General features: G+C 46.5%; 1 protein-coding gene and 1 long non-coding RNA gene across 3 annotated transcripts; one reads left to right on the plus strand and one right to left on the minus strand.

The window, feature by feature from the left end:
* Window positions 1–27,741: 27,741 nt before the first annotated feature.
* On the minus strand, window positions 27,742–185,743 carry CDH2 (cadherin 2). Its single transcript, XM_068158741.1, has 16 exons — window positions 184,817–185,743; window positions 171,229–171,340; window positions 83,580–83,806; window positions 79,866–80,012; window positions 78,651–78,806; window positions 75,560–75,704; window positions 73,764–73,936; window positions 67,076–67,213; window positions 65,630–65,815; window positions 62,943–63,199; window positions 61,636–61,778; window positions 59,714–59,947; window positions 57,954–58,187; window positions 53,652–53,791; window positions 38,158–38,322; window positions 27,742–28,791 (listed from the first exon to the last, which is right to left on the minus strand). The coding sequence occupies exons 1-16, from the start codon at window positions 184,889–184,891 to the stop codon at window positions 28,585–28,587; spliced, it is 2,739 nt and encodes a 912-aa protein (XP_068014842.1). The 5' UTR covers window positions 184,892–185,743; the 3' UTR covers window positions 27,742–28,584.
* A 94-nt stretch (window positions 185,744–185,837) lies between these two features.
* LOC137451332 (uncharacterized) lies at window positions 185,838–190,691 on the plus strand. Of its 2 annotated transcripts, XR_010989788.1 has the most exons (4): window positions 185,838–186,013; window positions 186,690–186,768; window positions 187,232–187,352; window positions 190,255–190,691. It is a non-coding gene; the product is annotated as an uncharacterized lncRNA (long non-coding RNA). The 2 variants fall into 2 exon arrangements; XR_010989789.1 differs by lacking the exon at window positions 187,232–187,352.
* The last annotated feature ends 97,667 nt before the right edge of the window (window positions 190,692–288,358 follow it).

The raw sequence follows: 288,358 nt of genomic DNA on the forward strand, positions 1-288,358 counted from the left end.
CTATAATGTTTTTGTCCAGCCCTGCAAGCTGAAAGTGAGTGGCTGCTAATTCTGGAGAGCTTGGCAAACCTGTCCTGCTCACTGACATTTCTCTGACCTTCCAAGTGGCCACTGTGTGGCTGACACCAGCAATACAGACTACTGCAGGCTGCCTGTGCTGAAGATTTATCACTTTGTGTTGCAGCATTTCAGAATGGCAGTCACAACCTGGGGCCTGCCTCGGGGTGCCAAGACAGGCCAGCCACAAGCCAGCTCTGTCTGCCTGCCTGATAAAACTATGTGATGGATTTCATGTGGAGGCTGAAAGCAAGTGCACTGCCTTCTGTGACCTTTTCTCTTGAGCAAACCTCATTCCCAAGTCCATATTCCAAGCAGGCAACTCCTTTGTCTTGCAGCATCTTGAGGAGGGGCCTGAAGAGCATTGTAAGGAGCTGCAGACCCCCTGAGCACCTCTATTTTTCTTAGGACTCTTCCCAGACAGATTCTTTTCCTCGTTTTCCACTGCTGACACATTTATCCACTGAATGACTACTGAGCTCCACACCTCCTCCTCCTCCAGTCCTTTCTGCTCTGCTGGAACACCAGACTGTGGGATTTACACAGCTGCTGGGAGGAAGTGATAAAACAACACTCCAAGGAGCAGGTTTCAGGTGGGAAGGCATAAGCAGCCTGTGAGAGTGTGGCTGCATGGTGTGCAGAAGCCTCTTGCGCTAACCGTGGTGTTGAACACGTTGGTGGTGGGGCCATACTGTATCAAGAGAACTTACAACACTTGTCAGAATAGAGACCCTGTTGACCTTTCTCTGCCTGAAAGCCCTCTGCTGGGTATGCTCCAGGCTCTCTTCAAGGCTGTTCCTTGCAGTCCATCATCTCCAAGCCAAGAAAGAGTCACTCTAGACTCGTAGGACGCCGCAGCAGTTCTGTTCATAGAATAGTTTTGGTTGGGAAAGACCTTTAAAGTCATTGAGTCCAACCATTACCAAGCTGTTAAATAGTCAGACCTTGGAGAATGATCATCACTGCTGATGGAGTCAGAGGAGTTGCTTCCAGAAGAACAGCTAACATGAGTCACATCAATCCAAACAACTCTTGACTGTCCACCACCAGCAGCTACAGGTAAAAACTACACATAGCCAATCTCTTCATTTGCCTTATAGAATGGTTTGGGTTGGAAGAGACCTCCAAAGGTCATCTAGTCTAATCCCCCTGCAGTGATCAGGGACATCCTCCATTAGATCAGTTTGCTCAGCACCCTGCTGAACCTGACCTTGAATATCTCCAAGGATGAGACCTCAACAGGGTAACCTGTTCCAGTATTCCACCAACCTCATGGTTCAGAGCTTGTTCCTAAAATCCAGTCTGAATCTGCTCTTCTCTAATTTCAAGCCATTGCCCCTCGTCCTATCCCTGCAGGCCTTTGCAAACAGTCACTCTGCAGCCTTTTTGTAGCCCCCTTCAGGTACTGGAAGGCTGCTATTAGGTCCCCCTGAAGTCTTTTCTAGGCTGAACGCCCCCAGCTCCCTCAGCCTGTCCTCAGAGCAGAGCTGCTTCAGCCCCCTGAGCATTTCCATGGCTCTCTTCTGGACCCACTACATCAGGTCCATTTCCTTCCTATGCTGAGGGCTCCAGAGCTGGACTCAGTACTCCAGGTGAGGCCTCACCAGAGCAGAGTGGCAGAATCACCTCTTTCATCTCTGGCCTCACTGCTTTTGATGCAGCCCAGGCTGCCATTGGCCTTCTGGGCTGCAAGCACACACTGCTGCCTCATGGCCAGCTTCTCATTCACCAGGGATCCCAAGTCCTTGTCTTCAGGAGTGCTTTCTATCACCTCATCCCCCAGTCTGTATTGATAATAAGGATTGTTCCAGCCCAGGTGTGGGACCCTGCACTTGGTCTCGTTGAACCTCATGAGGTTCACCTGGGCCTGAGGTGATAGTTGCCTGGAGTCTCCAGCTGGTGGAAGTTAGTCATTACATTTAAGACAGAACAGTTTGTTTATCAGCTCACTAAGACCAAGTTAAAACAGGATAGGCTCACAGGAAAGCCTTGCTAGACCTCTCTTACTGGCATAGAGTAGAGTAGAGTAGAGTAGAGTAGAGTAGAGTAGAGTAGAGTAGAGTAGAGTAGAGTAGAGTAGAATAGAATAGAGTAGAATAGAATAGAATAGAATAGAATAGAATAGAATAGAATAGAATAGAATAGAATAGAATAGAATAGAATAGAATTAACCAGGTTGGAAAAGAACTTAGAGATCATTGAGTCCAACCTATCACCCAACACCATCTAATCAAATAAACCATGGCACCAAGCACCCCATCCAGTCTCCTCCTGAACACCTCCAGTGATGGGGACTCCACCACCTCCCTGGGCAGCACATTCCAATGCCTAACAACTCTCTCTGGGAAGAACTTTCTCCTCACCTCCATCCTAAACCTCCCCTGGCACAGCTTGAGACTGTGTCCTCTTGTTCTGCTACTGGTTGTCTGGGCTACAACCTCCCTTCAGGTAGCTATAGAGAGCAAGAAGGTCTGCCCTGAGCCTCCTCTTCTCCAGGCGAAGCAACCCCAGCTCCCTCAGCCTCTCCTCACAGGGCTGTGCTCCAGACCCCTCCCCAGCTTTGTTGCCCTTCTCTGGACATGTTCCAGCATCTCAACCTCTTTCCTAAACTGAGGAGCCCAGAACTGGACACAGGACTCAAGGTGTGGCCTCAGCAGTGCTGAGCACAGGGCAGAATGGCTTCCTAGTGGCTCCTGCAGTGGAGTGCTGTGTGTGATGTGTGAGTGTGTCACCAGCTCTGTGGGTGACATCAGGGCCCCTCTGCAATTGAAGAAAGGCATCAAAGGGCTGCATCTGAGTCTGCAAAGCAGAACTACTTGAAGCCAATTCACTCTGCTGCTGCCAGTCTGGGCCTGATTGATATGAACAAGTCTTATCTTCAAAAATATGTAGAGCTAACATGAGTATTTCTAGAATCACTGCAGATTACATCTTACAAAGGAAGACAATTTTGCCTCCTGCCTGCCCCTCCTCCTCTTCTCCTCTTCCCTCCATCCTGGAAAAGTCTTATGCATGGGTAAAGCATATGCTGAATGTGGGAGGGGAAAAAAAAGAACCTTCTGAATCTTCATGCCTTTGACAGCAAAGCAGCTGTATGCATCCCTCTTCTTTAAAGGTAGGAATTAGAACTGAAGAGCTCCTGCTCAAAAAAATCTCTTACCTTTTGACAGATCTGTGTGTGTGTGGTGGCTGTGGCTGCCAGCAGCAGTTTGTTCAGTCTGCATTTGATATTGCAGGGAAGGTCCATCCTTTGTGCTTTTAAAGAGGGAGGGGGAATCCAAGAACTCAGCCTTCCTGAGTTTTCAGTTTGACTCATCTAATTTCACCCTCCTTATTCACCAGCACACATCCTGCAGGCTCTAAAAGGCAGAGCTGGGCACTGCAGGGTGAAATGCCTTCTCCACCTTGATCTTGGCACAGAGGCTCAGCTCTTGGCCCAAATTCGGTGGCAGTGCTGGGAACAACGTTTGGAGTCATAGAATCATTTTGGCTGGAAAAGCTCTTTCAGATCATCCACTCCAACCACTCTCTCACTCTACCAAGGCTGGTGCTAAACCATGGCCCTCAGTGCCACATCTCTGCCTCTTTCCAACACCTCTAGGGATGGAAATGGAACCACCTCCCTGGGCAGCCTGTGTTCCAGTGAAACCCTGGAATGGGTTGTCCAGGGAGGTGGTCGAGGCCCCGTCCCTGGGGGTGTTTAAGAGCAGGCTGGATGAGGCTCTGGCCAGCCTGATCTAGTGTGGGGTGTCCCTGCCCATGGCAGGGGGGTTGGAACTAGGTGATCCTTTTGGTCCCTTCCAACCCTGAATGAAACTATGAAACTATGAAACCCTTTCAGGGAAGAAGTTTCTTCTAATGCCCAACCTAAACCTCCCCTGGCACAGCCTGAGGCCACACAGCATTGAAAAAGCCTCCTTCCCCAAGACTCCTTGAATAGGGTTGTGGCTACTCAGGGAGTGTGACTGTGGCTATGCAGGGCATGAATCCAGCCTTGTGTTTTCTTAGCAGGTATTAGGCTGATTTGTTTGGTTTTTTTAAGGAGAACCAGCAAAGATTTTGCTTTGGCAAAGCTGATTCACATGAAGGGGGAAAAAAAAAGTCCTTCTAAATATCAGGAGCTGGTTATGAAAGCTTTGGGGAGAGCAAAACAAAGGACTGATAGGCACAGGAGGATGGAAAACTGCAGCAGATTTTGATGAAGAAAAGAATCCCCTGAAAGGATAACTGTATTGAAAAATAAGGAGAAAGAAAGCAGGCAAAGAACTGAAGAGAACTGGCTCTAGGTTAGAGCCAGCTCACACAGGTTGACCAACCCTAATCAACTGCCCTGCTGGTGGTCTTTAATTAAAGGTCAAAGAAAATTGTACCCAAACCCACGTGGGGATTATTTAAGTGCTTATTTAAGACAGTGGGTTGCCTGTGGGCAGTGCTAGTTTCACTGTATTTCTAATAGTGCTTAATTAGTTTATTATTGCATTGCCAATTACTCCTTTCTTGGAGTCTTTGAAGTCTTTTTGTTCTGCTCAAAACTCTCTCCCATCCCCCCCATTTCCCTGGAGCTGCAACAGAAGCAGAAGTTTTTCAGTTCAAATTCTCTGCCTTCATCTTTGCATCTTATCAAGGTTCTCAGCTCTTACCAAGAAGCTCCTGTGCAAATGATCAACCTAAATACCCTCCCCTCCTCCATTTGGCACAGAACCACAGAATGTGAGGGGCTGGAAGGGACCTCCAAAGCTCATCCAGTCCAAGCCCCCTGCCAGAGCAGGATCACCCAGAGCAGATCACACAGGAACACATCCAGGTGGGTCTTCAATATCTCCAGAGAGGGAGACTCCACAACCCCCCTGGGCAGCCTCTTCCAGTGTTCCATCACACTTACAGTGAAAAAGTTTTTCCTCTTGTTTCCATGGAACCTCCTATGCCTCTACTACCACCCATTGCCCCTTGTGCTGTTGATGCCCTTCTTCTGCCCCTGTCATTGAAGCAGCATGTCAGGCACTCCCTGCTCTTGTCATTCCAAGACTGATGATGAAATCTCAGGGGAGGCTTTATTGCTCTCTACAACGACCTGAAGGGAGGTTGTAGCCATGTGGGGGTTGGTCTCTTCTCCCAGGCAAGCAGCACCAGAACAAGCGGACACAGTCTCAAGCTGTGCCAGGGGAAGTTTAGGCTGGAGGTGAGGAGAAAGTTCTTCCCAGAAAGAGTTGTTGGCCATTGGAATGTGCTGCCCAGGGAGGTGGTGGAGTCACCGTCCCTGGAGGTGTTCAAGAGGGGATTGGACATGGCACTTGGAGCCATGGTCTAGTCATGAGGTCTGTGGTGACAGGTTGGACTCGATGATCTTTGAGGTCTCTTCCAAACTTGGTGATACTGTGATACTGTGAGTTCAGCTGGTGTAGGCACTAGAGGGTCTGATAGTGTTGGATGATATGTTGGACTCAATGAACTTTGAGGTCTCTTCCAACCTGGTCTGGTCTGGTCTATTCTATTCTATTCTATTCTATTCTATTCTATTCTATTCTATTCTATTCTATTCTATTCTATTCTATTCTATTCTATTCTATTCTATTCTATCCCATTCCATCCCATTCTATTCTATTCTATCCCATTCCATCCCATTCCATCCCATTCTATTCTATTCTATTCTATTCTATTCTATTCTATTCTATTCTATTCTATTCTATTCTATTCTATTCTAAGCTTTCAAGGCAAAAATTCTCCACCTCTGCCCAATTCTTTGTCTGTTATCTTCACTGTGAGCTGAAGCCTGAAGCGGGAGCACTGATGGGTCCTTGCACTGCTTGCTGTGATACATATGTGTAAGGAGCCCAGCAACACACAGCCCTGCTCCAGGCTTGAAACTCCTCTGAAAAGTGTCCTTTGAGGCAAAATTGATTTCATTATTTGCAAGGACCAGAGGGAACATTTCCCAGCCTCTATTTTTATGTTGCTGCCGTTGTTACAGAGCGAGCGTGCAAGCCGCTGGCTTCCCTTTCACCAGGTGGGATTTGATACGAGCTGGGATTAGCTGGACAAGATCATTTGTGCAGCGAAACCTTCACATTCTGCCCCTGAATCGTGGCTGGCCCCTCAATGCGCCAGCCCCACAGTCAGCCAGAAGGGAGGCTCTGCTGACGGTACGCTCGGTGCACAGGTTGATCAGCCTGATCATTACGCTGAAAATAAGGGAGGGCAACACCAACAGCAACTAAAAGCTGGCTGAGAAAGAACTGCGATCAGATGCTGGAGGCAGCCACTGCTCATGCCTGCGAGCACAGAGGCTTCACAAGGAAAACAGAGAGAGAAACAGGGAATTACACATTTTAGTCAGTGCTGTTCATTCAGCTCTTTTATTTTTTTCTTCTTTTTTTTTCTCCTCTTTTTTTTTTCTTTTCTTTTTTCTTCTTTTTACTTTTTCCTTCTTTTTTCTCCTTTTTTACATTTTTCTTTTTTTTCTTTGTTTTTTTCTTTTTTCTTCTTTTTATTTTTTCCTCCTTTATTCCTTCCTTTTTCCTCTTTTTTCTTTCTTTTTTTCTTCTTTTTTCTTAATTTATTTTTTCTCTTATTATTTCCTTTTTTCTTCCTTTTTCTTCTTTTTTCTTTAATTCTTCTTAATTTTTCTCCTTTTTTATTTTTTTTCTTCTTTTAACTTCTTTTTTCTTATTATTTGCTTTTTTCCTTTTTTCTTCTTTTTTTTCTTCTTTTTTCCTCCTTTTTCCCTTTTTCTCTTTTATTTTTCTTGTTTCTTCTTTTTATCTTTTCCTCTTTTTTTCTTCTTTTTTCCTTCTTTTTATTTATTCTTTTTTCCTTCTTTTTTTCTTCTTTTTTCTTCTTTTAATTTATTTTTTCCTTATTATTTCCTTTTTTTTCTTATTGTTTTTTTCTTCTTTTTTTCTTTTTATTTTTTCTCCTTTGCTCACATTTTTTCCTTTTTTTCCTTCCTTTTTCCTTCTTTTTTTCCTTCTTTTTTTCCTCCTTTTTTTCCTCCTTTTTTCCCTTCATTTTTCCTTCTTTTTTCCTTCTTTTTCCTTCTTTTTTCCTTCTTTTTCCCTTCTTTTTTTCTTTTAATATTTTTCTCCATTTTTCTCCTTTGTTCTCATTTTTTCCTTCTTCTTTTTATTCCCCTTTTTTCCCTTCTTTTTTTGCTTTTTTCCTTTTTCTCCTTCTATTTTTACTTCCTTTTATTTCATTCTTTTTCTTCTACTTTTTTTTATTTTATTTTATTTTCCCCCCTTCATCTTTATTTTTTCCTTTTTCTTCCCCCTCCCCTCAATAATCATGACCAATATTCTGCAGTTATTTATGCTTCTATTTCTGATGGAGCTTGGACTTGGTCAGCAAATCTTTTCTAGAATAAAGAGCTATTTCTTTCTTTCTTACTTTTTTCTTTCTTTCCCTATCTGCTTACAGATGTTTTAGGATGAGATATTGATTATCCTGTAAATGGACAAGAAAGCAGTTGCTTTTTGAACCAGAGCCTTGTTTTCCTCATTACAGCTCTGAGCCACTTGCTGTTTCCTTGGGGTTTTTTAAACCTATTCAATCCCCTGGCTCTGTTTCATCAAATTCCCTTCAAGGTTGGGGTGGCTTTTCTTTTGTTGGTGGCCTTTTTTTTGGCCTCTCCTCTGTCAAATCTCTTCCAAATTCCTGGGGTGTTTCACTCTCCCTCATGCCATGAGGATGATGAAGGGAGTGGAACATGGAATCATAGAATCAATAAGGTTGGAAAAGGCGTCAAAGATCATCAAGTCCAACCTGTCACCCAACACCTCAGGACTACTAAACCATGGCACCAAGTGCCACATCCAATCCCCTCTCGAACAACTCCAGTGATGGTGACTCCACCACCTCCCTGGGCAGCACATTCCAATGGCTAACAACTCTCTCTGGGAAGAACTTTCTCCTCACCTCCAGCCTAAACCTCCCCTGGCACAGCTTGAGACTGTGTCCTCTTGTTCTGACGCTGCTTGCCTGGGAGAAGAGACCAACCCCCACCTGACTACAACCTCCCTTCAGGTAGTTGTAGAGAGCAAGAAGGTCACCCCTGAGCCTCCTCTTCTCCAGGCTAAGCAACCCCAGCTCCCTCAGCCTCTCCTCACAGGGCTGTGCTCTCAGTCTCTCCCCAGCCTCATTGCCCTTCTCTGGACAGGTTCAAGAGTCTCAATGTCCTTCTTAAACTGAGGGGCCCAGAACTGGACACACCATACGAGGAGAGACTGAGGGAGCTAAGGGCTCTTTAGCTTGGAGGAGAGGAGATTGAGAGGTGACCTCATTAATGTTTATACATATGTAAAGGGTGAGTGCCCAGAGGCTGAAGCCAGGCTCTGCTGGGTGATGCCCAAGGACAGCACAAGGGGCAGTGGTGGAAGCTGAGGCATAGGAAGTGCCTTGTAAATAGGAGGATTTTTTTTTTTTCCCTGTGAGGGTGACAGAGGCCTGGAACAGGCTGCCCAGGGGGGTTGTGGAGTCTCCCTCTCTGGAGATATTCCAAACCCACCTGGATGTGTTCCTGTGTGATCTGGTGTAGGTGATCCTGCTCTGGCAGGGGGGTTGGACTGATTGAGCTTTGGAGGTCCCTTCCATCCCCTGAAAGTCTGTGATTCTCTGATGCACAGAGCTGAGAGGGCTAAGGGGTGAGTGTGTGTTTCTAGCTGTGCTTTGACAAGTTAGTAAAGCAGTGATGCTGCCACACAGATAGTGTTGGTTACATGCTTCTCTGGGTGGGTTGACCTTGGCTGGCCACCAGTTGCCCACCCAGCTGCTCTTTCCCACTCCCTCCCCAACAGATGGAGGAGAAAACAAAACAATGTTGTGATACAGAGAGGGAGATAGATCACTCACCAGTGACTGTCACAGGCAAAACAAGCTCAGCCTGGGGAAAGTGAATTTAATTTCTTGCCAATTAAAACCAGGGAAGGATAGTGACAAAGACAAAACTAAAATGCCTTCCACCCCTCACCCCCATTCTTCTCAGGCTCAACTTCACTCCTGCACTCACCTTCCACTGGAGGAGATGGAGAGGGAGGAATGGGGGTTTTAGTCCATAACATTTCACCTCTGATGCTCCTTCCTCTGCACACTTCCCCTCCTCCAGTGTGGGGTCCCAGCCACAAGCTGCAGCTCTTCAAGAGCTTCTCCAGCATGGGTGCTCCATGGGCCTCAGCAATTGCCAGGAAACAGAGTCCTGCAAGGGCTTTCTCCATGCACTGCAGCTTCCTTCAGGGTATGTTCATCTGTTCCACCATGGCCCTTCCTGGGCTGCAGGGGGACAACTTGCCTCACCACAGTCTTCTTCAGGAACTGGAAAGGGATCTCTCCTCCAGCACCTGGAGCACATCCTCCCCTCCTTCCTCTGCCACCTTGCTGTTTGCAGGGATGTTCCTTTCACACCTTTTGCACTCTCTCTTTCACAGCTGCTGCACAGAATTCTTACCCTTCTTAAAATGTGTTTTCACAGAGGTGTCAACAACAGACTGAGGGAATTGGGGCTGTTCAGTCTGCAGAAGAGAAGGCTCCCAGGAGACCTCATTGTGGCCTTCCAGTATCTGAAGGGAGCTTCAAGAGAGCTGGGGAGGGACTTTTGAGTGTGTCAGGGATGATAGGACTGGGGGGGATGGGAAAAAACCTAGAAATGGGTGGATTCAGATTGGATGTTAGGAAGAAGTTGTTCCCCATGAAGGTGGTGAAAGCCTGGCACAGGTTGCCCAGGGAGGTGGTGGAAGCCTCCTGGCTGGAGGTGTTTGCAGCCAGGCTGGCTGTGGCTGTGAGCAACCTGCTGTAGTGTGAGGTGTCCCTGCCCATGGCAGGGGGGTTGGAGCTGGCTGAGCCTTGAGGTCCCTTCCAACCCTAACAATTCTATGATTCTAACAGCATGGAGGAGCTCAGCTGTGGTCAGCAGCAGGTCTGCTCTGGAGCCAGCTGAAAACATCTGTCTGACATGAGGGTTACTCCTGCTCTCCTCTGCCTGTCAACCAAACCCTTTCATTTGTTTCTCAGACCTCACAAGATTATTTAGCTTGGAAGGTAGTGGCCATCAAGGACACCTCTGAAAATCTGAGCACTCTGATTTTGGTTTTGGTCATCAGTATCACAGCACTGTGAGCTCAATCTTGGAAGAAAAGTGGCAGGCTGAGAACAAGAGCCAGCTCATGAGTGTCTTGCTTTCTTCTTAGACCAAGGAGGTTTGGCCTCCTGAGTAGGTAATTCACAGCCCTGCCAGCTTCCTGTTGTCCTGGGTGCATCAGATAAAGCTGGAAGTTCATGAGTATGAGAAGCAAAGGGCCAGGAGGCAGAGAAGTGAGGGCTGAGACATCAGAAGGATGTGTTCTGTGTTTATTTGTGCCTCTTTGGCCTTACAAGAAGATCTGGCCACAGAGCATGCATGAGGCAGTGGTAAAGTTCAGGAGTTCCTGAACTAGAAAGTTCACTGTAAGCATGCTCTTGAGTTTTATAGTCAAGTATTTTTCTCTCCCAAACTTTGGCCACAGACACAGTATTTTTATAGTGGAAAAAGGCTGACTAAAAAAATGCCTGAGTGCCCTCAGGCTGAAGGGCAGTGTGCAGGGTGAAGCAAGCATGGTTGAATGAGGAAGAGGTTTAATAAACCAAAACCTGGTGTTGTGATAACCCAGCACAAGTGCTGTAACATAGCATAGACTCATAGAATTGTTTGGGTTGGAAAAGCCCTCTGAGTTCATCCAGCCCAACCATCAACCCAACACCACCATGGCCATTAAACCATGTCCCAAAGGGCCAAGGCCACTCATTTCCTGAGCACCTTCGGGGATGGGGACTCCATCACATCCCTGGGCAGCCTCTGCCAATCCCTGACCACTCTTGCAGCAAGGAATTTTTCCCTAATCTCCCATCCAATATGACATCACACCTAATTGTTGTGTGGGAAGAGGTCAGGAACTTGTGCTGGGCACAGATGAATAGAATAGAATAGAATAGAATAGAATAGAATAGAATAGAATAGAATAGAATAGAATAGAATAGAGTGGAGTAGAGTAGAGTAGAGTAGAGTAGAGTAGAGTAGAGTAGAGTAGAGTAGAGTAGAGTAGAAAGACTAGAATAGATTAAACTAGAATAGAATAGATTAGCATAGAATTAACAAGGTTGGAAAAGACCTTCAAGATCATCAAGTCCAACCTGTCACCCAACACCATCTGATCAACAAAACCATGGCACAAAGTGCCCCATCCAATCTCCTCTGTCTGTTCTGGAACCAGCTCCAGGGTTGGAGCACAGCCCTGTGAGGAGAGGCTGAGGGAGCTGGGGTTGCTTAGCCTGGAGAAGAGGAGGCTCAGGGGAGACCTTCTTGCTCTCTACAACTCTCTGAAGAGAGGTTGTAGCCAGGAGGGGGTTGGTCTCTTCTCCCAGGCAATCAGCACCAGAACAAGAGGACACAGTCTCAAGCTGTGCCAGGGGAGGTTTAGGCTGGAGGTGAGGAGAAAGTTCTTCCCAGAGAGAGTTTTTTAGCCATTGGAATGTGCTGCCCAGGGAGCTGGTGGAGTCACTGTCCCTGGAGGTGTTCAAGAGGGGATTGGATGTGGCACTTGGAGCCATGGTTTAGTCATAGGGTCTGTGGTGACAGGTTGGACTTGATGATCTTTGAGGTCTCTTCCAACCTTGGTGATTCTGTGATTGTCTCTCACACAGGCATCCACAGGCTCAGCTTTTTGCCTGGCAGTAATGAGCAGGAATATTAAGGTCTGTGAAGTTACACTTGAGTAAAGCTGTGTGGCCAGAGGTTGTCATTCTGAGAAGGGATGAATGGAATCACAATAACCTTTACAAATACTCTTGAAGGGAGCTTGAGGCATAACATCTCCTAGAGTCAGCGCTTCCTACCAGGCTCTGCTGATGAAATCCTTGATGAGATTATTGACTAAAGCATTTCATATCACCCACGTTAAAGAAAAACAGCACTTTGCATCTTCTTGCCTCATCTGTGAGCTATCTATCACAGTGTCCCACCACATCCTGCCAGACAGTCAGGACGGAGCACATTCCAGCTCACACGTGTCAATGAAGCAGCTCACCAGGGGGCAGCTGCAGGGCAGCTTCCTCTCCTAACAACTGCTAAGAGCAGCACCCAGCCTTGCTAAGCCCATCAGTGTGTGGGGCTTTACACCTCCTCCCTTGCCTTTTGCATGTTTACCATGGGCTGTAACTGACCCCCACTGCTTCACACCTCCTTTCCCTTCATGAAAGCAGCTGAACAGCTTCCAGGCTCTGGTAGGAGCCCATGGCTGTGTTAAGCTGACACCCATGCACCAAATTCTTTGACAGATCACTTCATAGCCACAGCTGTTGGGAGAATTGAAAGAATACAGCCAGTAACAAATGATCAGCTCCAGAGGAGGCCATGAAGAAGATCAGAGGGCTGGAGCACCTCCCGTGTGGAGACAGGCTGAGAGAGCTGGGGCTGTTCAGCCTGGAGAAGAGAAGGTTCTGGGGAGAGCTTAGAGCAGCCTTCCATCACCTGTTGGTACAGGAGAGCTGGGGAGGGGCTTTTTACAGGGGTTTGGAGTGGTAGGACAAGAGGGAAGGGCTTTAAGCTGAAAGAGGGGAGAATTAGCCTGGAGATTAAGAAGAAATTCTTTCAGAGAGGGTGGTGAGACACTGGAACAGGTTGCCCAGGGAGGTTGTGGGTGCCCCCTCCTTAGAGGTGTTCAGGGCCAGGTAGGATGAAGCCTTGAGCAAGCTGGGCTGGTGGGAGGTGTCCCTGCTCATAGCAGGAGGGTCAGAACTGGGTGATCTTTAAGGAGCCTTCCAACCTAAACCATCCAATGAATCTGTGAATGTGGACTCCATGGGCACCCATCATTGTAGGCTACCTTGATGGCCCTTTTGTATCCAGCATCACTAAACCCACACACTCAGAGCTACTAATTTAGTGATACCTCTCAATCTGAAGCAAGTTAAATTAATAACCTTCTCAGCTAGTGTAAATGAGCCTGATCTGAATGGCTTCAGGAGCTATGCAAACCTGAGACAGGAGAGAGGGGAAATCTGTGCCAGGGCACCAAACATTGAACAGTGGAATATGTTACATATGTGTGTGTGTGTGTGTGTGTTCACACCAGTATAACCAGAATCACAGAACTGTCAGGGGTGGAAAGGACCTCAAGGATCATCCAGTTCCAACCCCACTGCCATGGGCAGGGACATCTAGCATCTGTCATTTTCATTTCCCCTCAGCTCTCATGCTAGTGAAATAATGCACCAATCTGAGCTCAAGCCTTCCATGTAAGGACTGCAGTTTTCATTCCCATGGAAGCAGACAGAGGGAAAATCTCACAGAGTGGCAAAATGGTAGAGGTTGGAAGGGTACCTCTGGAGAGCATTCAGTTCAACCCCCCTGCCAAAGCAGGATCACCTGGGGCAGGCCACATTGAAACAAATCCAGATGGGTTTTGAAAGTCTTCAGAGAAGGAGACTCTACAACCTCTCTGGGCAGCCTGCTCCAGGGCTCTGGTACCTTCACACCTTGCTCAGAGCCACATCCAGCCCAGGCTGCAAAAACCTCCAGGGATGAGGCTTCCAGCACCTCCCTGGGCAACCTGTGCCAGGCTCTCACCACCCTCATGGGGAAGAACTTCTTCCTAACATCCAGTCTGAATCTACCCACTTCTAGCTTTGATCCATTCCCCTACAACCACCACAAGAAGCTCACCAGGAGCTCTCAGTGTGCACTTGCAGCCCAGAAAGCCAATCAGAGCCTGGGCTGCATCAGGAGAAGTGTGGCCAGCAGGGCAAGGGAGGTGATCCTCCCCCTCTGCTCAGCCCTGGTGAGACCCCACCTGGAGTACTGCCTCCAGGTCTGGAGCCCCTATGACAAGAGGGATCTGGAGGCGCTGAAAGGTGTCCAGAGAAGGGCCAGGAGGATGATCAGAGGGCTGGAGCACCTCTCCCGTGAGGACAGACTGAAGGAGTTGGGGTTGTTCAGTCTGCAGAAGAGAAGGCTCCCAGGTGACCTCATTGTGGCCTTCCAGTATCTGAAGGGGGCTACAGGAAGGCTGGGGAGGGACTGCTCAGGATCTCAGGCAGTGATAGGACTAGGGGGAATGGAATGAAGCTGGAGGTGGGGAGATTCAGGCTGGAGGTGAGGAGGAAGTTCTTCCCCATGAGAGTGGTGAAGCCCTGGAATGGGTTGTCCAGGGAGGTGGTTGGGGCCCCATCCCTGGAGGTGTTTAAGCCCAGGCTGGATGAGGCTCTGGCCAGGCTGATATAGTGTGGGGTGTCCCTGCCTGTGGCAGGGGGGTTGGAACTAGGTGATCCTTGTGGTCCCTCCCAACCCTGACTGATACTATGATACTATGATACATCCTGTTCTAACCTTTTCCTTCTTTAAACTCAATCTCAGCACGCACCAAGTTGATCCTGTTTTGAGGAGATCAGGTGTTTTTAACAACAAATACATGAAGGAATAAAGGGGAACAGAACTTGCACTGCAGTGAGCTGTGTCTCAGCAGCATTGTTGCCTAATTATGGCCAGAAGTCCACGTGGCTGCTGTCCAGAGGTGAACTGGAGCTGAGGCTGGGTGACACTGACATGGCCCTGCCAAGAGGAGCCCTTCAGAGGTGGTGCTATTAAAAGGGACAGGCCACCCTCTGGTGCAGCTGAATGCAGGGCTTTGTGTTCCAAAAGCCAGAAGAAATAGTGGTTTACCTAGAACTCCCCTCATGTCTCCCAGAACTCCAATAAACCCTCACCATTCCTCCCAGCTACCAAATTATTCTTGCTTTTAACACCTTCCTTTTCCCCTTAGCTTCTGATGATTGACTCTCTCTGTAAACTGCTTTGTTAATACTCTGTGTATGGAGAGACAGTATATAAAAAGAAATTGCACTGAGTTTGATCCAGACATCATTGAACTCAAAATTGCACTCAGGTTTTGGGCTGGGTTTTCACACACACACACACACACACACACCCTTCCCTGTTTCTAGGTCTGACTGGCAAGCCAAATAAGTTCTATTTGCTCTCATAAAGGGTAAATAAAAGGGCAAACAACTCATTGCTGCTCCTCTAAAATTCATGATGCAATCTCAAAATGCAGCTCTCCCTTTCCCAGCCCCCCTCCCCCCAGCCCCCATCTGCTCACTCATGCTCGGTGCCACGTGGAGCACTGATGTGCCTGCACATCTCAGGGGCTCAGAAATGATGGGATCAGATTATACCTCTTCTGGTGAGCCCTGATCTCTGCAGAAAGAGCGAGCCCACTGGAAAATTAGCCTTTTATTTACAGCCCTGACAGCAGGGAGAGGATGGCTCCTTGCTCCTGTGCTGGGGTTGTTACTCTCCCTGTAGTAAATCTCAGGACACCCAATTAAAGTGAACCCACAGCTTGCAACAAGCAGCCTGTAGAGTTTGCTGCAAGAGCTGCCACGTTGTCATTCCAAGCACTTCACACTAAACAGTGCAAGACAAAACATCTAATTACCTGATTAGCTTCTTGCACATAGCCAGTTTTGCATAGCAGCAACCGGCGCAGGCTGGGCTCAGCACTGACTCACAGAGACGTGCAAAGCCGAACCAAACCAAGAGAGAACAAAGGGTTCCTGCTACTGTTGTTCCCTAACACCAGAGAGATTCTTGCCTCTGACTTAACTCTGAAACAGCAGACCCCTGCAGCAGAGGACCACGAGGATGAGCAGAGGGCTGGAGAACCTCTCCTGTGAGGACAGACTGAAGGAGTTGGGGCTGTTCAGTCTGGAGAAGAGAAGGTTCCGAGGTGACCTCATTGTGGCCTTCCAGTATCTGAAGGGGGCTACAGGAAGGCTGGGGAGGGACTGCTCAGGATCTCAGGTAGTGATAGGACTAGGGGGAATGGAATGAAGCTGGAGGTGGGGAGATTCAGGCTGGAGGTGAGGAGGAAGTTCTTCAGCATGAGAGTGGTGAAGCCCTGGAATGGGTTGTCCAGGGAGGTGGTTGAGGTCCTGTCCCTGGAGGCTGGATGAGGCTCTGGCCAGGCTGATCTAGTGTGGGGTGTCCCTGCCTGTGGCAGGGGGGTTGGAACTAGATGATCCTTGTGGTCCCTTCCAACCCTGACTGATCCTGTGATGATACTGCTATGATGATCCAGCTCAGGAGCAGAAGTTTTTTCTCCTCTGGTGCTGCCCCCCACACGAGGAGTGTTGTGACCAGAGACTGGATGTCTAAGTAGCCACAAACAGAACACCACAGTGAGAGTTGAGCACCAGCTGCTCAGCAGAGGTGGTGCTTCCTGAGCAAAAAAGGTTTGCTATGAGAGGGTGAAGGAAACAAAAGGCACCCTTAGGTTGAGTGTTTCACGTTTGCCTGCCCTTGCCACTGTGCAAGGAGTCCTCCAAGGGGCAAGTGGGGGCCTGTGTACAAAATGCTGTGGCAGGAGTGAGGGTGAAGATTAGCAGCAACTTCATGAGAATCTCAGAATCAATAAGGTTGGAAAAGACCTCAGAGATCATCAAGTCCAACCTGTCACCCAACACCTCATGACTACTAAACCATGGCACCAAGTGCCACATCCAATCTCCTCTTGAACACCTCCAGGGATGGGGACTCCACCACCTCCCTGGGCAGCACATTCCAACACCTAATTACTCTTTGTGAAGAACTTTCTTCTCACCTCCAGCCTTAACCTCCCCTGGCACAGTTTGAGACTGTGTCCTCTTGTTCTGATGCTGGTTGCCTGGGAGCTGCACCAGGGGTGCTTTAGGCTGGATGTTAGGAAGAAGTTCTTCCCAGAAGGAGAGATTGGGCATTGGAATGTGCTGCCCAGGGAGGTGGTGGAGTCACCATCCCTGGAGGTGTTTAGGAAGAGACTGGATGAGGCACTTGGTGCCATGGTTTAGTTGATCAGATGGTGTTGGGTCATGGGTTGGACTTGATGATCTTGAAGGTCTTTTCCAACTTGGTCAATTCTCTTCTATCCTATCCTATCCTATCCTATCCTATCCTATCCTATCCTATCCTATCCTATCCTATCCTATCCTAACCATGGGTAAGGTTCTCTCATCTCTTTTACTGCAGTTTGGGGTAGGACAGCGGGAGAGAAAGGGAGGATTTGGGTATTTAATAACAACTTCATTAATTTTGCTGTGCCAATCTGTCTTCCCATCAGCCATACCATAGTCTCACTTCTTCACAGTCCCATCTGTCACACCACCAAACATCAATCATGGCCTCCAGGGACCCTCTTTTCCAGAAGGGAGAAGCAATTTAGCCTCCATAGCATATCAGTCTCCAGCTTGTCCCGAGAAGCCTGTCAATTGTGCTGAATTATGGATAACAATCAATGCAAGGTGCTGCCTGCCAGACAGGGGCTGACACTAGCAATTGCATTTCCACTGAGGGGGGTCACAAGTCCCAGCTCTTCATGACCACAGAATAAGTTCCCATTCCATCCCTGAATACTCATTTGGTCACAGTTTTTAGAACTAAGGAAGATCACAAGATGGGAGGTTGTAGCCAGGTGTGGGCTGGCCTCTTCTCTCAGGCAACCAGAACAGGAGGACACAGTCTCAAGCTGTGCCAGGGGAAGTTTAGGCTGGAGGTGAGGAGAAAGTTCATCACACGGAAAATTGTTAGCCATTGGAATGTGCTGCCCAGGGAGGTGGTGGAGTCACCATCCCTGAAGGTGTTCAGGAGGGGATTGAATGTGGCACTTGGTGCCATGGTTTAGTCAGGAGGTGTTGGGTGACAGGTTGGAGTTGATGATCTCTGAGGTCTTTTCCAACCTTATTGATTCTATGATTCTATGATGCCATCAGGAAACACCTCTCTAATTGTCCTGCTTGGGCCAATTCATATTCCTTTGGCAATGGGATATGATCAGAACCTGCCCCAAGGCAACTAACCCAGAGCTGGAGCTTGGATTTAGACACTCTGCAGTCAGAGCATTTGGGCTGTGGTCAGTGTGAATTCCTGCCCCACAGAAAATGGGCAGCTTAAAACATCCAGCAAGAGCCTGGAATTCTTCTATGGTGAGACACAACAGCAGAGGAGGTCTTTGAAGTTGCCTCTCCCATCCCATGAAGACTTTTAGAGGGTTGCTTTTTTTGGGGGGGGGGGAGATCACTTTTCTTGGTTGCCTTCGTTCTGCCCAAAAGGAGTTAAAAACAGTTCTGAGCCAGACAGGGCACTGAACATTGCTTCCTGACCAGCTCAGGCTAAAAGATTCGATTTTTATCATAGAAATATCATAGTATCAGTCAGGGTTGGAAGGGACCACAAGGACCATCTAGTTCCAACCCCCCTGCCATGGGCAGGGACACCCCACACTAGATCAGCCTGGCCAGAGCCTCATCCAGCCTGGGCTTAAACACCTCCAGGGATGGGGCCTCGACCACCTCCCTGGACAACCCATTCCAGGGCTTCACCACTCTCATGGGGAAGAACTTCCTCCTCACCTCCAGCCTGAATCTCCCCACCTCCAGCTTCATTCCATGCCCCCTAGTCCTATCACTCCCTGAGATCCTGAGCAGTCCCTCCCCAGCCTTCTTGTAGCCCCCTTCAGACACTGGAAGGCCACAATTAGGTCACTTCAGAGCCTCCTCTTCTCCAGACTGAACAGCCCCAACTCTTTCAGTCTGTCCCTTTCATGTGTTTATTTCTCAGTTCATCTTAAAATAACCTTGCTGAGCAAACTGCTCTTCACTGAGTTCAAGCCCAAACATACCAACAATGATTCCACATTTTTAGTGTAATTCCCTCTAATCATCACAGCACACAAAAAAAGCCCAACCCCAAAAAACTCTGCTGGTGTGGAGGGTTGGTTTTGTTTGGCTTTTTTTTCCCCCCTCAGCTTTATACAATGCCACCAGTAATGAATGTTCTAGAATTGGAACATAATTTTGACTATCTGGCCATTACTTTTGATTTATGGAGCACAGAGACAGCTGGGTTTTTATAAGCTTGCCCTGCAGTGCTGCAGATAACAAATGCAATGGAATAATCAAACTTCTGGAGCAGGGAACACAGAAGGGGTGGGCTCACAGATCTGTCTATCCCCACAACATATCAGCCAATTTTATCTTCAGAGGCAGGAGTATAAAGGCAATTTGCAGAGCGCTGCTGTTCATTAGTCACACCCAGGATGAAATACGCTGCTTCCAGAATCAATGTTGTGGCTCTCTGGGGATGAGGTGGACTACTTCCTGCAAGTGGGTTCGTGGCATGACACGAGTGTGTGCCACCAGCAGGTGTAGAAATGCATTAGAGTGAGAAAAGGGATGCAGAAAAAAAAGGATGCCAAAAAAAGGAGGCAAAAAAGGAGGCGCAAAAAAGGAGGCATAAAAAAGGATGCAAAAAAAAAGGAGGCAAAAAAAGGATGCAAAAAAAAAACAAAAGAGGCTAAAGAGGATGTAAAAAGAAGGATGCAAACAAAGGAGGCAAAAAAAAAGGGGGCAAAAAAAAAGGATGCAAAAAGATGAAAAAGAGGATGAAAAATATGCAAAAGAGGCAAAGAACAAAGGAGGCAAAAAGAAAAGGAGGCAAGAAAAAGGCAAAAATATAGGAGGCAAAAAAAAGGAGGGAAAAACAAGGGGGCAAAAACAAGAAGGCAAAAATAGGAGGCAAAAAAAAGAAGGCAAAAATAGGAGGCAAAGAAAAGGAGGTGGAAAAGAGGCAAAAGAGGATGTAAAAAGAAGGATGCAAACAAAGGAGGCAAAAAGAAGGGGGCAAAAAAAAAAGGGGGGCAAAAAAAAGATGCAAAAAGATGAAAAAACAGGATAAAAAAATGCAAAAGAGGCAAAAAAGAAAGGAGGCAAGAAAAAGGCAAAAAAATAGGAGGCAAAAATAGGAGGCAAAAAAAAAGGAGGCAAAAAAAAGGAGGCAAAAAAATGAGGCAAATAAAAAGGAGGCAAAGAAAAAGCAGGCAAAGAAAAGGAAGCAAAAAAAAGGAGGCAAAAAAACAAGGCAAAAAAAAAGGAGGCAAAAAAAAGGAGGCAAAAATAGGAGGCAAAGAAAAAGGAGGGGGAAAAAAGAGGCAAAAGAGGATGTAAAAAGAAGGATGCAAACAAAGGAGGCAAAAAGAAGGGGGCAAAAACAAAAGGGGGCAAAAAAAAAGGATGAAAAAAAAGATGAAAAAAAGGATGAAAAATATGCAAAAGAGGCAAAGAACTAAAGAGGCAAAAAAAAAGGAGGCAAGAAAAAGGAGGCAAAAACAAGGAGGCAAAAACAAGGGGGCAAAAATAGGAGGCAAAAAAAAGGAGGCAAAGAAAAGGAGGCAAAAAAAGGAGGCAAAAAAAAAAAAGGAGGCAAAAAAAGGAGGCAAAAAAAAAAGGAGGCAAAAAAAAAAAGGAGGCAAAAAAAGGAGGCAAAAATAAGGAGGGAAAAATAGGAGGCAAAGAAAAAGGAGGCAAAGAAAAAGGAGGCAAAGAAAAAGGAGGCAAAGAAAAAGGAGGCAAAGAAAAAGGAGGCAAAGAAAAGGAAGCAAAAAAAGGAGGCAAAAAAAAGGAGGCCAAAATAGGAGGCAAAGAAAAAGGAGGGGGAAAAAAGAGGCAAAAGAGGATGTAAAAAAGGAGGTAAAAAAGAGGATGTAAAAAAAAAAAAAAAGAGGGAAAAAAAAAAGGAGGCAGAACAAAAGGAGCAAAAACAAGGAGGCCAAAAAACGAGCCAAAAAAGGAGGCAAAAATAGGAGGGATAAAAAAAGGAAGCAAAGAAAAGGAAGCAAAAAAAAAGGAGGCATGAACCCCATGCAGTGCTACAGGCTGGGGTCAGAGTGGCTGAGAGCTGCCAAACAGAGAGGGGCCTAGGGGTGCTGGTTGATAGTAGGCTAAACACGAGCCAGCAGTGTGCCCAGGTGGCCAAGACTGTCAACGGCATCCTGGCCTGCATCAGGAAGAGTGTGGCCAGCGGGGGCAGGGAAGTCATTGTGCCCTGTACACTGCATTGGTTAGGCCACACCTTGAGTCCGGTGTCCATTTCTGGGCTCCTCAGTTTAAGAAGGACATTGAGAGTCTTGAACATGTCCAGAGAAGGGCAATGAGGCTGGGGAGGGGTCTGGAGCACAGCCCTGTGAGGAAAGGCTGAGGGAGCTGGGGTTGCTTAGCCTGGAGAAGAGGAGACTCAGAGGAGACCTGCTTGCTCTCTCCAACTCCCTGAAGGGAGGTTGTAGCCAGCTGGGGGTTGATCTCTTCTCCCAGGCACCCAGAACCAGAACAAGAGGACACGGTCTCATGTTGTGCCAGGGGAAGTTTAGGCTGGAGGTGAGGAGAAAGTTCTTCCCAGAAAGAGAGATTGGCCATTGGAATGTGCTGCCCAGGGAGGAGGTGGAATCACCATCCCTGGAGGTGTTCAAGAGGGGATTGGATGTGGCACTTGGTGCCATGGTTTAGTAGTCATGGGGTGTTGGGTGACAGGTTGGACTTGATGATCTTTGAGGTCTTTTCCAACCCTTACTGATTCTATGATTCACTCCCAAATCCCATTTCCAAATCAGGCTGCCAGAATTCCCACGACATCTGTAGGGTCTAAAGTTCAGCCATCCTCTTCCTCCGAGTGCAGCCCTCTGACAGGGATTTAAGCCTTTATCACAGGTACAAAACCTGGTCGCACATCTCTAGAGGAAGAGCCAACCTGCAGCTTGATGAAAGAGGCTCAGTTCAAACACCTCTTTTTATTTTTTTGCCTCATAAAAGCATTTGAGATGCATAAAAATGCTTTATCCTCTGCTCTGTTCAGCAGACCCAATGCTGACCTAATGCTGGGTTTGAGAAGCCTTGCCACGACTTCAAAGCAGCTGAGGACAGAGCTGGAGGATTATCTGATCAAGATAAAGCTCCTGCTGCTGAGCACAAGAGCTGAGTGCTCATAAAAGATGACCTCTACTCCAGTTTAACAACAAGAAGTGTGCTAAAGCCAAACTGGAAATGCTTCACAGGGCCTCCCCCCCGTCCCTGTCTTGTACCATCCAGTGGCAATTAAACAAATTTCATCAGGCCTTTCCAGTTGGTTGGTTGCTAGGACCAATAACAGAATTATTAGGCTTAAAATATGTTTTTGCATAAATCACAGCCACAGGAAATCAAAGTTGCTAAGTGGCCTTTTGCCTCTTTAAAATGCATTTACAGCTGAAACCCTGCCCCTTATTAAACTTTTCCTTTGGTTGTTTATTGTTTCTTCCTTTTCCTCCCCTCCCCCCCACTGCTAATTGACATGGAAACAATGTAAAGGTGGTCTTTGGCAATTATAATACACTACTGAAAGACCAAGGTTTTGTCACAGCATCCAGCTAGAGTCATGAATGCATGAGAGAAATCCCAGCTGGGTATGCAGAGGCAAAAGGCTGTGTGGCAGGCTGAGGGGGTTGCTACCTCTCCACTTTCATGGTGAGCAAGAATCACAGAGCTGTTCCAGTTGGAAAAGTCCTTGAAGATCATCCAGTCCATTCTCCAGCTCTACCAAGGCTGGAGCTAAAACATGTCCCTCAGTACCACATCTCTGCATCTCTGAAACACCTCCAGGGATGGGGATTCAACCACCTCCCTTGGCAGTCTGTACCAGTGCTTGAGAACCCTTCCAGTGAAGAAGTTTCTTCTGATATTCAACCTAAACCTCCTCTGGTGCAACTTGAGACCATTTCAGAATCACAGAATCACCAAGGTTGGAAGAGACCTCAAAGATCATCAAGTCCAACCTGTCACCACAGACCTCATGACTAAACCATGGCTCCAAGTGCCACATCCAATCCCCTCTTGAACACCTCCAGGGATGGTGACTCCACCACCTCCCTGGGCAGCACATTCCAATGGCTAACAACTCTCTCTGGGAAGAACTTTCTCCTCACATCCAGCCTAAACTTACCCTGGTGCAGCTTGAGACCGTGTCCTCTTGTTCTGGTGCTGCTTGCCTGGGAGAAAAGATCAACCCCTACATGGCTACATCCTCCCTTCAGGTAGAACAGCAATAAGGTCTCCCCAGAGCCTCCTCTTTTCCAGGCTAAACAACCCCAGCTCCCTCAGCCTCTCCTCCCCTTGTCCTGTTACTTGTTTCTAGGGAGAAGCCCTCCACCTAGCTCCAACTTCCTTTCAGAGAGTTGTAGAGAGTGAAAAGTTCTCCCCTCAGCCTCCTTTTCTCCAGCCTAAACAATCCCTCAAGCTGCTCCTGGTCTCCTATGGACATGTGTCCTTGTTTCCTGCAAGAGGAGGGAGACATGCCCCTGAAAGGCCCAGTGGGGATACCTCACATGCAGCATTTGAATCCTGTTAGGGGAGATGGGGAGGGTCATCTCTGGAAGTCACCAATGCTGCAAATGCCATCCTGAGTGCTGAGGAAGTACCAATGCAGCACCATGCTGAAGAGCATCATCCACAGCCCAGCTCCTGCGCATCCAGCCCTGCCAGTGCAATAGGCTGATGGTGCCAGTCCTAGCACACTACTCCCCTCCTGCTGCTCCAGTTCTCCCAGCAGACTGTGGAATTAGGGCATTTCTGCTGAGCTTGAGCTTCACACTGCTCACAGTTAGGTCCTTAATGAGTGTAAATGTAGACATTAAACCTGAGCAGATTGTTACAAGTGAGAGAAGGCAGAGCTGCTGTACCTACTGCATTTGCTTTCTTTGCAACTACATCATTGCAGTGGGTTAGGAACAAGTGTAGCAAGGACTTACCTCCTGATGGGACTTTCTGATAGTGCTCCATGACCCTGAGCACCTCCTTGAAGGACACATCTGATGTCCACTGAAGTTAACAGGGAATTGTCTTTAACTCCAATGTAAGAAAGCCCAGGCTGGAGATGGCTGCCCAGGTCTGCAATTGATTTTCTTTATGCAGCCCCACAGTATCATCAGAGAGTCATTAAAATGTCAGCCCAGAAATGAGCCAGAAGTGATGCCAGCTCTGTTATTTAGATAATGTACATGAAAGCAGAGCCAGGACTGAGCGCTCTGAATTCCCAGAAGTGGCACAGATCACTCTGCTTGTACCTGGGAGCTTGCTTTGCAATCTCCATAGAACTGTGTGGGTTGGAGAAGACTTTAAGATCATGCAGGCCAACCGTTCTCCAACTCTACCAAGGCTGGTGCTAAACCATGTCCCTCAGCACCACATCTCTGCCTCTTTCCAACACCTCCAGGGATGGGGATTCAACCACCTCCCTGGGCAGCCTGTGCCAGTGTTTGAGAACCCTTCCAGGGAAGACTTTTTTGTTAGCATCTAACCTAAACCTCCCCTGGTGCAATCTGAGGCCATTTCCTCTTGTTACTAGTTACCTGGGAGAAGAGACCAGCCCACACCTCACTGCAGCCTCCTTTCAGGGAGCTGTAGAGAGCAATGAGGTCTCCCCTGAGCCTTCTCTTCTCCAGTCTAAACAACCCCAGTTCCCTCAGCTGCTCCTCACTAGTCCTGTTCTCCAGACCTTTCCCCAGCTTTGTTGCCTTTCTCTGTACATGGAATCATAGAATCAGTAAGGTTGGAAAAGACCTCAGAGATCAAGTCCAACCTGTCACCCAACACCTCATGACTACTAGACCATGGCACTAAGTGCCATGTCCAATCCCCTCTTGAACACATAGAATCATACATGCTCCAGCACCTCCATGTCCTTCTTGGAGTGAGGGCCCCAAAACTGAACCCAGCATTCATGGTCTTAGCAGCGCTGAGTACAATCACTTCCCTGGGTCCTGCTGGTCACACTATTGCTGATCCAGGCCAAGAGGCTGGTGGCCTTTGCTTGTGCCAAACTTTCTTCTCTAAGCAGCTTGTTGTCATCCCAGTGTGGTGGGTTAACACCCATTCTGAATAAAAACAAAGCAGGGTGGAGGGCTTGCGAGTGCTTTGCCCTCCCTGCGGGGCATTTTCCCCCTGGGAAGCTGAGTCTGTTCCACTCCTGGCTCCCTGCCCAGCTAGGGGATAAAAAGCAGGAAATGAATAGAATAGAATAGAATAGAATAGAATAGAATAGAATAGAATAGAATAGAATAGAATAGAATAGAATAGAATTGGAATAGGACCAGGACCAGGTTGGAAGAGACCTTCAAGATCATCGCATCCAACCTATCAACCAATCCAACACCACCTCAACAACTAACCCATGGCACCAAGCACCCCATCAAGTCTCCTCCTGAGCACCTCCAATGATGGTGACTCCACCACGTCCCTGGGCAGCCCATTCCAATGGGCAATCACTCTCTCTGTACAGAACTTCTTCCTAACATCCAGCCTAAACCTCCCCTGGCACAGCCTGAGACTGTGTCCTCTTGTGCAGTCATTAGGCCTGCTTTTTGGCTCCTGCCTTTCCTGGACAAGAGCTGCTGCGGCTGCTTTCCTGCTCTTCCACCACGTGGTTGGGCCTGATCCTTCTCCCTGCTGCCTCTGTGCCTCTTCAGAGAGAGGCTGGTTTTGTATTCTTATTTCCCACCCCCCCCCCATCCTTGTTCCTTGCCCTTGTAAACCTTACCTGTTATTGTTATATATATCTTGTTTAAAGAAAACTCTTTACCTCTCTACTTCCAGGCCGACTCCAAATGATTGTTTGGTGGATTTGCTCCTTCCCTTCCCTTTCTTTTTCCCTCTCTGTTAGGAGGGAGGAGCGGAGAGCAGGGGAGAGATTCTCAGCCTTGCCCGCATCTGAGCTCTTAACTCCCCATTAAGGCTCAAACCATTACACCCAGTCACACAGAACACTACCAGAGGGGCACATGAACCGTTCACACAACTCAAAGACACTTTCACTTACTACAGCCAGAGCTGCCTAGGTGAGAGAGAGAGAGAGAGAGAGGAAAGAAGCCAAACCAAGCACCAGCTCCAAAATTAGCATTTTATTCAGAACGTTGGGGTCAGAGGTGTATCATTCATATTCTGGTACACAATACAGAGGCAAAGCTGTTCTTAGAAGTCTCTCCAGTTTGAAAGCTCCTTCCCCCTTCCCTCCCCACCCCCAAAACATATTGGATATTTACTCGTGCCACCAGTATCAGGCCAACTCCCTTCCCCTCCCCCCCCTCCCCACCCCTTCCCTTCTCTTTTTCTTCTTCTTTATTTTTTTTTTTTGTCCTTTTTTTCTATTTTTTGGTACAAATGATGTAAAACTTTTTGTGCTAAGAATTTTTCTCCCTCCCCAAACCAAAGGGGGAAAAAACAAAATAGATAATAAAAAATAAAATTAAACAAAACCAACAACAAAAAAAAAAAATTACAAATAATAAAAAATAAAACCCAACCCTCCACCCCCCCCAAAAAAAAAATAGAATATTGAGTTACTCTACCTACAGCTCAACAACTGAATCAATGTCACTTGTTTGCAACCTGTTTGGTAAATACTTTATCCATAACAAAAGATATAAACATGCAAAAAACCTGAAATCCATAGTCCAAATAATACATACACGTGTTCTGAAGTTGCTGCACTTCTCCACAGACTATGCCAAGAAAACATTATGTACACATACCTTTTTTGTTGGGTGTTTTTTTTTTACAGTGAAGTGGGGAAAAAAATATACTTTAAAAAAAAAAAAAAAGAAAAAAAAGGATGAGAAAGAAAGGAAAAAGGGGGAAAAAGGAAAAGGAAAAAGGAATGAAGGGGGAAAGGGGAACAAAGAATAAAGGGGGAAAGAGAAAAAAGGGGGAAAGGGAAAAAAACTAACAAAAGGGAAAAATAAAACAAAATATAAGAAAAAAATAAGAAAAAAGAAAAAGGAAACAAGAAGGAAAAAGAAGGAAAAGGGAAAGGGAAAAGGGAAAAGGGAAAAGGGAAAAGGGAAAGGGAAAAGGGAAAGGGAAAGGGAAAAGGGAAAGGGAAAGGGAAAGGGAAAAGGGAAAGGGAAAGGGAAAGGGAAAAGGGAAAGGGAAAAGGGAAAGGGAAAGGGAAAAGGAAAAAGGAAAAGGGAAAAGGAAAAGGGAAAAGGGAAAGGGAAAAGGGAAAGGGAAAAGGAAAAGGGAAAAGGAAAAGGGAAAAGGAAAAGGGAAAAGGGAAAAGGGAAAAGGAAAAGGGAAAAGGAAAAGGGAAAAGGAAAAGGGAAAAGGAAAAGGGAAAAGGAAAAGGGAAAAGGAAAAGGGAAAAGGAAAAGGGAAAAGGAAAAGGGAAAAGGAAAAAGGAAAAGGGAAATGGAAAAGGGAAAAGGAAAAGGAAAAGGGAAAAATAAAAAACTAAGAAAAGGATAAAAGATAAAAGAAAAAAGGAAAAAGGGAAAGGAAGAAGGAAGAAGGAAGAAGGAAGAAGGAAGAAGGAAGAAGGAAGAAGGAAGAAGGAAGAAGGAAGAAGGAAGAAGGAAGAAGGAAGAAGGAAGAAGGAAGAAGGAAGAAGGAAGAAGGAAGAAGGAAGAAGGAAGAAGGAAGAAGGAAGAAGGAAGAAGGAAGAAGGAAGAAGGAAGAAGGGAAAAGGAAGAAGGGAAAAGGAAGAAGGGAAAAGGAAGAAGGGAAAAGGAAGAAGGAAGAAGGAAAAAGGAAAAAGGAAAAAGAAAAATAAAAAAGAAAATAAAAAAGAAAATAAAGAAAATAAAAAAAGAAAGAAAAAAATTAAAAAGAAGAAAAAAATAAGAAAAAAGGAAGAAAAAAAGAAAGAAGAAAATATAAAAAAAGAAAACATATTTTAAAAAATAAAAAGAAAGAGGGGAAAAGGGGGGGGGGGGGAAGGAGGGAGGAAAAAAAGAACAACGTGAACAAAAAGAGTGTCGGTGGCTTAAGACCAAAAACGTGTCTAACATTCTGATAAGAAGAAAACAGGAAAAGAAAAGACTGAGTTCTGCTACAAACTGGTGATACGAAAACTCCCTTTATTTGCAACCAGCTGCATAAGTTTTAAGAGTTTTAGTGTGGAAAAAAAAAAAACCAACCAAAACGACCAACCCCAAAGCAACAAAACCCCCAACCACCAAACCAAAGAGAAAAGAATCCCCTACCGTCTAAAACTAGGAGTAATGTACATCGTTCCACCTCACGGCCTTCTCTCCCAGACAATAAAATTGTTCCATGAGGCCTTCCTTTTTTTTTTGTTTCTTTTCCTTTTGTGTTTGTTTTTTTTTCCCCCCCTTCCTTCCTTCCTTCCTACCTTCCTTTCCCTCTCCTTGCTGTAATAAAAGCAATGCAATGTAACAAAAGCACGTTGAAGCAGATTGTGTCTTCACCTGACTCCTCTCCCCCCCCCCCCACACCCCAACATAGTTTGTCTCTTCTTTTTTTTGTTGTTGTTGTGGTTTTTTTTGTCTTTAATGCATCATATCTCAGAAATCAGTACCATTAAAGCCTTAAACATAAAACTAATTCCCATCTGAAAAAGGTACAAAAAGGCACATAAAATCCCAGTGCTTCTGTACTGTAAAATTCAAGTGTAACTGAGCTCAATATTGGGTTTGTGGTTTCGGTTTTGTTTTCCAAACAGCATTTGGATCGCACTGATATTCCACGGAGCCCAAATTGGTTTGTGTGGTTTTGTTTTTGTTTGTTTGTTTGTTTGCAGCCTAAGCCAAAGCCTTCAGCAAGCACTTGTGCTAGTAGACTACAAAGTTAAAGCCTAGCTTCTCTGTATGCTTTTTTTTTGGGGGGGGAATATCAGTTGAAATGTTTGTACTTGTCCAAGGACAAAGTTCGCTCTGGAGTTCAGTCGTCGCCGCCGCCGTACATGTCGGCCAGTTTCTTGAAACGTGGGCCCCAGTCATTTAGGTAGTCATAGTCTTGCTCACCACCACTACTTGAGGAGTTAAGAGAGCTCAAGGATCCAGCAGTGGAGCCGCTTCCTTCATAGTCAAAGACTAAGAGGGAGTCGTAGGGTGGGGCTGTAGGGTCATTGTCAGCTGCTTTAAGTCCCTGCAAGAAGAGAAAAAGAGAAAGAGAGAAAAATTAAAGTTCTGCAGATGATAGACTCCAAGAAGGTGAGGGGTTGGAAGGGAGCTCCAGAGACCATCCAGTCCAACCCTCCTGTCAGGGCAGGACCTAGGGCAGGTCACACAGGGACACATCCAGGCATGTATTGAATCATAGAATTGTTCAGGTTGGAAGAGACCTCAAGGATCAGCCAGTTCCAATCCCAGGCAGCCAGCAACAGAACAAGGGGACACAGTCTCAGGCTGCGCCAGGGGAGGTTCAGGCTGGTGGTCAGGAGGAAGTTTTACACAGAGAGAGTGATTGCCCACTGGAATGGACTGCCTGGGGAGGTGGTGGAGTCGCCGTCACTGGAGGTGTTCAGGAGGAGACTTGACAGGGTGCTTGGTGCCATGGGTTAGTTGGTTAGGTGGTGCTGGATGATAGGTTGGATGCGATGATCTTGAAGGTCTCTTCCAACCTGGTCTGGTCTATTCTATTCTATTCTATTCTATTGAACCCCCCTGCCATGGCCAGGGACACCTCACACTGCATCAGGTTGCTCACAGCCACATCCAGCCTGGCTGAAAAATCCTCCAGGTATGAGGCTTCCAGCACCTCCCTGGGCAAGCTGTGCCAGTCTCTCACCACCCTCATGGGGAAGATCATCTTCCTAACATCCAATCTGAATCTAACCATTTCTATTTTTTTTCCCATTCCCCCTAGTCCTTGAAAATCTCCAGAGAAGGAGACTCCACAGCCCCTCTGGGCAGCCTGCTCCAGGGCTCTGCCACCCTGACGAGATGAGAGAGGTAAAACAACTGGAACACCCCAGTGCGGTTATCTCTCAACCCTCATGTCTGGAAACCAAGTTCCTGCTCTTCTGCAATCCAGCTCAAACCAGAATTGCTGTGTTTGTCAACTCCAGCAAGAATTTCTTTTCAGCTCCTTTTGGAACAGCCAGGTTTCCAGCAGCACAGCCCTGGAATTTGGAATGCAGCTGCAAACACAGCTCTAACAAAAAAACCCTTAGGAGAACACCACCACAGCACCAGGACCAACGCTAACAAACAGCTTCAGAGCCACCCAGCTCACAGCCTGCAGCACGAGCAGCGTGGGACTGCTTAGACAGACAGATGGGGAAGGAGAAACAGGCATGTTTGGAGAGATTCACTTCAGCAGCCATCTCCCATGGCCAATAACAGAGCCAGGGACACTGCTGGCCTGCACTCCACCTGCCTGTGCCAAAAGCCATAGTTAGTTAGTGCTGTGAAATTCATGTACCTCTGCAGGCAGCTGTGGGGAAGGGAGACAGTATGTTGGCTTAACTCGTGTGCTTGCCCATCACCAGCCATAAGATTCCATCTGCTCTTCAGAAAACACACCAAGAATGCAGTGGATTGAAGATGGAAGAGGGGAGATTTAGACTGGAGATTAGGAAGACATTCTTTAGAGTGAGGGTGGGGAGACACTGGAAGAGGTTTGCCCAGGGAGGCTGTGGATGTCCCCTCCTTGGAACTGTTCAAGGCCAGGTTGGATAGGGCCTTGAGCAAGCTGAACTAGTGGAAGGTGTCAGAACTTGATGGTCTTTAAGGTCCCTTGAATACTTGGACATGAGGAACCAGAAATGGTTAGAATCTTGCATTTAGTTTCCATGTCATAGAATCACAGAATGGTTTGGGTAGGAAGGGACCTTACAGATCATCTAGTTCTTACACCTTCCATTAGCCCAGCTTGCTCAAGGCCCTATCCAACCAGGGAGGGAGCATCCACAACTACCCTGGGCAACCTGTTCCAGTGTCTCCCCACCCTCACTCCAAAGAGGGTGTGAGGGTTGATGGGACCTCTTGAGATCATCTAATCTAACCCTTCTGCCATGGTCACCTAGCATGGGGAAAGTAGGGAAAGAACCACACTGCTTAGAGAGAAAACCTCTTCTCTGTTTTTCTAAACACTCAGTTTAATTTTAGAACATGAGATAATTGCTCTGTGCTTGTCCTGGGAAGATTTACAAGGTGAATACAAAAAGGCTGGAGCCTGAAGCTAAAAAGCCCTCTTGTGTTTTGGGGTTTTTCAGCCTCACAGTTCCCTCCACAGGACTGGCAATGCTTTTCCAAGATGCTTTTCCACTTAAAGCAGGATCTACTTTGGCAGCTACTGACAAGGGATAATAAATCTTCTAGAAGTCTATAAGGGTAAGATAAGATTTTAAGTGACTCCACTGTTAATTTTCAGCAGGGCTCTTTGAGCTGGCTTTGGTTTTAATTTTTAATGCTTATTCCTCCACAGGATGGCTTTATTAGACTCACAGTTGTTGTTCAGGAGTGAGTGTGCCTCCTTCAAAGTATTTACCACACTCTGTACAGAAGCATGGTCTGTTCTCAGTTGTGCTTAGTCTTGGGACAGAATGGAAATGGGAGTTGGGTTTGCTTCTAGAGATACTTATACAGGCAAATCCATTCAGTACAGCATGTGCCACTGATCAGGTAGAAGAGAATCACAGAACCAACCAGGTTGGAAAAGACCTCAGAGATCATCAAGTCCTAATTACCTAACACCTCCTGACAACTAAACCACGGCTCCAAGTGCCACATCCAAGCCTTTTGGAACACCTCCAGGGACAGTGACTTCACTACCTCCCTAGGAAAGAACCTTGGCTCTTTACTGCCAAACCAAGAAGGACTTGGGGGTACCAGTTGATGGAAAACTCAACATGAGCTGGAAATGAGCACTTGCAGCCCAGAAGGCAGCAGTGTCCTGGGCTGCATCAAAAGCACTGTGACCAGTAGGATTGGTGAGGTGATTCTGCTCCTTTGCTCTGCTCTAGTGAGATCCCACCTGCAGCACTGCATCCAGTTCTGGTGCCCCCAACACAAAAAGTACCTGGAACTGTTGGAGCAAATCCAGAGGAGGCCATGAAGATGATCAAGAGGGCTGGAGAATCTCCCCTATGGGGATAGGCTGAGAGAGTTGGGGCTGTTCAGCCTGGAGAAGAGAAGGCTCTGGAGAGACCTAAAGGGGGCTACAAGAAAGCTGAAAAGGGACTTTCCACAAGGGCCTGCAGTGATGGGATGAGAGGGAATGGATTGAAACTCGAGGTGGGCAGATTTGGACTGTAGATTAGGAAGAAATTCTTTCCAGTGAGAGTGGTGAGACACTGGAACAGGTTGCCCAGGGAGGTTGAGGATGACCCCTCCTTGGAGGTGTTCAGAGCCAGGTTGGATGAGGCCTTGAGCAAGCTGGGCTAGTGGGTGGTGTCTCTGCTCATAGCAGGAGGGTAAGGACTGGATGATCTTTAAGGTCCCTTCCAAGCTAAACCACCTAATGAATCTGTCTAAAATAATTCAGAAGCCTGCAAAATGTACCTAAAATAATTCTGCCAATCAGTGGTGGAAAGGCCCAGCCCATCCACCAAGCTAATGCCCTCTAATCAAGAACACAGCCTGGGCTTAAAATGGTGGTTTCATGTAGTACAACACCATCCAGCAGGTTATTAATAGCCTGCATTAGAAGCCTAATTTTGAATTATCTGATAAGAATAATTGGTGACGCTTGTTATCTTCCTCTTTGGAGTTCTCCATCCTGACAGCCGTAACAAGGACAAAAGATCTGAGATCTGGGAAAGGCAAACAGCAAGTTTGGGAAGATTTCCCTTCTCCAGTTTCAAAGCTGGAAGTAGTTCTAAGGCTCAATTTCTCACTTCAACTTTTGCTGCTGAGGCAGAAATGTAACTTTTCTTCTTAGGCAGCAACTGGCCTTGTGGTATTTACACTTTCCCTTAAGCCTGCCTGGGGTGACAGACACCCCTGCTTTCTGAACACAGGTGACAAGGAAGGAGAATAAATGCCACTTGAGCTTAAGGAGTGCTGAGGTATGAATCCCAGGTATCAGTGTGTGAAAGTCATGCTGAAAGGCAGCTTGGAGAAGATGTCATTTCCCTGCAGTCCTGCCCAGTAACAGTCAATCATAAGATACTAATTCATTGAAAATCAGAGAACAAAACCTTTTCCTACATCACTGCAGCAATTCTGCTGCCTATCAGCCAGCCATGGCAAGAAGGCAGGCAGCCTCTCTCCCCCTGTCCCTTATTCCAAAGGGAAAGCTGGATTTGATTCTATTTTTTTTTCCCTGCAATTTGCTGCTGGTATCATGAAAGCACTCAAAAAAAAGCCCTGCTTTTGAGCTACTGACTCTCAAAGTAGCAGAGAATCATAGAGTTGTTAGGGCTGGAAGGGACCTCAAGGCTCAGCCAGTCCCAACCCCCCTGCCATGGACAGGGACACCTCACACTACAGCAGGTTGCTCACAGCTACATCCAGCCTGGCCCTAAAAACCACCAGGGATGAGGCTTGCACCACCTCCCTGGGCAACCTGTGCCAGTCTCTCACCACTCTCCTGGGGAACAACTTCTTCCTAACATCCAATCTGAATCTCCCCATTTCTATTTGTTTTCCATTCCCCCCAGTCCTATCACTCCCTGACACCTTAAAAAGTCCCTCCCCAGCTTGCTTGCAGGCCCCCTCAAAACACTGGAAGGCCACAATAAGGTCATCTCACTAACAAATTCACTGTTTCAGAGGCTGTGCTTGCTGTGTGAATCCAGCTCCTTCAGACAACACAGCCAGTGGCCACGTTACAGAGGTGCTGCTCCAGCTGCACAGCCCAAGTTACCCTGACATCTGCACCTATCTTCTGCTTAACAGTTCCTCAGTCACAGCATAATGACTGAACTTGCTGACTCTTCAAATGATGACCAAGATTCCTGCTCTTCTTGTGGGGCAAGTTACACACTAAAATCACAAAGAAACGCAACAAAACTTCCACTTTCCTTCTGCTAAGCACAGTCCCTGCACCTACTCAGTGCACTGCTCCCCTTTGCTGCTGGGTTCTACAGCCCCTCCAAAGCTGGAGTGACTGGATGTCAGCTTGGCAGTGAACTGGCTTATGAAGCTCCTGCTGGTTCCAGTACTGCCACCTTCCTTGGCTTTCTGTGCCATCCCTTCCAGTGGGAGGTGCCACAACCTGCTGTACTGGCACAACTGAAAAGGCAACAAATGGCTGCCAAGAACTCCTCCTACTGATTTTGCTGCCATGGCATTGTCAACCACCACTGAAGAGATCTCTCAGTTCTTCCCAGATGTGTCCCAGAATCTGAGAGTGGCAGAGCTGTTACAGTTATTTGGTTTACAGTTTCTTGATCTAAAAAGCCAAAGTTTTTACTAGAGAGAAAACCTTGTTCAACAACAGAACTGCTGGAGCCCATAGTTGGGATGAGGTGATCCTGCTGTAAGGCAGTGACACAAGTCACGTTTCCTTGCTTTTGCTACACCACCAACACACAACAAGCAGTCAGTGAAGAGCCATGGCAAGTCAGCTGAGACCTAAGCAAGACTGAACAAGGATCCAAACTAGAGGGGGGTAGGTTCAGATTAGATGTTAGGAAGTTCTTCCCCATGAGGGTGGTGAGAGACTGGCACAGGTTGCCCAGGGAGGTGGTGGAAGCCTCACGCCTGGAGGTTTTGAAGGCCAGGCTGGATGTGGCTGTGAGCAACCTGCTGTAGTGTGAGGTGTCCCTGCCCATGGCAGGGGGGTTGGAACTGGCTGATCCTTGAGGTCCCTTCCAACCCTAACAATTCTATGATTCTAAAGTGTCCCTGCCCATGGCAGGGGGGTTGGAACTAGATGATCCTTAAGGTCTCTTCCAACCTTGACAATTCTGTGATTCTGAGTAGCAATCTCACTTTCCCCCCTTCCTCTTCAATGCCTATCATGGCAACCATCACAAAGGAGGAGATAAGGGGAAGAAAAGAAGAAAGCAGAGCGCCTTGAGTGAGGCGCCTGTTAACAAGGGCTTGTGGTCATAGGATGTGGAGAGTGGTTTATAGTGAGGGTAGTGAGACAGGTTGCCTAGGGAGGCTGGAGATGTCCTCTCCCTAGAGGTGTTCAAGGCCAGGTTAAATGAGGCCTTAAGCAACCTGGTCTAGTGGAAGGTGTCCCTGCCCATGGCAGGGGGGTTGCAACTGGCTGATCCTTAAGGTCCCTTCCAACCCTAACAATTCCAGATTCTAAAGTGTCCCTGTTCATGGCAGTGGGGTTGGATCTAGATGATCCTTGAGGTCCCTTCCAACCCAAACCATTCTATGATCCTACGAGGAACAACAGTAACCTCCAGTTATAGCTCCCTTAGTACACACAGCATTCTTGTCTCAAAGCAAGGGAAAGCAAAGCCCTCAAACTCCTGACCTAACATGAAATATTACAAAAATCTACTGCTTTCATGTTCATTAATCCTACTGCCTAATCAGATTGTGCAGACTTTTGATGAGAAGCAAAGGCTGAAGAGAGCCCTACAGGGAAATACAAACTGCTGTTTAAATCTGGAACCATCTTTTACTTGATAAGAAGAAAGAGAAAACCCTGAGGGACTCTGTTCTGGTTGGAGGTGCACTGTGACCATAAACACTTACTAGGAATGAATTGAGGGGTCCTCCAGGTCCTCATGGGATGAGCCCTTCAGTTTGCAATTCAAATTTAGTTTACCTCAGGGCTATGTCCTCTATTGATCAGGAAGATATTCTTCACCACAAACTCTCCACCACAATACAATTTGGTTTAGATTTCTAGGGACAGCAGAGGTTGTTCTTGAAAACACAATTAACAGAACTACTTCAAGCAGGCCTGACTCACCCTGTCCTGCAAAGCCTGACTATTCCAAGTGTTAATTATGCTCCACACTCAGCAGGTTCTGTTTCAAAAGGCTCAAAATGAAACCCAAAGTCTACAGAGGATTCCATGTAACACATGACTTATTTCACTGACTTGCCTGCACACTGGACTGGAAGAAAAGGAGGTTTTTTTCCCTTCCTCCCCTTAAATTAGAGAGTCATCTACCCATTGAAACAGACAAAACAAGAAAGCCCCTGAAGTCATTTAGCTTATGTCTGCAAAACATCATTTGATTATCAGGCACCTCTGGAACCTTCCTTAGAAACTTCCTAGCTCTCTATGTATTAACTTTTTAAGTGGTATCAAAGTCTTTGGAAGTTTTTTTAGCATACTTTAACTTGGTTTTCAACTGAGAAGTCCTTAGAAGACTCCCTGACACCCTAAAAAGTCCCTCAGCAGCTTTCCTGTAGGCCCTCTTAGGATACTGGAAGACCACAATAAGGTCTCCTCAGAGCCTTCTCTTCTTCAGACTGAACAACCCCAGCTCCCTCAGTCTGTCTCCACAGGAGAAGAGCTGCAGCCCTCTGATCATCATTGTGGTTCTTCTCTGGACACATTCCAGCATGTCCACATCTTTCTTGTAATAGGGGCTCCAGAACTGGACACAGTACTGCCCTTTTTTGGCTTTCCAAGAGAATCACCCTCATCCCTTGTCCTGGCTCGGTAAGAGCTGCTTTGAGGACAAGAAAAAGCAGGGTGTTGGGGATCATGGGTTCTTCCCAACTGCCTGCCAGGTGGGAAGTGTCTGCTTACAGCTGTGTGAGAACAGGATGGGAAACTCTAAACTCCAGTTGTCTGGAAGAAGATGTGGAAGCACAAGGAAGTGTGTGCATGCTGCCTTGGCCAACAGAATGAGCCTTTTATTGTCCCATACCTCCAGTGTTTACCAAAAGGCAACTGCAACAGCAATATGTGGAAGCACAAGGCATGCAAAAATAATTCCTCTTTCAGGCACCTAATACAGCTCCTCCACAAACCTGGAGCCTCCTAAAATAAAATGGCTTTTGAGAATGTTTCCTGCCAGCCACCTCCCTACAGGTTTGTTGCTGTGTATTTCAAAGGGAGCAAATACAAATGTTGTGCAGCTTGCCAATAGAGAAGACTTCAGTTTATCTGCCTCACTTTCCCTTGAAGCAAACAAGAACAAACAGGTTTGCAACAACAGATTCACAACTACTCTGCAGCACTTGTCCAGCTCTAACTGCCAAGGAAAATGTGAGAAATAGGAGGAAAAATAATCAGAGAATCAATAAGGTTGGAAAAGACCTCAGAGATCATCGAGTTCAACCTGTCACCCAACACCTCCTGACAACTAAACCATGGCACCAAGTGCCACGTCCAATCCCCTCTTGAACACCTCCAGGGATGGGGACTCCACCACCTCCCTGGGCAGCACATTCCAATGGCCAATCTCTCTTCCTGGGAAGAACTTTCTCCTTACCTGCAGCCTAAACCTCCCCTGGCACAGCTTGAGACTGTGTCCTCTTGTTCTGGTTGCCTGGGAGAAGAGACCAACCCCCACCTGGCTACAACCTCCTTTCAGGTAGTTGTAGAGGGCAATGAGGTCTCCCCTGAGTCTTCTCTTCTCCAGGCTAAGCAACCCCAGCTCCCTCAGCCTCTCCTCACAGGGCTGTGCTCCAGACCCCTCCCCAGCCTTGTTGCCCTTCTCTGGACACCTTCCAGCAACTCAACATCTTTCCTAAACTGAGGAGCCCAGAACTGGACACAGGACTCAAGGTGTGGCCTAACCAGTGCTGAGCACAGGGCACAATGACTTCCCTGCTCCTGCTGGCCACACTATTCCTGATACAGGCCAGGTTGCCATTTGACTTCTTGGCCACATGGGCACACTGCTGGCTCATGTTCAGCCAGCTGCCAACCAGAAGCTACTACTATTCACCTACAGATTATAGCTTACTTTTAAGTAGCTCATTTTGAGTTGGTGTTTTCCAGAGAGCACAAGAAACTTAGGGCTGAACAGTGACAGAAACAATGGAAAGAATATTTGCAGGAGCATTTCTTTCAGCACTGTGAGTTATCTGGTGCAGCCTGACTCTTACTTGCATTTATCTTTATTAGACTGAAAAATCACAGATAATGCAAAGACTTTCAAAGCACTGTGACAAGCATTAAAAGAACTTACAGAACACTTAATTTAGCTGCCCTGCTCACTAATCATATTTGATGGAACTCTTTTGGTCTTGCTGAAGGTATTGAATTTCCACCATTATCTGGATTCAAAGGGTAATGTCTGAGGAAAATGAAAATGAACTTCTCCCATTATTAAATTACTGGGAATTAAGAAATGAATTTAGGCTAAACCAATAACTTTGCTACTCTATTTATTACTTAGAACCCACAGAAGAAGCCTGCTTGGAGATACTGCAGTTGCAGCTGATAACATATTGTGAATGTAATTAATACAAGCATCCAGAAGTTAATTGATAGATCTTCCCTTTCTGTTGGAATGAGTTAATTAGATCTGCCTGCACTTTAAGGGAGGATATTTACTTCTATCTGGCAAGACAAGTTTAATTGTCCAAGGAAGTTTTTCAAAGTTAGGATGTTCAAAGACAACAGCTACTCAGGCAGAGCACAATTAACAGAACAGATCACATGAGAGGAGGATATTCTGCTCTCCTTTACCTCATTAATGAAGTCCCCAATGTCCCCAGGATGAGGAGCAGCTGATCTGACTGGGTACTGAGGTTCTGCATGGATCGGCCTCTCATCAAGACGTCTGATTCCAACAGGTTTGATGGCATCTGGTTCCACAGTGTCGGGCTGCTGGAGCTGGCTCAAGTCATAATCCTGCAAAATAGGAAAGGAAGAGGAGGATGTTAGGAGAATTTCAAACAGTATCTGTCAGGGGGAAGCATGAGGAGGAGACAAAAAAAAATGCAGAGCCTCATTTCAGCAGAAGTCCTGCGTTCAGGATTGGAATGCTTCCTGAGCAGAAGTCAGCAGCACTGCTATTTGCATACCAACAGGAAGCTGTTTGATTTATACTCCCTGAATCCCCTGTTTTGATTCTATTCCATCAGATTTGCAGAGCTTCTCCCGAGTTTTCCATTGAGAAGCAAGGATTTGAGCAGTGCTATTAAGAGACTAAACGCTTTGCCTCGTAATGATGATTTACTGCACGCAGCAAAGATGCCAAATCCAACTCCTCTTTTTCGAAGCAAGTGAGTACCAGGCATTTTCATTCTGAGGGGCAAGCACACTGCTCTGCAGCACTTCATAATACCTTCAAAGAAGGAGTTTAAGACTCCTTGTTGATTTCATGTGGCTTCCATAATACGAAAGCCAAAGGGGAAGAAGAAGGGAAAAAAAAATGTCATAAGAAGTACAAAGCCCCTCAGATTTGGCCTTAATTCTAAGCACTTTCTGAAGATTAGTGGTGGATCTGTTCATTAAGTACTTGATGCTGCAGTTTGCAGCTCTGGCAGGCTGATGAAGCTAGCACAGCACCGTGAATTCCAATCAGCAGGATGTATGGATGGAACGCTTTTAATTAGATGAGTGTTGATGCATTTGAGATAGGTATGCCTGAACGCTGGGTGTACAGGGTGGTGCATTCCAGCATTGCCATTCACCTCACTGCTGTCATGTCTAGAAGGCAGCCATGCCCTAGGATGCCTTTGTGGAAGGCACTGGTAAAAAAATGCAAGACAAAGAACTGGGCTTAAAGGCTTAAGCTAAAGCCATTCACCAACTACCAGTAGACTGGGGCTCATGCCAGCTCTCCTGAATGCCAGATACCCTGCCCCACAAATAATCCAAGCACTTGAGGGGCATCCTAAATAAGCTCCTTTATCATTAGTCTCCATTTTTAAACACTGTTCTGGTAGAAAAAAAACCTTGTTTCCAGTCTCAACTTGCTGGAAGCTGTACAGATACCTGCATCTGCACCGGTCCCTAACTGGCTCTTGAAGAAAGGAATGCAAGCATTTACTTCTGCTGTCACCTCCTGGGATGCAGCTCCTTTTTGAGAGCATTGCCTACTGTGAGCCCCAAACGAGACTTTTCAACAGGAGAAGAGGTCTGCTGACAGCAGTGAGGGTAGTTAGCTAGGAGAACTGTAACTGACTAACAAATCCATTGTGCTGCCTAATGTGTTCCTTGGGCCCTCAGCTGGCTGCACACAAATATATAGCCCCCCAAAAAAGGTGGAACAGCTCCACTGAGATCTGAGAATGCAGTTTCATATGCTTTAATTAGATTACAAGTTCCTTGGGGAAGAAATTTAGCTTCTACCTTTAGGTTCTTTAGGTAGCAAATGGAATAATAAGTGATCTCCATGCAGCGATATGAACTGGGGAACAGAACTTTTTATCCTTTCCTGCTTGAGAGGGTACAGCAAAGGGCTACAAAGATGATTAGGGGACTAGAACATCTCTCCTGTGAAGAAAGGTTGAGGGACTTGGGGCTCTTTAGCCTGGAGAAGAGAAGACTGAGGGGGGATCTCATCAATGCTTATCAATACTTCAAGGGTGGGTGTCAGGAGGATGGGGCCAGCCTTTTTTCAGTGGTGTGCAGTGACAGAGGTAATGGGCAGAAGTTTGAACACTGAAAGTTTTATCTAAACATCAGGAGGAACATCTTTGAGGGTGATAGAGCACTGGAACAGGCTGTCCAGGGAGGTGGTGGAGTCTCCATCTCTGGAGCCATTCAAAACCAACCCGGATACCATTCTGTGCAACCTGTTCTAGGTGAACCTGCTCTGGCAGAGGGGTTGGACTTGATGATCTCCAGAGGTCCTTTCCACTCCCTATGATTCTGTGGCTCCCTTTTTATTACATTTATTACCAAACACAGAAGAACATGTACAAGAATGCTTTTCATACCCATCCCAAAAGATAAGACTAACAGGGAGAAATGAAAACCAGAGGGTTTTTAACACTAAGGATTTAATTATGGAGGAATTTGAATGGCTAAATGACAACGTACTAACATGAATCATGGAATTGTTAGGGACCTCAAGGACCATCCAGTTCCAACCCCCCTGCATGGGCCCCCTTTCCCCATGGGCAGGGACCCCTCACACTAGATCAGGTTGCTCAGAGCCACTGTGGTCATTTCAGTTTTATAAAGACCAAATGTCTTTCCCATCCACTCATACACACACACACAATTCTCTTCCTGATCAGTGGTCACTCACTCAGAAATGAAATATGAATCAAGTCAGTCAGCCTAGTATCTCAACACCTAAGGACATCCTCTTGAGTGCTTGTTCAATTTGAGACATCTCCAAGCTCTACAGCTAAAAAGACAGCAAAGATTGCCATCTGGCAAGGCAACAGCAGTGCAGAAGGTGTCCTTACATGGACTCCTGCTTTGGGTTTCTTTTCTAGGATGATTTATGACATTGCCATCCAGCCTTCTATCAGAGGAAATTTATTTTGCAGGTCTATTAGTGTCTGGGCAGGAAGAGCAGATCCATTGTGCTTATTACCACAGGCTCTCAAATCTCTCCTATCATTAAAATCAATACTCAGTGTCCATCAGTCAGGTATGGCAAGTCATCCACCACCTCCCCAAACTGGCTCAGTGTTGGCCAAACAACATCATGCAATGACTCCAGCTGTTTCCACATTCTGTCTAGAGCCAACTCTACTCAATTATTGCAAAGTAAAAGAAGGAAAAAGGTTTTTAAAAGCCAAGGCTAAGCTGTTTAGGACTGCTGAAATTCCATCTCTTCACTCAATGGTGAAAGCTTTTCATGTCTTACACCTACAGCTCCTGAAGACTCAGTGGTTCCTCTCAAGCAGAGTTAGTTAAGATAGTTAACAGCTAAGTGGAAAGCTGTGCCACATCAGAAAGCAAGCATGAGATGCTGGGGTAGGCTGGGACAGCCAGCCTGGAGCTACATGCTGGGTCATTATTTGTACTCAGTTTCAGGACAAGTCAACAATGTTTTGTCTTTACTCCAACCTTTATCCATATAACCTGTTCATCATTAAAACCTGCTGAGGGACTAATGAGGAACAAGCTTAGGCCCTCCATTGGAAATGTACTTGAGGCAAGGTTCTGAGCATCTAATTCATATGGCTGCCAATTTTTGTCTGAGGTATTAATTTCCTTATTTATGCTCCTCAGCCCTAACTCCAGCAATGCAGAACACAAGCCTCCTTCCCTTCCTTCAGGGGGGATACAAGCAAATCCAACCTGAGAGTCTGAGGTTTCTCCTCCTCAAGCTTCTGAACAAGCTTCACTTATTGATGAAAGGGAAAAACCTAAGTATTAGTTGTTCTGTGTTGGAAGGTTGCTAAAATGGGTTAGTTTGCTCCCATTTTGCATCCAGCAAAAACTCTGGCCTTTAGAACCCAGGTACCTAGACCAGCCTGACTGTATAGATCTATAGTCAACAGGGAAACAGAAACCTCCCATTCTATGACAGGGATCCAAGGAAGCAAAGTGAATGATTCCACGTCCTTCTCCTGGTTATCTCTGCTACCACTGATGAGACAAGAGTTATCTTTCACCTAACTGGTGGTTTCAAGAGATGACAGCCTTAATGCTTTCTTCAATATAACTCTCTTGATGTACCCACCAGCACTTCTGCCTCTGTGGTCCCCAGCATCGCTATCTGCCCATGTTAAAACTCCCCTGACAGCTGTACTGAAGCAGAAAAAAAAACTTCTGCTTTTGGTTTGCTTTTAAGAAAGCAAATCAAGTCACAATGTACTGAAAGGGCATTTCAGCAGAAGCTGAATCTTGTGAAATTAAACAAATATCCAAAACCCCACAGACAACCCCACCAGCCCCCTCCCAGCTGATTACAAGCACTGACCTTATTAGCTCTTCACTTAGTTGTAGACAGCTTTAAGCAAAGACTTACATCATTACTCTCACCTCACATTCCTGAAAGGTGAGATCCCAGTGAGACAGTGCTAAATGTCAAAAGCACCTGGCCAAGCTCTACAAATTAACCACTCCACCAGATGTGTGGGCAGAAGGGTCCAAAACCCCCAAAAGCACCTCTTAAAGAACTTCTATGTGGCAGCTGGAAGCACAGGCTGAGAATCTCCACTTCAACAGAAGAAATACCCAGAACAGAAGAAAAGGGCATTTCATATTCCCCAGTAATCACTGATTTGCAAAGAAACAAGCTAATGCAGCCTTCAAAATTTCTTGCCTTCAACAACTTCCTCCTGAGCAAGGCAATATTCATTTAACAGTACTTAAGTAACACTCCCTCACACAGCAGTCAGCAGCTATGGCAGTAGGAGAAAGGTCTTTCTAACCACCTTGCTTTCTGACTTTAGAGTCACAGAATGGGTTGGGTTGGAAGGGAACTTCAAAGGTCATCTAGTCCAACCCTGCTGCAGTGAGCAGGGACATCATCCTCCACTAGATCAGGTTGCCCAGAGCCCTGTCAAGCCTGATCCTGAGTATCTCCAGGGATGAGGCCTCAACTACCTCCCCTGGGCAACCTGTTCCAGTGTTCCACTACCCTCATGACAAAGAACCTGTTTCTAATACCCAATGTAAATCTGCTGTTCTCTAATTTCAAACCATTGCCCCTAATCTTATCACTTCAGGCCTTTGGATACACTCTTTCCCCAGTCTTCTAGCAGGATCCCTTCAGGTATTGGAAGACTGCTATTAGGTCTCCCTGGAGCCTTCTCTTCTCCAGGCTGAACACTCCAGCTCCCTCAGCCTGTCCTTGTAGCAGAGGTGCTCCAACCCCCTCATCATCTTTGTGGCCTTCTCTGGACCCACTCCATCAGTCCATGTCCTTCCTGTGCTGAGGGCTCCAGAGCTGGACACAGCACTGCAGGTGAGATCTCACCAGAGCAGAGCAGTGTGGCAGAATCTTCTCTCTCCACCTCTGGCCATGCTGCTTTTGATGCAGCCCATTTGCCTTCTGGGCTGCAAGTGCACACTGCTGGCTCATGCCCAGCTTCTCATCCACATCATCCTCAAGTTCTGTTCTGCAATCTCATCACAGAGAGAGTTGTCTGCCATTGGAATGTGCTGCCCAGGGAGGTGGTGGAGTCCCCATCCCTGGAGGTGTTCAAGAAGGGATTGGATGTGCCACTTGGTGCCATGGTTTAGCCATGAGGTCTGTGGTGACAGGTTGGACTTGATGATCTTTGAGGTCTCTTCCAACCTTGGTGATTCTGTGATTCCCCAGCCTGTACTGATATATAGGATTGCCCTGACCTAGGTGCAGGTCCTTGCACTTAGCCTTACTGAACCTCATGAGGTCCTCTTCAGCCCACCTCTGCAACTGTCCAGGTCCCTCTGGATGGCACCCATCCCATCCTTCAGACTCAATCACCCCACTCAGCTTTCACCAGATTCCACAATCCCCCAAAGTGAAAGAAAGCAACAGGGATAGGCCAAGCAGCAGGAGCTTTTCAGAAGCTTCTGGTGTTAGAAAGTTAACTTTTTCCCCTCCTGGATTGGCTGTTTTGGTTGTGTTTGCATTTTGGAAGACTGATTTAAGTTCCTGGGTAAAAACTTCATGCAGTAAACATTTATTTACAGTAACTTGAGCTGCTCTGGACGAATGCATCCTGGAACACTCCAAAGCAGAACTGCAACCAGCAAAAGCAAATCCTAGCTTACTAAAACTGTAAACTGCTATGCAGATACAGGATTGATTTCTTCCCAGACAGGAAAACTCTGAAAACATTGGAATGTGTTACACCTACATTGAGCTCTCCACTACTAAGAAGTAGTAAGAGTCATACTACTTAGTACATCCACCCTGACTGCCACATTCATTAATGATTTATGAATCTCTTCTCTCAGAGCTCTCAGCACTACCATTTCCTGGCCTGTCATTAGGCTGTGTTATGTACAGTGTTATATACATTCAGGGATGACTTGGTGTGGGTTTTTTTTTCCCCCCACCTTGTACAGAAATAAAGCTTTGGCTATGGATGAATTACAGGCCTGAACACAATGAGAAATACAAACCCATTCTCTCCTTTTCAAAGGGTGCAGCCTTTCAAATAAACATGAAAGAACACATCTGTCCTCGTGCAAGAAAGGATCTAATTGTCATCAGATCACTTAATTTGATGGGGAGGGCTGTGTCACCACAAAAATCAGCTGCAGTGGTTCAAAGGGCATGGAAAGCAGCAGTGGGAGAAGCTTGCATTTCACCCACCCCTTGTGCAGAATGGAGCCTTAGTGTAAATCCAGTTTTACTGCTGGCTTAAGAGAGCAAACTATGCCTTGAAATGCCTATGGATAAAACACATGTTCTGCTTTGCCTTTGTGTTCCAAAGACAATTACTGTCTACTCCAGCAGAGAAATGGGATGGGGGAGCAAGGAAAGAAGTGTTTTATAGAGCTGAATTTATCCATCTGCTGAAGTCTTTTAAAAACAAAGGGGGAAAGGAAAGTAAAAGCCAGTCCTGCTGTACCCCCCCCCAAACATCACCCTAAAAATGTGAGGGACATTTGGACAGAAAATGCTGTCTGAGCTCTGCAAAATGCTCTGACCATCCCTCAGTCTTAACGGCTGCTGAAATAATGGTGCTCCAAAACCAGCACAGCACAGAGGACAGCCTAGATGGAAGCTGCAGGCGGGAGGCCACTTAAAATGCCTGCACTAACAGTTGCTCTGTATTTACCACTTGCTTTTTTGATCACTTTCTGCCATCTTGCCTTTCCTGTTTGCTCTTATTACAGATGCATCTGGAGTACTACAAGTTAACAAAGGGTAACCAGAAGCAAGCTTATCTGTGCTAATAATGAGCAAGGTAAAAGTTAAACTCCAGCTGCAGATAAACCAGGAGGTTCTAGGCAAGATAAAATAAAACACATAGCCATTTTGTAATGGGATTATGGAAACATTACTTTCTGTGTAGTGAGATAAAAGGTTCACCAAGGAATGAGAGCAATTCCCCCACAGAAGCACTGCCTGAGTCACTCATTCAAAAAGATGAGGCTAATGTCTTAGCAAGCAAACACAATCCCCCAAATAATGACCTTCTCATTGCAGTGTTTGATATTTCCAAGGATAGCTTAGCAACAGTTATTTCATTAGCAGGAACATTCCTAACCACAGAATATGTTCCCATCTTCATGCAATGCAAAATGAAGGTTAGGATGTGAGGGCAAATGATCTGAGTAATACTCAGACAGGCTGGTGAAAATAAAGTATAATCAAATAGATTTATAAAGTTCATTGAGCAGGTCAGGGTTATTGATATGTTTACAGCAGAGGCTATGAGAAGATCCAGCACACAAGAGCAATGGAATCTTAAGATGTAGGTACCCAGAAAGTTACAACAGTGAGAAAAAAAATCCCAAACCAATACAAACAAACTAAACTAAAAAAGAAAGAACAAAACAGTCCAACCAAACAACACCCCCCAAATAAACAACCAAAATACCACCAAAAAGAACCCAAGTCACCAAAAGAACAGAACTCCAGCAACCAAGAGAGCCCAGCCCCAGCCACCAAAAGAGCCCAGCCCCAGCCAACCGAAAGAACCCAGCCGCAGCCAACCGAAAGAACCCAACCCCAGCCACCAAAAGAGCCCAGCCCCAGCCACCCAAAAGAACCCAACCCCAGCCACCCAAAAGAGCCCAGCCCCAGCCACCCAAAAGAACCCAACTCCAGCCACCCAAAAGAGCCCAGCCCCAGCCACCCAAAAGAGCCCAGCCCCAGCCGTCCAAAGAGCCCAGCCCCAGCCATCCAAAGAGCCCAGCCCCAGCCACCAAAAGAGCCCAGCCCCAGCCACCCAAAAGAGCCCAGCCCCAGCCACCCAAAGAGCCCAGCCCCAGCCAACCAAAAGAGCCCAGCCCCAGCAAACCAAAAGAACCCAACCCCAGCCACCCAAAAGAGCCCAGCCCCAGCCATCCAAAGAGCCCAGCCCCAGCCAACCAAAAGAGCCCAGCCCCAGCCACCCAAAGAGCCCAGCCCCAGCAAACCAAAAGAACCCAACCCCAGCCACCCAAAAGAGCCCAGCCCCAGCCATCCAAAGAGCCCAGCCCCAGCCACCCAAAAGAGCCCAACCCCAGCCACCCAAAGAGCCCAGCCCCAGCCACCAAAAGAGCCCAGCCCCAGCCACCCAAAGAACCCAACCCCAGCCAACCAAAAGAACCCAGCCCCAGCCACCCAAAAGAACCCAACCCCAGCCACCCAAAAGAGCCCAGCCCCAGCCACCCAAAGAGCCCAGCCCCAGCCACCCAAAGAGCCCAGCCCCAGCAAACCAAAAGAGCCCAGCCCCAGCCATCCAAAAGAGCCCAGCCCCAGCCACCCAAAGAGCCCAGCCCCAGCCACCCAAAAGAACCCAACCCCAGCCACCCAAAAGAGCCCAGCCCCAGCCAACCAAAAGAGCCCAGCCCCAGCCACCCAAAGAGCCCAGCCCCAGCCACCCAAAAGAACCCAACCCCAGCCACCCAAAAGAGCCCAGCCCCAGCCATCCAAAAGAGCCCAGCCCCAGCCGTCCAAAGAGCCCAGCCCCAGCCATCCAAAGAGCCCAGCCCCAGCCACCCAAAGAGCCCAGCCCCAGCCATCCAAAAGAGCCCAGCCCCAGCCGTCCAAAGAGCCCAGCCCCAGCCATCCAAAGAGCCCAGCCCCAGCCACCCAAAGAGCCCAGCCCCAGCCACCCAAAGAGCCCAGCCCCAGCCACCCAAAGAGCCCAGCCCCAGCCACCCAAAAGAGCCCAGCCCCAGCCACCCAAAAGAGCCCAGCCCCAGCCATCCAAAAGAGCCCAGCCCCAGCCACCCAAAGAGCCCAGCCCCAGCCACCCAAAGAGCCCAGCCCCAGCCACCCAAAAGAGCCCAGCCCCAGCCAACCAAAAGAACCCAACCCCAGCCACCCAAAAGAGCCCAGCCCCAGCCATCCAAAAGAGCCCAGCCCCAGCCACCCAAAGAGCCCAGCCCCAGCCACCCAAAGAGCCCAACCCCAGCCACCAAAACAGCCCAGCCCCAGCTACCCAAAGAACCCAACCCCAGCCACCCAAAGAACCCACCCCCCCAAAATGAACAACAAAAAAATACTCTCCAAAAAAACCACAAGAAGAAAACCCACAAAAAGCCAAAGCAAAGCAAACCCACACAAACCCCCCAAACAACAACACCACCCCCCACCCCCCCCAAAACCCCCAAACAAACAAAAAACCACCAAAAAAAGAAAGAAACAAACCCCAACCACACCAAAAACCCCAAAGATTCATTCAGGTTACTTTCATCAATGACACTGGAATGCTGGAACAAAGCCACCCTACCCTTTCTACAAAGGAGCAGCTTCTGCTTAGCATTTAGGTCCTGCACAGCGAAAAAGAAACCATTCTGGTTTTATTTTTAATGCTATTATCACCTTTCAGAGAAACATTAGTGTTTGCTCTTTCTGCATAAACATGTAATACAGCCATGACAAAAAGCCAGCTCTTAGAGCCTGCACACAATTGTTAAGGAGCAGCAGCGCTGGAACACAGAACCCTCAGGAGAAGAAAAATGCTTTGAATAACAGCAACAACCAGTGCAACAGAAAGTCCTGTGCTGAAGGGATCCAAGGGCAAGATGAAAGTGCAGGTTCAACACAGCTGATGTGATAGAATAGAATAGAATAGAATAGAATAGAATAGAATAGAATAGAATAGAATAGAATAGAATAGAATAGAATAGGTTGGGAGAGAACTTCAAGATCACTGCGTCCAACCTATTCCCCAACAGCACCTAATCAACTAAACCATGGCACCAAGCACCCTATCAAGTCTCCTCCTGAACACCTCCAGTGATGGTGACTCCACCACCTCCCTGGGCAGCACATTTCAATGGGAAATCACTCTCTCTGTGAAGAATTTCTTCCTAACTTCCAGCCTAAACCTTCCCTGGTGTAGCTTGAGACTGTGTCCTTTTGTTCTGCTGCTGCTTGCCAGGGAGAAGACACCAACTCCCACCTGGCTACAACCTCCCTTCAGGGAGTTGTAGAGAGCAAGAAGGTCTCCCCTGAGCCTCCTCTTCTCCAGGCTAAGCAGCCCCAGCTCCCTCAGCCTCTCCTCACAGGGCTGTGTTCCAAGCCCCTCCCCAGCTTTGTTGCCCTTCTCTGGGCACATTCCAGCAACTCAACATCTTTCCTAACCTGAGGAGCCCAGAACTGGACACAGGACTCAAGGTGTGGCCTAACCAGTGCTGAGCACAGGGCAGAATAACCTCCCTGCTCCTGCTGGCCACACTGTTCCTGATACAGGCCAGTCCCAACTCTCTCAGCCTGTCTTTACAAGAGAGGTGCTATAGACCTTGGACCATCTTTGTGGCCTCTTCTGAATCTGCTGTCACAGTTCTAGGGATTTCTTGTGCTGGGGGCTCCAGAGCTGGACCCCCCCCTCCACACCCTGCCAGGCATGAAGCCCAGGACATGGTTGCCTCCTGGGCTGCAAGCACATGTTGCTGGTTCATGTTGAGCTTCTTATCACCCAGAACCCCCAAGTCCTTCTCCTCAGGACAGCTCTCTATTATTCATTCTCTACCCAGCCTGGCTTTGTGTTTGGAAAATATCTGTGCTTAGGAAAATAGCTGAAAGGTTAAAAATATTGTTGGAACCAGGATTCCCATGGAGCTTGGAGCAGTCCCTGCTATTCTGCTGCATACCTGGGTTGGGTGGTTCTGTGCTTCTGAGTCACCTTGTGCACTGCCTTCTACCCAGAGCTGCTCATTCAATCATTCCCTGATGGTTTAGGGGAAGAGTGCACCACAGAAAGTTAATATTGACGCAGAACATTTCCCTCTGCCATTTGCTGATGACTTGTGGATGCAAGGCTGAGGTGCAATAATATTTCCCCATTCTAACAGACCAGTGGCAGTTTTACCCTGTGAGGCCTCCCTCTGAAAATAGATTTTTGGAGAGCAGTCTCACGCTTTTTTAGGACACTTTGACACTTCAGCACTCGCTTTGACAAAGAAAAGGCAAAAGCCCTTCATGGTCAGTGCCTTCTGCTCACCATGTTCTGCACAGAGCTTTGCTCCTGCAGTACTCTGCTAAGCCATGGCTTGCAGAAATGAGATTACTACTTGCAGGGCACCTGTTGGGAAATTTTCAAGAGCTTGGCATTCCAAGTTCTTGAACCTTACATAAAATGTGTGCAAAACCGAATAAAACCCAACCAGATATAATCCTCCCTCATCCCCCTGGGCACAGGAGGTGAGAGGGGCAAGAAGAGAACCAAGAACAAATGAAACCAGGGCTCTGCAGAGGGACCTCAACAGACTGGACAGATGGGCAGAGTCCAACAAGATGGCATTTAACAAATCCAAGTGCCAGGTTCTACACATTGGCCACAACAACCCCATGCAGAGCTACAGGCTGGGGTCAGAGTGGCTGGAAAACAACCAGGCAGAAAGGGACCTCAGGATGCTGATTGACAGCCACCTGAACATGAGCCAGCAGTGTGCCCAGGTGGCCAAAAAGGCAAATGGCATCCTAGCCTGCATCAGGAACAGTGTGGCCAGCAGGAGCTGGGAAGTCCTTGTGCCCTGTGCTCTGCACTGGTTAGGCCACACCTTGAGTCCTGTGTCCAGTTCTGGGCTCCTCAGTTTAAGAAGAACATTGAGAGACTTGAATGTGTCCAGAGAAGGGCAGCAAGGCTGGAGAGGGGTCTGGAGCACAGCCCTGTGAGGAGAGGCTGAGGGAGCTGGGGTTGCTTAGCCTGGAGAAGAGGAGGCTCAGGGGAGACCTTACTGCTGTCTACAACTACCTGAAGGGAGGTTATAGCCAGGAGGGGTTGGTCTCTTCTCCCAGGCAAGCAGCACCAGAACAAGAGGACACAGTCTCAAGCTGCACCAGGGGAGGTTTAGACTTGAGGTGAGGAGAAAGTTCTTCACCGAGTGAGTCGTTCATCATTGGGATGTGCTGCCCAGGGAGGTGGTGGAGTCACCGTCCCTGAAGGTGTTTAAGAGGGAACTGGACATGGCACTTGGTGCCATGGCTCAGTCATGAGGTCTATGGTGATAGGTTGGACTTGATGATCTTTGAGGTCTCTTCCAACCTTGGTGATTCTGTGAATTATGATCAGCTAGTTAAGCACAGGTGGAAATTAGATTTTACAAACCATCAAAGCACAATAAAACAAATTCAGCTCCCTGAAAAGCAAGCCAGAACTTACTTCCTGATTCACTTATTTACTAGGGAAAGAAAATTAAGTGCTCATGTAAATACTCTGTCCTCTCTGTTCAGCCATCCCCACTTTGGAGCTGCTGGAGAAGCAATCTCCTTTTTGCCAACCCAGTGGCTAAGCCTGTGGTCTCTTGCTACAGAAGTGGTTAGAAAGCTTGCTGTACTTGGTATGAGCTTTTGCTTTCTTTTCCTGCAATGTTTGTTATGTTTGGAGTGTAGTAAGGCCTTTCAGACCCTCAGTCACTGTGGTCAACTGCTTGGTGGATCAGGAAAGGGAGCAGTGTACCTGAAATGTGTGGCTGGCAGCTCTGATAAACAGTCTGGAACACTGGCCTTAAACATCTCTCTTAAGAAAGCAAGCAGTGGTTCTGTGGCTGAAAATCATTCCATTCTCTATAAACCTTTAAATCTCTCTGTGTCTTGATGCTTCCTCTGTTCACTGTGAGAGGAAACTACCCTAATTTCCCATTTCTCACCACTTTACTGCCAGTTTTTGCTTTCATTGCCTGCACTACACTTGGCTCCCTGCTGGTGAAAGGCTGCACCTATGGATGGCTTACATCCTGCTAATCTCAGCGTTGTCTCCTGCCACTGCTCCCCTGACTGCTCCTCTCACAAAGACAGCACTTTCACTGGAGAGGAGTGGAGTACAAGGTGGGCAGGGGAGACTTCAGCATCACTGCTGAATTATCCAGTATTTTACTCTCATTGTAGGCTGTTACAGAGCTTTAAGTTGCTCATTTGCAGCACAACCTCTCCAACACTACTCCAGCGTCGCCTGTGACTTCTGACACCTGTGACTGAGAGCCTTTCTGACTCTGGATAGACAATAATTAAAACACAAAACCACAAGAAAATTGCTGAACAGCTCCTCCAGAGACCTGTGAGTGAAGAAGGGCTAGGGATATGTGAACTGGAAAATGAGTTCTCACAGGACTGGTTTTTCTTCATGGTTTTTAAGCTTGCAGTAACAGATGCACAAACAGGATGCAACTCCTGTACTCAAGCTATCCTGGTACAAACAGCTAGAAAGAGAGACTCAAAGGGTTGTCTTCAGTTTGTTTAGTAACATAAGCAATTTTCCAGAGCTGCCTAAACTGAAGTTTCCTTTGCAAATTGCTTAGAAAGAAAGTTATGCAGAAAAGCCAGGAAGCAGGAACAGTACTTGGGGAAATGCAGGAAGCATGGAAATTACTAAGGGGAACACAGACTACAGCCTGAGGGAGGCTTCAAATGTCTGTACCACTGAAGGGAGACACTCTGCAGACAGCTCAAGTGCCAGATGACTGTGACTGGGGCTGTCTGGGAGAATTACACTTAATTTTTCAAGGCTTTTTACTGCAAAATTTCTTAGGCTCTATTAGGCTTGCTGTTCCCTTTGTAATTATTACTCTCACTTCCACCACTAATAATGTGCATAAATCCCCTGTTTGTCATGTTCATAAAGCACTTAATAAAACCTCCACTGGAAGAAAGAAATCACACTGCTCCAGCAGCTTGGAGATCTCTGCACTAACTTGGAGAGAGAGAGAGGGTAAAAAGAACCCAGCTATTCTTAGCATACAGACATCACTCCCAGCCCTCTGACATATCAGCAGTGGCTCAACCAGAGGTGATGTGAGAGGAAATGCATATGGCACCTGCCTGCAAAGGTATTTGAATCAACACAGATGTGTCCTGACAGCTACTTGAAAACAAATACTTTCCAAGCTGAAATCCCAGTAGTGGCCAATCTGTCAATAGCCAACGGTGCTGTGTGTCTAGAAAGGCCTTCAGCTGCCACCAAAAAAGGGTGAAATTTGGGCTAGTCTGCATTAGGCACTCGGCACTGCATGACAGAACCCCAGACAAGGAGTGAAGACTGCAGTGCAGAGTGGATGTGAATTTGTGTTCAAATAAAACAGCCTCAGTTGGGATATGGGCAGAATGTGACTAAGTGGACAAGACACTGGCTGTGCTTTTCATACAAAAGGTAAGCAATTGGAACTTCTGGAACTGCTCAAAGCCACAGGAGAAAGAAATATTGTAGTTCAGGATTTAAAGCCATTCCTGAATGCCTTCAGTATTTACAGCAGATATTAGCTACCTATCAGAATCACAGAATGGTAGGGGTTGGGAGTGACCTCTGGAGATCATCCAGTCCAACCTTCCTGCCAGAGCAGGATCACCTAGAGCAGGCTGCACAGCATGGTGTCCATGCAGATCTGAATAACAAGAGAGGGAAACTAACATTGGTTAGGCCACACCTTGAGTCCTGTGTCCATTTCTGGGCCCCTCAGTTTTAGAAGGACATCGAGACACTTGAAGGTGTCCAGAGAAGGGCAATGAGGCTGGGGAGAGGCCTTGAGCACAGCCCTGTGAGGAGAGGCTGAGGGAGCTGGGGTTGTTTAGCCTGGAGAAGAGGAGGCTCAGGGGTGACTTCATTGCTCTCTACACCAACCTGAAGGGTGGTTGTAGCCAGGAAGGGGTTGGTCTCTTCTCTCTAGCAACCAGCACCAGAACAAGAGGACACAGTCTCAAGCTGCACCAGGGGAGGTTTGGGCTCGAGGTGAGGAGAAAGTTCTTCACTGAGAGAGTTGTTAGCCACTAGGATGTGCTGCCCAGGGAGGTGGTGGAGTCACCATCCCTGGAGGTGTTCAAGAGGGGATTGGATGTGGCACTTGGAGCCATGGTTTAGTCATGAGGGTTGTGGTGACAGGTTGGACTTGATGATCTCTGAGGTCTCTTCCAGCCTTGGTGATTCTGTGTGTGACTCCATGACCTCGCTGGGCAGTCTGGTCCAGAGCTCCACCACCCTCAACAGAAAGAAGCTCCTCTTCATGTTTCAAAGGAACTTTCTGGGTTCTAGTTTGTGACAATTACTTCCCATAACTGGACACCACTGAAGAAAGCACCGGCCCCATCCTCCTGACACCCTTAAGTATGGATAAGCATTGATAAGATCCTTCCTAGCCTCCTCTAGGCTGAAAACCCCAAAGCCCCTCAGCCTTTCTTCATAAAGAAAACAAAGTGAAGCCAAAGCTGTATCTAAAACCAACTGATGATTCCTCACCTGATCTTCTTCTCCACCACCTTCTTCATCGTACTTCAGGATGTTGTCCCTCACATCATCCTCTGGATCGATCAAGAGCTGCTTTGCCTGACGCTCCTTATCCCGGCGCTTCATCCACACCACGAACATCAACACCAGAACTGCATGGCAAAAAAAGGGGAGACACAAACCCACATCTTGATTCTGACACAAGGCCATGGGAAACTGGACACATTTAACAGGAAGATTTTAATAATAATAACAAAACCCCAAAATAGGATAGAATTAACCAGGTTGGAAAAGATCTCAGAGATCATCCAGTCCAACCTATCACCCAACACATCTAGTCAACTAAACCATGGCACCAAGTGCCTCATCCAGGCTCTTCTTAAAGACTTCCAGCGATGGTGACTCCACCACCTCCCTGGGCAGCACAATCCAATGGCCAATCTCTCTTTCTGTGAAGAATTTCTTTATCTCCAGATGACTCCACCAGCTCCCTGGGCAGCCTGTTCCAAAGCCTGACTACTCTTCTCACACAGAAATTTTCCCTAATGTCCAACCCAAACCTCCCCTGAATAGAATTAACCAGGTTGGAAAAGACCTTTGAGATCATCAAGTCCAACCTATCACCCAACACCATCTAATCAAGTGCCTCATCCAGTCTCTTCCTAAACATGTCCAGTGATGGTGATTCCACCACCTCCCTGGGCAGCACATCCCAATGGCCAATCTCTCTTTCTGTGGAGAACTTCTTCCAAACATCCAGCCTAAACTTCCCCTGGTGCAGCTTGAGACTATGTCCTCTTGTGCTGGTGCTGCTTGCCTGGGAGAGGAGACCAACCCCCACCTGGCTACAACCTCCCTTCAGGGAGTTGGAGAGAGCAAGAAGGTCTCCCCTGAGCCTCCTCTTCTCCAGGCTAAGCAACCCCAGCTCCCTCAGCCTCTCCTCACAGGGCTGTGCTCCAAACCCCTCCCCAGCTTTGTTGCCCTTCTCTTTGACTTTGTGTTTGACTGCTCTGGGTGAAGTTTTGGGTTTGCTTCCATTAAAACAAACAAACAAACAAACAAAGTCACAGAAGGCAGTTTAAGCAACAGGTGTTTGAAAACTGAGCAACTACAGGCAATGTGATTTGGAAACCAATCACAGATTCAAGGTCACAAGTCACAGATTTATTCCACAGCTGCAAAATAAACTTGGCATGAGAAGCAAGAAAAACACCAAGCTTCACAGACTTCTGGTTTCAGAAGGGAATCTCTCCAATAAGGGCCAGGATTCTAAAAGACTGTATTAGTTATTTTTTTTATGCTATGCCCCAGGAATATGCAGCAATTCATGTAGCTTAAGTAATTCTGATGGTTGAACATCACCAGCCTAGGCTATTTTGGCATGCAGCTCAGCAGTCCATTAAGGAGAGACCATACTGCTGCCTGAGTTTAGATTTCTGTTTAGCAGCAAGAGGAATCAAGGCTGAGGAAAAGGCAGTGGCATTCAGAGCTATATATTGTTCATCTTTGATCTCAGGAACTTCAAGTTATACTGTTTGCTTACAAATTGAAGTTGTTGAGAAGAGAATCAAATGAGAGACCAAGCTGAATGCATGTAAATGAATTTCTGATAGGAGAGGCATGTGTCCAATTATAGCCAGCTTCATGGCTGGAGATTCTGATGTATTTAGTGTGTACATTGAATATCTGAAGAAGAGATCATCCCAAGGTCTGGAGCATCTTCCCTATGGGCCCCTCAGTTTAAGAAGGACATCAAGACACTTGAAGGTGTCCAGAGAAGGGCAACAAGGCTGGGGAGAGGCCTTGAACACAAGTCCTATGAGGAGAGGCTGAGGGAGCTGGGGTTGCTTAGCCTGGAGAAGAGAAGGCTCAGGGGAGACCTCATTGCTCTCTACAACAACCTGAAGGGTGGTTGTAGCCAGGAAGGGGTTGGTCTCTTCTCCCAGGCAAGCAGCACCAGAACCAGAGGACATGGTCTCAAGCTGCACCAGGGGAGGTTTGGGCTAGAGGTGAGGACAAAGTTCTTCAGTGAGAGAGTCATTAGTCATTGGAATGTGCTGCCCAGGGAGGTGGTGGAGTCGCTGTCCCTGCATGGGTTCAAGAGGGGACTGGATGTGGCACTTGGTGCCATGGTCTAGTCATGAGGTCTGTGTTGATAGGTTGGACTTGATGATCCTCAAGGTCTCTTCCAACCTTAGTTATACTGTGATACTGTGTGACAAGCTGAGAGCTGGTGTTGTTCAGCCTGGAGAAAAGGCAGCTCCAGTGAGACCCTGAAGCAGCATTCCAGTATAGAATAGAATAGAACAAACCAGGTTGGAAGAGACCTTCAAGATCATCATGTCCAACCCATCAACCAATCCAACCCACCCAAACAGCTAACCCATGGCACCAAGCACCCCATCAAGTCTCCTCCTGAAGGGTGTTACAGAAGAGCTGGAGAGGGACTTTTGACAAAGGCATGGAGTGACAGGACAAGAGGTAATGGCTTCAAGCTGAAGAAGCTGGATTTAGCTGAGACATTATAAAGAAATTCTTCCCCATGAGGCTGGTGAGGCACTGGAACAGGTTGCCCAGAGAAGCTGTGGAGGCTTCAAGGCTGTCACTGTTGAAAGCCAGGTTGGATGGGGCCTTGAGCAGCCTGATCTAGTAGAAGATGTCTCTGCAGTAGGGTTGAAACTAGATGATCCTTATGATTCTCCAGTTCTATGACTAGACAGTTTTAACACTGCTCTGTTAATGCAGATTCTAATCTTTTAAGGGTATGTGTACCAAGGACACAATTACACTGCACTTGTGCTCACCTCTAGGCTTAGCCAAGCTCCATTACTTTTTTTATTTGATTTTATTTTTAAGTTACTCCTTTCCATCATTTTGTATTCTCTTGACTGGTACCCAGTATAATCTGAACAAGTTCATACCTTGCTTGTGTTCCACCACAATCAGAAATCAGTTAAGCACAGTGTGTAGGAGAGCTAGCATTTCATTTACTACACTGGACAGACACTTAGTCATGATGCTTAGTCATTTCCCTTATTGAAAGCACTTGACACACACAGTAAAAAATCCTAGCCCAGCTCCCTGCAGTACTTACACAAACACATCTCTGTTCCTGCATGGCCTTGTATGAAGGGATGTGATGTATACTCAACAAACTCATCCAACAGCCTACTTACTTTCATCTGAAGCACAACATGAGTAACACCAGAGCACTCCTCACAGGCTGTTACCTGCTGTGGGTAGCATCCAATCACACAGTACCAGCAGCACCAGACAGACTTGATGTCTGGAGGCTGCTCACATCTTCAACCTGGTCACTCACTGACCTAACCTAAGTGCACATGGGCATAGGTGGAAGACAACTTTCATGAACCCACTGTGGGGCCTGACTGCCATGTAAGTGCTGGCTGTGATCTCAGACTCCTAATCCTTCCCCATCAGAAAGTTTCCATACATGTAAAGACATTAAGTAGCAACAGTAACAGAATCCCAGTGGGGTAGGGGTTGAGAAGTGACTTCTGGAGATCATCTGGTCCAACCCCCCTGCTAAAGAAGGGTCACCCACAGCAGGCAGTCCAGGATTGTGGCCAGATGGGTTTGGAATCTTTCCATAAGAGAAGACTTCACCACCTCTCTGAGCAGCCTGGTCCTGTGCTCTGTCTCCCTCAAAGTAAAGTTTTTCCTTATGTTTAGCTGGAACTTCCTGTGTCTTCGTTTGTGCTGGTTGCCTCTTGTCCTATCATCGGGCACCACTGAGAAGAGTCTGTCCTCATCCTCTTTACCTCCACCCTTTAGATATTCATAAGCTTTGAGAAGATCCCCTCTCAGGCTGCTCTTCTTCAGGTTAAACAACCCTAGGTCTCTCAATCTCTCCTTGAGAGAGAGCTGTTCCAGTCTCCTCCATCTTTTTAGTCTCTGCTAGACTTGATTCTGAACTTAAGTCTTAAATCACTTCCCCATCATTGCCACAGAATCACAGAATTGTCAGGGTTGGAAGGGCCCCAACCAGTTTCAACCCCCCTGCCATGGGCAGAGACACCTCACACTACAGCAGGTTGCTCACAGCCACATCCAGCCTGGCTGCAAACACCTCCAGGGATGAGGCTTCCACCACCTCCCTGGGCAACCTGTGCCAGTGTCTCACCACCCTCCTGGGGAAGAATTTCCTCCTAACGTCTAATCTGAATCTCTTCTCCTGGAGCTTGGATCCATTCCCCCTAGTCCTATCACTACCAGACACATGGGCCAAAAGCATAAAATGGAACTTGAAAAACAAGAATCAAAGAGCTAGGACCAAGAGATCTGTTTACTTACTGAGCAGGATGATGATGCAAAGCAGGATTGCAATGATGGCTCCAGTGCCCAGCCCTGCGCCGACAATCCGGTCCACGTCGGTGCAGTCTCCGTTTATGTCACACTGGCAAACCTTCACTTTCAGCACAGAAGTGCTGGATGCATGTGGGTTTCCAGAATCTGTAATTACTATGGGCACATCGTAGATGCCAGCCTCCAGGAACCTGATCCTTAAGGAGAGTTGGGCATGATCACCTGCATGTGAAAAGACATTTGTTAAGAAGTCAGGTACTGCTCATGTGGGTTTAAAACTGACTGGACTAAACTTGCTCTTTCCTAAGCTCTGCAGCAACTCATTGTTGAGCCTACAACACAACACTCAGGGCAACAGGTTTCAATGACTGTGGACATCTTTTCATTCTTTAAAGTTCTTTGGAGAACTCATACCAAGGTGGTTTTCTGTTTGTGGAATTGTTTTAGTTGGCCGAGACATTAAAGGCCAAGCTTCAATCGAACACCACCATGGCCATTAATCCATGTCCCAAAGTGCTGTGTCCACACATTCTTTGAATAGAATCACAGAATACATGTAACTGGAAGAGACCTTCAAGCTCATCCAGTCCAACCTTCAGCCCAGCACTGAAGGGTCGACACTAAACCATGGCCCTAAGTGCCAGCTCACACAGCTGCTTAAACATCTCCAGGTGACTCCACCAGCTCCCTGGGCAGCCTGTTCCAAAGCCTGACCACTCTTTTCACACAGAAATTTTCCCTAATATCCAACCCAAACCTCCCCTGAACAGAACAGAATTAACCAGGTTGGAAAAGACCTTTGAGATCATCAAGTCCAACCTATCACTCAACACCATCCAATCAACTCAACCATGGCACCAAGTGCCTCATCCAGTCTCTTCCTAAACATGTCCAGTGATGGTGATTCCACCACCTCCCTGGGCAGCACATTCCAATGGCCAATCTCTCTTTCTGGGAAGAATTTCTTCCTAACATCCAGCCTAAACCTCCCCTGGCACAGCTCGTGACTGTGTCCTCTTGTTCTGGTGCTGCTTGCCTGGGAGAAAAGACCAACCCCCTCCTGGCTACAGCCTCCCTTCAGGTAGTTGTAGACAGCAGTAAGGTATGCACTGAGCCTCCTCTTCTCCAGGCTAAGATCCCTCAGCCTCTCCTCACAGGGCTGTGCTCCAAACTCCTCCCCAGCTTTGTTGCCCTTCTCTGGACACATTCCAGCAACTCAACATCTTTCCTAAACTGAGGAGCCCAGAACTGGACACAGGACTCAAGGTGTAGCCTAACCAGTGCAGAGTACAGGGGCAGAACGACTTCCCTGCTCCTGCTGTCCACACTATTCCTGATGCAGGCCAGGATGCCACTGGCCTTCTTGCCCCCCTGGGCACTCTGCTGGCTCATTTTCAGCTGCTGTCAACCAGTAGCCCCAGGTCCCTTTCTGCCTGGCTGCTCTCCAGCCACTCTGACCCCATGTAGCACTGCATGGGGCTATTGTGGCCAAGGTGTAGAACCCAGCACTTGGCCACAATAACCTGCTGTAACTTAGAGCCACCTCCTCTTGCTCTATCACCTGATACTGTGGAGCAGGGACCAAGCCCCACCTCAGTGCAAACTCCTTTCAGGTAGCTGTAGAGAGCAGTGAGGTCTCCCTTTGTGTTAAGCACATTCATGCACGTTGCAAGATGATATCTAAGTAAAATAAAGCTTCTTTAGAATTATTAAGCTTTGCTGATGAAAATTTCTCTGATGTTAATTACCACTAATTCGAACAATGGTCCAGTTCCTCTTAATGCTGGCAGGGCTATCAGGCAGCTCAAAGGCAAAGGGGCCTGCATTTGGATCGATGTCAGGGTCGACAGCAGTGATGTTAATTGCGTTGGGCTGCAGAGTTTCACAAGTTGTAGCTTCTTTTGGGTTCACTTGAGGAGCATTGTCATTGATGTCCAGCAGGTAGATCTGAAGTGTGCCAGTTCCACTCATTGGGGGAATTCCTGAAAGAACAGAAAATGCTGTTGAGTCTGTTTCCAGCTGTACAGGTACTGCAATGAAGCTGTACCTACACTCTTCAATCTCCACAGACATTCATCCACTTCCACTTTGGGATTGTATCTTTACCAAGCCAATCTTACACTGTCATTGCTCCTGCTAACACACAGATTCTTATGTAGTCTGTTCTCAGGGAAGAAAAAAACCAAAACTGCCCTACTCAGCAAAACCCAGCAAGAATCTGCAGATCTACAGCTCAGGGACTGACCAGCCAGCCACTTCCTCTCTGGAAATGATCCACATCAAAAGCTTCAAAGAAACTCGTGCAAAATTGGATCATTTATCCTCTGGAGAAGTTATCTGGTAGCTTTGAAGACTTATGCTCACCCTTTACCACAAGTGTGCTATTTAAATTCTTTCTAACACTGACTTGCAGCACGCTACCTCTAGACATTCACAGCATTCTTGCTATCCACATCACATCTGTGATGCTTCTGCAAGCTTTGCTGAAGTCACAGATTTGTGTGAACAAGTGGCACTGAACAGCTCACTACAATTAGCAATGGCTCTCATTCCACAAACTCCCCAGTAATGTTCTGGTTTTCTTTTATTTTTCTTCTCCAGAATCATAGAATTGTTTCAGCTGGGAAAGGCCTCTAAGAGCAAGTCCAACCATCAGCCCAAGCCCACTAAACCAGGTCCCAAAGTGCCAAGTCTACATGGTTTTTTAACACCTCCAGACACGGTGACTTCACCACCTCCCTGTTCCTATCCCTGACCACTCTTGCAGGGAAGAAATGTTTCCTAACATCCAACCTAAACCTCCCCCAGTGCTCTTTGAGGCCATTTCCTCTCATTCTATCACTCGATACTAGGGAGAGGAGACCAACTCCCACCTCAATGCAACCTCCTTTCAGGGAGTTCTAGAAAGCAATGAGGTCTCCCTCAGCCTCCTCTTCTCCAGACAGAGCCAAAAGGATAGATAGGGAGTTCTAGAATGAGTTCTCCCTCAGCCTCCTCTTCTCCAGACAGAGCCAAAAGGATAGATAGGGAGTTCTAGAATGAGTTCTCCCTCAGCCTCCTCTTCTCCAGACAGAACCAAAAGGATAGAGTGGACCTGGCTTCGTTATACTCCCCATTCTATCTTTGTTGCACTCCATTCTAGCAAAATTTCCATCCTTTCTTTTCTCTCTCCACAGTAAGCAGTCCCAGGGTTTCAGTCTTCCCCTCTAATATGAGAGCTTTCCTAACTGCACCTTTCCACCTTCCTGGTATCAGCACTGCAGCCTGAATCCAAGGACTCATTTCTGAGCAGAGACTGACAGCTATCATTACCACACAGAGTGAAGAGACACTTCTCCTGAATGTGGAAAACCACCACATCTCTCCCCCAACACCTTACTACCCATAAGGTCCCACTCATGCTGGGCACTTATTCTGCCCACTGCTTTCCACGTAGCTGTTGACAGTCTCCTGTAAACCCAGCTAATGGAATGAATCCAGTGCCTTTCTCCAAACCCTTTCATTTTCAGCCCATTTTCCAAGCAGCTGGGAAATACACAAAGTCTGATCCTCATGCAGAGCTCTGACTGGATCTGCTCTACACAGATCTTGTTTTCTACCCCAGTAATACCCAGGATAATTCAATCACACAGGAGAAAGCTCTCTGGAAACAGACAATGTTGATACATACCATTATCAGAAGCAAGAAAGGTTGCATTATACATATTGTTTTGCACATATATTGACTCTCTGTCCAACACAGCTGTAGTAGTTATCTGTCCATTAACAGGGTCAATTTTCAACCAGTTTGCAGGATCTGAGAGTTTGGAGTACCTGTGTATTTGATCACAAGATGTTATTTATGTGCCAACAGGAATACTGACAGCAAAGACAACATTAGCATTTCAATTCCTATCCTGCACACACCAAAGAATCCCCCAAAAACTTCCACTCTGTAGGCCTGGTTGCCACAGTTCTTGAAAACAGCTATTAAAACCAGTGCTACATTTAGATTTTGGAAGTGTCCTGCCATGTGAGTTACCATGGAGCTGGAGTGAACCACACAATCACCACAAACAGTCATGTTCAGACTCAACTGAAGTATTCCTTAAGCATCCTTCTTGCTTTTTCTATCCCCACAGAACTGTTCAGACTGACTTTTATCAGGGCACTGAGAGTAGGAGAGAGGGAACACCACTGCTGGAGCAGCACTAACTCACATTATTCTAGCACTTCCAAGATGACTTTAAGTTCATTTTTCAGAGGCCCTGGTTTTACTGCATGCTTCTCATCTTACTTTGGTCTTTCAAAGCCATCTTTGTGTCTGATAAATTTGTCCTTTGACATTAATCAAGTGCAAGCTATCTTAAGTCATTAAAAATGCATAGATCCTTAAGTCTTCACGCTCTCATGCCTCTGATGGATAAGGCCAGGAATGCACAAAACAACAGCAACAGCTAACCAGATTTAAGAGGAAAAAACATTCTAAGAACCCTGATTCTGGAAGGAAAGGCAGCAAGTAAGCACTGGGGTTTTCTCCACATGAGTGCAAAAAGCTGTAGGAAGCTGTGTCTTGGCCCAAGGCTAGTCACTGTGCCTTAGCTTTACAGCTTAGAACTGGCTGGCTGTGCAGGATCTCTGAGATCATTGAGTCCAACCATTCTTTAATTCCACCAAAGCTGGTTCCAAAGCATGAACCTGAGCACATCCCTGCCTCTCTGAGACATCTCCAGGGATGGGAATTCATCCACCTCCCCAGGCAGCCCGTTCCAGTGTTTGACAATCCTTTCAGTCAAGATGTTTCTTCTAACACCCAGCTTAAACCTCCCCTGGGCACAACCTGAGGCCATTTCCTCTTGTCCCGTCACTTGTTATCCAGGAGAAGAGGCTGTGTGTGCTGTGATCACTTCACATGCAGCCTCTTTGCTCCCCACCCCATTCCAGGACATAGCTGCTGCATCACAGTTGTTAAATCAACAGCAAGATGTTCACACAGACCTTAGAGAGGTTTGCTGCATGTAACGGTCTGGGTCCTGAGCAGTGAAAGTCGTCAACACACTACCAGCATGCAGCCCTTCCTCTTGACGTACAAGCTTGGGGTTTGGGACAAAATAGGGACTCTCATTCACATCAATGACTGTGATGGACACAGTTGCTGTTGACTGAGGAGGATGCTGGATCCCCTTAGCCAAAGGCACTTGATTTTCCGCAGCTACAGTCAGTACAAACATCCTGTTGGTCTCGAAGTCAATAGGCTGGGAAAAGCAAAGAGCAGGAAGTGTTAACATTTACTCTCAATAGCAATGGACACACCAGAGGTGGGTTTTTTTTTAACATTAAAGCACATTTTTAAACATCACTTGTACTGCTTTGCTCAAAAGTAAGCACAGAGCCTAAAGAGAACAATAAATTGATTGGGTGGTGTTGGGTGATAGGTTGGACGTGATGATCTTGAAGGTCTCTTCCAACCTGGTTTATTCTAGTCTATTCTAAATGTAACACCTCAACGTGACACTGGGCTGGACTTTTGCTTAGCAGCAGCAGTTCTGAAGCCAAGACAGCTAGAAACCTTGTCACTTACTCTGGGATTGCCATTAGAGGCAACTGAGGAAGCAAGCAGATCACTAGAAATGATGTAGAAACTCCCACCTTCATGCCATGCACTCATGTGAGCAGGTGTACCTCCTGAGGAGCTCTGCAAAACCTGCCCCTCTCCTCTTAGGGGGAGGAAGGTTTCCTTCAAACAAGATCATGACCATACCTAGCCCCACAGATCAGAGATTCCCATGCCCTCCATGTTTCACTAGAAAGGCTCTTTGTAATGTCAGCTAATCCTATTCCTGACATACCTACAGCTCCCACCTTCACAGTCAGACAGCCTTCAGTTTGTGAACTTCCTCACTCAGCCAGAAGCCCAATTTCAGGAGTAAAAGCAGTCTGAGGCTAGTTCCTCTGCTGTGCTGCACAGGGGTGAGGCATTCCCTGAGACTGACTTGCTTTAGTACTATGCAGTACCTGCACTGACTCCAGCCTTGAAGGAACCCTGTGCTCACAGGGACTCTTGGCACATGACAGTATGAAGTCGGTGACAAGAGGCAATCCAATCTTCATTATGGGTTGACAGATCAACTCATTGCACTGCCAACAAAAGCTGTAGGCAGCCTTCCAACTCTTCCCATGTCTGGGTGCTTAGAGGAGCGCTACAAAGCACAGACACTCACGTAATTCTTGCTGGAAGCCTGCAGCAGAACAATTGGTACCTCTGGGGAAGTGGAGTTATGAAACAGAGACAGCTCTTAAAAAGCCCCCAGCGTGAACTGCCACTACAGCAGTACAGAAATGGGATCTTTTTGTCACCTAGATAATGAGGATTAAAAATATAAAGTAAAAATGAGGAAAAGCATAAAGAAAAGGGAGGGGGGAAAAAAAAAGTGAATGTTTTTCATTTCCAAAAGGGAATACTGGCATCTCAACACTTGACTTTTTAAGTGGATCAGCCAAAACCAGAACAGGCCAACTCATGAGACACTTATCAGAGGACCAAGAGTAAAGGTTGCTAGTGCCTGGCAGGTTTAATTATAGACCCACAATGTTATTATCACTTGGAGTAAGTCACTGCTCAACACAGAGCTGTGGTGGCTAGAGAATGAGGATAGACAAGATATTCCATAAAAGGTATTTAAATGAGGCTTTAAAAATAGCCACTCTTTGAAAGCCTCATGTAGAAGTAGCCTCCCACCTATCACTTCCTCTTCTCTAATTGTGCCTTGACTGCCTGTATCTGCTCCTTAATGGGAACATGTTGACATGGAACCTGCAGACAACAAGTGTGACTACTAATGAAGGCCAGGAGGTAGGAAGCTGTTCTTTTCAACCAGCTACAAGTACCAAGCAAATGATTTTTCACTGACTAATTCCTGTCTTTTGGCAAACAAAGCTTCAAGATCTGTCGTTTGCAACAACCTAGCCTGCTTGTCACAAGTGATCAGTTGGAGTACTACTGATGGTGTAAGTGAGGATTACAGGAGGTTAGGGGTTGGAATGGACCTCTGAAGGTTGAGTCCAACCCCCCTGCCAGAGCAGGACCATAGAACCCAGCACAGGTCACACAGGAATGCATCCAGACAGGTCTTGAAAGAGGAGACTCCACAACCTCCCTGGGCAGCCTGTTCCAGTGCTCTGTCATCCTCACAGTGAAGAAGTTCCTCCTCATGTTGAGGTGGAACCTCCTGTGCTGCAGTTTACGTCCATTACCTCTAGTTCTGTACCAAGGTGCAACTGAGCAGAGCCTGTCCCCTCACTCTTGACACCCAGCCCTCGTATTTATAAACATCTATTGAATCCCCTCTCAGTCTTCTCCAGACTGAACACCCCCAGGGCTCTCAGCCTCTCCTCACAGTGCAGTGCTCCTGTCCCTTCATCATCCTGGTAGCTCTCTGTTGGACTTTCTCCAGCAGATCCCTGTCCCTCTTGAACTGGGGAGCCCACAACCAGATGCAATACTCCAGGTGTGGCCTCACCAGGGCAGAGCAGAGGGGAAGGAGAACCTCCCTCTCCAAGAGGCAGATAGCCACTTTCAGAGGACAGTGCCCATCCATTTCCCTTTCTACACTTGTTTTGGCCGCAGGCCTTCCTCTTGAGCTCACACTGAGCTTCTCCACCTCTGAGGCAGAGCCAGGTCTCACCTTCACCACAGTCACCAGCCCATCGTTGCTGTTGGGGTCGGTCAGGATGGTGAACCGCCCGGTGGGGTCGCCTCCGGTCATGCGGTACAGGGCGTTCCAGGCCGGCGTGTGGGGCTGATCCTTATCCGTTACCGTCAGATTCGCTACGATCACGTCCACCCTGTTCTCTGGCACTTCCCCATAGAACTGCAAACAAACAAACAAATCAAGAGCCAAGAAAACATTTTGCCTTGGCTGTAGCAGCACAATAGAGCCAGGCCATGCTGTCTACAACTACCTGAAGGGAGGCTGCAGTCAGGTGGGGGGTGGTCTCTTCTCCCAGGCAGCCACCAAAAGAACAAGATGACACAGTCTCAAGCTGTGCCAGGGGAGGTTTAGGCTGGATGTTAGGAAGAAGTTCTTCCCATAAAGAGAGATTGGCCACTGGAATGTGCTGGTGGAGGGAGGTGGTGGAGTCACCATCCCTGGAGGTGTTCAAGAGGAGACTGGATGAGGCACTTGGTACCATGGTTTAGTTGATTAGGTGGTGTTGGGTGATAGGTTGGACTTGATGATCTCAAAGGTCTTTTCCAACCTGGTTAATTCTATTCTATTCTATTCTATTCTACATCTGGGGAGCAGATCTCTCCAGTAGACCTCTGTCAGCTTATCTAACCAAGTTCACCAGAGGCCACTGTGGTAGTTTTAGGCTATGCCTTTAAAGTTTCTCACAGCTCTTGAGCAGAAAAGTAGTGAGATGTAAACAAATCACTATTGGGTAAAAAAGGAAAACCAAGATAATTCTAAACCATCCCATTGGAGAGATATCTACCATAAGATTGGTTGTACTAAAACAATTTCTTGTTCTCTTCTTGCTTCTTTGCTCCAGAGAGATATTAACTTGCTTCTGCTTGACCTTGGCTGCATTGTTTTGGTATAAAGAGTCCTCTGCTCCTTTCTCTCTTCTTTTGTACAGGGGGGTAGAGAAAGGCAGAAAAGGAGAAGCTAGTAGCTTCCCCTGGTCTTTGACCAGGGGGGTTCTTGTGCTCTTTGTTAATTATACATCTCTGTAAATAGTGTAAATCCTGGCTATTTTGTACCTATTCATTGCATTCCATTGTAGATTGTAGTTTTGCCTGTGACTACAGCTTTCATTCACTTCCAACTGAGCTGGTCGAGCAAAGTTAATGTTGGGAGAGAGATTTCAACCCACCACAGCCACCCAGAACACTGCTGGTTTGATTCCCTTGTCAGCTTTTGCCTTTTGGCCAAAGCAGAACGCCCTATCTAAGGGAGATACATTTTTATATACATACATATACATATATATTCTGCACGTATTTCCACTCTGCCTGCCAGCACACTCTTTAATAAGTAATAGATATTTACTGTCTGTGACTGTAATGAGCAAAGTGGGGAAGGGTTATAAATATGCACAGCCCTCAGTTACTCCTACCCTGTACTTACAGTCATGGCAGTGAACTCTGGAGGATTGTCATTGACATCTGTCACAGTGATGACAGCAGTTGCTGTGTTTGAAAGACCGTATGTTGGGTTTCCTTCCATGTCCGTAGCTTGAATTATTAATGTATATTGCTGTACTTTCTGAAACACAAAATGACATCAACATAAGTTTTCAGACAAAACTAACATGACCATAGGAGTGCAGGTGCTCCCAAAATTGCATTCACTCAGCAATGGAGCCTAGCACACTGTTGACTCCAGTTAGCGTCACCTGAAATGACAGGAGCAAAGTTTGTGCCACAGGGAAACAGCAGCAGGCTGCATCTTGCTACACTGAACAGTGGTGGTCTTCAAATACCAGTGAGGAGAGCCTGCCTACTCACTTCAAAACATCAAACCCACTTTGCTTCTGGGAGTTCTGGGGGAGAACAGGATGACCACAAGCCAGCAATGTGTGCTTGTGGCCAAGGAGGCCAATGGCATCCTGGGGTGCACCAAGGAGAGTGAGGCCAGCAGGTGAAGGGTGGCTCTCTTCCTCCTCTACTCCTGTCTTAGTGAGGCCTCATATGGAGTACTAGGTCCAGTTCTGGGCTGCCCAGTTGAAGAGGGACAGGAAACTGCTTGAGAGGATAAAGGGCAAAGATCACACAGGATCACAGTACATTAGAGGTTGGAAGGGATCTCACAAGATAATCCAGTCCAAACCCCTGCTACAGCAGGATCACCCAGGGTAGTCTGCACAGGAATGCAACCAGGTGGATTTTGAAAGTCTCCAGAGAAGGAGACTCCACAACCTCCAGGCAGCCTGCTCCAGTGCTCCATCAATCTCACTGTAAAGAGGTTTCTCCTCATGTTGAGGTGAAATCTTCTATGTTCCAGCTTGAACCTGTTGTTTCTTATTAGTGCACACCACTGAAAAGAGCTTGGCCCCCTCCACTTGACTCTCACCCCTCAGATAATTTATGCACATTGATGAGACCCCCTCTGAGTCTTCTCAAGACTAAACAGCCCCAGGGATCTCAATATCTCTTCATAGGGGAGATGTTCAAGATGCTGAGGGGACTGGAACATCTCTGATGAGGAACGACTGAGAGAATTGGGGCTTTTTAATCTGGAAAAGAGCAGACTGAGGGAGGATCTCATCATTGCTGATCAATACTTAAGGGGTGGGTGTCAGGAGTATGGGGCCAGTCTTTCTGCAGTGGTGCCCAGTGACAGGAGAAGGGGCAGTAGGCACAAACTTGAACATCAGAGGTTCCATCTAAACATGAGGAGGAACTTCTTTAATTTAAGGCTGCCAGAGCACTGAACGGGCTGTCCAGAGAGGTGCTGGACTCTCCACCTCTGAAGCCATTCAAAACCTGGCTCGACATGTTCCTGTGTGACCTTCTTTAAGTGAACCTGCCTTGGCAGGAAGGTTGGACTCATCTCCAGGGGTCTCTTCCAGCCCCTACCATTCAGTGATTCCGAGACTGTACAGTTAATGCTGTTAGCACAGATTTAACAACACGTTTCAAATGGGAAAAAGCCCAGAGTGCAGTTTATACTAAAATAGAGTAAGTCCTCAAAAGCATTTAAGAGAGCTGAGCCAAGGTAGGTTTGTTGGCCAAGGGGCCACAACTGCCAAGGTTTTGTCTCTGCCAAGCCCAAGGACAAAACTGCTGCAGCAACTTCTTGTGATCGCTATGGAAACCCAAGATGTCAGGGCTCACACAGACTAGTGAGGGCACTGGGAGAAAAGGGGAGGGAACAACCACACAGGGCTACTTCCATAAATGTTAAACAGCCTAGCTGAAGATAGTTGGTGCCTTCCCACCCCCACCTCTCCCCCACTCACTAACAGCCCTCCCAGCCAGGCTCCTCCGAGCCAGGCGCTCTCCCTCAGGGCTGGAGCAGGGCCAGGGCTCCCTCCGGCACGTTCCTCCAACTGGTTAGCTGTTTAACACCAAGTCTACAGGGTTGTATTAAAAGAAAATAGAACCAACTATTAAATTAGAAAGCTGACTTGTGTGTGTGGAGTTGCTGAGAAGTTGATTTTTAACTCACTGAAGGTTTTTACCATGAAATGCAAATATTGCAGCACATGTGTTTCCATTTACCAGCTCAGCCTCCCAGGAGAGCGAGGTGCTATCATCCAGCTCTCCCCAAAAGAACACACGCAAACAGAAGGTGCTGTTAAAGTATCACTTTCCTGAATGGGTTACTGACACTGGCAAAAAACCCTTCCAGCAAAATAAAAGTATTTAAAGAGAAGTGGATTTGGTTTGGGTGGGCTTTTTTCCCCCTCCCTCCTGCTTGGCATCTTATTTTCTCCCACTGCTTAGCGACTGCAGGATGACAGATTGCTTCTCATGGGAACAAGTTACAAGAAGATGTGAACACTGGTACCCAAAAAAACCCCAACCCAAATCAGCAAGGAGAATTTCACTTATCATGGCTGACTGTCTTTCAAATTCTGGCCAGACACTATGACACACATTAGACATTTAGCAGTTATGCAGACTTCCAAGCAGCGACTATGAGCCACTGATTTAGGAAGTGTTTTAAACTGGGGCTTCTCAAGTGGGTTGGTTTGGTGGTTTTTCGTTTGTTCTAATGAATCTGTTGAGGCTCCAAGCCTTGAAAACCAGGCTGGATGGAACCTTGAGCAGCTTGGTCTAGAAGGAGGTGTCCCTGCCCATGGCAAGGGGGGTTGGAACTAGATGATGATTCCTTCCAACCCAAACTAGTCTCTGATTCTTTATCTCCTAGTGAAGATAATCCATGCCTGTGTCACCCTTCACAGAGGAACCCTTACAACCCCCTCCCCCAAGATGTGTATCACTGTATGTACATCCCCCAGGCCTTTAAAAAGGGGAAGACTAACATCATTTATAAAGAAATGCAATATATATGTTTAATAATGCATACATATCTATATGAAATCTGGCTTGTAATGTGACCTTCAAACTAAAACAAACATCCTAAAGGTTTCCCCCACACAACACCAACAGGATCACAAGGGGATCAAAGAAATACTTTTTATCACTTTCATCCAGGAAGAAGGAAAAAAAGAATCAAATAAATAAATTACACTTTACTTATTGTGAAGCAATAAAACCTAGAGCTGTGTTGAAGCAAAGCTTGCAGCCAGATGATTCTGTGTTATTGAAACACCAGGTGCTACTGATTCACCTGGGTCTTAACACATTGATCCCAAGAAGCAAATTTCATTAAAGAAACTCCATTATTATTACTTCACTTCTGTACAGCCTTCTTATTTGATTCTAGCTGAAGAAGTGCCCTAGAAGCTTCCCCCCAAAAAGTGCCCCAGAAGACAGCATGGACGTGTTTGTGTTTGGTTTTCCCCCTCCCCAGCACTCCCATACAGCAGATCAACTGCTGGGAGTGAAATTTCAGCAATGAGCAAGCACAGAACTTTCCACATGTGGGGAAATGATGGGAAAGGGGGGATGGGGGGGGTGAGGTGGGGGGAGGGCTCTCCTCTTTCTACTGAGGGTTAAGAAGCAGCCAGGAATAGGCTGTGCAGCAAAGTGTCAGCAGCCTGCACGGACACTTTGCAGCAACACATCCAAAAAATGAACTGGCAGCTTCAAGAAAGAACACAGACCTCATCAGGTCACATCTTTCCACTTCAACAGAGGCCAAACAGAAGAGCACTCCACTGAATTAACCTTACGTGAGGCAGGAATGTCAGTGTGTAAATTTAGAGTACCCTGGGCCTGACATTTTGGCACCTCCAGCAGTAAGGCAGATGTTTTAGTGCTGAAGTGCATTCCAGAGCAACAGAGGAAGAAAGCACAGCTGGATCTCATGAAAGAGCATCTTTTGGGATAGCAAGTGAAAGATTTCCTCTGCCTTTAGCTGAGCCTCCTTACCTAAGCAACAGAGGAGTGTATGGTTTGCACTGATAAGTGCACAGTGCATGTGAACCCAAACCACTGGCAGCTGATGAATGCCAGCAGAGGAACCACTCTTTGTTGTTTGAACCCCTACAACACTGATGCTCCCATAAAGAGTGTGTCAGAAAACTCAAGGCTTTAAATTGTGTCCAGGATTTTCTGAGGCTAATTAGAGCCCTACAGAAAGAGAGAAGAAAAAGGCAGAATGGCAGAGGCAGGTAGGCTGGTGGACAATAAGGAACCTTGTGCTACAAGGCATTCTCCTCCAGTCCACCCTCAGAAGATCTGTTGGATGCAGGTCTGGCTGTCTAGACAACCCTTGGTCATTTTCAATGTAATTGACTTCCATAAAATGCCTCAGGAAATGAAGGAAGCAAAGCAATGGCTTGGGAAGGAAACCATTTTATCTCCTATTAGTCTGATTTAATCTTTGAATGATTTGACATTAATCATTGATACTCCACATGTGCAAGGAATGTTTATAAATACCCATTGGGGGATCAGGAGGAGCGATCCATCAGGAAAACTGATGGCAAGTGACAAGGCTTCTCCAGCTGTTAAAGTGAGGGTCTAAGCTCCACAGACAGCTGGTTTCCTCTGAGTTAAATCACTCCAGTACAGCCAGTCACTGAAATAATAAAACTCAAGAGTTATCACCACGTCCTTCTGAAAGTTCACCTGTCAAAGATGACCAGGGGATTTTAAAAACAAGGGCAAAGCTGCCCATCATTCTTTTAATTTCACAGGGCAACACTGTAAAGTTCAGGGTTTTACTTGCCACAAATCCATCCTCTTCAAAACCAAACTCAAATAGGAAGGATGTGAATGAAAACTCTCAAAGTTAATTGCAGGATCCAAGCCTGTTTAGCTTTTCAAATCTTCTGATTGCCCCTTTCAAACTGAGATGCATCAGAATATTAACAGCCAACCCAGAGCAGCAAAAAGCCATTTTTGTTCTCCATTTTAAGTGTAAGCCAGCGGCTAAAAGCTGAACAGCCAACCCAGCTTAGAGAAGCCTGCAGATTTAATGAGCTAAAATGAGGTTAGTAAAACAGAAGCCGAAACAAGATGTGGTGAAAAAAAGGTTTGTTTGGATTTTTATGGTTTGTATATAACATAATGCTTCTCTCTTGTGAAGTTTTCAAGTGGCTCAAAAGCACAGTTAGTCCCATGTGACAGAGCTGGAGTTGGGAGGGAAATATTTTGATTCCCACCTCACAGATGAGTGAACCAGAGCAGAGGATCTGGCACCCTCCTTCTCTCGTGGCAGTCACAGTGAAGAGCTGTCTACACAGAACAGGGCTTGCCCAGCGTGTAGCAGGGAATTGCTGAGAGTCAGAGATTCTTAGTTAGTTATTTAAGTGTGTGTCCAGGCCTTCAGACAAGTCTCTTATCAGTCAATACTGACTGGTTTGTTTCTTAGAAATGTGCTTGTCCCATCCCTGGAGGTGTTTAATGTGCTTGTCCCATCCCTGGAGGTGTTTAATGTGCTTGTCCCATCCCTGGAGGCTCTGGCCAGCCTGATCTAGTGTAGGGTGTCCCTGCCCATGGCAGGGGGGTTGGAACTAGCTGATCCTTGTGGTCCCTTCCAACCCTGAATGAAACTATGAAAAGTCAGTAAGATTTTCACCCTGTTCCTTTTTAAGAAGCAAAACTCAGATCAGGGAATTAGTGCAAATTCAGCAACACAGCATCTAAAGGATTTCAAGTATCTGCCACCTCTCTGTCAAGAGCAAGGGAGAGGACAGAGATGACAGGAACTCTCCTGGAGGTTCCAAAATAGAACAAACACATAACCAATTCCATTTTCCATCCATCTGCTCTTTGCCTCTGGAGCTCAGGAACAGGAAAGGGCTGGAGCTGAGGAGTACCTCCCACCTCAGCAGCCAGGCTGAGCAACTAAGGCTCTTCTTTACATCAGTCTGCTCCAGTGTGTTCCTCACCAGCAAACAGGCTTTTGAGAGAAGAACCTTTCCATGACCCCACAGAACTGAGAATGATGTGCCCAGGTGGCCAAGAAAGCCAATGGCATCCTGGCCTGCATCAGGAACAGTGTGGCCAGCAGGAGCAGGGAAGTCATTGTGCCCTGTGCTCAGCACTGGTTAGGCCACACCTTGAGTCCTGTGTCCAGTTCTGGGCTCCTCAGTTTAGGAAAGATGTTGAGTTGCTGGAAGGTGTCCAGAGAAGGGCAAGAAAGCTGGGGAGGGGTCTGGAGCACAGCCCTGTGAGGAGAGGCTGAGGGAGCTGGGGATGCTTAGCCTGGAGAAGAGAAGGCTCAGAGAAGACCTTATTGCTCTCTACAACTCCCTGAAAGGAGGTTGTAGCCAGCTGAGGGTTGGTCTCTTCTCCAGGGCAGCCAGCACCAGAATAAGAGGACACAGTCTCAGGCTGCACCAGGGGAGGTTTAGGCTGGATATTAGGAAGTTCTTCATAGAAAGAGTGATTGGCCATTGGAGTGGGCTGCCCAGGGAGGTGGTGGAGTCACCATCACTGGAGGTGTTTAGGAAGAGACTGGATGGGGTGCTTGGTGCCATGGTTTAGTTGATTAGATGGTGCTGGATGATAGGTTGGACTCTAAGATCTCAAAAGTCTTTTCCAACCTGGTTTATTCTGTTCTATTCCACATAGATAACATGTGGGTCCAGTATTCATCCCCATGCTGATTTCCTCTTTTCCAGAGAGAAAGTTCAGAGTGGGTAGGGAGAGAAGCATTTGTAAGTCACTAGCAAAAACGTGCATTTTCCCCACAGTAAGCCCAGCCCAGCCCAGGGGATTAAGACTTGCCATACCTCTCTGTCAAGCCCAGCTGCTACGGTGATAATGTCCCCAGTCTCATTGTTGATTGTGAACATGTTTGGAGAGGGGCTGCTGGGGGCCTGGGACAAAATCCTGTATCTCAGCATCCCATTCTGTGTATTGGGATCATCAGCATCGATGGCAGTAACAGTCATCACATAGGTTCCTAGGAGCAGGAGAAATCATGGATGTTAGCTAAGCAGTTTGCTCAGATGACAGAAGATCACTTACCAGCAACGGTCACAGCGATGTATTTCTCTTGGTAAACTCTGCACATTCCTTCCCTTACTGAAAACAAACTGGTTAAACACAAGACCCACCAACAGAGTAATTAAAAGACCTAAGAGGAGATAAAAATACTTTGTGTTTATAGAAAAAAAATAAATCTCAGATTTGCTTACAACTGAGGAAGCTGCATAAACAATGAAACCCCACAGTGCTGCCACCAATAACAGCTCAGCAGCAGCACAGCTCCTCATGTTTGGCCCAAAGCATCGTTCACTGGGCCAAGGGAAACAGAGGTCATTTTCAGAACTGGTGCACATACTGATAGAGATTGAAAAATCAATGTAAACAATGCTCTTCCAAAGGTCTTCCAGATGCATGTCCTTTCCATCCCAAAGGCTAAGTCAAGGCTGCAGAGTGAGGGAACACATCTCCTGTGCTAACCTTTCTGAAAAATTCATTATGCATTACTGACGATTTCAGAGAGTGGTTTCAGCCACAGAGCAAACTTCAGCCTGAGCAGAGCAGAATTTTAATGCCCTGTGGACAACATTTCAGAGTTTTCTTGAGACCTCAAAAGGAACTGTTTGATTTCGAATCCCAGTAGTTCCAAAGCCTCTGAGATTGTGCATTAGAGGATTAACCACGTCCAGGGCTGCATCAAAAGAAGTGTGACCAGCAGGATGAGAGAGGTGACTCTGCTCTTCCAGTCTGCTCTCATGAGACCCCACCTGGAACACTGCATCCATTTATGGGGGCTTAAGAGGGACACGGAATTGCTGGAGCAGATCCAGAAGAGACCACAAAGATGATCAGAGGCCTCTAGTATCTCCCCTGTGGGGACAGGCTAAGTGTCATTCAGATCCAGAAGAGACCACAAAGATGATCAGAGGCCTCTAGTATCTCCCCTGTGGGGACAGGCTAAGTGTCATTCAGCCTGGAGAAAGGAAGGCTCCAGGGAGAGCTTATAATAGCCTTCCAGTACCTAAAGGGGACCTACAAGAAAGCTGAAAAGGGACTTTTTACAAGGGTGATAGGATGAGAGGGAATGGCTTGAAGCTTGAGAAGGGTAGGTTTAGACTGGAGATCAGGAAGAAATTCTTGACAGTGCAGGTGATGAGACAGTGGAATAGGTTGTCCAGGGAGGTTTTGGATGCCCCATCTCTGGAGGTGTTCAAGGCCAGGCTGAATGAGGCCTCGAGTAACCTAGGCGAGTGGAAAGTGTCCCTTAAAGGACAGCAGGAACCTTATGTCCTATTCTCAAAGGCCTCTCTGTTTCAGTTTAGGCACATAATACTTCCATCTTTTGGAAATTACCTCTAGAATGCTAAAAGCTGAATTAAAATAAGATGAAATAGCAACACATTATGTGAGATTGTGCTCCTCACACAAAGACAACTTCGAAAGTATCACAAGGTAGTGGTGGGATTGCAAGCTCTAGGCAAGGAAGATCAGCTAGGCTTGATGATCACAACAGTTCCAAGGTCTGAATGAACCCTTTCCAACACCTTCAAAATGGATCTTTTCCCCCACACATACTTTGAAAGCCCTTGTTATGTATTACCTGGCTTTGATCCTTCCGGGACTGTCCCATTCCAAACCTGGTGTAAGAATTCGGGTCTGTTGTCATTCATATCAATGACATTAATAACAATGTCAATGGGGTTCTCCACCTGGTTTCCATTCACATCCACTGCATGTGCTCTCAGCTGCATAAAAACATTCAAAGTGTTAGAGTTTGCCCAACATCCAGCCACACACACATCCACACAATACTGGTGACAGGAAATCCCAGGTCAGGCATTTTTAGCTCACTGTATTTTGCTATCTGCCACTCCTCGCTCATATGAACCCTTGAAAGCTGCTGTTCAGTCTTCCAAATGATTCCAAGCTGCAAACTGACTTCTTTGATTTGTTGAAAATGACTTTGCATCATGTCACTTTGATTAATACCAATGCCTACTGTCATATATAAATCTGGTTTTAATAAAGGCCGTTAGAAACCAGACTCTGGAAATATGCAGATTTATATCAAACAGGCAGCAACTTATTAACGATCCACAGGGGATGAACACTGACACCACTTTCAGAAATTCCTTCCTAAGATTATGGATAATTAATAGACATAGATGCACAGGAAAAGTGGATGGAACAGATCTGTGTTACCTGGAACACCGAAGTGAGGTTTGTGATAAATCACTGTCAGTAAGCACACTGAAATCCCAGGCTAAAATTAACCTGAAGTGTATGGACTGAGCCTCAAAGATACTGAGACACTTGAAATTTATTGCCCTGGTTGCCAAAGAGGACTAAGAAACTACCTTTGACAGCAAGATTTACCTAAATCATCTTAAATTGGACAGCCAGAAAATGAGAACACTGCATTCTAAAAATGTAAAGCTTTATAGCCAGGTGAGAGCCTGGCACCTTCCAAACGTAAGAACAGCTTCCTCCTCTAGCAGTTCTGCTGAAGCCTGCTTAAAATATGTATTAAAAACAAATATACTTGTGGTATGTGTGTGTGGGTATATGTGTGTTTATATATTTGTAGAGATACACACATCTTCTGGCTCCAAACCTAGCAGACAGGGGCAACAGGGCATTAACTCACCACTCGGGAAATGACTCACAGAAATGTCAACCCCCCAGTCAGTAAATCCTGCATGCCATTGTCAAACTCTCAGTAAAAAAATCTGATGGATGTGGGAGATGCTCTCCTGTCACAGCCATTCCACCACACACCTTCCCCCAGATGGCTCCTGCTGCCTCCCCTCTCTTCGGGAGCAGCACTCGAAGGGCTTCTCAGAGCAGGAGGCAAGGAGTGCTTTAATCCATGACATGCTGGAAAGTCTCTAGGAGCTGAGTGACTCCAGCAATGATTTCAGTGTGGTCTCTCAAATGCAGAGAAAACTTTAGGTCATAGCCTGGTGTCCCCACTTCCTGCAAAACTTTTTTCACTTATGTGATAAAATGAGGCTGAAAAGAGAGCACTGCTGTCAAGATAGCATTCAGAGTGAAGGAAGAGCTAAAGGAGCAGGATCCTTGAAGTTCTAACATAAGCTAAAGTGACTTAAACCTGAATGCTGTCTCTGTTGTTTCCTCTCACAGTGTTCCTTAGACCTAATGCTTCATATTGCTGGGAAAAATGCTTGTGGCCACCTGTGTGCCTCTGTCCACATCTTTTAGAATGCACTGCTCTAATGGCTGTGCTCCTGGAAGAATGGAATTGCCTGTAGAGAACAAGATAAACTTTAACACTAAATAAATCTAGTGAACCAGAGAAATGCTTCCATAAAGAAGCCCAGGAAGTGAGGAAGAGGTGAAACAGGTGAAGCAGGCCCTGCAGCTTGGGTGAAGGGAACCAAAAAGGCTTTGAAACTCTGGTGTAGTAACAAAGCTCTTTGTTGTCCTTGTGTGCATGATGTATTTTGGGTATTAAATTATGATGTGTGTTCAAAGACTGGCTGGATGGGGCCACAGCTTGAGTCCTGTGTCCAGGTCTGGGCTCCTCAGATTAGGAGAGATGTTGAGTTGCTGGAAGGTGTCCAGAGAAGGGCAATAAAGCTGGGGAGGGGTCTGGAGCACAGCCCTGTGAGGAGAGGCTGAGGGAGCTGGGGTTGCTTAGCCTGGAGAAGAGGAGGCTCAGGGGAGACCTTATTGCTGTCTCCAACTCCCTGAAGGGAGGCTGTAGCCAGGTGGGGGTTGGTCTCTTCTCCCAGGTGGCCAGCACCAGAACAAGAGGACACAGTCTCAAGCTGCGCCAGGGGAGGTTTAGGCTGGATATTAGGAAGAAATTCTTCATAGAAAGAGTGATTGGCCATTGGAATGTGCTGTCCAGGGAGGTTCTGGAGTCATGATCACTGGAGGTGTTTAGGAAGAGACTGGATGGGGTGCTTGGTGCCATGGCTTAGTTGCTTAGATGGTGCTGGATGATAGGTTGGACTCGATGATCTCAAAGGTCTTTTCCAACCTGGTCTGGTCTGGTCTGGTCTGGTCTATTCTATTCTATTCTATTCTATTCTTTAGAAACTTGGTCTAGTAAGAGGTGTCCTTGTCCACGGCAGGGACATGGAATTAGATGATCTTTAGGGTCCCTTCCAACCCAAACCACTCTGTGACTGTCTGGAATTCGTGGTCTACTTTGTCAATTCATTTAGAGCAAAGAGTATCATTTTCATAAGCTGACAGGCCTAATCTACGATTCCATTAAAATGCTTACATTTGGCCCTGAAAATGAAAATGGGTAGGTTCTCCTTCCCATCCATTTCTCAGCTCACAGCTGCTGCAATTCTAACAGCAGTCACATCCCTAATTGAAGTTGTGGAATTAAAAGTAAACTTTTGGGAACTATACATTCCGGGGGAGACTGTGATCGATGGCCTGCATTTGAAAGAAGCTACAGTATCCATAGCTCCATCTTTTAACAGTGAGCTTTATCTAAACACATTTAATCACTGTTTACGTATGTTAATGTATTTAAGCTGCTTAAACATAGTAAGAGTTAGTCTGAGTCAGTACAACAAACACAAATCTGCCACAAACTCTTCAAATCATATCGCATAGAAAACGGAACGCCGGCTGCTCAAGTCGTGCTCGAAGCAGATGTTAAATCTTCAATTTTGATAATCTGATTGATGGCAAATTAAAACTCTTACATGAAAAGAGGCAATCTGCTCCCGGTCTAAAGGCTTTGTCACAGACAGCTGCCCTGAGATGGGGTTGATGATGAAGATGCCTGTTGGAGGTTGGTCAGCTCCCGGGCCCGTCACGCTGTACCGCAGCGAGAGGCTTTTGTCGCGATCGGACCGAATCTGCGAGGCGAGGGAGAGAATGTTTGGGTGAGCGACAGGCAGGCAGAGGGTGGGACTGCTGCTGAGGCAAGCAGCAGCTCTTTCTTCTGGCTTTTTCACCTTTAAGCTACACTTAGGAAAAATAATTATTCTGGCAAGGGTGCAAAGTTAGTATAAAGTTTGGGGGGGGTTCCATTGCACTGTCGAGAGAACTGCTCAGTGAGTTATCAGGAACATACAACTCAAACCAATACCCATCAGGATTCTTACCTTAACCAGAACTGCTTAGATTCTAGAGAAGATACATACTATCATAAATCTACCTAAGAAACAAAAGGCTGGTTTGTTTGTTTTCTTCCCCTCCTAAATCTTCCTAGAAGAAAACTATATATAGGCTGTCTTCAGCTGCTGGCTTTTAGAAACTCATTGATTTTGTTTAAAGACTGAACTCTGGTCTCGTCTTCCAAGGGAAACAAAATGAAAAGGGCAGTGCCATGTGTGAGGAGCAGGTGAATCACCAGCATGCACAGCACCAAAACACAGCAGAACTCCATCCTATCTACTGGGGCTAATGCTCTACCAAGCTTCAACTAATCCTCATAGAAGTTTGTCATGTCCAACCAAGTACCACAGTTGGAAACTCTCTTCTATGCTGGGCTCCTAGCAATGGCTACATGTGTGCTGCAGAGTTGGGTGGTGCAGATGATGTCTTCATCCCCTCTCATTCTATTTCCCCCTGCCTTCTGGTGCATTTCTCTTCCTGCTCATTTCTACACTTGCCCAGCTGGAAAACTGCTGTGCAGATGACTGGAGAACTCCTGAACAGGAAGATATCCTCCTTAACCACTTTAAGGAAGTCATCACAGCACTTAACAAGCAAGCCAAGGTCACCTTCCATAAGTATGGTAGCATAGGGATAACTTTAAAGAAGCCAGCCCATGACACACAAAGGTAGCAACAGAAATCAGTCCCAAAGACTCTGATAAACATTTGGACTACGAACAAGACATCACTCACACAAAATCTCTCTCAAGAGCTCTCCAAGGGACACCAAAACCACATTTCTATTAACTTCCTTACCCTCACTAATTCCTGAGGAAATGGTCCTCTGGAATTTTCAGGTAGGTTGATTGGAGGAATAACCCAGTCTCTCTTCTGCCTCTTCAGAGGGCTGCTGTGCTTGTGTTGTTGCCATGGAAATACAATGTCTTCAATTTTCTTTTGGTCCTTTCCCAGGTACAAGATAAAATGAAGCACATGTTAGGAAGGAGAATCATTGGTAGGTGTTATGAAATAAACTCAGATACAAGAACAAAATGGACTGAGAGAGTGCTCATAGGGCTGGTTTGTTTGCATTCACAACACAGTAGGAAGACAACCATGAGCGTTTACAACCTCGCTGCAACATGTGAAGCACTCCTGTTCTCTCTTCCTTATTCAAGCTGGAGGAGAAATGAAACCATCAACTCCTTACAACATGGCACCACTGTGTAAACTGTGCTGCACTTTCTGAAAAGTAGTTAATATTTTGGAGAATGTAAGAGTGTGCCTTTATGTATTTCTCATCAACCAGAGCTTGAGCTCAGGTAATGTGCTACTGCAGGTTAAATTTAGACCTGGGTGTGCTAAAACATAATTTGAGTTTCAAAGGGAAGTTTAATACATACTGGTAGGGAATGTCTCAAATATTTATGACCCTATTAAATCCCATAGAATTAATGCTGTAATTATTTTAAACCTATGTCAGCCATGATGGATGCAGTAGATGACCCACTTTACACATTGGGCATTAATCTTTGCTTGGTGTCAACATTCCCTTCTCTATCTGCACTCCTTTCAGCCCTTGGATCAGCACACACGCAGCTATGTCAGCCTGCTTAAGGGTGACAAAAAACTTTTCCCAACTCTTTTTAAGAGCATAAAAACCCAAATCAAATATGGCACAGTGCAAACAACTGCTCAGCTTGAGGCCACATTCCACTATTAGGCCTCGAGCACATGCCCTACTAGGAGAGACTGACCGAGCTGGGATTGCTTAGCCTGGAGAAGAAGAGGATCAGAGGAGACCTTATTGCTGTCTACAACTCCCTGAAGGGAGGTTGTAGCCAGGTGGGGTTGGTCTCTTCTCCCAGGAAACCAGCACCAGAACAAGAGGACACAGTCTCAAACTGTGCCAGGGGAGGTTTAGGCTGGATGTTAAGAAGACATTCTTCACAGAGAGAGTTGTTGGCCATTGGAATGTGCTGCCCAGGGAAGTGGTGGAGTCACTGTCCCTGGAGGTGTTCAAAAAGTGATTGGATGTGGCACTTGAAGCCATGGTTTAGTAGTCATGAGGTGTTGGGTGACAGGTTGGACTTGATCTTTGAGGTCTTTTCCAACCTCACTGATTCTATTCCACATACTGCTGACAGCAAGGATGCCTGAACTGCATTCATAAAAACATATAATGGTTTGGGTTGGAAGGGACCTAAAAGATCACTCAGTTCCAACCCCCTTGCCATAGGCAAGGACACCTTCCACTCGCCCAGGATGCTCAAGGCCTCATCCAGCCTGGCCTTGAGCACCTCCAGGGAGGGGACACCCACAAGCTCCCTGGACAACCTGTTCTAGTGTCTCACCACCCTCACTGGAAAGAATTTCTTCCTAGTATCCAGTCTAAGTCTACCTCCCATCCTATCACTCCACTTGTATCACTTGTAAAAAGTCCCTTCCTGGGATGTTTGGAATGAACAGGGCATGCTCTGATAAACCCAAGCAGCTACTCTTTTAACAGATTTTTTTTACAGACCCAACTAGGTTGCCTTTGTTAAAAAATTGACTCAGAAGCTCTAACACCATCATCAGCTAAGCAAACAAAACAATGAGGATTACACAGCTCTAGTTTCCAGTGTGCTCCTGGGAAGAGATGCCTTGCATCACCACACTACTCTGACATTCCACTTGGATCTTTTAATGCAGACCCACACTAATCTCTGAATAAATTTTGTTGTTCCTTTGTAAACTAAGCACTTTGTAGGAGAAGGTAAGAAACAGCAGGCAGCAAGTGATAGAACAGAAAAAAAGGCAGCAGAGCCAATACTGCTTTCCTGAAGTAAAATGCATTGTTATTTGTCTCTTGCTCAGCCTGCTTTCCCTTACACTGCATGGCTGATGCCGTGGCAGCTTCCAGCAGAGGGAGACCATCTTCCTTCCCAAAGTGCCGCTGGAATCATGAATAATTTACAGTCTCCAATTTGATTATGAGGGAACAAGACAAAGCCAATATTCCTTGCCAGAAACGCTTCCCTGCTACTGCTGTAAATCTACAGCTCCCATCTAATAAACATGACTGATGCATCCTAGCACAAATTTGTTTAGTTTGTGGTTATATTTAACCGCCTGAATAAATACTGCCGTACTTCCAAGCGGTTCCAAACAAAGAAATGACCGTGTCCGACTTCAATCCAGGTATAAATCTCAAGCTATGCAAACAACAACAACAACAACAACAACAAAAAAGAGAGAAAAGCTCAAACACAAATGAATCCTAGCTACTTAAACTGGCATGTCTTTCCCTGCCTTACCAAAGCTACAGACTAACAGACTGCAGGAAAAGTTCTTCCTGAAGCTGCGGATTTGCATGCGCTATGTGTCCATTAGGAGACCTTAATGTGGACTTCCAGTACCTGAAGGGGGCTCCAAGAAAGCTGGGGAGGGACATTTGAGGGTGTCAGGGAGTGATAGGACTGGGGGGAATGCAGCAAAAATAGAAATGGGTAGATTCATATTAGGTGTTAGGAAGAAATTCTTCCCCACGAGGATAGTGAGAGACTGGCACAGGTTGCCCAGGGAGGTGGTGGAAGCCTCATCCCTGGAGGTTTTTGCAACCAGACTGGATGTGGCTCTGAGCAGCCTGCTCTAGTGTAGGGTGTTCCTGCCCATGACAGGACGGTTGGAACTAGAGGTCCCTTCCAACCCTGAAAATTCTATGATTCTATGACAGACGGAATAAAATCCCTGGGTTGAGGTCTGTTTGCCAAGACACATTTATGCAGGCTGCCAGGTGCTGCACTTTGGCCACAACAACCCCATGCAGTGCTACAGGCTGGGTCAGAGTGGCTGGAGAGCAGCCAGGCAAAAAGGAACCTGAGGGCACTGGTTGACAGCAGCTGAACATGAGCCAGCAGTGTGCCCAGGTGGCCAAAGTGGCCAACGGCATCTTGGCCTATACCAGGAACAGTGTAGCCAGTAGGAGCAGGGAAGTCATTGTGCCCCTGTACTCAGCACTGGTTAGGCCACACCTTAAGTCCTGTGTCCAGTTCTGGGCCCCTCAATTTAAGGACATTGAGACACTTGAACGTGTCCAGAGAAGGGCAACGAGGCTGGGGAGAAGCCTTGAGCATAAATCCTATGAGGAGAGGCTGAGGGAGCTGGGGTTGCTTAGCCTGGAGAAGAGGAGGCTCAGGGGAGACCTTATTGCTCTCTACAACTACCTGAAGGGAGGTTCTAGCCGGGAGGGTGATGGTCTCTTCTCCCAGGCAAGCAGCACCTGAACAAGAGGACACAGTCTCAAGCTGTGCCAGGGGATGTTTAGGCTGGAAGTGAGGAGAAAGTTCTTCACAGAGAGAATTGTTAGCCATTGGAATGTGCTGCCCAGGGAGGTGGTGGAGTCACCGTCCTGGGGGGTGTTCAAAGGGGATTGGATGTGGCACTTGGTGCCGTGGTTTAGTTGTCATGAGGTGTTGGGTGACAGGTTGGGCTTGATGATCCTTGAGGTCTTTTCCAACCTTATTGATTCTATGACAATTGTTTCACCTGTTCTGAAGGCCCTGTGAGGGCTGGCTCAGGGGTTAGCTTCACTCTCATTTGCCATTCTTCCTGGGTTTCCTTGTCCTGAGCAGACACGACAAACTCCGTGGGCTCTGCTGAAAGCTGGAAGCTTCTCTCTGCGTAGACCACACCATCTTCACCTACTCTGAAATCTTCTGGCTCACTGCTTCCAAAGTGTATTTTTTTGTTCCCATCACAGCTTCGAAACCTCACTGCAAAATAGACAAAAGCAGGAACACATAATGAAAAAGCAGCCCACTTGAACTCAGTGTGACATCAAATGCATTAAGGACACATATTCAAAGCAGAAAGACTTAACTTGCTGCTGCTTTTATCACATGCAACTACCAGTTCAGGACTTGTACTTCATGGGTCAGTCCACATGAAGGCAAGATCCTTCTGTGCACTGCTAGGCAGAGTTTTCAACCCTAGACAGACTGTGTCCCCTCCCAAACACCTGTCCCCCCCAGCAAGAAAAACATTTCCCTCCACCTCCTATGTTACATTTCAGTCCATTTCCAGTGGAATGGCCACAAGGATTTGCACCTCAAGCCTCACCAAGTTCCAGTCTTAGAATCATTTTGGTTGGGAAAGACCTTTAAGACCTTCAAGTTCAAGCATTAACATCAATTCACTGGAAACAACAAATTTAATTACACTGCAACCAGAATCACAAACAACCCTGCTGCCAGTGCCCTCTGTGTCAATGGGGGTAAGGCAGAAACCCAGGAACTGGCTGAGATTAACTTCTGTGTCCAGCACAGCCTGTGACTCAGCTTTATCATCTTAGGTAGGTCACTTATGAGCCAAAGTCCTCACCTCTTCCACCAGGAGAGTTGACACCTCAGTTACCAATAGCTGGTAACCAGTAGATCAAGGGAGGTTCTCCTCCCCCTCTAACTCTACCCCACAGACCTGGAGTAATGTCCATTTCTGGGCTTCCCTCTCTCTCCCCAAAACAGGGAACTGCTGGAGAGAGTCCAATTGATTACAAAGATAATCAGAGGTCTGGAGCATCTCTTACAAGGAGAGTCTGAAGGACCTGGGGCTGTTTAATCTGAAGAAAACTAAGAGAGGATCTTAGCAATGCTCAGAACTATCTAAAGGGTGAGGGTCAAGAGGATGGGGCTGGACTCTTTTGGTGGTGACCAGTGACAGTATAACAGGTAATGGGCACAAACTGGCACACAGCAAGTTACACCTAAACATAGAGATAAAATTCTTTCCTGTGAGGGTGTTGGAGCCCTGGAGCAGGCTGCCCAGAGAGGCTGTGGAGTCTCCTTCTCTGGAGACTTTCAAGACATCTAGACATTGTGATCCTGGGCAACCTGCTTTAGCAGGAGGATCGGACTTGATCTTCAGAGGTCACAGAAGCACAGAATGTTATGGGTTGGAAGGGATGTCTAGAGATCACCTAGCCCAATCCCCCTGCCAAAGCAGGGTCACCTAGGGCAAGCCACATGGGAATGCTGATCCCTTCCAACCCTTTCCATTTAATGAGCTCTTGGACTGAGTTTCCCTATCTACAAGATGAAGGCAGTGAGAAACACCTCACAGAGAAAAATCTAAGTTAAAGCCTTAGCTTTAAACAAAACAAAACAAAGAGATCTCATGTACCACACATCTCCATTCATCTACTTAGGAGTTACCCACTCCTGTTTTAATTCCCACACCCCTTCTCTTTGCCTTGTCTGAAAGGGGCACACTGAAAACAAGAAAAGAAACACGATGGGAAGTGCACAAAAGAACTGGCAACAGGTTGCTGCCTTCTTTACCCAATTGCTTTCAATCCCATTTGTGGGTTACTGCAAACAGTAGTAGGTTAAAAATGAACGTGTGCTTTTATAACCAATGATTGTTCTTTAATGCTTCCCAAGTATGACAAAGTATTTGGATTGCCTGGGCAATAGAAGGGAAATCATCATTATGAAGGTTGTGCTAAAATGCACATTCTGAAGATGAAATGAAGGCTTTATGCCTCATTTCAGTTATTGGACTTTTTATATTGTGCCAAGCCATGCACAAAGTGTTTAGCTTCAAAACTTAAAGGTCCCTCTCAAGAAGACAAAAAAGAATCACTATGAAATGCCATGCATCATCTGCTTTCTTTTGTAATGCACTGTTTCAGGAAGGGACTGAGGAGAAGAATTGTCCCTTTTTTGTAGCTGAACTTCAAGGACCAAGATGATGTTCAGATGACATATAAAACTTGTTTCTTTACTGCACCCTTTCAATTATCCAGAGTGCCCCATTTGCCCTCTCCTGACAGGAAAGGCTGTACTTTCAAAGGGTCTATCATGTACAAAAATGAGGCAAAGCATGGCATTCCTTCAAATGAATGATAAAATGTCAATCTCCTTAATACTGATCTTGCTGGGCTGGGTAGGGATACTGCTCTTTCCAGACACCTCCCAGAGTCTGAAGGTCTCCCTCAGTGAAATATCAGCCTCAGCTCAGGAAGGAGAGCATGCCATGTCCACAAAGCACTGAACACAGGAAAAAGAGATCTGCCTGGGTAAGAAGGCTGAAGCCTCACCATTGGGCTCCTCCTCTGGTCCCCTCCTTGTAGATGCTGCTTCAGGTGCTCCACAGCAGTGAGAGTGCTGTTAAATCCTCAGCCTCTCACATCAGCATTCATGTATGTCACTCTCTAGGCAATTCCTAGAGCTCCACAACTCCCTTCTACCCATGCCATAGAGTACAACTGACTTTCTTTCCTACAGAGCTACAGGTCTGCAAGACTTGGATGTGACAAAACCTTTGGTTTGCTGTGCCTGTGGGAGGAGAAAATGGACAGGCAGAAGGTCCAGCTCCCAGACATTGACCATCCCCATCGATCTCCCACTCTTTTCAGCACTGAGCCTCCCAGTTCCAGTCAGTCCCCCGAGGTGGTAAGTTGAAATGCAACAGCCAGAGTAAATATGTGATTCTAAACCAAGGATATCAAACCACCACTTTAAAACAACTCTATCACTCCCCAGAAGTTATTACCACAGTCCTAATTCTGTAATCCTGGTTAGCTAACCTTCAGAGATGGATATTGCAGATTGTTTAGCACAAAAATAAAGAGGTGCCCAAGAAGAGTTTACTCCAAAGTCACTACATCTAATGATTTAAGAACTTAATGACTGGACTACCAAACAATGCTGCTCATACTTGGAGTTCGGAGGCACAGACCACCCATACCCCAGGCATGGAGAAAGCTGGACCTCCTCCAAGCATCATCCCTGCTCACAAACAGAGCACTCAGTAGCAGACAGTTCACATTAAGGGGGGGGGGGGAATGGGGAGAGAGCCAGCAATTTAAGCCATAGCTCTATGTCTCTGCTGACCTCTCATTGCAGCTACAGCTGCTCCCAATATTCATGGAATAACAGAATGGTCTGGGTAGGAAGAGACCTTAAAGATCACCCAGGTCTACCCCCCCACAGGGACACCTTCCACTAGACCAGGCTGCTCAAGGCCTTCAAATGACTTGAAAAGTTTGATGCCCAGCTTGGCCCAGTGTCTATCCCAAAGTGGCTTGACCAAAAGGACAAAAAGTGAGTCAGATCCACCTCTGGCTCTTCTCAGACTTACTTCTGAACAGCAGGGAGTGGGAAGGAGAATGAGTATTAATCCAAACATTGACCATTACTGCTATTCAAAAAGGTAACATTTAAAATGAGTTTCACAGCTGTTATGGTCCAAAAGAGTAAGATATCACAGCAATACTTCATTACACACTACCACAATAGATTCCTTTTTAAAGATATATTCAAATTCATAAAGGAGATAATTTCACAGTCTCAAGCTGTGCCAGGGGAGGTTTAGGCTGGATGCTAGGAAGAAATTCTTCACAGAAAGAGAGATTGACCATTGGAGTGTGCTGCCCAGGGAGGTGGTGGAGTCACCATCACTGGAGGTGTGTAAGAAGAGAGTGGGTGGGGCACTTGATGGCATGGTTTAGTTGATTAGATGGTGTTGGGTGATGGGTTGGACTTGATGATCTCTGAGGTCTTTTCCAACCTGGTCTATCCTATCCTATCCTATCCTATCCTATCCTATCCTACCCTACCCTATTCTATCCTACCCTATCCTACCCTATTCTATCCTACCCTACCCTACCCTAACCTACCCTACCCTATTCTATCCTATCCTATCCTATCCTACCCTATCCTACCCTACCCTATCCTACCCTACCCTATTCTATCCTATCCTATCCTATCTTACCCTACCCTATTCTTTACCCCCATCTTCTTACACATAGGCTCCAGTAGCAAAAAAAGACAGGGAGAAAAAAGCAGAGAGAAAAAGCCACCCTGCTAGCCACTTCATTGATATTCCTGCTCCAGGCGACTCTAAAACTCAATGAAAATCCCTTTCCTTTGACAGTACCCTGGTAAAAATGTATAAAATTGCCAATGCTTTGTGAGAATTATTCTCCCTTTGCAAGGAAGCACACATTAACAAATTACACTCAAGCCTCACCATCTATAATTAAATTCCCCTGACAGAGCACAGGTTGTGCAGGAGCTGCTCTCTTCCCCCCCCCCCCCCAACCCCAGCTGCATGGTTATCAGTCTTGCAAATTCGATTTCGATCACTGGGCTCCATTTTTCAGGGCTCAACTGGTAGGAGCAGACAGACAGTTCCCACTGTAGGGTTTTAGGCAAAGATTTCTGCAAGTAGGCTACAGGAAGTATTTGTTGGTTTGTGTTTTTTCACCTTGTGGATAATGACTGTTTACACCAAGCGTGTGCTTTCTCACAGCCACACCAAAGGGAGGCTTGCTTTCCAAAAGTCACTTTCTGTTGACAGATCAATCATATGGATTCGTTTCAATTTAATAAAGGTTAACTAGAGAGACTGTGCAGCATCTGAGTCACTCCATACACAGCAGAAAGAGTAAGCAAGTAGCTGATTTTGCTGCTGTTTAGTTAACTCTCAGGATAAATGATCAGCTCTGACTATCTCACACTCTAATTTGCAGGTTTAGAAAGTATTTCTCTTTTGAGCATCTTCTGCATCTTTTGAAAAGTATCTGCTTTCTGAAAGGGCATTATCTGAAAGCATTACTCAAGCTTCAGGAGGGGAGATTGAGACTGGAGATTCAGAAGAAATTCTTTCCAGTGAGGGTGGTGAGATACTGAAACAGGTGCCCAGGGAGGTGTTGAATGTCCCCTCCCTGGAGGTTTACATCCATTGATATAGAATAAAATAGAATAGGAGTAGGAATAGAAGAGGAGTAGGAATAGAAGAGGAGTAGGAATAGAAGAGGAGTAGGAATAGAAGAGGAGTAGGAATAGAAGAGGAGTAGGAATAGAATAGAATTAAATAGGTTGGAAGAGACCTTTGAGATCATCAAGTCCAACCTACCATCCAACACCATCTAATCAACTAAACCATGGCACCAAGCACCCCATCCAATCTCTTCCTAAACACCTCCAGGGATGGTGATTCCACCACCTCCTTGGGCAGCACATTCCAGTGGCCAGTCTCTCTTTCTGGGAAGAACTTCTTCCTAACATCCAGCCTAAACTTCCCCTGGTGCAGCTTGAGACTGCATCCTCTTGTTCCGGTGCTAGTTGCCTGGGAGAAGAGACCAACCCCCACATGGCTACAACCTCCCTTCAGGTAGTTGTAGAGAGCAAGAAGGTCTGCCCTGAACCTCCTCTTCTCCAGGCTAAGCAGCCCCAGCTCCCTCAGCCTTTCCTCACAGGGCTGTGCTCCAAACCACTCCCCAGCTTTGTTGCCCTTCTCTGGACACCTTCCAGCAACTCAACATCTTTCCTAAACTGAGGAGCCCAGATCTGGACACAGTACTCAAGGTGTGGCCAAACCAGTGCTGAGTACAAGAAAGAATGACTTCCCTTCTAATGCAGGTGTTCAAGGCCAGGCTGTATGAGACCTTGAGCAACCTGGGCCATAGGAAGGTGTCCCTCTCCATGGCAGGGGGTTTGGAACTGAATGATCTTTAAGGTCCATTCCAACCCAAACCATTCTGTGAAGCTATGAATCATAACCTGAAATAGTTCTATTTTAGGTTTAAAGAGACTACCTTTGGTTGCATTGAAGCAGTAACAGGCATTAAGGGAGTAAAAGCAATTAGCTCAGAACTAGGCTGTGCCCAGGGATTTACAAAAACACAGCCCTGAAACACAGGAAAAATAGTATTTAGTAATAGCATGTGATGATTATTAAACATTACACTGCTAAGACAAAAGACCATTAGTATCCTAATTTGGGAGTCCCTTCCAGAACCAAGACAAGTATCATCTATTAAAAAAGAACAAGGAAAGCCCTCTGTGACTACAACATTCTCAAATGAAAATCTGCAGCTCTGTGGCATGAAACCAAGCTTCCAGGCTAAGCCCCTTGCATGGCAGCAATCACAAGCTAGGCATACACGTGTAGTGTACAAAACGGTGAGGTCTAAACATGCAAAGGCATTTAAAGTGCACTGGAGAGCTACACCACTCGCACTTGGCTCTAATGAGATGAATGATTCACAGCAGCTACATCTCTAACCTCATGTACCTCACTGGCAATCTTCAATTACCTAGAACCATGTCTCAGACAATAAAAAGCCTTTTTCAGCTGCCTGTGTTGGTTGGCACTCCTTGACATCCTGCTTCTGCTGCTTTTCATACAGCCCCCACAGAAGCACAGAAAGGTTCAGGCTGGGAGGGACCCTGAAGATCATCCAGTTCCAAACCTTTGCCACGGGCAGGGACACCTCCTACTAGATCAGGTTGCTCGAGGGGTTTGGGGCATAGGCCTTATGAGGAGAGGCTGAGGGAGCTGGGGTTGCTTAGCCTGGAGAGGAAGAGGCTCAGGGGAGACCTTATTGCTCTCTACAACTACCTGAAGGGAGGTTGTAGCCAGGCGGGGGTTGGTCTCTTCTCCCAGGCAAGCAGCACCAGAACAAGAGGACAGTCTCAAGCTGCACCCAGGGGAGGTTTAGGCTGGAGGTCAGGAAGAAGTTCTTCATAGAAAGAGTGATTGGCCATTGGAATGGGCTGCTCAGGGAGGTGGTGGAGTCACCATCACTGGAGGTGTTTAGGAAGAGACTGGATGGGGTGCTTGGTGCCATGGTTTAGTTGATTAGATGGTGTTGGATGATAGGTTGGACTCGATCTCAAAGGTCTCTTCCAGCCTGGTTAATTCTATTCTATTCTATTCTATTCTATTCTATTCTATTCTATTCTATTCTATTCTATTCTATTCTATTCTATTCTATTCTATTCTATTCTATTCTATTCTATTCTATTCTATTCTATTCTATTCTATTCTCCTATCCAACCTGGCTTTCAACACTTTCAGGCACAGCGCTTCCAAAACTTCCCTGGGCAAATTTCGCCAGTGCATCCTTATGGAGAAGAATTTCTTCCTAATGGATAACCTGCATCAGGCTGCTTCCAGTTTGAAGCCATTCCCTCTCATCCTGTCACACCATGCCTTTGTCAAAAGTCCCTCTCCAGCTCTCCTGGAGCCCCTTCAGGTACTGGGAGGCTGCACTAAGTTCTCCCTGGAGCCTTCTCTTTTCCAGGAGGAACAACCCCAACTCTCAGCGTGTTTTCATAGCAGAGGTGCTTTTGCATTAGGCAAATAATACTGGACTTAACTGGCCCAGGGACTAACCACAGAATGCTTAGAATAGTTTATATTGTATCATTTTTTTTCATGACCATATTAATGTACAACATAGAATCAACACAGGATCTTCATTACTTGCTTTGATCTCGAGCCACCTGCAGCACAGAGTTTATCATCTTTGGAAGCATCCAATTCACTGCTAAGTGAGATCCACAGAAACACCAACAGAAGAAAGCGTCTTTCCTTCTGTGAATTTGCTGGAACAGTGCCACTCCTCCTTCCTCAGCGCCTCTGCATCAACCTCAAGGCAAAGGCTCACTCAGAGGACCTTATGGAAAGTGCAACAAATTCCATGGGCTAACAACTTATGCAGCCCAGCAAGAGAGTTAAGAGTCTGCACCACAAAATGGAAACTCCAGGCCTATTTAATCCACTCAAGATCACTCTGCAGCAGATAAAATAAACAGAGTAAGAAAGCAGCTTACATACAACTGCCTGCCAGATACTTTACCTTTTGACAGAAGGAGAAATTTTATGAAACACCCTGCTTGACCTGCAGAGCTATCTACATATTAACATCTAAAGACTACCTGCTTTAAGAACATTCAGCATTTAGCAAGTCTTCCTACTACTTTTCAGAGAGGGAGAAACCAAAATGCAGCTGAAAACCAAACAAAGTGCTTTATAAGCCTGTCATTTATTCAGGCTGGCTCCTCCTCTCTCTGTAAGGTGATCTGCTAGTCCTACAAACACAGAGCACATGCTCATATTTCAGCTCATGGCTTGCTGGAGTGGCATGTGAAATGCCCATGAGACATCCTTTACTACAATTATAGCTAACCTTCAAGAGCAGTGGGGTTTTGACGTCATGCTGGAGCATTATAGTCACAAAGCACTGAACTACATTCCCATCACCAGCAGCACTTGGAAAGTGGGTCTGATTTTATAACCTTCAGAGATCAGCTGTTTAAAAACACCATCTTTTTCCTTTTGTTTTGTTGTTAATTTCCAGAACCAGAACAAATACTGTACTGAATACTGTACAGCCTTTTGGATCCCAACTATGACAATTGAATCCCTTCCACAAGATGTCTGGAGTTGGAAGCATTTTCTCCAGAAATGAGTGAGTGCACCAGCAATGAAAGGGAAAGGTTGTATTTCCCAGTCCTTGCTTGGATGTGGCCCATTCCCATGCTCCCACAGAGAAGCTGTGGTGGTTAGACAAGCAAGGTTGCAGGAGCTAGAAGCAACTGGAGAATTCACAATGTAAAGGCAAGAATGTTGCAAATAAGCTCTTGCTCTCCTCATGCTTGTTCCTAAGTGCTTATAAACACACATTTCCTATAGGAAAGGTGCAATCCAGATACCAGGTTCCTTCTGCCTTTTACTCAACTTTCATCTAGTCTCAGGCTGCGCCAGGGGAGGTTTAGGCTGGAGGTTAGGAAGAAGTTCTATACAGAGAGAGTGATTGCCCATTGGAATGTGCTGCCTGAGGAGGTGGTGGTGGAGTCACCATCACTGGAGGTGTTCAGGAGGAGGCTTGATGGGGTGCTTGGTGCCATGGGTTAGTTGATTAGGTGAGTTGGATTGGTTGATAGGTTGGACACGATGATCTTGACGGTCTCTTCCAAACTGATCTGGTCTATTCTATTCTATTCTTGGGTGGTCTACAACAAGCCAGGAAAAGCTTTTGTTCCCAGCTGAGAAAACTGCCTGCAGAAATTGCTGATGCAAAATGAGTACAGACTGTAATCAGGTTAGGTTAAACAACGGCATTTTCCTACCTGTGTCATAATTCAGTTTGTCATTATATGCTCTAGAGATGCTCCAATACACCACAGAATCCTGTACAGAACAGTAGGGGTTGGAAGAGATCCCCAGAGATCATCCAGTCCAAGCCCCCTGCAAAAGCAGGGTCACTTAGGGTAGTCCACACAGGAATGCATCCAAGCAGGTTTTGAATGTCTCCAGAGAAGGAGATTCCACAACCTCACTGGGCAGCCTGCTCCAGTGCTCCATCAGGGACTTCTCAGAATATCAGGTAGTGATAGGACTAGGGGGAATGGAATGAAGCTGGAAGTGGGGAGATTCAGGCTGGAGGTGAGGAGGAAGTTCTTCCCCATGAGAGTGGTGAAGCCCTGGAATGGGTTGTCCAGGGAGGTGATTGAGGTCCTGTCCCTGGAGGTGTTTAAGACCAGTCTGGACGAGGCTCTGGCCAGCCTGCTCTAGTGTGAAGTGTCCCTGGCCATGGCAGGGGGGTTGGAACTAGATGATCCTTGTGGTCCCTTCCAACTCTGACTGATACTATACTATGATACTAGCAACCCCCACCAAGGTTGTTTCTAACAGGTTCTTCTAGTGCCCCTATTACAAGAGGGATGTGGAGGTGCTGGAACGTGTCCAGAGAAGGGCCACAAGGATGAGCAGAGGGCTGGAGCACCTCTCCTATGAGGACAGACTGAAGGAGTTGGGGCTGTTCAGTCTGCAGAAGAGAAGGCTCCGAGGTGACCTAATTGTCGCCTTCCAGGATCTGAAAGGGGCCTACAGGAAGGCTGGGGAAGGACTTCTCAGGATATCAGGTAGTGATAGGACTAGGGGGAATGGAATGAAGCTGGAGGTGGGGAGATTCAGGCTAGATGTGAGGAGGAGGTTCTTCACCATGAGAGTGGTGAAGCCCTGGAATGGGTTGTCCAGGGAGGTGGTCGAGGCCCCGTCCCTGGGGGTATTTAAGCCCAGGCTGGATGAGGCTCTGTCCAGCCTGATCTAGTGTGGGGTGTCCCTGCCCATGGCAGGGGGGTTGGAACTAGATGATCCTTGTGGTCCCTTCCAACCCTGAATGAAACTATGAAACTATGAAACTATGTTTTTTTTCTAATCCCCATTTCTACTTCTATCTTCATACACTGCAGTGTATCCCACACCCCAGACCATCCAGAAACATCTCCCAGGATTCCTCACTTTGAGCCTTTCTGGAGCAACCAACCTGTGACACTCCCCAAGAAAGCCTGGCTGTCCTTTGGAGCAGCTGTGTAGCACTCTCTGAAAGGCAACCCTGCTAATTCAGCAACTGCTTTTGAAACCCTCTGCCTTTGCACTGAGCGCTGCGTTCTGCCACCCCAGCCCACGCCAAGCAGAAGGCTACTTCAGTGGGTCACACAAACCCAACTGGAGCTTTGCAGCTAAGGGACAGATATGGCCATTTGCTTCTAATTCCTTTTTTCACTTGACTTCACAAGTTTACAAAGTGCCAAGTGAATGCCAGGCTACGAAACTTTCGGGAGGGTGGGAAGAAAAAGTGTCACAGCACAAAGTTTCAGCTGAGATAGCGCTGGGGACACATTCAAGCTGTTTACCAACTTGAGGCTGGTTCCACGATCTCTGAGGTCTTTTCCAACCTTGTTGAGTCTATGATTCTATGACTCACAGCAGCTGAACTTTCCCTCTTTCCACCCTGCACTGTTCTTTTAATCATTTGTCTATTCAGTGAGGAAAACAATAATTAAAAGTGCTTTGCAGGACTTAGGTTTTAATTCAAACTGTATGCTTTATTTCATTAACTGAAAGCACTTCCAGAGTGATCTGCAGCAGGCATTAGGTAAAACCTGGCACTAATATTTGACTTTCCTCAGTGGAATCCAGATGCTCCGCAAGGAGTCGGCTGCAGAGAGCTACAAAAGTTGTCAGAGAGCTACAAAAGTTGTCAGAGAACTTGCATGATACTGGGATAAAAATATTTGGTGCTGGTTACTGCCACTAACACTCACTCCAGGCAATTCCCCTTCCTGCCCCCACTCCCCAGGCTGCTAGCTCTAAACAGACAAACATGCACAGTACCTAAAATAGCACATTTCACAGCGATCTGCCAGCCCACACAGCAGAAGGACAGTGGATGCAGACCTCCCTCTCCTCCTTTCTGAAGCATCTAGTTTGCATTCTTCATTTGTACAACACTGTTCTGACATTTGGGGGTTTTAAGTTCTTTGTAGCAGGGTGCTGCTGGAAAACACTGAAGCCCAGCAACACATACTCTGTCCTGCATTAGAGGGTTGCCTCCTCAGGAACCCTACAAACTCAAAGAGGTTGAAAGTGGGGACTGCTCAGCCTGGAAAAGAGAAGGCTCCAGAGACAACCTTGTAACTACATTTCAGCATCTCAAGAGGACCTACAGGAAGGCTGGGAAGGGAGCTTGTAGTGACAGGACAAGGGGCAATGGTTTTAAACTGGAGCAGGGGAGATTTAAACTGGACATTAGGAAGAAGTTCTTTACAATGAGGGTGGTGGAACACTGGCCCAAGGAGGTGGTTGGACATTAAGAGGAAGTTCTGCACAACAAGTGGTGAAGTATTTGAACAGGGTGCTGTGATAATTTCAGGCTGTGGTGGGTTAAACCATCACAGGTGCCCAGGGAGGCGGCTGTCCCTGGAGACATTTAAGATTAGACTCTCTCTGGAGATATCCAAAACTCGCCTGGATGTGCTCCTGTGTAATCCGGTGTAGGTGATCATAGAATAGAATAGAATCATAGAATAGAATCAATAAGGTTGGAAAAGACCTCAGAGATCATCAAGTCCAACCTATGACCCAACACCTCATGACTAACTAAACCATGGCTTCAAGTGCCACGTCCAATCCCCTTTTGAACACCTCCAGGGATGGTGACTCCACCACCTCCCTGAGCAGCACATTCCATTAAACCATCCTGCTCTGGCATTGGGGGGGGGGATGGACTGGATGATCTCTGGAGGTCCCTTCCAGCCCCTGAAATTCTGTGATTCTGTGGCCCTGGTCAGCCTGATCTAGTTGGGGATGTCCCTGCTGACTGCAGGGGGGTTGGACAAGATGACCTTTGAGGGTCCCTTCCAACCCAATGCGATCTGTGAATCCACAACCACTGAAGGGTTTTGTTTCACAGGTAGCTCCAGCAGACTGCCCAGTCCTGGCATTCAGAGTGAAAGACTCTCACAGCTCTTTAATAAAATGCCATCTAGTTTCCAGTTCCCATAATCCTTTTTGTGTACAGAACAAAGTCGTAACAGGCATGCCAGAATGAAAATGGGGATAATGTTCTTTCTATTCGATGGAAATGCCTCTGCAGCTTTTCAGAACTGGAATACCAGCCATCAGCAAAACACAGGACTGGTATCTCAAACAGAGTCCAAATTATATCTGACTCACTGAGCCCTTTCAGGCCTCGCCTCTACCACTCACTGACACAAAGATCTTCTGCGCTTTGACACCCCTTTTGTCTTTATTTTAGAAGGGGGGGGGGGGGTGCTGGGGAGGGGGAGAACCAACAACCACCCCAAAAATTAAATGCAGAAAGAGAGAATAAGCATCTTCCAGAAGGGGAAGCACTTCTGTTTCGACAACTGCTTTTGTTTTAGAACACAAAAAGGTTTCTTTCCCCTTTTGCTCTGCATTGTTGCAGGCAGTTTCGCTACAGATGAGCCCACAGGCCCCTGCAGAGTTCTGTGCCAGCTTTTCTTTCCTGAGTTTTTTTCCACCACCCCCCCCCCCTCCCCTAAATTATGCTGGCTGAAAGAAAACTGGGTAATAAATGTCATTTCTGTACTCTGGAGTACGCAGTGCACCTTTAATACTTTCCCAAGTACACCAATCTACACAGTAATAAAAAGAAGGATTAAACACTAATCTCTTATACCCATAATGCATCAACTGACTACACCTGCTAAAATCCAATTTGGTAATTAAAAAAAAAATGTATCTAGTGAACAGTCAAAGCAGGAGACTAAAGGGAAAGCACAGCCTATGCAGAGAGCTGGCTGGAAACAGTTCCAAAATTCAGGCACTTAACACAAACCTATTTTTACCTCCACTCATTTTTATGTGACCTTAAGCAGTATAAGAAACAAATACCTACAATTATGGTGCAGCAATTAAAGGGCAGTTTTATTGCTGCAGTAATGACTTACATATCTAGTAAAAACTAGATAAGCAGCTCTGCCTTTTAGTCTATCTTTAGAGAAAGCACAAAAAAAGTTAGCTTTTTTCTTTGGTTTCTTTTTTCTTCCTTCCACTTCTCCTCCCTCCTTGTTAGCAGTAAGGACAGAACTGAGAATTGATGCTCTTATGTGCTCTCTTTGCTAGGTGCTCCTGGCCCAAAGTCCTTGTAGCATTCAGGTTTCATCTTCCTCCCCTCTTCCCCTCTCCCCTTCCCTTCCTCCTCCCCTCTTCCCCTCTCCCCTTCCCTTCCTCCTCCCCTCTTCCCCTCTCCCCTTCCCTTCCTCCTCCCCTCTTCCCCTCTCCCCTTCCCTTCCTCCTCCCCTCTTCCCCTCTCCCCTTCCCTTCCTCCTCCCCTCTTCCCCTCTCCCCTTCCCTTCCTCCTCCCCTCTTCCCCTCTCCCCTTCCCTTCCTCCTCCCCTCTTCCCCTCTCCCCTTCCTTTCCTCCTCCCCTCTTCCCCTCTCCCCTTCCCTTCCTCCTCCCCTCTTCCCCTCTCCCCTTCCCTTCCTCCTCCCCTCTTCCCCTCTCCCCTTCCCTTCCTCCTCCCCTCTTCCCCTCTCCCCTTCCCTTCCTCCTCCCCTCTTCCCCTCTCCCCTTCCCTTCCTCCTCCCCTCTTCCCCTCTCCCCTTCCCTTCCTCCTCCCCTCTTCCCCTCTCCCCTTCCCTTCCTCCTCCCCTCTTCCCCTCTCCCCTTCCCTTCCTCCTCCCCTCTTCCCCTCTCCCCTTCCCTTCCTCCTCCCCTCTTCCCCTCTCCCCTTCCCTTCCTCCTCCCCTCTTCCCCTCTCCCCTTCCCTTCCTCCTCCCCTCTCCCCTTCCCTTCCTCCTCCCCTCTTCCCCTCTCCCCTTCCTCTCCTGTTTCCTTTATTCTTTACTCCACCTCCCCTCCCTCTCTCAAGGTGTTCTGTTTTCTAGGTGCTTTTTAAACTGACTTTGTTCCCCAATGCTCCAGTTTTCCCTGCCTTCTTTCAACTGTGCTGCTGACAAGAGCTGCCAAAGCATTGCTCACGTCAGGCCACACACCTAGGCACACGGAGCCCCTGTCACTGGAGGGCTGTCTTTAAAAACAACCAACCAACCCCCCAAACCAATCAATTAACTGAATAAAAAATGCAGGCTCTTGGAACTTCTGTGAAGAGCCAGGACTTGCTGAAATATCAAACAGAAGTGCACTTTCAAATGAGCTGCTGATGTTTCACCAGCTCAGCTGCTCAGCAGTTTTCCACAGCGTGCTTAAGCCTCCACATTAAGAGAGGTTTAGGAGCAACAACAGAACATGGGGAGAAGCACACATGTATCACATTTAGGCTGTGTGCCACTTCTTATGATGGGGAAAACCCTCCAATAATAAAACAAAACTAGGGATTTTTCTCATTAAATTATGGGACCCCCCAGGCAGAAGTGACTGTTGTGTTTGCACTGCAGGAAAGAGAGGTCCCCAGCAAAATGGCAGCAGTCCTGACAACGCAGCGATGAAAGTCAAGCTGGATGGGGCCTTCAGCAACCTGGTCTAGCAGGAGGTGTCCCTGTCCATGACAGGGGTATTGGAATTAGATGGCCTTTAAAGGCCCTTCCAACCCAAACAGTGTGCACTTGCAGCCTGCAAAGCCAATCAGATCCTGGGCTGCATCAGGAGAAGTGTGGCTAGCAGGGCAAGGGAGGTGATCCTCCCCCTCTGCTCAGCTCTGGTGAGACCCCACCTGGAGTACTGCCTCCAGTTCTGGAGCCCCTATTACAAGAGGGATGTGGAGGTGCTGGAAGGTGTCCAGAGAAGGGCCACAAGGATGATCAGAGGGCTGGAGCACCTCTCCTATGAGGACAGACTGAAGGAGTTGGGGCTGTTCAGTCTGCAGAAGAGAAGGCTCCGAGGTGACCTCATTGTGGCCTTCCAGTATCTGAAGGGGGCCTACAGGAAGGCTGGGGAAGGACTGCTCAGGATCTCAGGGAGTGACAGGACTAGGGGGAATGGAATGAAGCTGGAGGTGAGGAGATTCAGGCTGGATGTGAGGAGGAAGTTCTTCACCATGAGAGTGGTGAAACCCTGGAGTGGGTTGTCCAGGGAGGTGGTTGGGGCCCCGTCCCTGGGGGTGTTTAAGCCCAGGCTGGACGAGGCTCTGGCCAGGCTGATCTAGTGTGGGGTGTCCCTGCCCGTGGCAGGGGGGTTGGAACTAGATGATCCTTGTGGTCCCTTCCAACCCTGAATGATACTATGATACTATGAATTCTATGATTCCATGACATGGATGCAGGAGCATTTAATGTTCTGCATTCTGTTGCATATCCCAGGGTATCATCTGTTGCTTGGGAGCACATTTTGCAGTCCTTCCCTGTGGCTATGGATGCACCAAGAGGAAGGGGGACAAGCTTGCCCTGAAGGTGCTCTTCAATTTCACAAACCAGCATACATTTGACTGTGATGAACTTCCACAAACATCAGCACAGCTTCATCTCCCTTCCTTCCTTTCCTGTGATCCTTCCTTTCTCTGTCTCATCTGGCTAAAGCTTGTGGCTTTTGTCACTCCAGCACAGGTCTTTCCTCTCAGCACACTAAGGTCTAATTTTCAAAAGACAGAATTATTTTGCATGATTTTTAAAAGGCCCTTAGTCTTCCTCAAGTTACTGTGGCAGCTCTGTGTGCCATTTCTTTCCTAAAAGATGATTTCTGTTACCTCTGGAAGGGGAATGTGGCAGCTCTGTGAGACATTTCTTTCCTAAAAGATGATTTCTGTTACCTCTGTGGGAAGGGGAAATGTGGAGAACCTCCAAGCCAGTGGAGCTGGACATGGACACATGGATGCAACTGCACCAGTGTCCCCACAGAAAACAGGAGACATAGCTGATCTCAAAGCAGAACCATCAAACTGCTGGAGCATGTCCAGAACAGGGCCACAAAGATGGTCAGGGGGCTGAGGCACCTCTCCTATGGGGACAGGCTGAGTGAGTTGGGGCTGTTCAACAGGGAGAGAAGAATGCTCCAGGGAGAACACAGAGCAGCCTTCCAATACCCAAAGGGAGCTACAAGAAAGCTGTAGAGGGACTTTTTACAGGGGCTTGTAGTGGTAGGATGAGAGAGAACGGACTTCAGACTTGATGAGGGTAGATTTAGAGTGGGAGAAATTCTTTAGAGTGAGGGTGATGAGACACTGGAACAGGTTGTTCAGGGAGGTTGTGGATGTCCCCTCCCTGAAGGTGTTCAAGGCCAGCAGGCATGAGGATTTGAGCAACCTGGGCTAGTGGGAAGGGTCCCTGCCCATGGCAGGGAGTTGGAACTGGATGACCTTTAAGGTCCCTTCCAACCCAAGCCATTCTATGAATGAATCCTACTACCCATGGCCGCTGACTACCTTTGCAAATGGATAATGGTGAAGAAATTTCTCAGTTGCCTGAATGCTGTGTTCCTATATCAAAAGAGGGCAAGAAACCCACCAGTTGCCACCAGGGTGGAAGAAGAGCAGAGACATGCCAGAAGTATACACTGATGTGTTAGATAGTAATAAAAATCATAAATCCCAGGGATTATGCTCTCACTGGATCACGGCCAGTAGGCCTCAGGCAGAAAACCAGTTGCCATGGCAGCTTAATGTTATCTAGCCAGACCTCAGGGTTTTATTATTGTTATTAAACACAGATATCTGACCTTGGAGATCAAAAAGGCACCTGGTGCAGGCTCGTAGGGCACACTTCATGGCCAGCCCACAGCAGGACTTCCCATCACAAAGCAGCTGGCTCTCCAAGCTAGGGCGATGTGTCTGTCTCATTACAGAGGAGCACCCTGGGTGAAACTCTAAATGGGCATCCTCTCCCTCCGTGGCTTTCATCACTTCAAAGGGCAAAGGTGGCATGCTAATTAATCAGGAATTAATTAATCATTAAAGGAGGAGAAACACTAGGAGAACTGGCAGGAAAATGCCTGATTTTATATACTTGAGGGTACCTCTAGCATCTGGTTGTTTGCATGCAGTAGCTTATCGCTGCAGCTGTCTGAACACCTTTGTGGTAGTTTTTCCACAGCTTCCATTTGCTTCCAGCTGAGTGAGTCTGGCAAAGTTAATGTTGGAGGGGAAAATTTCAACCCACTACAACCTTCCATTCCCTCTAGATACAATAAATGTGTGTAGATACCTTAAAAAATAAATAATAAAGGAGCACTAGTATAAGCCATCCTATTCCTATTAAATCAGGTATAGGGACTTGGAGTCACCATCCCTGGAGATGTTCAAAAAGGGATTGGATGTGGCACTTGAAGACATGGTCTAGTAGTCATGAGGTCTTGGGTGACGGGTTGGACTTGATCTTTGAGGTCTTTTCCAACCTTATTGACTCTATGACTATGCAAGTTCACCTAAAACTTTGCAGCACCATGTAAAACCTTGAAGTCACATAGCAGCAAAGAGTATGCAGCCATGCACAAAAGGAAAAACAACAGGGAATGAGTAATTTAGCTTCTCCAAACCTAAGTTAGAGCCTCCACACATCCAGCTTGAATCTTTCAAACTCATGGACTTACAGAAGGGTTGAGGTTGGAAGGCACCTTAAAGATCATCCAGTTCCAAGCCCCTGACATGGGCAGGGATACCTTCCACCAGCCCAAGCTGCTCAAGGTCTCATCCAATGGAACAGTTCCAAGGAGGGGGCATCCACAACCTGGGCAACCTGTTCCAGTGTCTCACCACTCTCACTGAATTTCTTCTTATTTCTCCTGTCTAATTCTCCCCTCTTTCAGCTTAAAGCCCTTCCCTCTTGTCCTACCACTCCAAACCCCTGTAAAAAGTCCCTCCCCAGCTCTCCTGTACCAACAGGTACTGGAAGGCTGCTCTAAAGTCTCCCCAGAACCTTCTCTTCTCCAGGCTGAACAGCCCCAGCTCTCTCAGCCTGTCTCCACACGGGAGGTGCTCCAGCCCTCTGATCTTCTTCATGGCCTCCTCTGGAGCTGATCATTTGTTACTGGCTATATTCTTTCAATTCTCCCAACAGCTGTGGCTATGAAGTGTTCTGTCAAAGAATTTGGTGCATGGGTGTCAGCTTAACACAGCCATGGGCTCCTACCAGAGCCTGGAAGCTGTTCAGCTGCTTTCATGAAGGGAAAGGAGGTGTGAAGCAGTGGGGGTTAGCCACAGCCTCATGGTAAACACAGGAAAGGCAAGGGAGGAAACTCTACAAACCTTGACCTAGACCAGGCTGCTGAAGGCCCTATCCAACCTGGCCTTGAAAGTACTACTTCGTGCAAGGCCCACTTGGCTTTAGGTTAGACTAACTCTAGCTGCAAGCAGAATCATCATTGCCACTTCATGTCTGACTGCACTGCAGAGTGTAAACTCTTTCAGATGACCAACCTGAGGTGGCTTGTGTGCAGCTGACACAGCTGCAGTCGAAATCCAAGCCACGCCACTCTCCTTCAAGAACGTTCACCGTTCCTTGTATGCCTCGTTTGGGGATTACAAAATTACAAGGCTCAAGTAATCCACTTAAATTCAAATTGGCAGTAATAAAAAAGGTGCTCTGCTAGGGAAAAAAAAACACCCAAAACAAGCAAAACAAGAAAAAAAACCCCACTGATAAAAAGTGTTTTCTTTGCAAAAGGCAGACAAGCGTGGCAGCAGCACCACGTGGCACCTGGGCTAATAGAGGAAGGGGAAAAAGTAATCATGGAATTAAATCCTCAAATGCAACATAAGAGAGAGATGAGAGGAACACAGACTGATTTCATTCAGGAGGCAACTTCCAATTCAGCCACCACAAAATGAAGACATACTTTAGGATCCCATGCCAAGACAATGCGGTGAAAGTGAATGCAATTTATTCCAGGTGGGGACCTGGTGGAACAGCCTCATTTATCATGATTCTGTCCAGCTTCAGAAGAACAAAGAATAGATATCCTCAACATAAACAGGAGATCCTCTTTTTCCTCTTGGTTTTCTTTTTCCCTTTTCCAGTGAATTAATTTTGAGACCAATTCACATGGGGAGGGACTGGATGTTTCAGGGTTGGAAACGCTTAAATGTTAGGTTGGGATTTCTCTGAAACACAAGCTCTAATTCACAGTGAATAACAAATGTAGGGGGAATTGAAGCATTTGTGTCTTTATTCATGCAGCCTCTTGCACATAAAATCACAAAATGGGCTAGGTTGGAAGGGACACCTTAGAGATCACCTACTCCAACCTCCCCACCGCGGGCAGAGATGTCTCTCAACTAGATTTGGCTGCTCAAGGCCTCAGGCAGTCTGGCCTTGAACATCTCCAGGGAAGAGGCATCCACAGCCTCCCTGAGCAGGCCATTCCAGATGCTCACTACCCTCACACTGAAGAACTCCTTCCTAATATCCAGCCCAAACTCACTTTGCCTCAGCTTAAAACCATTCTCCCTTGTCCTATTGCTAGATGTATGAGAAGTCCCTGTTCAGCTTCCCTATCGGCTCCCTTCAGGTATTGGAAGGCACATTTTTAATCTGTTATCAAAACTGTCAGATTTTGACATGATTCTGAGCTATAGCTAAGCATTCAAGGTCAGGCTTGATGGGACTCTGAGCAACCTGATCTAGCTGGGGATGTCCCTGCTTAATGTAGTGGGGTTGGACTAGATAACCTTTGGGGGTTCCTTCCAAGCCAGAGTATTCTATGATTCCTATGACCTTCTGACACACTTGAAGATATGCTTCCTAGAGTAAAAGCAGGATTTTTTTTACTGTGTGTGTCTAGACATTCCTGTGGGCCTCAGGAGTGCAAAATACAAGATGCTTAACATTCAAATTGTGTTAGATTGGAATAATGCCTGAAAATGGCAGGGGCTGGACTGATTGAACTAGAACTGGGAAACCTACTTTTAGCAAAGCCTAAGGATGGGAGCAGGCTATCACCTTTCTGAACCCTTTGGCTGGGTTCAACAGTTACAGGAGCTTTGAGACCAGAGATTACAGCTATAAATATTGCAATGGAAACCCCACATGTGATAATGGCTCCTAAAGGGAATCATTAGGATTCATGTCTGGATATGGCAATTAACCTATTACTGTCTGAGTCAAGACTCTCTTGCTGAGGAGCAGTGAGGTAATGTAGTTCATGCAGCCTTGACTTCTCAATTATTAGTCACGACATCCCAAGTTTCCTACTGAAGATTACAGCACCAGCCTCCAAAAGCCCCAACTGGAAAGAAGAATGCGGCCAACAGGTCAAGGGAGGTTCTCCTCTCCCTCTATTCTGCCCTGGTGAGAGCACATCTGGAGTATTGTGTCCAATTCTGAGCTCCCCAGTTCAAGAGGGACATGGATATCCTATGCAGTGTTCGATGGAAGGTACAAAGACAATGACAGGAATGGAGCATCTCTGTGTTGAGGAAAGGCTGAGCCACCTGGGGCTGTTTAGCCTGAGAAAAAGACTGAGAGAACTTACAGGTAGCAGTAGGATGGGTGTCAAGAAGAAAGGGCCACTTTCTTGTCAGTGGTGTCCTGTGATAGGAGTGGGGCACAGGAAGTTCCACCTCAGTGTGAGGAGTAGCATTCACTCATCAGAACAAACATCTCTTTTCACTTCCTCTCCTCCCAAAACAATGCCAGTTTGTTAAGGGAATGAAGCAAGCCAAGCTACACTTGCTATGTACTTCAGAAAATACTACCCAGTGTATCCTACAGTAATGACCAGCGGTGCAGGGATGTTTTTACTTTGGGTAAGTACCATCATGAGCATCCTGCTCACTGGAATGCTGTACTCAATAGCTCATCTAAGCAGATTCATGATCTATTTAAATGAGTGTGGAAGTTACTCATGGCAAAATTCTTCCCTCTCCTGGTACACGATGCACACTTCCTCTCCAATAAATCTCAGACACTTCCTATAAGCAAGGCATGCCTTTGTATGCAGAGGAAAAGGCTTTTGGTCCATAAATTCAACACTTTCACCTATTGAGAGAAGACGAAGTCATTCAGCGAGACAACAGAGTGAATTTCTGTTGAAACAGAACTGCAGAGCGTGAAATAGCAACCTGTCATCAGATGTTGGGAGTCTGATGTTCAGCAGCAGCAGCTAAAACCACTCTCTCCTCCCACCTATGTCTGAGGGAATTGACAACCATCTGCATGCAGGTCTGGCCAGTCTATGCCCTGCAGGCAAGGACTGAAGTTAATCTCTGCAACGCTGCTCACGATCTATTTCACTGTGGTTTAGGGCTCTGTGTTAAGAAGTTTAACACCAACAAGCCCCAAACAATAACTAACAAGCACAAAAGAAAGCCAAACAACAAACACCCCCACCCCCAAAAAGCCCCAAAACACAAACCAGGCCAACCCAACAAGCCACAAAACACCTCCCTCCTCTTCATGTTAAGTTATACAATCACTAAGGTTGGAAGAGACCTCAAAGATCATCAAGTCCAACCTGTCACCCAACACCTCATGACTACTAGACCATGGCACCAAGTGCCACATCCAAGACCCTCTTGAACACCTCTGGGGATGGGGACTCCACCACCTCCCTGGGCAGCCCATTCCAATGGCTACCAAGTCATTTCAGTGTGAGTGTTCTCCACTTACACCCTGCTTTCTATCAAAGCACACTTAATTAGAGAGTGGTCCTGCATCCACATCACCCTTTTGTTAGGTCCCCCTTAGACACTGAAATGTATCTCTGAGGTCTCTCACGTAGCTCCAAGGTCTCTCCAAGCCTTCTCCTCTCAAGATTGAAGAGCCCAAATTCTCTCAGCCTTCATAGTAAAGGTGCTCCAGCCCTCTGATCACCTTTGTGTTCTTCCTCTGGAGCACTCCAGCAGGTCCACATTTCTGTGTTGGGGGCCCCAAAGCTGGACACAGCACTCCAGATGAGGTCCCACCAGAGCACAGCCCAGTGGCAGAATGGCAGACTATGAGGTCACAAAATAATGATATCCCTGTGAAGGTCTTAACAGATGGTCATGTTTAGAAGTGGCACCAGTCAGAAAAATTACCAAGGAACTGCAGTGATGCCACAAATTACAGACAGCAGCTTAGGCAGAGAGAAAGGCATTTGGGTAAAATGAAGACTTCTGGCTCACGAGCACACAACACAGCTCCTGTTCTTTATTAGCAGTTAACATTTTGATAAAGTTCTCCAGTGCTTTATCTAAAGAAATGCAGAAATGCCACTTTTCAGATGCAACTGCTGGCATTTTGCCTATTATGGACATAATTTACTGATTACCAAGGAGCTGGTGTCACCAATCTAGATACTTTTTCCCTTCGACCCTTTGTTGCTGGGTGCCTCCAACCCGACAACTTTTTGTTTGAGGACCAAGGAAACAGAATAACTTGAGACATCTGATATTTTAGTCATGCAACTGTGATTTATCTGTGGTACTCAAAAAGCCCTCAGGATGAAAATCAGTAACTGCATTCAATCTATTTACAAATCAGATTCAGCTGTCTCATGTACAGCTGCACAGCTTTGTTTTTACTTCAGCTTGCCTTCAGATCTGAGAGATTTCTGCTCTTGTGCCAAGTATTGCAATGTTAATTTCTTTTAGTATTAATTAATCTCCTTTCCCTTAATATGCTCTGTCTCCACCAGGTCTTTTCTTAACCTGACACAATCTGATTCTCTACCTTACACTTTTCAACAAGATGTCTTCAAATGGTGCTGGCCACAAAATGTGTCCATGTTGTTTAGGACAATCCTATTGCTACATAGGTCCTTGTCTTCTAGGTTCTACTGAGACCTCTTCTATCATTCCCCCAAGTGAGGAAGAAGGGAAGAATAAAAAGCCTAGGCTCCAAAGGAAGCAAACAATGTTCTTCACAAATCTTGGTGCAAGGTGACAGAAACAAGACAAACAGCAATGCCTTAGGCAGAGGGAGCTGGGGTTGTTCAGCCTGGAGAAGGCTCCAACGAGATCTAATAGCAGCTTTGCAGTACCTGAAGAGGGCCTACAAGAAGGCTGGAGAGGGACTGCTTACTGAAGTGACAGGACATGGGGCAATGGTTTCAAATTAAAGAAGAGCAGATTTAGATTGGCTATTAAGAACAGGTTCTTTACTTTGAGAGTGGTGGAACACAGGAACAGGTTGCCTGGGGAGGTAGTTGGGGGCCCATCCCTGGAGATACTCAAAGTGGGGCTTGACAGGGCTCTGAGCAGCCTGACCTAGCTTACTGCAGAGGGGCTTGGACCAGATGACCTTCGAGGTCCCTTCCAACCCAGACCTGATGATATGGATCTCCCTCACCTGGGACAGCTTACTGTGTGGTGGTTAGGAAGTAAGAGGGGACACGCCACATCACTCCATCAAATTCATTCTGCTTACCACAGCTAGAGATGCTCTTATCTAATGATGGATGAAGAGCCAGTGTACTCCATGCTATCTGCACAGAAGATTCAGGAAAAAAAAGAAGTCTCTTACAGCCATTCTAATGAACAGGCAAAACCTAAATTGAGACTTCCAGAAAGGACTCAGAAATCAGCACAAAGAACCATCGGAAAGTAACGAATGAAGGAAAACAAAACACCACTCTCAGCACACTCTTCTGAGAACCCATCACCACTTAAGCTATGTATAGAAATCTTTGTTTTCTTATTTAAAAAGCAGTAAATGAGTATGATTCATGTACATGTTTCCTCTCTTGTCAAACAGAGCCATTTTCTCTTTGTAGGCTCATCAGGTCAAAAGCATAGTTGAGGCTGTGGTGCTCATTGACCTGAAGGGAAAACAGTGTTTAAGAACAAAATAAAAACCCCTTTGCCATTTCTCTAGATGGAAATGGAAAGGAAACATCTTTCTCCAAGTGCCTTTTCACTCAGGTAGTAGTTTTATTATTAATGGTATTTGATACTTTTCTTGGTTGTGGTCAGCAGCTGCAGAAGGCTGTGAGGTTCATTATTACTGTAAGAAAGAAGGCTTTGCCCTTTCCTTTTGTCATCTGAGCCTGACAAGCATTTAGAAAGCCTAGACAACAAATGTGTGTAACTCTGAGTTAGAGGCCTGGCTCATCAGAACTAAAGACAGCTTTGATACTCTTTAATGTTGTGCTGTAAAATGTTGCTGCTTTCCAGCACTGAATTCCCTGCGTTTCAAAAGATGTTTCCCGACACAGTACTTCAGGACAACAACCAAGCCCACGTTTCTTAACCTGCTCACAAACATCATGCACAGGTAGCAATGATTTGAGTATTTCCTTTCCTTCCCATGGATGCTAAACTCAGAGAAAACAAAATAACTTCTGAGGGGTTTCAAATACACCTGCTACATAAACTGCCCAGTGAAGCAGGCAGGGAGAGAAGCATGATGTGCTTCTTAATGATGTTTTACTGAGTGATCCCAAGGAATATCCCCACAGGGTCAAAGAGGAGTTTTTCCTGCAGAAGCAAAGTGGGGGTTGAAAGCTGAAAGGTGAAGATGCATTACCACCAGTGCCAGGGCTGAGCTGGGCAAGTTTCACGCAGCATAGGACAAGCACCACCCGAGCCTAACCACGACCACCTTCTACTGCTCTAATCACTCCAGACCTCTGCCTTTCCAGACAAGAGAAGCCATCTCAGCCTCTCTTCAGAGCAGACATTTATGCTCTGACACACAAACACACAAGCTTGAGATCACAGCATCAAACGACACCCAAAATGCTGTGAGCCCTGAGACTTCCAGCGCTGCTGCTGCAGGGGCAGCTCTGCCGTGCAGGCAGGACAAGGGGGCAGGCAGGTCAGCAAAACATCAAGGGCAGCAAATTGTTTAGTGACTATTTTGTTTACTGTGCAAGTGGCTTTTGACTAGCAGGGGCTGTAATTCTTCTCAGCTTGCCTTGGGCAGTGAAAGCTATAAAAGCATTTGTACTTGACTGGTGTCTAGGGAAATCAGACCCAGTCCTAGGTCTGTTTCTCCATCCAGTTTGCCAAGTGGCATGTGATCTGTGGCATACTTGTGATAGTCTTCCCTCTCCCCCCTGCCCCAATTATTCCACATAACATATGCAGCAAGAGAATTAAGCAGGCTGGTCCAAAAGCAAACAAAAAGCAGGCAACCAAATCCCTCCTACACTCAGGATTTAGCAAGCTGCTTTTGCAAAGGTCTCCCATTTGAGTAAGAACCTGCCCACATCTTCAGAGGAAAAAAAAACACAATGTCATGCAGATCCCTTGTGGGAATAATCTTTCTCAGCTAAAGATTTGCATGGTAAGTTGAAGGAAGCAATAAATGGCTGAAAACTAACTTTATTTACAGCTTAGTCAAGTGACAGTGTCCCCTAGTAGGCATTACCAATGATAAACCCAGAACTATGGGGTTTTAAAGTTTATTTATAGGTCATTACATAGTTTATGCAGCACCACCATCACATGTTAAATGAGGAATTACAACACAGCTGGTGATGAGAAGGAATTTCAGTAATAACCTTGAACTATCAATTCATCCCCATCCTCCCAACCCTTATCTAAGAGAAGGGCAACAAAGCTGGGGAGGGTTTGGAGCACAGCCCTGTGAGGAGAGGCTGAGGGAGCTGGGGTTGCTTAGCCTGGAGAAGAGGAGGCTCAGAGGAGACCTTATTCCTGTCTACAACTCCCTGAAGGGAGGTTGTAGCCAGGTGGGGGGTTGGTCTCTTCCCCCAGGCAAGCAGCACCAGAACAAGAGGACACAGTCTCAAGCTGTGCCAGGGGAGGTTTAGGCTGGAGGTTAGGAAGAAATTCTTCCCAGCAAGAGAGATTGGCCATTGGAATGTGCTGCCCAGGGAGATGGTGGAGTCCCCATCCCTGGAGGTGTTTAAGAAGAGACTGGATGGGGCACTTAGTGCCATGGTTTAGTTGATTAGATGGTGTTGGGTGATAGCTTCTACTTTTCAAATAGAATAGAACAGACAAGACCAGACCAGGTTGGAAAAGACCTTCAAGACCATCAAGTCCAACCTGTCACCCAACATCATCTGATCAACTAAACCATGGCACCAAGTGCCTCATCCAGTCTCTTCCTAAACACCTCCACCACCTCCCTGGGCAGCACATCCCAATGGCCAGTCTCTGTTTCTGGGAAGAACTTCCTCCTAACCACCAGCCTAAACCTACCCTGGTGCAGCTTGAGACTGTGTCCTCTTGTTCTGGTGCTGGCCGCCTGGGAGAAGACACCAACCCTCAGCTGGCTACAACTTCCCTTCAGGTAGTTGTAGAGAGCAATGAGGTCTCCCCTGAGCCTCCTCTTCTCCAGGCTAAGCAACCCCAGCTCCCTCAGCCTCTCCTCACAGGGCTGTGCTCCAAACCCCTCATCAGCTTTGTTCCCTTTCTCTGGACATGTTCCAGCAACTCAACATCTCCCCTAAACTGAGGGGCCCATAAGTCTAATCCACTGCTTTCTATCAACTCCTTTCTCTCTCTTGGGACAGGGAGGTTTGGGGGGGCAGTGGAACAGGCTTCTCTGGTCTTCTGACCAGGGCAGGGGTCTGTGTTGTTTGCTGATTGTAAATATTTGTATAATATTGTAAATATTGTATGTTTTGTACATGTTCATTGCATTCCATTGTACAGTGTAGGCTTTGCTTGCAAATGCAGCTTCATTTGCTTCTAACTGAGTTAGTCTGGCTAAAGTTAATGCTGGGGGGGAAAAACAGCAGCCCACCAGAGTTACGTAACTGAGTGCCCACATCAACTTACTACAAACATTACACACACATGAAATCACTGATTTATGGTGCCACTGAACAACTACAGCAGGGCAGCCACACTATTAGGGTGGATTTAAGCAAGACCTGAAAAGCCTGAACCAACCAGCCACAGCCTGTTAGTGGGGGAAGTCACATTAAATCACCTTGGAAGTTCTTGCAAGTCTATATAGAACTCTAAACCAAGAAGGTAAGTCTCCTTTCGCCCTTCCTCCCCAATTTCTAGGCATTATTTACTGTGATGCTCTGTTGAAATTGTTGGATGGCATCTAGTGGAAATTGGGGATCGTGTTCCTCCTTGCAAAGGCAGCCCAAAGATTGAAAGTGCTGAAGTAATAATCTTGGTATTATTTGGACTTGCTTTAAATGAGCTAAGAGAGGACAACGTTAAAAGAGAAATGCAGTTTTCACTTGAAACAAAAAACACCTTCCTGCATAGGTTTCTCAAATGGATACTTAATAAATAAACAAAACACCCACAGCCAAAGACATTCCAGAGCAAAGCCCCTCTCTTTACAAAGAAAGTGCTGAAGGGCAATGAGTTGACACCAGAAACCTCTCTGTGCTGCACACTGCTGTGGAGCTGGGAGAGTCTGGCATGCATGAGAGCTGCAAGACTGCATCCCAGGGATACTAAAAGGAGCTATGACATTTTCTGATGCCTGGAATCTCTTCACCCAACAGAGGATTTACTCCTGTGGCCCTTCCAGGAACTTCTCAAGGCTAAGAGTAAAAGAAGGGAGGAAACATTAAAAACCAAGACTGACAAAGCACAAATCATGTCCTAGGCTCCCCCTTCCCTGATGCTACATCCCTGTGCCCCTCTGTTTGGCAGCTCTGCAGAGACCTTGGGAGAAAACCAGAGGAAATGCTTCCTAACATTTCAGTATCTGAAAGGGACCTACAAGAAGGCTGGGGAGGGACTGTTTAGAAGGGCCTGTGGTGATAGAACAAGGGGCAATGGCTTGAAACCAGAGCAGGGGAAATTTAGGCTGGGCATTAGCAGGAAGTTCTCAACAATGAGAGTGGTGAAATACTGGAACAGCTTGCCCAGGGATGTGGTTGAGGCCCTGTCCCTGGAGATTCTCAAAGATCTTCATGTGGCACTGAGCAGCCTGAGGTATCCCTGCTGACTGCAGGGTTGGACAAGATGGCCTTTGAGAGTCCCTCCCAACCCAATGCAATCTGTGAACCTGTGCCAACAGAACTAAGGAAACACACAATTGGTGTCACCAACCACATGCAGGCAAGGGGAAAATGCTTCTGCCAGGTTAGTTAAGGCCCTGGTCACACACATGGGCTGCCCTCATCTGTTCCACCACAGGCTTCAGCTCCACTACTACTGTCTTAAGTCCCAGATCTTCCTTACTGTCTACAGGCAAGTCCTTACTCATCCTATCAACTCCATCAGCACAAAGCTTGCAGAAATCAATTTTATCTTTAAGATGCTGAATTCTGCCACACAAATAAATTAATGGTCTACAAGAGATACTAAATGGATGCAGCATCTTCAGCATCTGTGATGAATTTGAAGGTTTATGTAACATAAGGAGAACTGACATAAGATCCTTAAAATAAAGATTTCCCAGCACATAGAAATGTTGCCTATCTAGATGTTTATCTATGTATTTTTACAGTACATTGAGGTTGCCAATAGAACAAAACTGCAACCACTCAGGCTGGAATCTGCCATGGTGTTTCCTCTTCTTCTGCCTCAGCATATGGGTCTGAACCATTTCTCAGAGTGGCAGCAGGGAAACCAGCTGCTCTCCTCCCACAGATGCCTATTCTAACTACCTTGACAAGACCCATGGCAGGGCTGAGGTGGTGTTCTTGACTGTCACAGCTATAAACCACAAATAGTTACATTAACTTCACTTTAGCCAAAGGAGACCAGTCTGGGATCCAGCTTCTCCTAGACAACTGTAAGGAAACAGAACAAGTGCAATCCCCAAAGCTCCAGCCCTCATGGGAGACAACACATGGCTGCCCTTGGAACCCTATTTCATCACCAGTCTTCTCTAAGCACAGTATCATAGTATCATTCAGGGTTGGAAGGGACCACAAGGATCATCTAGTTCCAACCCCCCTGCCATGGCCAGGGACACTTCACACTAGATCAGGCTGGCCAGAGCCTCATCCAGCCTGCTCTTAAACACCTCCAAGGACTGGGCCTCAACCACCTCCCTGGACAACCCATTCCAGGGTTTCACCACTCTCATGGGGAAGAACCTCCTCCTCACATCTAGCCTGAATCTCCCCACCTCCAGATTCATTCCATTCCCCCTAGTCCTATCACTATCTGACACCTGAAGACACAGAGGCCATAGCTGTGGGGCAGATGAGCTCTGATTGTGATGCTGCTTCTCAGAGGACACCCCCCACCCCTCACCCCAAATTGGGCAAACCTGTAAACTGAAAAAGAAAGAAATAAAATCCACACAAATCCTAAAGCTGGAAGTATTTTAAGTATCTAAACTGCCATTGGAAGCCAGCAATCATTCAAGAAGGCAGCACACACGGGCAACAAAGAGCAGGCAGAACACAAGATTCAGTACATCTCTATTCAGTGGCAGGAAGGCATCTATTATCAGATGCAGAATGGGCCTGGAATGCAAAGAAAGCCAGCATTGTGGCAGGCCTTACTGGGAACATCCTAGCTGCTCCCTACTGTTAAAGAAGGATGAGTTGGGACAACCCCAGGAGAGTATCCTTAAAACTGATAAAGCAAAGCTTCATTCTTGCACTAACAGTGAAACCAAAGCGAGCACATGAAGTACTTAAGGTACTCCCCAGAAAACTCGTGGATTAAAAGCCTTCACAACCCACCTCAGCAAGCTGACTATAGAGCAGCAGTGAAAGATGCAGTCAGCCTTTTAGACATGGTTGTCTTGGAGACACCAGAACACACTGCACTGATGACAAAGGAAACAAAAAGCTGGATGCACTTTCTAAGGCTTTTTAGCCTGCTCTCTTTCATGTGGAGTTTGCGAAGGAGGGCCTCCCTGGGATGGGTATGTGGAGAATGCTGGCAGCAGGATCAGCTCATTGAGGGAGAAATCCACACTTGCTTGGACAGTGTTTCATGCAGCTCCTCAGCACCCTTTATTCCCAGGAACATGGGGCAAGGCAGCCCCAGCAAACAAGATACACATTTACTCCCTTTGAAGGTTTTGCTCTGCCTGAGTGTTAAATCCCGAAGAGAAATAAAGCAATCAGTGTCTCCTGGCTAGTGCAGGGGCCCTGGAAGCTGCTGTGGGGGCTTTCTGCATTTTCATAGATTCATAGAATGGTTTGTTTCAGAAGGGACCTTAAAGATCATCCACTTCCAACCCCCTGCCATGGGCAGGGACACCCCCCACTAGCCCAAGTTGCTCAAGGTCTCATCCAATCTGGCATCGAACACCTCCAGGGAGGAGGCATCCACAGCCTCCCTGAGCAACCTGTTCCAGTGTCTCACTACCCTCACAGTAAAGAATTCCTTCCTAAACTCCAGTCTAAATCTACCCTCCCCAAGCTTCAATCTATTGCCTCTTATCCTATATCACTACAAGTCCTTATAAAAAGTCCCTCTCTGGCTTTCTTGTAGCTTTCCTTCAGGTACTGGAAATACTTCTCAGAGTGCTTTTCTGCTAGGCTCCTTCCAAACTACAGAGGCAGAAATCCAGCGTTGTTCTTTGAGGTAGCAGGACCACAATGCTTCCATCAACTAGCAGAATAATGGCCAGTGGCATTTAAGCTATAAAAATACAACTAAGCAGTTCTACCTCAGTGTAACTGAGGTATGCACAGAGAAGAATTGCAATGGAAGTTTATTCTTCAGAGAGACCACGAGCAATGATTCCTTCCTATTTGTAATGTGAAACATCCCCACCAAACTGTCAGTTCCTAGCTGTGTGAGGAGATAAGGCCAAGCATCTAACTTCTGTCCCTCTTTAACCTGCTTGGAGCCATGAAGCAGCACTCAGTTTGAATGGACCCCTTCTGCTGCTGCACTGTAATATGTGCATCATGTACAAGGACCTTTTCAATTGCCAGTACTTTTCATGGGTAATGCAATTCACACCTACATCAGAGGATGCCATGACAACAATAGTAACTACTGCCTTCAGATACACACTGTCACATGCACCTATCAGCCCTTGAATCACTTCAGTCTAGCTGCACAGAGGGGCAACACAAGGGTAAATACATCTCTTGCAAGGGTTCTGGCTCTCTCTCCACACCTAAACCTCTTGTAGGGCAGGTGTGATACTGAGTTACTTGCGCAGGAGCTGTAGCTGTTTCTCACTCTGCTACAGGTGCCCTGCTTGCATGAGTGTATCTAAGTTTTCTGATTTCATGGGCTGCTGACTCATGTATGTCCACTTCCAAATTCTGTGAGGACACCAAACACCGCGCACGGCAGAGCAACGCTTGGCTCTGACTGACAGCAGGATGGCTGAAGAGGAGATCAACAGGGGAAAATTGATAATTTTCCACATCATAACCTCCTCCTCCTCCTCTTTCACGCTGCTCTTGTCTTTTGTCTGTACAGTGCATCGAAAAAGGAAGGATGAGTGAGGCTATGAAGAGGTAGGTGTTAACTCCTTGCCTTCCCAGTCTCTTCTGAAGGCAACAGACAGGTAATAGGTACCTGACAAAGGGATGTTGGCATAATCAGCACCACCATCAGCAAGTCTCAGAAGACATCCCCACATCTTTACATAAACCCACCCACTTTTGTAGTAGATGATTGCTACCCTCCCAGAAGTGTAACTGGATACAGCAGAAAGCCTGGGTCATAGTATCATAGTATCAGTCAGGGTTGGAAGGGACCACAAGGATCATCCAGTTCCAACTCCCCTGCCATGGGCAGGGACACCCCACACTAGATCAAGCTGGCCACAGCCTCATCCAGCCTGCTCTTAAACACCTCCAGGGCTGGGGCCTCAACCACCTCCCTGGACAACCCATTCCAGGGCTTCACCACTCTCATGGTGAAGAAATGATGTTAAAGACACTCAACCTGATGAGAGCAGCTGCTGGTGGTGTATGTCCAAACCAGATCTACCTATGCAATACAGCAGTGTCAGATCACCAGCTCTCTTCATTTTGGCCCATCTGTCTTACCACTACATGCAAAGCAGCATATTGTATTAACTGAACTGCTGACAGCAGCTGTGGCTTTTGGGACCACTGAAAATCATACCATTTATAGACACCACAATATGGATTTTGGCATCTCATCTCAGGCATCTCATAGCTTGGGTGAGGCCAGGACAAACATCATCAAGGCAGGATAAGCCTCAGCTGGAGAGCCTGTGATTTCTGCAAGGTTAACATACAAATCCAAAACTCCTGTCCTTTCTGCAAAGTGTACTTCAAATGCCACCCAGCACACTGGCTGAGTGTACCCTGCTCAGTCTGTGGTGGCTGCTTTGCTGTGAAGCCTCCAGCAGCCTCCAGCAACACCTCCTTGCAGAGGCAAGCCACAAACAGGACAGGCTGCCATCCATATCAGCCATCCCTCTTCACACTCACAGCACAAAGCTACTTAACTGCCTGAGGCTGCCAAGTCCCTTTTGAGTGTGTTTGTAATGGGATGGGACCACACTTGAAACAAAGGAGATCTACCCAGCATCCCAGGTTTTCTTGGGCAGGAGCCAAAAATCCCAGGAATTTGGATTGACCCCTTATGGCTGCAGCATCCTAATGGCCAGTGCTTGGCTGTTCTTTCTGCAGTGCAGTCTTTGACTTGTCAGTCATCTGTGCAATGCAAAGCTGCCACTCTTGCCTTAAAAAATTCAGCAACCCAAGTACAAATATGAAAACTCTGCTAGTTTCCCAGGCTGGGCCAATCTGGGAGGAAACCAAAGTCTCTTTGATGCATCATTTAGAGTTCCTTTGATGAACAAATCGATTAACTCCATGTACAGATGATCTATTCTTTGGTGTAGCTACCATATGATCTGTGTTGGTACAACTCAGCAGCATTTAGGAGGAATAAAATACTCTGTTCCCTCAGTCAGTGAAATTAACCCCCTAGCTACCCAACAGTGAACACCAGGGCAAGATCCTGCACCCCACAGAGGGGTCCCCTGATATGGATAGAGGTGAATTTTGCACTCATGTTGTCATGATCAGCTTGGAGGTCTTTTCCAAGCAAACCAAACCCACAACTCTATATGATTCCTCCTGTGAAGCTTACAGGCACTGAACGGTCCAAGCTGTGCTATCCCCGCTTTGGACACTGATCCCAACAGGCTTGGAAACACACAAGTAAGTTTTGCTGAGGATGCATGGGGCAGAACACAAGATGCAAAACATTCTTTCTCCATCCACATCCACTTTTAAAATAATCAATACCAGACCAGACTCAGGTAGCAAGCAACAGCATCTAGTCTGTGATGCTGCACTAGAGATGTTCCAGAGGCAGGCAGAGCAAGCAGAGGATGAGCAAGCTAGGCACTTGCATATGCTTTTGCATCAAAAAGCACTTTGCAGGTTTGCTCTTCACCCACTACCTACCTCATTCTCTTACAGGACGCTCTCAAATGCTGCTAAGAATTGAGACAGGAGAGGTTTTCACACATCAAATCCATTTGGTAAAACAATCACAGAACAGCCATAACGTACACCCAGGGAAAGGGAACTTTTAGCTAGCCCTTTAATTGGTCCTAGCTCCAAAACCAACCCCTCAAAACCACAGGCAAAAGTCTCCTCCTGACTCCCAGAATGAAATATTTTTGAAAGTTCTGATCCTACTTTTCAGACAACCTTCAATTAAGATCTTCTACCACATCTATTTATAGCCAGATGCAGTTGAAAAGATAACATACTTTCACTGACAGCTGAACTCTTCCATTGTGCCCAGGCCACACTGGACCTCTATTAAAGTCATCTCACCATAGCAAATCTGGGGAACAGCAAATTAGAGGTTACTTCCTTAGAGAGCATTCCCCTCTGCCCCAGCTCAAAATTCACAGTATCACTGCAGCTGCCTTTACCAGACCTTTTGTAAGGGTCTCTGCTCCATGTAGCTGATGCACACAGACTGCCAAATTTCAGTGACCACTGACCCCATCCTACCATGTTCTGGTACAACAAAATCTAAAAGCAACAAGAAAAGAACATAACTGGAAGAACTAAAACCTGGAATATTTTATTCCTTCCTTTTCTCACAGAAAAGGATGAAGACACACAACTACTAACATCAGTTCACAGAACGGTCTGGGTTGGAAGAGACCTGAAAGATCATCTAGTTCTGACCTCCCTGCATGGGTAGGGACACCTCCCACTAGCCCAGGCTGCTTAAGGCCGCAGCCAGCCTGGCCTGAAACACCTCCAGGCAAAGGGCATCCACAAGCTCCCTGGACAACCTATTCCAGTGCCTCACCACCCTCACTATCAAGACTTTCTTCCTAATCTCCAGGCTAAATCTCCTCCCTTCCAGCTTAAAGCCATTGACTCTCATCCCATCACTCCAAGCCCTTGTAACTTGTCCTTTCCCACCTTTCCTGCCAGCCCCCTTCATGTACTGGAAAGCTGCTCTAAGGTCTCCCCAGAGCCTTCTCTTCTCCAGGCTGAACAGCCCCAGCACTCTCAGCCTGTCCCCACAGGGGAGGTGATCCAGCCCTCTGAACATATTCATGGCCTTCTCTGAGCCCACTCCAATAGTTCCATGTCCTTCTCCTGCTGGAGCACCAGAGCTGGATGCAGTACTCCATGTGGGGGTCTGATGAGGGATACATCTGGACAGCAAACCTCTGTATGTTTTCTGTATTAGCAATCATCAGCCAACAGAGTACATTTTCACAAGGTAGATGCCCCACTGTAAATCTTTGCAATCCAACATATTGGAACTTTTATTACCAAGTAGAGCAGGTCTTCTGGCTCTTTGCAGCAATAACCCAACTGCTTCCATTGGTCCATTGTAGGGAAATTCTGTTCCTTATTTAGACTCCACCACTGAGGGCTGCATGCTTTATGGATGCAACTCTAAATGCAAATCTGCTTCCAATTTTCCAAAGCCAAACCTTCATCTTAACAGATGAGGTCAGAATTACAGGAACAAAGAGGGATCACGGAGGAATGACATTTGTAATGTAAACACACACAGAGTCCTACACCACACAATCATAAAGCATATTTTGCAGCCCCAGCTAACACAAATCACTATGAGGTCATTTGTAGGATTTGACTGGAAAGCAAAGCCTGAACCAGTAAAATTCTTCTTGTATTACAGAAGCACAGAACTGTTAGGGTTGGAAGGGACCTTGAAGATTATCCAGTTCCAACCCCCTGCCATGGGCAGGGACACCTCACACTACAGCAGGTTGCTCACAGCCACATCCAGCCTGGCTGCAAAAACCTCCAGGGATGAGGCTTCCACCACCTCCCTGGGCAACCTGTGCCAGGCTCTCACCACCCTCATGGGAAAGAACTTCTTCCTAACATTCAATCTGAATCTACCCACTCCTGGTTTTGCTCTTACACAAATACTATCAGTGGACAGGACTACTTACATGCTTCAAACTGCCCATATGCAGAAGTCTCTGTGGAGATGCAGCCCTGGACTGTTAATGCCTCTCTGTATTCATACAGTAGCTGAAATACTGAAATTCTGTGCCCCTGCTGCTAAGATCACTGTTACATCTCTGGCTGTTATTTACATCCATGCTGCTCCTGTGGTGGAAACTGGCAGGATAAAATATTTGGTAGGTTGATGCTAGTAAAAAGGGATCTATGCCTGACTGTTTTATTTAGTTATCTGCTGCCAAAACAGCAAAAAACCCCACTTCAAACCCATCAGTGCAGGCTCTTGCTATTGTATTTTAACAGTTTCCCCTAGCTTATTTTCCCCTTACTTTTTAAATCTGTGTATTATGTCCCTTCCACATTTTCTCCAGCTAAATCCCTTTTCTATTGTGCAGCCACATAAAAAGCAAATGGAGCCTGTATTCCTGCAGTGGGATTGTGTCAGGGAAGCAGAGGGGAGCTCACTAGAATTATATACTGTCGGCCCTGCTCCGCTCCCACCGACGCTCACAGTGCCTTCCTGTACAGGGGGGAACAGAGATGCAAAGCTCCAGCACACAGAAAATATGTATGGGGAGGGAGAAAAGCAAAATGGGAATCCTGGCATACAATAAATATTGGAGGAGCTGGCTGTGTGCAGAACAGCTGGCTAAGCAGAAGCAACAGGAATGCTGGTTCTACAATCAACGCTCTTCAATCTCCTCCCAAATGATAGGCGTGGGTAACGCACGGAGTCAGGGGCAAATCGCTGCTTAAGCTCAAACAAACTATACATTAACAATTAAATCTTTCTCCCCTCTAACACACTGCTCACAACATCAAGTCTGACAGGCTCCTTTTCAGCTAAAGACACAGCTAAGTACAACTCACAGAAGAGATCTGGTTGCCTGCAACAACCAGTTGGCTCAGAACCACTTCACTTCTGACAGGAGACTCACTCAAGCTAGAGTCCAGGCAGAGCCACGAGGATGATGAAGGGAGTGGAATGTCTTCTGTATGAGGAGAGACTGAGGGAGCTGAGGGCTCTTTAGCTTGGAGAAGAGAAGACTGAGAGGTGACCTTTCAGTGGAGAAACATTTCATAGAACCAATAAGGTTGGAAAAGACCTCAAAGATCATCAAGTCCAGCCTGTCACCCAAGACCTCATAACTACTAAACCATGTTTATAAATGTGCTAAGAGTGAGTGCCCAGAAGCTGGAGCCAGGCTCTGCTGGGTGATGCCCGAGGACAGCAAAAGGGGTAGTGGTGGAAGTTGAGGCAGAGGAAGTTTCACATAAACATGAGGGAAATTTTTTTCACTGGGAGAATGACAGAGCCCTGGAACAGACTGCCCAGGGTGGGTGTGGAGTGTCCCTCTCTGGAGATATTCAAAACTCGCCTGGATATGTTCCTGTGTCATTTGCTCCAGGTGATCCTGCTCTGGCAGGGGAGTTGGGACTGGATGATCTCTTGAAGTCCCTTCCAGCCCCTAAAATTCTGTGATGCTGTGAAGTTCCTGATGGATGAGAATCTGGTTTTCAGAATAATTTCAACATGAAAAACTTCAGAATATGCAGGTTACTCCTACACTTATCCCAGAGGGGTCACATTCCTCCATTGAGAAAGTCTCTGGTAAAGAGTCAACATTTGCTAGCAACGCTGCTGGGAAAGTTTGGGTTTTCCCACAGACTGTAATTGATAGCAAAAGCTCCATTTCCATTTGGAGAGCAGAACACAGGCATGAATGACAGTGAACTAAAATTTCAGCCAAAGACAAGTACTAGCTACAAAAGAGAACTTCACAGGCATCCAAAGGGACCTTCAAGAAGCATGTTTTCAGAATTGCACTTTACTTCTAGAAGACTGATCCTGCTAGTGGTTAGGGATACAGAAAAAAACCCTGGAATGGATTCAGAACATAAAATGAGGGTTTGCTCTATCTTAGGACATTGGCATTGCCTCTACATGCACACATAATAAATACATATAGATGTGTAGCATTGCCTTAATGCTATTTATCCCAGCCCTAGGTAAACTGTACACTTAAATTCTTGGTGTGGGGATGCTGTTGATGTCGTCTTGTGTCTTCAGCTTCCAGAAAGTACCTGGCATATGTTTCACTTCATCTTCTACTCAATCTATCAAAGAAACATTTTGAAGATGGCAATGAGTGGCTGAAGATGGTGGAATTCATTTCAAGCCAATGTAGTAAGTCCAAATGACTCATCATCTGGATGCTTTTCTGTACTAAACTGAAAGACAAATTCCTTTCTGAAAGGGTTAAGACAGGCTGGGCAAAGCACCACCTAAAAATAACTCCCTCTCTACTAGAGAGGCCACAAGCCCAGACAACATGAGCTTGATGCTTTACAATGAAGGGTTAAGTTGTATAAGAAGCATCTTTCATTAGGCCTACTCACAGCATTTAAAAAATGACACCAGATTCAGGGCACACAAACCCTTTTTTGTCTTAAACTCCTGACAAAGTCATGCTCAGCAGAGCAAGCCTCCTTATTTTGGAGCTAAGGAAAGATGAACACACAAAGTCAAAAGATTTTGCCCAGGGCTACTCTGCAAACCAACAGCAACGAAGATCAAAGATCAAGTGGTTCTGGATATATGGTTGGAGGGCTCCTTCCCCAGCCAGCATCACTTCTTTCATACTTCTGGAGTGCTTGCATTGAACAGAGACATTTGTGGGAGTGCCTTAAGTGAGTTTTTGCAAGACACATTTCAATCATGAAGGTACTTTTATAGTTTCATAGTTTCATTCAGGGTTGGAAGGGACCACAAGGATCATCTAGTTCCAACCCCCCTGCCATGGGCAGGGACACCCCACACTAGATCAGGCTGGACAGAGCCTCATCCAGCCTGCTCTTAAACACCCCCAGGGACGGGGCCTCGACCACCTCCCTGGACAACCCATTCCAGGGTTTCACCACTCTCATGGTGAAGAACCTCCTCCTCACATCCAGCCTGAATCTCTCCACCTCCAGCTTCATTCCATTCCCCCTAGTCCTGTCACTACCTGAGATCCTGAGAAGTCCTTCCCCAGCCTTCCTGTAGGCCCCCTTCAGATACTGGAAGGCCACAATTAGGTCACCTCGGAGCCTTCTCTTCTGCAGACTGAACAGCCCCAACTCCTTCAGTCTGTCCTCATAGGAGAGGTGCTCCAGCCTTCTGATCATCCTTGTGGCCCTTCTCTGGACACGCTCCAGCACCTCCACATCCTTCTTGTAATAGGGGCTCCAGAACTGGACACCAAACACACACATGGGCTCCTTCTCTGGAGATGTTCACAACCCGCCTGGATGCATTGCTGTGTGACCTGCTCCAGGTGATCCAGCTCTGGCAGAGGGTTGATGATGTCTCAAGCTCTTTTCCAAGCCCTAACCCAAGCCCTGTGGAAATAGATTACACCAATCTAAGCTATAGGGAGGCCCCATGCCCCACTAACAATTTGTGTGGTGCAAGTCTTTTCACAAAGTCAGTGAACAGCCATTGCAAGGAGAAACAAGAGGGGGCTTTGTAAGTTGGTTTGGGGTTCTTAAGTAATAATTATAACCTCAGACTGAAACAGATTTGTTCTTAATAAGATTAACTGAAACAAGAGCCTGGTTTTAGGCAGTGCTTCTGAAAAAGGAGAGAGTGAGTCAGTACAGATCAGAAGTGGTTTCTACACAGAGATATCCAGAGGGGAAAATTACTGAAAGATTTGTTTACAGTTCTGAAGCTGAGACTGCCTACAGGTACGGGATCGAGATGAGAATTAGCAGCTGAGGGTGACTGCTTTTTCAAAAGGCTCTAATCTGATCTAACCCTGCCAGGAAGCTATAGCTAGAGATCTGTGTACTCACCCCTCGGGGCCTCAGACATGAGTCCTGACCTTGACTGGACACCAGCTGGCCTGGCAAAGGCTCCTGCCACCAGATAGATGATACGCCCACGGTGTGGGTCACAATTAGCGCTGCCGCTTGACGAGGAGCGACGTCGTCCCTGGTTTGCGTTGCAGTTGATGGGCACAAACAAAAAAGCTTCCCATAAATTGTTGAGCAGTACCCAACTAAGCAGGAAGAATCCAGGGGGAAGCTTTAATAGGGCCATTGAAGAGAACTGTGATGAGCTAAGTATGGAACAGCAAGAGAAATAATAGGGGAAGAATGGAAAATGAGGGCATAAGGCCTAATAGGAGAAGCTGTGCCAGTTGGAAGCAGGAAGGAGCTACTGCTGGAAAGGAGAGATCACAACATGATTCTTGGAGCAATGAATCAGATAAAAATACCAGGTTCCTGTTGAGCTCAGCCCATGATGCATTTAGCTTCTTTCAGACAATTTAACTGCCCCATCACTCCACCGTGCTCCCTGCCTTGCACTCTGCAGACAGCAGCACACTTGGCCACCAGCTCCCACTCCCCTTCCAACCACAGGCCCACAAATCCATGCTCAAACATGCAGGAGAGCTTCAAGCAGAAACAGACTGCTGGCTGTTTTACCATCTCCTCCTCTTTCCACACCCCCCGAGATCCACCTCTAAAACCCAAGTCTGAATCTAAGAACCAGACCTTATGACACTTCAGTGTGGACAGGCTGGGAAGCAGCAGCTCCCCCAAGAGCACTGCCTATACTTCACAGAGGCTCTGCTTCACTCCTGGTACAACCCCACAGCGCTACAGCAGCAGGGAAGCCATTAAGGCTAAACAGCATTGAGCAAAGCTAAGTTAGAAGATGTTGCAGAGTTTCCAACTCATACATTTACCACATACGGAAGAAAGTGACTGGTGACTACAGAGGGAGAAGATGTGGAAAAGATGCCATCAATTTCAGGGTTTTTTCCCAGTTTTTTTGAACCTTTGCAGAAATTTCTGCCATTGGTAAGATCTGACACAGCCACTGAAAATACTCTCTCAAAATGCTCGAGCAGCCAGCCAACACAGGGATTTGGACACAACTATGAGAAGGCACTTCCCAATCAGGAACCATCTAGGTTTAGAAGAGTACCAGCTGCTGAACATTGGCTAAAGAAGACACACTATCTGGCACTCCTAGTCTCAGAGAAAGACATTTCCCTCTTTAGAAGGAGGCTTTCTTCTGGCTGAAATTCTCTGAGATTTGAGGTAAGAAATGCACAGAGACAGAAGGGAGCAAAACTAGCAGCTGGAGGCTGAGCCCTTCAGACAAGCTGGCAGAAGAGATCACATATTCATTCTTAACAAGTATCTAACTGCAGAAGATCCACTGTTTGCAAGGAGGTTCTTCTAAGTTATATATGAGAAAGGTGCCCCTGCAGTTTGTGCTTTGAGATTAAGAAAGCTATCATGAATGACTGAATGCTTCCTCATTTATTCCATTCATATTCTTAATTACTTTGACTCAGCCTCTTCAATAGTCATTCTTCCACTGACAGGAGGGGAAAAACATGTGCCAGGACACAGGAGTATGTACCAGGCTGGTCCTTTCACAGACAGAAACCTGATAACTGCAGGCTTAACTAGGCTCTTATTTTATGTACATCAGCACGTTAGATCAGATTCACATCATGTAGAGGGTGGGAACATGAGGGACACAGGCTGCTTCAGCAAGGCTCCTAGGTCTACTCAGGATTTGCTTCTCAACTGTATATAGTTCATATTAAATAAGCCTTTCACTGAATGATCCACATGGCAAATTGATTGACCAGGAAGGTTCAGTGCAGAGCTCTGTCCTGCCTAACCAAGAATGGTATCAGTAACATCTATAAGGCTGTTCTCAGCTGGCAGCATTGCCATTAGAAACAGAAAGGAAAGGAATGTGCTCTCTCTGTAGAAAACAGTCTCACAATCAAGATACATGAAGCATTTAACACTGGCCAGGCAAACACAAAGTGTTATTAAAATACATATCCACTATTCCTTCTGCATTCAGAAATGGCCTTTAGAGGTAGAGGTTATGCCCTGCCAGCTGCACGCGCAAACATGGTGTCTCCCATCCTCTCACTACCAGATGATCACTATGATGATGGAGCAGATGTTAGTCAGTTAGAGGGTAGAAAGGCTCTGCAGAGGGATCTCAACCGACTGGACAGATGGGCAGAGTCCACTGGGACGGCATTCAACAAGTCCAAGTGCCGAGTGCTGCACTCTGGCTATGGCAATCCCATGCAGAGCTATAGGCTGGGGTTGGAGTGGCTGGAGAGCTCCCAAACAGAGAGGGACCTGGGGGTACTGATCAACAGCTGCCTGGATATGAGCCAGCGGTGTGCCCAGGTGGCCAAGAGGGCCAATGGCATCCTGGCCTGCATTAGGAATACTGTGGCCAGCAGGAGCAGGGAAGTCATTGTGCCCCTGTACTCTGCACTGGTGAGGCTGCACCTTGAGTCCTGTGTCCAGTTCTGGGCCCCTCAGTTTAAGAAGGACATTGAGACACTTGAACGTGTCCAGAGAAGGGCAACGAGGCTGGGGAGAGGCCTTGAGCACAGCCCTATGAGGAGAGGCTGAGGGAGCTGGGATTGTTTAGCCTGGAAAAGAGAAGGCTCAGGGGTGACCTCATTGCCCTCTACAACTACCTGAAAGGTGGTTGTGGCCGGGAAGGGGTTGGTCTCTTCTCCCAGGCAAGCAGCACCAGAACAAGAGGACACAGTCTCAAGCTGTGCCAGGGGAGGTTTAGACTCGAGGCGAGGAGAAAGTTCTTCACCGAGCGAGTCATTTGTCATTGGAATGTGCTGCCCAGGGAGGTGGTGGAGTCACCGTCCCTGGAGGTATTCGAGAGGAGACTGGACATGGCACTTGGTGCCATGGTCTAGTCATGACGTCTGTGTTTATAGGTTGGACTCGATGATCCTTGAGGTCTCTTCCAACCTTAGTTATATTGTGACACTATGATACTGTGATGATGATGATTTACAGTGAGCACACCTAATGAACAGGACTGCGCAGTGAAGAGTGCCATGCCCCCCTATCAACTCGCTGAAGCAACTGAGGAGGAGGCTCAAACGGGATTCACAAGCCAAACGGTTCCAGATAAGAAGAAAAGAATTCACTTTGTTTGAAGATATTCCTTTGCTCTTCTAGGATACCTCAGAATGAATTCAGGGTTTATAGTGCTACAACAGCACAGATACAAGACAGCTGCTTTCAGAGCCACCCTTAGCACTCCCAGCAGCAAACATGCCTGCAGATAAGTTTGTGCCTGAGGGTTTGATTTCCCTCCTGAGTATCAAAGTTTGTGAAAGTGCTGCTGTCTCTTTTTTTTTGTAACTTCAAATGGCACTTTAAGGGTTTGAAAAAGAGTATCTATTAAAAATAAACCCAAAAGTCACTCTTAGGAGTGCAGCAGATCATGGTTTCGCTTCACCAACAGCCTTCACAGAAACCTAACATTTGTGTTTGTGCATTTCAAACAGTGATAGTCTGACTGGTCAACCCTTTTTACAGACTAGAATAGGGTAGAATAGACCAGACAAGGTTGGAAAAGACCTTGGATGTTGGGTTGGACTCAATGATCTCCAACACCACCTAATCAACTAAACCATGGCACCAAGCACCCCATCCAGGCTCTTCCTAAACACCTCCAGTGATGGTGACTCCACCACCTCCCTGGGCAGCACATTCCAATGGCCAATCTCTCTTGCTGGGAAGAATTTATTCCTAACCTCCAGCCTAAACCTCCCCTGGCACAGCTTGAGACTGTGTCCTCTTGTTCTGGTGCTGCTTGCCTGAGAGAAGAGACCAATCCCCATCTGGCTACAACCTCCCTTCAGGGAGTTGGAGAGAGCAAGAAGGTCTCCTCTGAGCCTTCTCTTCTCCAAGCTGAGCAACCCCAGCTCCCTCAGCCTCTCCTCACAGGGCTGTGCTCCAGACCCCTCCCCAGCTCTGTTGCCCTTCTCTGGACACCTTCCAGCAACTCAACATCTTTCCTAAACTGAGGAGCCCAGAACTGTACTCTGGAATGCACATTAGGTGTCAGCAGCCCAAGCTGTCCACCTCATTATCGGCTCTACATTGTCCCACTGTCTTTTCAAGAAAGTCTGAACTGTGCATTTCATTCATATTTACTTTCAAGTCCATCTGCGTGTCTTCTTGTATTGTATTGGCTTCTGAATGACATTGAGCAACCTGCTGGTTTGTCCATTTATTGATACTTCAATAGGTTTTTACTGAACAGAGAAAACCTAAAAATCAGGGGGCAAGACCACAAATCCCAGCTGCTCTACATATGTAGAGCCAGAATAGTTAACTTCCCAACATGAATTATTATCCTAAGAACAGAAAACTGTTCTTAGAGAAACAGGACAGAAGTTACAGGAAGATGAACTGTTTGGCCCTAAAAAGTATTGATTGAGCAGTAGGACAGGAACAAAGAAACATTCACCATGTTCAGTGATGAGCCTGCCTCATCATTTTGCCTCATTCCTCTACATCTTAAGTCTCCTCATTAGACAGCAACACTCAAAACCAAATCAACTGCTGCTTGAAACACTTATTTCTTCAGTCTTTTTTAAATGGCTACTCCACTGTCTTTCCTCTGACCCTTTAGGTGTTATGCTAGCATTATTACTTCTCAATTCAGACTCAAGAAAGAGAGGAGGGAACAAAACTACAGCTATTAAGTGCACAAGGCAGAGGCTTGTTAGTGCTACCAGTGAACAAAATCCTGGTGAAGGAGTATGGCTATTGTTAATCACTAAGGTAGAACAGAAACCTTCCCATCTTTACACCATGGGAAACAATCCTTTCAGCTCTCAGTTGAAACAACCAACAAGCAAACCTGCCAAGAGGATTTTTAGAACCCTTTTTGGAGGATTAAAGCATCTTCTAAGTCGTAGTTTTCAGACATGATTCATTCTGCGAGCAATGGAGACCAAAAGAGGGGCATTTAAGGCAAGAATTGCTATCTTCAACTCAAATTATTACTTCTTGACTAGAGATACTACTGTATGTATTTATTTCCCTATTGTCTTTACATTTCTGCTTCTAGAGCAAAATGTTCAGGACAAGGTGCACCAGACAGCATGCAGTAGTCACAGTACTTTTAGCCTACACACGATAAAGAGATGTTAAACACCAGGAGAAGCCCAGCGCTATCCTAGGACTATGACAAGTCAGGACATGTTTTGGCTTTGCCTTTGAACTTTTAGGAATTAAAGGCTCATCTCCTTTTTAAAAGGGAGACTGCCTAAAGCTTTCTGCAGTAGATAAAAACCTTTACTAGATGGAACTACATCTGCACATTACATCATTCCGAGTCAGCCACACCAGTCATCCTCGAATCAAACCCAGGGAATGTGGATGGAGGTTAAAAAGTGATTACTGTGTCTCCAGTCCCTGCACACACATACCTCAGTGTCAGCTCCCCCAGCTGAATGGGGGCTTGTGCCCGGCCACCCTCTCCCAGCCCAGCCCAGCCCCTCAGCTAATTGCAATCTCCCTATCCTCTGCTCCTGCAGAACTCCCCTTACCTTCCTTTCTGTTAAGGCACTAAAGACAGTAATTTACGTCTAATTAACGGAACTGAGTCATAATGAGCTTCTTTCTCTGACGAGACCGGAATGCTTAATGGCCACAATAACCAATGAAACCCGGCTTTTAGTCCTGCTCCCTCTGTCAAGTCCCTGCAGCACAAAGCTGGTATTCAGGCCCCCTCGCTTTGCATACAGTCAGAGGCTGGGATTATTCACCCTGGCAAATTCTACAGCCAGCAGCACACAGGGGCTTCCCTGCCCACCACCAGCTTTACCATTTCAGCTAGGCAGCTCAGACAGGCTCAGCCTTTAGGACCTGGGGATTTTCTCCTCCAGCTTTTGCTGGCATCTTTTTTACCCCTGGCAGGGTTTGACAGTGCTCTTTAGGAGGGATCCACTTCCAGGCCAAAGAGACAAAAAGCAAGACGAAAGCTGGAAGGCAGGAGAGCAAAGGGCTGTGCAACTGCCCAAACAGAAGGGTGACAAAGCAGTTCTGCTGCTGAGCTGAGCCACCAAGATGCCAGTAGGCAAATCAAGGCTATCACCGAAATTAGCTGAAACAGGAACAAAAGCAGGCACAGAAACCTGTCAAGGATCTGAGCTTCTCACTCCAGAAAAACAAAACTTCTATGGATCAAACCCTAAAAAAAACCCAACAAAATGTCGAAAGATACTGACCAATCATCCCAACAGACAGGCCAAGCTCTTCTGAACTATCCTACTTTCATCACTGTGTTTTAGGTGCATACATTACATAAATACTGATAAATCAATACAAGCAGGAAAAGGAAAACCAGCCTAAGGACCAAGTAGATCACAGAATCATAGAGTTGTTAGGGACCTCAAGGATCAGCCAGCTTCAACCCCCCTACCATGGCCAGGGACACCCCACACTACAGCAGGTTGCTCACAGCCACATCCAGCCTGGCTGCAAACACCTCCAGGGATGAGGCTTCCACCACCTCCCTGGGCAACCTGTGCCAGTCTCTCACCACCCTCATGGGGAACAACTTCTTCCTAACATCCAGCCTGAAGCTACCCATTTCTAGGTTTTTCCCCCCCATTTCCCCCAGTCCTATCACCCCCTGACACCCTTAAAAGTCCCTCCCCAGCTTTCTTGTAGCCCCCTTCAGATACTGGAAGGCCACAATTAGGTCTCTTCAGAGCCTTCTTCTCTCCACACTGAACAACCCCAACTCTCTCAGTCTGCCTTAATAGGAGAGGAGCTCCAACCCTCTGCTCATACTCATGGCCCTTCTCTAGACATGTCCCAGCACATCCAGCTCCTTCTTGTAATAGGGGCTCAACCACCTTGGACAATGTCCTTCTACGTCGTTGTGAAGTAGCAGAACTTTAGAAGAGAAGTCAAACAGGTCCCTCCACCTGCAGGATGCAGATGCCTCCCCACACACACTCAACTATGGGTGGAAACAGAAAATGACAGTAACAGACTCTTTGCACCAGAAGACTATTTTGTGGGCTACCAAATGTAATAAAGCCTCCAACTTACCTATTTCATAGAATCACAGTATAACTAAGGTTGGAAATGACCTCGAGGATCATCGAGTCCAACCTATCGACACAGACCCCATGACTAGACCATGGCACCAAGTGCCACATCCAATCCCCTCTTGAATGCCTCCAGGGATGGTGACTCCACCACCTCCCTGGGCAGCACATTCCAATGAGGAATGACTCGCTCGGTGAAGAACTTTCTCCTCACCTCGAGTCTAAACCTCCCCTGGCACAGCTTGAGACTGTGTCCTCTTGTTCTGGTGCTGGTTGCCTGGGAGAAGAGAACCAACCCCCTCCCGGCCACAACCACCTTTCAGGTAGTTGTAGAGGGCAATGAGATCACCCCTGAGCCTCCTCTTCTCCAGGCTAAACAACCCCAGCTCCCTCAGCCTCTCCTCACAGGGCTGTGCTCAAGGCCTCTCACCAGCCTTGTTGCCCTTCTCTGGACACCTTCAAGTGTCTCAATGTCCTTCTTAAACTGAGGGGCCCAGAACTGGACACAGGACTCAAGGTGCAGCCTCACCAGTGCAGAGTACAGGGGCACTATGACCTCCCTGCTCCTGCTGGCCACACTATTCCTAATGCAGGCCAGGATGCCATTGGCCCTCTTGGCCACCTGGGCACACTGCTGGCTCATGTTCAGCAGGCTGTCAATAAGCACACCCAGGTCCCTCTCTGTTTGGCAGCTCTCAGCCACTCCGACCCCAGCCTGTAGCTCTGCATGGGATTGCCGTAGCCAAAGTGCAGCACTCGGCACTTGGACTTGTTGAATGCCATCCTGTTGGACTCTGCCCATCTGTCCAGTTGGTTGAGGTCCTTCTGCAGAGCCTTTCTACCCTCTTCATTAAAGCAATTCCATGTGTCAGTATCTAATGGCAATTTTTTTGTTTTCCCAAACTAACTTTAAGAAGAGTATCATCTTTACTGTGAAACTATCATGCCTGATGTCAAGTGACAACGTAAATAGTTACACATCCACCTACTCACTTTTAATCTGTAGTTCGCTGGAAGTGCAAGGTTGTGACAGCAAAGATAACCCCCCAGACTACAGTCATTAATATTGAAAACCTGTTAGTATGGAAACATTCAGAGCTTAGTCAGGTTACCCTACCTGCAGCAACTTCCATTACCATACATATTGTCACCTCTAACTTTGCAGCCCAAAAATGTCTCTGAGCAAAGAACAGCTTAAACAGGCAGGGTGTTTAGTTTTCACCTGTCATAGAATCATAGAATTGTTAGGGTTGGAAGGGACCTCAAGGATCAGCCAGATCCAACTCCCCTGCCATGGGCAGGGACACCTCACACTACAGCAGGTTGCTCACAGCCACATCCAGCCTGGCTGCAAACACCTCCAGGGATGAGGCTTCCACCACCTCCCTGGGCAACCTGTGCCAGGCTCTCACCACCCTCATGGGGAAGAACTTCTTCCTATCATCCAATCTGAATCTACCCATTTCTAGGTTTGTTCCATTCCCCCCAGTCCTATCACTCCCTGACACCCTTAAAAGTCCCTCCCCAGCTTTCTTGGAGCCCCCTTCAGATACTGCAAGGCCACAATTAGGTCTCCTGGGAGTCTTCTCCAGACTGAACAGCCCCAACTTCCTCAGTCTGTCTTCTTAGGAGAGCAGCTCCAGCCCTCTGCTCATCCTTGTGGCCCTTCTCTGGACACCTTCCAGCATTTTCAGATCCTTGTTGTAACAGAGGCTCCAGAACTGGACACAGTGCTCCAGGTGGGGTCTCACCAGAGCAGAGTGGAGGGGGAGAATCCCCTCCCTGGCCCTGCTGGCTCTGCTTCTCTTGCTGCAGCCCAGGATGTGATTGGCTTTCTGGGCTGCAAGTGCTCACTGATGCCTATGACTGTCCTGACTTTCCTCCACTCTACATCATTATTTTTTATGCAACCTTGTGCTAGTAGGAGAAAATGGTTGTTTTTATGCTGTGAAGTGAGTGTCACGTGATTTACTGCATACATTTTTAGTTGGGCTTTTTTGTTCAGTTAGAACACATTGGCTATATTAAAGGGAGAATTACTTCATCCCCCCATGTTGGCCAAAATAACTGATGCATGTTAAGCTAATAATCTAGTTGGTAAAAAATACTCAAATTGCTTAATAGAAGGGAAACCTGATTAGTTTTCAATTGGTTAAAAGCAGCATTTCTTGCAAGTGAATTACATTAAGAGCATTTTTAATTTGCCAGTCATATGAAAGGGAAAAAAAAACAATGTACACTGAAAGAAGCATGCCTGTCAAACACTCCATTCTGTTAATGTACACTTCCAGCCTGCCATGTTAATGGCTTATTAAATGTAGCTTTCAAAGAAATCTATCACATAAAGAAAACAATTTTAGTGCATGACACTGTATTAAAACTAATCCTCATTTGGGGAAACAAAAAAAAAACCAAAACACCCAAAACAAACCTCCTGGTAATGAAGGAAGTTTGGAAGTGGAATTGCTTGCAGCAGCAATGCAAGGTCTCAATCAATTAAAGAAGTGGTTAATCAAACGTGAATATTCTGAGGCAAATTACTGCAGGCTCCTTAAAGCCAAGCACAGAAAGCAAGGTACTTCATTTTTCAGGGTTTTTTTTCCACCCATACATTATATGAGAACAGGGGAGGGGGGGCGGAAAAAAGCCACAACATCTCAAGTGCCTGTCAAGGAGCCTCTTCCTGTGTCTTCAATCAATCCAGTTCTGCTCCTTTAAAAACTGAGTCCAATGGATTTGCAAAGGCTGATTACCATCATTCGCATGTAAAATGCATTTCTACTGGAGCAGCACAGCAGGCAGACAAAAAGACAAGGGGGAGGGCAACTGCTAATAAAAACATACACCCAACATGAAAAAAGAAAACTATTTCCAGAGTCGTTTCCCCCCCCCAATAACCAGGATGAGCAGGCAACTGAAGCACAGAAAGGGCAGCGTGCTGATGAGCCCTTTGTTTGCTAAGAGCAGGAGGTTCAGGCTGACATGTACCAGGTTTTCTCAGAAGTTCCCAGAGCACAGCTGCCTGGAAGAGATGTTTTTGAACAAGCACACACAGTGTTTCTACCCACGGAGCACGATTCTAGGTGCATCACAGATTACATCAATCTTTTCCATGAAAGAACAAATAAAAAGCCTGATGACCAAGGCAGCTTCACCTCATTTTCTACTTCATTATTTGCAAAGGACTTCAGGTTTCTTTAACATTGATTTTGCTCATGTTGTTTTCTACTCTTCCATTTCAAAGCCAATCACATCCTGGGCTGCATCAAGAGAAGCACAGCCAGTAGGTCAAGGGAGGTGATGCTCCCCCTCTATTCCGCTCTGGTGAGACTCCACCTGGAGCACTGTGTCCAGTTCTGGAGCCTCTGTTACAACAAGGATCTGAAAGTGCTGGAAGGTGTCCAGAGAAGGGCCTCAAGGATGAGCAGAGGGCTGGAGCTGCTCTCCTAAGAAGACAGACTGAGGGAGTTGGGGCTGTTCAGTCTGGAGAAGACTCCCAGGAGACCTAATTGTGGCCTTCCAGTATCTGAAGGGGGCTACAAGAAAGGTGGGGAGGGACTTTTAAGGGTGTCAGGGAGTGATAGGATTGGGGGGAATGGAACAAACCTAGAAATGGGTAGATTCAGACAGGAAGTTAGGAAGAAGCTCTTCCCCATGAGGGTGGTGAGAGCCTGGCACAGGTTGCCCAGGGAGGTGGTGGAAGCCTCATCCCTGGAGGTGTTTTCAGCCAGGCTGGATGTGGCTGTGAGCAACCTGCTGTAGTGTGAGGTGTCCCTGCCCATGGCAGGGGGGTTGGAACTGGCTGATCCTTGAGGTCCCTTCCAACCCTAACAATTCTGTGATTCTATAATTTTAGTAACTTTTTAATGTGATTTGTGCAGGTAAACTGAATTATGATAAAAGCCCTTGGCTGAGTGGCAACGTGTCAAAGGATGACAACGTGCTGAACTCTCAGATTGCTTCAATACGTGCTGAGCTAGACCTGAGAGCACCTCACTTTCTCCTCCACCAGGAGGCTGAATGTGAGAGCCTGCTTCTTCATGTAGATAAAAGTTTAAAGTGTGCATAATAAGAATTTACTCCTAAAAATGCAGCAGTGGTGGTGAATTTTTAATGCTAGCCAAACACACGAGACGGGATTCATTCCTACCATTTAAGTCTCAAATTTGTTTAATTCATGTGGCAATGCAGTCATCCATTTAACAGCCTGCCAAAGCAAAACCTGCAAATTGGCTTTTGAGACAGGCATAAAGATGGCTGGAGCAGGGCTAATAAACTCAGGTCTATGCCCATGTGTGTGCTTTGTGTTGTTAGGAGATGCCTCTCCCCCCGCCCGGAAGCCTCCCCAGTCTTCCAGCTCTTCCACACATCAGGTTCCTAACTCTCAGTTACTGGTTCCACCTTGTAAACTCTATTCTTCACTCAGAATCAAAAGCCCTTTTGTTCCTGTTCTTAGAGAATGACCAACAGGGACAATAGCAGCAACAAAAATTCGGGCTGGGGAGAAGTTTCAGACCTTGTCTCCACAGAGGGCCTTTTTAATTGCTCGATTAGGTGCTTGCCTTCTCCTGCACTCCTGCACTGATGCCAGCCTCACACAAGGTCATGGATGCCAACATTTCACTGCAGTGGAAAGGCTGAGATTTTGGGGTTGGTCAGCCTAGAGAAGGCTTCAGGGAGAGCTTACTGTGATCTTTCAATACTTAAAGGGCACTTATAAGAAAGCTGGGGAGCCTGTTGTAACAAGAGAAAGGGTAATGGTTTGCAACTAAAAGAGGGGAGATTCAGGCTAGATTTAAATAAGGAATGTTTTAGGTTGATGGAGATGAAACACTGGAACAGGCTGCCCAGAGAGGTGGCTGATACCCCACATCCCTGGCAACATTCAAAGTCATGTTGGATGGGGCCCTGAGCAACCTGATCTAGCTGAGGAGCAGAATCAAAGCATCCCAGAATCATACAATCACTAAGGCTGGAACAATCCTTTAAGATCATTGGGTCTCACTATTACCCAACTACCATGACCACTAAACCATATCATGAAGTGCCACATCTCCAGCTTCTTGATCACCTTCAGGGATGGCAACTCCACCACCTCCCTGGGCAGCCTGTTCCAATACTCACCACTTTCTCCCCTGGCACAACTTAAACTCATTTCCTCTCAACCTATAGCTAGCTACTTGGGAGAAGACATCAACACAAGCCCCACTACAACCTCCTTTCAGGTAGTTGTAGAGAGCAATAAGCTCTCTCCCTAGCTCTTCTTCTCCAGATGTCTCTGCTTACTGGTGGTGGGTGGAACAGATGACCTTTAAAGGTCCTTTCCAACCCAAACTATTCTATGATTCCATCTGCAACCCCATTACTACAACAGGACAAAATTTGCAAGGAAACAGCAGTGTTCTTCCCCACCCCCAGGTTTTGCCTTCAGAAGGCTTCTGTTTAGGAAAAACACATCATTTCAGTTGGTTTAAATTAACTGGCTGACAAAGGCTATCTGTTTGCAGGGCTTTTTGTGGGTTTAGGAGTTTATCTTTGCATAGCATGGCTTCAGCAGAAAAGTGGGAACAAGGAAATACTCCTTCCCTACACACAGCCAGCTAAGCCCTTGCAGCCATTTACTCATAGAATCATACAGTCAACAAGGTTGGAAGAGACCTCAAAGATCATCAAGTCCAACCTGTCACCACACACCTCATGACTACTAGACCATGGCACCAAGTGCCACGTCCAATCCCCCCTTGAACACCTACAGGGGTGGTGACTCCACCATGAGGTCTGTGGTGACAGGTTGGACTTCATGATCTTTGAGGTCTCTTCCAACCTTGGTGCTTCTGTAATTCTGTGACATAATGATAACCACTGAGACACCCAACTTGCTTTGGAAGGGACTCCAGGTTAAAATTGGGATAAAAAAGCTGCAATGTAACAATGAAGGCCTTTAAAAATACATTACTTCAACACCTTGGGAGATGGGGAATCAAAAGGTTGGCTTTTTGTTCTTTCCTTCATTTCTGAATAACTTGAAGCCAGACAAGCAAAACCTCTCTGCAGCAAGGCAATGTGCTGCTCACTTCAGAGCAGAATTCACACCCAGCACACATTTCTCTGGGTACAGGCCTCCACTGAATACCATTTCCACAGTACTGCAGACTGCAGTATAAATCCTGGGTCACCTTAAAAGCATCCCATAATTCCATCACAACAGCTAAGACTCCTTGTGCCCTGCCGCAGCACCACCTTGGTATGTGCTGAAGGGACAGCTAGAGCAGAAACTGCCTGGGACTGAGGCAGAGGAGGAAGACTGCAAAACACATGGAGCTCTCTGCTGCTCATTTCAGAGGCAAAAGCATGCAGACAGAAAAAGGAAGTATTTAATTTTTGCCAGAATTGAGCATGACTTCCACCAGCATGAGAACAAGAATGCAATAAACTGCTCCTGAAATCACACTGCTGCTTTCTACGACAAGAATTCAGCTGGGGTTGCTCAGCCTGGAGAAGGGAAGGCTCCGGGGAGACCTCATAGCAGCCTCCCAGTACATGAAGGGGGCTACAAGAAGGCTGCAGAGGGACTGTTTCCAAAGGCCTGCAGTGATAGGATGAGGGACAGTGGTTTGAAATGAGAGAAGAGGGAAGAATACCAGGCAATGATTGCATCTTCTCATATAGTTCTTTAAAGACACAAGAAAGGAAACAGGATTTGGGGCAAAAATTACAAGAAGGAAGTGAAAAATTCATAAAGAGAATCGAGGAGAATCGACCAGACCAGGTTGGGAGAGACCTTTGCGGTCATTGAGTCCAACCTGTCACCCAACACCATCTGATCAACTAAATCATAGCACCAAGTGCCTCATCCAGGCTCTTCCTAAACACCTCCAGTGATGATGACTCCACCAACTCCCTGGGCAGCACATTCCAAGGGCCAATCTCTCTTTCTGGGAAGAATTTCTTCCTCACCTCCAGCCTAAACCTCCCCTGGCACAGCTTGAGACTGTGTCCTCCTGTTCTGGTGATGCTTGCCTGGGAGAAGAAACCAACCCCCACCTGGCTACAACCTCCCTTCAGGGAGTTGGAGAGAGCAAGAAGGTCTCCCCTGAGCCTCCTGTTCTCCAGGCTAAGCAACCCCAGCTCCCTCAGCCTCTCCTCACAGGGCTGTGCCCCAGACCCCTCCCCAGCTTTGTTGCCCTTCTCTGGACACCTTCCAGCAACTCAACATCTTTCCTGAAGAACCCAGAACTGGACACAGGAGACTCAAAGTGTGGCCTAACCAGTGCTGGGTACAGGGCAGAATGAACTCTCTGCTCCTGCTCACCACACTGTTCCTGATGCAGGCCAGGATGCCATTGGCCTTCTTAGCCACCTGGGCACACTGCTGGTTCATGTTCAGCCTACTATCAACCAGTACCCTCAGACCCCTCTCTGCCTGGCTGCTCTCAGCCACTCTGCCCCCAGCCTGTAGCACTGCATGGGGTTGTTATGGCCAATATGTAGAACCTGGCACTTAGATGTGTTCAATCTCATGCCCTTGGACTCTGCCCATCTGTCCAGCCTGGCAAGGTCCCTCTGCAGAGCTCTCTACCCTCTAACAGATCAGCACCTGCCCTCAGCTGGGTGTCATCTGCAAACTTCCTGCTGATGGACTCAATTCTACTCTGCCATAAGAAGCTTTTGAAAAAAATAAATAAATTACAGAATCTGCTCTGCCAGAGAACCAACCCAGGGCTGAGAGGTTTCACCCATTAGATAACAGCTCTGGAATGCAATGAGCCTTTTATTCGCTTCAGTTTGGAGATCTGCCTTTCCTCACCAGTGCCTACTTGCACCCAGTGCAGGCAACGGAGCTCCAACCACATTACTTCCTACAAGGCCACTGTTAAATTTGGAAAAGCATATTTAGGGGAAAGAAAAGATCATTCTTGCTTGCAGTGATCTCTTGCAGACAGCTGCCAGATGGGACAATTCCCCAGACTGATCTGCTTTCTGATTCTCTTTCAGCTACCCAGCTCTCCTAAATAATTTTAATTGTCTGACATCTCATGTCTGGCAGTAAGTCATACATATTTCTTCTGTAGCCTGCTCTAAAACTTTCACTGGCTATCACTAGAATAAGAGTTGTCATCATCTGCACATTTGCAACAAATCCTTTCTGTCAACTGCTCCTTGATCTTTGTTTTAAAACCACCATTCAAACACACAAAGTCATTAAGGGTTACCAGGGTAAGAAAATACTGCTACAAAAAGGACTACCAACCTACAGCCCCTCTCAGAGCCAGAGCATGGCTAAGTTGCTATGCTTCCTTAAATCATTTTCTCCTCCACCAGAGAAAGAGCCCTTACATCTATTGCATCTACTTGATGCTGATGTTCCCTTAGAAGTCAACATCATAGACACACTTCTCTCTTCTAATGACCTACAGCAGGAAAAGAATATGGCATGCACTGCTTGTGGCTACATGTCCAGGAAGCCTAGAGGCAGGATAATTAATGATAAAGGCTCAATCTACTCTGCAGAGGGACCTTGACAGGCTGGACAGATGGGCAGAGTCCAAGGGCAGGAGATTGAACACATCTAACTGCCACGTTCTACACACTGGCCACAACAACCCCAGGCAGTGCTACAGGCTGGGGTCAGAGTGGCTGAGAGCAGCCAGGCAGAAAGGGACCTGAGGGTACTGGTCGATGGTAGGCTGAAAAAAAGCCAGCAGTGTGCCCAGGTGGCCAAGCAGGCCAATGGCATCCTGGCCTGTATCAGGAAGAGTGTGGCCAGCCGGAGCAGGGAGGTCATTCTGCCCTGTGCTCAGCACTGATTAGGCCACACCTTGAATCCTGTGTCCAGTTCTGGGCTCCTCAGTTCAGGAAAGATGTTGAGATGCTGGAAGGTGTCCAGAGAAGGGCAACAAAGCTGGGGAGGAGTCTGGAGCACAGCCCTGTGAGGAGAGGCTGAGGGAGCTGGGGTTGCTGAGCCTGGAGAAGAGGAGGCTCAGGGCAGACCTTCTTGCTGTCTACAACTCCCTGAAGGGAGGTTGTAGCCAGGTGGGGGTTGGTCTCTTCTCCCAGGCAAGCAGCACCAGAACAAGAGGACACAGTCTCAAGCTGTGCCAGGGGAGGTACAGGCTGGATGTTAGGAGGAATTTCTCCCCAGAAAGAGATATTGGCCATTGGAATGTGCTGCCCAGGGAGGTGGTGGAGTCACCATCACTGGAGGTGTTTAGAAAGAGACTGGACGAGGCACTTGGTGCTATGATTTAGTTGATCAGATGCTGTTGGGTGATAGGTTGGACTCTATCTCAAAGGTCTCTTCCAACCTGGTTAGTTCTATTCTATTCTATCATCCCTTACTACTTTTCCAAGTCCTGTGTTTGTCCAAATCTAAAAAGAATAAAGACAAACCAAAGGAAGTTAAGCAACAAACCTAAGAAAGAGCCTGGCAACAGCAGCTACTATTTGAAGACTGAAGAGACAAACATATTGTGTATCTTGGCTAAGCAACCAATGAGGGAGTCATGATAATTATCTGCAAAGTATTTGAAGGACACAGAACAGGGAGGAGGAGGAATTCTGTAAGGCTGCATGACCCATGAGGGTACCAGCAGAGTACCAGCCTGGGTAGATAAGAACAAAGGAAGCAGAGTAGCAGGAAAAGTCTTGAATAATAATCACATATTGTGTTGCAAAAAGTCAGGCTTCCTCTGACTCTGAACTTCCAGATCCCTGCACTATCTCTGCAGAAAGACAGCTTTTCATATGCAGCAGCTCTGAGCTCTTTGCAAGCCACCCAACAGTGGCCAGTCTGTGTGGTTCACCTGCAGAGTTTGTCTTCTCTGCTATTTAGATGTTTTCCTGCATGGGCTGTGCTGGTACAGCAGGAACTGTAAAATGGGGACTAGGAAGCTCTCTCACTGGCCTGACAGACAAAGAGATTGGTTTATTTGAAACACAAACTACCAGCAGGAACAGCAAAAGGAGAAAGCTCATAAAGAGAATCCTTCTGAACCCTTGAATTTGAGTAACAACACCCACCAAACCCACAACCCAACAACAAAACCCCTATCTGCCTCCCTAGAAGAACCTGGAGGTGATACTCTGACATGCCCCAGGGCACCCACAGACAAAGGGGTCTGAGAAATAAGAAGCATGTCTCTTTTTCAGCTGCTGACTAAACTTTACCACAGTTTTTTTTCCAGTTACATCAATATGCAAATAACCTCCACAGTTTGATGAACTGCTTTTTAGAGACAGCACTGAACAGAGCAGAGGCGAAACAGTCAGGTTGCTGAACCTACATATTCATGCATGAATCAAACCAGCAGAAGACAGAAAGGTTTCAATCCTAACAGTTCATATACTCCTGTGTAGGAATTTCTTCACATCAGCTTTCTAACTGCCACTGGCTAAGACAGACTATCATGGGAAGAGAGGAAAAAAACCAACTTTGTGGGGCTACATCTACACTCCTGAGAGCCTGCATACAACTCACTGAGACCAAGGATGAGATATCTGCCAAGGTTCAAGGTTATCCACACGGACACTGCAGGAAAGCAAGTTTACATCTAGTCTTTGAAAAGGGTCTGTAGTGCTCAGATTCACTCAGCTAGAGAGGGAAGGGCAAAAATAAATCTATCACAAATACCTGGCAATAAGAAAAAAGTGACGTAATTGTCCAGAAAAAAAACACCAAAACAAACACCAACCACCCTATCCCCAAACATACAATCCCAAACAACTAAAACACCACTGGAGAATTAGAATAGAATAGACTAGAATAGAATAGACTAGAATAGAATAGACCAGACCAGGTTGGGAGAGACCTTTGAGATCATCACATCCAACCCATCATCCAACACAACCTAATCAACTAAACCATGCAACCCAATCAAGTCTTCTCCTAAACACCTCCAGTGATGGTGACTCCACCACCTCCCCAGGCAGCACATTCCAATGGGCCTCTCTCTGTGAAGAATTTCTTCCTAACATTCAGTCTGAACCTCCCCTGGTACAGCTTGAGACTGTGTCCTCTTGTTCTGGTGCTGGGTGCCTGGGAAAAGAGGCCAACCTCCTCCTGTCTACAACCTCCCTTCAGGTAGTTGTAGAGAGCAATAAGGTCTCCCCTGAGTCTCCTCTTCTCCAGGCTAAGCAACCCCAGCTCCCTCAGCCTCTCCTCACAGGGCTGTGCTCCAAACCCCTCACCAACTTTGTTACCCTCCTCTGGACATGTTCTAGCAAGTCAACATCTTTCCTAAACTGAGGGGCTATAATAGAATAGAAGAGAACAGAACAGAACAATAGACTGGACCAGAGCAGGCTGGAAAAGACCTTTGAGATCATCAAGTCCAACCTATCACCCAATACCATCTAATCAACTAAACCATGGCACCAAGCTTCTCATCCAGTCTCTTCCTAAACACCTACAGAGGAAGCAGACACTTTTTTATACAGGAAAACCAAGCAAACAAACAAAAAGGAAACAAAACAACCAACCAAAAGAAACCACAAAGAAAGGCATCGCAGCATCTGTTTTAGGATGCTTTGTTCAAGAAAGCATCTAAAAGGAAAGTAATGCATTGATTATGAACTGTGAGCCAACTGCAGAAAGCAGATCTGTCTGAGAGCATGAAGTAAAGCTCTTCTTGGAGGGTGATGAGTTTGGTGTCCCTAGGTAGCAGAGAGAGGAGGTTCTTTCATTTCTAAGTATACAGCCTCTCTCTTAACAATAAGGCTGCAGCAGCACCACTGGGCAAACTGGCCAGGACTGGAGCTGGGGGGGATTATAAGAAAGAAAAAAAGCTTAGCTGAATCCACACAATTTTCAGTACTGAAGATGATAGAGAAAAATGCACTTTAAACTTAGGTTCCTGACTGAAAATGCAAGGCTAGCAATTAGAGAGAACATAATGAAGCTTGTGCAGTAAGCGTATTTGATGTGGATCTCTCTGACCAACAATACACCAGGAATTACAGAGCCATTTTTACAGACAGACTATCCAGCAAACACACATTTTGGGATGCAAACACAACATAGCATCCACTGGTGATTTTTTAACTCACTGTCTGGATCCTGGGCATACTGCAGCTTTCAATTCAACCTCCCAATTCTGTGATATGTTACTGTGCTTGGGAGAGCCTCCAGTTTAAGATATGAGGTCACAGTCTCAAGCTGTGCCAGGGGAGGTTAGGAAGAAGTTCTACAGAGAGAGAGTGATTGCCCATTGGAATGGGCTGCCCAGGGAGGTGGTGGAGGCACCATCATTGGAGGTGTTCAAGAGGAGACTTGATAGGGTGCTTGGTTGCATGGTTTAGTTGATTAGGTGGTGTTGGATAACAGGTATGATCTTGAAGGTCTCTTCCAACCTGGTTTATTCAATTCAATTACAATACCTTCTAGAAGGTTTTCCCTCCACCCTAAGGGGGTGTATTTTAAACCCACCCCCCCTTAGGTATGTGATGATTTAGCCTCCTAATCGAAAAGAGCTTCTTCTGGCAACACTGACCTTTGATGTTTGCTGCTTACAGTAATTATCTTTTAGAAGGAGAAAAGCATCATTACTCTCCTCTAAACATGATAGCTACTTGCTAATACATGTAAATATAAATAAAGGTCCCAAATAACATCAGATTTACATGCTGCTTTCTCCTCCAAAAGGGATTTATTTCTAAGATCACGTTTAACAACAGAACATGACCATTTTTGCCTGCCACTTGTCAAAGTGCTGTCCCAAAGGGTACCCCCCACAGCCCTGCCTGGACTCTTTCTTCCCTCTGAAGCTTCCCCATGACTTAGGCCCAGTTCAAGTAACTTACATTTCTTTTCTTGGACTCCATTTTAAAATCCTTATTCCAGAGAGTGTTCCTTGGCTCTGCACACCAGACAGCAATCTGGTTTTGCCCTGTTTGAGGGACGGCACACAGACTGCTATCTGATCACTCCTTAATTTAATTGCTGTCCCATTAAGTAACCATGTTCTTAAGCAAAACCCAGATTGGTTTACTTTTCTTTTTATTACTCAAGTAATGTTTGTTTGCAGTCTCCATAACAAAGGCAAAACTACAAGAAAGAAAAAAAAAAAACCATACCCAAGGTATCTGATGCCCCAGTCCTGGACAGGCTGTCAAGTGAAATGCTTGCTTACAGCTCGTCCTTTTAGACCATGTCAGGATTACATTTCATTCTTGTACTACCCTCCCTCCTCCTGCAAATGTACCTTTGGCAGAGTTGTTAGGTAAAGAGTCTTAAATGGGCCATCAACATGGAGTGAATTTCATCCCCAACCCCCATTTACTGCTACTCATTATTTGTGTATTTTGTGCATCAATCTTCTACTATATAATTTATGCAGTCAGTTGAATACATAGAATAGACCAGGTTGGAAGAGACCTTCAAGATCATCACGTCCAACCCATCAACCAATCCAACCCACCCAAACAACTAACCCATGGCACCAAGCACCCCATCAAGTCTCCTCCTGAAAACCTCCAATGACAGCGACTCCACCACCTCCTCAGGCAGCCCATTCCAATGGGCAATCACTCTCTCTGTATAGAACTTCTTCCTAACATCCAACCTAAACCTCCCCTGGTGCAGCCTGAGACTGTGTCCTCTTGTTCTGGTACTGGCTGCCTGGGAGAAGAGACCATCATCCACCTGTCTACAAACGTACACAGAAGTCATCAGATGAAGCTGAGCATTTAGACTACTCACAACTGTGTTATGGAACTCTAAGAATCGCAGAATCACCAAGGTTGGAAGTCCAACCTGTCACCACAGACCTCATGACTAAACCACGGCACCAAGTGCCACATCCAATCCCCTCTTGAACACCTCCAGGGATGGGGACTCCACCACCTCCCTGGGCAGCACATTCCAATGGCGAACAACTCGCTCGGTGAAGAACTTTCTCCTCACCTCCACCCTAAACCTCCCCTGGTGCAGCTTGAGACTGTGTCCTCTTGTTCTGGTTGCCTGGGAGAAGGGACCAACACACCCCTGGCTACAACTTCAGGTAGTTGTAGAGAGCAATAAGGTCTCCCCTGAGCCTCCTCTTCTCCAGGCTAAGCAACCCCAGCTCCCTCAGCCTCTCCTCATAGAGCTTGTGCTCGAGGCCTCTCCCCAGCCTCGTTGCCCTTCTCCAGACATGTTCAAGTGTCTCAATGTCCTTCTTAAAATCAGAAATGAGATTGTTTCATTTGCAATGGAATAGGGAAGGAAGCAGAGAGGGTCTTCAGACCAATGGACCTTCCCTTTCCTGAGCTGACAGTAGTTATTTCAAGGTTGGTCTTTGAAAAAGAATCCAGACAAACAGTAATTATAATACCACACAGCACAGCATTTTGGCCATCTCATTGTGGATTACTAAAACACTGCCTTAAAGTGATCAACATCTGGAAACTTCATGGAAAGAAAGAAGTTTTAACCTATGCCCAAATAGCTGACGTAAATGCTGGAGAAAGTGTGGTTTGGTGTCCAGATGACCATCACAGGATCTAAATAAATTTCAACTACAACAAGCAAATCTTTAAGAGTTTTGTAGATCCAAACCACTAAAGAATTTACAGCCTCCCATCTTTTCTCAAGTGGTAGAATGGTAAGTGTTGGAAGGGACCTCAGGAGATCAAGTCAATGCCCCCTGCCAAAGCAGGATCACCCAGGGCAGGTCACACAGGAATGCATTCAGGTGGGTTTTGAAAGCCTCTAGGGAAGGAGACTCCACAACCTCCCTGTTCCAGGGCTCCACCACCCTCAGAGTAAAGAATTTTCTCCTCATACTGATGTGGAATTTCTTGTATTCCACTTTGCATCCATTACCTCTTGTCCTATCACAGCACACCACTGAAAAGAGACTCTTTCTTTACACCCACCCTGAAAATGTTTACAAGCATTAATACACTGGAGAAAAAAAACAATGTATGTCTTACAGGTGAATATAAAGGAATCAGCCTAAAGAAAATGCTCCTCTCCTGTATTAGAAATGAAGTTTGTAAACCTCTACCTCTTGCATGCACATAAATGTGCCCCAGACTGTCTGCTCCCCAAACTGCACACAACCTACGACTTCTTTAGCTTACCTGCACAGAGATAAAAAACTACTCTTTGCAAATGCCTCTTCCTAAGGCAACACTTGGAAAGGATTAGCAGAAACTTTCTTCATCCAGTTTGGTCAGCCAGCTTGCAAACCAGAAATGAGATGAAGACAAACCATTAACATCTTCAGTAGCTCACTGTTTGCTCTTTACCAAAAGAAAACCCTCCCAGGTTGGACATTAAAAGAATGGTTCTCCTTTAGTATCAAACTTGTAGCTAGGGACCAAAATTTATCTTCAAAGAACTCCTTGTTTACAATACAGATATTATTCTCTGATGAGTTAAACCAAATTATCCTTATTTTATCAAGCTGAAACTGTTTTAAAAGTCCACTTGTGCTGCGGCGGTGGTCAACAACCCACAATAACCTGCAACTGGTTGGGAGGAGCAGGAAGGAGGGTTGGGAAGGAAGAAATACAGAGGGAGAAGGGGCTTGCAAGGCATTTAATTAAAAGAAAGAAATATCTAGATGTTCAGTGAGCATGACAAATGGTGAAGAGATAAACAGACTCATTTTCTAACACTTTAGCCTTGGCATTTGACCAAGAGGTCCCTTCCTGGCAAGGAAATAAAGCCCTGCAAGCTAGCGACTGCTCAAAACATCTGTAAGTATAAACTTCTTCTGGACATTTATTCATTCTTAACATATGCCCTCATTAACTTTTTCCTATTGCAATCTAAGTCAGAGGATTTATTATGGGTTTTTTGAAGCTGGTGCTGAAGGACAGAGGGGAAGTACCCAGCTAAATGGGTCCAGCTGCTGTGCTAGTGAGCAGCCAAAACGCAACTGCCTGTGCCTGAGGCTCTACCAGCACCACCAGTGCACCCTGATAGGCTGGTTGGTGCTTGGGGGCTTCACCATGCAGCTGCTGCCTGACTCTTTCCAGCCCATTAGGAGAGCAGACCTCAGCAGCCAAGCCAAACCCAGAGCTGCTACAAATTGGCTTTGTTCTGAGCAGGAATGTGGCTGGACTTCTGCACTTCATCTGTACGCTAAAAAGGCATGGCCTTTATCTCAAAGCTTTTCAAAACTTGGTCACCTGGGACATCTTTGTAGTAAAAACAACCAGTCACACTTTCCTCCCTCAGCACATCACTAACTTAAGACACAGGCTGACTTCAAGGTCTACTTAGCCTTATCAATGCTATAAACAAAGTTAAAAGGGGGAGTGAGTGAGTTTCCCTCTCTATTTTTAAGCTGACACCACCTCTTCCCACCCTGTAATCTCACTTGGGGAACGAACACAACCTTTTGTGTACTGAGTAGAAAGGCTTCCTACAAAGCAAGACCACAAGCATCTAAGTAATCTGACAGATTATGGGGTTTATGAGAGATCAAGTTAATTTTGGTCTTGCTCCATATGCTGAGAGGGTAGGAGACAACTGCAGTATAGCTTCTCACTACTCCTCCAGAACCACGTCTCTTTGCAGCCTGACCCCTGCACTCCAGCTCTTTCATTACACTCTCAAGAGTCCATGCCACCTCTCATTAAGAGCAATTCCACTATTCAGCATATGATTTACATAAAGCTCTTGAGAAAGTAGAGTAGGGATTGCTTTTTTGTTCTGTGAAACCATCAGTTCCTAGCAGATAAGCCTCATGTGGTCTTGATGTCCCAGCTCTCAACAGCACACAGTTCACAGGGCTGCCTACATGGGACATGAAGGCTGTAGGAGAGAGAAAAGGTGGATTTGCAGCATGATCTAGTTACAGCCAGCAGCATTTGAAAGATGCACCTCACACCTCTGAATGTTTTTGGCATACACCAGCAATGGATGGTGGCTTTCAGTTTCCCACCTTCTAGATGTGCCGCAACTTCAGCATATGCACAAGGAGGCTGTCAGCTGCTAAGTGACAACAGTAACCTGTTCCCAGAGGAGAGCTCCACACCTACAACACTGAAGCAGCAAAGGTGCCTTTGGCTTTTGAGATACATGCTGAGAAGATGAGGCCTTCCTGGTTTGGTAGGTTGGAAATAGGAAGGAGGGCAACAGCAAGGACAATGCTGGGGGGGGCTGCACTTATGGAAGCAGGATGAAAAAGTGCAGAGGCCAGGCTGAGTCTTGCTTTCAAGGAGCTAAGAATAGAGTGAGAGCCTCATGTAGGGAGCCCCTCCAGTAACTTCAGAGCCTCTCCTTGCATGGTGTAAACTTCAGTTAAAAGGGTTAACTTGGCCTATGTGCAGCTACTCTGAAAACAAACAGAGCAAGACAACCATCACAGAAGTTTGGGGCTACTTTTGCAATGCTGTCTTCAGTTCTTAGATGCAGAAAACCCTAGAAAATGTCTTCCAAGGTTTGCCATCAAGAAAAAAAACCAAATGTTTCTTTGGAGATAATCTGGCTAACAAATAAAAAGGAGGGAATGAAGTTGTGTGGCATTTCAACAGGCCTGTTCTGGTCAGAAGATTACAGACATCACAAAATACAGGCACTGCACAATGGTTAGGCCACGGATGGGGATAATGACAGCCTGTGCTGCACAGGGCTTGTCATTGTCAGTGAGCTCTGCAAACAAAAAAAGCATCACCACAAAGGTCCTCCCTAACAAAGTTTTGCCTGGAAAAACATCAAAGAGTTTTACATCCCTTGCATCTTCCTCCTAATTTTTCCTCTTGACCACATCTCTTCTCAGCGTTCAGCTGGCAAGTAAGAATGCCAACACGAGTCTCCTTGTGCTCAGAGAGGGTAAAAGGTGACAGAAGCCCACCCTGATGCAATGGCACATTTGATTCTCTCATGCATTAATTATCTAATTGATTATCTAAGAAGTTCTTCATAGAAAGAGTTATTGCCATTGGAATGTGCTGCCCAGGGAGGTGGTGGAGTCACCATCACTGGAGGTGTTTAGGAAGAGACTGGATGGGGTGCTTGGTGCCATGGTTTGGTTGATTAGATGGTGTTGGGTGATAGGTTGGACTCTATGATCTCAAAGGTTTCTTCCAACCTGGTTAATTCTATTCTATCCTATCTACCATCTCATCTGAACCATACCTGCCAGAAGTTCAGAGGTCTGACACTGGGAAATGGGAGTGGTTGAGCCTTCTCTTAGGGCATGGAACATGAAAGGAGGTTCTACAGAATTAGCAATGTACAGCTGGCAGAAGAAGCAACTTCATCAAGTCCATCCCCTCCAAGCCAATGTATTTCAGCACTAACCTGGATCTTTCAAACAAACACAAACCCTACACCCACAAAGACTCTACTTGTCACCAACTGCTAGAAAGCTCACCCAAAAAGCTTTGTGAATCCAATCCTGCTACTGAAACTGTCAAATCTCTATCTTCTGTTCCTCCTACACCAAAAATAACTTCCAGAGGGCTGTAGCTCAGTGTGCTACTCTCCTCCCTTTAAAAACTTGCTTTGGGTATTTTAGGATGGACTAAGTAATTAAATTAAAGGGTAGAGACAGACAGGTTGTATGTCAGGTCTAACCACTTAAGGACCAAAGATTAAGGACAAGGAAGACAGAGGTCCTGAAGCACATCCAGAGAAGGGCAACAAAGCTGGTGAAGGGTCTGGAGAACAGGGCTTGTGAGGAGCAGCTGAGGGTGTTTAGCCTGGAGAAGAGGAAGCTGAGGTGAGACCTCCTTCCTCTCTACAACTCCCTGAAAGGAGGTTGGAGCCAGGTGGGGGTTGGTCTCCTCTGCCTAGAAACAAGTTACAGCATCAGAGAAAATGGCCTCAAGTTGCAGCAGCAGAGGTTAGGGTTAGATATTAGAAGAAACTTCTTCACTGAAAGGGTTCTCGAAGACTGGAACAGGCTGCCCAGTGAGGTGGTTGAACTCCCATCCCTGGAGGAATTTCAAAGCCACAGAAATGTGGTGCTGAGGGACATGGCTTAGCAGCAGACTAAACTAGTGTTGGGCTAATAGGTGGACCTGATGTTCTTAAAGGTTTTTTCCAACCAAAACAACTCTGTGAATCTTCCTATTACTGTATAGTCACTTCAGATTTAATAGATCTACAAAATTTTACCTATCCAGGCAAACAAATAAGAAGTGCAAGACTTCTGCTCCAACTGGAATGATTTCCCACCACCACCTTATGGCTATGTCACTTCCTCTAACAGTATTTTTGGTGTCATCTTTTATTGTCACACACACAGACTGTGCCAGCAGAAGAACAAATGACTTCTCCATCCAGCATGGCAAAATTTGACCTCCATTCTTCCTCTTTCAGCTCTAAAAGGACACCCACTGGATCATGAGACACAAGTCAGGTGCTAAAAGTATTCAGCAGTGCTATTAAAAGAAGTCAGCATTCAAATCTACACTGCCTGTTTCCCTTAATGTCTTAGTCTCTAATTCACTTTCAACTGCAAATATCACTTGCATGTTTTAAACTTTACTGAATGGACAAAACAATAATGACCACCAACTAGCAACACACCTAGCAGGAAGGACAGCAAGTACCTGTGTGCTAGGACAGCAAGTACCTCTGCTGAGGTTTATGGAGACATTGTCACCCGCAGATAACTTCTCATATCACACCCACTACAGGCTCCTGGAGGCACAAAGTCCTTTTCACTTCATATCTCTGCTCTGTCACAGAACAAAAATAAGCCATGGTTGCTTTCTACTGGCTGCCTGGAGGTGAACAGCATCTTCAGCATCTGACCTCCAAGGCAGCCCCAGCGGGACAGCAGCAGGACCTAGAGCACACGTGCCGGTGTGGCCAGGTCCCACCAAATCAGACACAGAGGTGACAGCTAGAGATAAAAGGTCTTCAACTCACTGCCACACTGCTTATGCAAGTTGCTTTAAATAGCCTTGGTATCTGTAGTGCTCTAAGTGAAGTTTGATGCACGTGCACCTTCTGGCCTCGCTCTGAATTCATTCACTTGATAGCTTTTTGTCTTTATCTTCCCTGACTTTAAAAGGTAAGGACTGCATTAAAGAACAGACACTAAGCAGTAGCAATGAAACACTTCCTTCTCCAGAGTATAAAACTAGATCAGCAGAGGCTAAAAAGCTAGAGGGGGGGGAAATATAAAATAATAAAAAAAAGGGGGGAAAGAATGACACCAACATCCTCAGCTTTCCCCATGCTAAAAATACTGAGCACAAGGTCAGAGGTTACTGAAATCTGTCTTCTATGAGACATTCAACTCTGAGCCTCTGCTGAGCTGAGGGAGAGGTTCCCCCCTTTTTCTTTGCTTCTTCTTCATGACTATTTCAGCCAAACTTGTCAAAAGACTTTGTGTCAGGGTTTCTTATATTGTCTCTTACGCTGCAGTGGGTGCAACAGAGATTGGCTCTTTGAGAGTTCTCCTCTCTGAAGGCTATTCTACATGAGACAGCCTGGAAGCTACTCTACAGCTAGACCCTTCTTAAATAGAGAGATTATCTTCTTGGAGACTTGCTTTTTATTCTTTTTCAATGCCCTTTTAAGAAACTCATCTCAAGTCACTCAAGACTTTGAAGGCTGTGATTGAGCTTTCACACCCAGTGCAAGGGTGGAGCGCAGGTCTAATCGCCCTAGGCAGAGATTAGCCTTGCTTGGGAGAACTGGTGGCACACTGTGCCTTAGTAAACCCAGCTGCCCACTGTCCTCCTCACAGCACACAAATGCCACAGACCTGGGGGCTGCCCATGCCTGCTGGTGGGCAGCAGAACCTCACTAGCATGTGTAGCTCCACTAAGAGCTAACTGATCCCAGAGCTTTCCTTTCTGGGTGCACAACACAAGGGTTTCTCCATCAGCCCACCAGACTCAGAGTAAACTCAGGTGGGACCCTGCTGAAATAAATCTTGCTATGACCTGTGGCAGCTGGTTAAGATAGAAAACCAATATGGTGCAGAAGCAGTAACAGGACACAAAAACAAACATGAGGACAAGCAGTATGGCAAACAGACTGTGACAAACCACAACATCCAAGGAGCCAACATTTTGCTTCTGTAAAGGCAACCAAAGGACTTCCAACTAGTCTGACAGTTCAGTGTCTTCCACATTCAGTGCCTTGGCCTTGTATAACATTGCAGAAAACCTGAACTTTACCAAGTTTCTTGTACTGCTTGAAATTACTGAACTGGCCATTGGAGCAGGGAGGTCATTCTGCCCTGTACTCAGCACTGCTGAGGCCACACCTTGAGTCCTGTGGCCAGTTCTGGGCTCCTCAGTTTAGGAAAGATGTTGAGTTCCTGGAAGGTGTCCAGACGGGCAATAAAGCTGGGGAGGGGTTTGGAGCACAGCCCTGTGAGGAGAGGCTGAGGGAGCTGGGGTTGCTTAGCCTGGAGAAGAGGAGGCTCAAGGGAAACCTTCTTGCTGTCTACAACTACCTGAAGGGAGGTTGGAGCCAAGTGGGGGTTGGTCTCTTCTCCCAGGCAACCAGCACCAGAACAACAAGACACGGTCTCAAGCTGCACCAGGGGAGGATTAGGTTGGATGTTAGGAAAAAGTTCTCATAGACAGAGAGATTGGCCATTGGAATTTGCTGCCCAGGGAAGTGGTGGAGTCACCATCACTGGAGGTATTTAGGAAGAGACTGGATGGGGTGCTTGGTGCCATGGTTTAGTTGATTAGATGGTGTTGGATGATAGGATGGACTCAATCTCAAAGGTCTCTTCCGACCTGGTTAATTCTACTCTAACTTTTTTCCAGTATTACAGCCTAATTCTAAAGTTTTGGACCATGACAGGTATTCACCTATGCAAGGCAGTCAGTCACCAAATTCAGATGAGGAAATCACTCTGTACCACCTCTGTCTAAATACTGCAGATTTGTATTCTCCATATTCTCCTGAAAACAGGAAATGTTGCAAATGTAAAGGAAAAAACAATAGACAAGGAACATCTCATTAATGTTTTGAAAGCACACTCCTCCTCCCCCCCCCCCCCCCCCCCCCCCTTAAAGTCTGCTTAGGAAATTAAAATTATTGGCAAAGCCACACTGTACTGCATTGGAAAACCCCCCTCTGGCCACAGCTGTCAGCTTTTACTTTTAGAATCAGGATCTGCCCATGGGCATAGAGATAGCTTGTAGCTAATAGGCTCATTACAAGTCAAGGGCAAATAAGAAAAATCTATGTAAACCAGTATGAAAAGCTAATGCAACTTTGGAGGCTGAGATTATGCAGCTGCACATCACTGTTCTAATTGAAAAGCAAAGGTACTACCAAACAGCCAGCTTTAAAGGAAGCTCTGTAGTAGGAAAACATGTGAGTCACAAGAAAAAGTAACAGAAGCCCTTCAGAGGGGTTGAGATTTAAATAACATCAGGTATCAAAAGCCCCTTTATCTGAAGAAACACACCTATGCCAGCAGATACACTCTGGTTCTTCATCATACACAAAAGAACACGAGTTATTAGGTCTCCAGAGACATCTTTATTCCCATTCATCCCTGAGCAGGAAAGCAGCATCACTGTCATTCCCTCTAATGTTCGCAGAACAGACGTAAAAATAACTTGCCAATCTCTTCCAGAGTGTAAGACTCCACCACACTTATCTCCATTTTCCAGATGAGATACTCAAAACCAGAAGTCTCCAGTATTTAGGGCTTTGAGTTTGTGGCTGAATTTCAGATCTAGCCAACTTTGCCTTACATTTCAAGGATCCTCAGAAGCTCTGGAAGTAATTTTCCTCCTTCTTATACCACATTTATGTAAATCCACCAGCTCTGATGAATTACTTTTATGTTGACCACTAATTTGAGAGGAGAAGGAGATGGTGCTATATAAAGACCTTTGGAGTAGATAGCTTAAGAGGCTTCCTCTAGTTTTGTTTTGGGCTTTGTTTGGTTTGGTTTATTTTGGGGTTTTTGTTTTCCTTGGTGCTTAAAAAATGCTGTCCAAAAGAAATCACAGTATCCAGCTTCAAAAGAAACATCCCTGTTGTTTTCAGCCCCAACTTCCTCAACCTGATTATTACAAGTCACAAGGAATGGATTATCTTTTTTCCCCCCCTTGTTGGTTTTGTTTGTTTGTTGTTTATTTTGTGTGTTTCCTCGTTGAGGGGTTTTTTAACCCCAACTGCCAATTGGAAACACCTGAGACAAGACTTCAGCTTTAGGAAGAAATTCCACACAGAGAGAGTGATTGCCCATTGGAATGGGCTGCCCAGGGTGGTGGTGGAGTCGCCATCATTGGAGGTGTTTAGGAGGAGACTTGACAAGGTGCTTGGTTGCATGGTTTAGTTGATTAGGTGGTGTTGGATGATAGGTTGGACACAATGATCTCAAAGGTCTCTTCCAACCTGGTCTGGTCTATTCTATTTAGCTGAAGCTTAGCTCAGCACAGGAACTTACTGCAGCAAACAGCTCTAGACCACATTCTGACGATGGTTTGAAAGACCCTGTGACCAAATGAGAAGCCCTGGGGTTCTTCTGCCTTATCCTCACAGAGCACTATCACACCCCCAGCCAGCTATCTTGACTCTCTGCTGAGGAAAGTGCCCACTGAGACCTGCCAGAAGGGCACTTGCATCCTTGTCTCGCTGCTCAAGCTCTGCAGCTGCTGCCTTGGCATCAGCACACCTTCACTTAGAACTCACAGGAGGCTTTGACCCTCAGAGGCAAAGCCCCAGCAGGCAGCTTGTGTGATCAGCCTTGCTGCAGGATGGCAGCTCCAGCAGAGCCTCAGCTGCGGCAGGGAGGCTCCAGCAGAGCTGTCCCTCAAAGCTCTTCACACAGAAGACAGAAGCCCCTGGAGCAGCCCAGCGAGACTGTCCTGTTTTACATAACCCCAAGCAACTGGGAGAGTTCAAGGGGAGGTGCACGTTCAAAAGCAGCTTCCAACTATGGTAGTCAGCTTTGTTTGGTTTGTTTTGTCCCAGAGATTTGCAGTAAGACCTCCAACTCTTCTTGTCTGAAGGGAATGCTGCTTGTTTAGGGCTTTCCTGCTGGATTGTCACAGCAGAGAGAAAGGGAGCAGGGGTGGACTGGAGAAAGGATCAGAATGCTGCACACCCTTCTCGTATTTCACAGCAGGACTAGAGCTAAGGGTGAAACAGCCATGATTTATACCTTCAGAACAAAAATGCAATCACAGAGAAAAGGTCACCCTATCTGCATACTCGATGCTCAAATCAGCCACTCTGGTTCTGCAGATCTAAAATGACAGCAAAGCAATACTGCTGGCCACTGAGAGACACAGGAGAAAGACCTCAGGAGAGCTTGAGCAATAGTTACAGACACAGCCAGGATGCACCTCTGGTATAGCAAATAAAATGATGTAAGCAGAAGATGGCTGCTGAAGAAGGTGGACTTGCAGCCCATGATCCCATCTCCCTCTTCTCCTAAAAGCTGTGGTGCAGCTAAGGGAAAAATTGATTCACCTGATCAATCCTAGAGAGTATCACTCTTCTTTTGCTCTGGGGTAAGCCTGCCATTTGATCAGCCCAATGCACTGATTGATACTGAGGCTGCCCAACCACTGTATCCAAAGCATTTGGACCACTGGATAGGGCTAGGAAGAGATGTGTGACAGTCCTCTCCAATGGCGACTTACCCTTACATCACTTCAACTGTAATACAGACTTTGGTCTCAGATATGAGAAGGCAAATCTGCCCCAGTTCCTCTGTCTCCAGTGAAGATGCACTGGGCTGCCTCCTTCTCTCAAGTCTGACACCAGGAAAGCAGCACCTCAGCTCCTCACCAGAACAGCTTTGCCTCCCCTCTTAGGTCCTGCTACCTTAAAAGGTAGCAAAAGAGAGACCAATCCTTAATTTAGCCACCTTATCCACAGCAATGCAAGTGCCTCTGCACCAAACCTCTCAATGCATTTGGGTCTGTGGAGCAAGGCACAAGCAGGACTGGTATCAGCAAGCCTGATTTTACTGCACATCTGCTTTATGTTTGCCTCTCAGCAGCAAGATGCACTTCTGTACCTGGGAGCTGCTGCTGCTGCTGCTCTGAAGTGGTGGAACTGTATTCTTAATGTGGGGGAGTTTAAGGCAATGAATCTCCTAAATTGGCCTCCCAACCTTCCTGGCTATTGTCAAGAACCCCACATGACAGCATCTTTGAGGTCTTTCAATCACAGACACGTTAACTGTATTTGATTGTGTGTTTGTTTCTCCAGCTGCCACACTGCCTGCAAACTGCACCAACATCCCTCTCAGAGGGGTTTGTACACCTGAAGTCACTGAAACACTAAAAATTCTGCATTCCACAAGCCAAACTTTCATTTTCACGTTCACTCTAGTGAAGACAATTTCCTTTGAACGTTTTGTAGGAGCATCAGTTCCTAAGATGAGAAGCACCACCACGTTCATCTGCAGCACCTGAGTTCAGCCCAGCAGTAAAGAGGCTGCAGAAGTGAGTTCTAAACCCTCAATCATTTTACCAGAGCTAAGCAGGTACATTCTGAAACAACCCCAAACCACTTGCCTACCCCTTAGCGAGCACAACAGACTTGATTGCTCTCTTGGCATCTCCAGCTCCACCTAAAGACCTGCTACAACTACCTGAAAGGTGGTTGTAGCCGGGAAGGGGCTGGTCTCTTCTCCCAGGCAACCAGCACCAGAACAAGGGGACACAGTCTCAAGCTGCACCAGGGGAGGTTTAGACTCGAGGTGAGGAGGAAGTTCTTCACCGAGCGAGTCATTCGTCATTGGAATGTGCTGCCCAGGGAGGTGGTTGAGTCACCATCCCTGGAGGTGTTCAAGAGGGGATTGGATGTGGCACTTGGTGCCATGGTCTAGTCATGGGGTCTGTGTCGATAGGTTGGACTCGATGATCCTCGAGGTCTCTTCCAACCTTAGTTATACTGTGATACTAATAATATCATTTCCTTACTAAAACATTCCCACTCTTGTTGCTGGCAAAACTAGCCAAGTGAAGGTGAAGCATGTGATATAAAATGAGTAATGGTCTCAACACAGTTTGCATTTATCACACAAAGGTCACATTTTCCCTTCTCTTAGTTCATGGCACAGCGCACTCTGAATCCAATTTATCCTGTGGCAGATCAGTGCAGGGCTAGCAAAAAAAATCTTAAAATGAAAGGCAGCAAGATTCTGACTAAAGCAGTAATACAAACAGAGACTTGAGAAGCCTAGCACCAAGTAAAAACAAAGACTTCTAGGCAAATAAATCACATTTTGACCTTGGGTGACATTCTGACACGATGGAAAATTCTCTGCACCATAAATACACGTGGCTGGTAGACCTTATTAACACACGGGGGTAATAGCTTATCAAACCAGTTATCATAGCATAGAATCATAGAATCAATAAGGTTGGAAAAGACCTCAAAGATTATCAAGTCCAACCTGTCACCACAGACCTCATGACTACTAAAGCATAGCTTCAAGTGCCACATCCAATCCCCCCTTGAACACCTCCAGGGATGGGGACTCCACCACCTCCCTGGGCAGCACATTCCAATGGCTAACAACTCTCTCAGTGAAGAACTTTCTCCTCACCTCCAGCCTAAACTTCCCCTGGCACAGCTTGAGACTGTGTCCTCTTGTTCTGGTGCTGGTTGCCTGGGAGAAGGTGTACCCCTTCTACAAAGGCTTTAAGCTTTACAAGAGGCCTACAAAGCACAGACTTTACAAGAATTGAAGTATCCATGGTGTACTACATAAAGCCCTTATCAGATTCTGCTCACATGTTGTTAGAAAATTAAAACCATCAACACTGACCCAGGCAAACAAACACAGACCAGCTCCAACCACCACCACCAGGAAACAAATCAATGACAGAGGATTCCAAAACTCTTTCAGATTTCTTCCTAACTGACCTGGTTATCAATTTATCTCCTGGTATTTTCAGCAAGAATTCATCATGAAAACATACAGCATCCAATTCACAGCTGACCCAGGGGTGCACACCGCAGGAATTTCAGTCAGTGGAAGAAGCTCAGAAAGGTTATTCGAACTCTGCTTGAGGAATAAAAAAAGTAATTCTTCAAACAGTTTTCATTTTGATTCATTTCAGAAAAACAGGCACTTGCCTACCCCCTCAGTGATCTTTCCCAGGGCTGGAGCACCGAGTCCAGCTCAGCTATTGATCTACCGAAAGGCCCCACATCCATCGATCAGCTCCAGCCGAGCCCTGTGCAGCTTCCAAGGTGCAGCTGCAGATCCCTCAACATGACAAGCAACACAGCATTCCCTCCCTAAATAGATCCAGGCAGAGCCCTCTCCTACAGTATACAATACAACCACCCTCAAGCAAACAGCAGGCAGTCTTCAAAACCAGCTTTTTCCACAGTCTTACTTGGTTACCCCAGAAAAAGTTAAAGCACTGTATGTTAGAGGAACAAGCAGTCCTTACCTCTCCAGTCTATTAGTGATGCCCTGCACCATGGAAGGGGCTTCAAATATTAAGCAACATCTTTGTGTAATATTCTTAAGAGGAACACACCACTCAGTACTACTGTGACTCAAAAACTTTCCTTTTCATTTGGAATCCGGTGGAAGACAAACCCCACAGAGCAGCGGGGATTGTATTTCATCTGAATTCAAATGAAATACTGAATTGTGGTTTAGAGACAGGGGCCACCTTAAGCTAGACTTCATCCCTGTGCTGTGACCTGCCCAGCAGACCTGATGCTTTGCTGGGATCACACCATATTTCTCTGGAGAAAAGGAGGCCGAGGGGAGACCTTCTCACACTCTGCAACTTCATGAAAGGAAGCTGGAGCCAGGGCGGGGTTTGCTCTTTTCTGCCAAGGCACAAGTAATAGGATGAGAGGGGATGGCCTCAAGATAGAATAGAATATAGAATAGAATATAGAATAGAATATAGAATAGAATATAGAATAGAATATAGAATAGAATATAGAATAGAATATAGAATAGAATATAGAATAGAATATAGAATAGAATATAGAATAGAATATAGAATAGAATATAGAATAGAATATAGAATAAGCCAGGTTGGAAGAGAACTTTCAGATCATCAAATCCAACCTATCACCCAGCACCATCCAATCAACTAAACCATGCACCGAACACCCCATCCAGTCTCTTCCTAAACACCTCCAGTGATGGTGACTCCACCACCTCCCTGGGCAGCCCACTACAATAGCAAATCTCTCTTTCTATGAAGAACTTCTTCCTACCTTCTTCTAGCCTAAACCTCCCCTGACACAGCTTGAGACTGTGTCCTCTAGTTGCACCAGGCAAGGGGTTTAGATTGGACATTAGAAGAATCTTCTTCCCTGAAAGGGTTCTGTAAGACAGGCACAGGCTGCCCAGGGAGGTGCTGGAATCCCCATCCAGAGGGGTGTTTGAAAGAGGCAGAGATGTGGTGCTGAGGGACATGGTTTAGACCCAGACTTGGCAGAGTTCGAGAATGGTTGGACTGGATGATCTTAAAGGTCTGTTCCAACCAAAGCAATTCTATGTTTCTCTATTTCTCCCTTGCACAACCGGGTCCTAAAGCCAGGTGCACCTGGTGTTTCTGCAAGCTTTGCTTCCTTGAAACAACAAACCCATTGAAGCCTAACAGAATCTTTCATTTTAGCAACGACTCTGCCTTTTGTTGGTGTTCAGCATCTGTAAACTACAGAGCCCTTGTTGCAAAAGTCAGGAGGAGGAAATAACTAACAGATCATTTGCAGTTGTAACAACTTACTTATTAAAAGAACCACCTTTTCTGAGGAGAAAACCAGCCCTTTCTATACATAATGACACCTTGCTAAACATTTGATTTGCACACAGGCACACTGACAAGATTTTCATTAAATGGAACCTGACACAGTGACATGCAGAGTATGAATGAAAGAGGTTTGTTTAAGTCCCAATGCAAAATGGACTTGATCCTGGTTCTGGGAAACCTGCTGAATCAATCACAGGTCGGTGAAAACACCTCCAGCACCTGGAATACTGAATGTGCTGTTTGCTCCAAACTGTTCAAACTCCTGCCCTAATTTATCTCAGCTCTGCATAAACACTCTCCAAAGAGGTTAAAATTTCACTGTGTTGCTTCTCTCTTCCAGGCAGCCTGAAAAGCACTGTCGTAATGACCTTCTCCCAGCTACTTTCAGACACCACCCGCTCCCTGCCTGCATGCACTGCCCCAGTTTCCACTAATTTCAGCAGCCCTTATGTAATGAGCACCTTCTCAACATAAGCTCCTGCAGAAGAAACCAAACCAACCAAGGTTCTTTTCTGCATAACCTACCACACAGCTGACAGTTAGTGGCTTCTGGATGCAGATGACAGACTGGATCTGAACCTCTGACCTACGCTCCCCCCATTAGCCGTCCCCTGAGAACCAAATTAATCAATGTTTCATAAAAGCAGAACCATGCACTAAAGCACTGGAAAGGGAAAACTGCAGTTATTCAAACAGAAAAGCACACACTGGACTGGAAAGCTAAAGACTGTCACTGAGGCATTATTTCTATGAGGTTAAAAAAAACCCCATAGTAGCTGCTTTACAGACAACTCAAAGGTTTTGGGGGACTTTGGGTTTGTTTGGTGGCTTTTTCCAGTGTTTTTAACCCTGGAAGAACTCAAGATGCTAACCAGACAGGCAGCAATAATGCAGGCTATAATGAGTGCAGGCAATAATTGGCTTCAATGATAAGAATTTGATTAAAGAATCCACGTGCAAAAGAAATTTTACCAAATAAATTCAAGGCCAGGCTGGATGAGGCCTTGAGCAGCCAAGCCTAGTTGAGAGGCATCACTGCCTATGGCAGGGAGGCTGGAGAGTAGGTTTAGAGTGGATGTTAGGAAAAAGTTCTTCAGTACAAGGGTGGTGAGACTCTGGAACAGGTTGCCCAGGGGGGCTGTGGATGCCTCCTCCCTGGGAGTGCTCAAGGCCAGGTTGATGGGAGGCTAGATGAGAGGAGTCCCAGCCCATGGCAGGGAGGTTGGAGTGGATGATCTTCAAGGTTCTTTCCAACCTAAGCCATTCTATGAAAAGATGATGGTGACCACAGACAGCTGATGGAAAGAACACGTGGGGATGATAAAACCATATAGCTGAAATAGTCACACTTCCATCTATCAACACACCCCCTTCCAAAGGGTAGTTATCAGCGTGCCAGTAACAGAAATGTTTGACAGATTAGAAAACAAAGAGTTTTAAAAGCCCCTGAAATCCAAATGCTAACTGTGTGATATTTACCTTTCTCCACAAAAGCTCTCAGAAACAGCTTTGTTGTGTTAGTAGAAAAAGAAGTTTCCAAACTACTTTAGCCAGGCATTAAGTTGAACTCAAGTCTAAGAACCTGCATTCTAGGCAGCAAAAAACCGCTGCAAGGCAAATGCTTTATGCATCCGGTTTCTGGCACAAGGCTCCAAAGTTAAATGGCTCCACCACCACAGCAATCATTTTAATAATGAACATCAACATGATCCCAATCCAGCAACGTCAACACAACAATTTCCACTGACTCAGCTCCTGATCAGATCCTCTGCGGGCAACTAGCTGACAAAACCCGAAAGAAATGAAGACAAGAAAACCCTCATGTGCACACAGAATTATGTTAGTGATGTTTAAAAGCCACTCACTTGTGGAAGGAAAGGGATTTTCGTGCTGTTCCCCCTCTCTTTTAACGGGCTTGAACCAAAATACTGACCTAATGTCACCAGTGAGCTACCTTTACTGCAAGCTCCTCGGTGAAAAACAACTGAGGGCTTGCTCTCCATCCCCACCTAACTTTGATACAGGTATGCCAAACGCAGAAATCAAAGTCTGTTTACATGGATGTTTTGCTTGTATTTGATTGCCAGTTTACTTGTATTTGAATATCAATTTGCAAGCTAATTAGAGAACATTGCTGAGCCCATTACAGAAAAATAGTGCTCCACCATTAACTGCAGTGCTAGCTCACTAATTCCTTTAAAGACTGGCTTCAAACACCCATCTTCATCTCCATTCAAAACAATTAGTGCACATTTATTCCACATTTTAAACTGCAGAAAATCAAATTTTTAAACACTTTAACAGATTGCACTGCTCTTTTCGTAGCTTTTATGTCACAAATTATGCTTTTAGGGATCCCTAAGTTTCCTACTTAAGAGAGTGTTAAACTGGAACTCGCAGAGGGTCTTAAATAATTCCTCTTCTCTACAACCTGAGAGGCCATGTGCCATTAACTTTCAAAACCAACCAAAACCTACTTCTTTAAAAGGCAGCACAGCACTCAAGAGCTTGCTCCTGCAGGAGAGCAGACAAGATTACAGTAACTGCCACTGCTCACGGGGCTGCCAAAATGCAGCAGGCAGTGCAAGGCAAGAGGAAAAATTCAAATGAGGCAGTTTGGGAAGCTCGGAGCGCAGCTCAGAGGAGGAGGCTGCGCCGTGCTGCTGCGGGCAGAGGAGCAGCAGTGCCCAGAGGCTGCAGGCGTGGGCAGTGCTGGGTGTCCTGCTTCCCTGGATTACTGGAGCCAGGCTGGTGGGTTAATGGGATTGCTGCCTGTCATCTGCAACCCAGCTAAGAACCGCCGGCGCCATTCGTCACCAGGCTTGGCCAGGGCTGGGGTGCAGCGGGCAGCGAGGGCTGGGCAGGGAGATGATCCTCAGCTGCACAGTCATGGGGAAAAAAATAATATCAAAACAGCAGGAAGAAGAAAGCTCCTGTTGGGCTGCAGGGAGAAACAGGGGAAGAAATAAAACCCCCAAAACACACACAATACCCAACAGAGAATCTAACACAATAGTGTCTCATTCAGCTATGACCTCTTTTCCTAGCCTCACCCCTAACAGATCTCTTTTCTCATTTGTTTGTCTCCTTTTCCACAGCAGGTCCCAGTAAATCAACACAGCGAGGTGACCCAGCAAGAACTCAGTTCTTCCTTTGGGGAATCTGTGCTATTCTTCCTCCCTTGAACTACTCCAGGGTCTCTGTTCATTCCTCCACCCATTCCAGCATCCTTCATCACTCAGATTCTTCTGCTTCCATCCCTTCCCCAGCCTCAGCTCCAGTCCAGAGTTTCACCCTACTCACCCCAACTCTGCCCTCCGGAAAACAAATCACCCAGCTGGGGTAAATGGAGAGGAGCACAAAACCATCTGTGTTGTGTTAAATTGGAAAGATTTAAAGGGCATCAAAGGACAATTACTCCTTCTACAGCCCAATTAGAAGATAATAGCAACTCTAATATTTGACACTATTCCCCTGTACCTTCCTTCTGCCCCTCCTATCTTCGCAGCTCAGCATGGCCAATTCGGCTGCCTAGGACATGCCCTGAAATTTGGAAGGAGAACTCTTCCAAAAGCTATCATTTCCAGACTTAAAAATGCCCCCACGTTGAGTGCCACAAATCCAACCAAAAAGCAATGAATGTGCCTCACCACATTCAACCACAGAGAGGTTTTCAAGCTGCACCTGTATTTGCTGACTGACATCCAAGCCTTCATCACAGCAGTATTTGATTAAAGGTAGTCATTAACTGTTCAAATACTACTGGAATTTCTCTCTTTAGTATGGTAAAGGTTCTGCAGTAAGGGCATTTCTCTCTGTTCAGCAGGATGCTCTGGCACGTTTGTCTTCTGGATTGTCAGGAAGATGAAAAGATAACACAAGATGGATTCTAGTCTTAAGCGAGAACATCACTGTGCAATTATACATCCCACCTGTGCTAACACACTGGCCTCACCTGAGCTTTTGCTTCATGGATTCCACATGCTGATATACCCATACAGAGTCACAGAATGGTTTGGGTTAGAAGGGACCTTAAAGATCATCTAGTTCTGACCCCCCCACCCTGCCATGGGCAGGGACACCTCCCACCAGCCCAGGTTGCTCAAGGCCTCATCCAACCTGGCCTTGAACACCTCCAGGGAGAGGGTATCCATAACCTCCCTGGGCAATCTGCTCCAGTGTCTCACTGCCCTCAGTGTCAAGAATTTATTCCTAATATAGAATTTTGTGGTGGTGGTGTTTGGTTTCATTTTTGTTTGCTTGGGTGGGGTTTTTTGTTTGTTTTGGGGGTTTTTTATGCAGCTGTTGTGAGCAACCACAACCTTTCTTCTATCACTAAATAAATCTCCCATACCTAAGGGAACCTTTGTCTGCCGGGAGTAGGGAGGGGTGGTTTTTGTACAGCTTTGCAATCAGCACTCCTCCCCTGAAGCATGGGTCAGCCTTGGAGAAGGCTCTAACTAGAGTGAGCCTAGGAGAAATAAGGGCCCCTCGGGAATCAAGGCCAGATGGCCAAGTTTAGAACTGAGCTAAGGCTCAGTATAAAGCTAGACTCAGCTCCAGAGGCAGAAACAAACATCTCCTTGGCCATCCTCCCTTGAGCCATGGCCAGAGCTTGGTGGGGCAGCTGATAACACAGCTCTGGTCGTCTGGATTTCTGCACACAGGAAGGATGCTGCTTTTGAGATCCTCACAAGTAACTAGCTGAACACAGGAAAAAGGGAATAAAGTCCCAATTAATTTAGTGCATTCCAAGCAAATGCACCATAAACAGAAATGGCTATCAGAGCTGGACCAATTAACTAAGACAGTAATTTAGACATCCCAGAACAACTAACTCTTCAGGATTTCTGTGATTTCTTTTTTTCTGTGATTTCTCTTTTCAGGGCAGCCTTTGTCAAGATGTACTTGTAAGTGTCTAGACTGGAAACAGATGAGTATTGGCTCTGCAGTAAACAAGGGTGGGTTAAGTTTCTTCTCTGGAGAAAGCTCACAGAAGACTGCATGTAAGACATTTCAACTGCAAAATCTATTTCCACTTCTAATCCAAATAGTCCATTAAAAGGAAAACATTGTTTAGCACATGTTTATAGGTCTTTTACAGAATAAATTCTCATCTAGAACTCTAGTCCAAAATTCACTCATTATGGATATACAAAGGGAGTTGTACTTGGATCAATAACAACTTTAAGGTCCAAGAAGGGCTAACAGAGCTACACTTCTAGATTCACAGAATGCATTGGGTTGGAAGGGACCCTCAGAGGTCATCTTGTCCAATCCCCCTGCAGTCAGCAGGGATAACTCTAACTAGAGCAGGCTGCCCAAGGCCACATCAAGTCTTGACAGGGCTTCAGTCACATCTATGGGCAACCTGTTCCAGTATCTCACCACTCTCATAGTAAAGAACTTCCTCCTAATGTCCAACCTAAATCTATCCTGCTCCAGTTTCAAACCACTGCCCCTCATCCTATCACTAGGAGCCTTTCCAAACAGTTCTTTCACAGTCTTCCCGCACATCCCTTTCAGATACTGAAATGCAGCTCTAAGATTTTGGTTGGTTGGGATTTTGTTTTGGATTGGTTTTGCTGCTGGGTTTTTGCTTCCTTTTTGGGGGGTTGGTTGTTTCTCCCTTTTGTTTTCCTTGTTTAGGAAGAGATTGGATGGGGTGCTTGGTGCCATGGTTTAGTTGATTAGATGGTGTTGGGTGATAGGTTGGACTTGATGATCTCAAAGGTCTTTTCCAACCTGGTTAATTCTATTCTGTTCTTTTTACTGGGGAGGAGGGAAGGTAGGGGGAGGAAGATAATTGGGGGGGGGGGGAAATACATTTGGAAATAATTGAAACCTTTTCTGCCAGCTTGCCAGCAGCTCATGAAGAGACCCCATCCATCTGAGATTCTTTGGCTGTCTGCCTGGAAGGAACTTGTCAACTTGTCTTTTTGCCTGAGGCAAGGAGACTTCAAACAAAGTGGTAACCATTTGTTTTATTATCTTTTTTTTAATGGGGGGGAGGAAAGCAGCCCAAAATTCTTTTTCTGGGGAGAGACATTCTCCTCTTGGAAAGTATGATTCTACTAAAAATACTTTCCCCACCTCTACTGTTAGTGTGGAATATTGAAGCCACTAGTAAGAAGAATAGGAGTTGTTTATAGAAAAGAATAAGGCCTTGAAGATATGCTGTAGATTGGTTTTGTTTTTCTTTTGCATGATGACCTTCAGAAAAGTGATTTTATACTTAGCTGATGATGGGCATCTTTACACTGAGAATGCTCACACACCACTACCAGCAAAAAAAGAGAAAGCCAAGTGACTTCACCTGGGAGAGACAGCACCTATGCCACCTCCACTACATCACAAAGAAAACACTTCAGTTACTTTTAAATCTGCAACCCCATGCAGAGCTACAGGCTGGGGTCAGAGTGGCTGGAGAGCTCCCAAACAGAGAGGGACCTGGGGGTGCTGATTGACAGCCACCTAAACATGAGCCAGCAGTGTGCCCAGGTGGCCAAGAGGGCCAATAGCATCCTGGCCTGCATTAGGAATAGTGTGGCCAGCAGGAGCAGGGAGGTCATTGTGCCCCTGTACTCTGCATTGGTTAGGCCACACCTGGAGTCCTGTGTCCAGTTCTGGGCCACTCAGTTTAAGAAGGATATTGAGACACTTGAACGTGTCCAGAGAAGGGCAACGAGGCTGGGGAGAGGTCTGGAGAACAGCCCTGTGAGGAGAGGCTGAGGGAGCTGGGGTTGCTTAGCCTGGAGAAGAGGAGGCTCAGGGGTGATCTTATTGCCCTCTACAACTACCTGAGGGGTGGTTGTAGCCAGGAAGGGGTTGGTCTCTTCTCCCAGGTAACCAGCACCAGAACAAGAGGATACAGTCTCAAGCTGCGCCAGGGGAAGTTTAGGCTTGAGGTGAGGAAAAAGTTCTTGGTCATTGGAATGGGCTACCCAGGGTTGTGGTGGAGTCCCCATCCCTGGAGGTGTTCAAGAGGAGACTGGACGTGGCACTTGGTGCCATGGTTTAGTCATGAGGTCTGTGTTTATAGGTTGGACTCGATGATCCTCGAGGTCTCTTCCAACCTTAGCGATACTGTGGTACTGTGAATGCCAGACAATCCCCAAGTAGCACAATCCCAGCAACACATTTCTGGATTGCTTCAGACCAACTGCATTTTCAATGGTAAACTACAAAACAAGTCAGTGGGAATGCCAAAATGGAGTTTTGTCACTCAGTTTGAAAGCATCAAAACAAGTATTATTTTCGAAGCATTTCACTGCTAGAAGAAAAACACAGCAGGGACACCAGGGCTCTGTTTAAGCCTACAAAACCCTCCAGCAAAATCCTAAGGAGTGGGAGTGTGAGTTTTACCCCAGATAAACTGGTTAACCCCATTGGGTTTTATGGTTTCGTGAGCACTTGGTACCAGCCTCCAAGAGGAGGTGAGGCACAAGCAGGCCTCTTTTGGCTCTGCTATCAGCTCACTCCAGCTTAAATGGCTCATGAAACTGTGCTGTTACTCATCCATAATCACTGCTTATCTGAGTGATCAACACCAAAATATTTTATTTCTTTATCACTGTGCAACTCAAAGAGCTCAGAAATCTTTTATAGCTATACCCAGCACTCAAAAGGACTCACTTGAGAATCCTGTGTAGACAAGGAATTTGCTTAGCAGGGAACAAAATAATGTGTTTAGTAACAGGACAGACAACAGGCAAGTCTTTGAAAGGTAAGAAAGCACTAAAATTAATTATCTGAGGAAGAATCTCCAAGTTATGATTCTGCAAATAACCATTCAACTAACTCTCCCAGGTGAATGATTTGAGTAGAAATGCATTATTTCTACCTTGAAATTAGCAGGATATAGAACAAAGATTAGACAAACAGGTTTGGGTGTAGATATCAAACTGCCACAAGTCCTTTTTTTACCCCTGGGTGAGCTCTAATAAACCCAGCACAAGGGAGGGCATTTAATTCATTAACTCCCTCTAACTTAAACTTTCCTCTTACAAACACCATGGTCCTTCAGACAGCAAATGCAATTTATTTCCAACAACAATTCAGAAGTGCTGTGCCTGCAAATGTAGGTTAGGTATCTACTTCTAGTAGGTGATGGCTGGTGAGCTATTTGTCTATTATTTACTTTTTTCACATGTTGGAACATTTAGTCCTAAAACACTTCCAAGTGTATTAAATGCTGTAAGAGCCAGAGGCCCACAATTTTATCAGCATGAAGTTTCTCTCCACTTCGTTTCAGAGGTAACTCTTTCATTTTCCTGTCTTTACATAAATGCAGATTCTAGTTCCAAGCTCACCTAGCCCCTTGGTAAAAAAAGAAGAGCAACAAAGCTGGGGAGAGGCCTTGAGCACAGCCCTATGAGGAGAGGCTGAGGGAGCTGGGGTTGCTTAGCCTGGAGAAGAGGAGGCTCAGGGAAGACCTTCTTGCTCTCTACAACTACCTGAAGAGAGGTTGCAGCTATGTGGGGGTTGGTCTCCCAGGCAAGAGCAGAACAAGAGGACACAATCTCAAGCTGCAACAAGGGAAATTTAGGCTAGAAGTGAGGACAAAGTTCTTCACAGAAAGAGTTGTTGGCTATTGGAATGTGCTGCCCAGGGAGGTGGTGGAGTCACCATCCCTGGAGGTGTTCAAGAGGGGACTGGACATGGCACTTGGTGCCATGGTTTAGTAGTCATGAGGTGTTGGGTGACAGGTGATCTTGATGATCTCTGAGGTCTTTTCTATGATTCTACGAAAAGAGCAGCAATTCAAGTTCAAATTATTCTGCAGCTAGCTGAGAGGGCCATAAAGTTTCTGTGCTTCTGGTATCAATGCACAAACCCAACTGTGGTAGTTTTAGGCTATGCCTTTAAAATTTTGTCACAGATCTTGAGCAGAAAAGTAGAAGAATGTAAATAAATCACTACTGGCTGTAAAAAGGAAAACAAAAGATAGTTCTAAATTATTCCCTTGGAGAGATATCTGCCATGAGACTGCCTGTACCAAAACATTCTGGGGGCTTCTCTTCTCTGCTCGCTTCGTTGCTCTGGAGAGGATACTAACCCTGCTTCTGCTTGACCTTGGCTGCATTGTTTTGGTGAAGTCTAGCAGCTACTTTTGCCCTGTTCTTTTCTCCCTTTGGGACAGGAGGTGGGGGGGACAGAGAGACATCTCTCCTGGTCTTTGACCAGGGGATTCTCACGTCACTGTCAGAGTGGCTCAGTTGGTAGCGCATCAGACCCTTAACGGGAAGGTCATGAGTTCAAGCCTGCAGTGGGCACTAGTGTCCTCCCTACTCTAGTCATGAGGTCTGTGGTGACAGGTTGGACTTGATGATCTTTGAGGCCTCTTCCAACCTTAGGCATACTGAATGATACTGAATGTTGTTAATTGCAAATATCTGTAAGTATTGTAAATCCTGGAGATTTGCAACATTCATTACATTCCATGTAAACTGCAGTTTGCTTGTAAATACAGCTTCCATTTGCTCCCAACTGAGCTGGGTCTGGCCAAGTTAATGTTGGGGGCAAATTTCAACCCACCATACCAACATACCAACAAATCACTTCCAAAGCAGACAGAAAGCCTACAGTTCTGTGTCTCACTTCTGCATTCATAATAGCGTAAGCACAACAGGGGAAGCACCAAGATCAGAATCAGGCCCAGGGTTACCCCTGAGAAGCAAATGTCATGCAACTGTTCTTAACTTGCAGCATCATCTGAAAGCAGTTTAATGAGCAGAAAGCAGGCTTTTGACAACAATAGCATTTCAGAATGGCAGTGTAATTAAGTTTAAGGCAGAGCTCTGCGGTGACGTGCCTGATGCTGATGTGGAACCAGCAAATGATATGCTTTTAAGCATGGCAGAGTTTTCAGAAGAAGTAACTAACTGAGGAAATGGTGGTAGGAAGGAACCAGCTCCCCCAGGGCGTTTTTCAAGCAGCTGATAGGATGTGATACATAGTGTATGCCTCAGCCAGTTGTTCCGATTCCTACATCCCTAACCGGCTGTGTTTTAACAGCACTGGAGGACAAAGCAAGAGTCATGCCTCCCTTCTGAGAGGAAGCAAGGGAAGGAGCTGTGTGAACGTGACGAGTAAGGAGAAAGGAAGCCAGTCTGCCCTCCTACACTACCAGATCAGACTCAGTTCATAGAATGGCTGTAGTAACACAGATGGCCTCACCTGAGCTTTTGCTCCATAGCTACCACATACTTATCTACCCACACAGACTTAGAGAATGCTTTGGCTTGGAAGGGACCTTAAAGATCCTCTAGTTGAAATCTCCCTGCCATGGGCAGAGACACCTTTCACCAGCCCAGGTTGCTCAAGGCCTCATCCAACCTGGCTTTTGACACCTCAGGCAGGGGAACATCCACAACCTCCCTGGGCAACTTGTTCCAGTGTCTCACCACCCTCACTCTAAAGAATTTCTTTCTAATCTCCAGTCTAAACATACCCTCCCCTTAAGCTTCAATCCATTCCCCCTCATCCTATCACTACAAACCATCTTAAGGCTTGACTAGTTAAGGCTGGTCAGTCATTATCATCAGATTTGCAAGAGCAAGGCCAACAAAGAATTAGTGAGCAGGCCCCCCGGGGACAAAATAAATAAATAAGAGGGAGGAAGAGGAAGAAACTGTAGAAAGAATGTTGATTCTATAAAAAGAACCCTCACAGACAGGGTGGATCTCAAGACCTGTGTGATCTCCACTGAAGATGAACTGGTGTCATAATTAACCTGTAACAAACATCCAGTGGTTTCAAGAAGGCATCTTTGGAAAGCACTTTCCTGCTGTGCTCTCTCTCCAGGTTTGTGCATCACCTGCCAAAGGAGTTCCTCAGTGCTGAGGGCTACTGCAGGAGCCTATAGTCATCTATTAACTCTTATTGGTGAGGAAAATTCCCTTTCTTCTTTATTATTTTCCTCAATTGGCAGAACATTTGCTTTAATACATGAATTTCTAAGCTATCCTTTAATAAAAGAGCCTGTGGTGGTTGAACAGGCTTCCCTGAAACTGCACAGAAGCAGCTTTAATAACTCAAGTTTTAAGTACACTAAAGCTAATCAATTCATCCTGCATTCAAGTTTCCATTATACTTCCCAACAAGGCACAAAACAGGTCTGTAAAACATAATTAAGGAGAAACTGCTACATACAGCATGTAAAATCAAGACTACAGCTTTCACTTCATTTGTTTTGCATACTCATTAGATTATTTTTTTCCATTTAAATATCTTGATCTGTGTAACCATATTTATATGTGAAAGAAACAACAATTTCAATTAAATTAGTCCTTAGTTAAGATGTATTAGAAAACATCTGAAGCTGATGTTCTTAGTGCCACAATTTCCAAATTGGATGGAAAGAAAATAATTGTGTTAGCAGTTCTGAAAAGCAGCCCAATTAATGCACATTTTTAGAAGTATTCTCCTTCCACAACCTTGCAGGCTGAAACTTAACTGGCTGGGAAATGCAGGAAAGGTTCAGAGCATCTACCTTGATGTCCTACTCTGTCCTTGAAAAACAGTACCATAGGATCCTTATGGTTGCAAAAGACCTCCAAGATCTTCCAAGTCCAACCACCAGCCCAACACTACCATGACCAGGGATATGAAGGAGACCAGAGAGACACAAGGAGAGCAACAAAATGAATTCCCAAGCTGGAACACCCATGAGCAAATATACTGACTGTAGCACAGCCCCAGGGGAGCTAAGGCCTTACACTCACCAATCATGCCATGAGCTCAGGAGCAGGTCACCCTCAGCCTGGGTACCATGCCACTTGGATCAGGTAGGTGCCAGGGTGAGAGAGCAGCACACTGCCCATGAGACAGCACTGGCACTGCTCTGCCTCTCCTGGCACGGCTCCTTGCACAGCCCTCAGTGCCGCCGACACTGACCGAGGGGTCACGGACAACGGCTCTCTCATGTTGCTGCCTGCCCCATGTCTTGCCTTCCATAGGGGTGTCTCCTCAGTTCCCTTACTGCTTTTTCCTGGCAACCTCTCTCTGCATTTCTGTGAGCAGTAGGACTAGGTGCAAGTGCAGTGTTTGTACATGCAGTGTAAAGCAGAAGAGAAATTTTCTTTCCCTCCTCATCTTTCCTACGTGGGCTCTAGACTGCTGGCAGATGTACTGTCAGTGGTAGTAAGACAGAGTGTGAAGGCTGTGAGGAGAAAGACAATTAGTGGACAAGCGCAGGAAGGTTTGCAGCGCTCAGTATCTTCAAATTACAGTCAAGAGAGGTGCGTGTGCTATCACTGATGCCAACAGCTTTCCCAAGTCCTATGACAGTAATCAAAAAATAACCACAGAGCAGCTGACGTTCTTTCCCCGCAAGAGCTTGTGCCCTATTTAAGGATGAAAATGCTCCAGAGTGATTTATGGTTGCAAGCAGAAGAAATTAAAGGAATCACAACATCTTTTCTAACCATACCGTTGAGAAGAGGCTGTCCTCCATGTACGCTCCTCGACACCACCGCGCTGTGAACGTCTTCAGGAAATCCAGTCTTGCACGACAGATCTTCACAGGTTGCTTTTATCGGTGCCTGAAATGCAAGACAAAATTTATGTAATAGTCAGCACCCTCATTCAGTTGAGGAACATTCCATTTGGCACACACTCCACTCTGCTGCTGTCTTGGACAAGCAGCCTCTTTGTTTCCGACTGACTGCAATTAGGAGCGCGAGGGCAAAGGGTTAATCTTTCTGATAACTGGAATGGAAGGAACAAATCCCACTTGTCTGGTAAGATCTAAATAATACACAATCTTGATTCTTCTGACAACTGAACATTTCCACGAAACCAGCCATCCAGGCTGAAGGGGAATCATAGGGGGAACAAAAAAACATTCCTCCCTCCAGAAATAAAGCGCAGCACAAAAAGCCAGCAGCAACTTGTTCGCGGCCACATTTCTTGCGAGCAACGAATTTCAGCCGCTGATCTAAAAAACGCCTGACTTAGTGGATTTCCACGCCAGCCTGCACCAGACACAAGTAAACCAAGATAAAATGCTACATTCGCAGTAACTTAGCAGAACTCGTATTTGCGTTAGCATTCAGATGGATACCACAGAAAGCCAAATGTTGCCCATGCAATCTCCTTCTATTTCAAAGGGCCGGCGCAGTTAAAAGGAGAGCAGCTCATTACTACATTTGCACAACAAGGGATGAGCCAAGCCACTGAAACTGTTTGTTCTCTCACTTGTTAAAGTTTCCCCTCAAATCATGTTCTTAAAGACTTTCATAAATGCTTTATTAGAATAAAAAAATACAATACAGTGTTTGGAAACTTGTCTGCTCCCTTCCTTTTCCACCTTCAGAAGGTATTTTTTGATAGCTAAGCTGAGCTGGTTTCCAGGACACTGCTGCCTAGCTGGGGAGGGAAAAAACCAGAAAATAAATCCAATTTTCTGTGGCAAAGGACTAAGATTTCTTTTCAGTGAATTCTTCTGGTCTCACTTAAGTGCTGCACAAAACCACAGCCCAGCTAACACGTGGCAGAGTGACCATACATGGCAAAACCCCTTTCACACAGCACAAGGCAGAGAGGCCAACTCAGGCTGGGCTGAGATACATCCAGGAAACAAACCATCAGAGCCTTTGCACAAGTTCAAACATGCTTACACGACCTGTATCACAATACTGTGAACAGCAGGACCAGGGAAGTGATTGTAGCCCTGGACTCAGCGCTGATGAGGCCACCTCTTGAGTACTGGGTTCAGTTTTGGGGTCCCTCACTATTTTAGTGAGGTACTGGAGCAGATCCAGACAAGAACAGCAAAGCCGGGGAAGGGTCTGGAGAACAGGGCTGGTGAGAAGCAGCTCTAAGAAACTGGGGGTGTTTAGGCTGGAGAAGAGGAGGCTGAGGGGAGACCTTCTCACTCTCCACAACTTCCTAAAAGGAGGATGAAGCCTGGGGGCATTGGTCTCTTCCCCCTAGGATCAAGATAGGATGAGAGGGAATGGCCTCAAGTTGCACAAGGGGAGGCTTAGGTTAGAAATTAGAAAAAAATCTTCTACCCTGAAGGGGTTCTAAAGCACTGGAACAGGCTCCCCAGGGAGGTGGTTGAATCCCCATCCCTGGAGGCGTTTCAAAGAGGCAGAGATACGGCGCTGAGGGACATGGTTTAGCACCAGCCTTGGTAGAGTTAGAGCACGACTGGACTCGATCTTAAAGATCTTTTCCAACTAATATGATTCTATGCCAAGTAAAGGCCTAGCCATGTGCATGCCCAGATGCAGTATATGGTCTTTGACAGCATGAGCAACTGTGCTGCTATATCATACTTAAAGCTGATTGAGACTTAAATTAGATTTTCCTTTTTGCTTTCCCATATGGGCTTCCCTCGAGCAGACCCTACTCAAGGCCATGTAAGCACATCTGCAGACACTTGGCAAAGGAAGCCCTACAGAAAAAAAAAGAAAAAGAAAAAAGGACTGGAGAAAGAGGAGATAATAATGATGTTTTAATGGCTTATCACAGTAATCTCAGGGAAAGAGAGCATTAAAGCAGAGGTGGGACAGGAGCATCTCAAACCACAAGGATTTCTAATAGGAAGAGGGACTGGGCAGCAGTGCAGTCCCTCCATTGACAGTCATGGCCAAGCTCAGAATGCCAACCTCTGTTAGGATGTCTTTATCACTAATACAAGGAGGGATTTGTAACACATTGTGTTGGACTTGCACCAACACAGTCTTAGCTAAGCAGCTCAACAGTGACACTAGCAAGGAAAAAAAAAGGATAAATTAAAACAAAAATGTACCAAGGTGAGGCACTGCCTGCATAAGCACCCAGTGAGAGAACTTCCAGAATCACAGAATCAGCAAGGCTGGAAAAGACCTCAAAGATCATCAAGTCCAACCCGTCACCAAAGACCTCAATGCCTACTAGACCATGGCACCAAGTGCCACATCCAATCCCCTCTTGAACACCTCCAGGGATGGCGACTCCACCACTTCCCGGGGCAGCACATTCTAATGGCTACCAAGTCATTTCAGTGTGAGTGTTCTCCACTTACACCCTGCTTTCTATCAAAATGTGCACACTGTAATTAGAGAGTGGTCCTGCATCCACATCACTCTACCTCACTGGCCTTCTTGGCCACCTGGGCACACTGCCGGCTCATGTTCAGCCTGCTGTCAACCAGTACCCCCAGGTCCCTTTCTGCCTGGCTGCTCTCCAGCCAACTCCAACTCCAGCCTGTAGCACTACATGGGGTTGTTGTGATCAAAGTGCAGCACCTGGCACTTGGACTTGTTGAATGCCATCCTGTTGGACTCTGCCCATCTGTCCAGCTGGTCAGGATCCCTCTGGAGATCCCTTCCACCCTCTAACTCATCAACACCTGCTCCCAACTTGGTGTCATCCGCAAATTTACTGATGATGGACTCAATCCCCTCATCCAGATCATCAGTGAAGATACCAAACAGGACTGGGCCCAGCACTGATCCCTGGGAATTATCAAGTGGCCAGTTAACTTAAACTGCAGCATGGGTTTAATTGTGACTTAAGTACTACACACATCTCTCATCTACATTTACTTACGTACTTTAAAATCTTTCTATGAGGGCTGTAAAGAGAAACCAAACACAAAGCAACAGTTTTAGCTGCCAAGGGATGACGTTACCTGCAAAGCTGGAACTCAGATGCGCATCCAAGCTCCAAGAGTCCACTCACACATTGAGTTCTGAACATGAAAAGATGGTAAATCAAAACTAATTATGATCCCAAGTGCCAGCTTCCTCAGCTTGAGAACTCAAATCACAGGTTTGATAATGTTTCCATAATTTGAAAGGGGGGAAAAAAAATAGTAAGGCTTGTTTCAGCTACTGTACAAAAGGTGACCTCAAAGCAAAAGGGATCAAGAAGGAAAAACAATTAAAGAAATAGCTTTTCATGGTACCCTTGAAAGAAAAAGGCCCTGGGTGAGCAGCTGAGCAGATAGCAGGACTTTGAACAAGTCCATGCTGCTGTGCCTGGGAATCTTTCAGCCTTTCCAGCAATCTATATGTACTAAACAGCTCTTATAAACTGAAACAATGCCCACCGAAACAAAGGCTGCGGGACATGAATAGAGAGCCTTCTTTATTCTTTCATTTGCAGCCATCAATTTTATCTGGAAACAAAAGACTGTACACTGCTCTCCAAAAACAGCCCTTTGTAAAGATTGTTTGAGCAGAAAAACACAAGGGAAGGGAGAATTCAAATTTTCAGCATTTCTTAATCGCCCTGTGTTGGGCGTTTTGAATTAAGTAGAAGTTGGAGCTTCAGACACACTGGGTCACATCAAGTTCATCCTAGGAGTACTGTAAGACTTAAAACCATTTCAACTCCAAGGAAAGAAAAAGAAGGAGAAGAAAAAAAACAAGCTGCAATATTTGTATCCCTTTATCTGAGCCAGAAGGGGGAAAGTAGTGAAGGTTATCGGGCATACTATTGTAATTTGCAGGATTTTGTGTGATTAGTACAATAGTGTGATTAGTGCAATTCCCAAGACTGTTTCAAACATAAGATAATGTTACTTGTACAGTCATCTGCAGAAGGACACTACTTAAACCACACCACCCCCCCTGCATTTTAAGATGGAAAGCAATTACCTTAGCTTGTACCCACATAAAACCTACTTAATGGAGGCACAAAGCTTTGAACAAGCTCAGCACTTAGAAAATTCTCCTCTCAAGTATTACTAGACTTTGCTAAAGCAAAATAGAGTTACTACTGAAAGACTGGCTTGCTTTCATCATCCTTTATGGCTTATTCAGTCATTTTTAACTGCAAAATGAGTGTTACTGTCCCCAGATGCTAAAAGAGCAAGCACCTAGTGAAACACGGTGTCGTATCACGTACATAAACCAAGTCCTGCAGATCTCAGATGAAATCCTGTAGGCAAAGTGTAATTTTGAAGCAACTTGATACAAATTAAGAGTCCCTTGTCAAAGTTATTATTCAATCAATTAAAAGAATTGGCCCTTTTCCTGTACTTAATGAAACCTGCAGTTGTCATACTCAGCTCCTCAGTTACTTTAGTGTCATATCTAGATTGCCAAGGACCTACAAACCTGAGGTTTAATTTCAAAGTTGTATTTCAGGCGAATTAAAAAACAAACAAACAAAAACCAACCAAACAACAAAACCACCAGCCAACCAAACAACAAAACCACCAGCCAACCAAACAACAGCCTGCTGGAAACCTCAACTGTGTAGTTCAGAAGGATTCAGATTTACACAGAATCATAGAATTGTTAGGGTTGGAAGGGACCTCAGGGATCAGCCAGTTCCAACCCCCTTGCCATGGGCAGGGACACCTCACACTACAGCAGGTTGCTCACAACCACATCCAGCCTGGCTGCAAAAACCCCCAGGGATGAGGCTTTCACCACCTCCCTGGGCAGCCTGTGCCAGTCTCTCACCACCCTCATGGGGAAGAGCTTCTTCCTAACATCCAATCTGAATCTACCCATTTCTAGCTTTTTTTTCCTGTCTCTTCCTAACCATCACCAGTAAGAGCCTATTAACAACACAGACCTCACATTTGTGAGAGGACTATAAATTAAAACAGGAATACAGCCAGACAGGATTGCTTCACTAGGGCTGACAGCTCTGCACTAATACCTCTTCTCAATTTCCATACTTTCTAACAAGAAGCCACATTTGGAATGCCATTCTGTAAAGAAACATCTATTTAAAAAGGCAAGCTCACCACAGCACTCCAGAGGCAGTTTTCTACCACAACACACATCCTCCATGTGTAGGATTGGGCTTTTAAACAGGGCTTTCGAAAAGGGCTGATCTTTTTCTCCCTGCACATGCCATACACCACTGGAGTTCACCAGCAGCTATTAATCTGAAATCTCAAAGTCTCTGCTTTTCCACTGTTTGCATCTGCATGTAATGCAACATTAGACTTCTTACTATTGATTGTGCCAATGAGCAAGGGGAGTTTGTTGAAAGAGTGCTTTCTTTTACACTCGGTGTAGCTTACTCCTATAGGAAAATAAGCCTAGGTAGTAAAATGAGAAACAGAGGGGCACACAGCAGAGCAAACAGCACCCTATACAGTTGCAACTGGATGTAATGCTGCTGCTAGTTGCTAAGTCCAGCCAATTGACAGGGCATTATTGTGTGAACCTCAAAACGACGGCTGGCCTAATTATAGTATGACAGAGCAGGAACAGAGTATTTGAGCTCTCCCTCCTTAATAACCAACATTAATTTGCAATTATGACAGCAATATTCAAGCTAAGCACAGATCACAGAAGCATTTGTGGCTGTGTTTAAAGACTGTTTTTTCATTAATTGAAAGGCCAGGCTGGTGCCCTGTACTCATTCACAGCTTAGGTAACTCCAGAGATCATTCTACCCGTTTCTAGTTTCACGCACATCATCAGCTGTACAAAGTGGGTCTTGCTTTATCACAAGCTTCTACTTACTACCACAAGGCACATAAAAGACGCTGTGCAGGGTGATAGACACATCTCTGGAATGTTTTAGATGCAAACCTGGAAGCACCTTGGAAACATTCAGCAGCTCTTTCTTAATCTCCCACTTGCTGCAAAGAACTGCAACAGTTTATACCCCCACGGCACTCAGTACTCCAGCAAAAGCATCCAAGTCTGATTTGTTTTCAATTGTAGATTGCAGCTGGGAAGAAAAAAAGTACCTTTCATTCAAATTGTGGAAGCCAAAAGCTTCCTAAGTGGATGCCAGGCTATGCCCTCCCTGAGGTCATTCAGTTACACCAAAAAGGACTTTATTTATGGCACCTTCACTTCTAATTAGTGCTCGCCTGCATGAACCACATTTCAGATCAGAAAATGCAGCTTCTGGAACCAATGCTTAAGGCTCTCAAACACCTTCCCCAAAATAACAGGATCTGCAATTTTGATGCTACCATCTGGGTCTAAACCAGTTGCCTTGAATGACCACCGGTTACCACAGGTTACTGCAGCTTTACACTCCCACAAGCCCTGATTGCAGCCTGTTCTGTTAACCCCAACCGAGAGGCAACATTTCTTTGCTTTCTTAAATGAGGAGACATTTATTTGGGGTATCTCACAGAGCACAAAGCTGTGAGCCAGTTTGGACTTTCTCCTGCCTCCAGCTGGAAGAACACGAGAGTGCTGCACCTTCACAGTATCACTTAGGTTGGAAAGGACCTCGAGGATCATCGAGTCCAACCTATCAACACAGACCCCATGACTAGACCATGGCACCAAGTGCCACGTCCAATCTCCCCTTGAACACCTCCAGGGTCGATGACTCAACCACCTCCCTGGGCAACCCGTTCCAATGACGAATGACTCAGTGAAGAACTTTCTCCTCACCTCAAGCCTAAACCTCCCCTGGCGCAGCTGGAGACTGTGTCCCCTTGTTCTGGTGCTGGTTGCCTGGGAGAAGAGGCCAACCCCTTACTGGCTACAACCACCCTTCAGGTAGTTGTAGAGGGCAATGAGGTCACCCCTGAGCCTCCTCTTCTCCAAGACACAACGCAGCTCCTAACAGAGGACATCCTAAAAACTCAAAGTGCAGTAACAAAACCAAAAGGAATTTCTCCAAGTCATACTTTTTAGTATTAAAAACCCCACAACTATACATTCTCATTTCTCCAAGAGGAGACAAGCTCCCTCCCATTTGAGAGCAGCCCCTGTATTAATCACGTTGAACATCTCTGCCCATGCAAGCTGCTGCTAACACGTACAGGAGGATGCTGTGCTTCCCCGACCTTCAGGGGAGGCCTTCCAAGGCCTATCTGGAAGAATTCTTTGGAGGGATCACAAAATTTTAACTATGTCTTCAGCTGCTGGGTGATAATTATATGCTAATTATAAGGAATGGAGGAGTCCCTAAAGGAGTCTGTTGGTAAAAATATATTTTTTAAATATGTCAAGGAGTGCCTAGAGGAGAGGCTAAACGAGCCTTTTGGAAACATGCTAATTAATTAAACACACCAACACAGGCTCCAACCAAAGAGTTGAAGAGAAAACGTTGAGGAGATTTGGCAGCGATACACCTTCCATCTTGGTAGCTGCTGATCCCCTATCTGTTTTCATAAGCCATTTAAAAATAGAAAGCCTAATTTCCCCTCTTTATGCAGACAGAGCTCGCGTGATCCTTCCCTGAGAAGCGCAGGATCAAACCAAGTGATGAATCACGCAGACCTGGTGACACACCTCTCGGGGTGAACAGCGGCGCAGCCTGACACCCAGGTGAAAGAGATGCCTCTCAGTTCACTCACCAACTATAAACACACTTTAGCAGACTACAAATCCTCCCTAAACTCATCCTGCAGTAACACATGACATCTGTTTTTCCTACGATCCTTTCCTCCCTTTTCAAGGTTCACCTCTGTGCCTGCCAGTATTAACTCAGCCAATTGGCAAGTCTCAGTTCAGTGGTAGGTGGGGAGGTCTGTCATAATTACCACTGGTACTGCAAACCACCCTAAGACTGAAGCATCTCTCCTATGAGGAAAGACTGAGAGACCTGGGGTTGTTCAGTCTGGAGAAGGCTGAGAGGGAACCTTATCAATGTCTTCAAATACCCGAAAGGTGGCTGCCAAGAGGATGAACCCAGTCTCTTTTTGGTGATATCCAGCGACAGGATGAGGGGCAATGGACTTCAACTCAATTACAGGAAACCCCATCTCAACATGAGGAAAACAACTTCTTTACTGTGAGGGTGCTGGAGTCCTGCAGCAGGCTGCCCAGAGAAGCTGTGGAGCCTCCTTCTCCAAAGATCATCAAAACCCACCTGGATGCATTCCTGTGTGACCTACTCAAAGCGATCCTGCTTTGCAAGGGGGTTGGACTCAATCTCCAGAGGTCCCCTCCAACGCCTAGCATTCTATGATTCTAAAGTATTCCATTCAGTTTCATCACTCCCCACTCCACTATGTCTCATTTCATTTTATGCACAACTAGAGCCACTGGGTTAGTGGGAGTACAAAGGCTAGCCAGTAAGCACACCGCAGGTTCCTCCTGTGCTTCCAGCAAAAAGCTATTTAAACTAAAAACACCACAGAACATTAGAGGTTGCTCAGCCTTTGGGGAAGAGCCTCGTGTTTTCTGTGTACATCCTCTCAAAGAAATTAAATTCTCATCCTAACAGGAGTGCTGGGGAACTACTGAAACTACTCTCAAGTTTCCTAAACTTTCCCCCCCTCCCCCCCCCCCCTTACCTACAACCAAAAAACAACCAACACACCACACCTAAAAAGAACCCCAGTGAGAGACAGAAAGAGTTTAACTGGTGAATGATCCTCTTACTCAGGCAAGAAAAGCCATTTAACAATCCCTGCTCCTTACCACATGACAAGTCCCTTGTGCAAGACTGTCTGTATTGAGTAAAAATAACTTTACTCACAACTTCCTCAAGCTATTTTTAAATATACACATGCACTTGTGTCACAACTAAAGTTGTCTTATGTTTTACAGCATTCAGTTATCAAAAAGAAAGAAGGACTGATAAATGAAATTGACACAGAAGTGTCACTGAAACTAATTAAGATGGGACATGACAAGGCTCTTCCAGTGATGTTTCTGGGAGATCCTCCAATTTCTGGGAGCAGAAAGGAAAACAATAGACGGAAGTTTGTGAATAGAATAGAATCAATCAGGTTGGAAAACACCTTCGAGATCGTTTGAGTCCTGCCTATCACCCAACACCATCTATTCAACTAAACCATGGCACCAAGTGCCCCATCACATTCTAGAGTAACTGCAGTTCAAAGGTATGATCAGTTCAGGCAATTCTATTACAAACAGGCATCATAGAATACTACTCATTCATCTTTCTGGCATATTAAGTTAAATGCCTAGGTAGCAGTGCTAGCCATGAAGAGAGAGAGCAGTACAAGGCTTTAATAAATGCTATGTTTTCTAGAGAGACATCAATTGACAAGACAACAGAATATAAACACACACACATGCACCTTCTGTTGGATCAGCAGCATATACATTTGAGCTTGCTACAAATACCTGCTCAATCAGAACTTGTTTAATACACTGAATTATCCCATTCTCTCAGCCAGGGGGTTGGGGTTTTTTCCAATTCCAAAAATTCACTGCCAGCTTAAGTGACCTTATCTGTCCTGTAACAGATGTGCAAAGCAGTTGGGGGAAAAAAGGTCTTTTCTCAAAATAAATTGTAGAATAATAAAGCCAGTTTAATATCCAAAGAGCTACATCTGTGGTTTGGTTTGTTGTTGAGGTGTTTTCTTTTGCCTCAGTTCTGCAATTATCTGTATTTTGAGGATGTGTCAGCAGTGTCACTATCACCTACAGCAGACAGACAAGGATTAGAGAGCTCTTTGCTGCAATATCCTGCCACATTTAACTTTTCAGATAGAGTCTTTGAAGACAAAGCAAAATCAGAACGGGAAGATCTATATCCAACGAGGCTGAACTATCCGGTTCTGGGGCTTATGAAATGCATTATGAAAGGCAACCAATTCACTTTGAAAGGAGTTAATGATGTTGGGAGTCTAATTTGTTAAAAAGACACCTTGAAACTCCTTTTTGTGCTTATACAATCACATATTTACTACATTACTTAGAACAGAATGGTTGAAAAAGATCAATACTACTACTTTAAGACACAGGTGTGTTATGAGAGACCCACAACAGGAGATCTCACTGCCACTTCTGCACAAACCCATGTTAATTTGCTTCACCCCACCGCTGCCAGCGACTGCTGGGGGTGATTGAGAGGGGTGCAGCTGGCAAGAAATGCCATCACGGCATTCTCAGCAGGGCCAGCTTAACAGGAGTATCATTTAGGGTAGGAGCTTTATCACCTGGATACATTTGCTAAGACCTGGAATCGAACCAAAACTGCCTGCGGAGGGTAATAACTTATGTCCTCTGACATGGCAATTCAAATTCAAACCAGTCACCTCGCCATGAGAGGCTCCAGAGCTGTTTTACTGTTTACTCCTAACTGATTTTGAAATGGACAACACCCCCAGAGACCAAATCACCTTACACATTAAAAACAATTATTCCCTTTTTGAGCACTTCATTTCTACTCCTCTTTCCAGTTCTTTTCTAACAGTAGCTTTAATTCCTGTAAACTCATGCTGCCTTTCCCATAGCTTCTTCAATCCTGTTGTTATCCCAGCTGAACTGCTGTTTTGGTCAGAAAAGCAAACCTTGCTCCTTTTATCTTCTCTTCTGTCAGGTGTTTTTTTTCACATAACGCTGCCAGACTGGAACTGATGTGTTAACCAGCAAAATAAAAGCAGAGCTTTCATTCTCCTACATCCCATGTACGTTACAGATTGCCAGAAACCCAAAGCCCTCTTTCCTGAAGGTGAACAGCAGCCACAGCTCTGCCTTAAGAGCTGCTTCCAGTTACGTCCTCTCAAGTAATTCCACAATGACAGCTTTTCCACATCTCTGATGAATAATGAAGTGATATTAACTCCAGAAAATAAAAGGTAGATAACCCCTGTGCTGCAGAGAGGAAAAACTGAACTAGAAAGGCTCAACCTTTCAAAAGAACCTGGTGTAGATAACGTTCTACAAGCCAAATGTAGTATGATGACGGGGGGGGGGGGGGGGGAGGGGGTAGTTAGCACTGCATCTAGCCCGTGAAGGTTCTTTGCAGTATGCATGAAAGGAAGGGGGGGAGGGAAGAAGCTTTTTAAATGGAAGTGTGGTACAGACGCAGGTCTATAAATCTGATTTCATACTCAAGTTCCAATTCTGTTACACGCTATTAAAAATCAACCCTAACCTGATTTAATGGATACCCAAACAAGGGGGAAATTGGATTCCCCAACCGGAACGTGCCAGTGACACTGAGTGATACATAAAAGCAATACGGCTAGATCCTGCCCTTAATTCACAGCTTCTGCTTTAATTTCAAACCTGTCCGGGGGGGGGGGGGGGGGGTGAGGGGGGGTGCAGGGGAAAAGTGTGTGTATATATATATATATATAAAAAAAAGATGGAATCAAAGCTTACTGCAGAATTTCTGCTTTAAAGATTTATTGTGATAGGAAGACTAAACAGAACTCAAAGCATTTATTGTGATAGGAAGACTAAACAGAACTCAAAGCATATACAGTAAATAGCACCTAAGGACTTGGGAAGAAAATAAAGATAAAAGGTGCAGGTACAGATCTGCTGAGTTACTGGCACACAGAGGAGGAAAAAAAGGGGCAAAAAAACAAACCTCGCTAATAATAATAATAACAATAATAATAAACCAGTACAACAAGCATGCCAACAACTAACATCTCCAAACCAACCCAACACCGCAACAGCCTGTAAGTGGCATATCACAAGTTTCTGAGCAGGGCTGGCTGCTCTCACATGGCAGCAGCTCGGTGCCAACCGGACACTCCTGTGTCACGCCAGCCAGCCCCGTGTCCTCCTCAGACTCCACGGAAAATCCCCGGCTGCCGCCGAGCAGCCTTTTCAGCACCTCGCTCGCCTGGTGCAAGTCATCAGTCCCTGAGAGCGGCTGGGAAACTGCGGGGAAGGGCTCAACTGCGCGGGGACCCCGTGAGGGGCCGGGAGGTGTCAAAGGGCGGGGAGGGGGGAGAGGAGCCGGGAGGACGAGCGAGCTCCTCCTGCCCCCGCTGCGGCGGAGGCGGGCGGGAGCAGCGGGTGCGCTGCACCATGGACAGTGGCTGCCGCCCGCCGCCTCCCCCTGCCCTGCGCCAGCCGCTGCGGGAGGGTGTCGCGGCCGTACAGGCACCCCCGGCCCCACCGCCGGCCTCGCCTCAACCCGCTCCCCCGGCCCGCCAGAAATGCCCCAACCGTAAATACCATTAAGAGGCGATGATCTGCGCCATCTGTCCCTCCGACTTACCGCCCTCTCCACCCCCGGCGCCGCGCCGGATACGAGCTCAGCGAGCACAAAGCGAAGAAGGAACCCACCGTCACCCCCACCACCTGCCCCCGGCCTCTGCTCAGGGTCCCGCTCACCTCCGGCTCCGCGCTGGGTCCGGATACCCCACGTCGCAGCCCAGCCCAACCACCGCCCCGCAGGCACAGCCCTCGCTGCCCCAACCGGGATCCATTTTCTCGTCCCCGTACTCCCCCCCCCCCCGCAGAGTCCCGTCAGTTTCATCTCGCCCCAGACGTCCTCGCAGGGGCGCCGACCCGTACATCCCTACTTTCTTCGCGGAGAGACCCCCTCGGGCACACCGCTGCCCTGCGCCCGAGGGCTGCCTGCCCGGGACTCCGCCGCTCGCCCGGCCCGACCTGGCGAGGCCGCCGGGGGGAGGCAGCAGCAGGACTTTGATAATAATAAATTAAACATTTCGGAGCCCGAGCCCGTCCCAGTGGAAATTCCCGTTAACGGCAGGGGGGTGGGGAAGCCCGGCACCCAAACTGAGGCTGATTAAATTCTTCCCGGGAAGGGATTAGCGGGCACGGGAGCCGGGGGTGGCCGAGGCGCGGCCCGCAGGGGTAGCTGCACCCCCCGCAGCCGCTGGAGTTGGGGCGCAGGTCTGCCCGCTGCCCCTGCCCCTCCTTCCCCAAGCAGGGCCGAAGCACTCATGTCCCCTCAGTCTCCCCGCACCGGTACTTTCTCCCCGCACCCACGCGGCACCGAGATCCCGTTCTCCTGCCGACCGAGCGGATACCGGACAGCCCCCCCCCCCCCCACCCGCCGTCCTCTGGCACCTGCTCTCCCAAGAGCAGCGGGGACGACGACGATCCACGTACCCTCCGTGGCGGCACTGCCACCCCTCTTGCCCCGAGGACTCCCCTCTCCCTCCCAGCCGAGCCCCGCGCACAAGATCTCCCCTCCCAGGAGCGCAGCTGCGGGGCTGCCCCCCGAGCAGGTGGCTCCCTACAAGCGCCTACAAGCCACCCCGGAGCACCCCTGCCGCAGGGGCTAACGGTGGCTGCTGCTCTCCACTATCCCTCTCACCGAGGCCCGCACTTTGGCGGCTGAGCTCCCCCCCCCCCCCCCCCCCCGCCCCCGGCTCTTCTCCTTCCCCGGGCACCGCCGCCCGCAGGGGAACAAAGAGACGCATCCCGGCCCCGCTCCCCGCCGGCGGTGCTTACCTGCTGCAGGGCCGCTAGCAGCATCAGCGCCAGCGGCGGCAGGATCCGCGGCGGCGCTCCCGTTACTCGGCACATGGAGGCGAGGAGGGGCGGCGGCAGGGCGGCCCCCAGCAGTCCCGGAGCGCGGCTGGAGCCCGCCGAGCGGGGCGAGGGGAGCAGCGGGGAGGCCGGTGGGGCAGCGGCAGCTGCTGGGGGCTGCGGACGGCGTCTGCCCCCGCCTGCCGGAGCCGGCTGCCGCGGCGCTGGCTGCCGGCTGCTGCTCTAGCTCATGGGCAGCGATGCAGCGGGGGGAAGAGACGGAGAGAGAGAGGAGCGGAGGATGGGTGAAACTCAGCTCTGGGTCAGGCTGCTTTTCTCTCTGCCGAACCCCCTCCGCGGTGCAGAGGGTGGGCAGGGAAGAGGAGGAGGAGGAGGATGGGCGAACAAAAGGCTGGGAGATAAGAAAGAAGTAGTCGCTGCTGCTGCTGCTGCGAGACCGGTGCGGCGGCGGCTCCTGTCGGCTGGCTGCCTGCCTTCCCCACGCCTGGATCGTGCCTCGCTCCTCCCGCCGGTGCCCCCTCAGCGAGCTCGGGCAGGCGGCTCCTCTCAGCCCGGGCACACCAGCACCGCCACTGCTCCGGCCTCAGCCCTGCTGCATGCTCGCGCCCCGCACTTTCCCTCTTTCTTCTCCTCCCTCCACCCCTCCCCCTGCACGCAAACCCCTCCGCTGAAGCACAATGATAACAATGCCCCAGCAGCCTATGCCTGGCGTGCGTGTGTGTGTGGTGTGTGTATGCGCTCGCCCGGTGCCTGCCTCGCTGCCTGCTGCTGGCAGCTCCCCCTCCGCCTCCCGTCGCTCCCCGTCGGCCGCACGGCCAATGGGAACTGCACGGCACAGCGAGCGCCGGGGCTCGCTGTCGCCTGCAAACAGTGCTGCCCTTCTCGGTCCCCCGAGAGCCGGCGCTGGGGGCAGCGGGGCGGGCGACAACGCCAGGTCACTCCGCAACGCCGACAGCCGAGGGAGGGGAGAGGGAATAAATCCCAACCCACTGACTGTGCACCGCGAGTGTTTTGGGAGCGAGTGGACAACTTGCTGGGAAAGAAAGGAGCTGTGCTCGATGAAGGACGGGCGGGGGTGCGGGTGGTGCCTGGGGGTTCCGGGACGCTCCTGTCTGGTGCTGGTGGCTCGGCGAGTTTTGCTCAACTCTTAAATGTCTAGTGGGTTCCCTTTTTTTTTCCCCCTTCTCCCTTCCCCTCCCCCCCCCCCCATTGTTTTCCCCCTTCTCCCTTCCCCCCCCCATTTTTTTTCCCCCTTCACTTTTTACCCCCACTCCGCCTTTCTCTCGTGGGTTTTTTTTGTTTGTTTGGCTGTTGGCTTTTTTAACTATTACTATTTATTTTCCTTGGTGTGTTATTTGTCGTGTTGTTTGGGGGTTTTTGATGTTTGCTTGATTGGTCGATTGGGGGCTTGGTTTGTTTGTTTTTCAAACTATCTACTGAATTTTATCAACAAATGTGACTGTAAGCTTGGCCGGGGCTACAGTTTGCAGGTCCAAAAAACGTCAGTGAACATAACGGGAGTGGGGAGTGTTGCTGAGCGAACAGTTACGGGAGCAAGTATCAGTGCTGGGTCATTTGCAGAGCTGGCAAGGATTTTTCTCTCGCCCACAGGTCACTGAGCAAAGTTGTTTTGTGTCCATGCATCAGAGCTCCCATCCTGGGACATAATAAGGGGAGGATTTGTAGGCATTGGCCCCCAGACAATCTCATGAAGTATTGATTCAAAATGGTGCATTGTTTATCTTAAAGCATCTAGAACTTGGGGGGGGGGGGGGAAATAATCTCTGGTTTCGAGTTTGAGTACTTGTTTTTTTTCCCCCTGCACCTGCCTTAGAAGATAACGCAAGCGCCATGCCTGTGTTTTGAAAGGAAGCAGCGGATTTGCTTTTCTTTCTTGTCGGGAGAAAGGCGGGGTAAGTACAAGCTCGGAGGAGGCTGATTTCATTAGTTTCCAAATACCGGTCACTTGCGAGCTGCCATGCAGCTGTTTACCCAAGTCAGAGGAGGGAGAGAAGAAGCCAGAAGCAGCGGGGGAGATGCCCGCTGGAGCCGGTACCGGATCCGCAGCCCCCAGCTCCACCGCTCTGCGGGGCAGGGCCGAGCACAGGCAACCGGGAGCCACCTGCGAGCGTTAAAATCTAAATGAAAGTCAGACGATTTCAAGCGGCCCCAACTAGAAAAACAGCCCCCCACACAGCCCCCTCCCTTCCCACTCCTCTTCGAAGTTCTAGCCTGTGAAGTTGTACTGAAGCCAGCAGTTGTGAAGAACAACAAAAGAAAAAAACGGTGTCTGGGAATGAGGTTCTGCATTAAAATCCAGACCAGGACTTGGGGGGGGAAAGGAGGGCACAGCTGATGTTTATATTCTGTTACAAGGAGATTTGCACCTGATGGAACATGTGTTGGGGCTCTTCAGCAATCAGTGCAGCTCCCTGCTTGGCTTTGTTCATGAAATGGTGACGTTCCCTGAGCAGCAGCCTCCCCTTTGTATTTTCTGGTAGGTAGGCATAATATTAGCATTTACTAATGACCGTATTTGAACATTTATTCACTCTTACAAGCGTTCCACAAAACGCAAAGCACACAATATAAACAACTCCATAAACCAGCTGCCCAATGAGAGTAATTACCTGCCATTTAAATGAGCCTGGCCCATGGTATCCCTCAACCCATCCATCCCTGAAGGCCTGAAAAGAAATAAATATAAATAAATAAATGAAAGGCTCTGCAACATATCTGGAAGGTTACCAGATCTGAGCTCTGACTGATGCTTCTTATGCTTCTGCTGCTGCCTTTAAATTTACTTTGCAGAAATAGTAACACTGGCAGAAGAATCGCTCTTGCCAACGTCACTTAACTGAATCTTGGAGCCTTGAACAAGTTTCTCTCAAGCAGTTGGCTTGCCTCATTTACACAGTCATAACCTACAGTTTCCTCCAGCTCATAGAGTTTCCTAGTTCTGGGCACTGTGATAAAGAGAAACTAAGAGAGCAGGGGTGGCTTCTGCCTTTTGAGGAGTAATCTCCGCACCACATCTCTTTATGGGTGAGAGGCATATGTTTGGGAGAGCGGGGCTGGAACTTCTGCATTGCTTCCAGACATGGATCATTCCTCGGGGCTTATGCTGTTCATCTGTAGCATAAACTCAAGAGAACAGCTTTTTCCTCTTTATTTTTCCACAGAAGTAATCTAACATTAAGTAGGCATGGCTGGAGATTCAGTTAGGAGTGCTGCTGGAGTGAGATCATCGACCCTTCAAACGTGTATCTCGCAAGAGCCAGCTAACGGTGGCAATTTCTGGCCAAGATTCAACCAAGTGATTTAGAACTCGAAAGGTTTATCTCATAACTCAGCCACAGATTGCGTTTATGAATGTGTTTCAAGTAGTATAAAAATAACAGACATCAGTTAAGGTTCAACCTAGGAGATCTCGAGGGCTTCCAGAAAAACCTTGTTAAAATTCCATGATTAAGTTAAGGAGAGGATTAGGGTAATTCCCATGTTAGTCATGGAGTTGAGTCTCTCTTTCAACTTGTCCAAATTAATTTTCCTTCCTAGGGTTCATAAAAATTCTGTAAAAAGTGAGTGGTTTCAATTTGGAACATACTGGATTGCTCATGGCCTCAAATATTTGGAAGAGAAGGGGAAAAAAAAGTACTAAAAAGGCCTTTTCCCTTGTGGATCTAACTTTACAGTGACTCTGCCCAGGTACTGCCATGCCACTACCACTCTCTTCAGTTCAAATTATGCAAATTAAGCACTTTAGTGACAGCTGAGGCCTTGATCTGACAAATGTTTTTAGATGTGAGCTCAGCAAATCCAGGCACACCGCGCACAGGCACAGTGCTGTTGGTATGCCCAAGTGTTTACAAGATAGAAGGCTGAGTGTACCCAGCAAAAGCACTAAGGGCTTATTAGTTTGCCTGGTTCCCTTGTATTCTCCATTACATGTGGAGAAACATTTTTATCTGTTTTAAAATAAGAAACCACCTAATTAATGGGTCTGAGGGCAGTCACTGCTTATTACTGAGTTTGATCACAATAGTGGGGAAAACAGTGGTTGTTTTTTCGCTCTGATGTGAAGGCTGCACACACTGTCAGCTAACCCACATTCCTTAGGATATTATTTAACAGAAGCAGCACTAACAAACCCCAAAATGCAGCTTTGTAGGACAATGGCTTTTAACTTGGGCTCTGTGGACCCCTTGAGATCCCAAGGTTGTTCTGAGTAGTCTGTGACAGGCAACAGGGAAAACACGAATTTGTCTGTTCCATAGAGTGACTTCACACGTAGAAAATTCCTGGCGGGGGGGAGATTTTTCTGAGCTGTAAGATTGTTAGTGGTTGGCAACACTTGAAAATGATTGGTTTAGGATGTAGATAATCATGCATGGCCAGGGAGAATGCGGTCTTAGGCAGATAGCATCAAGTGGGAAGGGAAAAGTGAGCAGCACAGATACCAAACCAGCTTAAAGGTTTTAAACATTGGGATCATTAAAAGGTGTTTGTTAGAGCTGCTTTCTTTTACCTCAGTAAAAGTACACAAACTTGAAGGTAGGAAGTTCCATCCAAACATGAGGAGGAACTTCTGTTATTTAAGGGTGATGGAGCACTGAGGCAGGCTACCCAGAGACATGGTGGAGTCTTCATCTCTGGAGGCATTCAAAACCTGCCTGGATGTGCTCCTGTGTGACCTTCTTTAGGTGAATGTGCCTTGGCAGGGTAGATTCACCTATGTGAACTGAAAAGCCTGTCACTGTGCTTTTACTTAGGGAAATAGTCTCAGAAAGAAGACAAAACCACAAGCAGTCTTATCAGTAAGTAATATTTACTTGACTGTATCTTGTAATCTGCTACAGATTTGAACCAAGTTATCCTCGTGGGTTTTTCCGGCCCTGCCCTTAACTAACATCCAGAGCACTGCTTTCTTGCAGCCTGTTTCTTACATCAAGAGAGTGCAAGACATGGGAAGGTAACTCCAGCTGCAGCAGTGAGTGGGCTGTTCTGCTCAAATCTGAAAATCAGCTGGGTTAGGACAGAAGAATGTTGTACACAGCAGTTCTGTTTCTGCTTTTAGCAGCCCTCAGCCACATCAGTCTCTTTCTGGTGCTGTGTATACATACACAGATCTACGATTTGGTGGAAGAAGATGGGTTTCCCCCCTTTTTTTTTCTCCTCTTTCTGATAGCTAAACCATATCTGTCACCGTAGTTATCTATCTGTTAATTGCTAGTATCTTATGCAAGGGATTTCTCTATAGAGAGGAAGCTGAGCATATGTAATCCAGATGTGATACAATATATTTGCATATTGTGTAATTGGCTTTATGTCTGTACCCTCAGTGTGATGATTTGGGAATCAACACAGTCAAGCTTAGTGCTTGTAATTCATTCTTCCAGGGATCTCATTCAGCCCAGTGCCTGCAAGCTGTTGGGCCTGGGGGGGCTTCCATTCAAAATCAAGATTGAGAAGAAGATCTTCTGATCTCTGTTCGGCTGGATGTCCTCAACAACAAAATAAAGTCTTCTCCAGAGCAAGGCCTTAGTCATATGGTGTGACAAAGGGCTGAAAGGATGATGACACATAACAAGGGCCTGTGATAATTTCTAATCAGCACCAACCCCCCACCAAGTTTTACAGTTTCACAGAACTGCTTCGTATCAAATTGGGCAGGAAAAAGAAGTGGAGTTGCCTCTTAAAAAGCAAATCAGCTTAAGAAGTAAATCCATTTTTGGTGGTGGTGTTTTTGTGGGCTTTATTTTAGTGTTGTGCTTGTGTTGGGGTTTTTAACAATTTTAAAATTTATATTATTTTGCTTTATTTTGTTTTGGTTTATTTTACTTTGTTTTACTTTATTTTACTTTATTTTACTTTATTTAATTTTACTTTTATTTTATTTTATTTTACTTCATTTTATTTTACTTATTTAATTTTATTTTACTTCATTTTATTTTAATTTATTTTACTTTATTTTGCTTTATTTTATTTTGCTTCATTTTATTTTGTTTTGTTTTATTTTATTTCATTTTACTTCATTTTATTTTATTTTACTTTATTTTATTTTATATTATTTTATTTTACTTCATTTTACTCCATTTTATTTTAATTTATTTTACTTTATTTTGCTTTATTTTATTTTATTTTACTTCATTTTACTTTATTTTGCTTTATTTTACTTTTTATTTTATTTTACTTCATTTTATTTTAATTTATTTTACTTTATTTTGCTTTATTTTATTTTACTTCATTTTATTTCATTTTGCTTTATTTTATTTTACTTTATTTTATTTTATTTTATTTTATTTTATTTTATTTTACTTTATTTTATTTTATTTTATTCATTTCATTTGCTAATAGGTCAGTTATTTGCAGTGACGCATTTTCTTTTTCTTGAGAGGCTTTCCAGTGAAATCAAGTCGTCATTTCATTGCCTTGGGATCAGAATTTTTCTGACTCATGCCTTCTGCAGATCTCCAGACTCCCCCCTTGGCCATGACCAGAATTCACTGGCATGCATGAACCTGTTGGCTTCTCTCAAACTGTGTGTAACACCTCCAAAAAGAAAGACACAATCTCAAGCTGTGCCAGGGGAGGTTTAGGCTGGATGTTAGGAAGAAGTTCTACACAGAGAGAGAGATTGCCCATTGGAATGTGCTGCCCAGGGAGGTGGTGGAGTCACCATCACTGGAGGTGTTTAGGAAGAGACTTGATGGGGTGCTTCTTGCCATGGTTTAGTTGATTAGATGGTGTTGGATGATAGGTTGGACTCGATGATCTTGAAGCTCTCTTCCAACCTGGTCCATTCCATTCCATTCCATTCCATTCCATTCCATTCCATTCCATTCTTAAACAGAACTTTTAATACCTGGAGTCAGGTGTGCCTTACATTTCATATCATTATTTTCATTTACTATGATATCTCCTTTTCTAGCTAACAAGGTTGAATTCTCTGGGCTGGTTGGCTGTTTCAAGACAAATGCTTCTTTGAAACCTTCAGAAAACTCCTTTGTCCTTTTTGAAGAATGAGATCAAGGAAAACGTGTCATTTCACTTTGCATGTTATAAAATCCCTGTTGCCATCTCACTGAGGGATTTTACTGCAGGCTCTGGGGCATAGGCTCTAATTTTGGGAGGAGCATGGTTCTTATGTTGAGGTTTTGCCTTTTTCAGTCACTGTTAAAGTTGACCAAAACCTGACATTGTTACAGATCTGAACATTTATAGCACAGAAGAATTTCAGAGAGATATTCCCTGATGGATCTGTCTATACCTAATGTACCTTTTATTCCCCCAGCAATTGCTGTGTTGGAAAAACTCCGCAGACAAGCCATCTTCATAGAACATTAGAACAGGCTGCTCAGGGAGGTGGTGGAGTCACCATCCCTGGAGGTGCTTAAAAGATGAGAGATGTGGTGCTCAGGGACATGGTTAGTGGCAGTGTCTTAGCAGTAATGGTGGGATTGTGAGCTCTAAGTGAGAGGATCTCAAAGATCTCTTCTAATCTTGACAATTCTATGACTCTAAGTCAACACAGAATCACAGAATCATAGAATGGATGGGACCTCCAAAGATCACCCAGTCCAATCCCCTCTGCAGTCAGCAGGGGCATAAGAATGGAATGGAATGGAATGGAATGGAATGGAATGGAATGGAATGGAATGGAATGGAATGGAATGGAATGGAATAGACCAGGTTGGAAGAGACCTTCAAGATCATTACATCCAAACCATCATCCAACACCATCTAATCAACTAAACCACGGCACCAAGCACCCCATCAAGTCTCCTCCTAAACACCTTCAATGATGGTGACTCCACCACGTCCCCAGGCAGCCCATTCCAATGGGCAATCAGTCCTCAACCAGATCAGGTTGCCCAGAGCCCTGTTGAGCTTCACCTTGAATCTCTCCAGGGATGGGGCCTTAACCACCTACATGGGCGACCTGTTACAATGTTCCAGCACCCTTTCTGCCTGGCTGCTCTCCAGCCACTCTGACCCCAGCCTGTAGCACTGCATGGGGTTGTTGTGGCCAATGTGTAGAACCTGGCGATTAGATATGCTAAACAGTCTCAAGCTGTGCCAGGGGAGGTTTAGGCTGGAGGTTAGGAAGAAATTCTACACAGAGAGTGATTGCCCCTTGGAATGGGCTGCCTGGGGAGGTGGTGGAGTCACCATCATTGGAGGTGTTTAGGAAGAGACTTGATAGGGTGCCTGGTGCCATGTGTTAGTTGATTAGATGGTGTTGGATGATGGGTTGGACACAATGATCTTGAAGGTCTCTTTCAACCTGGTCTCCTATTCTATTCTATTCTATTCTATTCTATTCTATTCTATTCTATTCTATTCTATTCTATTCTATTCTATCTCATGCCCTTGGACTCTGCCCATCTTTCCAGCCTGGCAAGGTCCCTCTGCAGAGCCCTTCTACCCTCTAACAGATTAACTCCTGCCCTCAGCTTGGTGTCATCTGCAAATTTACTGATGAGTGACTCAACCCCCTCATCCAGATCATCAATAATGATGTTAAAGAGCCTGTGGCCCAGCACTGATCCCTGACCTCCCACTGGCTGTGCCACCATTCACCACCACCTCTCAGCTCAGCCTCCAGCCAGTTCCTAACCCAGCTCAGAGTGCTGCTGTCCCAGCCAGGGGCTGACAGCTTGGCCAGGAGTTTGCTGTGGCGGATAGTGTCAAAGGCCTTGCTGAAGTCCAGGCAGACTCCATCCACAGCCTGCCCCACATCCACCAGGCAGTCACCTGGACATAGAAGGAGATCAGGCTGGTCAGGCAGGATCTGCCCTTCCTAAATCCATGTTGGAAATACTGGAAATATCCCCAAATACTGTCTGGATTTGCATAACTGTGTCATTAAAATGAACTTTAGGAAGTCTCTAAACATTTATTCACAGAGAAGAATATCCTCCCATAGATACACTGGACCCTTGGCAGCCTGAAGGCTTGGGGTTTTGTCCTCACAGTGCCAAACACATCCTGTGGAATATCTGATGTCTGTGGACACAGCTGTGTCCAAAACTAAGATCTTCAATCAAACAAAAGGTGTTTTTTTTTCCTGTCACTGTGATTTGCTACTGCTGACAGCTGTTCACCTTGCCCTTCCCCAGAGAGCTCTATCCCCAGAGCTGAGGGGGACACATGCTTGGACCTTCTTCACCAGTTTGCAGTCCACTTTGTTAGTCTGAACTTCACCAGAATGAGCTAAACAGCTGACCAGTGCCCCCAGCTAGCTACCAGACAGTGAGTTAAAAAAAAGAAAAGCATGGTGGCTCTGAGGCCAAAGGGCAGGAGGGATGTTTGGATTAAGGTGTTAACAACTATTGCTGCAAGATGAGTCAGGGCTCCTCTGTCAAAGCACCCAAACTGCATCATTCTGCCTTTAAAATCCAACTCTGCTGCTTCTGCCCTTAAGAGCAGTGGGAATTGCTGAGCATTTGTCACGTTTGAAAGTTTGTCCATTTCTCTCCCCACCCTGAGTCATTACAGAACTATTTAGGAGATGAAATTAAAGTGAATCATAGAATCAATAAAGTTGGAAAAGACCTCAAAGATCATCAAGTCCAACCTGTCACCCGACACCTCATGACTACTAAACCATGGCTCCAAGTGCCACATCCAGTCCCTTCTTGAACACCTTCAGGGATGGTGACTCCACCACCTCCCTGGGCAGCACATTCCAATGGCTAACAACTCTCTCAGTGAAGAACTTTCTCCTCACCTCCAGCCTAAACTTCCCCTGGCACAGCTTGAGAATGTGTCCTCTTGTTCTGGTGCTGGTTGCCTGGGAGAAGAGACCAACCCCCACCTGGCTACAGCCTCCCTTCAGGTAGTTGTAGAGAGCTATGAGGTCACCCCTGAGCCTCCTCCAGGCTAAGCAACCCCAGCTCCCTCAGTCTCTCCTCACAGGGCTGTGCTCAAGGCCTCTCCCCAGCCTCGTTGCCCTTCTCTGGACACGTTCAAGAGTCTCAAGTGGTTTGCTTTCTTTAAATCAAAGCTCCAGATTTGTTTCTGTGTTGATCACAATTCAGTACATGTGCAGATCCTGACACTAATAAACCCAGGACTTCAGTTCTGTGGCATCCAAATAAAATCTCTTACTTTTCCTCCTCTGCTAATGGCTCCCATCCACTGGTTTTTATATTTTCTGAAGTCAGTAGGGACCATGTTAATAATTTATTTTGCCCTCATCAAAGCCCAGGCCTGAGAATATTACCTGGTGATTTTCCTAACATGACCGAGAATTTGTGCAGAATGAGAACATGATCTTGAGGCAGACCTGGAAGCTTGATTTGGAGTGACACAATCCACCACAACTGTTGTTACAGTTAAATTCTCCCAAGGAACACTGCTGTTCTGTGAAAAATCTTACTTCATGGGGGGTAAGACACTTTTTCCATGTAGGCCCTTTCTTTGAACCACTTTGGAGAGGGTGAAGTATCAGCTGCTGCTATAGCCTCCTCTGTTCACAGTTCCTGAGCTGCAGGCAACAGCAGGGAGCTCAGCATGGGCTAAACACCCAGGTATTCACTTTGATTTGAAGAAGGATTTTGCATCCAGCACTGAGCTTTATGCTGCTGCCACACAGTCTGCTGCTGCTGTGGTGGTATCTGTAGTCATAGAATCACAGAGTGGTAGGGATTGGAAGGGACCTCTGGAGATCACCTAGTCCAACCCTGCTGCCAGAGCACATGTGCCTTGATCATGTTGCACAGAAACACATCTGGGAGAGTTTTGAAAGTCTCCAGAGAAGGAGACTCCCCAGCCTCTCTGGGTACTCTGCTCTAGGGCTCCTGCACCCTCAAAGGAAAGAAGTTTCTCCTTAAGTTCAAACAAAACCTTCTGTGTTCTAGTTTGTACCCATTGCCCCTTGTCCTATCACCCTCGGCAAGTTTGCTGATGACACCAAGCTGTGTGGTGCAGCAGACAGGCTGGAGGGAAGGGAGGCCATCCAGAGGGACCTTGACAGGCTGGAGAGGTGGGCACGAGCCAACCTCATGAAGTTCAATAAGAGCAAGTGCAGGGTCCTGCATCTGGGTCGAGGCAATCCCAGGCACAAATACAGGCTGGGCAGTGACTGGCTGGAGGATAGCCCTGAGGAGAGAGACTTGGGGGTGCTGGTGGACAAAAAGCTCAACATGAGCTCTCAGTGTGCACTTGCAGCCCGCAAAGCCAACCAGATCCTGGGCTGCATCAGGAGAAGTGTGGCTAGCAGGTCGAGGGAGGTGATCCTCCCCCTCTACTCAGCCCTGGTGAGACCCCACCTGGAGTACTGTGTCCAGTTCTGGAGCCCCTATGACAAGAGGGATGTGGAGGTGCTGGAGCGTGTCCAGAGAAGGGCCACAAGGATGATCAGAGGGCTGGAGCACCTCTCCTATGAGGACAGACTGAAGGAGTTGGGGCTGTTCAGTCTGCAGAAGAGAAGGCTCCGAGGTGACCTAATTGTGGCCTTCCAGTATCTGAAGGGGGCCTACAGGAAGGCTGGGGAAGGACTTCTCAGGATCTCAGGTAGTGATAGGACTAGGGGGAATGGAATGAAGCTGGAGGTGGGGAGATTCAGGCTAGATGTGAGGAGGAAGTTCTTCCCCATGAGAGTGGTGAAGCCCTGGAATGGGTTGTCCAGGGAGGTGGTTGGGGCCCCGTCCCTGGAGGTGTTTAAGCCCAGGCTGGATGAGGCTCTGGGCAGCCTGATCTAGTGTGGGGTGTCCCTGCCCATGGCAGGGGGGTTGGAACTAGATGATCCTTGTGGTCCCTCCCAACCCTGAATGAAACTATGAAACTATGAAACTATGACTGAGAAGAACCCAGAGCCCCAACCTTGTGACCTCCACCCTTTAGCTATTTCTATGCATTTCAAAGGTTCCTTCTCAGCCTTCTCTTTTCCAGGCTAACCAGCCCCAGGTCTCTCAGCCTCTCCTCCTAAGAGAGATACTCCAGTCCTTTAATCATCCTCAGAGCCCTGTGGTAGACTCCCTCTGTACTGCACTGCAGTTAGTGCACAGACAAGAATAATTTTTGGAGGAAAAACAAATAAATACTGAAAATACCTGCATGCCTCACAGGGTTTGCAGCCAGGCCTTCTTTATGCATGCTTTGTGATTTACCTTAAAATTGCTGGATTGGAAAAGTTATATATCCTAGATTAAATGAACCAGCCTCTGTAGGCTGACCTTTGATGTAATATTGGCTCTAAAACATTGCTGAAGTAGCTGCTGCTTGAACTAGTTCTTTTTTTTCTTTCCCCCTCCCCCCCCTCCAAAAAAAAAATCAATTTTCACTTAAAAATTGCTTGTGATGGAGAGTCTAATGTCACCTGCACTAAGTTGTTCCAGTGGATGGTTACCCTTCTCTTTAAAAGTGTCTATGTCATGAGGAGGCTGCATTTATCTAACTTTAATTTCCAGACATTCACCCTTGTTGCTTCTTCCAGCACTCAGCTGAAGAGCTGCTTTTTCATGTGGCTGTTCCCTGTAGTGGAACTCCAGACTTGTGGGAAGTCAAAGGCTCTCCTTCACTGAGCTAACTAAATCAAAGTTCTTGACTGTTTCATCCAAACAAATGACTCGCAGTCGTTTAATAAATGGTCCAGGTTCTTCCCTGACCCACCACTCCTTGAAATGCTGCTGCTGAAGCTGCACACTGCATTTCACCAGCTGCTGGACTCATTTGGAAAACAGAAGTAATAAATCTAATAGATGTTCTGCCCCTCTACTCTGCCCTGGTGAGAACACAGCTGGAGTATTCTGTGCAGTTCTGGGCTCCCCAGTTCAAGAGGGACAGGGAACTACTGGAGAGGGTCCAGCAGAGGCTACAAAGATGGTGAAGGGACTGGAAAATTTGTCTGATGAGGAAAGCCACTGGAATGGACTTTAGGCAGTGGAATGGACTGTCCAGGGGAGGGGTGGAGTTGCCATCCCTGAAGGTGTTTAAGGAAAGATTGGATGTGGCACTTAGTGACATGGTGTAGTCGATATGGTGGTGTTAGGTCATAGGCTGGACTTGATGATCTCAGAGGTCTATTCCAGCCTCAATAGTTCTGTGATTCTGTGAAAGGCTGAGAGACCTGGGGCTGTCTAGTCTCGAGAAGACTGAGAGGAGACCTTATTAGTGATTATAAATATCAAGAAGAAGGGGCCAGGCTCTTTTCAGTGCTGTGTGGGATAGGACAAAGGGCAATAGATATAAACTGAAACACAGGAAGTTCCACCTCAACATGAGGAGGAACTTCTTTACTGTGAGGGTGATAGAGCCCAAGAGCAGGCTGCCAAGACTGGTTGTGGAGTCTCCCTCTCTAGAGACTTTCAAGACCCACCTGGATGTGTTCCTGGGTGACCTACCTTAGGTGATCCTGTTTTGGCAAGCGGGTTGGACCTGATGGTTTTCAGAGATCCCTTCCAACCCCTAGCATTCTGTGATTCTGTGATTCTGTGTACCAGATTCCTACTCAATGCTCTGTGTTAAGCAATACACAGATCACATTAACCTTTCCTCGCTGTTGTTTTGGTTATCAGATGACTCCCCAGTCAGAACCACAGTTTCCCAAAATAATGTTCCTTGCTCTGAAACACACCCTTCAGTATTTGTTCCCAGCCATATGACTTTTACAGGAAGAACCCTCATTTTCCTTCAAGCTGAAGCTTTTGTAAGTACATTCCTTGCTGTTCCACTTCTGGCAGTCTTCCACTCCCATCCCACGCTCATCACTTTACATCTCTCTGTATTTTCTCCTTGCACTGATTTGGAGTCAGCAGGACCAGATTGCCTCTACAAATAAATGCCCTGGGGGAGCCAGGAGTGCCCCACTCCACTGCTAAGTGACAGCAAGTTTCTGCATCCATGAAAGCAGCCATGTGCCCTTTGACTTTGCCTGAACATGTCCCTAGGCTTCTGAGAAGCAGCATGTGTAATCCCACCTGGAGATGAGTCAGTAAATCGTAAACATGTACAAGGTTTGCAGAACTAGAGGAGAAATCCCTCTGAATCTGTGGCCCCCTGTCAGTGGCTATGAAGTGCCACCAGAGAAACTGAAGGATGAGGGGACCAGAAGAGGACTGCTCAGATTGGGTGTGCCACAGTGGTGAGGAGCTAGGTCGTGATGAGAAATGGGTGAAACCTTCAGCAGCCCAGGCAGGGCAGTTTGAGCTAGGTGATCTTTAAGGTCTCTTCCAACCCAAAGCATTCTATGAACTCTGTGAATCTATGATTGTATCAAACCCATGAATTCTGTGGTGTTTAGTTATCCATAAGAACCACAACTGGTGTGATCCATGGCTGTACCTTTGCATTGTCTGCACCAAATGCCAGGCTTAGTGTTTTGTCCATGAATATCACAGCCTCACTGCTATTCCTTCCTAGTGCTGTAAGATCTAAGAGTCGGGGTGCTGGTGAGCTTCCTCAACTTTACCTTGAACTAGATGACTCTGTTGAGCAACATGGGAGTTTTGGAAAGGTTTCATTCTTCCAGTGGCTTGTGCACATCTTCCATACACATCCATATCACGACTCAGCCCCCTCAGTGCTGGCTCCTCTCAAGAAGAGGTAGGGAAACAAAACTCTGGCCATTTATTGCTGCTGAAAACAGCATTTTGCTGTGTGCTGGCCTAAAGCAAACTCCTGACTGTTGCTTACAAATACAAAGCCTTTTCCTGCTCCATGTTCCCAAGGAGTTGAAACATTCTGAGGATTTTAAGTGGTCTGTTTTCCTTTGACATCACCTCTGTGATGCAGGTGAACAGCCATTTGTACTCCTTCAGCTCCAGTGGACACCTGTATGAGCAAATACAAGGCTGTAGGAGGTGTAGTATCCACTCACAGTGTCTCCTCCAAACTATCTTAGCATTCCTGTTGAAGCAAGTGGCAGATCATTTAGGAGGTGCTGATCTAAAAATAACTCCTAAATCAGTTTTCTTCCTGGTATCACATGTCCAGTAAAGCCAAAGAATCCTGTAAAAGCTAATTTAAACCTCTGATACAGCGTGAGGTGTCCCTGCCCATGGCAGGGGGGGCTGGAGCTGGATGATCCTGGAGGTCCCTTCCAACCCTAACAGTTCTATGATTCTAGGACTCTAATAGCTTTGCTGACTGTGGGATACTGTTAGCAACCATCTAATTGGTTTTGCCTGGGTGTTTTTTCTTCTGCCTACCCACCAAAGTCTAACATTGCTGGTCAAACATCCCGCTGCTGGCACCAAAGCTGTAGGTAGGAGAAAATAATTTCAGATGTAGCTCAGTCTCCCAAGGGAGGTCAAAAGAAATCCCAAGGTAGAAAAGTAGCTGGAAATGGCTCCCCAAAAACTGTGGAGGAGAAGGGAAAGAGGAAAAGGATTATTTTTTGGGGTTGGCAGTGATATTATGAAGAAGGGTCAGCAAGTGCCTGGGATATTTCTGTTGTGCTACAGCTTGTGTAAAGGGGGTAGCTCTTCTCCATTGAGGAGCAGAGACATCTCCACAGGAAAAGAAGAAATGATGTATTTGAGGGATTTATTGTACTTGCTCTAAGAGCTGTGAAGAGAGAGCTGAGAAGTAAATAGCTTCTTATGCTAAGACCAAGGGACTGAACTGGAGAAAAAGGCCCTGGAAGGGGTCAAAATGAAGAAAATCAAAGGAAAAATTATGCCAATGGATATCACCAGCAAAAGACTGAGCAGCATGGCCCTGAGCCCTGCTGCTGTCACTGTGGAGAGCACCCTTTCAAGCAGGACCTTCCTGCAGCAATCACTCCCCCTGTCTTTCCTCCCTGTAGGATAAAACAGTCCTTTCCACACATCCTTGGGAGAAATTCAACATTTACCCAATGGTCCACAAGTGTTTCCCATTTCCAGACTAAGCAAAATGAAGCCAAAGTATTATTTCTTCTGCCCGAGGAACCCCAGAGGAAGCACCATATGCTGGGGAACTGAAAATAAACCAGATATTCCCTACTGAGGTGTGAAAGCTTAACACCATTAATATCCAGATTATCCAGAGAGCAGATTTTCCTTTGGGCACTGCTGTAAATGAACCCCAGTTCTTGGCAAGGATGTTTCTACATTAATATTAGTGAACCTTCCTTAATAATTGATGAGGCTTCACAGCAACATGAAAAATATCTTGTCCTGTAGATGAAGATCTTGGCTTCAAACCTTGCTGAAGGTTACTCATGTACATACCTCTACAAGGCCTAATGGAATCAGGAAGGCAACCATAAAATTCAATTGGTAGCCCTCTCTGATCAGATGTTAGTGATGTGATCAAAAAGTCAGTGATGTGACACAACAGCACTGCTCCTTCCAGGGCTTTTGATCTTCCATGTGGTTGTTCCATTGTGATCTCAGATAGCTACAGACCAGAAAGCAGCAGATAAGTGAGCTTTCTGGTGGCAGGGAGATGTGGAAACACCCATCCAGATACAGAGACTGGCAGCCTCTGTCATCCTGAAATTCTGCTGCTGGTTTTGGCAGCATCATTGCCATGGTCCTTGTCACTGCATTCACCTTATCTCAGTAGCAGAAGTCAACTAGGAGAAGCTGCCCCATGTTTTGTAGAATTATCTGCTCAGCTGTTGCTCCTCTTCCATGAGCCAGATGACCATGAAGATACACAATAGTACACAGTGATACCCATCTGCTGTAAAATTCCAGTTGCATCTGTACCTGGCTGACATCCTGTCAGGCTGTGCTGCCATTCGGCAAGACCTGGACAGACTGCTCTTCTCCAGGCTAAGCAGCCCCAGGTCTCTCAGCCTTTCTGCCTCCCAGAGATGCTCCAGATCCCTCAGCACCTTCATAGCCTCTGTTGGACTCTCTCCAGTAGCTCCCTTTCCCTCTTAAAGTGGGGAGCTCAGAAGTCTTTCTTCAACTGCTCTTACTCACTATCCTTTGTTCAAACCTGTACCAAAGAAGGAGTGAGAAAGTCTCTTTTATTGACTGCTGTGGCTCTCCCCATGCCCATTCTTGTCTCAAAACTGAGCAGAGCCCTGTAAACACACAGAAGTACAGAACCAAGATGGAAAGTAACTTCAGTGCAACTTAGTGAGACCATTTAAGCAGTCAATCAGCATGGCTTTGGACCAGTAAAGCATTGTTACAGGGCAAAATCCCATTGAATAGAATTATGTCAGTGTTTAGTGGAAAATAATATAGATTATCCTAGCTAAGTGAAGTCATGCTGGAGCACGGTGCCAACACATCTTAAGAACCCTTTGCACAACCCTAGCAAAACTTTAAGCACTGCCAGTGTCAGCTGAAGGACAGAATTAATTCTGTTCATGTCATGCTGGCTCTGAAGAAAACTCCTAATGCAAAATATTGAATGTGATAGCAATGAAAGGTTTTGTTTGTTTCAGGCTAAAAGGCAATGAAATAGTAATAATAATCCTGTTACCAGAAGGCACTCCACCCAGGTAATGATTCATCTAAATCCAAACTAAAAGGATGAAAACAAAAAAGTAGAAAAAGAAATGAAAAAGGGAAAGGGAAAAGGTAAAAAAAAAAAAAAAAGAAAAAGGAAGAGGAAGAGGAAAAGAAAAGGGAAAAGGAGAAGAAAAGGGAAAAGGAGAAGAAAAGGGAAAAGGAAAAGAAAAGGGAAAAGGAAAAGAAAAGGGAAAGGGAAAAGAAAAAGAAACAGAAAAGAGAGAGGGTAAAGGAAAAGGAAGAAAATGAAAAGAGAAAATGAAAATGGAAAGAAAAAGAATAAATATGGAAAAGGAAGAAAAATAAAAGAAAAAATTAAAGGAAAATAAAAAGAAATGAATAAATAAGGAAAAGAAAAAGGAAAAGAAAGAGAAAAAGGAAGAGGAAAAGAAAATGAAGAGGAAAAGAAAAGGGAAGAGGAGAAGAAAAGGGAAAAGGAGAAGAAAAGGGAAAAGGAAAAGAAAAGGGAAAAGAGAAAGAAAAGAGAGAGGGTAAAGGAAAAGGAAGAAAATGAAAAGAGAAAATGAAAATGGAAAGAAAAAGAATAAATATGGAAAAGGAAGACAAATAAAAGAAAAAATTAAAGGAAAAGAAAAAGAAATGAATAAATAAGGAAAAGAAAAAGGAAGAGGAAGAGAAAAAAGAAGAGGAAAAGAAAATGAAGAGGAAAAGAAAAAAAGGAAAAGAAAATGAAGAGGAAAAGAAAAAGGAAGAGGAAAAGAAAAAGGAAAAGAAAATGGAAGAGGAAAAGAAAAAGGAAGAGGAAAAGAAAAAGGAAAAGGAAGAGGAAAAGAAAAGGGAAAAGGAAAAGAAAAAAGGTAAAAATGAAAATGAAAAAGAAAAGAATAAAAAAGGAAGAGGAAAACTAAAAGGAAAACAAAAAGGAAAACAAAGGCAAAGGAAAAGGCAAAGGAAAAGAAAATTAAAGAAAGGCCACATTTAAAAGGAAAAGAAACCCACCTCATTTAGTCTGTATTACACAAGATATGTGATAGAAGAATCAGAAATACAACTCTGGCCAGGCAATACATTCATCTATCTGCACAGCCATCCTGGGTTTAGAGATCTCTAACCATAGAATCACAGAATTGTCAGGGTTGGAAGGGACCTCAAGGCTCAGCCAGGTCCAACCCCCCTGCCATGGGCAGGGGCACCTCACACTACAGCAGGTTGCTCACAGCCACATCCAGTCTGGCTGCAAACACCTCCAGGTAGGAGGCTTCCACCACCTCCCTGGGCAACCTGTGCCAGTGTTTCACCACCCTCATGGGGAAGAACTTCTTCCTAACATCCAATCTGAATCTACCCATTTCTAGTTTTGCTCCATCCAACAACCAGTTCTGTGATTCTTTACTTGAGGAGATGTGTAAAACATGGACATGAAGATATCCTTTTAGCTCTTTCCAAGCAAATAAACCTTAAACCAAGTTCCCAAGTGAGCCAAAACATTTAGTGCCTTTCCTCATTCAAGATATTAAGCAACACCAGGTGTCTCGCCAACAATTCAGGCATGGAAATGCCAAAACTACTCCTGTAGTTACCTTAAAGGTGGATAACCTTAAAGCTGGGAAGCACTCTGAGGCTTAGTTGAAGTAGTTGGGACCCTGCTGGCCAAGTTTTGTCACTCACCTGTTCATTCTCTATTATAAAGGTGTAAGTTGCCCCAAGGGTTAAATCAAGCACTGTGTAGACAAATAAAACATTCAGATGCTTTGGACCCCTAAGATGCTGACAGTGGGGTAACAGTTTGCTTTGCCTTGCTGAAGAAGTCTGTTAGGATGAGCTGCTAAAAAATCTGCAAGTGACTGGAGAAAATGGAATGGTGATTGTTTAAAGCATGTATTGAATGGTCCCATTTGAACCCTTCTTCTCCTTGGTGAAGCCCAAGCAAAGTTTGCTGCTACAAGCGAGTCCACTGACTTCAGCTGTTTAAATTTGTTCCAGTCTGAGAGTCTGCCACTCCTCTGGCTCCTGCTGCAGGGAATGAGCAGGGTGTCCTCTCCTTCACTGCACTTGCAGTGTTACCTCCATCACTTGCCTTCACAGAATCACAGAGTTGTCTTGACTGAAAAAGACCTGTAAGATCATCCAGTCCAACCATTGACTAACTCTGCCAAGCTGGTGCTAAACTCAGCGCCACATCGCTGCCTCTTTGAAACACTTCCAGGGATGGGGATTCAACCACTCCCTGGGCAGCCTGTGCCAATGCTTCAGAACCCTTTCAGGGGAAAAGTTTCTTCTAATATCCAACCTAAACCTCCCCTTGTGCAACTTGAGGCCATTTCCTCTCATGTTAACACTTGTTCCTAGGGAGAAGAAACTAACATCCGCTTGGCTACAACCTCCTTTCAGGTAGTTGTAGAGAGCAATGAGGTCTCCCCTCAGCCTCCTTTCTTCCAAACTAAATAACCCCAGGTCCCATAGCTGCTCCTCACCAGACTTGTTCTCCTGAGGAGGTCTTCCCTCAGCCTCCTTGATGTGTTACCCTAATTCCCTGAATCCAGCTTCAGGTTCGTTGCTATTAGAACTCCACTGATGTTATCTCTCAGGTTCTGAGCAAATGTTACATGAGGACCTGGCTACTACATTATTAAACAAGTGCAGCCAGGGTGATTAGAGGTGGACATCTGGCTGGTGTTGAAGTTCTTGTTTTACAGGTATCTGTAGGTTGGGTTTTTTTTCACTCAACCTAGAAGTGAGGAATTGTGAGATGATAAAATAGAATAAACCAGGTTGGAAGAGACCTTTGAGATCATCATGTCCAACCCATCATCCAACACCACCTAATCAACTAAAGCATGGCACCAAGCACCCCATCAAGTCTCCTCCTAAACACCTCCAATGATGGTGACTCCCCACCTCCCTGGGCAGCACATTCCAATGGGCAATCACTCTCTCTGTGTAGAATTTCTTCCTAACCTTCAGCCTAAACCTCCCCTGGCACAGCTTGAGACTGTATCCTCTTGTTCTGGTGCTGGTTGCCTGGGAGAAGAGACCAACCTCTGCCTGTCTACAACCTCCCTTCAGGTAGTTGTAAACAGCAATGAGGTCACCCCTGAGTCTCCTCTTCTCCAGGCTAAGCAACCCCAGCTCCCTCAGCCTCTCCTCACAGGGCTGTGTTCCAAACCCCTCACCAACTTTGTTGCTCTTCTCTGGACTCGTTCCAGCAAGTCAACCTCCTTCCTAACCTGAGGAGCCCAGAACTGGACACAGTACTTGAGGTGTGGCCTAACCAGTGCAGTGTACAGGGGCAGAATGACCTCCCTGCTCCTGCTGGCCACACTGTTCCTGATGCAGACCAGGATGCCATTGGCCCTCTTGGCTGCCTGGGCACACTGCAGGCTCATGTTCAGCCTGCCATCGACTAGTACCCCCAGGTCCCTCTCTGTTTGGGAGCTCTCAGCCACTCTGACCCCAGCCTGTAGCTCTGCATGGGGTTGTTGTGGCCAGTGTGCAGAACCTGGCACTTGGATGTGTTAAATCTCATGCCCTTGGACTCTGCCCATCTGTCCAGCCTGTTGAGGTCCCTCTGCAAAGCCTCTCTACCCTCCTCATAGGCAACCCATTTGTTTCCAGGGGAGGACACAGAAGGTCTAATATTTATTATTCAGTGCTCCAGACTCCTCTGTGTGTGTATGAATTACATACTGAAGCCCTGGGAAAAAAAATAATCAACATCCCCACAAGATGAAGCAATTTTCAGTGCTGACAGTGTGTGTCCCCTTAACTGTTGGGTTTTTTTTTCTTCTTCTTCTTCAGGTCTTTTCAGTAAGAGGATAACTTCTTTAAAATAACAAAATTAATTGTAGCCAGCACTGAAATGATAAATAAAAGATTTGCCTCTCTGCAGGAGGCTATTTCTCCAACTGATAAAAGGGGAGCCATGTCTGACAGAATGATGGGATTAATTTTAAAATCATGCTCAGCTCTGGACATGATGTCTGAAGGCAATGAAATGATTGCTGTTCCACTGAGGGGAAATGCAGAAGTCTAATTTTAGGGAAAACACTGGTCTGAGGATATCAGGTAGTGATAGGACTAGGGGGAATGGAATGAACCTGGAGGTGGGGAGATTCAGGCTGGATGTGAGGAAGAGGTTCTTCACCATGAGAGTGGTGAAGCCCTGGAATGGGTTGTCCAGGGAGGTGGTTGAGGCCCCATCCCTGGAGGTGTTTAAGACCAGGCTGGATGAGGCTCTGGCCAGGCTGATCTAGTGAGAGGTGTCCCTGCCCATGGCAGGGGGGTTGGAACTAGATGATCCTTGTGGTCCCTTCCAACCCTGACTGACACTATGATACTATGATACTATGAAATGCTAAGACAGTAGGCATTAGCTTGGCTTTGAGGAGTTAACAGAGAGTTTAGCTACCTCTCAGGCTGCTGGCTGACATGCCAAAGGGTATGTTTTAAGTAAGTTGTCTGGATTTCACAATCTCAGCTACCACAGGCTCTATTGGAAATCAAACTGATAGTGTCTTTGATAAGCAGGCTAAGTTTTCTCCAGCCAATTGTTTTGGGCACCACCAACTTTACCTGCCAAGCGACACGGGCAAGGGATGCTCTGGCAGCTTCCCTGTGTCGGATAAAAAGGACAAAGAGCCCCAAATAGTCACGTTTCCAAGGCTTTGCTTTGAAAGTGAGCTCCTGATCACCTTGAAATTAGTTTATTTTCATGCAATGTAGAAGAGTCTTTTGGCAGATGAACACACAGCTGTCTGCAAGGAGGCATTTCCACGGTCACACTCCGACGCAGGGTTTTGCTGTTTTGAATTTCCTGACCTTCACAGAATGCAGGCTTCAACTTTAATCAGCGCTAGCATACTTGCCCTGCCTCCCTCCCCTTCTCACGATACAATAAGATTTTATTTGAATATTGTAGTGTGGGTTGTGGAGTCCCAGAGAATCGAAGTGGCAAGTCTCCAGGAGCTGGCTGTGCTAAGGGAAGAGATAAATTATCTTTCCTGAAGGAGTGAGCGATTGCTTCATGTTTAAAACCTCTCCGCTATTAGGAATGAAAAACAAACACTTGGATTCTGCACTGTGACCTCCCTACAATGTCTGCGAAGAGAATCACATAAATGTCAGCTAAAGCAGGCACTCACATAGGATGAGCTTTGAAATGATTTCCAGGGAGAGTGGGGGCTTTGCCAGCTCAAAAAAAGCAAACCCCAACCAAACCATTTTTGAAAGACATTTCGGGGACAGGTGCATTATTATGCGTTACAGCAACCAAACTCTCCCCACTTTTTGTTGTTTTAAGCAAAAGAACTGTTAGGAACAGTTTAGATTAATATTAATATTAATTTTTCCCCCTAGTTCTGCAACAGAGGGCATTTAAAAATTCATAAAGTATGCTTTGAGAAGCGTTCTTCTTCTACCAGGGCCGCAGTTTCAAGCGGACATGCCGTTGCTCTCCAGGATTTGTCTGTCTCGCTGTAATAACAGAGTCCTAGCATTAATAAACAGAAACCTCAGTAGTATAAGCAGCTCTGCTTCCAACATGAATGACAATCACAGAATCACAGAATGTTAGGGGCTGGAAGGGACCTCCAAAGCTCATCCAGTCCAAACCCCCTGCCAGGGCAGCATCACCTACACCAGATCACACAGGAACGCATCCAGGTGAGTTCTGAATATCTCCAGAGAGGGAGACTCCACAACCCCCCTGGGCAGCCTGTTCCAGGCCTCTGTCACCCTCACAGGGAAAAAATTTTTCTTCATATTTAGGTGAAACTGCCTATGCCTCAACCTCCACCACTGCCCCTTGTGCTGTCCTTGGGTATCACCCAGCAGAGCCTGGCTCCAGCCTCTGGGCACTCACCCTGCACATCTTTATAAACATTGATGGGGTCACCTCTCAGGCTCCTCCAAGCTAAAGAGCCCTCAGCACCCTCTGTCTCTCCTCACACAGAAGTGGTTCCACTCTCTTCATCATCCTTGTGGCTCTGTGCTGGACTCTCTCAAGCAGCTCACTGGCACTCTTGAGCTGAGGGGCCCAGAACTGGACACAATATTCCAGATGCAGCCTCACCAGTGCAGAGTAGAGGGGGAGAAGAACCTCTCTCAACCTACTGGTCACAGCCCTTCTAATCCACCCCAGAATGCCATTGGCCTTCTTGGCCACAAGAACACATTGCTGGCTCATGGTCAGCCTTCCATCCACCAGGACCCCCAGGTCCTTTTCGCCTTCACTGCTCTCCAATACTAACAGTCTTTGTCATTGTTCGAGTCGAAACCTTCATTGCCACACACACATGTGGCAAAATGAATCATTGGGTGGAACCACAGAAACCTTTCTCCCCCAGATTCCTTTCTTTTCCCCTCCCAAGCCTTTTCCAGGCTATTTCAGTGGTGGCATAACGTGTTAACTTCTTTATGCTGCAATTTGCTGATACCAAGTTGTATTCTATATGTTAATATAGGAAAGCTACAAGAAAGTTGCTTGATCCTCTTCCAAGTTTTAAATACCAATTTGAGGCAGCAATAGTCTCGTTCACTAATTGCTGTTTATTTCTTACATGCTGCAGTATTTTCCCTTTTCTTATTTTTCTCTCCCTGCCACAGCTGAATCTCTTTAATTGCAGTACGATTTTTCATTCTGCTCAGGTCAGTTTTATTTCCCTCCTCGGTTTTATTTCCCTCCATCCCCCAGCTCTGACAATATTTGCACAGAAAAAAAAGAAACCCTGAGTGCTGTGCTGATTCTGGCTTTGGATAAAAGCAGGAGATACATTTTAGCTTTGTGTTAAAAGGAAGGTTAAGTGGCATTCTAAGTAAGGTGTGGACCCAAACTGCAAAAGCTGCTTAGCTAAAGTTGTTTTTCTTTTCAAGAGGTCTTCTTCACATCTGAGTGATGCAAAGATGAGAAAGAAAAATAATGCTGTTATCCTTTCTATTGACAGGTTAAAACCAAAAGAGTGGAAGGACAATCTCTCTCTCTCTTATTTTTTGAATAGAATAGAGTTAACCAGGTTGGAAGAGACCTTTGAGATCATCAAGTCCAACCCATCATTGAACACCATGTAACCAACTAAACCCTGGCACCAAGCACCCCATCCAGTCTCCTCCTAAACACCTCCAGTGATGGTGACTCCACTACCTCCCTGGGCAGCACATTTCAATGGGCAATCACTCTCGCTATGAAGAACTTCTTCCTAACATCCAGCCTAAACCTCCCCTGGCACAGCCTGAGACTGTGTCCTCTTGTTCTACTGCTGGTTGCCTGGGAGAAGAGACCAACCCCCACTGGCCACAACCTCCCTTCAGGTAGTTGTAGACAGCAATAAGGTCTCCCCTGAGCCTCCTCTTCTCCAGGCTAAGCAACCCCAGCTCCCTCAGCCTCTCCTCACAGGGCTGTGCTCCAGACCCCTCCTCAGCTTTGTTGCCCTTCTCTGGACACCTTCCAGCAACTCAACATCTTTCCTAAACTGATGGGTCCAGAACTGGACACAGGACTCAAGGTGTGGCCTAATCAGTGCTGAGTACAGGGCAGAATGACCCCCCTGCTCCTGCTGGCCACACTATTCCTGATCCAGGCCAGGATGCCACTGGCCTTCTTGGCCCCCTGGGCACACTGCTGGCTCATGTTCAGCTTACTATCAACCAGTATCCCCAGGTCCCCTTCTGCCTGGCCTTCTCCTACCTCCAAAGATGGCATCTTCTTGTTCTAGATGCACTGAACATGTAACAGCCTGTTGTACCCTACTCCCACACATTCTTCTTATGGCTTCTCTCCCCTACAAGTTGCTCCTCTGCTTTCAGCCTCCAGCCTTACTCTCAGCTTTGCCTCTTAGGTCACAAAATGGAAATGGGAACAGTAATGAAAATTTTGGGTTTGTTGCTCAGCCTCAGGGTCTCCTCAAGCATCCTAGAGGGTTTTCTAGGATTGCTTAATGCTTCAAGGGAAAAGAATAAGGTTCCTTGCTGTGTTCTAATGTTACCACACTGAACCTTAATTAAGTCTGTGTGTTCTTCAAGGTAAGAAGCCCCCTCTCAAATTATGGTTCTGTGTGTGTCAGTATGTTCCTAGAACAGAAGCATGGAATCATGTTGCTTGGAAAAGACCTTTAAGATCAGTAAGTCCAACCATTCTCTGACTCTGTCAAGTATGGCGCTAAACCATGACCCTCAGCACCAGATCTCTGTCTCTTTGAAACACTTCCAGGGATGGGGATTCAACCACCTCCCTGAGCAGCCTGTGCCAGTCTTTCAGAACCATTTCAGGGGAAAGGTTTCTTCTAATGTCCAACCTAAACCTTGCCCTGGTGCAACTTGAGGCCATTTTCTCTCATATTAACACTTGTTCCTAGGGAGAAGAGACCAATACCCACCTGGCTCCAATCTCCTTTCAGGGAGTTATAGGGATCTGAAAGGTCTCCCCTCAGCCTCCTCTTCTCCAGACTAAAGAACCCGAGCTCCCTCAGCTGCTCCTCACCAGCCCTTTTCTCCAGACCCTTCACCATCTTTATCTAAAAGTCAGTCAGGAGGTAGCCAAAAGAATCTCACAGTCATTAAATGCTTTGTGTTCTTCTCTGTGTAGCTTTGTTCCACGTAGCTTTTCCTCCATCTTTCTCCCTTTCTTGCACTGTATTCATAATGCAGTGAAATGTCAAGGTATTTAAACTAAAATAACTCAGGATTAGATAAACCAAGTACTAAAATTATGGGCTGGTTTTCCCCTCTCCTTGCTCTTCTTTATATCCAAAAGCTATTAGTGATGGTAATAAGCAGCTACTCAAAGTTTCCATGAAAGGTGGAACTTAATAATGGGCTTCTGAAGCACAACCTCTGCTGACATGCCTATGTTGCTGACGCTGCTTGCCAGGCTCCTGCTGAGTTTAGGGCTTTTTTGTTCTGAGCACTTTGTAAACAAGGGAGAAAAATAATTCCTGAGCTAATGAGGCTAGTTTTAGATGGGGGAGAGGGAGTGCAAGGAAGTTAGTCTTCAAGAAGGAGGGTGAAGAGGGATTGTGCGCACTCTGTCCCCGAGAGTAGCCCAAGCATGGGAAGGCTTGACTTAGAATCATAGAATGGCCTAGGTTGGAAGGGACTTTAGGGATCATCTGCTCCAACCTTCCCACCATGGGCAGGGACACTTCTCAACTAGACTTGGCTGCCCAAGGCTTCATCCAACCTGAACACTGCCAGGGAGAAGGCATCCATGACCTCCCTGAGCAGCCTATTCCAGGGCTTCACCACCCTCATGCTGAAGAACGTCTTCCTAAGATCCAGTCTAACCCTACTTTCCCTCAGTTTCAAACCATTTCCCCTTGTCCTGTTGCTAGACACCCTTATGAAAAGTCTCTCTCCAGCCTTTCTTTAGGTATTGCAAGGCAGCTCTAAGGTCCCCCTGGAGTCTTCTCTGTGCTGAACAACTCCAGCTCCCTCAGCCTATCCTCATAGCATAGATGTATGAGAACGATGCTACAGAAGATGCTATAGCTGAACGAACCTTAAGACAAACAAGAGCAGGAGGCTTTGTAGATTGAGTAGATGCAGTACTGTGTATTCTTGAATTTGAAAAATCCCAACTTTCAGAGAAGTTTGAGGAAAAAAAACCCAACACTTAGGACATTTCTGCAATCCACTATTAGGTAGTACTCAAAACTTGATAAATGTTAATTTATGCTATCAGAGTTCTGATAAGGACTTACACTACAGTTATTGTTGGAACACTCTGCTGAGGATTTAATAAAAGCAGATGATTTGGAACTGCCAAAGAAAGTTTTAGTCAAGGAAAAAAAGAAAACAGCCACCAAAAAAATCAAAAAATACCCCAAGCCACCCCTGGACATAAATCCTTATTAAAAGCTTTTGGTAGCTAACTGAATAAAAGCAGCAGAACTCCCATAAAGAAGCTTGAAAACCTCTGCTCCCATTTTGTATTGCTTTGTTGTACCATTTATGTGAAATAAGCCACTTTAATCTCAAGTCCTGAAGATAGACACAAGCCTGTTAGATCTTCAGTTCCTCTTCCATCTCCAGTATCTTAAGAGGGCTACAAGAAAGCTGGCGACAGACATTTTAGGCTGACAGGTAGTGATAGGACTGGGGGGGATGGAATAAACCTAGAAATGGGTAGATTCAGATTGGATGTGAGGAAGAAGTTGTTCCCCATGAGGGTGGTGAGAGCCTGGCACAGGTTGCCCAGGGAGGTGGTGGAAGCCTCATGCCTGGAGGTTTTTGCAGCCAGGCTGGATGTGGCTGTGAGCAACCTGCTGTAGTGTGAGGTGTCCCTGCCCATGGCAGGGGGGTTGGAACTGGATGATCCTTGAGGTCCTTCCCAACCCTGACAATTCTGTGACTCTATGATTCAAATACCTGCTACTTAGTGCAGGTATAAAAGTGTTTTTTATTCCTACTTCCTTCTGTCCACAAGGTTGGAATGGAGGACAGGTTTGCATCACAGGGGAGAAAGAACTTTCAGACTGACAAAACAATTAAGTTCAGTCTCCAGTTCTGACTGAAATTTACCTTTTTCTAATTGAGAAGACAACAGTAAATATTAGCACCTTCCAAGCACTAGTCTCTCTTTATTCTTCCCCTTTCATCACCTGACTTGTCAGGGATATTTGTTGGCATGCAAGAAATGTTTCAGCTGGAGCTGTGGTCTGAAGGCTTGGTCTGAAGGAGATAGATGTAGAGCCTAGAAATGTTGGTGTTTCTTTGTCAAGCTGTGAAGGCAATCATAGAGTAGAATGGAATGGAATGGAATGGAATGGAATGGAATGGAATGGAATGGAATGGAATGGAATAGACTAGACTAGACTAGACTAGACTAGACTAGACTAGACTAGACTAGACTAGACTAGAATAGAATAGAATAGAATAGAATCATGGAATGGAATGGAATGGAATGGAATGGAATGGAATAGACTAGACTAGACTAGACTAGACTAGACTAGAATAGAATAGAATAGAATAGAATAGAATAGAATAGAATAGAATTAGCCAGGTTGGAAGGGACCTTTGAGATCAAGTCCAACCTACCACCCAACACCATCTAATCAACTAAACCATGGCACCAAGCACCCCATCCAGTCTCTTCCTAAACACCTCCAGCGATGGTGACTCCACCATCATAGAATCAATAAGGTTGGAAAAGACCTCAAATATCATCAAGCCCAACCTGTAAAGAAAATATGAATTGAGAGCAAAGAGTCAGGAGGAAAGAAATTTGATAAAAAGCAGGTTCACAATCAACAGAGCAAGGAGGGTAATGGTTCAGTGTCTCATGAGGAGCTCTCACCTCCAAGTCTCTCAACATTTTATTATGGTATAGAGGAGAAAGAGACATACAGGAGCACTCCAGGACAAAGCCCAAGCTTCAGATTAGCAGCAGATTCCCAAACTGATAGTCATGAAGGTCCCAAACATCCCTCTGCTCTGCATCATCATTTTGCCAACTCCACCCAACAGCTCCCATCCTGTTATGCCAATCCTGAAGCAGGAAAAAGTCCCAAACAGTGCTCCTGATGCCATGCAGTGATCCTGCTTTTGGCAGGGGGTTGGACCCAATGATTGTAGAATCAGAATTAACCAGGTTGGAAAAGACCTCAGAGATCATCAAGTCCAACCTATTACCTAATACCTAACACCTCATGACTACTAAACCATGGCTCCAAGTGCCACATCCAAGCCTTTTTTGAACACCTCCAGGGATGGTGACTCCACCACCTCCCTGGGCAGCACATTCCAATGGCCAATTACTCTTTCTGGGAAGAACTTTCTCCTCACCTCGAGCCCAAACTCCCCCTGGCACAGCTTGAGACTGTGTCCTCATGTTCTGGTACTGCTTGCCTGGGAGAAGAGACCAGCCCCCACCGGGCTACAACCTCCTTTCAGGTAGATGTAGACAGGAATAAGGTCTCCCCTGAGCCTCCTCTTCTCCAAGCTAACCATCCCCCAGCTCCCTCAGCCTCTCCTCACAGGGCTGTGCTCCATACCTCTCCCCAGCCTCCTTGCCCTTCTCTGGAACTTTCTCCTCACCTCCAGCCTAAACTTCCCCTGGCACAGCTAAACAACCCCAGCTCCCTAATCCTCTCCTGGAGGTCCCTTCCAAGCTCTAATGTATTGTGATACTGTGAGCCAGTGTTGCCTCTGCAGAAGCACACAGCCTCAGATCTCTTCCAGGCAGGGAGGGTTTGTTGGTAGGGCTTTAAAAAAAAATAGAAATAGGAGTAACTAACAAACATTGAATCAAAAATAGACATTCTTGCCTTCTAAGTTCAAGGCAGGATGAGCACCAAAAAATGATTCTCCTTTCCACTTCCAATATTTCCCCCAGTCCACAGTGTGATCAGAATTACTTTCTCTTCAAGTTTCACAGCTCTGATGTTTTTCAATTCAGAAATTAATTTCTGAGCTCAGCAGCAATAAGACTTCCTCTGAAAAAGATCAAATCCAGCCATTTTCCTTGACTTGTGGATTCTTTAAAGTTTGAACTGAATAATAATTCAGCCCTAGATGATTTATTTGTTTACAGAGCCTTTATCATCAGTGCTTCCGTGGCTGTTTTGCTGTTCCTGCTGCTGCAGATAAAATCATTGAATTGTTTTGGTTGGAAAGACCTCTAAGATCACAGGGTCCAAGCTTTGACCTAACACCACCATATGGGGACACTAAACTGTGTCCCCAGGTACTATGGCCACACCTTTCCTGAACACCTCCAGGGATGGTTACTCCACCACCTCCCTGGGCAGCCTGTTCCAATGCCTGCCCACTCTTGCAGCAAAGAAACTTTCCCTGTCATCCAACCCAAACCTCTGTAGGCACAATTTCAGAGCATTTCCTCTCATCTTACCACCTGATACTAGAAAGAAGAGGCCAACTCCCACCTCACTCCAATCTTCTGTATCAGAATTCTCTGGGCTGTCTCTCCAGTCACATGCTGGTCATCATTGCCAAAATCACCTTCACATCTTCCACTAATAAAATCACAGTATGGAGAAATCACCACATTTAGAGTGTTACCAGAAATAATTATCCCTGAAGACTCCATATCCTAAAAGGTGAATAAAAGAATGACCCTCAAGAGGACTTGAGCAGCTGAGTCTAGCTGAGAAGTGGCCCTGCCTCCATGGTTGCCCAGGGAGGTGATGGAAACTTCATCCCTGGAGGTTTTTGCAGCCAGGCTGGATGTGGCTGTGAGCAACCTGCTGTAGTGTGAGGTGTCCCTGCCTTCATGGCAGGGAGGTTGGAATAGATGATCTCTGATAGATGATCTCTGAGGTCCCTTCCAACCTATGCCATTCTGTGATGATTACCTGAAGCTGAGAAACTCAGTTTTGAAGACTTCATTTTTTGTTTCATTACTATTTCTCTCCAACGTTGCCATCCCTTCATCTTGTGCTGAAGAAAACATAAATTGCTCAGCAGCAGAGTGAAGTTAAGGAGAATTTCTAACTCCTAAAAGATTAAAGTGTGCTCAATCACAAGAACATTTGTTAGGAAGCCTGCTTTACTCACGTCTTTTGCATCCTTCCACCCACAGAAGCAACTGTAAAAGTTGGATTTTGTATTAGTCTGGCAAAAGAAAATGACAAAACCCAAACTGTTAGCATTTGGAGATCAGGTAGGTGTGCAGAGCTTTTTCCATCTCCTTCTTTCTCAATGTTGTATGTCTGTGGTGTCATTTCTTGAAATCTACCAATATTACATAATGCAAAGAGCCTTGGGGGGGAGGGGGCTGTAATTTGTCCTCATTGGGAAATAGAAGATGCATGATGTTTAGAGAAATTGCTGAGGGGATGAAAGAATCACAGAATCAGAATCACAGCATTTACCAGGTTGGAAAAGACCTTTGAGATCTTCCAGTCCAACCCATCACCCAACACCATCTAATCAGCTAAACCATGGCACCAAGTGCCTTGTCCAGTTTTAAACACTTCCAGGGATGTTGAACCCACCACCTCCCTGGGATTCTGTCATTCTGTATCTCCATGTCTCATTAGCAAGGACTGGGAGAGGAAGAGGGTGATGAAGGGCCACCTAGACAAACTGGATGATCAGAGGGCTGGAGCACCTCTCCTATGAGGACAGACTGAAGGAGTTGGGGCTGTTCAGTCTGCAGAAGAGAAGGCTCCCAGGTGACCTCATTGTGGCCTTCCAGGATCTGAAGGGGGCCTACAGGAAGGCTGGGGAGGGACTGCTCAGGATCTCAGACAGTGATAGGACTTGGGGGAATGGAATGAAGCTGGAGGTGGGGAGATTCAGGCTGGATGGGAGGAGGAAGTTCTTCCCCATGAGAGTGGTGAAGCCCTGGAATGGGTTGTCCAGGGAGGTGGTTGAGGCCCCGTCCCTGGAGGTGTTTAAGCCCAGGCTGGCTGAGGCTCTGGCCAGGCTGATCTAGTGTGGGGTTGTCCCTGCCCATTGCAGGAGGGTTGGAACTGGATGATCCTTGTGGTCCCTTCCAACTCTGACTGATTCTATGACTGTGTGAGCTACCTCCCAATACTGGAGGGTATTAAAAAGCTGCTCACTGTGAGACTGCTGTTTGCCACCTTTGAACTCATATCCTACCAACCTTTCCCACATGCAGGTGTGATGAGATCTTCACCATCTCACGACCTGACAATCAAAGCTGGGGCACAATTATTGCTATCCATTAAGCTGTCTGATACCTCACATGGTAAACCTCTTAAGAATTTCCCCCACTTAGATTCCTTTAATTACTTTAAGTTGACATGGTGCTATTTATGAATATTAACATGATGCCACTTATAGATATGCTGCTGCTTAGGAATATTTGCATTACAGTAGGATTTGCAGCACTTTTATTAGCAGATCAGTGAGGATTGGGGTTCATTTTTGCATTCTGGAACTAATTTTTGACCTTTTCTGCTTCACAGCTGAGGGTGGAGAAAAGAGAAGAGAAGAGAAGAGAAGAGAAGAGAAGAGAAGAGAAGAGAAGAGAAGAGAAGAGAAGAGAAGAGAAGAGAAGAGAAGAGAAGAGAAGAGAAGAGAAGAGAAGAGAAGAGAAGAGAAGAGAAGAGAAGAGAAGAGAAGAGAGAAGAGAAGAGAAGAGAAGAGAAGAGAAGAGAAGAGAAGAAGAGAAGAGAAGAGAAGAGAAGAGAAGAGAAGAGAAGAGAAGAGAAGAGAAGAGAAGAGAAGAGAAGAGAAGAGAAGAGAAGAGAAGAGAAGAGAAGAGAAGAGAAGAGAAGAGAAGAGAAGAGAAGAGAAGAGAAGAGACGAGACGAGACCAGGTTGGAAGACCTTCAAGATCATCAAGTCCAACCTATCATCCAACACCACCTAATCAACTAACCCATGGCACCAAGCACCCTATCAAGTCTCCTCCTGAACACCTCCAATGATGGTGACTCCACCACCTCCCCAGGCAGCCCATTCCAATGGGCAGTCACTCTCTGTGTATAGAACTTTTTCCTAACATCCAGCCTAAACCTCCCCTGGTGCAGCCTGAGACTGTGTCCTCTTGTTCTGGTGCTGGCTGCCTGGGAGAAGAGACCAACCCCCACCTGTCTACAACCTCCCTTCAGGTAGTTGTAGAGAGCAATAAGGTCACCCCTGAGTCTCCTCCTCTCCAGGCTAAGCAACCCCAGCTCCCTCAGCCTCTCCTCATAGGGCTGCATTCCAAACCCCTCACCAACTTTGTTGCCCTTCTCTGGACTCATTCTAGCAAGTCAACATCCTTCCTAAACTAAGGGGCCCAGAACTGGACACAGTACTCGAGATGTGACCTAACCAGTGCTGAGTGCAGTTGCAGAATGACCTCCCTGCTCCTGCTGGCCGCACTGTTCCTGATGCAGCTCAGAGTAGCCATGTTTTCCTGTTCTCTCCCCTTTCTTTCTGAGCTGCCCAAACATGAGTCAGCCTGGGCTGGAGGTGTACCTGAAGCAGTAGATGAGGGGCAGGGCATATTAGCACACTGCTCATTTGCCTCTCGGGCTGCCAAGCCAAAGCACACTCACAACTTCTCAGCTTGGAGAACAGCCAAAAGAAATCTGTGACTACACTTACCCAAGCTGATACACATTCCAGCATTTAATTCCTTTTCATGAGCATCATTCTCAAAACCCTTTCCTCTTTCAGTGTAGGAAGCCTCTGTCTTTATACATGGCTTAGCATCAGCGTTGCTGACGGCACTGGGTACCAGCAGGCATTTTGGACAAGAACAATTCTTTCTGTTTTGCTGGAAGAAAACTCATCTGCATCAGCTTCTGAGAAAATATGGTTTCAGCTCTGTGTTTTCATTGCTAGTTCCAAAGGCTACCTGTGTGCCTGCTCTATGTACCTGTTCTGAGCAGAGGTGGGGAGGGTAAGGACCGGGGAGCTGCTGGAAAGCAGCTCTGTGGAGAAAGACCTGGGAGTCCTGGTGGACAAGAAGATGGCCACAAGCCAGCAATGTGCCATTGTGGCCAAGAAGGCCAATGGCATCCTGGCGTGCATCAAGAAGAGTGTAGGTTGAGAGAGGTTCTCTCTCTACTCTGCCTTTACTCATCATGAAGAGTACTGGGTTCAGTTCTGAGCTTCCTAGTTCAAGAAGGAGAGGGAGCTGCTTGAGAGGCTACAGCAAAGGGCTGCAAAGGTGCTGATAGGACTAGAATATCTCTCTTGTGAAGAAAGGCTGAGGGACTTGGGGCTTTTTAGTCTAAAGATGAGAACACTGAGAGGAGGTCTTATCAATGCTTACAAATACTTTAAGGGTGTCAGGAAGGTGGGTGTCAGGAAGGTGGGTGTCAGGAGGCTGGAAGTAGTTTTTATTCAGTGGTGTCTAGTGAGAGGATGAGAAGTAGCTGGCACAAACTTGAACATGGGAAGTTCCATCTAAACATGAGGAGGAACTTCTTTATGTTGAGGGTGGCAGAACACTGGACCAGGCTGCCCAGGGAGGCTGTGGAGTCTCCATCTCTGGAGTCAGTCAAAACCTGTCTGGACACCATCCTGTGCATCCTGCTCTAGGTGATCCTGCTCTGGCAGGGGCACCAGACTAGATGATCTCCAGAGGTCCCTTACAACCCCTACCATGCTATGATTCTGTGAGTGGTCAAGAATTCATTTAACAGAGTATGGCAGAGGAGAGCACGTTGTGGGTGTAGTTTCATAGTTTCATAGTTTCATTCAGGGTTGGAAGGGACCACACAAATCATCTAGTTCCAACCCCCCTGCCATGGGCAGGGACACCTCACACTAGATTAGGCTGGCCACAGCCTCATCCAGCCTGCTCTTAAACACCCCCAGGGACGGGGCCTCAACCACCTCCCTGGACAACCCATTCCAGGGTTTCACCACTCTCATGGTGAAGAACCTCCTCCTCACCTCTAGCCTGAATCTCCCCACCTCCAGCTTCATTCCATTCCCCCTAGTCCTATCACTGCCTGAGATCCTGAGATGTCCTTCCCCAGCCTTCCTGTAGGCCCCCTTCAGATACTGGAAGGCCACAATGAGGTCACCTCGGAGCCTTCTCTTCTCCAGACTGAACAGCCCCAACTCCTTCAGTCTGTCCTCACAGGAGAGGTGCTCCAGCCTTCTGATCATCCTTGTGGCCCTGCAGAGGAGGGTGGGGAGTTGGGAGAAAGCCCAGCATGGACACTTCAGCCACCTGAAGGAGAAAGAACAAGGTACTTTATGGTGTCCTGGAGAGTCATTCCTTTTAATAAACGTTCTGCTGAAGGTCAGGATCCAGATGAATTCCAGAGTCATAGCCTGAGGTTATTGTATGATTTCACAGGGCACTGGAGAGCAGAAGTAGAGTTGATTGTTTTCCTCCACTGTCCACAGTCAGGGCTTAATATTCAGAATTACCTTTTAACATGTATTTCTTTATTTATCTATATATATTCTGTACTTCTAAGCTCTCTTGTGATGGCATTAGATGTGCTGGTTTGGGGGCAGGAAAATCCACTGGACTTAGTCAAAGAGATTCTGAGCAGGAGTTTTTAGCAGAACCACTTCTTGTGGGAGATTCTGGGTGGGGAAAAGTTTGACAGCCTCCAAACTGGCAAATCAAAGCTCTTTAGCTGGGAAACAACAGAATCAATTATGTGTCAAAATAATGTCATTCAATGGCAAGTTTAAATTGATGGCATCAAGTGTTTGAAATAGATCCATGGGTTGAAACTGGTTATATTGGTGACTGGATTGTTTAAATTGACTGATTGTTTAAACTGGACCCCTTGGTTTGGGGTGGGAAGAGAGTCCCAGTCCTTGGCCTTATTTTTGGGTGATGATTAAATTGTTTCCCCTACAATTTTAATTTCTCACAGCATAAGGATATGTTTTAGTATAGATTTCAGATTTATGCTGTCAACCTTAACTCAGTTTTATTGTAAGGTTTTATAGCAAATTTATTAACTGCCACAAATACATTAAGACTTGAAAAGGGGACCATGTTGTAAGGCAACCACTGATCTAGACAAATTGAGGCTTAAATCCTCTCTCAGCTCCTGTTCTCCCCTTCACCTTCCAGCACTTCATTAAATGAAATGATTACCATTGATCACATGCAGTTGCAGCAGCAAGTGGCAAGATTTGTAAAGGCCATTATTTCATGGGGTGGCTTGCTTCATAGTCTCAATGACACCACTAAAATGTTGTGTCTCCTGCACAGAGAAGCTTTACCTCTATCATAAAATCGCCCTTGTGTCTGAAGAAGAGTGCTACCACTCTTCGTTGGTGCCACTACTAATGAGTCATCACTGGAGAGGTTTAGGTGGTTTCTTTTTTTGTACTTGCCTTGGCACCATGCCAAGAGTTGTCTGGAAGATAAAGACTCTGGCTCAGCACAAGGAGTGGAAAATAGGTTAAATGTGCTCCTGGTGGGTTACATTGCTGAGGACATGCACTTCGGCGGCTTTATTTGTTTTAATTAGCTTTCCTAAGGGCTGATCATTTCCTGTCCAGGTCAGTTCCTGCAAGGAAGTTGTGATAGGAAGGAAGTTTAGTTGTGATAGGAAAGAAGTTTAGTTGTGATAGGAAGGAAGTTTAGTTGTGATAGGAAGGAAGTGATAGGAGGAAGTTTTACACAGAGACAGTGATTGCCCACTGGAATGGGCTGCCCGGGGAGGTGGTGGGGTCACCATTACTGGAGGTGTTCAGGAGGAGACTTGACAGGGTGCTTGGTTGCATGGGTTAGTTGATTAGGTGGTGTTGGATGATAGGTTGGACACAATGATCTTGAAGGTCTCTTCCAACCTGGTCTATTCTATTCTGTTCTATGCTATTCCACAGGACAAGAGGTTGGATGACAATGTCATTTTCCTGGAGGGCATGAGGAAGAGAGGAATCATAACCACATACACCGTGCTCTCATGAGACCCCCCCTGGAGCACTGTGTTCAGTTCTGGTGCCCCCAGCACAAGAAGGACATGGAACTGCTGGAGCAGGTCCAGAGGAGACCACAAAGATGACCAGGGGGCTGGAGAACCTCCCCTATGGGGACAGGATGAGAGAAGGCTCTGGGCAGACCTCAGAGCAGTCTGTACCTGAAGGGGTCCCACAAGAAAGCTTGGAGGGGCTTTTTACAAGGGCTTGTAGTGTTAGGATGAGGGGAATGGATTTAAGATGGAAGAGAGGAGATTTAGTCTGGAGATGAAGAAGAAATTCTTTACAGTGAGGGAGGTGAGACACTGGAACAGGTTACCTAGGGAGCCTGTGGATGCCTCCTCCATGGAGGTGTTCAGGGCCAGGCTGGATGAGGCATTGAGCATCCTGGTCTAGTGGAAGGTCTCCCTTCCCATGGCATGGGGGGCAGAACTAGAAGGTCCCTTCCATCCCAACCCATTCTGTGATTCTGTGATTCTATGCTTATGAAATGGCATTGATAGACAGAAAAAAACCACACCACAAATAAAGTTGTGAAGGAACCTGCTGCAAACAAATGCTCCAAGGCTAAGTCAGGCTGGCCAGCTGCTGACAAATGCTTTTGGCCAAAGTGCACTCAGTCATGGCAAAGCACACTCCACAAAGTCTGTTCTGCTTACCTGAATGAGCTTTGCCTTGCTTTGATTCACCTCCATCTGGCTATGCTTCATTCAGGAGGCGAGATGATCAGATTGCCATGCTTGTGATTAATGCAGAAGGTGAAGCAGAGCTAAATGTTAACCTAATGTATCAAATTTATCTCTGCATTTCTTGGTTTTTTCCACCAGCCTGATATTTCAAATGCAGAAGTTTTTACAGTAGTTCTGTCTGAAGTTACATTCCTCTCCCACTGGAGGAACACTTGCTAAGTAGCCGTCTCCAGTCTGTGGTATGACACTGAGCATGGCATCTGCTCTGTGTGCTAGGAACAGATACCAAGGACTAGGTTCTGCACTTAGGACAAAACAACCCCATGCAAGCCTCCAGCCTTGGGGCAGAGTGGCTGGAAAGCTTCCCCGCAGAAAAAGACCTGGGGGTGGTGCTTGACAATTGAATGAGCAGCATCCTGGTCTGGATCAGCAATAGTGTGTCCAGCAGGACCAGGTAGCTGATTGTCATCCTGTACTCAGCACTGGTGAGGCCACACCTTGAGTACTGAGTTCAGTTTTGGGGCCCTCTCTCAGAGAAGGACGTTTTGCTGCTGCAGAGGGTCTGGACAAGGACAATGAAGCTGGGGAAGGTTTTAGGGAACAGGGCTGGTGAAAAGCAGCTGAGAGAACTGGGGTTGTTTATTCTGGAGATAAAAGAGTCTGAGGGGAGACCTCATTGCTCTCTGCAATGATCTAAAAGGAGGTTGGAGTGAGGTGAGTGTTGGTCTCTTCTCCCTAGGAACAAGGGAGGTTGCACAAGGGGAGGTTTAAGATTGAATGTTAGAAGAAACTTCTTCCGTGAAAGGGTTCTCAAAGCCTGGCACAGGCTGCCCAGGGAGGTGGTTGAATCCCCATCCCTGGAGGTATTTAAAAGAGGCAGGGATGTGGTGCTGAAAGCCACTCCTCACCAGACCAATTCTCCAGACCCTTCCCCAGCTTTGTTGCCCTTCTCTGGACGTGCTCCAGCACCTTGATGTCCTTCTTGTCGTGAGGGCCCCAGATCTCTATGTGTGTGTATTTATATACAGACAGAGGTGTAAGACAGAGCAAGCTCCATATTCAGGGTGGAATGTTGTTCACTTTGCCATGCCAAAAATGACCAGTCTGATCACCCCATGTCATCTATAGATGTATGTAGCATACTGGGGAGAATAAAAATCAACCCACCTTTTACTTTGATCTGGAAGATGAGCGAGATACAGTTTGCTCTGATTCATTCCATGTCAGCAGAGCACAACCAGTATTTTAGCTGGAGAATGTTTATTGTGAGTGGAGTGAAAATGATGCACAGAACAGAAAGAAAATAGTTTCTGCCTTTTTTGGTGGGTTTTTGTGGGGTATTTTTTGGGGGCAGAGGCAGAACACAGACTGCTTGGTAAAAAAGAATCAGTAAGGGGGAAAAAAAAAAATAAGTCTCTTTTGATTTGTAAACTGAGCAGATTTGATCTGGAAATCACCAAGGGAAAATAAATACAGTACATGATAGATGTCATTTTTATAGTGTCATCTTTTTGTGACCAGAGTTACACTTTAGCAGTTCTGCTGACATGATAGATGTTCCAGAGGAGCCTTGTGCCTCACAGAATTTTAACTGCAAACCTTTTTTACTTAACACACATCTCCTAAGGCAATAAGACACGCCACAATCAACACTAACATCATTTAAACCTGCATCAGCCAGAAACTACAGGTCTGTGTTAGTTGTGATTGCTGCCCATTAATGCAATCCTGCCTTGCTACACCACCTATTATTTCACCACTTGTTATTATACCACCTGTCTCCAGGTGGTATGGATGCAGTTTGTGTTATCTAGTAGGTGTAAAATGAAATTATATGCTCTTGGAAGTGTTATTACCCACCTTTTATTGTTTCAAAATCATCCACACTTGAGTGATTACAGACTCACAGACTCACAGAATGGGTTGGATTGGAAGGGACCTTTGATTAGTCCCATATGGGAAAAGAGAACTAGCAGGGGGACCTAGGAGGTGGGTTTGCTGCAGTAAGGCCACTGGAATAACAGCAAAGATCATAGAATCATAGAATGCACTGGGTTGAAAGGGACTTTTCAAGGTCATCTAGTCCAACCCCCCTGCAGTAAACAGAGACATCCCTAACCAGATCAGGTTGCTCACAGCCCCATCAAGCCTGACCTTGAATGTCTCCAGGGACAGGGCCTCCCCTCTCTGGGCAACCTGTTCCAGTGTTCCACCACCCTCATAATAAAGATGTTTTCTTCTGTTTACGTGGAACTTTCCAGGTCCTAGTTTGTGCCTGATGCCCCTTAGCTTGTTGCTGGACACCACCGAGAAGAGGCTGGCCCCATCCTCTTGACCCCCACCCTTTAGATATTGCTAGAATAGGTGGAAAGCCTGAGAGGTGATAATTTTTAGCAGCATGAGAACTCACAGTAGGAAAGTAAAAGAAGTGGGAAAGAGGAAAAGAGAAAGTGCAAAGTGAATACCGTCTCTAAATCCAGGAAAAAGTGGTAAAGGGAAAAAAGCAGATATCCAGGGGAGTGAATAAGCCTTTAGTTATCCATAAGTGGTCCCATTACCAATTTAGAATTCATTACAAGCATTAGCATGGCAGCCATCAGCAACGTTTCTGGAACCTCCCTAAATGCTTTCTTTCATCCTTGTGAAAACCTCCAAAGCACAGCAATACAGCGTGCCTGGCGCGGCGCCAGCTCGAGCCGCTCAGCTGCATAGCAAAACCAGCCTGAGAAAGCGGGGCCAGGCCAGCGGCCTCTCCCCTCGCTGGGATGGGCAGAATACAGAATTAACCAGGTTGGAAAAGGCCTTTGAGATCATCAAGCCCAATCTATCACCCAACACCATCTGATCAACTAAACCACGGCAAAAAGCACCCCGTCTAGTCTCCTCCTAAACACCTCCAGGGATGGTGACTCCATCACCTCCCTGGGCAGCACATCCCAATGGCCAATCTCTCTTTCTGGGAAGAATTTATTCCTAACCTCCAGTCTAAACCTCCCCTGGCACAGCTTGAGACTGTGTCCTCTTCTTCTGGTGCTGCTTGCCTGGGAGAAGAGACCAACCCCCACCTGGCTACAACCTCCCTTCAGGTAGTTGTAGAGAGCAAGAAGGTCTCCCCTGAGCCTCCTCTTCTCCAGGCTAAGCAACCCCAGCTCCCTCAGCCTCTCCTCACAGGGCTGTGCTCGAAACCCCTCCCCAGCTTTATTGCCCTTCTGGACACCTTTCAGGAACTCAACATCTTTCCTTAACTGAGGAGCCCAGAACTGGATGCAGTATTCAAGGTGTGGCCTATCCAGTTCTGAGTACAGAGATGGCATGGAAGGGAGCCATGGAGAAGGAAGCTCATTTCTGCAATGGAAGAAGGGACACACCATGTTTTTCTAGGGGGACCTTCACCCCAGATCTCCTGCTGGTGCTTCAGCAGCAGGTGTGGCAACAGCAGTCAGGCAGATCATAGAGTCATGGAGTGGTTTGGGTTGCAAGGGACCTCTAGAGGTCATTTAGTCCAATCTCCCTGTCTTCATCAGATATCTGCAACTAGATCAGGCTGCTCAGAGCCCCATCAAGCCTGACTCTGAATGTCTCCAGGGCAGGGGCATCCACAACCTCCCTGGGCAACCTGTTCCAATGTCTTACCACCTCACTCTAAACAATTTCTTCCTAATCTCCAGACTAAATCTCCCCTCTTCCAGCTTTAATCCATTTTCCCTTGTCCTATCATTACAACCCCATGTAAAAAGTCCTTTCTTGGCTTTCTTGTAGGCCCTGGAAGGCTGCTCTAAGGTCTCCCAAGAGCCTTCTCTCCTCCAGGCTGAACAGCCCCAACTCTCTCAGCCTGTCCCCATAGAGGAGGTTCTCCAGCCTTCTGATGATCTACGTGAACTTCTCTGGACCTGCTCCAGCAGCTCCAGGTCCTTGTTGTGCTGGGGGCACCAGAACTGGAGGCAGTGCTTCAGGTGGGGTGTTAGCAGAGCAGAGGGGCAGAATCCCCTCCCTGTTCTGCTGCTCACACTTTGATAGAGCTCAGCACACAGCTGCCTGCTGGGCTGCCAGCGACCATTGCTGGCTCCCGGGGAGTTTGTCATCAGCTGACACACACCTATCCTTGTGTGCCCAGGTGGCCAAGAGGGCCAATGGCATCCTGGCCTGCATTAGGAATAGTGTGGCCCGCAGGAGCAGGGAAGTCATTGTGCCCCTGTACTCTGCATTGGTTAGGCCACACCTGGAGTCCTGTGTCCAGTTCTGGGCCCCTCAGTTTAAGAAGGACATCAAAACACTTGAAGGTGTCCAGAGAAGGGCAGCAAGGCTGGGGAGAGGCCTTGAGCACAAGTCCTATGAGGAGAGGCTGAGGGAGCTGGGATTGTTTAGCCTGGAGAAGAGGAGGCTCAGGGGTGACCTCATTGCCCTCTACAACTACCTGAAAGGTGGTTGTAGCCGGGAGGGGTTGGTCTCTTCTCCCAGGCAACCAGCACCAGAACAAGAGGACAGAGCCTCAAGCTGGACCAGGAGAGGTTTAGACTCGAGGTGAGGAGAAAGTTCTTCACCGAGCGAGTCATTCGTCATTGGGATGTGCTGCCCAGGGAGGTGGTGGAGTCACCATCCCTGGAGGCGTTCAAGAGGAGATTGGATGTGGCACTTGGTGCCATGGTCTAGTCATGGGGTCTGTGTTGATAGGTTGGACTCGATGATCCTCGAGGTCTCTTTCAACCTTAGTTATACTGTGACACTGTGACTCTCCTTGGAAAGCATTTGTGCAGCCCTTTATTACCTGAGACAGCGTTGTTTTGGCGTTTGGCTCTTCCGAGGCACTGGGTGCCCACTGCAGATAACTGTCTCCTTATTCAATCAAATAATGAATCTGCCTCGGCCACTCGGAGATACAAACACATTTACACAGACAGCCATTCCAGTGCAGCATCCTTGGTGGTGACCCTCAGAGTGCCTTGGGGGGGAGGGGGGGAGGGGGGAGGAAACAATATTCTAACAGCATAATGTTTTCTGAGAAACATATTGTTTCCCTTGTGAAAAAAGGAGCAGACGAGCTGGGATGAGCTGGTGTTAGTCTGTCGGTCTATCAGGAAGAATTCTGTGCCGCATTTTGCAAGCGGCATTAATCTCTGAGACAATTTTGGTGTAAGAACATATGGCATCCTAGCACCAAAGCCAAGTTCCAAGCTCTGTAGAACGGTGCTCTCCATCTGAGTGTGCTTGTTGGAAGTTACCTAGGGACTAGTAGTAATTTAAAGAGCAAAAAAAAGCCCCACAACCCCACGGGAGATTTGCTTTTAAAGGGATAAATAACTTTCTGCTTAGATCACAGAATTGTAGAATCAGAATCAACCAGGTTGGAATAGACCTCAGTGATCAAGTCTAACCTATTACCTAATACCTAACACCTCATGACTACTAAACCATGGCTCCAAGTGCCACATCCAAGCCTTTTCTGAACACCTCCAGGGATGGTGACTCTGCCACCTCCCTGGGCAGCACATTCCAATGGCCAATTACTCTTTCTGTGAAGGACTTTCTCCTCACCTCCAGCCTAAACCTCCCCTGGCACAGCTTGAGGCTGTGTCCTCATGTTCTGGTGCTGGTTGCCTGGGAGAAGAAACCAACCCCCACCTGGCTACAACCTCCTTTCAGGTAGATGTAGACAGCAATAAGGTCTCCCCTGAGCCTCCTCTTCTCCAAGCTAACCATCCCCCAGCCTCTCCTCACAGGGCTGTGCTCCATACCTCTCCCCTGCCTCATTGCCCTTCTCTGGACACCTTCAAGTGTCTCAATGTTCTAGTCATAGGAGTTGGAAGGGACCTCTAGAGATCATGGAGTCCAACCCCCCTGCCAAAGCACTGTTACCACAGCAGGTCACACAGGAGCACATCCAGGCAGTTTTTGAAAGCCTCCAGAGATGGAGATTTCATTACCTCTCTGGGCAGCCTGCTCCAGTGCTCTGTCACAGTATCACAGTACATTAGAGGTTGGAAGGGACCTCCAGAGATCATCAAGTCCAACCCCCCATGCCACAGCAGGATCACCTAGGGTAGTCTGCACAGGAATGCATCGAGGTGGGTTTTGGAAGTCTCCAGAGGAGACTCCACAACCCCTCTGGGCAGCCTGCTCCAGGGCTCTCTCACATTCACAGTGAAGAAGTTTCTCCTCATGTTGATGGGGAACTTCCTGAGTTGTACCTTCTACCCTTGTCCTATCCCTGGGCACCACTGACAAGAACATGGCATCTTCATCTTGACACCCACCCCTCAGATGTCTATGGATGTTAACCATATCCCTTTTCATCCTTCTCAAGATCTGTGTAATCAGCACTCCATCCTTTTCTCCTTTTGCTCTTTCATAGGTATTTACTTCTGGGCTTTAATATCTATTTATTTATTGTGAGGAATTTGAACTCATGCTGATGAACAGAATTCTATTCAGGAGCATGGTTTTCTCTTCAGGAGTTTGGTTTTATAATTGATATGACTTTGGAGAGCTCTTGAAAGCAAACAGAAAACTGTACCCTCCCTGACATCCCTGTTGCTCATGGTGAGAAAAGACCTAACTGGGCTTTGGCAGCTCTCTCTTCCAACCTGGTCTGGTCTATTCTATTCTATTCTATTCTATTCTATTCTATTCTATTCTATTCTATTCTATTCTATTCTCCTGTGCAGAGCAAGGTGCAATGGCTTTGGAGGAAATGAGACTGCTCATGCTCATTGAGAGGCTGGAAGGAGAGGCTCATCTGAGAAAGGGAACACAGAGAAGAGGAAAAACAAAGTTTTCCTTGAGGGCAGATTCTTTGAGCTGCCAGACAGCCTGCTTGGTCTGTAGGTCTTGCTTCAAATAATGTGAGAAAGGACAAAGAGCTGCAGAGCCCCTGACTGTGTCCCAGCGGCTGGTAAGGTGAGGATGTCCTGTGCCCTCAGACAAGGGATGCTGAATAAAGTTGGCTAAAATCCAACAGTTTGTGTTTGGGAGAAGTCTCAGGGTAGCTGAGATTGACTTGAGATGTCAGCACAGATGAGATGGAGACTTTCTGACAGTTAACATGGGAAGAGTTTGATGAATCTGTGAGCCAGGGAAACAAGCTGTTTGTACGAGAATGAACTGTACAGCAGAGTGAGGATGTGGTTTTGACTCTATGAGGACATTTTGGGTATGTGTGTGAGGCTATGGAGCAGTGTTTCCCACCCCCTCCATCATGCAGCTCTCAGATGGGGAGTTCTTGTGATGGGCACACTGGATCCCTGCTCAGCTCTGCCTCTCTGGCCTGCATCAGGAATAGTGTGGCCAGCAGGAGCAGGGAGGTCATTCTGCCCTGTACTCAGCACTGGTTAGGCCACACCTTGAGTCCTGTGTCCAGTTCTGGGGCCCTCAGTTTAAGAAGGGCATTGAGAGTCTTGAACATGTCCAGAGAAGGGCAATGAGACTGGGGAGAGGCCTTGAGCACAACCCCTACGAGGAGAGGCTGAGGGACCTGGGGTTGCTTAGCCTGGAGAAGAGGAGGCTCAGGGGAGACCTTCTTGCTCTCTACAATTACCTGAAGGGAGGTTGTAGCCAGGATGGGGTTGGTCTCTTCTCCCAGGCAACCAGCACCAGAACAAGAGGACACAGTCTCAAGCTGTGCCAGGGGAGGTTTAGGCTGGAGGTGAGGAGAAAGTTCTTCACTGAGAGAGTTGTTAGCCATTGGAATGTGCTGCCCAGGGAGGTGGTGGAGTCGCTGTCCCTGGAGGTGTTCAAGAGGGGATTGGATGTGGCACTTGGTGCCATGGTTTAGTAGTCATGAGGTGTTGGGTGACAGGTTGGACTTGATGATCTTTGAGGTCTTTTCCAACCTGACTGATTCTATGATTCTATGATTCTATGATTCTATGATTCTCCTCCAGCTAATCTCATCAGTACAAGCCCATCACTGCTGGCTGCCCCCATCACCATTGCTGTTTGCTTCTCCTGTCAAGGGCTTTACCCAGGGAGGAATTCCTGCCTGCCACATAGGGAGTGGCGAAGCAGTAGAGCTTTACAGCAGCGGAGGAAGGAAACTGTCTGTCTTTTGCTTCTTTTCCACTGCTTTTCACTTCAGATCTCTGTGACTGAAGCCAGCTCCTTCCCCCCCCCTCCTCCCCAGGAATCCCATTATTTCCCTTTGAAAATCTGGTCAGTCTGCTCATCGTTAGGTTAAATCAGGATTCCCTGCGCTCTGCCTAATGCGTTGTGTGGGGAATTTAGTAATGACGCTGAAAATCCCTTCCAATTTAAGTTTAAATCCCTCTCCACAATTGAATCTTCCTTCCCTGACAACATTATTCTAGATTATTTTTAAACAATCAAATTTGCTGTGGCCACGTTTCCCTTGAGCGGGCTGAGCCTTCACCCTCCTCTCCCCACCCTGGAGTCACTTGGAGCCTACGCACACTCCTTGCCCCTGGAGAGAATATCTCAAGGACAAAAAAGCTGTCAAGTGACAGGAACAAAGCAGAGGGAAGTTCTCCCCGTCCTCCTCTCCCACCCAGTCCCTAATAAGAAAACCCCCAAACTAATAATGCCCATTTTAGGTAGCCTGCTTCTCCGATTCTCGTGTCATTATTTCAGCAAAGCGGTGCGAGCTGCCAGCTGTATCTTTTATACCTCCAGTCACACTTTGCAGAGGAGCAATTTGCTGCTATTTTGAAAGTGAGCCCCCCTCTCCTCCTCCCCCTTTTTCTTCATGTTGCTTCCCTAGATCCTGACTGAGAGTAGGAGAGCTGTGCATGAGAGGCTGAGGAGGACAGGCAGGGCACAGGGGGAGCAGCAGAGATCCCTTCTATTACCTCTGTCATTTTCTCACTTCCTTACTAATTCCCTGATAATTAGAAAGGTTCTCACTGAGCTTATCCCTGTCTCTTGGTTTAAATGTGAACTATTTGTTATATCCAGCGATATCCTGCTGGCTACTGCTTTGAATAAGAGCATTTTTGCTCCCATCCCCAAGGCTTTTCAGCTGCAGAGCCCTTTGGGCAGCCATCTCCCCGTTCCCAGCGTTAACTCTGACAGAGGATGGATTCTGGGAATGCACAGAGTGCCTCTGTAGGGCTGCAGCACCAGTGCTGCATCCTAGCTCCCTTAATGCTGTCCCTACTGGCCTCCAGCCAACTTTAGCCCTTGCTGAACACAAGAAAAATCCAAGTGTTTTTTGGCAGAAATACAAACCACTTGGAGCACTTTGGCGTATGGATGTGAAGTGTTTTACAAGCATCCTTAGAAGCCCAGCACAGCTCTTTGTGTCATAAATTTCTGTAGTGTGGACAAGCCTTGAGAAAAAAATATCTAGGAGAGGAATGGGAGGCAACCAACAGTGTAATTACTGCTTTGGGGGGGAAAATAAAGGAGGCCAGAAGTGGAGAGGAGAAAAGAGACTTGTTGATAGGGCAACGTTTTAATAGAGCAGTCTGACCAAGAACTGGAGATCAGGGAAAACCTGAGTGCATTTTCCTGTTGAGGTTTTTGTTTTGTTTTCTTTTCCCTCCTGATAACAGAATCTTACATTAGCTAAAATCAGAATAATGTAACTCCATCACATAGAACATTTACATTTACTGGAAACCAAGTTTTGCCCCCTTGCCATGTTATAATCAGAGTTGTTTTACTTTATAGAGTGCTTTACTCTTTATCACGGAATCACAGAATGTTAGGGGCTGGAAGGGACCTCCAAAGCTCATCCAGTCCAACCCCCCTGCCAGAGCAGCATCACCAGATCACACAGGAACACATCCAGGTGGGTCTGGAATATCTGCAGAGAGAGAGACTCCACAACCGCCCTGGGCAGCCTGTTCCAGGCCTCTGTCACCCTCACAGGGAAAAATTTTTCCCTCATATTTAGGTGAAACTTCCTATGCCTCAACCTCCACCACTGCCCCTTGTGCTGGCATTGGGCATCACCCAGCAGAGCCTGGCTCCAGCCTCTGGGCACTCACCCTGCACATCTTTATAAGCATTGATGAGGTTGCCTCTCAGGCTCCTCCTCTCCAAGCTAAAGAGCCCTCAGCTCCCTCAGTCTCTCCTCACACAGAAGATGTTCCACTCCCTTCATCATCCTCATGGCTCTGTGCTGGACTCTCCCAAGCAGCTCACTGTCTCTCTTGAGCTGAGGGGCCCAGAACTGGACACAATATTCCAGATGCAGCCTCACCAGTGAGGAGCAGAGGGGAAGGAGAATCTCTCTGACCTACTAACCACACCCCTTCTAATCCACCCCAGAATGGCATTGGCCTTCCTGGCCACCAGAGCACATTTCTGGCACATGGTCATCCTTCCACCCACCAGGACCCCCAGGTCCCTTTTGCCTTCAGTGCTCTCCAGCAGTTTGTGCTGTATTGCTGCTTTTGCTTTGCTGTTACGTGCACACCACACGATCCTCCAATCTCCCTTTAATTTGCAGGGGGACAATAAGAGGCTTCTGCAGAGCCTATATCCTATTTCTGTCTGCACAAAGTCTCTGCATCATTGCCTTCTTGGGCATGCTAATCTGGAGGCTTGTACTTTCTGCATGAATTTCCACATTTCTATTTCTCAGCCGATGCCTTAGCTGCAGACCACAATTTAATTCTGTTTCACCAGGAGCGATGACAAATGTTCCCTGGTGAAACTGAAAGATGGTATCAGAATATACTCTGTGTGCAGTGCTCTCCTGAGTACATCAACAACCGATTTTTCTTAGCCATTTAACTGATGAAGAGGAAGAAAAATTCCTGCATTAAGAAAATCTCAGAAGAAAATGACTCCACTGACTTAAAGTCTTGTCTCAGTTTCACTCTTATGAAACTAAAAGGGGGGGGGAAGGAAATATCATCCATCTTTATCACTTGAAGACTCACTGGCTTCAGTTAAGTTTCAATAGCTGTGTGAGGGGGGCACATTTGTGAAGCCCCTTGAAGATTAGTGGGTACTCCTGACAATAAACCAGGGATAGAACAGCCCCAGTTAACAGGTTTTGTCTTGGCAAGGAACTTCTTTCCATCTGCCTTAAGGAGCTTGAAAGCAAAATAAACAGAAGCTGTCAAGGGCTTGGGAGGTGTGGGCATCACTTCTGAGTGTTGGCAGTGCAGTTGCACAGAGCTGAGGAGGCTCAGAATAAAGGTTTCTGCTTAGCTATGGTTCCTCCGTTGCATTTAGGCCACGCCAAACGTCCCAGCACTAACTGGCTCAGCATTGACTTTCAAGCCAAACTAAAGCAAATGTTTAGGCAGCTTTGTGCCCATTGCTTCTCATACAGGATGTACCCTCAAACATGGGGTAGAGAGCTCTCAGAGGTGTCCTGTGGAAGGACTGTTTAGAAGGGCTTGTAGTGATAGGGTGAGAGGCAATGGTTTAAACATAGAGCAGGGTAGGTTTCAGAGGAAGTTCCTCACAATGAGGGAACAGATTGCCCAGAGATGTAGTTGAGGCATTCAAAATCAAACTTGATGGGGCCCTGAGCAGCCTGCTCTAGTGGGAGATGTCTGTGCTCACTGCAGGTGGTTGGACAAGGTGACTCTCAAGGGTCAAACCTTCCAACCCAATGGATTCTGTTATCCTACCTCCTGTAAGCCTCTAGAAAATAGATGTGCTGCCACACCTCCTGCAGGGTAAACCTTGCTCTCCCTACATGCTGCTTTTCTGTTAGTGTGCAGGGATACAGGTTTTGTGGTGAGTCAAGTCGATGCTCCCTGCTTATCCCTTCTTGATACTTTGAGGAGAGGACAGATCCATCCCTGTGGAAGACTCCACAGCTATTTACTGCTTTCCTGTGTCTTGCAAAGCAAATCTCCTTGTCTGCTGTATTAAACTGTGCACCTATGGTTCAGAAACAATCCTGTGATGGTTGTGATTTATTGGATGAAGCTCTGGGAGGGGAGAGAAACTGGATGAGAAACAAGTCTTCAGAGAAATTAGGCATTGGATTCATGAGTGGTAGTAGTAGAAAAGGCTTTGCAGAAGGTGTGGATGTTTCTTCTTTGAACAAAGGAAATGGTATCCTTCAGTTCTGCATCTGGATGACTGCCAGTGAATCTTCACAAGCAGAGAAGAAAAAACATTGGACTTCTAAAATTTAGAACAACCTCTTAGAGGCTGGAAAGGAATCTGCATGACTGACCCCAGGCTGGGGAGAATCAGGACAGCACAACCTGGGGACAGAGATGCACTGACCAAGCCTCCTGTCCTCCTCTTCTCCTTCTTATGACTACTTTTAAATTCTGGGTTGCTCTAGAGTCTGCTTCTCCCAAAGCCACCAGCAAGCTGCTCCTGGAAGCATTGCTCTCCTGCAGCCAGATAGAGCTGGACTGTGTTGCTCATTTTACCAGCATGGTGTACTCAGACAACAACTTATTACAGAGGACTTGCACAAGCACAAGACCCACTGGATCTGAAGGATTGTCATTCTTCAAGGGGATAGTGGAAGCTCTTGAGGAGGGAGATGTTTTCAGCTGACACTCCTAGTATGATGATCATGAATAGCTTTCTTTGTAACCAGCATTTGAAAACACACTTCAACACCTTCAACAAGTAGAACAGGAAACAATGAGGCAAATGGGGGCATCCTTCCACGCAGTGAACAGCCAAATATCAAACACCAACTAAAGATTAAAAGTAATTGTCATGTATCCTTGGTCTTTGTGCTTTGATACAGACTGAGAAGGCAGCAATTTAATCAATTTGTTATACTCCTGATGATATGTGTGTCTCAGAAGTTTGGGGGGTTTAAGCTGGTGAAGAAAAAGAAAGAAGGGAGAAGGGAAGAAAGAGGGGGGAGAAAGAGGGGGGAGAAAGAGAGGGGAGAAAGAGAGGGGAGAAAGAGAGGGGAGAAAGAGAGGGGAGAAAGAGAGGGGAGAAAGAGAGGGGAGAAAAGAGGGGAGAAAGAGAGGGGAGAAAAGAGGGGAGAAAAGAGGGGAGAAAGGGGAGAAAGAGGGGGAGAAAGAAGAAAGAAGAAAGAGAGAGGGAAGGAGAGAGAGAAAGAGAGAGAAAAAGAGAGAGAAAGAGAGAGAAAAAGAGAAAGAGAGAGAAAGGGAAAGGGAAATGGAAAGGGAAAGAGAAAGAGAAAGAGAGAGAAAGAGAAAGAGAAAGAGGAAAGAGAAAGAGAAAGAGAAAGAGAAAGAGAAAGAGAAAGAGAAAGAGAAAGAGAAAGAGAAAGAGAAAGAGAGAAAGAGAGAAAAAAAGAGAGAAAGAGAGAGAGAAAGAGAAAGAGAAAAATAGATAAAAAGAAAAGAAGGTAATAAAGTCACAGGCTGGAGGTGAACATGATCATCAAGTTTGGCCAGATGAGTAGCCAGGAGTCCTTTTCACTACCTGGCATCACCAGACACCATTCCTAGCTCCTGCAAAAGCTTTTCTGTACAGCTTGGCTTTTATCTTGTGAGCATATCTGGATTACTATTACTTTATCCTTAATACTTTCTGATATTTCTGTGGTCTGTCTTTCCTTCCTGATGCTCTGGTTTTTAGTTCATAGAATCACAGATTGATTTGGGTTGGAAGGGACCTTAAAAGTCACCTAGTTCCACCCCCCCCCCCCACCATAGGCAGGGACATCTATTAGCCCAGATTGCTCAAGGTGCCATCCAACCTGGCATTCAACACTTCCACAACTTCTCTAAGAATCATAAAGTAAATAATAAGCTAATTATGCTTTATGGGTTAAATAAAGTCAAATCATTAATATCCAGCAGGTCAAGCCTTGTCTAAACCTCCCCTGTTAGAGAAATGTGTTAGACTATGGGATCTGCCACACAAAAATAGGTTAAAGACTTCAGTTTGCTATCACAGAAATGTGGCCAGCCACAGCAAAAGAAAAACTGGTGCTGAAAATTGGCACATTGAGATATTCTCACTGTTCAAGTCCAATTATCTCCTTGGTAACAAGATCTTTCATTCATTACATATTGTATTGTCAGACTAAGCCATGTAATAGTGCTCTATCTGGGTCTGCCCTGCTCCTGCAAATACAGAATATGGAAGCATAAATATGCAACCTGCTAACCAGTTTCTTCTGCTGGCTGGGAAATTAAAATATCCCTGTGAGTCCAGACCTGCCAGGCAACAGAACTCTTCACTTTTCCTCTGCAACTTTGCTTTTAGATGCAAGGCACCAGAAGTTAATGGGCTCTAAGTTATTTACCAGCTGGTAGAAGGAAAAACTCCACCTGGCCACGTTTTATAATCCACCTCTCACCAACAGATTGTGGTTTCACCCTGCCTGTAACCTCGTTCAGCTGAATATGTTTTATACATCTCATTGCTTTTGTAAAAGATTGAGAGGACTTTACCTGAAGGTGGATGGAGTATGCTGAGGTGATTCCCAGTAACACCTCAGACTGCACTTAACCTGGTCTCAGCTCTGTGTGCTGAAGGCATATCCTGGTGGTGTTGATTTTTTTGGTGGGATTTTGTGGCTGATTCCAGCTCAACTGTAATTAAGGTAATGGCTGCTGAGAGTGGAAGAGGCCATTTGTTCAATAATTATCAGATCTAGTGTCAAGGAAACTGCTGTGTGTGAGAAAGAGCGAGGCAGAGCTAGGCTGGTGAAGCCTTGTGTATGCTGCTATCTGTTTTGGGCCAAAATCCAAAAGCATTTTGTGGTTTGAAACAGCATCCGGAGATTCCAGCTGGAACAGAATCCTGCACGAGCACGTAGGAAGAGATTCTGCACCTAGGCTATGTCACCAAGACACAAAGACACCCAAAAAACCAGACAGAGAGAGCACAGGAGGGAAAGACAAATGGGATTGGAGTATGGGAAGAGTGGTCAGGCATTGGAGCAGGCTGCCCAGGAAGGTGGTAGAGTCACCATTTCTGGAGGTGTTCAAGAAATGTGTGGATGTGGTAATTTGGGACAAGGTTTAATGGCCATGGTGGTGTTGGGTTGATGGTTGGACTCTTCCCAGAAAGAGTAATTGGCCAGTGGAATGTGCTGCCCAGGAAGGTGGTGGAGTCACCATCCCTGGAGGTGTTAAAAAAGGGATTGGATGTGGCACTTGGAGCTATGGTCTAATTGTCATGAGGTGTTAGGTATTAGGTATTAGGTTGGACTTGATGATCTCTGAGGTTTTTTCCAACCTGCTTGATTCTGTGATTCTGTGATTCTGTGATCATAAAAGTCTTTTTCAAGCAAAAAAATTCTATGATTCCATGGCTTGTATATGGCTTTGTTATGGCATATCTTGTCATGAAAATGGTGAAAGAGAGTACTAAAATATTCATCCCTCGACTGGTCCCTTCTGGAATAGAATAGAATAAGAATAAGTATAAGAATAAGAATAAGAATAAGAATAAGAATAAGAATAAGAATAAGAATAAGAATAAGAATAAGAATAAGAATAGATCAGATCAGGTTGGAAGAGACCTTTGAGATCATCGAGTCCAACCCATCATCCAACACCATCTAATCAACTAAACCATGGCACCAAGCACCCGATCCAGTCTCCTCCTAAACGCCTCCAGTGATGGTGACTCCACCACCTCCCTGGGAAGCACATTTCAAAGGGCAATCACTCTCTCTGTGAAGAACTTCTTCCTAACATCCAGCCTAAACCTCCCCTGGCACAGCTTGAGACTGTGTCCTTTTGTTCTGGTGCTGGGTGCCTGGGAGAAGAGACCAACCCCCACATGGCTACAACCTCCCTTCAGGTAGTTTTAGACAGCAAGAAGGTCTCCCCTGAGCCTCCTCTTCTCCAGGCTAAGCAACCCCAGCTCCCTCAGCCTCTCCTCACAGGGCTGTGCTCCAGACCCCTCCCCATCTTTGTTGCCCTTCTCTGGACACCTTCCAGCAACTCAACATCTTTCCTAAACTGAGGAGCCCAGAACTGGACACAGGACTCAAGGTGTGACTTTCAAGGGATCTGAAATATCAAGGAATAATATCATACAGTGCCAGTAGAGTTAGAAACCAAGACAGACATGCTGTAAGAACTATAGCCACAGCTCCCTGATCTAGGAGAGAGCATTACCATTCCTAGCAGGGGCTATGTACCTTTTAGGTTGGAGCCTGCCAGCCTGCTCATGTCCTGCTGCTAAGTTATTGGTATTAACTTGGCATGTTCTGTCAGTCATTACCCTCAACGTCAATCCTAAGCTTTTCTTGGTAGTAGCAGCAATGAGAGCCTTAGGACAGACAGCTCTGGTGTGCATGAAGTAAATAAGAAGTCTGCTCTCCTCTAACAAAATCCAGTCTCTGCTCGAGTTATATGTGCTTCTCCTGCTGCCTGTGGCACTCCATGGAGGGGTGAGTGATCTGAAGGAAATTATCCAGCATAAAGTTACCACTTTTAGGTTACATAGGAAGGCAGTAAGTTAAGAAATGAGCCAAGGATGAGATACTAATATTAAGATTCACATAATGTAAAGTCACAGGTTTGAATAGGCCTCTAAGAGCAACTCCAACCATCAACCCAACATCACCATGGCCACCAAACCATGTCCTGAAGTGCTATGTCCACACATCTCCAGGGATGAGGACTCTCTGGGCAGACTGTTCCAATGCCTGACCACTCTTGCCGGAAAGAAATTTTTCCTAACGTGCAACCTAAGCCTCTCCTGGCACAATTTGATGCCATTTCCTTTCATTCTGACAGCTGATACAAGGCAGAAGAGACCAACCCCCACCTCAGGGAGTTGCAGAGAGCAATGAAGTATCCTCTCAGCCTCCTTGTCTTCAAACTAAACAGCCCCACTTCCCTCAGCTGCTCCTCACCAGCCCTTTTCTCCAGACCCTTCACCTGCTTCACCTTCTCTGGATTCACTTCAGTCCCTCAATGACCTTCTTGGAGCGAGGGGCCCAAAACTGAGCCCAAATATCTGAACACCCCAGAGAAAGTGGTTGTCTCCCAAATCAGTGAAGCACCAAAATGAGTGCAGTGGTGGTTCCAGGATGCTGATGGGATCTAAGTGTCAGTCACCTATCAGTGAACTCACATACATATGATGATTTCATACAAAGCAGAGCTTTCAGCAGGGGCTCCTCTCGTCTGTGTTGCATCACACAGGTGCTGCGTGCTTGAGCCCCATCATGTACAGTGCAGCTGACCCACATCTGGGTTTACATTGGCAAGCCACACCAAGGGAACTTTAGGTTACATATTAAAGAAGGTACTTTCATAGTTTCATAGTTTCATTCAGGGTTGGAAGGGACCACAAGGATCATCCAGTTCCAACCCCCCTGCCACGGGCAGGGACACCCCACACTAGATCAGGCTGGACAGAGCCTCATCCAGCCTGGGCTTAAACACCTCCAGGGACGGGGCCTCGACCACCTCCCTGGACAACACATTCCAGGGTTTCACCACTCTCATGGTGAAGAACCTCCTCCTCACCTCTAGCCTGAATCTCCCCACCTCCAGCTTCATTCCATTCCCCCTAGTCCTATCACTACCTGAGATCCTGAGAAGTCCTTCCCCAACCTTCCTGTAGGCCCCCTTCAGATCCTGGAAGGCCACAATGAGGTCACCTGGGAGCCTTCTCTTCTGCAGACTGAACAGCCCCAACTCCTTCAGTCTGTCCTCATAGGAGAGGTGCTCCAGCCCTCTGATCATCCTTGTGGCCCTTTACTGAAGGAGTTCTCACACACTGAGACAGGCTCATCAGGGAGGTGACTGAATCCCTATCCCTGGAAGTGTTTGAAAGGTGCAGAGATGTGGTGCTGAGGGACATGGTTTAGCATCAGCCTTGGTAGAGTTAGAGAATGGTTGGACTCAGTGATCTTAAAGGGCTTTTCCAACCCAAATGATTCCATGATTGTAAGCACATTTGTCTAGTTCTATTCATAAGCACTCAAAAATGTTCCTGGCCTGAAAGCTCTCCAGCTACACATTATATGTACATGTTGGCTGACAAACACAAGCTCTGGAGTGTGTTAATGGTTACTAAGGAATAGCTGCACTTTCCTTAGCCAGCTTCAGCTGGCATGTTGCCTGAAGACAGAGATCTTCCAAAATGCAAGGAGTGCATTGATTCTGGGGCAGTAGGTTCATGAAGAAGAGACACTGCTTTTGTATTGGACTCTTCAGAGGAAGCTACCACAACCAGCAAGCTGATCTTGGACCTTCTACCATTTTGGGTCTTTCTGTTTAATAGGCTGACACAAGGGAAGAAAAAAACCAAACCAAAACATGAGCACTGCTGCTTTTCTGCTGACCCTTTCCATGTTTGACATCAGTGGCATTTACTGCAGCTTTTTCCTAATGACACAAGAAGAGAAGAGTTTCTCACTTCAACATACTAGAGGAGTATTTTCTCTTACCAGTGGGCAAAAATCTGCAGCCCAAGGAACAGGTCTGGAAAAGTCTTTCACAAGTGGACACTGGAAGCAATTTCTCATGAAAAGGATTAGTTCTGTAATGTCCTTGTTTTCTGTTTCAGTGTTATGCATGCTGTCACATGGAGGAGAAGCAGGAATCATTACAAATCATTACGGCTGGAAATGACCTCTAAGATCACTGAGTTCAATCATCAACCCAACACCACCATAGCAAATAACTACGTCCTGAAGTGCCACATCTATAAGATTTTTGAACACCTGAAGGGATGGTGACTCCACCACCTCCCTGGGGAGCCTTTTCCAATGCCCCACCACTCACCCAGGAAAGAATTTTTTCCTCATGTCCAACCTAAACCTCCCCTGGTGCAACTTGAGACTATTGAGCAGAGACTGAACCCCACCTCACTCCAACTTCCTTTAAAGGCATTGTAGAGAGCAAGAAGGTCTTCCCTGAGGCTCCTCTTCTCCAGACTAAGCAACCCCAGTTCCCTCAGCTGCTCCTCTCAGAGCCATCATAGTATCAGTCAGGGTTAGAAGGGATCACAAGGATCATCTAGTTCCAACCCCCCTGCCACAGGCAGGGACACCCCACACTAGATCAGCCTGGCCAGAGCCTCATCCAGCCTGGGCTTAAACACCTCCAGGGATGGGACTTCAACCACCTCCCTGGACAACCCATTCCAGGGCTTCACCACTCTCATGATGAAGAACCTCCTCCTCACCTCCAGCCTGAATCTCCCCGCCTCCAGCTTCATTCCATTCCCCCTAGTCCTATCACTCCCTGAGATCCTGAGCAGTCCCTCCCCAGCCTTCCTGTAGGCCCCTTTCAGATACTGGAAGGCCACAATTAGGTCGCCTCGGAGCCTTCTCTTCGGCAGACTGAACAGCCCCAACTCCTTCAGTCTGTCCTCAGAGCTCCAGAGCTATTCTCCAGACCCTTCACCAGCTTTGTTGCCCTTCTCTGGACATGCTCCAGGAGGGAAGTGAATTGAGTGATCATTCAAACACCCCTCCCCATGTAACATTAATCATTCAAAGGATGCCAAAAAGTGACCACACACTACCCACTGAAGTCTCTGCTAGGTAAAACCCTGCTGTTTTAATTCCTCCAGGCAATGATAACAGCACTTAAATCCCCCCCATATTTCTGGGCTTTGAGCTAGCTCCTGTCCTCTGTAACTTGAGATGTATTTTAGGATTACTGGTGTTTAATTTGGCAAGAACTTGAGGGTTTTAATCCAAATATTAATGTCAAAAGAGAATTACAGATCTGCATATTACAGGGTACTTTCACAAGATTCTGATACTGGAAGCTAAATGGAAATTAAAGTGCTTCCAAAAGGAATTTGCATAGGGGAGAGGGATTTTCCCCAGCCCTATCACAACTTTATATGAAATCTGTTTGATCTGTGTAGTTTTGAGCAGGACAGAGGGCCCAAAGTCTGTGTTTTGAAATAACTTAGAGACCCATGTAGGGCACTTTAAACTGTCCCCATTGACTGGCTGAATCCATGTTGGATCTCAGTCATTTCAAACCATGAGTGAACCTTGTCTCCCATTATTAAACCATGGCAAAATTCTGATTCATAAGGGTACTGCATATCCACAGTGGGATTTACCTCCTAATGCTGCAAAAGCTAGGCAGGTGGAAATTTCTGCCAGCTCAATACACTTTATACAGCTAACTTTTCCACTGGCCTAGCTAGGGACCTAGGGGTACTGGTTGATAGTAGGATGAACATGAGCCATCCGTGTGCCCAGGAGGGCACACTGCAGATCTAGACTTTATAAAGATGCCTTTGTTGCTCTTTCATATTTTTTCCCCTTTACAGCTTGTTCTTTCTGCTGTGATAGCTCCTGCTGCTGAATGACAGGGTTTACCCCACTATGGGTTCCATGACTCCAAGCTTTCCTTTCCTTTGGAGGCATTTTCTCTGTATTATGCATATTTGTGTCCTTATTTATACATGTAGGAATGTTATTGCACAGCATCAATGTATCACAGTATCGCTAAGGTTGGAAGAGACCTCGAGGATCATCGAGTCCAACCTGTCACCACAGACCTCATGACTAAACCATGGCACCAAGTGCCACGTCCAATCCCCTCTTGAACACCTCCAGGGACGGTGACTCCACCACCTCCCTGGACAGCACATTCCAATGGCCAAAAGCTCTCTCTGTGAACAACTTTCTCCTCACCTCCAGCCTAAACTTCCCCTGGTGCAGCTTGAGACTGTGTCCTCTTGTTCTGGTGCTGCTTGCCTGGGAGAAGAGACCAACCCCATCCTGGCTACAACCATCTTTCAGGGAGTTGTAGAGGGCAATGAGGTCACCCCTGAGCCTCCTCTTCTCCAGGCTAAGCAACCCCAGCTCCCTCAGCCTCTCCTCACAGGGCTGTGCTCAAAGCCTCTCCCCAGCCTTGTTGCCCTTCTCTGGACATGTTCAAGTGTCTCAATGTCCTTCCTAAGCTGAGAGGTGCAGAACTGGACACAGGACTCAAGGTGTGGCCTAACCAATGCAGAGTACAGGGGCACAATGACTTCCCTGCTCCTGCTGGCCACACTATTCCTAATGCAGGCCAGGATGCCATTTGATTGACCTTAGTTTCCAAGTGACTGTAGCATATATCATGCTTGACAAGTTAGAGGTATCATGAAAGATAGACACTGCCCAGGGGCACCTGTAGTGGGATGGACATGAGAGTGAAAAAAACAGAGGCTGAGGAACATTGGCTTCATGAGTTCTGCTGCTCAAGGAATGACTATGACTATTTTCATTATTATTTGCAGCCTCCCAAGGGCTGGAAATCCACTGCTCTTTAACTTACAGCCTTTGGTATGACAAATGTGTTTTAAAAACAACAGCAAAAAATAGGCAGCCATGGTGAGAGATGACATCCCCTGAAGCTGGAGATATTTCTTACAGCATTTCTCCTTCCCAGCTCATTATCTATATGGCTCGTTGTCCCAGTGCTGTGTCTCCCATAGAGAGTTGAAAGAAAAAAGGCAATAAACAAATAGATCTCAATTTAGCAGCAGATCCTTCTGGGAGCAGGTTTGTAAAGCTGGAATTTTTCCATCTACCAAATTTCCTGGTGATGCTGTATCTGAATGGTTGTTTTTTTTCCTGATATGAAAGTCTTTTGGCATCAGCTTGACAGGAAGCAGTGCACACCGCACTGCTGTACAGTACCTAGAGTCTAAAATGAGAGGTGAACAACCTGGCTTAGCAGGGGATGCAGGAAGAATTGGTTCAGCCCTCAAGCCCAATCTCAAGCAGACCCCAAACTAATTTGTGTCTGGCTGAATGTTGTCTTTGAATCTTATTTGTTCCAGGGTTCCCTGGAGAAAGAAGATAGCAGTGAATTTTGAGCTGCCTTTTATGTAGGGACACCCCCCCCCCCCCCCAATAACTCATGAGATCTGAAAAGAGTGAAAGCCCAGCAAGGGGTTGAAAAGGATGCATAAAAGACAGAAACAGGGCCCAAGTTCCTCAGAAGTGTTTATCCTGCCTGCTAAAATGTCTCTTTGGCTGTTTCTCTGAGACATGCCATGATAATAACAACACTCTGCACTATCACAAGAGTGGTTGGTGTGGGAAGAGAAAAAGTAAGGTAGTGACCTTCGCTCTGAGGCACCTTCAGTAACACAGGTGAGTCTACACATTCAATTCCAGCTATCTTCAATAAAAGGATGCTTTATTTGCCATGGGGTAGGAAAGCAAAAGCAAGCCAAAGAAGAAATCATCAGAAAATGAAAGTTAAGCAGACTGCCAGCACAATAGGCCAGATTATTTCAGGGATACCTTTGACCCAGCTAAATATATTATCACAAAAGCGGCATTCAAGCCGGGCATGAAAGCTAATATCTGAAAACTTTAGTGACTAATGTTAGGCACCTAAAAATCTGGATTGTGAGGGCTTAAAAAAATCTTTCCTAAGGTGGACACATTTCTGCAGTTCTTCAAAGTGTGAGCAGTACATGAAGGGAAACATGGCAGCCGCCTAAACATGAGCCAGCAGTGTGCCCAGGTGGCCAAGAAGGCTTAGGGAAGACCTTCTTGCTCTTAACAACTACCTGAAGGGAGGTTGTAGCCAGGAGGAGGTTGGTCTCTTCTCCCAGGCAACCAGCACCAGAACAAGAGGACACAGTCTCAAGCAGTGCCAGGGGAGGTTTAGGCTTGAGGTGAGGAGAAAGTTCTTCACAGGGAGAGCTGTTAGCCATTGGAATGTGCTGCCCAGGGAGGTGGTGAAGTCACTGTCCCTGGAGATGTTCAAGAAGGGATTGGATGTGGCACTTGGTGCCATGGTTTAGTCCTGAGGTCTGTGGTGACAGGTTGGACTTGATGATCTTTGAGGTCTCTTCCAACCTTGGTGATTCTGCGATTCTGTCTCCATCTCTGCAGACTTTCAAAACATGCCTGGACCTGCTCCTGTGAAACCTCATCTATCTGAGCCTTCTTTAGCAGAGAAGTGTTGGAGTAGGTGATCTCCAGAGGTCCCTTCCAACCCCAACCATTCTGTAATTCAATGACAATCCAGCACAGAGCTGTGGTGAAACTTAAGGGCACAGGATCACTTTGGCAGCTCTCTTCCCTGCCTTCCTGCTCCTGCAGATAGAAAAGAATAAACCAGGTTGGAAGAGACCTTCAAGATCATCGAGTCCAACCTATCATCCAACACCACCTAATTGACTAAACCTCAGCACCAAGCACCCTGTCAAGTCTCCTTCTAAACACCTCCAGTGATGGTGACTCCACCACCTCCTCAGGCAGCACATTCCAATGGGCAATCACTCTCTCTGTATAGAACTTCTTCCTAACCTCCAGCCTAAACCTCCCCTGGTGCAGCCTGAGACTAGATGAAAGTTGAGTAAAAGGCACAAGGAACCTGGTATCTGGATTGCACCTTTCCTATAGGAAATGTGTGTTTATAAGCACTTAGGAACAAGCATGAGGAGAGCGAGAGTTTATTTGCAGCATTCTTGCCTTTACATTGTGAATTCTCCAGCTGCTTCTAGCTCCTGCAACCTTGCTTGTCTAACCACCACAGCTTCTCTGTGGGAGCATGGGAATGGGCCACATCCAAGCAAGGACTGGGAAATACAACCTTTCCCTTTCATTGCTGGTGCACTCACTCATTTCTAGAGAAAATGCTTCGAACTCCAGACATCTTGTGGAAGGGATTCAATTGTCATAGTTGGGATCCAAAAGGCTGTACAGCAGTCAAACTCCTAATCGCTTTCAGTAGGAAATTAGGGAGGTTAGTAAGTTCAGAATATTTTCATGGACTCAGAGACCACACTCAGAAATACATCACATCTCTTCCAGTCAAATGGATGGAATTTGCTTTCCCTATCACAACATCCCCCTATGTCTACTGTAAAATTGCCTTAGAATAGAATGAACCAGGTTGGAAAAGACCTTTGAGATCATCGAGTCCAACCTATCACCCAACACCATCTAATCAACTAAACCATGGCACCAAGTGCCTCATCCAGTCTTTTCCTAAACACCTCCAGTGATGGTGACTTCACCACCTCCCTGGGCAGCACATTCCAATGGCCAATCTCTCTTTCTGGGAAGAACTTCTTCCTAACCTCCAGCCTAAACCTCCCCTGGTGCAGCTTGAGACTGTGTCCTCTTGTTCTGGTGCTGCTTGCCTGGGAGAAGAGACCAATCCCTACCTGGCTACAACCTCCCTTCAGACAGTTGTAGACAACCATAAGGTCTGCTCTGAGCTTCCTCTGCCTTAACAGGTACTGTGGAAGCTGCAGGATCTGATCCATCCCTTCTGAACACTGAACCCATTTTTCTCTCGCTATTTCACATTCAGTTTTTCTCTACTCTTGGTATTGTTTACAACATTCATGATTTGCATTTAATCAAATAATTCCAATCCAGTTCCACTGCATAAATTAGTCCTCCAGGTGTTGACATAAAACCCCATTAGGATGTTTTCCTCTCAGCACATCTTAGGATGCTGTGAGAATAACTCTGTTCCCAGGCAGGTGAAGTGTCATGTAGCATGACTGCCATGCTACTGAAATTTCACCACTCAAATATTCCTCTGTCCTGTAATTCCTCTGAGCAATGCAGGATAGTGACTGTCACACATGCTGTGTGCCATGGGTTTTTGAGTTTCAGGAAAAAAATAAAGCTCACTCTAGCTGCATGAGCTGTGTGAGCAGCAGTTCCATCCCCCACCTCTGCCATATGTTCTGAATTAACTGATGTGTTCACATGAGCAAAACGGAGCTGGAAATAGAAACTGGAGCCCAGATCCTCCTTAGGTGTAAACTAGAGTTGTTATAAGATCCTGAGAAATCCAACCAGCCCTCAAATGCAGCCTTGCTTTGAGTGAGGGATTGGATTAGGTCATGGTCAGAGCTCTCTTCCAACTTAAATTTCCCTTTGATTCACTTTTGGGTGCTGGTTGTACCTAGCAGTTGCTCTGTCACCAGTGACCCCTTCCTAGCAGAGAAGGGGAAGCAGGAGAAGGAGAGAAGAGCCAGAGGCTGAAATGAAAACAGATTTAATGAAGTAGCCAAACTGATCCCAATGTCAATACTAAGTATATAAAAAGATACTCAGCCCAGCAAAGATGCAGAAGTCACACTCAGGAGGAAAGCAGTGCTCCAGAGCAGGAAAAGGAACAGCAGCAGAAGCCCAAGCAGAAAGCTCAAGCAGCAAGCTCCCCTTAGCCAGCTCCTCCTTTTATACTGAATGTGATGCTGATGGTCTGGACCACATCTGTAGCACACTCTAGGCAGCTTCTGGCTGACTCAGAGCCGCTGCTGACCCATGGGTGGCCTGGGATCCTGTCCCAGCAAAATCAAGCCATCAGCACTGTAAAGCTTGTTCAAATGTTGTAACTGAAGGCTTAAAATCATGCGTAGAAGTTCTTGTAAGGGGAGAAGCTGAAGTTGACTCAATAGTGTCTCAAAGCAGCTATAGCTAGTGACTCCAAACAAAGCTTTCTTAATGTCATGGTATCTCCTTGATATTTCTTTTCATAAATGCAAACATGCTTACTGCTTGAGCTAAATGCCTTACCAACATTAAAAAAACATCCACTCATATAAGACTAGACTAGGCTAGACTAGACTAGACTAGAATAGAATAGAATAGAATTAACCAGGTTGGAAAAGACCTTCAAGATCATCAGGTCCAATCCAACACCATCTAATCAACTAAACCATGGTACCAAGTGCTTCATCCAGTCTCTTCCTAAACACCTTTAGGGATGTTGACTCCACCACCTCCCTGGGCAGCACATTCCAGTGGCCAATCTCTCGTTCTGTGAAGAATTTCTTCCTAACATCTAGCCTAAACCTCCCCTGGCACAGCTTGAGACTGTGTCCTCTTGTTCTGGTGCTGCTTGCCTGGGAGAAGAGACCAACCCCCACCTGGCTACAACCTCCCTTCAGGTAGTTGCAGAGAGCAAGAAGGTCTCCCCTGAGCCTCCTCTTCTGCAGGCTAAGCAACTCCAGCTCCCTCAGCCTCTCCTCACAGGGCTGTGCTCCAAACCCTTCCCCAGCTTTGTTGCCCTTCTCTGGACACCTTCCAGCAACCCCTTTCTTCCCCAGGCTTTAGGTATTCTTTGAAAGATCATTCTTGGAGAGATCATTTTTGTCTAGGTTTATAAAAAGGAACAAGAAGAGGTGAGTAGGTTTATATCTATTGTGCATCTTCAGGGAGTTACATAAATGAGATCAGAATTCTTTCTGTTTACTGTAAATCAGCCTTCAGATCCATGAGGCCCTGTCCATATTCTGGGTGAGTTCAGTCAGTCCATGTTAGGATCAAAGGTAAAACCAGCTTCCAGCGCGGTGACCAGCCACTGTGCAACCTAGCCAGCTATGTTACAAAACAGTTTCATTAGAGTTACTGTTCCTAACTAGCATTTGAGGACTGCAGAATTCTCTTTCTGTTCCCCAGAAGGCAAAATGAAAGAGTGGTAGGACTGATGTCATTCCTGTAGGGATGAGTGGACTAAAAGACTTGAGTGAGCTGGGAAGTCGGAATGGTGTGATAGCTGCAGTCTATATCAGATGCTGGAGAAGTTCCTACACAGTGCTGGATCCAGCTGATGAGAGAACTAACTGAATGTTATGCTTGTTGTGAGCAAAAGCTTCATCTTGGCTGTCCAGTCAGTCTCAAAGAAACCATGTTGAAGTCTTAAAGGCACAGGAACAGGCCCATCCCCATGCCCTGAAAGGTGAACTGTTGAGGAAGGAGACCTGTATGGTTGAGCTTTGGCTGGAGCTCAGGAACAAGTGGAGGGTGCTCCTTTCTTTGCTGCTCACATTCCAAAGTAGTAAGGGAACACAGAGGACTGTGGAAACCTGGATCATTGCTCACTACAGGAGGCATGCTCAGGTGCTGTCAGTAGGAAGCATGCCAGTTGTGATCACATCCTTCTGGTGTGTTTTGAAGGACACTCCGCAGCAACTCCCAAGATCAGCCAGTCTGTCTGAACAGCACGTCTGCAGGTCTCCCATACAAAAGATTCCCTTCAAAAAATGCAGTCAGCTGTTTGAACTGCCCAGTGATTTAACACACACCACCAGGCATGTCCAGCTAGGAGGTCAACAAGGCCACTGCTTACTCAGGTGAGGGAAAAGAGGGCTCAAGGGAATCTGAAAAGATCAGCAGTTTTAACCCATCTCCTAGTTCTAAAATTGGCTTCCCCACCCTTATACTGAATACCAGAAATCTGTCCTGACTCTCCAAGTTTTCACTGCCAAATAATACAAAATCAGGGATACTATACTTCCCACCAGGTGATCTCTTGCATAATGTCCAGCCTGCCATCAACCATGGACTGCTGTGTCTGCTGCAGTGTTTGATGGAGGAACCGAACCTGCAGGACAGCCCAACACAGAGAGTCATTTTCCTCAGCTTTCTCCTTCCTTGTGGAGATCAAGAAAGGACTAGCTAATGTATTCTATTGTTAATTTGCCTTTGTAAGACATTGCTCCCTGAGCCTTGAGATAGAATGGTATATCTTCTGCTAATCCAGCCCTCTCGAGGCATTTTAGCAGCTAATCTGGTTGAATCGAATCATTCCTGTTTCATAAGATTAATTTGGGTCCAATTTAATTTTTATTAGTCATGGGGTTCAGTCACCTACAAGTGCATGACTGTAATTGCCCTTGAGCAGGTGGAATTGCTTCATAGCTTTGATTTGTAAATACACTGGGGGGGGGGGGGGGGGGGGGTAGCCCTGCTTGGGCTTCACCTGTTTGTGCACCTCCAATCTCACCGCGCCTAGGTTTGCCCCCCGCTTCAATACAGGCTGAGAGGATAAAACCTTCACAGGCAGAATTGGTGAGTCAGTTTGCCTTCCTAATTGTGGGATTTCTCAAGTGAATGTGATGCCTATGGCACCCATGAAAGGATTAGTTTGTGAAGGCCAGCGCTTAGAAAGAGCCTCACAATCGTGCCTTATCCTCGGGATCACTTATCAGTCAATGGGAGTTTGTTCTCAGGAGGGCCAGAGCCAATGGGTAAACTCCTGTTTACGCTCGCTGGGGAGCTCTGTCTCGATGTTTGGATAAATTATCACTTTGTATCCTGTTGGAGGTAGAGTTGTCTGTGGAGCTCAGAGGAATCTTCAGCTTTTGCTGCTCGCGGTGTTGGGTTGGCTCGCTCCTGCCTCTGCAACGCAATGCGCCGATTTGCACGTGGAGATGTGTTGCCTCAGCTTGTCCTACACCTTTCCCTACTCATTAAGGCCCTACACTTGCACCAAAGAAGTTAGAACGTTCCTGAGAAGTGCACAGTGAGACACTGGCACAGGTTGCCCAGGGAGGTGGTGGAAGCCTCATCCCTGGAGGTGTTTGCAGCCAGGCTGGATGTGGCTATGAGCAACCTGCTGTAGTGTGAGGTGTCCCTGCCCATGGCAGGGGGGTTGGAACTGGCTGAGCCTTGAGGTTCCTTTCCAACCTTAACAATTCTATGATTCTATGGATCTTATGGCACCTGGGCAACCTGGGACTTGGCAATACCATGAAGGTGATCAGAAGCCTGGAGCACCTCCCCTGTGGGAACAGGCTGAGTGAGCTGGGGCTGTTCAGCCTGGGGAAGAGAAGGCTCCAGGGAGACCTCAGAGCAGCTTTCCAGCACCTGAAGGGGGCCTACAAAAAGCTGGGGAAGGAATTTTACATGGGCTTGTTGTGAAAGGGTTAGAGGGAATGGATTGAAGCCTGAGAAGGGCACATTTAGACTGGATATTAGAAAGAAATTCTTTACAGTCAGAGTGGTGAGACACTGGAATAGGTTGCCCAGGGAGGCTGTGAATGCTCCCTCCCTGGAGGTGTTCAAGCCCAGGTTGGATGAGGCCTTGAGCAACTTGGGCTAGCGGAAGGTGTCCCTGCCTGTGGTAAAGGGGTTAGAACTGGATGACTTTTAAGGTCCCTTCCAACTCAAACTGTTCTATGATTATGTGAATCTGTGAACAATGAGTGCCAGCAAGGATAAGGATTTTTCTGCTGTTGGCGGTGGAAAGAAAGTGCCAGCTCACTGAATAGAGGTCATGGTGCCATTTTTGGCCCACACCAGCCAGGGCTGGTTTGGAAATAACAACCTGGAAAAGTTTCTGGTACCATGACACCACCAAAGGCACATGGATGGTGTTTTAGGGACTAGATTTCTGCAGCTTATGGTAGACATTAGGCACAAGATAGCTGTGCTTGACTGGCATGACTTGAAGAACTGCTTAATGAGTGCAGTGCAAGAACAAAAGAAGGGAAAGCCACATTATTGCTTCTAATAACATTCCCTCTTCACTAAAACCCCACGGAGATGCAGCAGACACTGGTGGCATTAATATGCAACTTAGCTGATGCTAAGAAGCATTTGGGAAAACTCTGACTGACTGGTTCATGCAGTTGCTAATGAGGATATCTCACTTACAGGGATATGGCAGAGTAAAGAGGTTTATTTCTCAGTGTGCTATTGCCCCTTCGTAGAGACGAGAGGAATGTTCAAGCAAATGGGGCCTGTGAAGAGCTGTAAAACTCTGGCCTGCCTCAGCCCTAACAACATAAGGCAACTACTGGTGGTCTCCTCTCTCTCTGCCTAATCATGGTGTATAGACATGGTGCTGCAGGCTGGATGTTTTTGCATGGAGGTGAACACTCAGGAGCAATATCCAAGAGAGAACACAGCCAAAAGCTGCATTCCTAGGCAGAGCTCAAAAAGAGAGAGCTTGAGGCACCCAGGGGGACTCTCAGTGCAAAACACTCCTCCCCAGATCAAAGTGTGGGAGAATTGCTCATTTTAGAGCCACCAGAAGTATCAGGATGTAGCCTCTGCCTGCCTCTGAGGGACAGACTCATCACCCTTGTTACCCTTGAGACTTCTGGCTGACATACCTCTCTTCCATTAGCCAACTATTTCTCTGTGGCTTCTCTGGGAGGAAACGGTCCTGCTTTTGTCAAAGCACAGGAAAAGGGATTTATTTGTTTATTTGGATGCTTTTCTGGCCTGGGCTTTTTTTCCCCTCTGACAACGGAGGTGGTTGGAATGTGTGAACAGGGATAATGTGGACAGATTGATCTGCACTAAATGAATGTTGTGACAGCTCCTGTGAGAAACCTGTTGGAAATGTCTTCATGATTTTACAAGAGAATTTCAGCCACGAGATTTTACCAAGGATTCAGGGACTTACTATGTTATGGACTCTGATGAACTTGGGAGTCCAAAATAGATACAGTCACTGTCAAGCCATGTGCAATAATTTGTTAGATTTATTCCCATCTTTGGTAAATTCCCATCAAGAGGGATTCTTAAAAGTGTATTTATATGAACTTAACAGTATATTTGTGCAGAACTCTTAACAGTATCTTCACTTAACACAACTATAGTCTCATATTGTAGTAATAGGACAGGAGGGAATGGATTGATGCTGGATGAGGGGAGATTGAGACTGAAAAATTCTTTCCATTGAGGGTGGTGAGACACTGGAAGAGGTAGCCCAGGGAGGTTTGTAGATGACCTCTCCCTGAAGGTGTTCAAAGCATGGTTGGTGCCATAGTTTAGTCATGAGGTCTGTGGTGACAGGTTGGACTTGATGATCTTTGAGGTCTCTTCCAACCTTGGTGATTCTGTGTGATGCTGTGGACGAGGCCTTGAGCAATCTGCTCTGGTGGAAGGTGTCCCTGCCCATGGCAAGGGGGATGGAATTGGATAATCTTTAAGCTCCCTTCCAACCCAAACCACTCTATGAATATTTCCATTGTGGGCATTAACATGACACCAGGTTTAGTCCTGTTGAAGTTAATGAAGCTCTCTGTGGACTGCTCAGCGTGGTCAGAATTGTTTTCCCCCTGGAGTGGCGCTGAATGGAAATCACTGTTTAGAACACACACTTTTTCTTTGTATACTTTTCAATGTATGCTTTTCACATGCAACTTTCTCCACTGTTTTGGAAAACAGTGGTAAACACTGCCTTTAGGGAATCTACATTTCCCCATCTAAAGACAAAAAAAAAAGGCAGAAAAAAGCCCCCCCCAAAAAAACCCAAACCAAACCCAAACCCAAACCAAATCCAGAAAACAAAACCCCATCTGTAAACTTCAGAGTTAAAACATTCTGGTCATGCCCTTTGTGGTACCTTTCAGAAGGAGGCTAAGCATAACTGGAAAGCTGTCAGTACACTTTATATGCATCTTAAAATGGGCTGAGCTAACGTTCAGTTTAATTGGAAGGAGTCCTGCGTGCGAAGCGAAGCGAAGCCTTCCCACACTGCAGAGATCCATATGTTAAAATACTTCCCTTTTTTTTTTCTCTAGCATTTCACAGCACTATAGCCAAGAGTTGCTAGAACAAGGTCCCTGTGCTGTCCTGCTTGGAAAATAAACAAATTGACAAATCTGTTCTTTGTGCTGCAGCCACCAGCTCCTTGCTATGTTTTGTAAGCGCAGAAACATAAAGCTGAATAATCTGCTTCTCCCAGGACTGCACATCAGGCAATTAAGGGGGTATGTTTGCAGGCAGGCACACTGGGCATTAGGCACACAACTATTAACAATAATAAGAATGGGGCATTTAATTCCCTTCATAGGGATGAAAATGTATCTCTGCTGTTTAATGCCAGCCGGCGTAGTATTATGTGATAAACACGGATCAATAGGAAAGGACTTTTAAATTTAGCCTGCCATTCCTCTACCACAGGATTGGCCCTGCAGACTGTTTCCCCAGTAATAGAAGCAGTCCACCTCTGCTGAGACAGGAGCAAAGTTAGCTGAGGAAGTAGTGACAATGTCATTTATTTTAATGAGGCTTGCTCTCCAACAAAAGCTGCTTCCGCACGCCCGGGAAGGTTCCAGTAATGCTATAAAAAATGACAAAGAGCCCTGTCAAGTGCTCCAGCAACTCTGTGTTTATACAAGCCCAGAGCATGGCACGTAGCAGGGCCCTACACTCAGGCAGCAGCAGAGTTATCTAACCAGGTGCGTCAGGGCTTATTACAGTCAGAGAATCATGCAGCGGTTTGGGTTAGAAGGGACCTTAAGGATCGTCTAGTTCCAGCCTCTTGCCGTGGGCAGGGATGCCTCCTACTAGACCAGGTTGCTCAAGGCCTTGTCAAACCCGCCTAGCCTTGTTGGTTACTCAGCTTTTTACTCCAGCTGATGACCTGATTCACAGAATCACAGAATTATTGAGGCCGGAATAGACCTCTGAGATCATCAAGTCCAGCCTATGATCTAGCATTACCGCACTGACTAGACCATGTCACTAAGTGCCACATCCAATCTTTCATTAAACACCTCCAGGGACAGGGACTCCACCACCTCCCTGGGCAGTCCATTCCAGTGCCTAATTGCCCTTTCTGTGAGGAAGTGCTTCCTAACATCCTACCTAAACTTCCCCTGGGTGCAGCTTCAGGCCATGCCCTCTCATCTTGTCACAAGTTGCCTGGGAGAAGAGGCAACTTGTTGCTTACCCTCAGGTGGTACATTAAAATCTCCTGATTCAAACATATAGAATCACAGAATCATTAAGGTTTGAAAGCAACTCTAAGATCATCCAGTCTAACCATCAGCCTAATGCCACCATGGCCATTAAACCATATCCAAAGTGCCATGGACACACGTTTCTTGAACACCTCCAGGGATGGTCTCAGGTGGTACAATAAAAACTCCTGATTCAAACTTATAGAATCACAGAATCATTAAGGTTTGAAAGCAGCTCTAAGATCATCCAGTCCAACCATCAGCCTTATGCCACCATGGCCATTAAACCATATCCAAAGTGCCATGGAGACACATTACTTGAACGCCTCCAGGGATGGTGACTCCACCACCTCCCTGGGCAGCCTGTTCCAATGCCTGACCACTCTTGCAGCAAAGAAATTGTTCTTAATCTCCAACCTAAACCTCCCCTGGTGCAGTTTCAGGCCATTTCCTCTTTCTCTATCAGCTGATACAAGGGAGAAGGGACCAACCCCTACCTCACTGCAATCTCCTTTCAGGGAGTTGTAGAGATTAATGAGGTCTCCCTTCAGCCTCCTCTTTTTCAGACTAAACAACCCAAGTTCCCTCAGCTGCTCCTCACCAGACATATTCTCCAGACCCTTCACCTTCACTTTATCAGATGGATACTAATAAACCTGTTGTTTGTAGGCCATTAGAGTTTTATTATCCTCAGCTCTTTCCATGGTATTATGCTGTACACACTTCTGCTTTGTCAGTCCCAGTCCTGACTGAGGGAAGAAAAAAAACAAACCCAACAAGCTGATTTTTAACTGTGGGGTTTGGCAGAGTGAGCCCAGGGAACAAACCCAGCTGAACTGGCACACAGGCTGCATTTACTTTCAGCTTGTGTTTCGGCAGTCTGGCAAACCCAATGGGAAACTAGATCTCTAAACATGAACATTATTGAATCTCAGAAGCTATATTTAGGTCAATCTCTTCGTGCCAAAATTATTAGGCTCTGCTAGGAAAAAAAAAAGCAAATAGATTACCAGCTGGAAAGATATTAGCACTACTTGTGTTAATGGCAATAACTGTATTTTAATGCACTTTTACCTGATTCTGAAGGGCTTGGTGTCTGCTGCTGACATTTTTAAAAGCTCCAGAAGCTTGTACCTGGAGGTTTTGCAAGTACTTTCTTTGTCAGGTAATCACTCAGCCTGGGTTAGATGGATATTTCCGTTAGGGGAATGCTCTTGACCACGTTTCCCCCTGCCTATGCTGCTTCTTTCTTCATGCTAATGCAAGTGTTATGGTGAAGGAGAGCATGCTCACCAACCTGATGTGGGAAAAAAACCCCAGCACACAGGAAAAGATGGGGAGGAAGTTGAGAGAATGCAAACTATTTGGAAGCAGAAGAAAAATTATGCAATGGTAGGGAACCAGTATAAGCATGTGGGTAAAAGGGAATGTTCTTTTAGCAGCCATGGGGTTTGGAGCATGCTAGTTGGAGTTTCATTTACAGCAAGGAGTTATCATGCCTTGTCAGACACAAAGCTGTGGGTTTATCATAGATTTACTCATGACATTCTTAACTTTCCTCAAGCAATTTGGAACTGTAAGGTGGAGTAAAAACCCAGACAATGGTTTTTGGGTTTTCTTTCTCCCCCCCTCCATGAAGTGATAATTGATGAAAAAGGGTTTGATGAGTGAAAGAAGTTATGGACCTTTCTTTGAGGATTAAGCCTTATTCATAAAGAAACTTCATGCTAGGTAATTGGGGTTGTCATGCTTTATGATTCAGAAAGAGTGGGCAATGCTTGCAGCAGTGTGAAATGGAACTTGAGCTCAGCAACAAAATCTTTTCTTCCTGTACACCAGCAACAGCTCATTCCTGATGCCTCTAAGGAAGAAGCAACTGAAACTGGGTAAAAAAAGGGAAAAATCAGTGAGGCAGAGACTTTTCATGCAAAGTACAGCAAATGATACCTGGCAGCACCTACATTTAATATAGCAGTCAGTTCCCTGCAGTCCAGAGAAAGATTTATCATCCTCATTTTTCTGAACTTCTCTTTTCAAAGGAGCCATCCAACATAAAGCAGCATTGAAGACATCCATGCTAAAGATGGCTCTCAGAGGCCCTTCCACCAAGTGCTGGGTGCTACACTTTGGCCACAACAACCCCATGCAGAGCTACAGGCTGGGGACAGAGTGACTGGAGAGCTCCCAAACAGAAAGGGGCCTGGGGGTGCTGGTTGAGAGCTGGCTGAACATGAGCCAGCAGTACGCCCAGGTGGCCAAGAAGGCCAACGGCATTCTGGCATGCATCAAGGATAGTGTGGCCAGCAGGAGCAGGGAAGTCATTGTGCCCCTGTATTCAGCACTGGTTAGGCCACACCTTGAGTCCTGTGTCCAGTTCTGGGCCCCTCAGTTTAAAAAGGTTGAACATGTCCAGAGAAGGGCAACAAGGTTGGGGAGAGGTCTGGAGCATAGCCCTGTGAGGAGAGGCTGAGGGAGCTGGGGTTGCTTAGCCTGGAGAAGAGGAGGCTCAGGGGAGACCTTCTTGCTCTCTACAACTACCTGAAGGGAGGTTGTAGCCGGGAGGGGGTTGGTCTCTTCCCCCAGGCAAGCAGCACCAGAACAAGAGGGCACAGTCTCATGCTGTGCCAGGGGAAGTTCAGGTTGGAGGTGAGGAGAAAGTTCTTCCCAGCAAGAGAGATTGGCCATTGGATGTGCTGCCCAGGGAGGTGGTGGAGTCCCCATCCCTGGAGCTATTCAAGCGGGGACTGGATGTGGCACTTGGTACCATGGTTTATTCCTGAAGTCTGTGGTAACAAGTTAGACTTGATGATCTTCGAGGTCTCTTCCAACCTTGGTGATTCTGTGATTGCCACTTCTCTGTTCTGAGCTTCAAGAGAAGGTGATCAAATACCTTGCTAACAAAAAAATGCTTCGTTATGTATGCTTTTTGTTTGTTAAACTCCATTTGATAACTGAAAGCCTTGCTAAACATTTTAAGTCTCAATTCCACATGCTGACAGGTGATGAAGCTTTCATCTGCTGTCGTGGTCTAGGTTTGTAAAAGGTCAAGCTGAGGTGTTGTGAGTTGAGTGTCACTGTATGTGCTATGGACAGAAAGGAGAACGAAACCCTTCTATTAATAACATGGGGTGTTTTTATTAAAAGCATATCTTTATTTGACAATCTCAGCCTATAAAACTCCCTGAGATGGAATATAAACAAATCTTATGAAGAGCAACTGAAGAAGCTGGGGCTGTTTAGTTTGGAGAAGAGAAGCTGAGGGGAGACCTCATTGCTCCCTACCTGAAAGGACATTGTGGAGAGTTTGGTGCTGGTCTCTTATCACTGGTAATTAGTGATAGAACAAGAGGGAACGGCCTCAGGTGTGGATGGGTAGGTTTAGACCGGACATTAGGAAACATTTTTTCAGGGCAAGCGTGGTCAGGGATTGGAATGTGCTGCCCAGGGAGGTGGTGGAGTCCCCAAGCCTGGATGTATTTAAAGGTGGTTTGGATGTGGTGCTTGGGGATATGGTTGAGAAGTGACCATTGTAGAGTAGGGTTCTGGCTTGGACTTGGTGTTCCTGAGGATCTCTTCCAACCTGAATGCTTCTGTGATTCTGTGATCATCCAAGGTTAAGGTAAGGTTACCCCTGTAGTATTGGCAGTTTTTGCTGTGTCACCCTTCCTTGCTCTCATGAGTATGCAATATGTACTTTGAAACATGTAGTATACAGTTTCCATCCCTTTGAAGCCAGTGGAAGGTTTCTCAGAGAAAACACCAAGGCAATAAAGGTGCTTGAGGGGATAAGCAAAACCCACTTAATTGTTTAGACATCAGTTAAGGATCAATGGCTTAATGCAGAAGCTACTCCTATTTCCCCAAGCAACATTAAGAGAGACTTTTTTTTCTGTCAGAGGTGTCTGGTCAGGTGTATGAGGGAACACAGAATGAAAAACATGGATCCTGCTGAAATCAGGGGGCTGGGGCTCACTCCTGGCGATCCAGCAACTGTTATGACACTACTCAGAGGAATTAAGGAGCCCAAGCTGTTGTCCTGAGCAGACTCTTCTCTCAGACACTGAGGGACAGGTTGGTGTAAGCCAGTTAATGTAACAAAAGGAAGGGAATTATCCTTCAAAACCAAGGAACTGCTGAGATTCCTTCAGCGCCGCCAGTCTAAAAACGAATCTCTTCCCCAGCCCTGCAAATAGACCTGCCTAATTTTATAATTCCTCTAAATTAGACTAGCCACATGCTTACTGCTAAGCTCAAATCTGTCTGCAGGATCCAACATATGTTAAATCATGTGTCTGATTCCCTGCAACCTATTCTGTTGAGGAAAAAAAACAGCCCCCTCCCAAAAGCTGTCCTGGAGCTTCTACTTCTCTACCGACAACTGAAAACGAGTCACGACTGTGTTGACGAAATTTTCACGGCCTAGGAGCATCTTGCATGGAATGTGTTTGCACAAAACCCCAAACCTCTCAAAAAATGAGTAAAAAAATAATAAATAAAAAGAAAAGAGAAGAAAAAAAAAAGGAGGGGAAATGAAAGGACTCACTCAAGCTGATAGATATAAGACCTTAGAGGTGCTTTAGAATAGAATAGAATAAAGCAGGTTGGAAGAGACCTTTGAGATCATCAAGTCCAACACCACCTGATCAACTAAACCACGCAACCAAGCACCCCATCCAGTCTCTTCCTAAACACCTCCAGTGATGGTGACTCCACCACCTCCCTGGGCAGCACATTCCAATGGCCAATCTCTCTTTCTGGGAAGAACTTCCTCCTAACATCCAACCTAAACCTCTCCTGGCACAGCTTGAGACTGTGTCTTCTTATTCTGGTGCTGCTTGCCTGAGAGAAGAGACCAACCCCCACCAATCTCTCTCTCTATGAAGAATTTTTTACTAACGTCCATCTTAAACCTCCCCTGGTGCAGCTTGAAACTGTGTGCTCTTGTTCTGGTGCTGGTTGCCTGGGAGAAGAGACCAACCCCCACCGGGCTACAACCTCCCTTCAAGTAGTTATAGAGAGCAATAAGGCCTCCCCTGAGCCTCCTCCTCTCCAGGTTAAGCAACCCCAGCTCCCTCAGTCTCTCCTCATAGGGCTTATGTTCCAAACCCTTCACCAACCTTGTTGCCTTTCTCTGCACACATTCCAGCAACTCAACCTCCTTCCTAAACTGAGGGGCCCACCTGAAGGGATCCTGCAGGAATGCTTAAGAAGGACTTTTCATAAGGGTGTCTAGAGATAGGAAAAAAGGGAATGAATGGTTTGGAGCTGAAGAGAGTAGGCTTAGACTGGATCATAGGAAGAAGTTCTTCAGTTTGAGGGTGGTGAGGGTCTGGAATAGTTTGCCCAGGGAGCTTGGGCACCTGAGTCTAGTTGAGAGGTGTCCCTGTCCTTGGAGAGGAGGTTGGAGTAGATGATCTCTGAGGTCCCTTCCAACCTAACCCATTCTATGATTTAATGGAACATCTTTGTACAAGGAGAGACTGAGGGAGCTGAGGGCTCTTTAGCTTGGAGGAGAATAGACTGAGAGGTGACCTCATCAATGTTTGTAAATATGTGCAGGGTGAGTGCCCAGAGGCTGGAGCCAGGCTCTGCTAGGTGATGCCCAAGGACAGCACAAGGGGCAGTGGTGGAAACTGAGGCATAGGAAGTTACATGTAAATATGAAGAAAAATTTTTTCCCTGTGAGGGTGACAGAGGCCTGGAACAGGCTGCCCAGGGGGGTTGTGGAGTCTCTCTCTCTGGAGATATTCCAGACCCACCTGGATGTGTTCCTGTGTGATCTGGTGTAGGTGATGCTGCTCTGGCAGGGGGGTTGGACTTGATGAGCTCTCAAGGTCCCTTCTAGCTCCTGAAATTCTGTGATTCTGTGAAATTTGCATTCTCAGTGAGTATTTCCCTATTCTTCCAAAAGCAAAAGCTATAATGGAAACCACTTTGCTCACCACAGACACGCAGTCACCTTTGGATCACTATTTTTGGAAGTCCCTTGTTTTAGCTGGAATTGGCAGGCTGTGAAGAGTGGCTGCTTTCGAACACATTGAACCTCAGCAATCCAATTTTTCTTTTGATTTGGGGGAAAATGCAAAATTAAGTGTGATTATGTGAGCAAGTACTCCATTTGGAAGGCAAGTGGTTTGTGGCATATTGAAGGTAAGAAATAAAATGCAGGTCACACTCGTGAAGGACTGTCCTGATTTCTTTACAGACAGCTGATTCCTGCGTATAACACTGGATAATTTGCAGCTTGAATTTGTACTCATGGCTTCTTGACTCAAGAAGGATTGTATTCCCTGGATACAGCCACAGAATCACAGAATGATAGGGATTGGAAGGGGCTTCTGGAGATCATCCAGTCCAAACCCCCTGCCACAGCCGGGTCACCTAAAGCAGGATGCACAGGACGGTGTCCAGGCAGGTTTTGAATGACTCCAGAGATGGAGACTCTACCACCTCTCTGGGCAGCCTGCTCCTGTACGCTGCCACCCTCAAGGTAAGCTTCCTCCTCATGTTTAGATGGAGCTTTCTATGTTCAAATTTGTCTGTTATCTCTTGTCCTGTAACTGGGCACCACTAAACAAAAGTCTGGCCCCATCCTCCTGACACCCACCCTGGAAGTTAGGAATTGGAATGTGCTGCCCAGGGAGGTGGTGGAGTCACCGCCCCTGGAGGTGTTCAAGCAGGGATTGGATGTGGCACTTGGTGCCATGGTTTAGCAGTCATGAGGTCTGTGGTGACAGGTTGGACTTGATGATCTTTGAGGTCTTTTCCAACCTTATTGATTCTATGATTATATTTATAAGCATCAAGAAGATTCCCTCTCAGCCTTCTCTTCTCCAGGCTGTAAAGCCCCAAGTCAAGCCCTATGAGGAGAGGCTGAGGGAGCTGGGATTGTTTAGCCTGGAGAAGAGGAGGCTCAGGAGTGACCTCATTGCCCTCTACAACTACCTGAAAGGAGGTTGTAGCCAGGAAGGGGTTGGTCTCTTCTCTCTAGCAACCAGCACCAGAACAAGAGGACACAGTCTCAAGCTGTGCCAGGGGAAGTTTAGGCTTGAGGTGAGGAGAAAGTTCTTCCCAGAGAGAATTGTTAGCCATTGGAATGTGCTGCCCAGGGAGGTGGTGGAGTCCCCATCCCTGGAGGTATTCAAGAGGGGATTGGATGTGGCACTTGGTGCCATGGTCTAGTCATGAGGTCTGTGGTGACAGGGTGGACTCGATGATCCTCGAGGTCTCTTCCAACCTTAGCGATACTGTGAAGTCCCTCAGCCTTTCTTCTTGAGAGAGATGTTCTAGTCCCCTAATCATTGTTGTAGCCCTTTGCTGTATCCTTTCAAGCAGCTCCCTGTTCTTGAACTGGGGAGTCCAGAGCTGGACAAACCTCACAAGTGAGCAGGCAGAACTCTGCTATGATGCAGAACCCAAGTGAAATCCCCTGCAAACTCTCTGGTGCAGGCAGGCTTACCAGCTGCTTTTCCTTTTTTTCCTAGGAGATGCTGTCTGCATCAGGCTGAAAATTCTGGTACCTCAGAGAAACCTCAGAGCTTGATTAATTCTAAACTTAGCCATTGAGTTGGTGAGCATTAACTTCCCATGCTGCCCTTTAATTGACCTCAACACTGGGCTTCTGGAGCTAGCACTGATAAGGGGTGACTGACAGTTCAGCTGCATGCAAGCTCTGAGCTAGGTGACTGAGTCCCCCAGACCTTGTGTATCACCTTCTCTGCTTGGGTGCTGCCGCAGGCTGTGACCTTAATGCTGAAGGTGCAGAGCTAAAAGCGCTCAGCCCGTCTCTTTCAGTGCCTTCTTGCTTCCAAATGTCAGTGCTTTGATAAGGATGGGTAGTAGAATCGCTCTTCTGATAGGTCCACCAGGAAAAAGAGTCTAAAAAGCCCCAACCCAACCCCACACCTGGGAAAGGACTGCTGCTTTTGAAAATGAGAATACAATCCCACCAAGGGTACTCCTCTGCAGTCACACACTTGCCAATGCTTGCCCTCTCATAATCACTTGTTAGCTATCATCTCCCTCCTGTGCTAGTTGCTTCTCACCTTCTTAATCAAATTGTCATAAACAGGTCAGGAATTCTTGCCACCGGGTTATATTCAACAACACCTCTTTATCTCTTGCTTGTCCTAAGTCCTACCCAATTTTCTCATGCTTTTCCACGTGCTCTGGCCTCACCACAATCACTTCTGTTTGATGACTGCTACAAGGCCTGATTGCAGTTCTTCACTGATGAGAAAGCTCTGTGATTAGGGCTGCATTATAGATTCTACCAAACACAGCCTCCCCTCAGACAATACATTGTGGAGACACATCCTGATGCTCTAAGTCATGCAGAATATTCATTTACTCCACGAGGAGAGAGTGAGCAGGAATCAGGAAAACACACCCCAAGATGATTTTCTCTATTACCTGGCAGAATTTATGGAGAAAAAGAGGCTGAGGGGAGACCTCATTGCTCTCCACAGCTCCCTGAAAGGAGGTTGGAGTGAGGCTGGATGTTGATCTCTTCTCCTACAATAGGATTGGAGGAAATGGGCTGAAATTGTGGCAGGGGAGGTTTAGGTTGGAGATCAGGGAAAATTTCTTTCCTGCAAGACTGATCAGGCATTGGAATGTGCTGCCCAGGGAGGTGCTGGAGTCACCACCCCTGGAGGTGTTCAAAACCATATGGACATGGCACTTTAATGCCTGTGGTGGTGGTGGTGTGTTGATGGCTGGACTCAATAGCCTTAAAGGTTCCAACCAAAGAAATTCTATGTTTTTTCACTCAATTTTTCTTCTGATAAGATAGCCCTTCTCCTGTGGGGGACTGGAGGTGTGTCTCTGTTAATGACTGTGAGATGGTCCCTAACAAGCTGAGAATGTGGGTGCTCTCTGGCACTGCTCTGATAAGACTATTAACACTTCTGGTTCTTTCACAATGGACCGTGCTCTTCAGTTTCCATATTTCACCCTGGCCTGGTTCACACAGATTGTGTGCATTACAATAGGCTTTATCTTCCACTCTGAGTCAAAGCAGTGGTTTATAATTGCAGGATTATAGGGAATAACAGTGGCATTCCCTGCTCCCCCATGGGAGCTCAGCTGCTTTTCCCCACTGATGAAAAAGAAATGAGTTTGCTACTGGTTAATGTACGAGGCTGGGAACTGGGGAGTCCAGCTTTTATTCCCAGCTGTGTCAGTGATTTGCTTGGGGATTTCTCAGTGCCTCAACTTTACTAGAATGACAGGAAGGCTAGGAAAACCTCTGGGTTGTTTGCTGCCTCAGTGAATGATGAGGTTGCTCCACACTAAGGGCAGGTAAGTCATTCAACTAATTCAGCCAGCAGCAGCTGGAGACAACATCTCGGAGGTCTCATCCAACCTGGCTTATTCTATTCTATTCTATTCTATTCTATTCTATTCTATTCTATTCTATTCTATTCTATTCTATTCTATTCTATTCTATTCTATTCTATTCTATTCTATCCCATCCCATCCCATCCCATCCCATCCCATCCCATTCCATCCCATTCCATCCCATTCCATTCCATTCCATTCCATTCCATTCCATTCCATTCCATTCCATTCCATTCCATTCCATTCCACCCTATCCTACCCTACCCTATCCTATCCTATCCTATCCTATCCTATCCTATCCTATCCTATCCTATCCTATCCTATCCTATCCTATCCTATCCTAAACATACTTGTACAGACAGTTGCAGCTTGTGCCTTGGTGCTTAGCATGGTGCAAAACTACTGTCCCAGGCCTGTTGTTTGCACCCTTTATGGGTTAAATGGCAGTATTGGAGGCTGTTGGGGCAATGTGAGTGCCCAGAGGCTGGAGCCAGGCTCTGTTGGGTGGTGCCCAAGGACAGCACAAGGGGCAGTGGAGGAAACTGAGGCATAGGAAGTTCCATAGAAACATGAGGAAAATCTTTTTCCCCTGTGACAGAGCCCTGGAGCAGGCTGCACAGGGTGGGGTTGTGGAGTCTCCTTCTCTGGAGGTGTTCAAAACACACTTTTCCTGTGTGACCTGCTTTAGGTGACCCTGCTGTGGCAGAGGGGTTGGACTGAACGAGCTTTGGAGGTCCCTTCCAGCCCCTAACATTCCATGACTCTGTGATAATGCACACACACAAACACATACATACATATATGTACACATAACTCTAGCTCCTTCATCCCTCCTATGTACACATGAGGTGTTCAGGAGGAGACTTGATGGGGTGCTTGGTGCCATGGGTTAGTTGTTTAGGTGGGTTGGATTGGTTGATGGGTTGGACACGATGATCTTGAAGGTCTCTTCCAACCTGGTTTGGTTTATTCTATTCCAAAATAATAGCTCCTTCATCCCTCCTACCTATACACCCAAAAGACCCTGTTGAGTGTCCCTTTCAGAAGCCATTTTATCTCCCCAAGCATTCACACCTCCTAATGACCACTTTTAATGCACAAAACTGAGTCCTCTCACGAAGTACAACTATCAGAGACCAATTAATTACTCAAGCTGGTAACAAGTTATACCTGCACTGCTCCACTGTGTATAGTCTTAGGACCAGCCATGCTGTTCCACCTTTGTTATTTTTCACTTTCTCCCCTGCAGCAGCAGCAGCAGCAGCAGCAGCTCTGCTTGCAGCAACCAACAGACATGGTTGGCAGGGTGGAATGTAAAATAACAAACCCTACAGCCTGGCAAGCTTTGTGGGTCGTATGTGCTGCAACAACCAGCCATTTCCTGCCCGTGGCTGTGTCAGCTGAGCTGTCCACACTCCATTTTTACATTGGTGTGATTTTTTTCCTCCTCCCCTCCACCCCCCCAGTGTCTGTGAAATCAGGAATGGGACACAGCATGCTTGGAATGTGGCCAGCATCCTGGGGAGCTAGTGGAATGCAAAGACAATAAAAAAGTACACTGACCCAATTTCTTTGACTCAATATCCTGGGCCATAACAGCAAAAGCTATGAAGCTGTTTATTCTTTGAATCATTCTTTTTCAGGTGAAGTGGTTTAGGACAATACTTTACAATTGGAGCTGGAGATCAGGGAGTGTAGCCTTTCTCATCAGGCTCACCGTGGGCTTCAAATGGCTTTTTGTATTCCAGGTGCCAGGTCTCAAAGATTTATTTTTAGCATAGCCAGCAGGGCAAGGGGAGGTGATTCTCCCCCTCTATGCTGCTCTGGTGAGACCCCACCTGGAGCACTGTGTCCAGTTCTGGAGCCTCTGTTACAGGAAGGATCTGGAGGTGCTGGAAGGTGTCCAGAGAAGGGCCACGAGGATGAGCAGAGGGCTGGAGCTGCTCTGCTATGAGGACAGAATGAGGGAGTTGGGGCTGTTCAGTCTGGAGAAGAGAAGGCTCTGAGGAGACCTAATTGTGGCCTTCCAGTATCTGAAGGGGGCTCCAAGAAAGCTGGGGAGGGACTTTTGAGGGTGTTAGGGAGTGATAGGACTGGGGGGAATGGAACAAAACTAGAAATGGGTAGGTTCAGGTTGGATGTTAGGGAGAAGTTCTTCCCCATGAGGGTGGTGAGAGACTGGCGCAGGTTGCCCAGGGAGGTGGTGGAAGCCTCATCCCTGGAGGTTTTTTGCAGCCAGGCTGGATGTGGCTGTGAGCAACCTGCTGTAGTGTGAGGTGTCCCTGCCCATGGCAGGGGGGTTGGAACTGGATGATCATTGAAGTCCCTTCCAACTCTAACAATTCTATGATTCTACAAGCAAGCTTCATTTTTCCTTTCTGTTGGTTTTCTTCCTAATTTAACTTCACTGGAAGTTTCTGTCCACTTGTTTGTTTGTAACTATTTTAATTAAAGGAGGTGTGAGGGGTTTTGTTGTTGTTTTTCCTTTATGTTGTATGTGCCTAGAATCAGGATTTGGGGACACTGTGCCACATGCTCTCTGGTGTGAGCAGAAATGCATCTGGAAGTGAGGAGCAACATAACAGCACAATCAGTTAGTTATTCAAATGCAAAGTGCAGGTCGAACTTAAAACCTGATAGTCATCTAAAATCCTACCTTTGGGTCTCCCACACCTGAGGCATTCATTCTGCCATCCCAGGCAATGCCCTGTTCCAGCAGGGAGGAGTGTGCCAATGGGTCAGCTGTTCTGTTCTTGGACCTGTGTCCCAAGAAGTACCAAACAACCCTGTGATCTCTGTCTCAGTTTCCTCATTCATGAAATGGGGACAACGATCTGCCTCCCTCTTTGAAAAGCACCTGGAAAGATCAGAATGCAAAGTGGTTGGATACAATGGGAGCAGAGCAGAACCATTCTCCAGTGCCATATGGCCAGCCAGGTTGCCAGCATTGAGAGCTCAAGTAGCCAGAGTAAATGGTAACTCCTTCTTAAACAACAATAAAAGCAGGGGAAGAAAAAGCAAACCACCAAGCCCAAGCAACAAACAAAGGGTTAATTTAGTGCTAATAAACAAACCACACTGCAGAAATGCCTGGCCAAATAAATGTTTCCTCACAGCTCCCCACCTGCTGCTGCTGGCAGGATAATAATAGTACCTACAGTATGGTACACAGCTCCTCCAACACATCCCTGCTTGTGTTGTCTTCTTCAGGCCTGTGACATAAAGCCCCTGTCATAGAATCATGGAATGCCCTGGGTTGGAAGGGGTCTGTAAAGGTCACCTGGCCCAACCCCACTGTGCTAAGCAGGGACATCCCCAACTAGATCACGTTGCTCAAAGGCTCATGGAGCCTGACCTTGAGTGTCTCCAGGAATGGGACCTCCACCACCTCACTGGGCAACCTTTTCCAGTCTTCCTCACAGCAGAGAACTATCCACCCTCCTGCTTTTCAGCATTGCTTTCCAGACACCCACCCACAACACTCAAAAGACTGTAGAAGACACTGGGAGGGAACAAGAGAAAAATACAGGCTGTGAATTTGTGTTTGGCTGGGGCCTGAGCTTTTCACTAATTCAGAGACTGTTCAAGCTGAATCCTGGTTTGGGCAGCCTTGGTCCTCAACACTGAAACCTTCTCTCATGGGGAGCCATGACCTGAAGGGGGGACACACCAAACACCTTTTCTTTCCCATGTAATTTTGGGTTAGTGTGAGCCCAGAAGAATTTTAAGTATCCTTTGTGGAGGGGTGATGACCAGTATTGTCTCCTCTTGGATGGCTTGGGGAGTTCTGTGGACTCAAACCCAGGCTAAGCCATAGAATCAGAGAATCAATACAGTTGGAAAAGACCTCAGAGATCATCAAGTCCAACCTGTCACCACAGACCTCATGACTACTAAACCATGGCACCAAGCGCCACATCCAATCCCCTCTTGAGCACCTCCAGGGATGGTGACTCCAGCACCTCCCTGGGCAGCACATTCCAGTGACCAGTCTCTCATTCTGGGTAGAACTTCCTCCTAACATCCAGCCTAAACCTCTCCTGGCACATCTTGAGACTGTGTCCTCTTGTTCTGCTGCTGATTGCCTGGGAGAAGAGGCCAACACACACCTAACTATAACCTCCCTTCAGGTAGTTGTAGAGAGCAAGAAGGTCTCCCCTGAGCCTCCTCTTCTCCAGGCTAAGCAACCCCAGCTCCTTCAGCCTCTCCTCACAGGGCTGTGCTCCAAACCCCTCCCCAGTCTCGTTGCCCTTCTCTGGACACCTTCCAGCAGCTCAACATCTTTCTTAAACTGAGGGGCCCAGAACTGGACACAGGACTCAAGGTGTGGCCTAACTAGTGCTGAGTACAGGGCAGAATGGCTTCCCTGCTCCTGCTGGCCACACTATTCTTGATGCATGCCAGGATGCCATTGGCTTTCTTGGCCACCTGGGCACACTGCTGGCTCATGTCCAGCTGCTGTCAACCAGCACCCCCAGGTCCCTTTCTGCCTTGCTGCTCTCCAGCCGCTCTGTCCCCAGCCTGTAGCTCTGCATGGGGTTGTTGTGACCAAAGTGCAGCACCTGGCACTTGGACTTGTTGAGTGCCATCCTGTTGGACTCTGCCCATCTGTCCAGCCTGTCAAGGTCCCTCTCAAGAGCCCTTCTACCCTCTAACAGATCAACACCTGCTCCCAACTTGGTGTCTTGGCGTTACTCCAAGGAGCCTGAAAACAGGACAGCAAGAATCCCAGGATCCCAGCAATCTGTGCCTTGGGTCCTAGCTGTCCTAGGGTCCTAGCTGTCCTAGGGTCCTCCATGCAATATTTTCACAGGCAGCCTCTGGTATAGACCATTCCTGTTAGCAGGGGCTGGGTGAGCAGGGCTAGCAGTGTGGCGGTGCAAGGCCTGGGCACTGCTTTCAGGCAAACACAGCTATTTGGTACACCTTCATTTTAAGTGAGAGGTTTCCTTGTCCACAAAACCCCAGCTAGAGCCTGTTCATTGTGAAAACTGACAGAATTAAAACCAAGCAAAGGCAAGCAGATGGCTGGAATGTGTTGATGAGAAAAAAAATCAATAGTCCCACTTCTGATGCATCGATATTTGGGTGTGGACACCTTCGGAATTGATGTCTAAATGTCAGCTGGGCCCAATTCACAGCATTTCAAAGCCACCTTTGTGTTTCTAATTCAGCAGGAATGAAGGTCAGAAGTTTTACTAAGTATTTGCCTCCAATGATCATTAAGTTTTATTTGGAAAAGGCCTTCTTTTATCTTGTTCCACTGGTAGTAGCCAAGGTGGAAGAACATAGAGCCAGCATAAGTTCAAAGCTTGGTCAAAGGACAAGAGTTGCTTATGTTGTCTTGACCCTACAGCTCCCATTATTGCTCCTGAAAAACTAGGTAGCTGCAAGCCTGATTTTTTTTTTCCCACTGTAGAATTCTATTATACCAACAAATTCTGTGGGGGATTTTTGGTCCAAACCAGTGAAGATGCTGTGGCAAATAAAACCCTTCACTGAGCTGGTTGCTTTTGATGTGTGTGAGACAGCAAGAAGACTATGGAGTCCTGTGTCCAGTTCTGGGCCACTCAGTTTAGGAAGGATGTTGAGATGCTGGAAGGTGTCCAGAGAATGGCAACAAAGCTGGGAAGGGGTTTGGAACACAAGCCCTATGAGGAGAGACTGAGGGAGCTGGGGTTTCTTAGCTTGGAGAAGAGGATGCTCAGGCGTGACCTTATTGCTCTCTACAACTACCTGAAGGGAGGTTGTAGACAGGTGGATGTTGGTCTCTTCTCCCAGGCAAGCAGCACCAGAACAAGAGGACACAGTCTCAGGCTGTGCCAGGGGAGGTTTAAGCTGGATATTAGGAAGAAATTCTTCACAGAGAGTGATTGGCCATTGGAATGGGCTGCCTGGGGAGGTGGTGGAGTCACCATCATTGGAGGTGTTCAGGAGGAGACTTGATGGGGTGCTTGGTGCCATGGGTTAGTTTAGGTGGGTTGGATTGGTTAATAGGTTGGACACGATGATCCTGAAGGTCTCTTCCAACCTGGTCTGGTCTATTCTATTCTATTCTATTCTATTCTATTCTATTCTATTCTATTCTATTTAATAGAAAGTGTTGATAGCACAGCAAAGGAGAACATACAAAGCTTTTAAAATGCTATACATCCTTTTTAATGCTGTATATTTAAATTAGCAAAACTTCAGTTAGCACAACGTGGCAAAGACTCTTTCAAACTAAGAGAAATGTGCATTTAAGCCATCTGAGGAATTTCTTCTGTACCTTAGAATGCAGGAGAAACAAGAGCTACATGAAATGCTGGCAAAATAATGAAGGTCTCAGCACTGATACTGGTAGAATAGTTTGGGCTTAAAGTTAATTTAGTTGCTTCATTACTTTGACTTGGTTACCAAAGAGTCTTTTGGACATGCAGTATATTTCAGTTGTCCATTTCACAAACCTGAGCAAAGCACTCCCTTAACAGGATCATATGCTCAGAGGATAATAGGGGTTGGAAGGGACCTCTGGAGATCAAATCCAACCCTCCTGCCGGAGCAGGACCATAGAATCCAGCATAGGTCACACAGGAACACATCCAGATGTGTCTTAAAAGTTCCCAGAAAAGGAGATTCAACAACCTCTCTGGGCAGCCTGCTCCAGGCATCTGGGACCCTCACAGGGAAGAAGTTCCTCCTCATGTTGAGGTGAAACCTCCTGTGCTGGAGTTTCCATCCATTGCCCCTTGTCCTATCATAGGGTGTAACTTAAGAGAGGCTGTCCCCTGCCTCTTGACCCCAGCCCTCAGACATTTATAAACATCTATTAAATCCCCTCTCAGTCTTCTCTTCTCCAGACTAAAAAGCCCCAGGGCTCTCAGCCTCTTCTTTGCCTCCTGGAGGCACTTCAGGAACTAGTCACAGGTTGGAAAAGACCTCTAAGATCATTAAGTCCCACCACCGAGTCCAACCATTGAAAGCCATTACAGTTAAGCAGAAAGAACCCACCTTCCCTTCTTTCCTTCCTTCCTTCCTTCCTTCCTTCCTTCCTTCCTTCCTTCCTTCCTTCCTTCCTTCCTTCCTTCCTTCCTTCCTTCCTTCCTTCCTTCCTTCCTTCCTTCCTTCCTTCCTTCCTTCCTTCCTTCCTTCCTTCCTTCCTTCCTTCCTTCCTTCCTTCCTTCCTTCCTTCCTTCCTTCCTTCCTTCCTTCCTTCCTGTTTGTCTGTCTGTCTGTCTAAAGGATCAAGAAAGTGCATAAGAGGACTATTCAGGATGGGAAGTCAGGCTTCAGAGCTGTTAGTAGGCTGCACTTCCCTTGAAATGAATAGGGCTGGAGGGTGTTCAGAGTTTTGCAAGGGAGCCGAATCTATTTTCGTCTCAGCTGTATTACATACCATGAGTGACAGATACATAACAAAACAGAGCACTGAATTTCACTTTAAGAACTTCTGAAGTGTGAAGGCAAAACAATGCTTGTCACATTTAGGAAAAAGCTACAAAGGAAAACCCTAAAGAGTTAACACAGACACCAGAAGGAAAGAAATTATCTGAGCCTCATATAAAAAAGCAAGAAGGGCCACCTTTATTTATAGCTGTAAAACAAGGAATCTTCAGAACTTTCTGAGTAATAGAGGAAAAGAATTATCTCAAAATCCCAGGCAGAAAAATTAATGTGAAAGTCTGCTTTCTTTGGAGAAAATCTCAGACACGCTTGTGTTGAGCAGAAGAGTCTGTCTGTGAGCAAGGGGCTAGGAGACACATTCAAAGAAGGCATCCCCAGCTTGCACTGCGCAGCCAGGATGGGCTGCCCAGAGGATCAGAATAGGACACAGCTATGAAACCATCCAGATGTGAAGGTCAGCTGGTCCAGAAGACGTGTCAACAGGGGACCTCGACCAACTAGACAGATGGGCGGAGTCCAATGGGATGTCATTTAACAAGTCCAAGTGCCGGGTGCTGCACTTTGGCTGCAGCAATCCCAGGCAGAACTACAGGCTGGGGTCAGAGTGGCTGAGAGCTGCCAAACAGAGAGGGGCCTGGGGGTGCTGATCAACAACCTCCTAAACATGAGCCGGCAGTGTGCCCAGGTGGCCAAGAAGGTCAACAGCATCCTGGCCTGCATTAGGGATAGTGTGGCCAGCAGGAGCAGGGAAGTCATTGTGCCCCTGTACTCTGCATTGGTTAGGCTGCACCTTGAGTCCTGTGTCCAGTTCTGGGCCCCTCAGTTTAAGAAGGACATTGAGACACTTGAATGTGTCCAGAGAAGGGCAACAAGGCTGGTGAGGGGCCTTGAACAAGCCCTGTGAGGAGAGGCTGAGGGAGCTGGGATTGTTTAGCCTGGGGAAGAGGAGGCTCAGGGGTGACTTCATTGCCCTCTACAACTACCTGAAAGGTGGTTGTAACTGGGAAGGGGTTGGTCTCTTCTCCCAGGCAACCAGCACCAGAACAAGGGGACACAGTCTCAACCTGCACCAGGGAAGTTTAGGCTCGAGGTGAGGAGAAAGTTCTTCACCGACAGAGTCATTAGTCATTGGAATGTGCTGCCCAGGGAGGTGGTGGAGTCACCATCCCTGGAGGTGTTCAGGGGGGGATTGGACATGGCACTTGGTGCCATGGTCTTAGTCATGGGTCTGTGGTGACAGGTTGGACTTGATGATCCTCGAGGTCTCTTCCAACCTTGGCTATACTGTGATACTGTGATACTATGATTGTGGTTAGGAATCAGGCAGGAAGGTGGCTTAAAGATCAAAACAAAGCAAGAACAAACACAGCTTCAAGCTCCTTTGTAACAGAAAAAAAAGCCCAACCTAGCAAAAAGAACAAACAAAACCCCTGAAATGGGCAGAATTTCAAAGTCATTGTAATGTGTTTGCTTGATGTTGGAATACTGGACTAAAAGTTGGAGATTCAACATAGAATGATTTGTAGAATTATTTTGGCTGGAAAAGACCTCCAACATCATTGAGTCTGACCATCAACCCAACACCACCATGGCCACTGGAATAGAATAGAATTAACTAGGTTGGAAAAGACCTTTGAGATCATCGAGTCCAACCTATCACCCAACACCATCTAATCAACTAAACCTTGGCACCAAGCACCCTATCCAGTCTCTTCCTAAACACCTCCAGTGATGGTGGCTCAACCTCCTCCCTGGGCAGCACATCCCAATGGTCAATTACTCTTTCTGTGAAGAATTTCTTCCTAAGATCTAGCCTAAACTTCCCCTGGCACAGCTTGAGACTGTGTCCTCTTGTTCTGGTGCTGGTTGTTTGGGAGAAGGGACCAGCTCCCACCTGGCTACAACCTCCCTTCAGGTAGTTGTAGACAGCAATAAGGTCTCCCTTGAGCCTCCTCTTCTCCAGGCTAAGCAACCCCAGCTCCCTCAGCCTCTCCTTGCAGGGCTGTGCTCAAGGCCTCTCACCAGCCTTGTTGCCCTTCTCTGGACACCTTCAAGTGTCTCAGCTGCAATAGCCTCACAAACAGTGCCTGGGTTTGCAGCACTTTCTGGCAGTGTGTTCTGCTGTGTTTTGAAGGTTAAAACTGAAGCTCTCCTGCAGACCATTAACCTTGGACCTGTTCTTGAGCTTAGCTGTGTGACACATAACATTTTCTGTGATATCTCCCCCAGTGTCCAAACCCCAATCTTGTCCTCTATCCTCATATTCCAGTTAGATTTTGGGATTAATCACAGAATCATGGAATCATCTAGTCCAACCTTCCTACTAGAGCAGGTTCACCTAGGCAGGTGGCACAAGAACTTGTCCAGGTGGCTTTTGAATGTGCCTGGAGAAGGAGACTCCACAACCTCTCTGGGCAGCCTCTTCCAATGACTGTCACCCTTTATATCAACCAAGTTTTCCTCACGTTGAAGTGAAACTTCCTGGGTTCTGATTTGTGTCCATTGCCCCTTGTCCTTTCACTGGGCACCAGTGAAAAGAGACTGGCACCATCTTCTTGACACCCACCTCTAAGGTATTTGTAACATGAAGAGATTAAGCTTCAAGTTGTTAACTGTCGAGGACCTCCTGTAGCACAGGAGTCTCACCGTTCTGCTTACGCCATGTGTGCTCCCTGTGCTGTGGGCAAAGTGGAGACTTCATCCCTCAGGCTCATCTTGGCTAGATCCCTTCTTGAAAGGAAGATTCTTGCTTGTCAGCCAGCTTAACTTTGTCTAGACAGCAAATGCAGCCTTGTTTTGTGCAGCTGATTCAGCCACCCCACCTGACTAAACTAAAGTGAACGTGGTTCCCAAAGATCTCTTCTTTATCCTGTGTTTGTCTTCCTAACTTCTCCTGGTTCCTTGTCTCTGCTTGTACCTGTGAAACCTGGGAAGCCCTAAGCAGCTCTTCCACATTGCACACTGCATGCCAATCACCTCAGCAGGGATATACTAGTGGTAAAATGAGACTTTGGAGAGTCTAATGAGTACCATGCAGTGCAGATGATGCATTTCCCCTTCATTTTCCATTTCAGAAGTTCTTATTGTTTCTTCATGTGGTACAGTTTTATCTGCTGGTTGTAGCTTATGTGACAACAAAGGAGTTTTACAGCATGGGGTGGGTGGGTTTTTTTTTGTTGCTTCCTTATTAATTCACAGAAATAAATATTTTGATGAGAGTGACCTTCATTATACTTCAGACCTGATCATTGCTCCCTGTGGGCTCTATTACCTCGGTGAAAGCCGTAGACAAAGTTCAGTCAATAATTAGAGGGACTGGAGTTGTTCTGGTCTGGGAAGCTGACACCCCTGCTGTGCTGAATGGCAGTGTACAGATGAGGGACTGGAGAGCTAAGAGAGCAAACGAAATGAAGGTTGCCTAAGGTCTGCTTTGTTCATTAACTTGCAAATAAGGTGGGGACAGCCTAAGAAATGAGGGATCTTTTTCCTAAGTGGTAGTAAATCATTCCTGCTTGGGATGTGTACAAACAGGTAGATGTGAGCCCTGATGTGTGATTCAGACCTGTGGTAACTTGAGCTGAACACTCTGTGTAATAGAAATTACTAGTTTGTGTCCACTGGCAGGTCTGGTACTTATCACAGAATCACAGAATTTCAGGGGCTGGAAGGGACCTTGAAAGCTCATCCAGTCCAACCCCCCTGCCAGAGCAGCATCACCTACGCCAGATCACACAGAAAGGCATCCAGGCAGGTTTTGAATATCTCCAGAGAGAGAGACTCCACAACCCCCCTGGGCAGCCTGTTCCAGGCCTCTGTCACTCTCACAGGGAAAATTTTTTCCTCATATTTAGATGGAACTTCCTCTGCCTCAGTTTCCACCACTGCCCCTTGTGCTGTCATTGGCCACCACCAAGAAGAACCTGGCTGCAGCCTCTGGGCACTCACCCTGCACATATTAATAAACATTAATGAGGTCACCTCTCAGTCTCCTCCAAGCTAAAGAGCCCTCAGCTCCCTCTGTCTCTCCTCATATGGAAGATGTTCCACTCCCTTCACCATCCTCATGGCTCTGTGCTGGACTCTCCCAAGCAGCTCACTGCCTCTCTTGAGCTGAGGGGCCCAGAACTGGACACAATATTCCAGATGCAGCCTCACCAGTGCAGAGCAGAGGGGGAGAAGAACCTCTCTCAACCTACTGGTCACACCCCTTCTAATCCACCCCAGAATGGCATTGGCCTTCCTGGCCACAAGAGCACATTGCTGGCTCATGGTCAACCTTCCATCCACCAGGACCCCCAGGTCCCTTTCCCCTTCACTGCTCTCCAGCAGGTCCATCCCCAGCCTATCCTGGTGCATGCTCCTTCCCAGGTGCCAGACACCGCACTTGCCCTTGTTGGACTTCATCAAATTTCTCCCAACAAGACCTGCTGTATTTTTCTGGCCATCCAATTGTTTAGAGCAGGGATTATTGCATAAGAAATTAATATAACCTATGTGTAAATATCTATCTTTGCATACCCATGTGCACATCAATATTCATGTGTGCAAGTATCTGAACTAATCAGTACAGAGCTGGAGTACTTCATAAAAGGAGAAAAGCTTTCACTGTTAAATCCATGGCCAAAAGTCAAGTGCTGAACAGAATAGTTCTTCTACATAGAATCACAGAATTGTTTTGATTGGAAAAGGTCTTTAAGATAATCAAGACCAACTGTTATCTGACTCTGCCAAGGCTGATGCTAAGCCATGTGCCTCAGCACCACATCTCTACATCTATGAGACACCTCCAGGGATGGGGCTTGAACCACTTTCCTGGGGAGCCGGGTCCAGTCTTCAGGGAAGAAGTTTCTTCTAATATCCAACCTAAACCTTCCCTGGTGCAACTTGAGGACATTTCCTCTCATTCTATCACTTGTTACTAGGGAGGAGAGACCAAGAACCACCTGGCTCCAATCTCCTTTCAGGGAGCTGTAGAGAGCAGTGAGGTCTCCCCTCAGCCTCCTCTTCTCCAGACTAAACAACCCCAGTTCCCTCAGATGCTCCTCACCAGATCTTTCCCCAACTTTATGCATCTGGTGAAACCAGCTTGCCCATATATGCTCCAGCACCTCAATGTCCTACTTGGAATGAGGGCCCCAAAACTGAAGCCAGTGCTCAAGGTATGGCCTCACCAGTGCTGAGTACACTGCCCTCAGTGTTTGAAGAACAGCCACACATAGTGTTCTTGAGCATCCTGCTTTCCTGGAGAGCACACTAACATCCAAACCTTTGGTGGGGTGGCCTTAGGGACAGTGTGGGAAGGTAAGACTGCCTTTCATCTCCTCTGTTTCAGCTTTTCAAGGGATTAGAGCAGAGCCAGCAGTATTGGAGGGGTGTTACTGTGAAGGTGCACAGGAGACTGGCAAAGTTCATGTTCTAGCAATGGTGCCATCTTCAACTTCCTTCCATAGCAGCCCTTCTTTTCACTTTAGTTTCTGCTGGATTATTTTTCAAGAGGGAGCAATTCCTCAGCCCAGGTTGCAAGAAGCAGCAGTGCCAGGAGAAGTGAGGAGATGTGCTGGGGGAAAATTAGCAATAGGAAAAGAAGGCAGACTGCCAAAAGCATCCTGAACCACAGTGCTGCTGAAAGAGGAGCTATTGCTAGAGGGTGTCATTAGTTGTTTCCATCACGAGAACAATGTCTTCTCCGTTCTCCACTCAGCTCTTTCCATCTTTCTCTCTTTTTTATTGGGATACTACTCCTTGGCTTTTCTTCCCTCCTCTGCCATTTTGCCAACCCTTTTGTTTTTTTCTGGATCCTCTTCTCCCAGATGGGTTCTGTGCTAAGGTCCCCAAGGACAGGGGATGGTTCCTGCTATTCTGTATCTCCTTGGTTTATTTTATCAGCTGAAGAAGTCCTCTCCTGCATTTGCTTCTTCCTAGTGGAGATAATTCTTTTGTTTTGGGCTGTTTGCATGTGGTCTCTGACACACTCAGTGCTGTTGGGTGTTTAAGGGCCACGTGTTGGTCCTGTCTGGTCATCAAGCTGTCACCAGCCTCCACCTCCTCCTGTCTGTGTGGCAGTGGGTGAGGCAAGAGAAGCAGAACGTGCTAAGTGTTAGAAAGAAATTTATACCATATTTGACAGCATTACCCTGCTGATGGCTGCCAAGAATATGACTGGCATCATTTTCCTGGGCCTTTCTCTGATCTCAGATGTAAATTTGATGTGTTCAGGCAAGCACATATTTCAGAGGAATTTTTAAGGAAGGATTTCTTCCACATATAGCTGTATTACAAGCATTTACTCTGCTGAATTGAGCTCCAGCCACCTTCACTGCTCCTCTGTGTCTGAGGTGAGTAATCATGGTGTCATCTTTTACATTGCAACTGTTTGTGGGGATTGGAAATGGAAAATCCCAGCTGTGAACATGCAAGAAATTGAATCCCATGGTCTTGCTTAGGGAATGAAAGAGAAACTTGGTAAGAGTCACATATATAATGAACCTCATGAGGTTCAACAAGACCAAGTGCAGGGTGCTGCATCTGGGTCGAGGCAATCCCAGGCACAAATCCAGGCTGGGCAGGGACTGGCTGGAAAGCAGCCCTGAGGAGAGAGACTTGGGGGTGCTGGTGGATGAGAAGCTCAACATGAGCTCTCAGTGTGCACTTGCAGCCCAGAAAGACAATCAGATCCTGGGCTGCATCAACAGAAGTGTGGCCAGCAGGGCAAGAGAAGTGATTCTCCCCCTCTACTCAGCTCTGGTGAGACCCCACCTGGAGTACTGCCAGGGAAGGATTATGTTGAACATTAGGAAAAATTTCTGTCCTGAGAGACTTGTCAAGCCCTGCAACAGGCTGCCCAGGGAGTTGGTGGAATCATCATCCCTGGAGGCATTTAAAAGCTGTGTGGATGTGGTGCTGAGGGACATAGTTTAGCAGCAGACTTGGTAGTGTTGGATTAATGGCTAGACTCAATGCCCTTAAAGGTCTTTTCTAACCAAAATGAGTCTGTGATTCTGTGATTGTGACACCATGATGTCAAATCTTCAGGAGGTTACCTCACAGGCATACAACAGCACAACTCCAGCTAATTCCTGTATGTAGGAATTCTTAATGCTCACACTCTTGCATAGTGCTTTCAATTTAAAGAGGAAATTCCTGAAGGAAGCAAAGCCAGCTAGGTAATTTTACAGGAGTTAGGTAGCTCTCATCAGTTTTGTAAGCTTCCTTACTCTGAAGTACTGTGGCATCAAATATTCACACATTCTGTATTTCCCATTTTGCATATGTGACATTTGCTTTATCTAGGCAAATTTCTATGCCCCCTCCTGAGGGAAGACAGAATATCCACTTAACGTCAACCTGTGATGTGTTAGTGTCCATCATTCCTCACCCAACTGAAGAAAGTATAAACCACCTTACCTCATGTGTCCAGAGAAGGGCAACAAAGCTGGGGAGGGGTTTGGAGCACAGCCCTATGAGGAGAGGCTGAGGGAGCTGGGGTTGCTTAGCCTGGAGAAGAGGAGGCTCAGGGGCGGCCTTCTTGCTGTCTACAACTCCCTGAAGGGAGGTTGTAGCCAGGTGGTGGTTGGTCTCTTCTCCCAGGCAACCAGCAGCAGAACAAGAGAACACAGTCTCAAGCTGTGCCAGGGGAAGTTTAGGCTGGATCTTAGGAAGAAGTCCTTCATAGAGTGAGATTGACCATTGGAATGTGCTTCCCAGGGAAGTGGTGGAGTCACCATCCCTGGAGGTGTTTAGGAAGAGCCTGGATGAGGCGGTTGGTGCCATGGTTGAGTTGATGAGATGGTTTCGGATGATAGGTTGGACTTGATGATCTCAAAGGTCTTTTCCAACCTGTTTAATTCTATTCTATTCTATTCTATTCTATTCTATTCTATTCTATTCTATTCTATTCTATTCTATTCTATTCTATTCTATTCTATTCTATTCTATCCTATCCTATTTTCTATTCTATTCTATTCTATTCTATTCTATTCTATCCTATCCTATCCTATCCTATCCTATCCTACCCTGGTAAAAGACCAATTTGGTTTCCAGGATGAGGTCATCTCCATTATTTGCTTTCTTCAAGTCAGAGACTTGCTTGACAGAAAGGAGCTAAAGGCACACAAAGCAGGGGGGTGACAAAGTGGCATCCTGCCTCCTGGACTGAGCTACCACGAACACGTCACATAGGGCTGAGTGACAGCATATAAAAAGGAAATCCAAGGGCTGCAGAAAGAAGGGGACTTTTCATAGGACTGAGGGTCCAGTGCCTCTGAGCTTAGATAAAAGTATAATTACATGATGAAGGGGAAGATACAGTAGCAGATAGTACAGAAAGTTCAAGGATTGCTTAACTCAGCAAACAAGATGTGGGGGATAGGGGGGGCTGACATCAAGGGCTGGAAGAGGGAGGGTGGGGAAGGGGGGAGAGGAGAGCCAGACAAATGTGGATGACATCTTGCAGCCTGAGAAGAAACAAAACAAATTATTGGTGCTTCCCAGTCAGTCACCAAGACAACAGCAGATTGGATTTGGAGCTGCCTGTAATAATTTATGACTACTTTGTCTTGGTTGGATTATTGTGCTGCTTTCCCTGCTTATGTTTGACTCAGTATCTTGGCAAGAGCTTCAGCCAGACAAGGCAGTGGGATAAGAAAGGGAGAATTTGGGGAAATTTGGACCTACAAAAGGGTGATATAAAAATACTGGTGAACATGGAAAAGGTTCTTACCCTGGTTGTTTTGAACGTCTTTTGTGCTCTCATTTCTTCCCGGTGGTAAGAGAGAGAGATGCAGACAAAGAGCAATGACTGAAATCTCTTGTTGCTATAAAAGGACCTTCTGGTCCCTGTATCCACTGCTGATCTCAAGCTCCCAAAAGGAAAGGTCAAAAGTGTGCTGGGACCTATTGAGACCCTTTGGCCCCGACAGCCAGCTGTAAGAAGCATCATGATGTTTGTACCCTTGGTGGCAGACGCAGAGCTCAGAGATGTGGGAGGCGTTAGAGAAGCTGAGTCCTGTGTCACAGCAGCATGGCATGTGTTGAACTCAGGAATGACAGAGATCATGGAGAAGATGAAAACAGCTGCCTGAAAACACCAGTTCAGGATGAAACCCAGCAGAGATGGACAAGAGTCAGGGAACATGCTGCATTTTGCAGCTCAGTTGGTTGGCGGGTGGAGGAATGGAGACTGGACACGAGGGAGGGTGTCCTTTTTCAGCAGGCAAACAGCTGAGTGACAAAAATCCTGTTAGTCCCTTCCTGCTGGGATGCCCACACCTGTCAGGGGCAAAGATGGTAAACTGCACACACAAGGCAAATTGCTCACCATATGGTCGAATTTGCTTTGGAAGCAGTGTGTGGCAAAATGCAGAAGAATCCATCCTACAAGCATGCAAATCACCCGCAGTGTTGTGGGCCTGGACCTTGCTAGGCTTGCTTTTTCCACAGACAGAAGTTTTTCTGGAGATTGGCTCTCCTGGACTTTTCCATTTCTGGAACACCTCGGAGGTGTATTAAAACCTCCAAGGAAGATTAGTTAAAGATCATTAATTGTGTCAGGAAAAGGTGTTGGGGATTTTTTTTATGCACCTCTGAAATGGATGCTGAAATTCAACTCCTGAACACCCAGAAAGAGTGGAGGAGCTGCTGGGTCTGCTCCACCTATAAGCCTACACAGCTTCATCACCAACAGAAGTATTTAAAACAGCAGACAGCACTGATTGCCCTTGCTGCAAGTTTCATGGCTTCAGGAAAGTGACAAATGTGAGGAGCAGTTGGTGTGTGCCGTGCTCTGCACATGGCACTGATTCTCTTACCTCTAACATTTGAAGCTGACAAGATGGAAAACATCCTGTCCCTGTGCATACAGAAGACCAGTTCAGCATGGGGGTGCCTGAATAGTTGAAACCAGTGCACATCCCACACAAATGTATTTATGGAAATAATTTAGTGCTGTAGCCTTACCAGTTGGATTGAACCATCCGTGTGCATGTCTCTGTTTGTTTCTTGACTTGCAGCTTTTCCTTTCAGAGATATTAAGGCAGACCTCTTTCCCCTTGAGGTCAGGGCCAGTTTAGAAGGCTGCTTTAGGATGACAATGAATAAACTTAAAAAAAAACCCTACAAAACATCACACAAACAAAACAACACAAAGAAGACAAAGAAATGGCACCTCAGAGTCATTCATCATTTTTCCTTCACTTCTTCCTTCTCCCTACAGCTATTGCCAGAGCCCTTTATGAACCCCAAACGTTCCTTGCTCTTCTGTGGCAAGCACTTTGTGAATTGTTTATTAGCTTGGAAAACAGTTTCTGTCTCTCCAGTCAGGTGTCAGTAGGAGCTATCTGGATTGAGTGCTCTGTGAAGAAAGTGCCTTTATGCCTTAGGAACCAATGAGCTATTCCAAATGATCCAGTGCTATGAACCATGCTGAACTGAAGACCAGCAAATGTTACCTTCTGCCTCTTCTACTGACTTTAGTGTTGTCTTCATTATCATCTTCTGCTCTCCCTTGCCAATTCACTCAGCAGTTTGCCTCCTGTGCTGCATACCAGCTGACAGATGTATCCTTTTCATTTCACATACTCTTAAAGCCTTGGGCACTGCTTTCTGGAGATATTTATACAGCTCTGGGACCCAGTTGCTGGAAAAGTAGTTTGTACTGAATATTTGTTCTGTGTTCTACAAGATCTCCCACACTCTCACTTTGCATAGAGGAAAACAAAACAAAGGTGCTGATGCTTTGTATGTGTTTTGTATGAAACCTACACTGTACACCTGCAATACTCTGACAGAGTTGCAAAGGTTTTCTCCATAATGATGTGAATCACTTGAGAAGCAATTTTCATCTGTGCCACAGTGCCTTCAAAGCATGTCTTCCACCAAGCTTCTTCATCTCCTACAAGCAAAGAGAGTGCAGGAGGAAGGCATTCTCCCAAATTACAACATATCTCTGTGTTCTCATCTCAAACACTGGGAGAGGAAGGACATCTGCAACCAAACACACTGCTGAGTTTGTTCCCCTGCTGTAGTCAGAAAGAGCAATCAGCCATGTGCTACTTCTGCTGGTGTACTGGCTTTCTCTTATGGACATGAGACAAAGCATGGAACTAGTGCAAAGATCACTCATGTTTGTTTTGAAATGCCCTCTTTCCCTGTGGAAAGAGGGATGCCCTCTTTCCCTTTGAAGCATACCCTATAGATACATTAGTTACCTGTTGAATAACCAACCCCCAGCTCTGCCAGATGAAGGTGGCAAAGTCTGAAGGCTCTCTTGCTGAGTGTCTTATAAAATCATAGACTTGTTTTGGTTGGAAAAGATCTCTAAGATTATCAAGTCCAACCATCAATCTAACACCACCATGGTTGTTAAACCACATAGCAAAGTGACACACTCACACATTTGTTGAGCAGTTTAAGGGATGGCAACTCCACCACCTCCCTGGGCAGCCTGTTCCAACACCTGACCACTCTTCCAGTAAAGAATTTTTTCCTAATATCCAATCTAAACATCCCCTGGCACAACTTCAGGCCATTTCCTGCTGTCCTGTCACCTGATATAAGAGGGAAGGGACTAACCTCCACCTGGCTCCATCCTTTCAGGGAGTCATAGAGAGCAATGAGGTCTCCCCTCAGCCTTCTCTTCTGCAGAATAAGCAACCCCAGTTCCCTCAGCTGCCCCGCACCAGTCCTGTTCACCAGCTTTGTTGCCCTTCTGTGGTCACCATCCATCACCTCAATCTCCTTCTTGGAGTGAGGGCCCCAAAACTGAGCCCAGTATTCGAGGTGTGGCCTCACCAGTGGTGAGTACAGGAGGACAATCGCTTCCCTGGTCCTGCTGGCCATTCTATTCCTGATATAGGCCTGGATGCTTTTGGCCTTCTTGGCCACCTGAGCACACTCCTGGATCACACTCAGACACCCGTCAAGCAACATCCCCAGCTCCTTTCCCACCACTTTCCAGCCACTCTGCCCCAAGCCTACAGCATTGCATGGGTTTGGTGTGACCCAGGAGCAAGTCTGTGCAGCCCAAGGCTTACCACGGTTCTCTTATTCAGAGAGTCTGTGACAGAAGAAGCGATAAACAGAGTATTTGGGAAATGCCACGGCAGAACCCTTAAGGTAAACCAGCTGGCCTTTGCTTCAGTTTCTAGGGCAGCATTTAAATAACCATTAGTCACGGTGATTATGGAACATTTTATCAAGGAGACATCATTTCCAGCATCATTCCACGTTTTTTTGAGTCAACATTAGCATAACAACTCGCGTTATTAGTATAATTTGAGACGTTTTAAGGACATGGCTGGAGAATAAGAAGCTCAGGCTGCAAAGTGTCTGATTGCCAGTTGCTTGTCTGGCTTGCCAGGACCCATTAACATATTTCTTCTTTTTCTTTTTTTTTTTTTTTATGCCTTTGTTTGACTTATCAAAACACAAATGTGCTGCAGACTTTCAGAATCACTTAGGCTCCTTGTTCAGGCTTTAGAGGCACACAGCAACACGAGGCACATTCATGCAGATTAAGTGCTCTTTGGAGTATTAGAAACCACTTAATCTGGATAAATATGCTTCAGGTTGCTCGGTTTTTACAACACCTTGAGAAGGAAGTGCAGCGGTTCAGAGAAGCGTGTGATGTATTATTTAACAGGAGATATATAATCCATGATAAGTTTATCTCCTGAGTGACTATTGTCTGAATCAGAGCTGGGGTTTTTGGTGGGCTTTTGTTTTGTTTTCTTTTCCTATTCTGTACTTCACTGTGCTAATGCAAGTGACAAAGGGGATTTCCTGGTATACCATGGAATCATAGAATTGGCAGGGTTGGAAGGGACCTCAAGGATCAGCCAGTTCCAACCCCTCCCCTGCCATGGGCAGGGACACCTCACACTACAGCAGCTTGCTCACAGTCACAGCCAGCCTGGCTGCAAAAACCTCCAGCAATGAGGCTTCCACCACCTCCCTGGGCAACCTGTGCCAGCCTCTCACCACCCTCATGGGGAAGAACTTCTTCCTAACATCCTATCTGAATCTACCCATTTCTAGTTTTGTTCCATTCTTCCCAGTCCTATCACTCCCTGACACCCTCAAAAGTCCCTCCCCAGCTTTCTTGGAGCCCCCTTCAGATACTGGAAGGTCACAATTAGGTCTCTTGGGTGCCTTCTGTTCTCCAGACTGAACAACCCCAAGTCCCACAGTCTGTCCTCATAGCAGAGCAGCTCCAGCCCTCTGCTCATCCTTGTGGTCCTTCTCTGGACAAGTTCCAGCACCTCCAGATCCTTCCTGTAACAGAGGCTCCAGAACTGGACACAGTGCTCCAGGTGTGGTCTCACCAGAGCAGAATAGAAGGGGAGAATCCCCCCCCAGGCCCTGCTGGCTATATGCCTGATTACTTCAAAAGTTGTGGTTTTACCATTTAATTTAGAAGATAAGCACAAGAGATGTGGAAGCACTGAGCCATTTTACTTTACAAATTCATGCAGCAGAGAGGATTTACAGTTTTAAGTACAAGAGCTGAACAGCATTTGTTTTCTCACCTAGCTGAATACGTTAGCCCATGCATAGCATGGTTTACATTTCTCATAGAATTACAGAATCATAGAATTGTTTCAGGTGGAAAAGGCCTCCAAGATCATTGAGCCCAGCCATCAACATAACACCACCATGGCCACAAAACCATGTCCCCAAGTGCCATGGCCACAGATTTCTTGAACATCACTACCTCCTTGGGCAGCCTGCTCCAATCCCTGAGCCCCCTTGCAGGAAAGAAATTGTTCCAAATCCCCAACCTAGACCTCTCCTGCCACAGTTTCAGGCCATTTCCTCTCAATCTATCACTGAGACTGACTCCCACCTCACTCCAACCTCCTTTCAGGGGGCTGTAGAGAGTAATGAGGTCTCCACTCAGCCTCCTTTTCTCCACACTAAACACCCCCAGTTCCCTCAGGTGCTCCTCACCAGCCCTTTTCTTTAGCCCCTTCCCCAGCTTTGTTGCCCTTCTCTGGACATGCTCCAGAACCTCAATGTCCTTCTTGTAGTGAGAGGCCCAAAACTGAACCAAATATTTGAGGTGCAGACTCACCAGGGCCAAGTACTGGGGCACAATCGCTGCCCTACTCCTGCTGCCCATGCTGTTCCTGATCCATGCCAGGATGCTGTTGGTCTTCTTGGCCTTCTCAGTTTCCATTGACTCTAATTCTCATTCACAGCAGAGCTGAAAAGAATGAGGCATGAGATAGGACCCAGCACATTATCCTGGGATGTTAGCTATTTTGCTTTTGGGGTTTACAGTGTCATTTAGTCTAATAACTCTTCATAGGGTAGTTTAATTATTGCCAAAAATAGAAAGCATGGTTGCACTGCTCAGCTTCCCCAGAGGATATCTTATGTAGCCTGAGATAAATTTAAGCTCCATATTTAATATATTTGCAGCTGCAACGGTGTTGTCTTCTGCAATCCCTTGTTCTTCAAACACCTGCAGCAGCCATTCCTTAGCAGGAACTGGCATGGACAAAACAGCCTTCATCAATTTAAGAAGGATGTTGAGACACTTCAAGGTATCCAGAGAAGGGCAACGAGGCTGGGGAGGGGTCTGGAGCACAGCCCTGTGAGGGGAGGCTGAGGGAGCTGGGGTTGCTTAGCCTGGAGAAGAGGAGGCTCAGGGGAAACCTTATTGCTCTCTACAACTACCTGAAGGGAGGTTGTAGCCAGGTGGTGGTTGGTCTCTTCTCCCAGGCAACCAGCACCAGAACAAGAGGACACAGTCTCAAGCTGTGCCAGAGGAAGTTTAGGCTGGAGGTGAGGAGAAAGTTCTTCTCAGAAAGAGTAATTGACCATTGGAATGTCTTCATCATTTTTATCCAAATTAAGGTGCAGGTTGCATTGTTTATGAGGAATTGAAAATTTTTAATTTTATTTATTTATTTATTCCACTGTGGGCTTGGATTTCGTTCCCTGGGTCAGAATAGAATAGAATAGAATAGAATAGAATAGAATAGAATAGAATAGAATAGAATAGAATAGAATAGAATAGAATAGAATAGAATAGAATAGAAAGTTTCAAAAAGGCATTTGTCTTGAAACAGCCAACCAGCCCAGAGAATCCAACCCTGGTAGCTAGAAAAGTAGATATCACAGTAAATGAAAATAAGATTTGGGGATATGAAATGTAAGGCACATCTGACTCCAGGTATTAAAAGTTCTGTTTAAGAATAGAATAGAGTAGAATAGAATAGAATAGAATAGAACAGGAGAGAAGAGAAGAGAAAGAGAAGAGAGAAGAGAAGAGAAGAGAAGATAGAGAGAAGAGAAGAGAAAAGAGAAGAGAAGAGAAGAGAAGAGAAGAGAAGAGAGAGAAGAGAAGAGAAGAGAAGAGAAGAGAAGAGAGAAGAGAAGAGAAGAGAAGAGAAGAGAAGAGAAGAGAGAGGGAGAAGAGAGGAGAGGAGAGGGTTCAGAGAGGGAGGAGAGAGGAGAGGAGAGGTTCGGAGAGGAGAGGTTCGGAGAGGAGAGGAGAGGTTCGGAGAGGAGAGGAGAGGAGAGGGGGAGGAGAGGAGAGGAGAGAGGAGAGGAGAGGGAGAGGAGAGGAGAGGAGGGAGGAGTGAGAGGGAGGAGGGGAGAGGAGAGGGGGAGGGGAGGGGAGGGGAGGAGGAGGGAGGGGAGGGGAGGGGAGGGGAGGGGGGAGGAGAAGAGAAGAGAAGAGAAGAGAAGAGAAGAGAAGAGAAGAGAAGAGAAGAGAAGAGAAGAGAAGAGAAGAGAAGAGAAGAGAAGAGAAGAGAAGAGAAGAGAAGAGAAGAGAAGAGAAGAGAAGAGAAGAGAAGAGAAGAGAAGAGAAGAGAAGAGAAGAGAAGAGAAGAGAAGAGAAGAGAAGAGAAGAGAAGAGAAGAGAAGAGAAGAGAAGAGAGAGAAGAGGAAGAGAAAAGAGGAGAGGAGAGGAGAGGAGAGGAGAGGAGACGTGACCAGGTTGGAAAAGCCCTTTGAGATTATCATGTCCAACATATCACCCAGCACCATCTAATCAATTAAACCATGGCACCAAGTGCCTCATCCAGGCTCTTCCTAAACACCTCCCAGTGATGGTGACTGCCACACCACTGAAATGTTAGATGACCTCTACTGCACAAAGGTGCTATTGCCAGAAGCTCACTGCAGGAATGGGCTCCAATATCAGGAGTGTTGTTTTGTTTTGCTTTGCTTTGCATTGGATTTTCCTCCACTGTTGGTTTTATCATCCTTGATCTCTGCAAATGTGCTTTATTGTCTGGATCATTTAATTTTGTTAGGCAAACGTGCTCCAGTTTTTAATGATAAAATGTTAGCATGCTCCTCAATAATAACTGTTTTTCCTTTCAGAGCAACTGATGCATAAAGTCTAATCTTTTGTAGTTGAAGAAAGATGTTCTTTAAGAATTGATTTAGGGGTCTGCCTTTGTCTTACTAATTTTTAATTACATGCAGTCAGACCTGATTAATCTGAATTAGTATGCAAAGCCCCCCTTTAGAACTAAATAAAATCAGATTAACAAGGAAAGGATACATACAAGGATGTGTTATAAGGTTGGTTAGAAGTGAAATCCTTCTTATTCTTAAACATACAGACGTTGCTGTCTGAGCAGTTTATGTCTTCTAATTAGCTCCATAGTTTTGCTGTGCTACAGAGCTTTAATTCCTTTTGACTTCTGAGTGAGGCATCTGGGCATCATCATAATATGGTGCAGTAAAATGCCTTTGCAGGATTTCATAACTGCAACTGGATTTAACAAGATCAGCCAATGCTTCTCTGAACACAAGTGTGTTTACAGAGGTGGCACTATGGTGCCATTTTCAGAAGTCACTTTGACTTTTAAGCAGTGGCTGATGCAGCTTGATATGAGTTAAGGGCAGCTGCAATCACAGAATGATAGGGGTTGGAAGGGACCTCTGGAGATCATCTGGTCCAAGCCCCCTGCCACAACAGGGTCACCGAAATCAGGTTGCACAGCATGGCACCCAGGCAGGTTTTGACTGACTGCAGAGATGGAGACTCCACAACCTCCCTGGGCAGCCTATTCCTGTGCTCTGCCACCCCCAAAGTAAAGGAGTTCCTCCTCATGTTTAGCTGGAGCTTCCTGTGTTCAAGTTTGTGCCTGCTACCTCTTGTCCTCTCACTGGGCACCACTAAAACAAAGTCTGGCCTCATCTTCCTGACACCCACCTCTGAAGTATCGATA

The sequence above is a fragment of the Melanerpes formicivorus genome, unplaced genomic scaffold, assembly GCF_026170545.1.
Source record: "Melanerpes formicivorus ecotype bairdi unplaced genomic scaffold, bMelFor1.0.p_v2 SCAF_42, whole genome shotgun sequence".
Classification (NCBI taxonomy): domain Eukaryota; kingdom Metazoa; phylum Chordata; class Aves; order Piciformes; family Picidae; genus Melanerpes; species Melanerpes formicivorus.

Bases quoted from the DNA above. Each gene is read 5' to 3' on its own strand.
- CDH2 (XM_068158741.1), bottom strand. From the start codon at position 184,891: ATGTGCCGAGTAACGGGAGCGCCGCCGCGGATCCTGCCGCCGCTGGCG. The intron at 63,200-65,629 runs GTGAGACCTGGC...TGCTTTTCCCAG, and splicing joins GGCTGGTGACTGTGGTGAAG to CCTATTGACTTCGAGACCAA. The intron at 38,323-53,651 runs GTGAGGAATCAT...CCTATTTTGCAG, and splicing joins GTGGTGGAGAAGAAGATCAG to GATTATGACTTGAGCCAGCT.